This window comes from Zeugodacus cucurbitae, chromosome 4, assembly GCF_028554725.1.
Source record: "Zeugodacus cucurbitae isolate PBARC_wt_2022May chromosome 4, idZeuCucr1.2, whole genome shotgun sequence".
NCBI classification, from domain to species: domain Eukaryota; kingdom Metazoa; phylum Arthropoda; class Insecta; order Diptera; family Tephritidae; genus Zeugodacus; species Zeugodacus cucurbitae.
Window position 1 is genome coordinate 50,921,869 of NC_071669.1, and position 236,495 is coordinate 51,158,363.

Here is a 236,495-nt window from a genome sequence, read left to right on the forward strand (position 1 = left end):
ACTATTTCGATCACTGTAGCAATAGCAATTCAGTACTTCTAATTCAATCACTGTAGCAATATCTGAATATTGGTAATCGTCAAGTACGTTTTGGAACGGATTTCGAATTTCTGTAACTTTGTATTATCGAAAAACAATCTCATCAACATCTCAACTTAAACGACATAATTCAGAAATAGATCATTGGTACACTTCATTCATTCAAATCTATTGACTGTGTAATAAATGAAGATGAAGCCACCAACTATTCCATTGAATTTTTAAACTCCTTGGATGTCTTGGCTTGCCGCCGTACAATTTACGATTAAAGATTGGCTCCGTAGTAATCACACTGGGAAACTTAAACCAACTAAAACTGTGCACCGATACGTGTTTGATGGTAAAAAAAGAAGAAGTTCTCATTTCGAGGATCTCGATAATCCCTACCAATATGACGTTTGAGTTTAAACGATTTCCAATTTCCGATTCGTCTTGCATTCGCTATAAATATTAAAAAATGATAGGCCAATCCTTGAAAGTCGATTATAAAACGAAAAATGTCGTCTATCACAAGGTGCTTGACTGGAGAATGCAAATCCATGCTCAAAAATAAATAACAAATCAAGAATAATTAAAATACTTTATTTTTTATATTATTCTAATACAAAAATGAACTCAATAAAATAAAAAATCTCCTAATTTACTACCTCTAAGGCGGAAGAAAATTCTCCGCTCGGACAGCTAGTTTTATATATTTTACAAAATAATAAATTTATATATTTTTACAAAAATAATGAAAACATTATTAAAATCTAAGAAAGAAGCAGCACCATATGAATGAATCAATGAATCTTTAATTTAAGTGATAATTTGACGTAACTGCTGGTTATCTGTCTATATCTAGCTGGTGGTACCTCTATCTGAATACTTAAATCCTTCTATTGCGATTCGATTTGTTTAAGAAATTCTTCACGGGTTGAAACTGAAACTATGGTGTAGATATCAGCCATACCATATTTAAACTTCTAATTATCTTCAATATAATAATTCAAAGCCTGTTTCCAAAATTGGTGTTAATGTAATTTTGTTATTAACTAAAAGTCTAGTTTTGGTGAGTATTTGTAGACACATCATTACGGAGATGTGACTGGCTGAGCATCTCCCTTAGGCAGGTGCAGATTTTACACTTCAAAGTTTTTAATCTGTTAAAGAAACGAAACGAACGAGCAATTAAGTAGTGTTATACAATTGTAGAATTTCATAAAAACTGGGTGTAAGAACTTGAGTTAAATGAAAGTGATCACAATGGTGACAGTATTCAGGTCTTTTGTACATGGATCTAGACTATATAGAAAGTGAAATATACATGTAGATTTCAGATGAATGTGGAGAAAAGAAAATTAAAATAGTGAAAGAATTATTAAAAGATTGGAAAAAGGTTAAATAAGGTAAATCATGATGACATGATAATGAATATGAAGTGCATGTAGAGATGTGTAAGGTCTAGAGTATAAGTGGAGGTGCAAACTTTATTTGTTTATTTTGAGAATGTCTGTTGAGTTCTCCATCTATGGTTGGAAAAATTTCGGGCGTTGTCGAATGATAGATAGAGCCGTATCTTATTCATTCTTAATGATTAAAATAATAATAAACGAATAAAAACTAATTTTACCTCGCTTTAATTAACAGTAACTGTTTCGTCCTCATAACAAACAGACAGAATATAATTAAGCCTTGTGATGCATTGAAACCATCTGCCACTTTGAAAAATAATGAATCATTTTGCTCCCGTCCCAGTAAATAACCGATCATTTCCAATATCCAACTGACTCCCATTACAACGAAGAGACGGAAGAATAGCCAAACACTAAGGTAAAAATTATATAATATCAGACTAAATAATATTCGTTTAATATCGGACTAAAAAGACTTACCTATGCTCCTGTGATTTTAAATGTCTTGCGCTGTCCGCGCTTCGTGAGATGTCTCCAAATTGTTTACGATCGCTATAGATCTTGCAAACACTTAAACAAAACATAACTGTATTGATGGTGATGAGCAGTAAACAGGGACCGTGGAAATACATCATAGCTGACCAACCATCGACTGAAAGAGCGAAGTGATTATCATTAAAGAAAGTCTCTCAGTATATCTATAATGATTGACTTACTCTGGAGCCAGCAATGTGAATCACCGATGCCGGATTTGAATTGACTTGGTATATTAGAGAACTGTAATGCTATGGTCACAACTGTCATACAAGTTGGCAGTCCCCAAGCATAGAGTGAGTACTTGATAAAATTTTTACGCTTTGAATTTTGTGGCAAAATATTCAAGTCTCGACAGAACGCTACCCATATATCATAACAAATAACATTGAGCCAGAAGAATGCGCCAAGATAGAAGAAATATGCGACCGATCCTATTATAGAACGAACGTAATTGAGTAATGAATGTAAGAAAGTAAAAAAATGTATTACAATACTCACCAATTATGGTACATGTAACGGTTTTGTAACCATCTGCTCTCATGTTAACCGAAATTATCATCGTATTCGCAATCGCGAGCGAGAAGAGGTAGCAAATTAAGCATTTGTTATGCAAAATATTATATAGCTCCGGTATGGCCCAATAGGTCAGTATGGTTAGAAATAGAAATGGCAACGAAATCAACATCACTGTTTGGAAGAAAGTTAATAAATTCGTTATAAATAAACTAACATTGGTGTTGACAGACTGAGGCATACATTTTTTTTTCGGTCGGTATCTTTTTGATCATATGATACAGTTTAAGTCTCCTGATAAATATCATTTATGTGATCTGTCATCATTTAAATGAGCTATTAGGAATATATTGCTGGGCATATGTCCTTGATGCTTTCACTCTCTCTCAGTTGACACAGTGACGACGGAAAAGCTTTGCAATAGCTCACCACCCTAAAAGGAACCACGTAATCGTGATGTTGTCGAACAACTTATGGTAAGAGATAAGCTGAGAGATTAGAATTTTTCAGACGTGAAACCGCTTTAATTTTGTATTGGTGCATGGCCTCAATAGGTTTTCGAATGTCGAAGAATTCGTCGCGCTTTTTGTGCGGATGAATTCTGTATGAATTCAACACAACTAAACTAATGATTGAATATACATATATAGAGGCGGACATAATTATTCACACATCGTTCAGTTTTCCATAAAAACAGTTTTATCTTGGAAATCATAAAAACTAGCTTATAGGTTTGTTCTAAGGAAATCTTTATTCATATCTTAGGTATTTAATAATAACAATAATTTAATAAATTGACTTTCCATTTTAAATAAATATACCAAAATGGCATATTACTTCATTTAATGAAAGAACAAAATTATTCACACAAAAAATGATAAAAATTTCCTATAGACAACATTGGGCATGAAATGGTTAATACAGAAAGATTCTGGGAGCCATCTTCATTTTACAAAACGTTAAAATGAAAGTGAAAGTGAAAGCACCTCGTCCAAAACAACTTCATTTTAGATTAGATGCTTCATACTCAAGTATACAAGTATATCGAAATTTTTGGAATTTGCTCAAGTTTTCGAGACATTAAGCACTGTACATGTCCACTTATTTATAATTTAGGGCCTTTTTCTGGCTTTGGTTCTTGTATTTCCATATTTTCCGATCAATTTTAGCCATTATACACTATTTAGAGAGTTAAAGAAGACATTGCTGTTAGATCTCAAACGTTTTTACCTAATTGGGGATTATGGGGCAATAGTTGGACCTCTTCAAACTAAACCCTTTGCATGGATTATTAAAAAGACAATAATGGGTACTTCAGGTATGAAAAAAATCAAAAATTAATCACCAACTAATTGACAAATACATTGTAAATGCCTTTGCGAAGAATAGGTAACGGTGAAGTACGGTTAACTGTATAACACGTGCTTAACAAGTAAAATAATCGAAGTGTGTAAAGTTTTTCTTGACACTAACAAAATTGAATGATTTTTGTTTTTCGTTGTTCTTGGTTGGTTTTTTCATTGCTTTCGCAGCTTTTTCTGCATCACATCTCTTGACATACTGTAAGTAACCATCCCTGATTCAAAAAATTTGTTGAACTGAAGTAAAAAGTAAAAAATTTTGCTGCGGAAAGTGAAAAAGTGTATTTATTTTCAATGTGTAAACTGTTTCTTGACATACTGTATATGCTTATAAATACTTTACCTATTGTATTTGCTTTAACGGTTGATGATATGGAATCGATAATGGGACAATTAAATGGTTGTAACTGAAATTGTTCATTTATTGGAATAGCAGTCATGCAATAATCCCTTCGGGTTAACTTCGCATTACCGTACACACGCCAAAGTGTACCATTCTATAAAATTTCAGAAAATATAAAATAATAATAAAATGAGAAGTAAATACTAATTTCAATAGTTATATACCTCATACAAATTGAATTGATCATCTAAATACTTATGCGGCTGGAGAATAAACCCAATTTCACACGGCTGTCCCACTTGTACCACAAACTCTTCCAGCGCATTCTTCAAAATTTTACTACCATTCGATAATGTAATATTTACATATGGTGAATATTTCCACTCCTCACTCAATTCCCTACATACAACTGTCTCAGGGTTAACACGATACAACGCCTTCCCCAGCGCGCAACAGAGTTTGAAACAATTTTTAACTTGACACACACAACCGCGTAGATGTCTCGGCACTTCGTGTTGCTCTCCGTTATACAGTTCAATGTACTCGTAATAGCCGGTCAAAAGCGGTGGCACCAACACACCTTCATAGCGGTAAGAACCGTTGTCAAGTCTATGCGCATCGGTTAATTCGACGGTATCTCCAAATGGACAATTCGGTATATTTGATAAAACAAAGTGTGTATTCATTAAAAAGATCACAATGTATAAGTGAAAGAATGTGTGAACGTGTAATTTGATCATCATTCTAGGATAATTTTTCGGAAAAAAAAATTAAAAATTAATTAATAAAATTACATGAAATCTATCGCATGTCATATACCCCGGTCAAATAATTACAGAGGTAGTCAAAATTATTTACACATCGGATGTTTTTTTACATGTTTCACAGAAAAAGCTTTCGCTTGTTGTTGTTGTTGTCGCAGGGTAACAAAATGTTATGTTGTTGTAAACCTTGATCTATTCCCGAACGAATGAAGTCGGTTTGGCAAGAATAGCTCGAAATATGGCGGAGAAATAAGCAAATGAACTGAAGACTCGCAGTAGTCAAAAGTATTTACACACGGCGATTTAGCCTTTATCCTTGGATGTGGTTTGAGCAAAAGTAGTAATTTGATTCTATTGCATTCTTAACTACCTAACTCAGCCTTAAAATATAAAAATTGGTCAATAAAATGTCGAAAACAAAGGAATTATCGATTATAACTAGATTGGAGACTGTTACTAAGTTTAAGACTCGGGTTTAGGCTTCGGAGTTAGTTAAAATGTATAGAATTTGATGGAATACTGTTTATAATGTTATTAAAAAGAAGGAAACGAAATATTGCAATGACAATTTAAAGATAATTGGGCGGAAACCTGTGATAACTCAAAGAGAATGCAGAAGATTAGTAGGAACTGTCATACAAAATCCCACAATTAGTCCTCTTAATATTGCAGCATCATCGAATCAGCATATTACATAAACAGCCAATGATGATACACTGCTAAGGACATTTAAAAATAGTAACATAAATACATACGTTGTGCATAAAGTTGACCACTTCCGAGACCAAAAAAGTTTTATTTCCGAAACCAAAAAAGCGATATGCCTCTCATTTGCCTTAAAATGCATCCTAAAGCCTGCCGTGGACAGATAAGGCTGATTTTTTGTTTCAGGGCTTCTTTAGTAAACGCTTTATGCATTTACCACGTGAGAAGAAGAACAATGCAGCTTAGACGCTAAATAGAGTCGGGAGTGATGATTTTTGATTTTTTTTTTATTCTTTGGGGAAATTTTCCTTACTTCTGTTTTGGAGATTTGGTACTAATTTAGTGACCCTAAATCATCCGGATATATCAGAATTCACATGACCATGCCATTGTAGTAGTCCGTCGGCCTTTTCCAACTATTGACTACATTTTACAACAGGATAATGCTCCATTTCATGAAGGATCTTTACCTTCAAAAGTTTTAAATGATGCAAATCAAGTTGACCTCCGCACAGCCCTGACCAAAATTTTAGTGAAAATGTTTGGTCTTTCGTTAAATATTAGAGGACAATTGATATAATAACCGAAAACGCCGAAATTAGCGACATTTGGTCTAAATTAACTGTTAACTTAGCGCACAATTGTGTTGAATCAATTCGGACCATAAAGCAGGCTGGTATTGACGCCAAAGGCGGTGTAACCAATTATGAATTTATCGCCTTAGAATAGGAATTTATACTGAACATTAAAATGTTATAGTTAACATTAAATAAGAACAGGATAATTGAGTTCATGTTGTGTGTAAATACTTTTGACGCAAAAAAAGTGAGTAAATACTTTTGACTACTCCGAGTCTTCAGTTCATTTGTTTATTTCTCCGCCATATTTCTAGCTATTCTAGCCAAACCGACTTCATTCTCTCGGGAATAGATCAAGGTTTACAACAACATAGCATTTTGTTGCCCTGCGACAACAACAACAACAAGCGAAAGCTTTTTCTGTGAAACATCCGATGTGTAAATAATTTTGACTACCTCTGTATATGCGCATTTCGGCTTTTGTTTATATTTCTTATTCAGTGTTATTTTTTGGATTTCGGTAAATGTGGAATAAAAGGTTGATATGTTACCGTTACTATGCAACGAAAATTGTTTCCTACTTTTCTCGTTCGCTGTACAGTTACATTAAGAATGTGCTTGTGAATTGGGTATTGCATAGAAAATATTTATATGTGCAAAGTTAGTTTATCAGCCGAGGAACAAGTAATAATCGTAGGAATGCATAAAAGCGGTTCCAAAATGGCTCTAGACCAAAGCGGCATCGGAACTGTATCTCAAAATTTCTTAAAAAACCCCACTAATTATGGTATAGTGCGACGCAGTGGACGAAAAACAACAGTGATAAGCGGTGCGAAACTATGATTCGACGGCTAGTAGTTGCGGACTTGATAAGCAGCGATCAAATATGGACCTAGTTAAGACAGAAAATCACAATAAATATAATTTTTCCAATTATACATAAAAATCAGTTTCTGAAACACACCTCCATATTGGAGAGATTCGCACCAGGAACGACGGTCCTACTACAAGCGATGTTTTGGAAACGGTACCTTGATTTCAGTGGCTGCATTTTGCTGCTGTGGAAAGCTATCTACATGTTTTATATTCACTCAAATGAATGCTAATATCAATGTAGATCTTTTGGACAGCGAGTTAATAAAATTTGCTGGCAATATTTATGGTATATAACTGGACATATCGAAAGGATAACGCTTTAATCCAAACGAAGAACATCTTAAATGACCGGAAAATTCCGGTATTACAATGTGCAGCATTGAGTTCGAACCTAAATCCTATTGAGGATCTCTGGGGGAACCTCTCTGCTCCTGTTTTCCAAAACGGAAAGCAGTTTTAGACAGTACGTCACCTTAAATTAGCCATAAAGCAAGAATTTGTCAATATTTACATAACTATTCTACAGTCAGTAGTTAATTCTCTGATTAAGCGGCTTAATTTAGTTTTAAAATATAAGGACAATTCTACTGACTATTAAAATAAACATTTCTTTCAGTTAAACTCAAATGTATAGGCTTTACTGGTAAAAATAGTAAAATGCACATATAAATATTTACCATTAGCCTAAATTTCAATTTTGTTTTATAGTTTAAAAAATATTTTGAAATTTGTTAATTTTTTGTTTTTTATATCGTATACATTAATAATAACAAACCTGCATACTCAGAAATATTTTACAATTTTGTAATCTTTATTTTTTTTTTGCAAAAAGTTCATGCACATATAATTATTTGACTGAGGTACGTAATATCTGTATATTTATGACAACTCTGTTCAAAATGTTTTACATTTTGTGGTTAGTGCAAACCAAGTTTTGTTCATAAAATTCACATACTACATATGATTCATGTGTGAGAGAAACTCAATTAAACAACATCCACTTCACATTTAGGAAGTCGTAATTTCATTACAGTATAAATGATTAATAGAATAGTCGTTTTCATGTTACGAACCGATAATTTTGAAAGCTTTCAATGCAATCAATGCAAAAACGATGAGTTTCCTTTTTCTATACATATGCTAAATTATATACCATATGTGAAAGTAGAACGGATTTCAATCAAATCTTGAAATTTGTTTCTAATCTTAAATATATGCACATACATCACAAAAACACATTAATTCGCAAATTTTTTGTTTTTCATATAATTTATGTAAAAATACAGTTATTTTTGTACCCACACACGCACTATTTTTATAATTTCATTTGTTTTTGCAAGTTATTATAATTTACTTTGTTTATTATATTAAAAAAAAAAAAATCAGTTATTAATCGCGAAAATAATTTGACACATTTTTGTTAATTAGTACCGCAGCACTTTTGTTCCGTATACCGTTATTATCGCTCTCAAGAGTAAATATATACTGGCATATATGTTTATGCTTAAGACTTATTCTGCTATGTAAAACTCAGCAAAACCGCAGAGATTGCTGTAATCAAAATTAATTGAAATTTGTAAGCAAAAGTATGACTCGACTGAGGGCTTTTCACGACTATATATGTATGTAGATCTTCACCCACATGCGCTCTCACATACTATAAAGTCAACGTTTTTATCAACCCTTGAGTCGTACAGTATGGATCGTCAAGAACAAACGTACAATGTTAAAGATCTCATTGTTTAGCGTTCACTTTCCCCTACTGAGAGAATCTTAACGAATTGGTTGTCCGATATTGCTCTTGAAACAAGCTGGATGGCACATCGTGTAACTTGTATGAATAAGTTTCCCTAATAAATAGCTGTAAGATTACGCCACAACGAAGTTTCGAAAGGCTGCATTGAATTTGACTTACCATTGGTTGGAGTTTCCGCGACGTCTATGTAGCATCGTGGTTAACCGTATAAAAAAGTCAACAGGAAAGTATGAGGGCGGACTAATGAGTACTTAGCCTATAAAAGAAACACTACAGCTTTATCAAATAATATTGGTCTACAACTTTGCTTCCGCCGTTTTCCAAAAGATGTCTCTAGGGTCAAGCACTGGTCGATTAAATCGATTAAATCGTTTTATATCGATCTTGGACATTTGTGTCAACACTAACCCAACAAAATATATGTAGAGATCTGTTCGCATCTCAAACTTATTCTCAACTGAAAGTGTCACTTTTTGAGCCGAAAACTCGACATTTCCTGGAAATTTTGCTTTACATTTTTAATTCCAAGAGAAGTGCGGCTGTGGCTCATCGACATTTGTAACCGTTTTTATAAAAAAAACCTTTAATTTACCAAAAAACGGCGGAAGCAAAGTTGTAGACCTAATAACTTATTTCTCTCCTGTCTGTGGGTTGCAGATGTGTGAGCTGGTTCGATATCATGGTTGAAGAATGATTCTTAGTTTGTCTATCAGACTGTGATAGCGTCAAATCGCATAGTTTTTTGCCTTTCACCAGGTAATCAATGTAGATCACAATTAGTGGTGCCGTCTTTTTAACTATTATCTCAGTTATCTCGCGCACCCTCAACCAGCCAAATAACCAATACAAGATTGTGAATTTTTATCAAGGCATTCTCTGTGAAATTTTTTTTCGGCGCTCTTCCGCCATTGCACTTCACGATGTATGTATATACTTCTTGGACCGCTCTCGTATCTCTAAGCCGCTTAAATTAATCACCACTCAACTGACTGTGTTTCAGCTTTGCTCCCTTATCATAAAATTACATGGAAAAGTAACAAACAAAGTGTTACTCAATGGAATTCTATTTAAGAATGGACTATTCAAATTTAACTAATTAATTACTCACACTTCATTTGCCAATTAGTATATTTGTTATAATACAGTTGTGTGTTCGTTTCGCTGTTCTCACAAGTTTGGCGTATCGCAGACAATTTATACGAGTTTATTTGGCTGAAAGCTCATATGGACTTGTTAACTAGTCAACTGTTTTTGAAAAAAAAATACAACCAGCGTTGCCATATTTAATAACAAATTTGCATCAAACAATATTGCGACAAGATATATATATACGATATATTAGAGTTGCCAACTATACAAGACTGTCAAACTCCATGTCTATATACTATATAGATTTGGCAGAAATTTTCAGGACAACTTCGTCAAAGCTCTGAGATCGATAATTCAACGCAGTCTTAATAGAGTGAGGGATGAACAAAATCAAGTCTATTTAATGGATCTGTCGGAGGATGTAATAATTATACCTTGAGGCAAGCCGCTAAAAATATCTAGAAATACTTGTTTTAACCAGAATTAGTTAACCAGAATTAACTAATTTACTATTAATACCGGCCGAGCTATTCAAATACGGCGGCGAAGAGCTGATAATGTGATTGGATCAGCTTCTCTGCAGAATATGGTCGGAAGAAAGCATGCCTGACGATTGGAATCTCAGTGTACTCTGCCCAATACACAAAAAGGGAGACCCCACAATTTGCGCCAATTACCGTGGGATAAGCCTCCTCAACATCGCGTAAAAGGTTCTGTCGAGCGTATTGTGTGAAAGACTAAAGCCCACCGTCAACAAACTGATTGGACCTTATCAGTGTGGCTTTAGACCTGGAAAATCAACAACAGACCAGATATTCACCATGCGCCAAATTTTGGAGAAGACCCGTTAAAATAGGATCGACACACACCATCTCTTTGTCGACTTTAAAGCTGCTTTCGACAGCACGAAAAGGAGCTGCCTTTATGCCGCGATGTCTGAATTTGGTATCCCCGCAAAACTAATACGGCTGTGTAAGCTGGCGTTGAGCAAAACCAAAAGCTCCGTCAGGATCGGGAAGGACCTCTCCGAGCCGTTCGATACCAAACGAGGTTTCAGACAAGGTGACTCACTTTACCCTGATGCTGGAGAAAATAATACGAGCTGCAGAGCTAAATAGAGAAGATACAATCTTCTATAAGAGTGTACAGCTACTGGCGTACGCCGATGATATCGATATCATTGGAAACAACACCCGCGCCGTTAGTTCTGCTTTTTCCAGACTGTATAAGGAAGCGAAGCGTTGACAAATAGTCAGCGCATTCGCGTCTTGGCTCCCACGTCACTGTTGACAGTCATAACTTTGAAGTTGTAAATAATTTCGTCTATCTGGGAACCGGCATTAACAGCAATAACAATGTCAGCCCGGAAATCCAACGCAGAATCACTCTTGCCAACAGGTGCTACTATGGACTAAGTAGGCAATTGAAAAGTAAAGTCCTCTCTCGACGAACAAAAACCAAACTCTACAAGTCTCTCATCATTCCCGTCCTACTTTACGGTGCAGAAGCGTGGACGATGTCAACATCCGATGAGACGGCACTTGGAGTTTTCGAGAGAAACGTTTTGCGGAAGATTTATGGTCCCTTAAGAATTGGCAACGGCGAATACCGCAGACGATGGAACGATGAGCTGTACGATTTATACGACGACATAGACATAGTCCAGCGAATAAAAAAACAGCGGCTACGCTGGCTAGGTCATGTTGTTCGAATGGATGAAAGTGCTCCAGCTCTGAAAGTATTCGATGCAGTACCCGCTGGTGGAAGCCGAGGAAGAGGGAGACCTCCACTCCGATGGAAGGACCAGGTGGAGAGGGACCTGGCTTCGCTTGGAATAACCAATTGGCGCCAAACTGCCAGAAGGAGGGATACGTGGCGCGCTGTTTTGGACTCGGCTATAACCGCGTAAACGGTGTCTACGCCAGTCAAGAAGAAGACTATTATTCTACAGGATGTTTTTATACTCTCGCAACATGTTGCATAGGAAGTATACTAGTTTAGTTCACATAACGGTTGTATGTAAGTCACAAAACTAAACGAGTTTAATATAGAGTTATATGTATATATCAAAAAGATCAGGATGACGAGACGAGTTGAAATCTGGCGGTCAGTTCTTCTAAAAAATACGATATCTTGATAAAACATGGTACACATGTTCTAAGTGCTATAACTAAACCACAAATTAAATTTTGAGGGACCTGTTTGAATGTATTTTTCTTCAAAAAATGGACGTAGTCTTGCCCTCAAATAGGTTTTTGTATATTTCTCGCAAAATATTAAAGCTTTATAAAACAAATTTACTGCAGTAAATATCATCATACTCTATGAAAATGGCTGAATTCGAATAACCACGCCCACCACCCGTACAAAGGTTGTGTTTAATACTACTAAAAGTGCGTTAACTTACTAGAGAAAAACATTTGAAATACAAAATTTTTCAAAAGATAGGGCAGAGAAAAACTGCACTCACATTTTTATAAAAACGTAAAGCTTGTGTGGCCTCAACCACTTGTGGTTCAAAAACAATAGCTTAGGAACTACTCGACCAATTTTAATGAATTTGAGTGCATAATATTTTCTTGACGCCCTGATGTTAAAGTAAAATTTTTAGAACAAATGACCCTCTTTTAAGCGTATACCTCTCTTGGGCGGACAAAAATCGCTCGGCGATGAGTATCCGTCCAAGAGAGGTTTCACGATATATCGCTTATTAATATACATATATCGGTTATTAAGTGAGCGTATAGTTTTGGATATAGTGTCTCGTTGTGGTGAAAATTGGTGAAATCGGTTCAGAAATTATCTCAGCTCTCACATAGTTTATATATATAATTCTATTAATTATTCTAGTGGATTTCATGCCGTTTCTATGTATGTTCTCATAATGAAATGACAAAGAAACAAAAAATTGCGAGAGTAGAAAATGTTCGGTTATGCCCGATTTTAGTCCTTTCTGACTTTTTTAGACATGTGGTTTTCAAAAAGAAATAAAACACATATAATTTAAGGTTATGACCAAGAATTTAGCTTTAATACAAAAATATTTAAGAACTGATTTAAAGCAAGTGACCGCCGCTGACTCGAAGAAATTCCAATTTTCGAACACTTTTTTCCTGCAATTTGACGTCATAGGTCAGCAATAAAAATTGTTGTTGCAATTATATCATACTATATATGAGCTTTAGGCCTTTGGAACCGTAGTTTCGAAAAGATGTCTTTTATTGCTAAGAAATAAGTATGCATTATAAATAATTTAAATTCAAAGCGATGTTACACTGTGTAACGTAATTTTTTCATTACAATAGCTTAATATTATTTGAGCAACAATAAAACAATATATTACGTTACACAGTGTTCTTCAGAATTTTCATACCTTTCTTAATGATCTTTCGATTCTTTTTTGTCATAACCAATATTATAAATAAAATGATGCCTTGAGAAGCGGTGAAAGCATTTATAATGTAGAAAATAACCTCATATTCCTTTATACGGTCCAGCAAATATGCGAAGATTTCCAGTAGCCAATTTATACCCATTATGATGAACAAGCGCAAAAATTGCCAGATACTGAGAAGATTGAAAATGCAAGTTTACAATATTTGAAATTGAATTGAAATAAATAAAAAATAAATATTTACTAACTTCTCTTGTAGCACACGCAGACGATTTATGCGATCTTCAGCCTGTTCATGCGATCTTAACATCTGAAGATTACTACGTACAGAAAAGACATGCTTCACAGTCAAGTAGAAAACAACAATATTGAAGGAGATAAGTAAGAGAAATAGTCCATGGAAATACAACATCGCTGACCAGTCATTAGCTGCAAAACCAAAAAATAATGCATGAGAGATCTTGATATTCATATACATAAGTACATATATGTATGTATGTATACGTATGTATGTGATTCCAACTTACTTTTCAAAAAACAAACTGTATCACCAATACCCGGCTTGAGTTCGTCTGGTAAGGAGGAGTACTGTATAATAACTGTTATGATAGTCATAACCGCTGGCAAACCCCAAGCGTATAGTGAGTAGTAGAGCAAACGTTTATGCTCCGATGTATTTGTTTTATTTGTAAACTTGGTGGTGAAACAAACATTTTGCCAAAGATCGAAACAGATTACGTTAAGCCAGAAAAATACGGCCGTTAAGAAATAGTAGGCGACAAATCCTGTAAAAATCCAATGACGCATATTGATGTTTTATTAAACTCTCCACTCTAAAGCCAAGCTCAGTCAGTATGAGCAAAAATTAAAAATTATTAAAGCTTCCAATATAGTATGGACTGACTGATTACCTCAATATGCATACTTACTATAACATTAATATATAGAAAATAGCACACTCACCTATAAGAGCGCAAGCAAAATCATTGCTAGTAATCACGGTTACTGGAAAATTGGCAATTACAATTAGCATCGTCCCATTAGCCAATGAAAATATGTAACAAACTATACATTTGCCATTTAAGCTTTTTAAATTGCCGGTCCACCAGTATATAAGAATTGTGGCATATAGAAATGGTACCGAAGTCAGCATAACTGCAAAATAATTATAAAATATAATCTATTGGAAATCACTAGAATTATCTCTTAATCACAATCATAGCTCTTCAATCCCCAATCACTTTCTGTCTATCACTTTATATATATGTATATAGATATGTATGTATATATAGTATATTATAACTTCTTCACATTGCCTAGCTTTCATCATGCTCAACTTTTTAGCTCTTGCTTCTGTGTTATGCGTTTTGCCTCTATCTCTCCCTCTATATATATATATATATACTAGCAGACCCAGCCACACGTTTTTGTGGCTAAGATATACATTACATTAGTATTTTTTTCAATATAGCTATATATATTTGAAATTAATCATAATAATTTGTTAAAGTTTGAATTTTTTTGTCGTATATTGAAGTATTTAACAAATTAGCAAATTTGCAAGTTGGCGAAGCCAAGATTGCTTCGATGACGATATTGATTACCGTATTCATAGCCAGTTTTGTTCTATTGCAAAGTCGAGGTTGATTTATGTTACGCAGCATGATGACAACTTACACTAATTTTAATTGCAAAGTGAGAGGTGATAGTCAAGTCAATTTTAAATATTCTGTGAGATAATTGACTACATCATCCTGATTTGTAGCTGTGTCAACTGTCCTGGAACATAATCCTAAATTGTCGCATTGAGATCATTGACATCTTTGGTTTTTAATACCACATAGGTCATTCAATCAGCCATTTATGTTTATTATATTGTGGTTTCATGTAAGGAAAAACACGATGAATAAGCTCCTCTTTCGAGGCCATGAAGTGACAGAAACCCGTTAAAAATGTTATTAATCCATCGATGTGTCAACTGCGTCGCTACCATTTCCAACTATTTCTACAATCGCTGTATGATATTGTTGGAAAAACACTCGTATGTTATTTGTTAATTGGCGATTCTTTATGTGTCGCCACAAATTAGATGATTTTAGGAATGTGATTAGTTCGGCAGCAACAGTTGATCCAAGAATAGTCTGGCGAAAATCACCTGCCAACAGAATCATGACTTCACCAAAAATATTTTCGTGGTCGCGTAAATCTTTTAAAGTCCTGTGCAGTACCTCCAGCGATTTGAATATCTGGAAAATCTTCTTTATAGCTCTTTTTTTTGGCGATTTTTCAGACTGGTGTTTCGTTGATTTGCAATTTAGGAGTAATTTCAATGCCGAATTGCCGTTTGTCTGCCCCCTAACAGGTGGCAAGTTGCCCCTATTCCCATTATAACTGGGTGTTGAAAATAAGGGAAATCGGTTCAGGAATTACCTCAACCCTCATGTACTATATATGCTGATTTTGGATTATGATTTTTATTCTATTGGACTTTATTTCAAATTGTGTTTAATAAAATTACATCAATAAATTGCGAGAGTATAAAATGTTCGGTTGCCTTTCCCTATTTGTTACAAATTGTTTTGGGCTATCGACACAGCCTTATACAATTGAACAATGATAAAAATATTTTAACAAAGCAACAATGACAACTTTCAAAATATTATTATTTTTTGTTTTCTTTTCTTTCTTTTATAATTTTGTTGTCAATTCAAATAAAATCATCTTTTTGTTATCTTCCTCACAATTTTTCCATATTTACTTACTTTCTAATCCTTCCCTGGCCTTTCATAAATATTTCAAAACTAAAATTAGCTAGATCGGTTTGGCCCTTCTCGACTTTTTTCGAAACTAACGACACAAATTGTTTGTATGGGTGATTAGAATATTGGGGATTTAAGACTTTTTCAGGCAATTTTTCTAATTTTTTCCCCGTAAGAACCATCCCGGTACCCCTAGAAACATTCTAATAAAAGAATTTGCGAAATCGGTTCAGCGGTTCTCGAGTTATGCGCTTAGCAACACATTTTGCGATTCATTTTTATATTATAGATATCTATATCTCTCTTTCCCTTTCCCTTTTTCTCTTTATATCCCTATACTTTTCTCTCTCTATCTCGCTCTGTATATATATATATAAATATAAATAATTATATATATCCTTCTCTATCTCCTTCTCTCTATCTATATATCTCTGTCTCTCTATATCTCCCTCTATATTCCTCTCTTTATCTTTATCTGCTTCTCTCCATCTCTCTCTCCCTCTCTCTCTCTCTCTCTATCTCTCTCTCTCTCTCTCTCTAACAAACGCACACACACTCCATTCTGTTTCAATTTCGCCGTATCGCATCATCACTTACGCATCGTGTTGACTTTAATTGATAGAGGTATCTGTGGAGGACAGTTGATTGCATTTAATTCCCAACTTTTGGTGCCACTTATGGGATACGGAAATATACAATAATCGCGAGCAGCTTGTGACATGTGTTGAGTGATTTTGCCATCCTGCAGATTACAGATATATCAAATTTTACTTTATATTTTGTTCTTGCTGGTATTTCCTTACCTCAGTTAACTCCCACGGATCCCCACTTGGAAATCCCATGTCACATGGTATTCCCTGTTGCACTACAAATTCAGTCAGTATATTCATTTTACGTTTATATCCGTTTTGCAATGTTATATTTAAAAAGGGGGAGTAATTAATTTTCTTCCACTTGGAACATTGTAATCTTCCGTTTGTCAGCGTCACCCGTTCCTTTTCATGACAGCAAAATTTGACACATGGCTTAAGTTGACATACACAACCGCGTAAATGCTTCTCCACGGTTTTACGATTGCCATCGTATAGCTCGATGTAACTGTAGTTGCCAGTCAAATGCTTCGGCACCAACACATTTTGATAGGAGTAGGAACCATTGGGGAATTTTCGACTAGCAGTTATGTTAACGGTATCTTCGAATGCACAATGTGGTATCTCGGTTAAAACTCTGTGGCAATCCAATAAATAGATCACGATACACACGATCAAGTGCTGGATTCTCATTTCCACACGGCTTGAGATCAGAAAATTATAAAGAAATTTGTAAAAATACAATAATATGAGTATTTTCGTTACTTATTAGCAGTATCATTCGGTTTCTTTATTATGAGTTCCACTGAGTTCCAACTACACATACCTTTATCTACGATTATTTTTATACTCTCGCAACAAAGTTGCTAAGAGAGTATTATAGTTTTGTTCACATAACGGTTGTTTGTAACACCCAAAACTAAACGAGTTAGATATAGGGTTATATATACCAAAGTGATCAGGGTGAAGAGTGGAGTTCAAATCCGAATGTCTGTCTGTCCGTCCATCTGTGCAAGCTGTAACTTGAGTAAAAATTAAGATATCTTAATGAAACTTGGCACACTATCGCACTATGAAGGGGCATATTTGGATGTAATTTTTTTGGGGAAGTGGGCGTGACCCCGCCCCCTACTAAGTTTTTTGTACATATCTCGCAAACCAATAGAGCTATATAAACCAAACTTTCTGCAGTCGTTTTTTTTAGCCACTTTCTAATACAGTCCAAAAATTAAAGAAATCGGATCATAACCACGCCCACCTCCCATACAAAAGTTAGGTTGAAAATTACTAAAAGTGGGTTAACTCACTAACGAAAAACGTCAGAAACACTATATTTCACATAAGAAATGGCAGATGAAAGCTGCACTCAGATTTTTTTACAAAATGGAAAATGGGCGTGGCGTCGCCCACTTATGGGTCAAAAACCATATCTCAGGAACTACTCGACCGATTTCAATGAAACTTGGTTTGTAATAGTTTCCTTACATCCCAATGATATGTTGTGAAAATAGGCCAAATCGCTTCACAACCACGCCTACTTCCTATATACCAGAACTTTGAAGACAATCTGAATCGTTTACTTTACAATATATAAAGTAAGTACTAGTGAAGATATCGGTGCAGAACTTTGCACAAATACTATGTTAATAGTGTGGCAGCCCCATTCTAAAAATCGCCGAAATCGGACCATAGGTTTTTAAGGCCCCATATATCGACCTCGGTGCTCCTAACCTAATATTATTTCCAACTTTCAATGGACTTTATACAATATATATGACGAATATGTGGGTCAAATTGTGTATTATATAATATAAATAAAGTTAAATAAATAAATTGCGAGAGTATAAAATGTTCGGTTACACCCGAACTTAGCCCTTCCTTACTTGTTTTATTTATCGAAAACAGAAATCATTATGTGTATACTGGGGACTAGGGTAAATCCTGGACCGATTTCAACTATTGTTACCACTAAGCTATATTATATTCAAGATTTTATGATTTCTGAATTTTGCTAAGATATCTCACATACTAGCCGATATATACAGTATATCGCCCACCGGTAGGTTGAAAATCCGAAGAGGTAAGAGGTATATGGAGGCAAGAGGAAATATTGGCCTGATTTTGCCCATTTCACAGACGCACACTGTTGAAAGAAACACAGCTCCCTTGAATTTCTGTAGAATATCGGACAGATTTACCGATAGTTTCAATAAAAAAATTATCCGTAAACTACGAGGTCCTATTGTTCGATATTTGGGGCCTTGAAAAGTAATAATCTGATTTCGGTGATTTTTATGTGGGTTATACTACTACTACTAGAAATACAATATTTGTGCAAAGTTTTGTACTTTACTGGTTAACTGTTTTTAGAAGTTTTCAAAACATTACCTTTGTATGGGAGGTAGGCGTAGTTATAAACTGATTTGCTCTATATTCATACTGTATAAGGAAGTGGTCAAAAGAAATGGCCCTAGAAAGTTTGGTTGATATAGCTTTAATAGTTTTTAAGATATGTGCAAAAAACTTAGTAGGGGGAGGGAGAGCAAACAATTGTTATATTGCGGGAGTATACATATATGTTTAATTCTCCTTTCGTGTTTTAACTCAGAACGTCTGCACTGAATCTCATGACCGCAGAAATTTACGATGAAAGCGCGCACAACAGCTGATGACGTCATTGTCAATGCCTTTAAAGGTCACATATCTAGAAAGTAATAACCAAGCACTGGAAATAATCTCAAATGCGAATTCGCTAGAAATATTACAAATATAAATATTTTTAGCCAACATTCATGAAAAAGACTAAGTTACTCTGTGCTGAAATTTATATTTTACTATATGTGTCATGTTGCAAGACTCTGATCCAATTTCTCTGATCGAATTTTAAAACTGCATTATCATAAAAGTTTTTTTATCTCAAGTTTTGTACAGTTCGGTAAAACAAACAAAGATATCATAGACAGAAGTGGTCTTAAAACCTGCTTCAACAAAATTCTTTACGACGAAGAAAGGCAATCAGTTGACGATATCCTATGGTAATGAAATTAATATTTACTCATTAAGAGAGAGAGAGTATAAAAATGAGACAAAACTGCGCCAAGAAAATATTGGTTTTCAATGGTCCCGATTATCGAGATTAAATTGTATACCCAAATTTATTGCGCAAATATTTGCTAATTCTTCCAAGGAAAAGTCTGTGGTTAATGACACAAGTCTCATGCAATAACCAAGTGCAGCATGTTTAAATTTAAGAACCGCGAAATTATTGTGACATAGTACATAAATACTCGTATGTACATAAGTATATAATGCACTGCTGAACTTTGGTGTGTTGGCAGCCAAATGTGGAAATTTCATTTGTCTCGCATAATACTAAAAATTATCCCAACGTAAGTCGACATCATGTGAGAGGTTACGAGATTATACCGACCCATATCATATGGGCGGAAGAAAGCATGCCTGACGATTGGAATCTCAGTGTGCTCTGCCCAATCCATAAAAAGGGTGATCCCACAATCTGCGCCAATTACCGTGGGATCAGCCTCCTAAATATCGCATACAAGGTTCTATCGAGCGTACTGTGTGAAAGACTAAAGCCCACCGTCAACAAACTGATTGGACCTTATCAGTGTGGCTTTAGACCTGGAAAATCAACAACAGACCAGATATTCACCATGCGCCTAATTTTGGAGAAGACCCGTGAAAATAGGATCGACACACACCATCTCTTTGTCGACTTTAAAGCTGCTTTCGACAGCACGAAAAGGAGCTGCCTTTACGCCGCGATGTCTGAATTTGGTATCCCCGCAAAACTAATACGGCTGTGTAAATTGACGCTGAGCAACACCAAAAGCTCCGTCATGATTGGGAAGGACCTCTCCGAGCGGTTCGATACCAAACGAGGTTTCAGATAAGGTGACTCACTATCGTGCGACTTCTTTAACCTGATGCTGGAAAAAATTATAAGAGCTGCAGAGCTAAACCGAGAAGGTACAATCTTCTACAAGAGTGTACAGCTCCTGGCGTATGCCGATGTTATTGATATCATCGGAAGCAACAACCGCGCCGTTTGTTCTGCTTTTTCCCGCATGTATAAGGAGGCGAAGCGAATGGGTCTGGAGATCAATGAGGACAAGACGAAATATCTCCTGTCATCAAACAAACAGTCGGCGCATTCGCGTCTTGGCTCCCACGTCACTGTTGACAGTCATAACTTCGAGGTCGTAGATAATTTCGTATACCTGGGAACCAGCATCAACAACACGAACAATGTCAGCCTCGAAATCCAGCGCAGAATAACTCTTGCCAACAGGTGCTACTTTGGACTGAGTAGGCAATTGAACAGTAAAGTCCTCTCTCGACGAACCAAAATCAAGCTCTACAAGTCGCTTATCATTCCCGTCCTGCTTTACGGTGCAGAAGCTTGGACGATGTCAACATCAGATGAGACGACACTAGGAGTTTTCGAGAGGAAAATTTTGCGTAAGATTTATGGTCCTCAGAACATTGGCAACGGCGAATACCGCAGACGATGGAACGATAAGCTGTACGAGTTATACGACGACATTGACATAGTTCAGCGAATAAAAAGACAGCGGCTACGCTGGCTAGGTCATGTTGTCCGAATGGACGAAAACACTCCAGCCCTGAAAGTGTTCGATGCAGTACCCGCCGGAGGAAGCCGACGAAGGGGAAGACCTCCACTCCGTTGGAGGGACCAGGTGGAGAGCGACCTGGTTACACTTGGGATCTCCAACTGGCGCCGAACTGCGAAGGAGAGAGAGAGGTGGCGCACTATCGTCGATTCGGCTATAACCGGCTAAACGGTTGCAACGCCAATCACATACATATCATTAAATTTTATCACCAAATCATATTATGACATAAATATCATTCAAATATCTGAGGTATTGCCCGATATACACAAAGTTAGAGCACTTTAAGAAATTTTGAATTAAACCGTTGTATTGGTTAGTGTTGTTTTCGATTCACATCATTTTCACACCGTTAACTAACTTGCTCAGGCAACGAAGGCACGCGTATACCAAGTTTCATTTCAAGTTATCACTCGCGCGTACAGACAAACGGACAGACAAGCATTTGGATATCAATTCGTCTGTGAATATTGATTTTTTACACTCTCGCAAGATATTTATTAATATCATATTTGTATATTGTCCACCCTCTTTAACAAGAGAATTTCAATTTTTTCTATTTTTAAACGCACTGGGTTTTCCAAACTTAAAGCTCAGCAGAAAAAATAAAGAAACACCTAACAACCACACCTTTTTATTTGCACAACTTTAAATTTTATTAGTATAATGCTGTTTAACCGCACGAGTTTTAAAATGAACTGGGAAACGACTGGATTATTTACAAGCCTTTATAACCTCGAACATTTGATTTTTATAAATACATATGTATGTATGTATGCATGTATGTATTCATGTGTGCGCTTATGACTATACGCATAATTTTCAATGTAATTTTATTGAATAATAATAATATAATATTTCAATATAATTTTATTACATTTTTTTCAATTAATGCAATCAGCTATAATTTTTTGAAATTATTTTCAAGTAATTTAAAATTAAATTTTCAAATTATGGTTTTAATTATTTCAGCTCGATTAATAAAATGTGATGTTGATAGATGGCAGCTCTATGTAAATATTGAAAATTGTTGAAAAAATTCTTTACTAAAAAACAACTGTCGATTATTTCGATCTAATTAATTTATTTTTAAACAGATGGCAACACTCTCAACAATATTTTCAAATACATTTTTTAAACCTCCGTAATAATACTCCCATAAAGCCCACCGTCAACAAACTGATTGGACCATATCAGTGTTGTTTTAGACTTGGAAAATCAGCAATTGATCAGATATTCACCATGCGCCAAAATCTTGGAAAAGACCCGTGAAAAACAAATACGACTGTGCAAATAGTGTTGAGCAACACCAAAATCTCCGTCAGGATCGGAAAAAAACTCTCCGAACCGTTCGATACCAAACGAGGTTTCAGACAGAGTGACTCACTATCGGGTGAATTTTTCAATTGATTGTTGGAGAAAATAATACGAGCCGCAGGAATTTATCGAAAAGGTACAATCTTCTATAAGACTGTACAGCTGCTGGCGTACGCCGATGATATTGATATCATTGGAAGCAACTGCGAAGCGAATGAGTCTGGTAATGAACGATGGCAAGACGAAATATCTCTTGTCATCCAACAAACAGTCAGCGCATTCGCGACTTGTCTCCCGCGTCACTGTGAACAGTCATAACTCTGAAGTTGTAGATAATTCCATCTACCTTGTCACCAACATCAACAACACCAATAATGTCAGCCCCGAAATTCAACGCAGAAACACTTCTGCACACAGATGCTACTTTTGACTGAGTAGGCAATTGAAAAGTAAAGTCCTTTCTTGACGAACCAAAACCAAACTCTACAAGTCGCTTATCATTCCCGTCCTGCTTTATGGTGCAGAAGCTTGAACGATGTCAACATCCGAAGAGATGGCACTAGGAGTTTTCGAGAGAAAAGTTTTGACTCCAGATTTGAAAAAAGTACCGGAAGCCGAGGAAGACGAAGACCTCCACACCGTTGGAAAGACCAAGTAAGAATGAACTGGTTTCAGTTGAGATTTCTAATTGGCGCCGAACAGCCAAAAGAAAAGATGAATGGCGCGCTGTTGTAAACACGGCAGAACTTAATTCAATTCTAAAGGGTATATGAGTGATATCAAGTTTAAGTGGTGTAATCTAGCAAGCAGTTCTAGATTATTAGGTAGAGTATGAATTCTATCAATTGCTTGCTCTATTCACAATTATATGTAATTATACTCTAAGAAGTTTTCATCATTGCCGATGTATTCCTTGCGTTTATGAACTTAACAATTTCGGTGAGGTAGAAGACTTCTTTGAAAGTTGTGTAACCTTTATCGTATTTTTACTTATGAAGTATGACGTGAGGTATACATATGTATATTCCCTGCTACTTTCATTAAGATGAAATCTTTGACTTAGTTTAAATTCTCAACATACGAGGTGTGTTCAAAAAATAACGGGAATTTTCGTTTTTTGTTTTATATTTATTAATTTGTCTACATTCATGTTGTCGCCTTTAAAATAGTCCCAAATCTGTATTATGCACTTTTGTCTACACGTCTTCCAATCATTGAAACACGTCTTAATTGGGAAAGTCACACGAAGATTTTTGTTTAGCCATCGTTGTCTCTTTTAATTCGGTTTATTATATTCTCAGCCGCCTTGATGTCTCAGTTCTGTGCTGTCCAAACCGTTGCCATTACAGCTACAAAACATAAAAAAAATAAATTAGCAATTACTACTTATGCAACCCCGTGTAGCATACGGAGCAAATTCAACCAAATTTACCGTGAAGCACTTTCTTCTTCATAACCAATAAATATATAAATAAATACATAAATATAATCAATCCTTGAAAACCGTTGTAAATATTCGTTATTTGGAATATAACAGCATACTTGCTCTTGTTATCAATCATATAAGCGATTATCTCTAACAGCCAATTAATGCCCATTATAATGAACATGCGAAAGAAGAGCCAAACACTAAAAGTGCTCAAATTAACAAAATTAGTTTAAGAAAACTCTGATGATAGTAAAAAGTACAGGACATACTTATTTTGTTGTGAACGCAAGCGACTCAAACCATCTCGTTCTTGGGTCAACATGTCTAATTCTTTGCGTATATAATAGATCCTCTTTACAGTTACATAGAAGATAACAATATTGATGGCTATAAGTAAAAAGCAAGGGCCATAGAAGTACAGCATCGCTGACCAATCGTTACCTGTATAAATATTATATATTAAAGTTTGATTATCGATAAGGGTTCCACTATATACCATATATGACTTACTTTTCAACCAGCAATGTGTGACGCCAATGCCCGACTTCAGTTCGTCTGGTATGTCGGAATACTGTAAGATAACAGTTATAGCGGTCATAACAGATGGCATGCCCCAACCGTAGAGTGAGTAGTAGTTAATCCATTTACATTGTGTCAAGTTCGCTTTGGTGCCATGAAAAATTTGCCACATATCAAAACAGATCACATTAAGCCAGAAGAAGACAGCTGAGAGGAAGTAGTAGGCGATGAATCCTGGAAATAAATGAAACATTAATTTCGTCAGTCTAAGGATGACAAGCATTGCTAAGCTTCAACCGAAAGTGACAAAGCGAGACAAATGTCACTACAGTTTGCTCAGTTATCCGGCTCTTTTAAGTTCTAACCGTTGCTGTCTAAGCAAATCCATCTTGGTTCATCTGAACAGATATTTGCTATGCTTTGGAAAATAGCTCGAAAATGTTCTCTGATATTGCAGATACAGATTGCAGATTTCCTCTTCATTTCTCCTCGATATTTAAAGGTACGCCCTAGCTTTTCCTCTACCGTGTGTGGAGAGGCATAAAATTGCAAGTGTAACCCATTTTCGACTAACTGAAGACTTTGTAATGAGCATTTTTTCAAGTTACTTCTATTTTCAGCTGCGCTTCGATAACTGATACTGGCTACATCGGTTCCACATTAACTCAACTTTTCTGGAAAATATTGTACATGTCTTGGGAGAAAATAAAATTGAACTCACCCATAGCAGCACACACTGCCTTGACGTAATCCGATTTTCTCAAATTAATGGTTATAATCAAGGTATTGCCAATAGCTAACGAAAGTAGATAAGAAATTAGACATTTGGTATGCAAGTTCCGCAGTTCGGGAATCAGCCAAAAGATCAATATGGTGGCATAGAGAAAAGGCAGAGAAATTAACATAACTGTAAAAAATTAAAAAAAAAAACATTAAAGAATGCTGTCAAGTAGGAAGAATTTCGCTTCTCTCCTTAGATATCTCTTATTTCTTCCTTACTTATCGTATTGAGCATTATGTTTGGTGATTTTTTCAACCTGTCATCGCAGTTCATTGGATTTAGTACAAATCGATCACGTATACGATAAGCATCCAGGCAATAATCTCGTCTCGAAATGAGCAACTGGTCAGTAACACGCAGCACCGAGCCATTCTGTGAACGAGAATACTATAATATAATAAGAGCAAATAAAAGGGGGTTTCAAAGTGGATAGTGTATATTTTGAATGTAGTGCTTGAGTTGGTAAATTGTAGGATTTACGTTCGGCTCGTCCATCTTCAACACCCCTTTACATAAATTTATCTAAATTATTATTTACACATATGTATGTATGTACATATACCGAGTTTAATTTCGTACCTCAAACAGTTCCCACTCATGCGGCATTAACATATATCCCGGATCACAGGGTATGCCCTGTTGCACCACAAACTCATCCACCACATGCATCTGTGGTCGACTACTGTTATGCAGGGTGATATTTAAATATGGCGAATATGTAAGCTCTTCATTCAATTGCTCATCAAATTGCGCTCGCGAATTTTTCGTTAATCGATACATATTGGCTCTGGGATGGCAACAGAATTTGACACAACGCTTGAGTTGACATACGCAGCCACGTAAATGTTTCGCCACGAACTCATGCGTTCCACCGAAGAGCTCAATGTACTCGTAATACCCAGTCAAATGGGGTGGCACAGATAAACCTTCAAAGTTGTAAGACCCATTTACAAGTAACTGACTGTCCGTTATGTTAACAGTATCCGCGAACGTGCAGTTAGTTATTTCGGCCAACGTTAAGTGTAAGGTTGCAAGTGTGACCAATATATAGAGCGCACAGCGTGAAATCGTTGGAAACGCGCCCATAATTTTCAACACAGACCTAAGGAAAGTAAATTTTTAATAATTTATTTTATTTTAGTTATTCACATAAAGTCATTTGGTTTTGTAAAATATTATATGTTGAACAAATTTAGGAATTTCAGTGCCCGGCTGAGAAACGGATGTTTTGGTTTTTTAACTTCACTCAGCTGCATGCAGCGAGTTTTAAAGGCTTATCAGCGATAATAACCACATAAAGTATGAACTTTATAATGTAAACCTATACTATATACATAGCGATAATTTTACTAAAAACACAATCTTAAGTACAGTATTCCGATTAGTAACATTTTATAAATAATTTTATTAACTTTTTATTAAAAAATAAAGACTGGTTTTGCATATCACTGAAACAAACATACTTTTTTTTTGGAACGTGGTCAAATCCGTTAAAAAATATCAAAAATCTTAGATTGAGCACAATTTTTTCTTTCTTAGTTTAGTACAGTAAAAGCTTCTTATTCGCGCTGCCTTTATTCGCGTTTTCACCATTCGCGGATGAAAAAAATGAGACCCAGTTTCTATATTCGCGTCTAAACATTCTTTTATTCGCGGATCTAATAAGTACATACATAATAATACAATTATTCCAATAGGTACCCAACCCAATATTCTTGTCAAATGGACTAATAAAAAAGTAAAATAGATCTTATTACAAGAAAATGTTAAATATTACACTATTTTGGAAATATTTTTGAACTTTTGGTAATATTTCCATAAATTAAATGGAACTCTTCACTTTTTTAATAATTTTTTTTTACACAGATCGTGATTGCTAAGATTTCGTTACATTGGCTTAATTATATGAGCACACCCGACTAGATCACCTGCGAATGAGCTCTGCGATTTCCTTATGAACATTGATCCGTCTATGGAGCGAAGTCTAATTTTTAAGAGACAAATTGCTAATGCGACTGATGTGTATCAGTCTGAATTGAAGGAGCTTTTGAAAACTGCTAAGCAAGAAAAAATTACAAAATTGAACTAAAATGTTCAAAAACTTCAATTAAATCATTTTTTTATATACCTATTTGTTTTTTTTTTTTGCACCTAGGAACATATCCCCTATAATCCCATATAAATTACCATCCCGTATTCACGGTTTCTGTATTCGTGGTATATCATGGAACATATACCCCGCGAATAAAGAGCTTTTACTGTATTTAAAAAATTGAATTTTTTGAGTTGAGTTGAGTTGAGTTGAGTTTTGACGTCGGATTAACTTCCAGCTTTTAGAAAGTACGCGTCTTAGAACCTGTTCGTACAATTTTTGAGAAACCTTTAACATTCCATTCATTCAACATAACATTCATTAAATAATAGAGTCCAACTGATAAATCGGCCTTGGCATCGGTATCGGCAAAAAAAATTTAGCCATATTTGGCAGATTCTTAGCCGACTCTTTGTACTTCTTTCGAATGCCCCTAAAATCAATATTCTGTTTATTTTTATACCCTGAACAGGGTATATAGTATTAATTTTGTCACGAAGTTTGAAACACCCAGAAGGAAGCGTCGCACAGTGTGAGATTTGGTCAATCTAGCATCTCGAAATTAAAAAAAAAAATGTTTTCGTAACTCGCTCATATTTTTTTTTACGTGAGAAGAGACCCCAATTGTTACGAAAACAAACACAAAATAGAATAAAAAAATGTTATTAGCGTGATAACAGCTATCAAACACATACAATTGCATAGCATGCTACAATTGATTTGCAAGCTTGCATTGATCACAAAAGTTTGAGTGATCAGGTCGAAGTTGTGAGTGGTTATTTTGGCCTAAAATATTTTTTGTATTGAAGGTTATTACTTAAACTTAAAATTTTTGTTTTATACAATATTTATTTTTGCACTCAAGTATTTTGAAAAAATTGTTTTATAACCACCTGAAAGGTAAGACAAATTTTAAAGTTTTCAAATATTTGATAGACTAGAACTTCCAAGTCCCATGGAGTTCCGTGATGGGAATGCCAGCATAATCTTTGTTAATGTGCCCAAAACAAATTTAAAAAATAAAATCCTGCCCATTTTTTGCCTTTTTTTAGTATGAGTGAAATATCGCGAGTGGAGCTATTTTGGATTTGGTTGAACAAGGTGAAAAGCGACAAAACAGAAGCGGTCGAAAAGCACGTTATATCAATTTTTGGACCAGATGTTGACGATACCAAAATTAAAGATCGTATAAAAAAGCTTTGCTTCCAATTTCAATCGCGATGGAGTAAATCTCACCGTGATAAAGCAAGATTTATGCATGACAATGCTATTTGGCTAAGTTCAAAAATTTCTGCTGTTGATTTTGCTCTTGATCACGCACCATCAGCTTCAAAACAAAAAAGAGTTTGCTGAAAGTGCTTCGAGTACACAAAAACGGAAATGCATAGAGTTAATATCAAATGTAGCTTCGGAACAATTAACTATGGCTACCGCAATGTATCTGAGATCCTGTAGAAAAAGAGACTCAGCAAATATTAAAATCTTATTTTGAATATTTTCCATTCTTTTAAGAACTTTCGTTGGATGTTTTAGTTTTCCCTTTTTATTATGTTTTAGATATCAATAAATTTAACATTGAAACAACATTAACCTTTTATTTTTCTCTTTTGCAAAGAATCATCGAAAACTAAAGTTCGAAACTTGAAGAACTTTATAGAAATGGTTGTATGTGGGTGCTTATATCAATATAACGAAAAGTTTTAGTTAGAAGAGAAAAAAAGAAGAAATTTGGATATAAATGTGTAAAAAAAAATTGTCCCCAACTAGTGTTTTTGAGGATAGTTCGGAACTAGTCCCCTTTGACACTAGTTGGAACTAGTTGTCTTTCACCATATTGAAGCTTACAATCTCCTTAACCATCGTGCCAAATTTCAAGTTCATATCTCTACAACTTCATATAAAAATTAATTTTGAGATGCTAGATTGACTAAATCTCACACTGTGCGTCGGAGGCCCTATAAAGTATATATGTATGTATATAAATGATCAGTATGTTGAACTGAGTCGATTTAGCCATGTCCGTCTGTCTGTCTGTCCGTATATATACGAACCGTATATCGTTTTGATATTTTGCAGATGCTATTTTCTCTTCAAGAAGCTGCTCATTTGTCGGAACTGCCGATATCGGACCACTATATCAGTTAGCTGCCATACAAACCGAACGATCGGAATCAAGGACTTGTATGGAAAACTTCCGCATTTTACTACATATCTTCACGAAATTTGGTGTGAGCTATTGCTCATAGAAATAATTTAATCTCCGAAAAAATTGTTCAGATCGGTTCACTATAGCATATAGCTGCCATACAAACTGAACGATCGGAATCAAGGACTTGTATGGAAAACTTCCGCATTTTACTACATATCTTCACGAAATTTGGTGTGAGTTATTGCTCATAGAAATAATTTAATATCCGAAAAAATTGTTCAGATCAGTTCACTATAGCATATAGCTGCCATACAAACTGAACGATCGGAATCAAGGGTTTCTATGGAAAACTTCCGCATTTTACTACATATCTTCACGAAATTTGGTGTGAGTTATTGCTCGTAGAAATAATTTAATATCCGAAAAAATTGTTCAGATCAGTTCACTATAGCATATAGCTGCCATACAAACTGAACGATCGGAATCAAGGGTTTCTATGGAAAACTTCCGCATTTTACTACATATCTTCACGAAATTTGGTGTGAGTTATTGCTCATAGAAATAATTTAATATCCGAAAAAATTGTTCAGATCAGTTCACTATAGCATATAGCTGCCATACAAACTGAACGATCGGAATCAAGGGTTTCTATGGAAAACTTCCGCATTTTACTACATATCTTCACGAAATTTGGTGTGAGTTATTGCTCATAGAAATAATTTAATATCCGAAAAAATTGTTCAGATCAGTTCACTACAGCATATAGCTGCCATACAAACTGAACGATCGGAATCAAGGACTTGTATGGAAAACTTCCGCATTTAACTACATATCTTCACGAAATTTGGTGTGAGTTATTGCTCATAGAAATAATTTAATCTCCGAAGAAATTGTTCAGATCGGTTAACTATATAACCTTTATGTTTCTAGCAAACATCCCGGCTAAAAAGAATTAGTAAAATGTTTTCTTTTTTCTACTTACTTTTTCTTACGCCTTTAGATTTGCTTAAACACATAATTACTAAAATAAATGCACCTGTGAAGGGTATATTAGATTCGGTAGAGCCGAAGTTAATATAAGAGTTAGATATGGGGTTATATATACATAAATGATCAGGATGACGAGTAGATTTGAAATCCGGATGTCTGTCCGTCCGTCTGTCCGTCTGTCCGTCTGTCCGTGCAAGCGATAACTTGAGTAAAAATTAAGATATCTTAATGAAACTTGGAACACATGTTCCTTGGCACCCTGAGGAGGTTGCTTTCGAAAATGGGCAAAATCGGTCCACTGCCACGCCCACAAAATGGAGGAAACCGAAAACCTATACAGTGTCATAACTAAGCCATAAATAAAGTTATGAAAACGAAATTTGGAACATAGGATCCCATTAGGGAGGGGCACATTTGGATGTAATTTTTTTGGAAAAGTGGGCGTGACCCCGCCCCCAAATAGGTTTTTTGTATATAACTCGCAAACCAATAAAGCTATATAAGCCAAACTTTCTGCAGTCGTTTCTTTTAGCCATTTCCTTATACAGTCCAAAAATGAAATAAATCGGATAATAACCACGCCCACCTCCCATACAAAGGTTAGGTTGAAAATTACTAAAAGTGGGTTAACTCCCTAACGAAAAACGTCAGAAACACCAAATTTTACATAAGAAAAGGCAGAAGAAAGCTGCACTGAGATTTTTTTACAAAATGGAAAATGGGCGTGGCGTCGCCCACTTATGGGTCAAAAACCATATCTCAAGAACTATTCGACCGATTTCTATGAAATTCGGTATATTACACTTTCTTGACACCCTGATGACACGGGTGGAATATGGGCGAAATCGGTTCACAACTACGTCTACTTCCCATATAACCCAATTTTGAATTCCATCTGATTCGTTCACTTTATAATGTATTCATAAGGAACCAATGAAGCTAGCGGAATAAAACTTTACACAAATACTGTATTTGAGCTGTGACATCACTTGTGGAAAAATTGTCAAAATCGAACCATGACTTTTCAAGGCCCCTGATATCAAACATGAAGAACTCAGTGCCTAAGGTTAATTTTTCACCGAAAATATAGGTAAATCCCTCAGATATTTTAATGTAATTCATTCCCTCTGAATTTTTTTCTTATAACAGTTTCTCTCTGTACCTGAAATGGTAAAAATTGGGTCATAACTTCCCCCAGATCCCATATACCTAATTATAAGTAATATTAAATTAAGTGATCGTATAGTCTTCGATACGTTGTATCTTGGTGGTGAAAACGAGTGAAATCGGTTTAGGAATTACCTCAGTCCCCATATACTATTTATGATGATTGTCGTTATTCTATTGAACTTTATGCCGAATATATGGGTCGAATTGTGTTGTCTTTATGAAATTACATCAATAAATTGCGAGAGTATAAAATGTTCGGTTACACCCGAACTTAGCCCTTCCTTACTTGTTTCTTGTTGCTTTTATATTCATCTTATAAAACACGGTTCGATTCATGTTTTTCACTGAACCAATCATTCCACGCCGCAATTACGCTACAACCGTTTTCGCTTGATGCTTTTATTACTGAACCACTTTTCATCAATAGTAACCATCCAATGTAAGAAATGTATCGATTTTGTTGCGACTCAGTAGCAATTCGCAGTTGGAAATACCCTTCCTCCCAATTTTTAATTCACAGTTTTATCAAATGACCAATTTTGGCAGTATTTGTTTTTAAAATTACTTAAATCCACAGATTATTTTATTTTTTTAGCTCACAATAACTTACACTATTAGTCTATTTGTGTATTGCCAGTACTTTGGGAATATATTGGTGGAACCTTTGAAGTTTTTAAAAACAACGATTTGTGAGTTCACAATTGAAAGCACAAATGATTAGATATGTATATATAAACACTGTCGGCACTATTCTATTAAATCAAATAAAAAATGGCGGTAGAATAATTAGGGAAAAAATCATTGCAAACACTTTCTTTTCACCAAATTCTCCCGAAAATTATTTGTCCACTCAAATTAAACTCACTTAAATATCAAAAGAAAAGAATTTTATTCATCCAATTTTTAATAAAAATAAAATTTTATTATTTATTATTTTATTTTGGAAAAAAAAAAATTACATTAAAACATCACGACGGTCTCGGTTATGCCACTGATCATTTACGAAATCCCTGCCGTACTGAAAAAGTATGCTCGCTATAAAAATAAATCAGCTGGTATAAACCCATCTAGCAAATATACATACATATATAATATGTATGGAATCAAAACTTTTACGCATAATCTTCATCCGATTCCATGGTACCCTTTGCATATACATATGTATGTTTTCAAGATGGGAGAAACCACAGATCTGATAACAAAATTTCCGAAGAATTTAGCGTTGTAATTACATTTGTATGTGTGTGTTCATAAAGGTTCGGTTAATCCCTCTAGAGCATATAAATATGTTACATTTATTGTTTGGAAACAATTTCGTAAGCATATATAGATTTTGTGAACCTCCACCTGATTCTTATAGCTTTTCTTTTGAACCTTATGTATTTCATAAGATAAGGCTCACTACACTCTAATTTCTCATTTAAACACCCAAAAGCAGGCATTCACTTTTATAGTTTAACCTTTGATAGTATCTAGATCTAGTTAAATGTATAATTTTTCTTTAACGTATCATTAAAAATGGCATTCGCAGTTTTTCAGCATAATGAAAAAATATGTTTTCCTGGCTATCGAATGAAGCAAGCACCGAAGAAATACAAGGTTTTGAGTAAGGATTCAAAACAGCTTAACCCTTTAATTCCCAAGGGTAAAAATAAATGCATATTTTATGGTTTTATTGTTTATTACGTTTAAAAATACATAAAAAAAGAGAAAATCACAAAAAAAAAATATTGATTAATTATTTTTAATTCCGTGAAATGTTGCGCCTACGCAACGTTGGGATTACTGAACTTATATTATGAGTCAAGTCATAAAAATATATTTAAAATATTTCACTTACGCTAATACTATAGCGATTAGCGTGAGTGAAATATTTTAAAACAATCAGCATGAAGATGTATTTGACATTTTTTACACATATAAATTGTTGTACTTCTACACTGTCTACATCTTCTTCGACGTTTGTTTTCGTGCCATGACCAATATTATAGAAGCGAATATTGGAAGGTAATGCGTTTTTGGATGGTCTTCCTAAATTTCTATTTGAATTACCCAAAAAGTGAGAATTATTTGCAAGTTGGTCTTCTTCGGTTTTCATCAAACTAACAGTAACGTAAGATTTAAATTCTAATTGAGTCATAGATCGCTCATTTGCCAGATTGTAAATCTTCCACGATTTTACTAAAACACTATCTATCAAATTGATGAACAGTTACCACCACCACCACTTTTTCCCTCTTACTCGAATCCTATAATTGGCAATTCCATTATCATGCAGATCGACGCCTCCCATATTTTCATTATAATCTGCTATAACCTGGGGCTGAGGCACATTCACTATTTTTTTTAGTTTTCTATCGTAACGTTTTGCTGTAACCAATGGTTCGATTTTTGCGTAGTTAGTAGCCACATTCAATACACACACAATAGTACTTCATGTTTTTGGTCAAAGCTGAAATCAAATGACCCTCTCTCTTTTTTCTGAAGAGTTTTCGTATTTATCATGGTTTTATTCATTGTTCTATTTTCTCGAATATTACCAGTGGCAAAATAGTCTCGTATCAAGTTAGCTATGCTATTAGCTCAACGTTCTAGAACCAACTGAATAATAAAACAGAACTACTCCTTGAATAGCAAGAACCCATTATTGACAATACATTTCTAACACGAATGGCATGCTGAGTAACCATAACAACTGACTATTGTTACTCCCAACGTTGCGTATACGCAATGTTTCCTAGAAATGTAAGATAAACAACACGTGTAGGTAGTTTTGTCCACCAAAATGGTTTATATCACAAATAAGATATTAATTAAAGCTTTGTACAGTGTAAAAAGTAAAGTTTTATTTAAATTAATAGTTTTTATGATGGGATGAATATATCGATCCCGAGATGACTCAATTAGCAGTTTTTGAATGATAAAAATAAAATGCAAAAAAACAAATTTGAAATGTTGCGCTTGCGCAACGATGGGTAAAGATGGGTTAAAAGCTCTCTATTTCGATTTTTTACTATTTTTGTTTTGTATAATAGTTATTTTTAAAATACAATTTGGTTTTTAAATTTTATTTTTAATACTTAATATCTATATACAATATTATTATTACTTTATAATAAAAAATCTTTAACTTTGTATATATATGAAATTAAATGTATACATATACATATACATATATGACATAGGCACCTTCGATTCATCACTTCTCTGTTCGTTATGTTTAAACTCAATTTAACTCATTTTTTACAAAGATTTTACATGTGAAAGCAACAACTAAGTGAGACACTTATATTTCATACAAAAATATTTAATGTTCGCATCGCCAGTCTCCCAGTTTGGGCGAAACGAAGACTGCTACAGTTTATATATTGTTTATGAATGTGTTTGTACTTGTTAATAAAAAATGTATGAGTATAATTATTATTTGTTCATTGGATATAGTGTAATGATTTTCGTGTGGCAGCATCATTAATCCACCTATGTATGTCATATATGTATGTACAATACTGCTTTAAGAATAGTCATATTCATATCTTAACATCATTAAGTATTTGGTAAATACTATAAGTATACTAGATAATTAGTACTGGTCTCTGGTGAGTTTGAGAACACACGATTGCTTGGTTGCTCTCGCCTTTAAACTCGTACTCTTATAAAATATTAATCATATCACTGAATTTGTTTCTTCATTCGAATATTTTGCAGTTGCACTGCCGATTCTTTACGATTGATATTAGTTGGATTCTCAATTCCGAAGTTTCGATCGATTTTCAGTATTGGCTATAAAGAGAAAAATATAGTTATTTTAAAATAAATTAAGTTCCCATTTGAAGTTGAGAAAAAGATGCCATTGCAACATATGTTGCTGGTCTAACCAATTTATTGTTCACTTAGAACAATATATGTATGTATATATATAAATAATGTATAAGAAATGTATACAAAATACAATAGAATACAAAAAATATATTTTATTTCAGATTTTCACATTACTTACACAACACAATGGCCGACGAGTTAGACTTGGTGGTAAATCTACGTGATGAGTGATGCAAAGTATCCGATTTAGTAAATCTAAAAAGGCAAGTTCATAGTACATTTTAATTGTCTTTTTAATCCGATTCGTACATTAAAATCGAATCACTTTTCTGGTTTAAAAAATGGAAAGCTTGGTAGGCAGTTAAATCTGCACTAAGATGAAATTAATTTCTCAAACAATTTTCATCAGGGTTGCAATTGACTATAGTATACGAAAAGTTCATAAACTCTGTGACCGCACCAACAACCCTCACAATAAATACTAGGTTAGTGTAAGAATTTCAAGTTTTCACTCACTTTTTCTTAATCAGCATAAGCACCTTCTTCTTCATAACCAGCAAGATAAACATGATAAGACCCTGCGAAGCATTATATGCATCTGTGACGACAAAATACAGAGAACCATCACCGTCACTGCCCACCATATAACTGATTATCTCCAGCAGCCAACCGATACCCATTACAATGAACATCCGAAAGAAGAGCCAAACACTGAAAAATTGCATTAACTTTTATTAATACATATATGTACATTAAAAGCTGTCACATAATGAAATGATTACTCACTTATTTTGCTGCGTACGTAAGTGTCTACGGCTGGAGTCGCCACGGGAAAAGTGCTGCAGTTCCTTGCGTATTGTATAGATATTATTTGCAGTTAAGAAAAATATGCCAATATTAAACATTATGAGCAGTAAACAGGGTCCATGGAAATAGATCATGGCAGACCAATCATCAACTGGAAAGTTGTATTGTTTTAAGGTAAAAATTATAAATGTTAGGTTATAATCCCTTAACCTTATTTATCACTTACGTTTCAACCAACAGTGTGTATCTCCAATGCCCGACTTGAGACCATTTGGTAAATTTGAGTTTTGTAAACTGGCTGTGACTATTGTCATCAAAGCCGGCATGCCCCAAGCGTAGAGGGAATAGTAAAGAAATCGTTTACGCTTCGTTACGTTTTGAACTGCGCCTTGGGTGACACGTAAATTTTTCCAAAGATCGAAGCAGATCACATTCAGCCAGAAGAAGACGGCAGTAATGAAGAAGTATGCCACAAAACCTGTTGAGATCAAGTTTTCGTTTTACTGTACTAAAAATAAGTGTATAAGGTCTACAGAAATCTTCGATAAAATTGGATATGTTTAGGCAAAAATAGTTTGAGATAAGCCATCCAACGTACAAAACAATAAGCGATACAATGAAATTATATCGATAAACTTACCGATAATAGCGCAAACAACTTTTTCATAATATGTATGTTGCAGATTGACTAAAACAATCAACGTTGTACCAATCGCTAACGAAAGTAGATAACTAATCAAGCACTTGGTGTGCAAGTTCCACAATTCCGGTATGAGCCAATAGATCAGTATGGTGGCATAAAGAAATGGCGCCGAAATCAGCATGACTGGAACGGTAAAAAAAATATTATATGCTCCTGATTCTCTTTCTACTCGTTCTCTCCGGTGTCTCTTTCACTTACTTATCGTATTTAACTTTAGCGTTGGTGGGTCGTCAGATCGCCCACAGTTCATTGGATTCAATACAAACCCCTCACTCGTATTATAAGCGTGTAAGCAATAATCTCTCCTTGAGAAATATTTCGCATCGCTTGTGCGCAACAACGTGCCGTTCTGTAAAAAATATTCATAAAAAGACAACCTCTTCAGTTGAAGATGTCGCACTCGTAACTGTTTTTCCTACCTCAAACAATTCCCAATGATCCTCTTCGTACTTGTGTGGCATTAGCATATAGCCACCACTGTAGCACGGTATCCCCTGCTGCACCACAAACTCATCCAACATATGCATCACGACACGACTGTTGTTTCGCAGAGTTACATTTACGTATGGTGAATATGTGCGCTCCCCATTAAGTACTTCTCTACATTGCAGCGTGTAACCAGTGATGAGACTTATTCTATACATATTCGCCCTTGGATGACAGCAGAACTTTACACATTGTTTGATCTTGCACACACAGCCGCGTGTATGTCTCTCTACGGGCTTACGCACACCTTCGTAAAGCTCAATATAGTTATATTCGGCTATCAATTGTGGTGGCACCAACACCTCTTCATAGAGATATGAACCATTCGAAAATTTGGTACTAGCGGTTAAGTTGACAGTGTCTTCGAAGACACAGTCGGGTATATCAGCTATAGCGTTTTGATAAAGTACGACTGCTCCGATGAGCAATTTGAAAATATATGCTGTCATTTCATTGATTTATGAAGTTTAGTATTGAGAAGAATGCTGTAAGAGATAATATAAAGTCTGTAAGGCAAAATTTTGTATTGCGGAGCTGTAAGATTTTATAGACTACGGCTTTGAAACAGAGAAGATTCATGTTATCTCGGTATATATCGTATAGAATGTTTCATAGTATGTTAAGTACATAGTTTGATGATAATTCTCAACAATATATGAAATATTCAACAAGAGTTTCACAATTGATTTAGGTTTGTTTGGAACCAACTATATTTTAGTTTTCAATAAAAAGGGACCGATTCCATCTGTCTCTCAATTAGCCAGTCTTTGAAAGTATTCATATTCGCGAAGAAGCATTTCTTCGTATAGCAAACGGCATAATCGATCGTTTTTTGACATTCCTATAGAATTCAAACTCAGATCTTTAAATATCAAATTGTATCTTCTTTATTTGTAATTTTGTAATTATCAAAAATAGAAAACTCAGTTTAGTCCAAAGATAATTGCTGCTGAGGATCGATAAACTATATACAGTAACAGTATAATGATATTTTAGAGCTGAAGAAGAAGTACGTTTCTGAAATCTTTTGAATTTTCTGGTTGTTCGGAATATGTAATACCTCGGCTGGTCACAAGCTATCTCCATTTAAATCTCATATACCAAAATACTTAAAAAATTGCACTGTATGTATGTACATATTTTATCGGTCCAACATGTTATCGTGTCAGTAATTTTTTTTTATATTCTTCATCTCTTATGAAATATGTATGTAGATTTGCACCTTTTTTTAGTTTTACGTTTGAGGTTATTAATTTACTTTTTGTACACAGCCAGATGGATTTTCAGTTGATTTCAAATTAAACAAAGAGTTGCGAAATATAATTTCGCAGAAATATTAAGCCAAACTTAATTTCCAATAACAAGTATTTCGATGTATGACCTTATAACCTTCATAGCTGTTTTATGTTTTGTGGTAAAATAACTCACATTTATACATATATTCATTGAATTTTTTGCCGATCTTTCCATAATTCCAAACTGTGATGAAAGGAGCGAACTTTGAATTGAATGTGATCGCCACAGGTCTAACACGCAGTCGGAATTCTGGTAGTACCCTATCTAGGGACCTGAATATTCGGCAAAGTCTAAAATGAAAATATCGAATTAAGTAAGCTAATAAATCATTTTTTTTTTTTGTAAGTATAGTTGCCCTCTGTATAAATACGGCTTACGGTTGAATTTTAATGTGCTGACCTCATTAGGTTTGTTTTATAAATAAGGAACAAAATGCAGTCATTGTGTTGTCCATAACCAAACTGTAACCTTAAAAGAAAATAAACTTTAATGAAGACCCACGAAGGGTCAGTATGACATAAACACAAGTTTAGGTAGTCATTGGAATATTTTAGTTCAATTACAGCCACAAGTTTTTGGGCTTTTTGTTTTTCATATTTTTTTTTTAATCAAACCATCAACATCTCAAGAATATTGTGTTAAAGTTTTAGGTCATTCGGAGAAAAAATAACGAAGTTACAGCAGGTTGAATAACGGTACCTCCAGCTACCTTCGCTGAGTGTACAAAACTTTGAATCGATTTTACCAAATATGTCAATTTTAAAGTCGGTGACCAGCCTACAGAAAAAACTACTGCATCGATCGTTTTGAAATTTTGAACAAATATTCTACATATATATAGCTCTCGAATGACTTTGAGTTTTTCCAAAAAATTTTAATTACTAACAATTTTACAATAACAAATAGGTCGATTTTTTCGTCTAAAATCGTCATTTTGGCTTGAAAATGGTATCAAAAATTGAAAAATTTAAAAATTAAAAAAAACTCGACGTCAATTGAAAGATAAACTAATAAACTAAAGAAAGCATTTTGATTTTTTGGTTTCGAATGATCCAGTGATGCTGTAGGCTGGTCACCGCACAACAACTTTTTTTCGAGGTGCCTGCAGAGATCGACGATAAATCCGTTATTCCTCGCTATTTTTCGATAAAACTTTTTTTTAAGTATCCTTCAAATGTTGCACTTTCATATAATAATAAGTAAAATAAACCTACAGCAATAATTTTTGCTAAAAAAAATCATGAAAAAAGGTCTTTTTTCGACGAAACAAACAATTACTGTAAGAAGAGGTTTTTTTGTGAAGGGTTGACACATATTTGCAGTATATGAGTGATATTTTTTGCCTTATATTAGAATATTGGTATTAAATCTTTTCAATCAGCATTTTAATTGACGCATTTTCGTTATCACAAACATTAACAGAATATGACACTTGAAATAATGACAAACACTTTTGAATGGTTAAATGCTTTAAATGTGAAAATTTCTCAATACTTAGCTCACTTCATACCGCATTTAATGCTTACGTTCCAAACAAGATAATGTTACTTACTCACACACAAGTTAATTTTTTAACTATTATATTTTAATAAAGAAATTATTATTTTTTTCATAAAATTGCTTTATATTTTTTTCTAATATTCATTTTTTATTACTACAGAGTACAAATATATGTTTCCACTTTTTACAGTGCACTTTCGAATTTCAGCATTCACATTAAAATTTGTATACTTCACATTCTAGTTTTTTTAAGACCGTAGTGATGTTTATCCGCGGCGGAATTCTATTCGCTACTAATTTCATACGATATCAAGAATTCACTTCACAAGTATTTACAATCCATAAAATACAATATTAATTTCTCCGTTATTTGCGTAATGAACATTATCGTTTCTTCAGCAAAAATGTGACGAATATTTCTTTGAATTCGAAAACCACGGCTCTATAAAAAATTTGCAAACATGCACACATATCGCATACATACATATTTATGTATACATATATGTATATACTCGTATATATATATGCATGCTAACAATAACACAAACCTAACTGTTCTTTGCAAAATACGAACTTAAATTATATTAAAGCTTAGAACCGTAATTTTATCAGATTATTCTAATTTTTAGTTCACCGTGACTTATACTTTTGTCTATTAGTGTATTGCCATTATTTTCGGAATAAATTGTTTGTAGATATGTAATTATGAACGCTCTTAGAAAAGATTGTACCTTCTCTATTAAGTTCTGCGGCTCGTATTTTTTTTGCCAGCAATAGATTTGATTTGTCGCACGATAGTTAATCGCCCTGTCTGCGCTTTGATTCGGATTGAATGCCAGGACTCGACGACTGAGTCGCATTCCCAACATGAATCACACGCCGAAATTGCGCTCCGTAATATTGCCGCTTGCCTTTGACCCGTCCATCACATTTCTTGGACGGTGGTGATGTCAGCCTTTACTCTTACGAGGACATCAATCAGCGGGGCAGCGGTACCTTCCCAATTAAGGGACCGGTCATTACAGGTATCCATACATATACATGCAGTGAGCAAAAAAAGTTTACGTACTCATCTTCATCAAATACTAATAGTCTGAAAATTCAACTACAACAATATTCAACAATACTATTAAGATTAAATATTTGGCATAATAATGTCCTCCATTTCTTTCAGGAATTCAATATTGCCAAAGTGTAAAGTCAAAAAGGGTCGTGGTTGTGAAATTCCATTTGAGACTCGGAAAATTATCTTAGACTTGTATTTATAGGGGAATGGAGGATGTGTAATTGGTTGAATTATACACAAACTACCACCAAGTGTGCAGGCAATAATTCAAACATTTAGATGGTCTGGAATTGTATAGGTAAAACCACGTTCAAGTCGTCCAAAAAAGTTGACACCCAGCGATGAGCGCAAAATTTTTGGAGCAATGTGGGCAGACCCAAGGCAATCAGCACCAGAAATACAGAAGGAAGTACAGTGGAACTTATCTAACTCGAATCACTATAATCCACAAAAAAACTTCGAGTTAGAGAGACTTCGAGTTATAGAATTTTCATTAAAACATATAAATTTTCAAAAAAGCTGTAAAATATAGATTTATGCACTGTTTTATTTAGTTACTTCGCAAACATTTTTATGGACCTACGATAAAAGATGTTTTCTGTAATTTTGTTTATTGTATTTTGCTATTATTTGGCTCTTGACGTCTGTTTGACATGCCTTCTATTAGATGATTTATGCAATCCATAAGTGTAATATTATATTTTTTGTTCGCCTCCGTACGATATAGAGGGACTCTTTTAAAATTGTGCCTCGATAGTGAAATTTTAAATTGTGTATTATGCCCTTATCGAAAAGTTCGATTTATGAAAGCAAATTTGTATGAAAGTCTATTGCCACTTCAAGAGTTATGGAGTACTTCGAGTTAAGGAATTTTGACTTATGGAATAAAATGTGTATGAAATTCGTTTTCTAAACGCTATTGCCGCTTCAAGAGTTAGAGTTATGGAGAACTTCGAGTTATAGAAATTCGAGTTAGGGAAGGAAATTTGTCTGAAATTTGGCTTCTGAACGCTATTGCTAATTCAAGTGAGCCAGTTATGGAGATCTTCGAGTTATGGAAAATTCACTGTATTACTCAGTCCTGGGTGTAACGTGCATCTTCAAACAATTCGAAACATGTTTCTCAAGAATGGGTGCAATGCACGAATAGCAAGCAAATAACCTTTAATACCTCTGATGAATCGAGAAAAGATGCTTGCATTTGCCAGAAAATACGTTGATGAACCTGACTCGTTTTGGTATAACCCAGTATGTTGTGACGAGTCAAAATTCAATATCTTTGGTTAGTTTTTTTGCGTTTTTTTATATACAAAAATGAAGGATTTATAAGAGTTTCTTCAAAAAAAAAAAGCACGTACGTAAAATTTTTTTGTCCACTGTATATATGTTGTCAAGATAGCATCTGCGGTTTGTGATGACAAAATTTCCGAAGAATTTAGCATTGTAATTACATTTATGTGTGTGTTTCATAAAGGATCGGTTAATCCCTTGAGGGCATATAAAATTCTCACATTTATTTTTTGGAAACAAATTCGTAAGCATACATATATAAATTTTGTGAACCTCCACCTTATTCTCATGGCTTTGCTTGTGAACTTTGCTAATATAAGGCTTCTAGATGTATAATTTTTATTCAGCATAACGAAAAAATATGTTTGCCTAGCTATCGAAAAGCAACCACCGATGTAGTAAAAGGCTATCAACTGCTACTAATTATGCGGAATTAAAGAAAAGATTCTAACTGAAAACCTTATATGTGATTGGCGTTGCAACCGTTTAGCCGGTTATAGCCGAATCGACGATAGTGCGCCACCTCTCTCTCTCCTTCGCAGTTCGGCGCCAGTTGGAGATCCCAAGTGTAACCAGGTCGCTCTCCACCTGGTCCCTCCAACGGAGTGGAGGTCTTCCCCTTCCTCGGCTTCCTCCGGCGGGTACTGCATCGAACACTTTCAGGGCTGGAGTGTTTTCGTCCATTCGGACAACATGACCTAGCCAGCGTAGCCGCTGTCTTTTTATTCGCTGAACTATGTCAATATCGTCGTATAAATCGTACAGCTCATCGTTCCATCGTCTGCGGTATTCGCCGTTGCCAATGTTCTGAGGACCATAAATCTTGCGCAAAATGTTCCTCTCGAAAACTCCTAGTGTCGTCTCATCTGATGTTGACATCGTCCAAGCTTCTGCACCGTAAAGCAGGACGGGAATGATAAGCGACTTGTAGAGCTTGATTTTGGTTCGTCGAGAGAGGACTTTACTGTTCAATTGCCTACTCAGTCCAAAGTAGCATCTGTTGGCAAGAGTTATTCTGCGCTGGATTTCGAGGCTGACATTGTTCGTGTTATTGATGCTGGTTCCCAGGTATACGAAATTATCTACGACCTCGAAGTTATGACTGTCAACAGTGACGTGGGAGCCAAGACGCTAATGCGCCGACTGTTTGCTTGATGATAGGAGATATTTCGTATTGTCCTCATTCACCTCCAGACCCATTCGCTTCGCCTCCTTATCCATTCGGGGCGGGGAAGATGGTATCATGTGTAGAACTTCACGCAAGTGAGGAAAGTTTTTGATTGTCATTCACTTGGGAGTGACCAGAAACGATTCTTCTCCACATGGTTCAAGCAGCTCACGACTTCCGGTTTTAGACCAAGTATCCTCTGGGTAGCCAACAGACATCCGTTTGAAGGCGAGCTAAAGTGAGAAGGCGAAGCCCGCTTATTCGGTTGTGCGTAGGGCTTGGGACCCACCACATAAAAACGAAGGACCAACGAAAAATCGACGAAAGCCTCGGATGAGACACCCCCCTTTTGAAAACCTTATATGGAAAGTAATTTAATTGATGTAAAACTAACATATTTGAGCAAGGATTCAGAACCATTTTAATAGCTCCCTATTTATACTAATAATACAATATAAATAATAATATTTTTTTTGTAATTATTGTTTTATTAAAAAAATTCAATGTAGTATAAAATTTTATTTGTTATGCTTATTATCTACATATTCATTTACTTTATAAAAAAACAAGTAAGGAAGGGCTAAGTTCGGGTGTAACCGAACATTTTATACTCTCGCAATTTATTGATGTAATTTTATAAAGACAACACAATTCGACCCATATATTCGGCATAAAGTTCAATAGAATAACGACAATCATCATAAATAGTATATGGGGACTGAGGTAATTCCTAAACCGATTTCACTCGTTTTCACAACCAAGATACAACGTATCGAAGACTATACGCTCACTTAATTTAATATTACTTATAATTAGGTATATAGGATCTGGGGGAAATTATGACCCGATTTTTACCATTTCAGGTACAGAGAGAAACTGTTATAAGAAAAAAATTCAGAGGGAATGAATTACATTAAAATATCTGAGGGATTTACCTATATTTTCGGTGAAAAATTAACCTTAGGCACTGAGTTCTTCCTGCTTGATATCAGGGGCCTTGAAAAGTCATGGTCCGATTTTGACAATTTTTCCACAAGTGATGTCACAGCTCAAATACAGTATTTGTGTAAAGTTTTATTCCGCTAGCTTCATTGGTTCCTTATGAATACATTATAAAGTGAACGAATCAGATGGAATTCAAAATTGGGTTATATGGGAAGTAGACGTAGTTGTGATTTCGCCCATATTCCACCCGTGTCATCAGGGTGTCAAGAAAGTGTTATGTACCGAATTTCATTGAAATCGGTCGAATAGTTCTTGAGATATGGTTTTTGACCCATAAGTGGGCGACGCCACGCCCATTTTCCATTTTGTAAAAAAATCTCAGTGCAGCTTTCTTCTGCCATTTCTTATGTAAAATTTGGTGTTTCTGACGTTTTTCGTTAGGGAGTTAACCCACTTTTAGTAATTTTCAACCTAACCTTTGTATGGGAGGGCGTGGTTATTATCCGATTTCTTTCATTTTTGTATAAGACTGTATAAGGAAATGGCTAAAAAAAACGACTGCAGAAAGTTTGGCTTATATAGCTTTATTGGTTTGCGAGTTATATACAAAAAACTTATTTGAGGGCGGGGTCACGCCCACTTTTCCAAAAAAATTACATCCAAATGTGCCCCTTCCTAATGGGATCCTATGTTCCAAATTTCATTTTCATAACTTTATTTATGACTTAGTTATGACACTGTATAGGTTTTCGGTTTCCTCCATTTTGTGGGCGTGGCAATGGACCGATTTTGCCCATTTTCGAAAGCAACCTCCTCAGGATGCCAAGGAACATGTGTTCCAACTTTCATTAAGATATCTTAATTTTTACTCAAGTTATCGCTTGCACGGACAGACGGACAGACGGACGGACAGACATCCGGATTTCAAATCTACTCGACATCCTGATCATTTATGTATATATAACCCCATATCTAACTCTTATATTTCTTGGTGACACAAACAACCGTTATGTGAACAAAACTATGATACTCTGTGCAACAGGTTGCGAGAGTATAAAAAAAAACAAATTTTTTATTCATATACTGAGAGTAAATGTACACATGTACATATATAGTACATATATGACATAGGCTGTCTTCGATCCGCCACTTCTCTGCTCGTTATATTTAAACTCAATTTAACGCATTCTTTAAAAATATTTTACAAGTGAAAGCAACAACAAAGTGAGCCACTTATATTTCATACAAAAAAATTTTATGTTCGCATCGCCAGTCTCCCAGTTTGGGCGAATCGAAGACTGCTACAGTTTATATATTGTTTATGAATATGTTTGTACTTGTAAATAAAAAATGTATGAGTATAATTATTATTCGATCATTGGATATAGTGTAATGATTTTCGAGTGGCAGCATCATTAATCCACCTAAGTCATATATGTATGTACAATACTGCTTTAAGAATAGTCATATTCATATCTTAACATCATTAAGTCTTTGGTAAATACTATAAGTATACTAGATAATTAGTACTGGTCTCTGGTGAGTTTGAGAACACACGATTGCTTGGTTGCTCTCGCCTTTAAACTCGTACTCTTATAAAATATTAATTATATCACTGTATTTGTTTCTTCATTCGAATATTTTGCAGTTGCACTGCCGATTCTTTAGGATTGATATTAGTTGGATTCTCAGTTCCGAAGTTTCGATCGGTTTTCAGTATTGGCTATATAGAGAAAAATATAGTTATTTTGAAATAAATTAAGATCTAATTTACAAGTTTAGAAAAAAGAAATGCAATTCTAACATATGTATATTTGTATGTTACATATATGTATTTTTATCAGATCCTCATATCTTGAATAAAGAAAATAATGAAAATCGTCTGTCTCCCCGAACTTTTAGTATTTAGTCTAGAACTATACCAATATGCCGAAATTGTGGCTTTAACCTTTCAGCTGATTTGTGATATTATATTTGTTTTTGTAGACTCTCCTGTTCAACTCTTCCTAGAAAATTACAATTAAATTGAGGTCGGCACTCTGTGTAGGTGCTTGGCTATGTCTGAAATATGCTTCTAATCATTGTCCGTGTGGAAAGCCAAATCGTTGGTAATCCCCAATTCATCTACATTATATTTAATATTGTGCTTTAATTTGTAATATTAAGGTAGATAATATCATCGATTTTGTCAGAGATAAAATGAAAATTGCCTACTCCTGCACTTGAGATGCAGCCCCAAAACATGTCGGGGTCGCCTTAATATTTTTTAGAGTAAATTCAGTCTTTGGCTTACGCCACACCAACTTTTGTTTATCCGCTTTTTCCTGGCTACTCTTCAATGGTACTTATATTTATGTAAAGTACTGCGAACAGAATAATATATGAGAATGAGGATATCATTAGCTCTTTTGCTCTTTTAAATGAATTTCGGCTAACGTCTCACAACACCGATCGTTCTTCTCGCTCATTTAAAGTAGTATATTCTCCTCCTCGACTCTAATCTCTATGGATATAATCTAAATATTCCTCTTAATTCAATGGTATATTTTCGGTCAAGTTTATTGACAGATGAAATGAAAGGTTAAAGTTTGATCTTCGAAAAAAGTTAAAATATTGCATATCGAAAATCCCCTCGAATATCCCCTTATAATGAAAAATAAGTTTAAAATAATAATTATTATTTTAAAAAGTCCTTTTTTCGAACTTCTTACCCCATATTTAGATTTTGGAGGCTAAATGCAAAAAACGAGGAATATGCTTTTTTTACTTATGACTCAATCTCTTGTAAAAAATAGTTGGTTATAATACCCAGTCGATTGTGTTCCGATGTTCACTTTACTTACACAACTCAATGGCCGACAAGCTGGACTTGGTGGTGGTAAACCGTCGTGATGAAAACTGCAAAGTATTGTCCGATTTAGTAAATCTAAAATGGTAAGTTTATAGTACATATGTATTAATTGAAGTGAACAAAATATTTTTTTTTTTCATATAAATTTCGCGTCTAATAAATGATTTTGATTAAATATAAAATGAGTGTTTGAGGGATCTTCACCGCCTTTTCCTATTCTTACATCAAAATCGAATCACTTCTTCTTTTCTTAAGCGATATTTCAAAGCTTTTTGTAATGATATTTTCATCAAGTATAATTTCATTTCTCCAGTTTCAACAAAATGCACCAGCTTTCCAACTAAGTCAAATATTGAAATGAATATCTCAAAATGTTATACAGCAGCATTGCATTTGACTGTTGTATGCGAAACGTTCATAAACTCCCTGTCCGAACCAGCAACTCTCTCAATAAATATCAGGTTAATGTAAGAAAATCAAACTTTCAATCACCTTTTCTTAATCAGTTTAAGCACCTTCCTCTTCATAACCAGCAATATAAATATAATCAGACCTTGCGAAGCATTATAAGCATCTGTGACGGCAAAATACAGAGTACAATTACCGTCATTGCCAACCATATAACTGATTATCTCCAGCAACCAACCGATACCCATTACAATAAACATCCGAAAGAAGAGCCAAACACTGAAAAATTGCATTAAATTTTTACTTTTTATAAAACTACATTAAAAGTAGTCACATAATGAAATGATTACTCACTTATTTTGCTGCGTACGTAAGTGTCTACGGCTGGAGTCGCCACGGGAAAAGTGCTGCAGTTCCTTACGTATTGTATAGATTTTATTTGCAGTTAAGAAAAATATGCCAATATTAAACATTATGAGCAGTAAACAGGGTCCATGGAAATAGATCATGGCAGACCAATCGTTAACTGGAAAGTTGTATTGTTTTAAAATTAAAATTATAAAAGTTTGGTTACAACCCCTAAACCGTATTTATCACTTACGTTTCAACCAACAGTGTGTATCTCCAATGCCCGACTTGAGACCATTTGGTAAATTTGAGTTTTGTAAACTGGCTGTTACTATTGTCATCAAAGCCGGCATGCCCCAAGCGTAGAGGGAATAGTAAAGAAATCGTTTACGCTTCGTTACGTTTTGAACTGCGCCTTGGGTAACACGGAAATTTAACCAAAGATCGAAACAGATCACATTCAGCCAGAAGAAGACGGCAGTAAGGAAGAAGTATGACACAAAACCTGTTGAGATCAAGTTTTCGTTTTACTGTACTAAAAAAATTGTATAAGGTCTACATGAATTTTCGATAAAATTGGATAATTTTGGTAACATTGATCGGATCGAAATATATTCGCATATATATAAAATGTTGTCAAAAAGCAAATTGATTACCATACCATGAATAAGAGCTTAAAGAAAATTAACATAATTTAAACTTAAAATAGTTCGATATAATCCATCCAACGTACAAAACAATAAGGGATACAAGAAAATTATATCAACAAACTTACCAATAAAAGCGCAAGCAACTGTTTCATAATTTGAATCTTGCATATTGACTAAAACAATCAACGTTGTACCAATCGCTAACGAAAGTAGATAACTAATCAAGCACTTGGTGTGCAAGTTCCACAATTCCGGTATGAGCCAATAGATCAGTATGGTGGCATAAAGAAATGGCGCCGAAATCAGCATGACTGGAACGGTAAAAAAAAATATTATATATTTTTGCTTCTCTTTCTACTCGTTCTTCCCGGTGTCTCTTTCACTTACTTATCGTATTGAACATCAGCGTTTTTGGCTCTTTATAAATGATGGGGCAGTTCATTGGATTCAATACAAACCCCACACTCGTATTATGAGCGTGTAAGCAATAATCTCGCCTCGAAAAAGATTTCGCATCGCTGGTGCGCAACAACGTGCCGTTCTGTAAAAAATATTCATAAAAAGACAACCTCTTCAGTTGAAGATATCGCACTCGTAACTTTTTTTCCTACCTCAAACAACTCCCACTGATCCTCTTCGTACTTGTGTGGCATTAGCATATAGCCACCTTCGCACGGTATCCCCTGCTGCACCACAAACTCATCCAACATATGCATCACGACACGACTGTTGTTTCGCAGAGTTACATTTACGTATGGTGAATATGTGAGCTTCTCATTAAGTACTTCTTCACATTGCGGTGCGCTATCCTCACTTGTCAGATACATTTCTGCCCTTGGATGACAGCAGAACTTTACACATTGTTTGATCTTGCACACACAGCCGCGTGTATGTCTCTCTACGGGCTTACGCACACCTTCGTAAAGCTCAATATAGTTATATTCGGCTATCAATTGTGGTGGCACCAACACCTCTTCATAGAGATATGAACCATTGGAAAATTTGGTACTAGCGGTTAAGTTGACAGTGTCTTCGAAGACACAGTCGGGTATATCAGCTATAGCGTTTTGATAAAGTACGACTGCTCCGATGAGCAATTTGAAAATATATGCTGTCATTTCATTGATTTATGAAGTTTAGTATTGAGAAGAATGCTGTAAGAGATAATATAAAGTCTGTAAGGCAAAATTTTGTATTGGGGAGCTGTAAGATTTTATAGAAACAGAGAAGATTCATGTTATCTCGGTATATATCGTATAGAATGTTTCATAGTATGTTAAGTACATAGTTTGATGATAATTCTCAACAATATATAAAATATTCAACAAGAGTTTCACAATTGATTTAGGTTTATTTGGAACCAACTATATTTTAGTTTTCAGTAAAAAGGGACCGATTCCATCTGTCTCTCAATTAGCCAGTCTTTGAAAGTAGTCATATTCGCGAAGAAGCATCTCTTCGTATAGCAAACGGCATAATCGATCGTATTTTGACATTCCTAAGAATTCAAACTCAGATCTCTGTATCTTCTTTATTGCGTAATTATCAAAAGTAGAAAACTCAGTTTAGTCTAAAGATAATTGTCGCTGAGGATCGATAAACTTTTAGGTCTAAAACTTTGCTTACGCCGTTTTCCAATAGATGTCTCTAGGGTCAAGCACAGGTCGATTAAACATTGGACATTTGTGTCAACATTAACCCAACAAAATATTTGTAAAGATCTGTTTGCATCGCAAACTTATTCTCAACTAAAAATGTCACTTTTTGAGCCGAATTCTCGACTTTTGCTTGAAATTTTGCTTTTCTTTTTTAATTTCAAGAAAGTGCGGCTGAGGCTCATCGAATGCTTTCGGATATGTACGGCTGTCCTAAGTGTAAAAAAAGCCTTAAATTTCCAAAAAAAACAACGGCGGAAACAAAGTTGTAGACCTAATATATAATATATACCCCAGTCAAATAATTATATGTGCATTTCGGCTTTTGTTTATATTTCTTACTCACTGTTATTTTTTGGATTTCGGTAAATGTATAATAAAAGGTTGATATGTTACCGTTACTATGCAATGAAAATTGTTTAATACTTTTCTCGTTCGTTGTACAGTTACATTAAGAATGTGCTTGTGAATTGGGTATTGCATAGAAAATATTTATATGTGCAAAGTTAGTTTATCAGCCGAGGAAGAAGTAATAATCGTAGGAATGCATAAAAGCGGTTCCAAAATGGCTCTAGACCAAAGCGGCATCGGAACTGTATCTCAAAATTTCTTAAAAAACCCCACTAATTATGGTATAGTGCGACGCAGTGGACGAAAAACAACAGTGATAAGCGGTGCGAAACTATGATTCGACGGCTAGTAGTTGCGGACTTGATAAGCAGCGATCAAATATGGACCTAGTTAAGACAGAAAATCACAATAAATATAATTTTTCCAATTATACATAAAAATCAGTTTCTGTAATACACCTCCATGGCACCTAAACCAACGCTAAAGAAAGACACAATAAAGCACATTTGAGGTTTGCAAATAAATACCAATTCTGAGTAGATTGAGTGATAGAATACAGTCTTTAGTGATGAAAAAAAATTAAATTTGGTCGGTCCAGGTCATTGCCAGAAATATTGGAGAGACTCGCACCAGGAACGACGGTCCTACTACAAGCGATGTTTTGGAAGCGGTACCTTGATTTCAGGGGCTGCATTTTGCTGCTGTGGAAAGCTATCTACATGTTTTATATTCACTCAAATGAATGCTAATATCAATGTAGATCTTTTGGACAGCGAGTTAATAAAATTTGCTGGCAATATTTATGGTATATAACTGGACATATCGAAAGGATAACGCTTTAATCCAAACGAAGAACATCTTAAATGACCGGAAAATTCCGGTATTACAATGTGCAGCATTGAGTTCGAACCTAAATCCTATTGAGGATCTCTGGGGGAACCTCTCTGCTCCTGTTTTCCAAAACGGAAAGCAGTTTGAGACAGTACGTCACCTTAAATTAGCCATAATGCAAGAATTTGCCAATATTTACATAACTATTTTACAGTCAGTAGTTAATTCGCTGATTAAGCGGCTTAATTTAGTTTTAAAATATAAGGACAATTCTACTGACTATTAAAATAAAAATTTCTTTCAGTTAAACTCAAATGTATAGGCTTTACTGGTAAAAATAGTAAAATGCACATATAAATATTTACCATTAGCCTAAATTTCAATTTTGTTTTATAGTTTAAAAAATATTTTGAAATTTGTTAATTTTTTGTTTTTTATATCGTATACATTAATAATAACAAACCTGCATACTCAGAAATATTTTGCAATTTTGTAATCCTTAATATTTTTTGCAAAAAGTTCATGCACATATAATTATTTGACTGAGGTAGTCGGGTAGAACGCATTTAGATGTCTTTAAATTATTGATTTTATTGGCATATGGCATATTTTTATATGTAAATACTATATATATTTTTTAAAGAATATGAGGAGAATTTATCCAGCCATTCATTTGCATTACACTGTTGATCTATCGTTGTAGACATTGAACTGAAATATGTATATATACATATATATATATATGTACAAATTATATTAGTCAGCGCAGAAACTAAACCACCCACTCTCAGATATCGTTATACTATATAACGTCAAGCTTTGACTGATAACGGTCTAATATTCGCCGCTCACATATCATGCATACATATGTACATATGTTCTTTAATGAGTAATTATGCGATAATGAGGCATAAACAAATGGAAATATGAGTGAACAGAAAGCAAACAATTAATGGAATAAGTATGAAACAAAATATTAAAAAAAAAACAGTAATTTAAATGAAAATAAAAAGTCAACATTTCCAAGTTCAAATCTGGTGGAAATTCTTATGAGTGGATTCGAAAAATAATTTACATAAAATCTGTGAGTCATGCGTGGGTTTGCAATGGGAAAGCCAATGTTGGATTATAAATTATATATTTGTACATATGTATGTGTTGTTTATGTTTACATCTGCACAATTTAAGCGTTGAGGTCTTATCACAAACTGTTTGCCAATTAAACCGCTGAGAAACTTACATATCATTGCTTTGAAAACCCAAACATTGCTGGCACATGTGGAATGTATACACAGCTGCCCAAGCGTTTAGGCTATGCACATAGTGAATTCCCATACATTAATCAAGTATGCTATATTCAAAGCATATTGTACGCGAAGAGTGACTGCATGCGGGAATATGAAGATTCTTTAATAATAAATTTTCGCATTGCTTACGCATTACTCCACTATGTGCTTAGCCTAATAATTTTAATAGGCGAGTCAGATGTGATGTACATTTTTGAGTAAGTCATTCAATTAATAACAAAACTATATTGCGGGTTTGACATTGAATACAGAATTGTTTTCTCTGTAGATAAATTGAAATCAAAGAATTACATTGAGTACATTCATATTTGCATACTATATACATACATACATATATATTTTTTATCGGTCCAACTTGTTTCACTTTAGCGTGCTAGTAGGCGTCAATCCCGTATTTTATTTAATTTACATTTTTTTTTTATATGCTTTACGCTTATGAAATAAATATGTCCTTATCAGCAATTTAATTTAAAATGTTTTTAAGTTTTTGTTTTACATTTGGGGTTATTAATTTATTTTATCGTTGGTTTGGTTTAAAATTTTTTTACTCAATCAGTGGAATTTTCGGTTGATTTCAAATTAAACAAAGAGTTGCGAAATATAATTTCGAAGAAATATTAAGCCAAACTTAATTTCCAATACAAGCATTTCGATGTATGACCTTATAACCTTATACATAGCTGTGTTATGTTCCGTTCTAAAATAACTCACATTTATATGTATATTCGTTGAATTCTTTACCGATCTTGAAATAATTCCAATATGCTTGTCAATGGTAGTTACATACATATGAGATCAAAATGGCGACCTTTTAATCGAACGACTAACACTTAATCGGTTTTTTATGGTATGTATTACTCTCTCTAGGGTAATTTAGAGATCTGAATATTACGATAGTCTTTAATGATTAAAATGTTTTCTTTAAGAAAGCTTACAAATCATAAATTTATTGTAAGTGGTTTGATTGATTACTATATAATAAAGTTTTACAATTGCTTTTGTTAAAGGGTTGATATTGTTAGGTTCGTTTTTGACACTTCATTAAGGCCCTGGAAAACCAATCTTAAAAACCTATACTTCTTAGTCCATGATCTCCCGTTCTAAAATTGTTATTCCAACACATTATTATTTTAGCTTCCTGGAACAAAGATATAACAAACTGTTAAACAAACCGCAATCTTTCAAAACGCTGAACTGTAATGAAGACCCACGAAGACTCAGGATGAGATAAGCACAAGTTATGCCTATTTGTATAACTACTTCTAAGTTAAAAAAAAAAACTGTTAGTTAATTCTAATAATGTATTACCGACTGTCAAGGGTTAATATAGATTTGTGTATACGAAAGCTAACTAGTATGTATAACAGATAGAAATTGCAAGCTCAATTTAATTTTTTACTACTGGGTGTGGGTGTTCTATATATGTATGTATGTACATATTTATCTTATCAATAAAAGAGTTATGAAACAAAAATATGTAGTTCACAATTTAAAACTTTTGAATGTTTTTTCCGGTTTACTCATACACGCACAGCTATATTCTCATATGTATTGAACATTTTCTGCACTAAGGTGTTCCCAATTTTTATTGTATTTCCATAAATATGTGAGGTTATAAAAATTACGGTTAAATTTAAAAGCTATTATATTAGTTTTGGATATATAGTTTAACTTCCTTAACTCGAACTTCCATAACTCGAACTTCCATAACTCGAACTTCTATAACTCGAAAATCTCCATAACACGAACGTTTGAATTGGCAATAGCAGTCAACTTTTATACAAATTTTCTTCCATAAATCGAACTTTTCGACCAGGGCATAATACACAATTTAAAATTTTTCTATCGACGGAGAATTTTAAAGGAGTCCCTAGATGTATTCGTATGGAGACGAATAAAAAATTTGATTTTATACTTATAGATTTCATAAATCGTGTAACAAAGGTATGAGATATAGACGTCAAGAGCCAAACAATAGTCAAGTGCAATCAACAAAAATACAGAATACATATTTTAACGTACGGATATAAAGCGTTTAGCGTATTAAATAAATAAAACTGGATATAAATCTATATTTTGAAGCTTTTTAAAAAATATGATTTTTTTAATGAAAAATTCTATTACTCGAAGTCTCTTTAACTCGATTTTTTTTTTGTGGATTGTGGTGATTCAAGTTAGAGACGTTCCACTGATTAACTAACTAATCTTAGGAAGGACATTAAACATTAAGGGTAAGGTTTGGTTCGTCGAAAAAAGACATTTTTTCATGAATGTTTTTAGAAAAAATTATTGCTGTAGATTTATTTTACTTATTATTATATGAAAGTACAACATTTGAAGGATACTTTAAAAAAGTTTTATCGAAAAATAGCGAGGAATAACGGGTTTATCGTCGATCTTTGCAGGCACCTCGAAAAAAATTTGTTGTGCGGTGACCAGCCTACAGCATCACTGGATCATCCGAAACCAAAAAATCAAAATGCTTTCTTTAGTTTATTAGTTATCTTTCAATTGACGTCGAGTTTTTTTAATTTTTCAATTTTTCAATTTTTGGTTTTTCAAGCCAAAATGACGATTTTAGACGAAAAAATCGACCTATTTGTTATTGTAAAATTGTTAGTAATTAAAATTTTTTGGAAAAACTCAACGTCATTCGAGAGCTATATATATGTAGAATATTTGTTCAAAATTAAACAATATATTTAAATGTTTGTTTAGACAAATTAGAAATAAATTATTGTTTTAACCCTTCCAATATCTAATATCAGTACTTCAATACTTTTATGGTATCAAATTAAATTTAAATTTAGCAATTTATTTGAATAAATATTTTGAATTCCTGCAGCTAAAATTTTAAATATCATTTCATCGAATGAATTGTGATCGCCCTAATGTACATGCAATATACATATTTATATAATATAATATAATATAAATATTCTTATAATACTATTTAGCTGGGAGGAATGAGGGAACATAAATTTCATTCAAGGGCATGTTTATTGCAGTAGCTTTTAAAAAAATTAATCTTACTTGCTGACAACATTAGCAGCAAGCAAGCGTTCCTTAGTAAATACAGACGGTTGTGCGCATATATGTACTTAAATAGTTTCCAGAGAAGAATTACAAATTAGAAAAAGAAATTACTTTGCATAGCACTCATCACAATTACCAAAGATATATGTATGTACATATATTAGATTTATTTAATATTACAAAATACTTTCGCGTCACAGTTTCTTTTAAGTAGTCGCGTACGAGGCGAATAACGGAAAGTGACTCAAAATTGCTATAAACAATTGATAAGAATACTCATATTTTTTGTTGTCTAGTTCTGAGTAATGAAATGCCGTAAAGATCACACGCGGACATAAGTACGTACATATCTTGACATTTCGGCGAATTTGTTCACCCTCTATAGATTGTTGCTAGCGAGGTTTCAGTTAATTTAGTTTCAATTATACATTATTCAATGTACAAGTGTTATATTTTTGATTTAGAAATGCGACAGAAATGCAAAAGAATTTTTATTATGATTAATAATATATTACGAATATTTCTTCATTTCATGCCTAAATGTCTAACAATATATAGAGTATATACAGAAGTTGTCATTGAAATATTTTGGTTTGATTATCGTTTAAATATGTATGTTCTTAGTCAAAAGTGTAATCATGAGAATAAAATAAAGGGGGTTTTTTAGACTTGTGGTTTTTAAGAAGAAAGGAAGAATTTTTCTCCCAATTTTCAACCAAATTTTGCAGCTGTTGAGGCTGTAGATCAGCAACAAACGTTGTTCCCGAATAAGTCTGTTTATTATGAAATGGCAATCCAACCAGAGGCAAAATCAAGTAAAAGGACAAAGATATAATTTTACATAGATGTATCTCATTCAGACTATTTTCAACTATAGAATTATAATAATAATTTTGGTAAAAGTATTGCTCAAAAGGTTCAATAACTTACACTAACCCAAATTTTATTTGGTTATTTATTTTAGAGGGAGACTAAATCAATGTTTGGTTTTTAATGAAAATATTATGAAAATTTATTATTTTTAATTTATTTATTATTATTATTATTATTATTATTGCAGTCCCCCTTTTTTAAATTTTTGTATATTTAACTACACAAAATTGTTAATTAATAATTATTTTTTTAAATGAGACTTCATTTAATTAATTGAGACTTCAAATTCATCGAAGAATTTTAAGCAGATTTAAGAAATATTACTAGTAGACTTTTTATTGTAAATAATTGCCACATATTTGAGTGATTTGGTTGTATTTTTATACTCTCGCAACAAAGTTGCTAAAGAGCGTATTATAGTTTTGTTCACATAACGGTTGTTTGTTAATTTTTCCATAACTCAATTTTGAATTCCAGCTTATCCCTTCACTTTATAATGTATATATAAGAAACCAATGAAGATAGCGAAATACAACTTTACACAAATACTGTATATGATCCGTGGCATCACTTGTGAAAAAATTTTCGAAAACGGATTATAACTTTTCAAGGCCCCAGATATCGAACATGTTGAACTTAGCGCCTAAGGGTAAATTTTAACCGAAAATATTGGTAAATCTGTCAGATAATTTAATGTAGTTCAGAGGAAATTGTTTTCTTCTAATAATGTGTCTTTGTTCCAAAAATTATAAAAAATCGGGTCATAACATTTCCTAGCTCCCATATACCTAATTAAATGTTTTATACTTATGTATTGGTTAATATGTGACATATCTTTGCAAAATTAAGTGAGCGTATAGTCTTGGATATAGTGTACCTTGCTGGTGAAAATTAATGAAATCGGTTCAGGAATTACCTCAGCCCTCATATACTTTTTTTATTTTGTTTACTGAGTGCTGCCAAATTTTGTTTTACATATATACATTCACAATGATAAAACGACTCAAAGGACAAAATTTTAGACAAAAACAAGTAAGGAAGGACTAAGTTCGGGTGTTACTGAACATTTTATACTCTCGCAATTTATTTATTTAACTTTATTTATATTATATAATACACAATTTGACCCACATATTCGTCATATATATTTTATAAAGTCCATTGAAAGTTGGAAACCATAATATTAGGTTAGAAGCACCGAGGTCCTCGTGTTCGATATATGGGGCCTTAAAAACCTATGGTTTGATTTCGGCGATTTTTAGAATGGGGCTGCCACACTATAAACTTGTATTTGTGCAAAGTTCTGCACCGATATCTTCACTAGTGCTTACTTTTTATATTGTAAAGTAAACGATTCAGATCGTCTTCAAAGTTCTGGTATATAGGAAGTCGGCGTGGTTGTGAAGCGATTTGACCTATTTTCACAACATATCATTGGGATGTAAGGAAACTATTACAAACCAAGTTTCATTGAAATCGGTCGAGTAGTTCCTGAGATATGCAAAGACTTGTCATGGCACTTTATGTGTTTTCGGTTTTCGCCATTTTGTGGGCGTGGCAGTGGTAACCTTCCTATGGTGCCAAGAAATAAGTGTGCCAAGTTTCATCAAGATATCTTAATTTTTACTCAAGTTACAGCTTGCACAGACGGACGGACGGACAGACAGACATTCGGATTTGAACTCCACTCTTCACCCTGATCACTTTGGTATATATAATCCTATATCTAACTCGTTTAGTTTTGGGTGTTACAAACAACCGTTATGTGAACAAAACTATAATACTTTCTTTAGCAACTTTCTTGCGAGAGTATAATGACAATACAAATATATATATGTATGTTTGTTGTATTTACTTTAAAATACATTTGAATTTATTAAATAACACGTAAAGCATAGACGAAGCTCGAAACAAAGGGATAAAAAAAAATTTTTTGAGCATATTTAAGTTTTTTCCACCAAAGAAAATGGTGCACTAACGCAAGAGAAATTCAATATCCTATACAACATTCTAGTAGAGGGTTACTATTCGATTCGAGCTCGTATTTTAGTTAAGCTCAACCCAGTGACCAGGGACCACTTCTCGGCAGTGTTTGCCGCTGTGTAAGCTCAATCCGTAGAAGTCTCTACATCGTAAACGTCGACGAAACATGCTGGATCCATCCTAAAACACACACGAAACTAAGAAAACAGCCTAAACATTGGCCTACAACCTGCAAATTTGCTCTGGAGTAGGTGAAAACTCTCCTACCACCGGAAGAATGATATCCATCATTATCTGGGATTCAGAAGGTGTAATGTATCGAGCCAAAAGGTGATTATATTTCGAAATTTCGTATTTATAGGACCGTTTCCGTATATATGTATGAATATTTAGGTGTTTGAAATTGTAATTGACACTAACACAGCATTAATAACTCAACAATACAGTTGATCTCCAGCACTATTGCGCACGACTAAGAGGACATTTTAGCGCAGTGTTGCACCACACGTGCTGCCTGTTTATTTGAATTACTGGAGAGTGTGTTCTTCTGGCTTCTCTATAACGTTTAGTCAATCGATGACAACTAATATTTGTATGAAATATTTTCAATTAGCAGTTTAAGTGACGCATTTTCGTTATCAAAAATCTATTATAACTTTAATAGAATATGACACTGGAAATAATGACAGACACTTTTATTGTTTAATTACTTTAAATGTGAAAAATCGTCGTCAATACTTGGACCCCTCCATATAATTTTTTATGCTTACATTTCAAACAGGATAATGTCAACTCACACACAAGTTAATTGTTTAAGTATTATATTTAAATAAACAAATTATTCTTATATTTTTCTTAACTATTTGTTTTATGTTTTTTCTTTTCTAATATTCAGTTTTTATGAGTACAAAGTACAATTAAATGTTTTCACTTTCCAAAGGTTCACTTTCCATTTTCAACACTTACATCAAAATTATTTTGCAAGACCCTGATGATGTTTATTCGCGGCGAAATTTAGTTCGCTACTGATTCCATACAGTAAAAGTATTCACTTCACAAGCACGGATAATTTACGTCCGTCCTACAATTGTATGTACATAGAGTGGCACTCTTATTACGTCCTCTACACTCTTATTACGTCCATGAAATACTACATTAATCGGTCCGTCATTTGCGTTATGAACATTATCGTTTGTTCAGTGAAATGTAACTGTTCGTACGTTTCTTTGAAATCGAGAACCAAGAGTCCCTATCAAAAATTTGCACAAACATGCAGACATTCACATACATATTTATGTCTATATGTACATGTAGGTGTTTATATGTATCACACACATTATTGTATTTGAAGCGGTACGTATGTATGTATGTTTGCAATAATTTATCGAAATAGCACGAGTGTACGGCGAGTGGTCTAATAAATACTTACATATGTAGCTTTGCACGCCTGTGGCGCCACTATCCCAAGAGAAATTCAATATCCTATATAACATTCTATTAGAGGGTTACTATCCGATTCGAGCTCGTATTTTTGTTTTCGCCGCGTTTGTAAGTGGGCGTGTGAGTTGTCGACGTGATGGATGCCGCTTTTCCTAACTCCGGACCATTAGCTTAATCCAGTGACCAGTAACCACTTCTCAACAGTGTTTGCCGCTGTGTAAACTCAATCCGTAGAAGTATCTACATCGTAAACGTCGACGAAACATGCTGGATTCATCATAACCCACACAGGAAACTAAGAAAACAGCCGAAACATTGATGATAGAATAAATCAGGAAGAACATCCGGTAAGTCAGTGAACCCACTGTGCCAGAGGTAGCTTTATTGGTTACTCTTAAAGTACACTTTACACTCCACTTTACTCCAACGGTATAATATTGAAAAAACTCCTCTGTCTAATCTGTTGTATTGTGGAAGAGTTCGGTTCAGTCAGCTTCAGCGCGTAAAAATTTAACATTTTTCTCGAAACTGAATTTTTGAAATTAGATGACTATGGTATTCGGGAAATACCGCACGTATCGACTTGAAATTTCAACTAAATACATTTTCTAATTTAGTTGAAATGTACGCGCTAAATGCCATACTTATGTATGTACGATATAATAAATTTTTTTATGTTTTCGGGTTTTAATAAACAATCCGATAATTGAATTCGTTGAATTTAAGTGGAATACTTATGAGAGCAAATACTTTGTTTGATTATATATTTACAATATAGCGAAAAAATAGTATAAGTATAAATAACAATGGAAACAATTTCGCTGTCCGACTCTGGTCATTGCTCCTTATGCCGTGAACACATAGATGACGACAAGCGACGAGCGACCTCTGTCAAATATTAAAATATACGCGTTCTTATGGACACAACTTTTTGGGCAACAGCACGACTTCGCGACAGCAGGCTTGAAATGTAAAATTATTCAAACTTCTAAGAAGTATGACGTTATTTTGCAAGCAGTAAAGTAAGATAGCTTTCATTTGTATCCTCCTATTTATAGATTCTTTTCACAAAAAATTTCACTTTGAACTAAATATTTAAATTTTATTGAAGTGAAAGGTTTTAGTACGGCAACACTGAAATTGCTGTTTAATATTTCGTTGCCGTCTTCAAAATGTTCAGGACGCTGGTTTCAAAGCGAAATTTGTAGTCAGCCGTCGCTACATCGTGTCCTGTCGTCGTCATTGTGCTCAGACCATTATTCTTATAAGATCTAGTGCTTCAATCTATTATCGGCATTTTTTTCCTATATACAGTTGAACTTGCCTAACTTGAATCAACAAAATTCACAAAAAAAACTTCGATTTTTTTTATTTACTTCGCATACATTTTTATACGTTAAAACATGTGTTCTGTAAATCTATTTGTTGCAGTTTACAATTGTTTGGCTCTTGACGTCTGTAACCCATGCCTTTGTCATATTTTTGCCTAATATCATATTTTTTGTTCGCCTACATTCGATATAGAGGGGCTCGTTTCAAATCAGTCTCGATAGTAAAATTTTAAATTTTGTGTTATGTCCTGGTCGAAAAGTTCGATTTATGGCAGGAAATTTGTATGAAATTTGACTTCTATTATTAATTCAAGAGTTCGAGTTATGGAGAACTTCGAGTTATAGAAGTTCGAGTTAAGGAAGTTCAACTGTACTTACATATTTGATTCCACCACGTACGATAGTAGTTTGACAATTAAAAATAAAATTAAACTTTCGAGATAAAAAAATTAAATAAAATTGTTAAACAAAATTAGATAATACTAAATGAAATTAAATTTAAATACTTAATATGAGCTTTGGAAATTAATCTTTTTATACTTTCGCAACATGTTGCACAGAGTATTATAGTTTAGTTCACATAACGGTTGTTTGTAACACACAAAACTAAACGAGTTAGATATAGGGCTATATATACCAAAGTGATCAGTGTAAAGAGCGGAGTTCAAATCCGTGCAAGCCATAACTTGAGTAAAAATTGAGATATCTTAATGAAACTTGTAACACATATTCCTTAGCACTCTGATGAGGTTGGTATTGAAAACGGGCGAAATCGGAACATTGCCACGCCCACAAAATGGCGAAAAGCAAAACATATAAAGTGCCATAACTAAGTCATAAGTAAAGCTATAACAGTAAAATTTCGTACAAAGGATCGCACTAGGAAGGGGCATATCAGGATGTAATTGTTTGAAAGTGTGCTTGGCGCCGCCCCCTACTAAGTTTTTTGTACTTATCTCGTAAACTACTAAAGTTATATCAACCAAAATCTCTACAGTCGTTTCTTTTAGGTACTTTACCTACCTTATACCGTCCAAAAATGGAGGAAATCGGATTATAACCACGCCCACCTCCCATACAAAGGAAAAACACCAGAAAACGTTAATTTCATCATAAAGAAGGTACAAAAGGGTTGCATTCAAATTGGTATACAAAATTTTAAATGGGCGTGGCACCGTCATATTGGTATATCCACCCACTTATGGGTCAAAAACTATATCTCCGAAACTACTCGACCAATTTCAGTGAAATTCGGTTTGTAATATTTTCCATGCATCCGAATGATATTTCGTGAAAATAGGCCAAATCGGTTCACAACCACACCTACTTCCTAAATACCAGAACTTTGTAGTCGATCTGAATCGTTTACTTTGCAATATATAAAGTAAGCACTAGTGAAGATATCGGAACAGAACTTTGCACAAATACTGTATTTATAGTGTGGCACCCCCTTTATAAAATCTCCGAAATCGGACCATATATCGAATATGAAGACCTCAGTGCTTCTAATCTTTTTTTACCGAAAATATAAGTAAGTCTCTTATATATTTTGAAGAAATTCAGAGGCAATATGTTTCTTCTAATAATATGTCTACGTGCCAAAAATGCGTGAAATCGGCTCATAACTTCACCTAGCTTCCCAATACTTAATATTAGGGTTTCCAACTTTCAATGGACTTTGTACCATATATTTATATGACGAATATGTGGGTCAAACTGTGTAATAATTAATAAAATTAAATAAATAAATTGCGAGAGTATAAAATGTTCGGTCACAACCGAACTTGGCCCTTCCTTACTTCTTTGATTTTAGAAACAATTATGAATGATTGTTTCGCCTGATGCAGAGCTTATCAGTAGCATTTGTTTCCATTAACACGCGACAATAATATATTTATATATCCTATATACACATGCAGAATATATAATACATATTTATAATTTTAAAGTATTTTCACCGCAACCGCTATAATAATAGTAATTCAAAACCGCAATCAACACAATTATAAACAATATGACATACATTAAGAATTTATATTTATATAAAGCCGCAAAGCTTTTTATAAAGTAAAACAAATAACTTCGGGAGCCTAAAACTATGCTACGTTATATAGCAATCACTGGGTAAAAGCTGATCTTGCAAGTAATTACGCTAAAGCTTTTATTAGAAAAGAGATCTAGAGTTGCTTGCAAATTTAAGCGCGTGGAGCTTTTAAGCACTCAATCTTAAGTGCATGTACATAAAATATCAATTATTTAAGGGATTAAGTGAGTTTCAGAGGCTAAAACATGGGTGTTTTTACAATTTTTTGTTTTTATATATACAATTCATTTGAACAATTCAGCTTATCAAAGATACATGTTCAAACAGTATTCTGTGAATTTTGTATTTAAAAATACCGAAAACTCAGCCGTTGGCACCCCATCTCCCATGACGTGTCCAAAAAAAAGGTCTTGCGGTAGACATCATAACTCATGATCGGGTTCAGCTAAAATCAATAAACCAAAAATATTTCGATAGTATATGGATAAATCTAGTTAATGAACGAAGAAAACAAGAAAATATTGAAACATGATTTCTCACAGAGTTTGAACCAAAAAATTCACTTTTTTTATCAAATTTTCGGCATATTATGACTTGAAAAAATAGTTATAATAAAAATATAAAAGAAATCCTTTATTTATTAACTAGATAATGTTATTCCAAAAATGTGTGCAAAATTTGAACAAAATCGCTTTATAAATTTTCGCTTTTTAACTGTCAAATATAGTTTTGAAAAATATAGTTTTGAGATAAATGCGTTTAAAGTTATACTTTCATACTAATGTGTCCTGATGGACGGAACTTCCAAAGATACATATATCCCATAGAATATTACTCGGATTAATTTGATATTTTTGGATAATATTTTTAAGATAGTGCACTATTTAATAAGACCATCAATTTTTTTTTTTATTTTGAAATTTTGAAACCCTCCTAACCCCTTAAGTTTGGTATGTACATATATAATTTTGTGAAAATATCTGAAAACTTAAAATTATATTCTGCTCTTTTCAACAGTAAAAATACAAAATTGCGTCTAAAATCAAACCTTTTTTTATAGATGTCTCTAGGGTCAAGCACTGGTCGATCAAATCGATTTTTTTGAATATCGATCTTGGACATTTGTGTCAACATTAACCCAACAAACTATTTGTAGAGATCTGTTTGCATCTCAAACTTATTCTCAACTGAAAATGTCACTTTTTGAGCCGAATTCTCGACATTTCCTGGAAATTTTACTTTTCTTTTTTAATCCCAAGAAAAGTGCGGCTGAGGCTCATCGACATTTGTAACCGTTATTATACAAAAAAAAATCTTCAATTTACAAAAAAAAAACGGCGAAAGCAAAGTTGTAGACCTAATAACTTACTATACTTACTGATACAAAAAAGCAGAAGTCAATTCAGCACATCATCCTGATCATTTCTATGTCTTTAATTCTTTATATTAATTTATTACGAACAACAATTACATAAAATTAATATTATCTTATGTTCTATATTCTGAGTGTATATTTGTATATATGTCGAGCGCAAATATCTAAGTTTAGGCTATATTTGTTATTCAATTAGATTGTGATTAAAAAAAGTGAAGACTTTTTAAAATCTTATACGCCTCTCTTATATTTTTAAACTAAAGTTGAGATTAAAAAAAATAATTAATTTCTAAAATACTGATTTTATTTATTTAATATTAATTTATTTTTATAAAAATACAAAAAAATATAAATAAATGCATTAGGCCTTATAATTAGTATATATTAATCAGCATTTCGTATTGTACAGATATTACAAAGTCATATCAAAAATGATTTTGTTAATTTTTGTTTTTTTTTTATTTATTTATTATTTATTACATTACATTCATATATAGATGTATTGAGTGCTTACGAAATTAAGAGTGAATAAAAACGCAGTTTTAGTTTAATAATTTTTCAACACCTAACTTCAGTCGGGAGTTTCCAATGAATTTCGAGATTCTCTAAATGACAAAAGAAAAAAGAAAGATAAATATATATATCGATATTTCATGAAAACAAAAACAATCAGAGAACTTGCTATAGAATAAAAATATAGCATATGTATAAATCTTGATCTAACGGAATGCTCTTACCTATAATTTTATCTATCCTACTCATATCGCATTTAAGGGCATATGGGTATCAGAGAGAGGAAAAATGAGAATTTTCAGTAATTTTAAAGCATTTAAAGTTTCACATTAGCGTTTTGGAGTGACCGAGCGATCTTGGTTATTTGTCGAAAAATTCGAAAAGTAATTATCGGATCAACTTCAAATTTACGGAGAATATTTTTTAATATCTCCAAAAATGCAATAAATACAAAATTTATTTCTTGTCAATCCTGACTTGACTACCCCTAACCCCTTAAATGAATACCATTTTTCTTTGTGAAAAAAAAAAATTAAACATAAACATGTTTCAAATCGAAAACTTACTTACATAATTAAAAAGATACCGACTTTATTCAACTTGTTGTATCCACTATACTAGTATCATTCGATTTAAATAATCTGAAAAAGGAATAGTAACCAAATGAATACAATAATATTGGAAAGGTATTAAACATTTAAGAAATGAATGAAGTGTGAACCATGCATTATATTGTGAGAAAAAATCTTTTTTAGTCAAAAACCAAATAAAACTCGAATAAACGGAATTAGAAACCAAAACCAAAAAAATATCGCAAGCATTCGTTATAGGACCATAGCACCACAACACAAAATAATACATAACACAAATAACGGTTTTAGAAAACAGTTTTTTACCCATGTTTTCACTTTTTTCAAAATCTGTGGAACATCGTTTGTTATACTTTGCAAGGCTATCTCTTCTTCAGAGCACTGTGATTCGGCAGAGTCTGTGGCGTTCGAACTCTTGATGCACATAATTCTTTGCGTAGCATTCAATTGAAATTAATAATATTGCCAATTTATTAATGAAATGACTTTACAATCAATATTTTACCTTTTCTTTATGAGCAACAGCACTTTCTTCTTCAACACTAGAATGGCAAATATGATCAGGCCCTGTGCAGCGTTGTAGACATCTGTGATTTGGAAAATAATCGTGTAATCACTATTATTACCCACTATATAGCCGATGATCTCCAATAGCCAACCAATACCCATGACAGTGAAGAGGCGGAAGAAGAGCCAAATACTGGAGTATAATAATACGTACGTTTTTACTCGATTAGTTGGAGATAATAATAAAAAGGGAACTCACTTCTTTGTTTGCGAACGCAATTTTCGTCTGCTATCTTTGGTGCCGGCCAATGTGTTCATTTCATTTCTAATCTTATATACCTTCTTAATGGTCAAAAAGAATATGATAATGTTGAAAATGATTAGCAGCAGGCATGGTCCATAGAAATAGATCATGGCAGACCAGTCATGAGCTATACGGGAGAGAAAATCCACTTTACGGTCGGTATATTTTTTATAGATAGTGAAGAGTAGAAGTTAAGCCATTTTGCTGACGTCAATTTAGTATTTTATTTGACTTTCGGTGCATATTTGTTTAACAATCGTGGTAGGATTCTCTTATAGTCAAAATCAATATTTACCAAGAGCATTTACAATTATATATTTAGTACAAAATATTACCGCTCAGAACGTGTTTATATTTGTATCCCCTCTGTTAGTATTGCTAAAGTGACGTCACAGAAAAGCGTTGCTTCATATTATCTACAACTATCTTCAACTGTTTTATATTTTTAGTATTAGTTCAATTAACTCACTCTTCAACCAGCAGTGCGAATATCCGATACCCGATTTTAGTTTCAATGGTAGATTGGAGTATTGTAAACCGATAGTTATAACGGTCATTAGCGCTGGTAGTCCCCAACCATAGAGAGAATAATACATAAATTGTTTTCGTTGTGTCAAATGTTGTACATTGCCCTTCGAGCGGCAGAAATTTTGCCAAACATCATAGCATATCACATTGAGCCAGTAAAAGACGGCTGAGAGAAAATAGTAGGCAACGAAACCTGTCAAAGAGGAAAAGGGATATATGAATGTATGTAAAAATTTGAGATTTAATATAAACTAAAAATTTTTTATTAATATTGTAAAGGGTTTTTCAGTAAGAGCGCTAAAACAAAAAACGGATTGTGATATCTACGAAATTCTTTATTCCTGTGAATGTACATTCGATGCCATTATGTATGGAACCCGATTTCTTTTGCAAGGCCTCCACTAGCACGTTAGCCGAAGTCCAGACGCTGAACCCAATTTTCGACTGTTTTTAAGCATAAATCGATCGATATTCGTACAAAGTTCATCAATCGTCGCTGGGCATATATCATAGACTTGACGTAGCCCGACAGCAAATAGTATAACAGCGTCAAATCGCTCGTTCACTAAACTTGGTATTCAATAAATCGCTTATGACATTCGCTGTGTGGCTTGTGACGCCGTCCTGTTGGAACCACATATTGTACAAGTCCATATCATCCAATTCGGGCCAAAAATATTCGGTTATCATTAAGCGGTAGTGATTCCCATACACAGTAACATGCCGGCCTTGATCATCACGGAAGAAGTACGGCCGAATGACGCCGCCGGACCATAAACCGCACCAAACCATAATTCTATCGGTATGCAATGGTGATTAATGGACTATGTGTAGACAGCTGAATGAACAATAACGCATATTTAGCTTATTGACGAAGCTATTCAGCCAGAAATGAGCCCACCATAAATTGGACGTAGCGCTCTTAAAGTTAAGGCCACTGACTCTGAATTTCGGTAGCAAATTTTAATAATCTCGACCCGTTGTTGGATCGTATGATGAAATGACAAATCTTACTGAAAAGAAATGTCAAAAGTGCGGGAAAAATACGGCGCCGTTTGCTGTCCCTATCGGTTGTAGCGTCTCTATTGAAAAACCCTTTGTAAACATATGTATGTATTCCTCTATTCATCTGTAATTCATGGCATTGAGCTCGTGTCAGCCGACAAATTCGTGCGCTACTATTTGCGTTTGTTCTTCTCGCAAGACACGTATATATCTCTCTATAGCTGATCATCGCCTTGCTCTTAAAATATCTAAACCAGCCGATATCTTACGAAAGAATTCGATCTACATATATTTGCTTCGCTTACATTGAATTCGAAGCGTATCCAACAGGTTGACTTATATATGTATGTCTCTAAACTACAGAGGAATTAATAAACTCACCAATAATAGCGCAAGTAACTGTTTCAAATTCAGCACCTCGGAAATTGACCACTACAATCATCGTCGTACCAATCGCTAACGAAAGTAGATAACATATTAAGCACTTGGAATGCAAGTTCCACAATTCCGGAATGAACCAATAAATCAGGACAGTTATATAGAGAAATGGCAATGAAATCAACATAACTGTAAAGTAATTGAAAACAAAAATATTATTTCTATATTATCTGCAGAATGTAAGACTCTCTTATGCTCTTTCACTCTTTTTCACACTATCTCTCTCTCTCTTTCCCACTCACTCACTCTCACTTTCTTCCTCTTACACTAACTTTAGCTACTTACTCATCGAATTCAGCATTATTGTTGGAGGTTCGTCGAACGTCGCTGGACAGTTCATTGGATTTAGTACATAAGTGTCTCCGACTGCATATGATTGCAGGCAATAATCCCGTCTTGATAAAAGCGCCGCATCAGCTAGACGATATAAAGTGCCATCCTATGAAATCCATTGTGCGTAAATTAAAACATATTTAGCAACATTTTTTGAAATCACACTCTTTACCTCTCTCAACTCCCATTGATCCTCTTTGTGCATATGTGGCATTAGCATATAGCCACCTTCGCATGGTATCCCCTGTTGCACGATAAACTCATCCAGCACATGCATCAAGACGCGACTACTGTTGTGTAGCCTAACATTTACGTATGGTGAATATCTAAGCTCTTCATTCAGCTCTTCCGCACAGAGCCACGGTGACTTTTCGCTTAACCGATACAAATCTGCTCTGGGATGACAGCAGATCTTCACGCAGTTCTTCTGTTGACACACACAACCGCGTACATGCGACTTCACTTTCTTACGTTCACCATCATACAACTCGATGTAGTCATATACGCCAGTCAATTGTGGTGGCACCAACAATCCCTCATAGAGGTATGAGCCATTGGCGAATTTGGTGCTGGCAGTTAGGTTCACCGTGTCTTCAAACACACAATTGGGTATCTCTGGCAATACGTGAGCATTGCAAAAGAGTAAACATACTCCAGAGAGTAGTAAAGATATTCGTAAAAACATTAATTTTATTCGAGAATCTGCAACTTCTGTGAAATGCTGTAATAATAAGAGGAAATTTTTTTTTAGTTCGCATATCATTGTACACTTGAATTTATAGATTGCTATGACGCATAAAACGTTATTTACTGAATTCTCTAAAACCTATTTAATCATACATTAATTAATCATAAATGTGGTATTTGGTTTTCCTTCGGGAAAGATCCAAAAAAATGCTGGCGCAATCAACCGAAATTAGTCATACATACAGTATTCGAAAAAATTATGGATACCCCACCACATTTTTTACTATTATTTGAATATTTCTTACAAGAGTTCAACAAAAAAAATAAATATTATCAAATGCCGCCAAGCTTTTGGAAAATACTGATTTGGAGTAATGGGAGCAAATTTAAATATATTTATCGATACTTTCTTCATTTAATATAACTTATCGTGTTATTGTGTGACCTGAACCACGAGACACAGAATAGACTTTCAGTTTAGATGATGTTTCATGGTGGACACCACTGTCTTTGTTTGTGAGATAGATTTAGAATTATCCTATAGCATCTATTAAATGTTCTTATATATCGGTACAGATGTGTGCAACATTTGCATAACTAGAACTCTTGAATAACTCGGAAGTCTCTCGAACTCTGGATTATGGTGATTCGAGTTATGTAAGTTTCATTTTATTTGAATGAAGTTTCTGTTTCTATTATCACACAAATATCACAAATGCAACCACTTTCAAATAAAAAATCCAAAAGAAATTATGCTTTAACGGTAAATGTTTACAAAACAACAACATGCCACTTACACGTTTTTAATCAATTCAAGTATATTTTTTTCTTGTAAATTTCACTCGAAATTAATAAAAAATTCATCACTGAAACAGCGAAACTGTTGCGCGATAATTGCTTGCGTGCGAGCAAGTGTTGAGTACAAACTGCCGATGTTCTTTTTAAATCGAAGAACAAAGACCCAAAACGAGTATACAGCCATATACACAGGCTCACAAAAATATACATACACACGCTACACATTTCTTCAATATGTGTGTGGTAAATAGTAAGAAGCTATGATTTTGGAGACTTGACAGATAACTGTACTTTAAAATCTGTACATACATGTACTTCTCCATTATTCCTTCTATGAACCATTTCCTGCCATGCAACCGCATACCATCAGTGATCCTCCGCCGTGTTTTATGGTTGAAACTATGGATGTCGGAAGTGCAAAAAAGTATCGATATTTCGATTTTATTAAAAATATCGATATATAGATGTATCGGTATCGTTGAGTTGAAAAAAATGTATGTATATTTTTTCACCAAGCATTGTTGAAACCACATTTTTGGAGTCAAGCGCTGTTTTCCATTTACGCCAGACTTTTGTGTGTCCATCACCTACAAAACTACTAAATTCACATTCATCAGTGTGCACTACGCGTTCCCAAAATGTAGGATAAGTCAAATGGATGTTTTCCTACCTTTCTGCGTAAGCCAAACATTTGGTCCTGTTTACAGCCCCAAGTTTTGGTTTTTTTCTAGCCACTGTGCAGAACAGGTCATTTTGTTTTTGACCAAAAGGCTAACAAATGGAAAAATTTTTCTGTTTGAAAATTAAATAAATTAGTTTGAACAAATAGTAAAAACAAAGCTACGAGTTGAAATCCGGATGCCTGTCCGCCCGTCCGTCTGTTCGTCTGTGCAAGCTGTATAACTTGAATAAAAATGGAGATAACTTAATGGAACTTGGTACACATATTCCTTGGCACCATGAAACGGGTATGGAAAATAGGCGAAATCGGACCACTGCCACGCCCACAAAATGGCGAAAACTGAAAATTTGGTACAAAGGATCGCACTATGAAGAGGTATATTTGGATGTAATTTTTTGGGGAGATGGGCGTGGCCCCATACCCTACTAAGCTTTTTTACATATCTCATAAACTACTAGGGCTATATCACTAGAGTCGTTTTTTTTAAGTACTTCCTTATACAGTCCAAAAATGGAGGAAATTAAATTATAACCACGCCCACCTCCCATACAAATGTTATGTCGAAAACACCAGGAACCTTAAATTTCACTATAAAGAAGGTACAGAAGGGCTGCAATCAAATTGGTATACAACGCCCACTTATGGGTCAAAATCCATGTCTCTGAAACTACTCGACCAATTTCATTGAAATTCGGTTCATAATATATTTCTGGCTTTCCAATGATATCTTATAAAAATAGGCCAAATCGATGCACAACCACGCCTATTTCCTGTATACCAGAATTGTGAAATCAAATTAAAACGTTTACTTTACAATATGTAAAGTAAGCACTAGTGAAGATATCGGTGCAGAACTTTGTGTAAATACTGCATTTATAGTGTGGCACCCCTTTTGTAAAATCGCCTTTGATTGTTTCGCCTGCTGCAGAGCTCGGATAATACCTTATCAGTAGCATTTGTTTCAACACAATTATAAACAATATAACATACATTAAGAATTTTATATATATAAAGCCGCAAAGCTTTTTATAGTGTAAAACAAATAACTTCGGAAGCCTAAAACTATGCTACGTTATACAGCAATCACTGGGTAAAAGCTGATCTTGCAAGTAATTACGCTAAAGCTTTTATTAGAAAAGAGATCTAGAGTTGCTTGCAAATTTTAGCGCGCGGAGCTTTTAAGCACTCAATCTTAAGTGCATGTACATAAAATATCAATTATTTAAGGGATTAAGTGAGTTTCAGAGGCTAAAAACATGGGTGTTTTTACAATTTTTTGTTTTAATAAAGGGTGATTTTTTAAGAGCTTGATAACTTTTTTTAAAAAAAAAAACGCATAAAATTTGCAAAATCTCATCGGTTCTTTATTTGAAACGTTAGATTGGTTCATGACATTTACTTTTTGAAGATAATTTCATTTAAATGTTGACCGCGGCTGCGTCTTAGGTGGTCCATTCGGAAAGTCCAATTTTGGGCAACTTTTTCGAGCATTTCGGCCGGAATAGCCCGAATTTCTTCGGAAATGTTGTCTTCCAAAGCTGGAATAGTTGCTGGCTTATTTCTGTAGACTTTAGACTTGACGTAGCCCCACAAAAAATAGTCTAAAGGCGTTAAATCGCATGATCTTGGTGGCCAACTTACGGGTCCATTTCTTGAGATGAATTGTTCTCCGAAGTTTTCCCTCAAAATGGCCATAGAATCGCGAGCTGTGTGGCATGTAGCGCCATCTTGTTGAAACCACATGTCAACCAAGTTCAGTTCTTCCATTTTTGGCAACAAAAAGTTTGTTAGCATCGAACGATAGCGATCGCCATTCACCGTAACGTTGCGTCCAACAGCATCTTTGAAAAAATACGGTCCAATGATTCCACCAGCGTACAAACCACACCAAACAGTGCATTTTTCGGGATGCATGGGCAGTTCTTGAACGGCTTCTGGTTGCTCTTCACCCCAAATGCGGCAATTTTGCTTATTTACGTAGCCATTCAACCAGAAATGAGCCTCATCGCTGAACAAAATTTGTCGATAAAAAAGCGGATTTTCTGCCAACTTTTCTAGGGCCCATTCACTGAAAATTCGACGTTGTGGCAGATCGTTCGGCTTCAGTTCTTGCACGAGCTGTATTTTATACGGTTTTACACCAAGATCTTTGCGTAAAATCTTCCATGTGGTCGAATAACACAAACCCAATTGCTGCGAACGGCGACGAATCGACATTTCACGGTCTTCAGCCACACTCTCAGAAACAGACGCAATATTCTCTTCTGTACGCACTGTACGCATTCGTGTGGTTGGTTTAATGTCCAATAAAGTAAACTGAGTGCGAAACTTGGTCACAATCGCATTAATTGTTTGCTCACTTGGTCGATTATGTAGACCATAAATCGGACGTAAAGCGCGAAACACATTTCGAACCGAACACTGATTTTGGTAATAAAATTCAATGATTTGCAAGCGTTGCTCGTTAGTAAGTCTATTCATGATGAAATGTCAAAGCATACTGAGCATCTTTCTCTTTGACACCATGTCTGAAATCCCACGTGATCTGTCAAATACTAATGCATGAAAATCCTAACCTCAAAAAAATCACCCGTTATATACAATTCATTTGAACAATTCAGAGCATCAAAGATACATGTTCAAACAGTATTTTGTGAAATTTGTATTTAAAAATACCGAAAACTCAGCCGTTGGCACCCCATCTCCCATGACGTGTCCAAAAACAAGGTCTTGCGGTGGACATCATAACTCATGATTGGTTCAGCTAAAATCAATAAACCAAAAATATTTCGATAGTATATGGATAAATCTAGTTAATGAACGATGAAAACAAGAAAATATTGAAATATGAATTTTCACAGAGTTTGAACCAAAAAATTCACCTTTTTGATCAAATTTTCGAAAAAAAAATAGTTATAATAAAAATATAAAAAAAATCCTTTATTTATTAACTAGATAATGTTATTCCAAAAATGTGTGCAAAATTTGAACAAAATCGCTTTATAAATTTTCGCTTTTTAACTGTCAAATATAGTTTTGAAAAATATAGTTTTGAGATAAATGCGTTCAAAGTTATACATTCATACTAACGTGTCCTGATGGACGGAACTTCTAAAGGGTATATCTCTTAGAATATTACTCGGATTGATTTGATATTTTCGGATAATATTTCCAAGATATTGCACTATTTAATAGGACAATCAATTTTTTTTTTTAATTTTGAAACCTGCCTAACCCCTTAAGTTTGATATGTACATATATACTTTTGTGAAAATATCTGAACACTTAAAATGTAATAATAAGGGAGGAAAATACCATACTAGTCTATACCGACGGGTCCAAAATAGACTGCGGAGTAGGCACAGGTGTATACTCCGATGATCTTAACATTTCTCGCTCCTTCGCTCCTTCCGTCTACCGTACTTGGCTAGCATCTTCCAAGCGGAAATACTGAGCATAGAGAAGGCCTGTGAAGCTCTATTGGCTAACTACCAGATATACAGATAGTCAGGCGGCTCTCCTGGCCTTGTCGTCGCCACTGACTAACTCCAGCGTAGTCCATAACGGCAAGAAGGAATTGAGCACTCTGGAAGACCAAGTACAATTAAACTTGGTCTGGGTTCCCGGCCACAGGAACATCTTCGGTAACGAAAGAACAAACGAGTTGGCAAAGGCAGGAGCCGTTCTAGACGAATGAGTCTGTGCTGAGCTTATACCATGCCCGCTAGGAACGATCAGAAGAGAACTCAACATACAATTCGAACAATTAGCAGAGAACAGATGGAAGAATATCACAAATTATAAAATAACTAAACAGATATGGCCAAAATATGATAAGACTAGGTCTGGGATATTATTAAATTGGTCCAGGAAAAGTATTTGCAGACTTACAGCTACTCTAACAGGTCATTGGCCATTTGGAGAACATGCAATGAAAATGGGCATGCCCTATAATAACATTTGCCGATGCTGTGAACTAGAGGGGAATAAGGAAATAATTTTCCACTTTCTCTGTGAATGTCCAGCCCTATCACAGATCCGACACTGGACACTTGGAATCCATCAGGCATCAAGCCTGGATAACAGTAAATTATAAGGTCTGCGAATAGTGTATCAAAATGGCACATCTAGTGCTAATTGAGCCCATAAAATTATATGACTGTAAAATTACAATATTGCGTCTAAAATCAAACCCTTATTATTTCACTTACTATACTTACCGATACAAAAAAACAGAAGTCAATTCAGCTCTTCATTATGATCACTTCGATGTTTTTATTTCTTTATATTAATTTATTATTATTATGAACAACAATTACATAAAATTAATATTCTCTTATGTTCCATATTCTAAGTGTATATATGTATATATGTCGAGCGCAAATATCTAAGGTTAGGCCTGAAACATATTTGTTATTCAATTAGATTTTGATCAAAAAAAGTGAAGACTTTTTAAAATCTTTGTTACTGTTTGCTATTGTTTGGTTCTTGACGTCTGTATGCCATCCTTTTGTTATATGATTTATACAATCCATAAGTGTAATATCATATTTTTAGTTCAACTCCATACGGTATGAAGGGACTCTTTTAAAATTGTGCCTCGATAGTGAAATTTTACATTTTGTATTATGCCCTTGTCGAAAAGTTCGATTTATGGAAGGGAATTCGTATGATAGTTGCCTTCTATTGCCACTTCAAGAGTTCGAGTTATGGAAAAATTCGAGTTAGGGAAGGAAATTTGGCTTCTAACCGCTATTGCCAATTCAGTTCAAGTTATGGAGATCTTCGAGTTATAGAAGTTTGAGTTATGGAAGTTCCACTTTATTTTTTAACTAAAGTTCAGATTAAAAATAAAAATAATTAATTTCTAAAATACTGATTTTATTTATTTAATATTAATTTATTTTTATAAAAATACAAAAAAATATAAATAAATGCATTAGGCCTTATATATTTAGTTTAACGTACGTAGCTTATAATTAGTATATATTAATCAGCATTTCGTATTGTACAGTTATTACAAAGTCATATCAAAAATGATTTTGTTAATTTTTGTTTTTTTTTTTTTATTTATTATTTATGCGAGTTTTCAAGTATTATTCTGTCGCTGTTGCTATCACAGTCGCTGTTCAAAAATGTTGGCTTGATAACGGACGCGTACAACAGGTCACAGCAATGACCATACTATATGGCGTATACATATGTACGGAATATAAGCGTAACTTAAAAATAAATACATACATACATATATATATGTATTGAGTGCTTACGAAATTAAGTGTGAATAAATACGCAGTTTTAGTTTAATAATTTTTCAACTCCTAACATCAGTCGAGAGTTTCCAATGGATTTCGAGATTTTCTAAATGACAAAAGAAAAAAGAAAGATTAATATATATATCGATATTTCATGAAAACAAAAAACAATCAGAGAACTTGCTATAGAATAAAAATATAGCAATCTTGATCTAAGGAAATGCCCATATATAACTTTATCTATCCTTTATTCATATCGCAGTTAAGGGCTTAGGGGTATCAAAGACACGAAAAAGGAGAATTTTCAGTAATTTTCTTTGATATTAAATTATGTTATTTTACAAAAGTAATAATATGGCATTATTATACAATGTTTTGACTTGAAGTCACGAAAATTAAAAAAAAAAAAAATAAAATAATAATTTCCAAACTTATAGCTGTCTGTGTTGGCTCAGCTTGCGGTGACAATCATAAGTCCTTGGAATTCATCTAAAATCAATCACAAAACAAATTATTTTTATAAATACATTAATCCCGGGGCTGATCGAAGCTTATTTTTAAATTTTTTTTTCAAAATTAACAGAATGGCGGCCTCAGGAAATTTTTTTCTAGAGTTTTGGGAAAAAATCAACAGTTAATTGGTCTTAAAAAATCGAAATTTTTTGAGAAAAGAAAAAAAGCTTCAATCAGGCCAAGGATTATTATGTATTATAAAAGCTGTATAAATTTCATTAAAGTCCACTGAGCGGTTTTCGATTTACAGTTGTCACCAGTTCAAGAAACATAGTTTGGAGAAAAACGCATTTAAAGTTTCACATTAGCGTTTTGGAGTGTCCGAGCGATCTTTGTTATTTGTCGAAAAATTCGAAAAGTAATCATCGGATCAACTTCAAATTTTTGGAGAATATTTTTTAATATCTCATAAAATGCCATAAATTAAAGATTGATTTTTTGTAAATCCTGACTTGACTAACCCTAACCCATTAAATGAATACCTTTTTTCTTTGTGAAAAAAATATTAAAGAAAATATGATATATATGTTTCAAATCGAAAACTTACTTACATAATTAAAAAGATACCGATTTTAGTCAACTTGTTGTATCCACTATGGTAGTATCATTCGATTTAAATAAACTGAAAAAGGAGTAGTAACCAAATGAATACAATAATATTGGAAAGGTATTAAACATTTAAGAAATGAATGAAGTGTGAACCATGCATTATATTTTGAGAAAAAAACATTTTTTAGTCAAAAACCAAATAAAAATCGAATAAACGGAATTAGATACCAAAACCAAAAAAATATCGCAAGCATTCGTTATAGGACCATAGCACCACAACACAAAATAATACATAACACAAATAACGGTTTAAGAAAATAGTTTTTTTTTACCCATATTTTTACTTATTTCAAAATCTGTGGAACATCGTTTGTTATACTTTGCAAGGCTATCTCTTCTTCAGAGCACTGTGATTCGGCAGAGTCTGTGGCGTTCGAACTCTTGATGCACATAATCCTTTGCGTAGCATTCAATTGAAATTAATAATATTGCCAATTTATTAATGAAATGACTTTACAATCAATATTTTACCTTTTCTTTATGAGCAACAGCACTTTCTTCTTCAACACTAGAATGGCAAATATTATTAGGCCCTGTGCAGCGTTGTAGACATCTGTGATTTGGAAAATAATCGTGTAATCACTATTATTACCCACTATATAGCCGATGATCTCCAATAGCCAACCAATACCCATGACAGTGAAGAGGCGGAAGAAGAGCCAAATACTGGAGTATAATAATACATACCTTTTACTCGATTAGTTGGAGATAATCATAAAAACGGAACTCACTTCTTTGTTTGCGAACGCAATTTTCGTCTGCTGTCTTTGGTGTCGGCCAATGTGTTCATTTCATTTCTAATCTTATATACCTTCTTAATGGTCAAAAAGAATATGATAATGTTGAAAATGATTAGCAGCAGGCATGGTCCATAGAAATAGATCATGGCAGACCAGTCATGAGCTATACGAGAGAGAAAATCCACTTTACAGTCGGTATATTTTTTATAGATAGTGAAGAGTAGAAGTTAAGCCATTTTGCTGACGTCAATTTAGTATTTTATTTGACTTTCGGTGCATATTTGTTTAACAATCGTGGTAGGATTCTCTTATAGTCAAAATCAATATTTACCAAAAGCATTTACAATTATAGATTTAGTACAAAATATTACCGCTCAGAACGTGTTTATATTTGTATCCCCTCTGTTAGTATTGCTAAAGTGACGTCACAGAAAAGTTTTGCTTCATATTATCTACAACTATCTTCAACTGTTTTATATTTTTAGTATTAGTTCAATTAACTCACTCTTCAACCAGCAGTGCGAATATCCGATACCCGATTTTAGTTTCAATGGTAGATTGGAGTATTGTAAACCGATAGTTATAACGGTCATTAGCGCTGGTAGTCCCCAACCATAGAGAGAATAATACATAAATTGTTTTCGTTGTGTCAAATGTTGTACATTGCCCTTCGAGCGGCAGAAATTTTGCCAAACATCATAGCATATCACATTGAGCCAGTAAAAGACGGCTGAGAGAAAATAGTAGGCAACAAAACCTGTCAAAGAGGAAAAGGAATATATGAATGTATGTAATAATTTGAGATTTAATATTAATAATAATAATATTATATTAATTACTATATTAAGGGTTTTTCAATAAGAGCGCTAAAACAAAAAACGGATTGTGATATCTACGAAATTCTTTATTCCTGTGAATGTACATTCGATGCTATTATGTATGGAACTCGATTTGCCGAAGTCCAGACGCTGAACACAATTTTCGACTGTTTTTAAGCATAAATCGATCGATATTCGTACAAAGTTCATCAATCGTCGCTGGCTTGTTGGCATAGATCATAGACTTGACGTAGCTCGATAGGAAATAGTCTAACGGCGTCAAATTTCACGACCGAGGCGGCCAATTAACACGGCAATTTCGGGAAATAACACGTTCACTAAACTTGGTATTCAAAAAATCGATTATGGCATTCGCAGTGTGGCTTGTGACGCCGTCCTGTTGGAACCACATATTGTACATGTCCATATCATCCAATTCGGGCCAAAAATATTCGGTTATCATTGAGCGTTAGTAATTCCCATTCACAATAAGGTGTTGGTCTTGATCATCGCGGAAGAAGTACGGCTCACTGACGCCGCCGGAACATAAACCGCACCAAACCATAATTCTATCGGGATGCAATGGCGACTAATGGGGTATGTGTGGACAGCTGAATGAACAATAACGCATATTTAGCTTATTGATGAAGCTATTCAGCCAGAAATGAGCCCACCATAAATTGGACGTAACGCTCTTAAAGTTAAGGCCACTGACTCTGAATTTCGGTAGCAAATTTTAATAATCTCGACCCGTTGTTGGATCGTATGATGAAATGACAAATCTTACTGAAAAGAAATGTCAAAAGTGCGGGAAAAATACGGCGCCGTTTGCTGTCCCTATCGGTTGTAGCGTCTCTATTGAAAAACCCTTTGTAAACATATGTATGTATTCCTCTATTAATCTGTAATTCAAGGCATTAAGCTCGTGTCAGCCGACAAATTCGTGCGCTACTATTTGCGTTTGTTCTTCTCGCAGACACGTATATATCTCTCCTGTAGCTGATCATCGCCTTGCTCTTAAAATATCTAAACCAGCCGATATCTTACGAGAGAATTCGATCTACACATATTTGCTTCGCTTGCATTGAATTCGGGGCGTATCCAACAGGTTGACAGAGGAATTAATAAACTCACCAATAATAGCGCAAGTAACTGTTTCGAATTCAGCACCTCGGAAATTGACCACTACAATCAAAGTCGTACCAATCGCTAACGAAAGTAGATAACATATTAAGCACTTGGAATGCAAGTTCCACAATTCCGGAATGAACCAATAAATCAGGACAGTTATATAGAGAAATGGCAATGAAATCAACATAACTGTAAAGTAATTGAAAACAAAAATATTATTTCTATATTATCTGCAGAATGTAAGACTCTCTTATGCTCTTTCACTCTTTTTCACACTATCTCTCTCTCTCTTTCCCACTCACTCACTCTCACTTTCTTCCTCTTACACTAACTTTAGCTACTTACTCATCGAATTCAGCATTATTGTTGGAGGTTCGTCGAATGTCGCTGGACAGTTCATTGGATTTAGTACATAAGTGTCTCCGACTGCATATGATTGCAGGCAATAATCACGTCTTGATAAAAGCGCCGCATCAGCTAGACGATATAAAGTGCCATCCTATGAAATCCATTGTGTGTAAATTAAAACATATTTAGCAACATTTTTTGAAATCACACTCTTTACCTCTCTCAACTCCCATTGATCCTCTTCGTACATATGTGGCATTAGCATATAGCCACCTTCGCATGGTATCCCTTGTTGCACGACAAACTCATCCAGCACATGCATCAAGACGCGACTACTGTTGTGTAGCGTAACATTTACGTATGGTGAATATTTAAGCTCTTCATTCAGCTCTTCCGCACAGAGCGACGGTGAGTCTCTGCTTAACCGGTACATATCTGCTCTGGGATGACAGCAGAACTTCACGCACTTCTTCAGTTGACACACACAACCGCGTACATGCGACTTCACTTGCTTACGTTCACCATCATACAACTCGATGTAGTCATATACGCCAGTCAATTGTGGTGGCACCAACAGTCCCTCATAGAGGTATGAGCCATTGGCGAATTTAGTGCTGGCGGTTAAGTTCACCGTGTCTTCAAACACACAATTGGGTATCTCTGGCAATACGTGAGCATTGCAAATGAGTAAACATACTCCAGAGAGTAGTAAAGATATTCGTAGAAACATTAATTTTATTCGAGAATCTGCAACTTCTGTGAAATTCTGTAATAATAAGAGGAAATTTTTTTTTAGTTCGCATATAATTGTACACTTGAATTTATATATTGCTATGACGCATAAAACGTTATTTGCTGAATTCTCTAAAACCTATTTAATCATACATTAATTAATCATAAATGTGGTATTTGGTTTTCCTTCGGGAAAGATCCAAAAAAATGCTGGCGCAATCAACCGCAATTCTATGTATTAACTGGTTGTACGTAGTACATATCTACAGTATTCGAAAAATGTATGGATACCCCACCACATTTTTTACTATTATTTGAGTATTTCTTACAAGCGTTCAACAAAAAAAAATAAAAAATTATCAAATGCCGCCAAGCTTTTGGAAAATACTATTGGTCCACAACTTTGCTTCCGCCATTTTCCAATAGATGTCTTTAGGGTCAAGCACTGGTCGATCAAATCGATTTTTGCGGAAGCAAAGTTGTAGACCAATAATTTGGAGTAATGGAAGCAATATATTTATCTATACTTTCTTCATTTAATATAACTTATCGTGTTATTGTGTGACCTGAACTACGAGACTCTGTATAGGCTTTCAGTTTAGATAATGTTTCATGGTGGACACCACTGTCTTTGCTTGTGAGATAGATTTAGAATTATCCAATAGCATCTGTTAAATGTTCTTATATATTGGTACAGATGTGTGCAACATTTCATATTTTAAGATTACTCTGGAGAGCAAATGTCTTCCCTCATTCGAGTCGCAATTTACTTTTCAACTGTTCAGTTTAGTTTCCCCTTAATGCTGAGGAGGAGGGGACACACGGATTACCACATCTCACAGTCTACCAGAACATGTTGCTAAGAGAAAATGCTGGCAGCAAGAATAAGTGCCATTTATTCTGAAACATCTGGATTCTGTATCTGAACAAGAAATAAACAACAAAGTGATTTTAGTTCAGCGTGTAATCGTTTTCAAATCTTATATTCGAAAACGTCCGTAATATTTAGTATATATGTGTTCATATATATGAATATACTGAACCAATTCGAATCAGAAAATGAATCAGCACTGTTCCTAATTTCATATTTTCCTCAACCATCAGTATTCTTATTTAAACAAACACTATTTATATCTTCCTTAAATTTTCGAACATTTTTTTGCTATAAGTTTTAAAACTTTTTTTATTGTAAACAATATGAGATTTTGCATCTTTATGCTCCACATATTAAAATATATTATATAGACATTTATTGCATTGAATTTATGGGGTCAGCACATACATATGTACATATATCAGTCCAAGCTGCACTATTTATATTAATAGATATTCCGTGAAGTGATTTTTAAATAAATGTACATCTATATGTACTTAACAAGCGAAATTTTTCATTGAGATGTCACACACAGTAACCGATCTATAGGTTACAAAGTAAATCGGTAAGGCTGGGATACGCAAATCTCTTTTTTTTCAAGTTCCTCAAATTTGGTATATGAAGCCTAGAGGAAGATAGAGACCAATTTCATTCATTTTTGTTTGTATGTTTCGCAACAACAAGTAATCTTATCTTGTGGGTCTAATTCATAAGAAACTATACCATTTTATTAATAATTTCTATTAAATCCGTTTTGCGGATTTTTAACATACTACTCAAAATGTCACCTAGGTTTAACTAATTTGAAAGGTCTGACGAATGCTGATAAATCAGTTCATCTCGTCTTTCGAATCATGTTGATGTATACTATACACTCTATATCACTTTTCGGTTTTCCAATACAAATAGCTCATAGATGATCGAAAATATTACAAGATCAGTCCGATATGTACTAATCATTAAAACCCGATGACGATACTACCACAAACAAAAATTAGTATCATGTGATCAAAAATTAATACGAAATCAATTTCTATCGATTCGGAACATGGTTTCACTGGTACACACCAGAGTTTAAGGAATAGTAGAAACCCGCCGAACCTGTCCTGACGAAAGCGAACACCCCCTATCACTGGAAAATCTAATATCCAGCATTTACTGTTATTCACAAGTTGCGAATCTACTATATTGATAAGGATAAAATGATTACAAGGCTCTACTAAGTCGAATTCTTAGTGCGATTGCTGAAAAATGTATGTCATTTAGTAAAAAGAAAGTGATAGTCACACACACTAACCGATCTATAGGTTACAAAGTAAATCGGAAAGGCTTAGTACTTTTTCAAAAGAACTCACTCTACACACGACAGATTGTGGAATTTCTTACATTCGGCTAGAATTTATTTTTATCACACATCAAATAAATTTCAGTTAACACTTTGAATTTCTTGTTATATTTTTAAAATGATACGATCACTAGTTGGACTTCGCAAAACACATGGTCTGACTTCGAAAACGTCAATTGTGATGCATACGAACAGAGTATGATGTTCTATAACGCATCCGCAATATTTGTTGGATTACTCTAAAATGGTCTAAAATGGACGTGGCGCCGCTTACTTATGGTACGAAAACCATATCTGAGAAACTACTGGACTAATTTCAATGAAATTCGGTTAATGACATTTTCTTGACATCCCAATGCTTTCGTCTGCGTAATAAGTTCATAATCCCTCTTACTTTCCCTATAATACAATTTTTCATCCGATTTATTCACTTTACAATATATTAATTAAACACCAGTAAAGATATCGGAACAAAACTTTGCACAAATACTGTGTTTCTAATGTGACATCGCTCGTCAAAAAATTACCAAATATGAACTATAATTTTTTAAGGTAAATCTCTCAGATATTTTCAAGAAATCCAAAGGGTGAGTTTCTTATAACAATGTGCTTCTGGGCCAAAAATGGGCAAAATCGGTTCAATACTTCTCTAGCCCTCATAAGCCTCATATATGGGTTTCCAAACTTACGGTGGACTTTATACCGTATGTATCGGTTAATATGTGCGATATCTTGACAAAATTGAGTAAGCATATTGTATTTGACATAATGTAGCTTGGTAGCAAAAATATTTGAAATCGGTCCAGGAATTATTACAGCTTCGATATAGTGTGGTTTCATAGTGGAACTACACAAATAAATTGCGAGAGTATAAAATGTACGGTTACACTTAGCCCTTCCTTACTTGTTTATTAATTTTTTTCCAAAATGTTTTATTTTCAGTTCTTTAGTTATATTCTGACAAAAATGGAGTTCTAAAGCCTATATGCAGTTGAAATTTCATAACTCGAACTACTAACAGGAAATTCTCCATAACTAGAACTCTTGAATAACTCGGAAGTCTCTCCAACTTTGGATTATGGTGATTCGAGTTATGTAAGTTCAATTGTATTTGAATGAAGTTTCTGTTTCTATTACCGGCGAATCTTAAAAGAAAAATTATAAATCAAATTTAGACTTTTATACTTGAGCGAATCGAACTTTGCAGTAAAAGTGCTCCACAATGTCGAATTATACAACGCATCGTTTTACAATGTCGTCTGACGTTGCTTGCAGTTGATGTATAAATACTGTAGTCAAACTGTATCGATACTTTGCAGTAATACATTTTCGAAATAAGCCAAAAAATGTTAACACAGCACAATTATTGTATATTTAAAGAGTTTCTGTTTCACGAAGAGACAACGGCGCGCTCTTCACAATTTTGCTGGAACTACATATATATAAAATATATATCAAAATGTATCATTTGACACAAATATCACAAATGCAACCACTTTCAAATAAAAAATCCAAAAGAAATTATGCTTTAACGGTGAATGTTTACAAAACAACAACATGCCACTTACACGTTTTTAATCAATTCAAGTATTTTTTGTTGTTGTAAATTTCACTCGAAATTAAAAAAAATTCATCACTGAAACAGCGAAACTGTTGCGCGATAATTGCTTGTGTGCGAGCAAGTGTTGAGTACAAACTGCCGATGTTCTTTTTAAATCGAAGAACAAAGACCCAAAACGAGTATACAGCCATATACACAGGCTCACAAAAATATACATACACACGCTACACATTTCTATGATTTTGGAGACTTGACAGATAACTGTACTTTAAAATCTGTACATACATGTACTTCTCCATTATTCCTTCTATGAACCATTTCCTGCCATGCAACCGCATACCATCAGTGATCCTCCACCATGTCGGGATGTCGGTTCGATTTTATTAAAAAATATCGATATATCGATGTATCGATATCGGTATGTGTCCATCACCTACAAAAATACTAAATTCACATTCATCAGTCTGCACTACGCGTTCTGAAAATGTAGGATCAGTCAAAAGGACGTTTTCATACTTTTCTGCGTTTGGGCCTGTTTACATCCCTAAGTAATGGTTTCTAGCCATTTTAGGGAATAAGCCATTTTGTTTTTGACCAAAGGGCGAACAAATGGAAAAAAAATTCTTTTTGTTGTTGAAGTTACTATGTTTTTATACTCTCGCAACTTTTGCAAAGAGAGTATAATAGTTTTGTTCACATAACAGTTGTTTGTAACACCTAAAACTAAACGAGTTAGATATAGGGTTATGCATACCAAAGTGATCTTGGTGACGAGTAGATTTCAAATCCGGATGTCTGTCTGTCCGTCCGTCTGTGCTAGCAATAACTTGATTAAAAATGAAGATATCATAATGAAACTTGGTACACATATTCCCGATTGGTATTGAAAATGGGCCACCTGCTAATTTTTTTTTAGTGAAGATATCGTAACAGAACTTTGCACAAATACTGCATTCGCATTCGCTAACTTCGCCCTTCAAAAAATCGCCGAAATCGGATCATAAGTTTTTCAGGCTCCATATATCGAACATGAGGACCTCAGAGCTTCGTATAAATTTTTACCGAAAATACATCAAAGTAAGTCTCTCAGATATTTTGAAGAAATGGATAATGAATATTTTCCTTCTAATATGTCTCCATGCTAAAAATGAGTGAAATCGGGTCATAACTTTACCTAGCTCCCATATACCTAATATTAGGGTTTTCAAACTGTCAATGGACTACCATATATATGACGACTCTGTGGGTCAAATTGTGTGTTATATTAATAAAAATCAAATAAATAAATTGCGAGAGTATAAAATATTCCGTTCCTTACTTGTTATTAATTTGTGTTAAAATATGTCGAAAATCGTTACCGTATATATACTTATGTGAGTCGCTGTAAGTATAGAGTACGTAAATCAAGCATTTAAAGGAACGCGATAAACACACACACACACACAAATGACGTATACAATTTGCAAATTCATTTATGTACGCCTCCAAAATCGAAATGTTAACAAAAATGGAAAAAATAAAAATAAAAACGAAAATTGATTGGAGATATCAATTTAAAGTTAATTATAAAAAAAAATAATTCCAATTTCAATTTTTTTTTTGAATTTATTGCTTTTAAATTCATTATTATAGTATATCTTTTATATGGAGATAGCGGAATAAAACTTTACACAAATACTGTATTTAAGCTGTGGCAACACTTGTGGACAAATAAGTATACAACTTTTCAAGGTACGGATATCGAACATGAAGAACAGTGCCTAATGGTATTTTTTTACAGAAAATATTGGTCAGATAATTTAATGTAATTCAGCGGGAATATTTTTCTTCTAATAGTGTGTCTCTGTAACAAAAATGATTAAAATCGGGTCATAATTTCCACTAGCTTCCATATACCTAATTACAGGGTTTTCAAAAATATAGTCGGTTAATATATGAGATATTTTACCAAAGTGGTCGATATAATGTATCCTGAATCGATTCAGGAACTATCTCAGCTCTCATATTTTGTATATGTAAATTTTCGTTATTCTATTGGACATTATACCGAATATATGGGTCAAATTGTGTGCTATCTTAATAAAATGATATCAATAAATTGCGAGAGTATAAAATGTTCGGTTACACCCGAAGTTGGCCCTTCCTTACTTCTTTTTATTTCGATTTTAATGCGAGATCAGTTTAATAGCATGCTCGCCTATATTGACCTCAATGCAACAATGGTTTTTGTATATATGGAGGAATAATTTTTAAATACAATTCTTAGAAAGCATATCAGTTTGAACGCAACCGGATTCTTAATGTTTGTACTATCGCCTATCCAACAACACAACTTGAATATATGGTTCATGAAAATCCATATCGGTTTCTTTCATAACAAATAAAGGGTGATTTTTTAAGAGCTTGATAACTTTTTTTAAAAAAAAAACGCATAAAATTTGCAAAATCTCATCGGTTCTTTATTTGAAACGTTAGATTGGTTCATGACATTTACTTTTTGAAGATAATTTCATTTAAATGTTGACCGCGGCTGCGTCTTAGGTGGTCCATTCGGAAAGTCCAATTTTGGGCAACTTTTTCGAGCATTTCGGCCGGAATAGCCCGAATTTCTTCGGAAATGTTGTCTTCCAAAGCTGGAATAGTTGCTGGCTTATTTCTGTAGACTTTAGACTTGACGTAGCCCCACAAAAAATAGTCTAAAGGCGTTAAATCGCATGATCTTGGTGGCCAACTTACGGGTCCATTTCTTGAGATGAATTGTTCTCCGAAGTTTTCCCTCAAAATGGCCATAGAATCGCGAGCTGTGTGGCATGTAGCGCCATCTTGTTGAAACCACATGTCAACCAAGTTCAGTTCTTCCATTTTTGGCAACAAAAAGTTTGTTAGCATCGAACGATAGCGATCGCCATTCACCGTAACGTTGCGTCCAACAGCATCTTTGAAAAAATACGGTCCAATGATTCCACCAGCGTACAAACCACACCAAACAGTGCATTTTTCGGGATGCATGGGCAGTTCTTGAACGGCTTCTGGTTGCTCTTCACCCCAAATGCGGCAATTTTGCTTATTTACGTAGCCATTCAACCAGAAATGAGCCTCATCGCTGAACAAAATTTGTCGATAAACACATTTCGAACCGAACACTGATTTTGGTAATAAAATTCAATGATTTGCAAGCGTTGCTCGTTAGTAAGTCTATTCATGATGAAATGTCAAAGCATACTGAGCATCTTTCTCTTTGACACCATGTCTGAAATCCCACGTGATCTGTCAAATACTAATGCATGAAAATCCTAACCTCAAAAAAATCACCCGTTATTATGGTGAGAGGTTTTTTAGAATAGTTCTCTGAGGATTTGAAAGAATTCGAAGAACCCAAAAAAGTTGTATCGTTTCGAAGCTGAAGTGGACAAAAAACGTCGAGTATTTAATATATATGTATGTATACCCGTATCGTGTCAAAAATGGAATTTCACGAATAAACAAATGAGAGAATGAAGCTTTAATACATATGTCAACATTGCATTTAAAAAGCTGTGTGTAGATAATGAAAACCTACGGTTTGTGCAAAATAAAAAAAAAATACAAAAGGTCTTAAGTTATATATAGCATATCAAGTAGATTGGGCTGCTAAATAAACGGTCTCGTTTACTCAATGCTATTTTTTTGTGCAAAAGGGCTCTGACTTATCACACTGTCCCCTCGTCTGTTTTCGCGCCTATTCTTTTACATTTTCACATTCGATTTCGTTGTTTTGATACCTACATATATACCTACATACATATGTATACATGTAGGTCGATTTTATGTGCTAACAAAACAAGTTTCATCTGCGAAGTTCATGTTGACTCTCATTCTCTTCTCCCCAAATGGCAAAAGTGACGAACACAAGCTTTCTTAATGATCACAACCGTGAATTCTATAAATGTTTACACTCTTAGATAAACATACATATATTGAATTTTTTAAGTGGAAACTGCACCCACCTAATTTGATTTGTTTACCATATATCACCTGGAGCGTTTGAGATTTAGAAGCTGCTGTAAACTGTATTGCTGCATAGGATTTGATGAACTCATGCATTGCGACCGGTGTTTCTGACTGATATAGTAATTAGAAATTTTTTGTAATCGTATTTTTGTTGTTTTTGCTCAGATGACGCAATTGACTTTAGTGAGAAATATCTCATGAGTAATTATCACATGCGTATGAAAAATGCTTCTGCTCTTCGTACCATGGATTAGTGAAGCTTTGTGGTCTACAAAGCTTTCGGTTGTTTGAAGTTTGATTGGGACTTAAGCGAGCTATAATGGGCACGTGGCGCTCTAATTAGACCAATGATTGATAATCATACTGGAAAATTATTTATTTTTATCTAGAAATTCTTAACCAAAGTTACTATCATATCAATACTGCTACCAAGTCTTCTTAACTAATCATGATACACATGCGCTAAGATCTTTAAAGACATGTCCATGAGACAGTTACTTTATCTTCCAACTGCTAAATTGGAGACTAAATTAAGCGATTGTTGGGCAAAATTGTTATGTAAAGGGACAATTGACTGTGACTGGACATTTCGTGAGATAACACATTCACCAAACTTGGCATTCAATAAGTCGATTATGAAAATCGTTGTGTGGCTTGTGGCGCCGTTCTGTTGGAACCACATATTGTCTGAGTCCATATCATCCAATTCGGTCCAATTCATTGAGCGGTAGTGATTCCCATTCACAGTAACATGCCGGCCTTGGTCATCACAGAAGAAGTACGGCACCATGACGCCGTCGGCCCATAAACCGCACCAAACCGTCATTTTTTCGGGATGCAATGGTGACTCATGGAGTAGGTGTGGACAGCTGCCTGACCAATAACGCATATTTAGCTTATGACGAAGCAATTCAGTCAGAAATGAGCCTCATCGCTGAAGTTGTTTCTCAGCCCAATTCACGAACATGCGACGATTCTGGTGATCAAGCGTCTTCAGTTCTTGCGTCAATTTGATTTTGTAAGAATGTAGGCCAAGATCTTTTCGCAAAATTCGCCACAACGACGTCACAGAGATGCCCAACTCGAGGAGAACGACGTGTGAGAGACTGATTTGGGTATTCCTCAGTTGATGCGCTAGCGGCAACAATATTCTCTAAAAGCGCTCTTAAAGTTAAAGCTACTAACTCCGAATTTCGATAGTAAATTTTAATAATTTCGACTCGTTGTTGAAACGTATATCTTTCCCTGATGAAATGGCAAACCTTACTGAAGAGAAATGTCAAAAGAGCGGGGTAAATATAGCGTCCTTTGCTGCCACTATCGATCTACTTTTTTAGCGTCGCTTTTGAAAACGCCTGTATAAAAAACCTCTGGCTGAGGTCTATAGAGAGCTTCAGGTCCTCTATTGAGTACATAGTATATATGAGGAAAATCAGATGTCCGGTGTTTAGAGTAAAAGTCTTAAACTTCCTGTAGGAAGTATAGCTTATACTTACCTCAATACCATGCAGTATGGTACTACGGTACTATCACATTGTTAGCTATTTGAGAGCACTATAAATAACACACATCCTCTATGAATTCATATTAAACATTTTTAGAAATACAATATATACCGTTATAATCTGGCATATACGAGTGCATCGTATAAAATTACTACGAGCGTATAGTAAAAAATAATACTCGCATTTATATGAATGAATATATACATAGATGAATAGAATATCGAAACCATTGCCTATCGCAATGTCATAAATTGCTGATGCCGTTAAACCGCAAAACCGCAACTCTACGCAACGTTATATAGAGACAACAACAAAAAAACAGATAACAATGCATAAAACCGCAAAATATGTGACGAAAAATTAACAATCCGAGCAACGACCAGAAGTCAATTAATTAATTCATTAGCAGAGTGAATATAAAATTTATAAAGTGACGCTAATTTGACGCTATATATCATGTTGTTGTTGATAAAACAAGTTTTGTTGAAAAAAATAAAAATATTTTAATTTGATCAAGACTGACCTGGGATATACAAAATTTGCGACATTCCGTAGACTTAGTACTTTCCACTTTCCCTTGAAAGAAAGCATCTCTGTGACTTTGCTCCAAAGTTTTACCCGCTATCGGTAAACTGACGTCATAACAAATATGTGACTTATTTATATATGTAAATATATGTATATGAAGTTTCAAAATGGTATATTTTGTAAGGAAACGGCCACATTTCGCCTTAACAGATGACTAAGAGAGAGAACTTAGCAGATGTGTAGGCGGATACCTACTTAAGTCCATTTTTGTTTTTGTCGTACTAATATTTCTTAATTAGCGAGTGTGTTGGTGAAGTGAGTAACGAAGTCTCTCCGTTATCATGTGATCTCAAACACTGGTTATAAGAAGAGTAGTCAAAAAGGTTCGTACAAAAGGTTAGTGTAATAACTATTTCCAGCATCAGGTTAAAGAAGTCACACGATGTATGATCCCTTAAACATTGGCAACGGCGAATACCGCAGAAGATGAAATAATGAGCTGTATGTGTTGTTCGACGACATAGACATAGTCCAGCGAATAAAACGACAGCGGCTACGGTGGAAGCCGAAGAAGAGGGAGACCTCCACTCCGATGGAAGGACCAGGTGGAGAAGGCCCTGTCTTCACTTGGTATTACCAATTGGCGCCAAACTGCCAAAAGGAGAGATGTGTGGCGCGCTGTTGTGGACTCGGCTATAACCGCGTAAGCGGTATCTACGCCAGTCAAGAAGAAGAATAACTCGTAGAGCGCTAAAGATCGTGATACTGTGAAAGATTTTCAGAATCTTTAACTCTAAATAACATATTATTTTCATATATTGTTTCCTTGTTATTATCAAATGTCTCTTTAAATTAATTGACCTTTGCTAAAATCCATTTAATAACTTAGTCTGAAATCGACTTTAAGGGGGTTTGTTTTATTTAGATTTTATATCGCCGAGCAAGTAAATTTAGCATAAGTCGTCTTTAATAGCTAATTCTTAATAAAGACACAAGCTAAACCTGAAATGGAATGCAATAACATTTCTTAATAGAGTATTAAAAAAACCAGTTTTCTACATATGTATGTATATCGACCTTTGAGAACCTTTTAGTCCGAAATTCTTATCTCTTTTCTAATTTAGGTTTTTTTCTAGCATTAACTATACTATGCTAATATACAAATTTAGGAACTATGGGAAAATTTTTGTGTCTATTTATATAAACAACAGAATCGTTTGCTATTTGCATCTTAATCGATTTATAGAATTTAATAAAACAACAACAAAAATATTGAATATATTTTAGAATTTATGTTGAAAAGAAATTTACTTAAAAAGAAGGAATTCTCAGTACTTATGCATACCAATTTTGTATAAAAACAAAAATCAACAACAATAAACCATACATATTATGTATAAACAAAAAGTTATGCTGCCAAATAAATAATGTGAAATATTTCATATAAGTAATCATAAATTCGTTTATCCATATCTGTAAAGTGTATCTCATTAAGTTCCCATATGTATACATATGTTTTTGGGGACACCCATAGTTGTGACCGAAAATTGGTATTCATTTTGGAGAGAACTAATTATATTCGACCACAAGTATTTAAATAACACTGTAAAAAATAATTGTTCATGTACAAAATGTGTTGATTATATTTAATCGAGACCACGAAAAAATACACAATATATAGCACATATAGAAATACGTCCATCCAAATCGAATAACTTGATATAACGTTTAAAATTTTATACAAAGCTATTTTTATACTCTCTCGCAACGAAGATGCTTAAGAGAGTATAATAGTTTTGTTTACATAACGGTTCTTTATAACACCTAAAACTAAACGAGTTAGATATAGGGTTATGCATAACAAAGTGATCAGGGTGACGAGACGAGCTAAAATCCGGATGTCTGTCCGTCCGTCTTTGCAAACGATAACTTGAGTAAAAATGGAGATATTTTAATGAAACTTGGTACACATATTCCTTGGCATCATGTCACCCCCACAAAATGGCGAAAGCCGCAAGCGTAGATAGATATATAGATATTGATATTGAGGAAAGATAAAGATAGATAGATAGCCTAGATAGATAGATATCGATATTGAGGAAAGAAGCACGACCAGTGGTCTATTGTACCCTCTCCAAGTCTACAGCGACTCTATAAGACCCAGTACCCTGAAATATTCCAGAATAGTATTAGGGCTAAGGGAGACGATGCGCCACTCTGTTGGTATGGTATATCCTAAAACTTTGCTCCTGCTTCTGTGAAGCGCTGCACATTCCAGTAGTAAGTGCAGGGGAAGCCGAAACCCTATAATGTGTCATAATAAAGCCATAAATAGAGGTATGAAAGTAAAATTTGGTACAAAGGATCGCACTATGAAGGGGCATATTTGGATGTAATTTTTTGGGGGAAGTGGGCGTGACCCCGCCCCCTACTAAGTTTTTTGTACATATCTGGTAAACTACTGGAGCTATATCAACCAAACTTTTCTTTTAGGTACATCCTTGAGTAATACAAAAAGGAGGAAATCGGATTATAACCACGCCTACCTCCCATGCAAAGGTTATGTTGAAAACTACTAAAAATGCTTTAATTCAGTAAGGAAAAACACCAGCAACATAAAATTTTACAGAAGAGATGGCAGAAGGAAGATGCAGAAGATGTTTTTAAAAGAATTGAAAAAAGGCGTGGCTTCGCCTACTTATGGGTCAAAACCCATATCTCAGAAACCACTCGACCGATTTTAATGAAACTCAGTACATAATATTTTCTTAACACCCTGTTGAAACGGACGGAATACGGACGGCGAAATCGGCTCATAACCGCGCCTACTTCCCACATAACTCAATTTCGAATTCCATTTGATTCCTTCACTTTATAGCATATACATTTGGATGAAGATGGCGGAATAAAATTTTCCACAAATACTGTATCTGAGCTTTAACATCACTTGTGGGAAAATTTTCGAGATCGGACTATAACTTTTCAAGCTCCCTGATATCGAACAAGTGTAACTCAGTGAAGTGTAGTTTTTCACCGAATTTTTTTCTTATAATTGTGTGTCTCTGTACCAAAAATGGTTAAAATCGAGTCATAACTTCCCCTGACTCCCATATACCTTATATACGGATTATCAAACTTCCAGCGTGCTTTATACCGCATATATCGGTTAATATGTGATATGTCATATTAAAATTAAGCGAGCGTATAGAGTACCTTGGTGGTAAAAATGAGTGAAATCGGTTCAGGAATTACCTCAGCCCTCATACACTATTGATGATGATTATATGGGTCAAATTGTGTTATCTTAATAAAATTTCATCTATAAATTGCGAGAATAATAAATTTTCGTTTGCACCCGAACTTAGCATTTCATCCGGCTGTAAGACCTTAGCTGTTACTATGTTTAGATGTATCCATTCTTTGAAGAAATATTGGAAATCCCGAGCGATTTCGATTAGTTTACGTCAATCACACTTCGTTTTTCATTACCATTTATATTTTTATGCCTCGGCACACTTATGCATATGAATCTGTTTGAATATAGTATTTTTAGAAATATTCTCAACAACTCTCATACGAGAGAAAATAACCTTATTATTACTCAGCGTAAATATAAAAATATCATCTTATTTTAAATTATATAAAAATATAATTCGTCACGGACCATTCACAAAGCAAAGTAAGAAATAAAAAAACCCGCGCATTAATAATTATTTTTCTTAATAAATGAAGCAGATTATCTAGGAGCCTACAATAAAACAACAATCCCATGTGTTCTGTGGTCATGAATGCCTTCAGCACTGCCGCTGCCATGGATTTAAATTATATGTGCTGAATGATAGTGGTTTTATTTGCGTCACACACAACATTTTTTCTTTGGATGAATGCATTTTTGGAATTACTTATAGACACCCTGTAGGCAATATTGAAGTGTGTAGATTTGTGTTTCGTTCTCGATAGCTCGGATTTTATCTAAAGGCAAAATTTCACGCTGATTAAAATTATAATCTAAATATGTGAGACGGTATCAATCTTTGTGGAAATCTTCTTTTTTACTTTAACATGAAGTGAGATACCAGAAAGTGGTGAAAGACCTACAAAATTTATTAATATTCCCATAGACGCTGAATGCACTAGAATCGATTCAGTTCTAGACCAGTCAATTTCCATGCGGAACATTGGCTTCTTGCATAAGGCAATTATCGTAACGCCAGATGAATCAACGACTTACAATGAACTCTGCTATATTTCTACTTCATCTGTCTGTACGCCTGCAAAAAAAAATTAACATGTCTACGTACGATAAACAATTAAATTAAAGCTGTCGTCATTATCAAGAATAAATATTTTTACACAAACATTGCACATTTCTCTTTTTATACGAGGTCGCTTAATAAAAAGATACATATTTAAATTTAAGGTTACTTCCGATTTATGTAGACGTTAACCTTGTTTCTACAGATTTCAGAATTCGACAAAATTTATATTAATTTTAAATATTTTATAAAAATACCGTTCTCATGCTGAAAAGCATGCTTAAGACAAACTTTTTATTCATCTTTATCTGATCTATGTATGTGATTGGCGTTGCAACCGTTTAGCCGGTTATAGCCGAATCGACGATAGTGCGCCACCTCTCTCTCTCCTTCGCAGTTCGGCGCCAGTTGGAGACCCCAGTGTAACCAGGTCGCTCTCCACCTGGTCCCTCCAACGGGTACTGCATCGAACACTTTCAGGGCTGGAGTGTTTTCGTCCATTCGGACAACATGACCTAGCCAGCGTAGCCGCTGTCTTTTTATTCGCTGAACTATGTCAATGTCGTCGTATAACTCGTACAGCTCATCGTTCCATCGTCTGCGGTATTCGCCGTTGCCAATGTTCTGAGGACCATAAATCTTGCGCAAAATTTTCATCTCGGAAACTCCTAGTGTCGTCTCATCTGATGTTAACATCGTCCAAGCTTCTGCACCGTAAAGCAGGACGGGAATTATAAGCGACTTGTAGAGCTTGATTTTGGTTCGTCGAGAGAGGACTTTACTGTTCAATTGCCTACTCAGTCCAAAGTAGCACCTGTTGGCAAGAGTTATTCTGCGCTGGATTTCGAGGCTGACATTGTTCGTGTTGTTGATGCTGGTTCCCAGGTATACGAAATTATCTACGACCTCGAAGTTATGACTGTCAACAGTGACGTGGGAGCCAAGACGCGAATGCGCCGACTGTTTGCTTGATGACAGGAGATATTTCGTCTTGTCCTCATTCACCTCCAGACCCATTCGCTTCGCCTCCTTATCCATGCGGGAAAAAGCAGAAGAAATGGCGCGGTTATTGCTTCCGATGATATCAATATCATCGGCGTACGCCAGGAGCTGTACACTCTTGTAGAAGATTGTACCTTCTCTGTTTAGCTCTGCAGCTCTTATAATTTTTTCCAGCATCAGGTTAAAGAAGTCGCACGATAGTGAGTCACCTTGTCTGAAACCTCGTTTGGTATCGAACGGCTCGGAGAGGTCCTTCCCGATCCTGACGGAGCTTTTGGTTTTGCTCAACGTCAATTTACATAGCCGTATTAGTTTTGCGGGGATACCGAATTCAGACATCGCGGCGTAAAGGCAGCTCCTTTTCGTGCTGTGGAAAGCAGCTTTAAAATCGACAAAAAGGTGGTGTGTGTCGTTCCTCTTTTCACGGGTCTTCTCCAAAATTTGGCGCATGGTGAATATCTGGTCAGTTGTCGATTTTCCAGGTCTAAAGCCACACTGATAAGGTCCAATCAGTTTGTTGACGGTGGGCTTTAGTCTTTCACACAGTACGCTCGATAGAACCTTGTATGCGATATTTAGGAGGCTGATCCCACGGTAATTGGCGCAGATTGTGGGATCTCCCTTTTTATGGATTGGGCAGAGCACACTGAGATTCCAATCGTCAGGCATGCTTTCTTCCGACCATATTCTGCAAAGAAGCTGATGCATGCACCTTATCAGTTCTTCGCCGCCGTATTTGATTAGTTCTGCCGGTAATCTAACTATCTTTATCTGATAGGAACTACTTTTATGTATAGATGTCTAATTCTACTTGCCAGTATATTTCTCATAGATCTCGTATTCAACCACAAAATTCACTCAAAACCTTCCATCCGATTTTACAAATAATCGAGAAAGACTACTGGATAATGATGAGACTAAATTAGTCAGTTGAGTAACCTCTCCAACCAATTATCCGGTAGTTTAAGGTTGTTGTAAAAAAAATTAAGTTCCCGATTCGTTGATCGTAAACTGTATATAACTCTGAGTGCGTCCTCGGTACTTCCAACCGACTTTTTGAGAAAATAAATAGAATTTGTTTAATTGTTAAATTATTATTTATTAACTTCTGTCTTTCTTAAAGGCATATTTAAAGCTTTAGACCTCTTCACAATAAAATCAGCCACTCAACGTCCGTACATTCGATGCAGTACAGCAATAAAGCTGTAAGCTTTACTCATTACATTCGTAAAACTGGGCAATGACAAGTCAATAAATCCGCCGCCAGTGAAATTAAACGGCTGTTGAGCGTTTAGCAGAAAAATGGCGAGCGACTTCCGAAATCGTTGATCGAAATGATACCAAGATGAACCGTAACCACGTGCTGCGAGCGTGTTATTCTACACAAAGCAATGAATGAAAATATGAATGACACTACAGAATGACAGTACTCCGAACTGACATTACGATATACCAGTAACTGACCTGTTCATTAACCTCTTGGCCAAACCAACAATAACCGAAGAGTTCGGTAAAAATGCAGAAACAATAAAAATACATAATCATCATACTGTTGGAGTTGCTGGAATGCATAGTCGCCTGAAAGCCCGTCACAGCTGAGACAATTAGTGAAGTGAAGAATTGTAGTAATACAGCCAGATTAAAAATGTATTCAACGTCGTCACGCACGCTAAAAGAAGATGTTGACAGAAGAAGAAATAAGAAAAAGAAGATATATAGTAAATTTATAGAGCGCAGAAAAACAGCTGAGAGAGAGATTTAAAACACAAATGAATGTAGTGAAACACCCGCTAATGTGACGTATGCGAAAAGGCTCTTAACTCTTAACTCTTCTCCCACATACTACTCACGATTTTAAAATGCAATGATGCTCCACAATATCAGCCATTCGTGCATTGGGATCACGCTTCATATCCCTCCTCGCATTCTGTTCATCCAAAATGAGTTCATCAAAAGTCGATTTGATGATATTCAAATGACAGCGTAGTAAATTGATCATGCTTATATTTAGATAATCAACCGTGACAATTTGCACGGCGAACATGAAATCCGTAACACCTATATAAGCCACCTGCATATAAAAGGGCAACCAAGCAGGCAATGTTATGCGAAATGGAAATATTTTACCAGCCATATCGGGATCTGAAAATATAGCATTTCAGTTAACAATCGCAGCTGAAAATATGTACAGTGTTGCCAGCTTGTAGGTGGATTTAAAACGAAATAAAAAAAATAAAACCAATCTCAAGCTAAATTCAGAAAATAAACTCGTTAGTTTCATAGAAGTTAAATTTAGATAGTTGAGACTTCTACAAAATCCGAAATAAACCAAAATTGTATAGGGCCTACTATGAGTTTTAGTTGTAAAGCGTTTTTCAAAAGGTACGCTACAGAAGTAGACCTATAGGGATAGCTAACGACATTATATTTTTTCCCGCTCTTTTGACATTTCTCCTCAGTAGGTTTGCCATTTCATTATTGAAATATATACGATCCAACAGCAAGTCGAAATTATTAAAATTTACTACCGAAATTCGGAATCAGCTTAAGAGCACTACGTCCAATTTATGGTCGTCAGAATCGTCCTGTCTGACCGTTCAATGATAACCGAATATTTTTGCTCTCTTTGGATGATATGGACTTGGACAATATGTATCTCACGAAAATTGGGTTCAGCGTGCCCGTGGTGGCCATGCAAAAGAAATCGAGTACCATATATAATGGCAATTATTTCCAGGTGATCCTTCACAAGAAAAAATATTATTGAGTCGATCACATTACTTTATCTCTTCAAGACAAAATATGGACATGTTCTTTGTTCTCATTTAGAATGGGACTGGACTACTCCATTGAGTACTTACTGACTTAAACTGTCGCGTCAGAGAGAACCAACGCCTCGTAACGTGACTGAATTAAAATGTACTTTGCTAATAATTAGGTATAATCTTAGCCAAGTCTATTAACTGGTGGTCATCCTTGCTGAGTACTTCCGACTTTCTTTGAAAGGAGACCCATTAAAAAAAAATATTGAAAAAAGTTGAAAGCTGTAGTCAAGAATTGCAGACTTTCTAGTATAACATTGACTTATTTCGGAATGTATGCAGTCGAAATGCTGACGATATCGATTTCAAAGCTTAGGCGAAGTCGGGACTCCCTCGTGCAGTATGTAAAAAGTGTTGGGAGGATTTTGTTTGGAAAATGTGAAAATCCAGGCAGCGAGGAAGCGAGAAATTTTCACTGTTATTGGAAGAAATTGTGGTAAATTTATCACATAAATAGTTAAAAACATTTTTATTGCCTACCTTTAGGCTGATATTGAATAAATTGAGCGAGTGCGTTTGTTTTAAATAAAAATAAGTTGCATATCCGTAAAAGCTTCCGAAAATATTTTTTGCTTAAGTACTTTTGTCCAATAAGGTTTTTGAACGAAACAAAATTTTTTCTACGCCTGAAATGGATTTACCGAGAAAAAATATGATGGCAACACTGCTTTAAGACATTAAATACAATGCAGAATTTACTTTCTTACCTATGAAAAGCATAATCATCGCCGTAAAACCGGTGAAGCCAACAACTGTGGCGTAAATGATGAGGAAGAGCTTGTTTTGCAACTCCGCACGGGCGAATATCTGGAGCTTTTATAAAAAATTAATTTTTTTTTAATTATTTAAATCTGTTTATAAATATTATTACTCTACACTTAGTTCAAATATAATAACAACGAGTTCTTGAGATCCAGATATGACTCTTTACCAGGCTTTCAGCACTTATTCAGCTTAAGGAAATTAATGCTGAATAACTCGCTGAATGCCAAAGTACTTGGAAAGTGTTTCCCATTTTACCTGCTTTTCCGTTTTAATGTACGTCTTCGTAACGTGCTTCAGCTTCAAAATAGCGCCCTGCAGTGTTCCCAAATGGAATAACAGGTTAGAAATCTGCAAAATCGGCACCACTTCATACAAATAACAAAAGCAAAAAATGCAAGCATAACGTAAGAACCTTCAGAGCGCCCGAAAAATGCGACATCGATAAGCAGAAATTTTGCGTGAACGCATAGAAATCCGACCAATAGATGTACATATCATAGAATTCGAAAAGCACGTAGCAAAAATGTAAGAACGTCAAAGTACAACCATAGGTCAGCAATAATCCATTGATAAGCGGTCGTCGGCGTAGCGGCACAAATGATGGCGGTAACGGTACACCAACCATTTGTGATAGCCAAATATTGAATTCAATCGAACCGATTTGGCCTTTGCCAGCCTCGGAGGGGAACGCACGCAGATTCACTTGGTTGAAACGTTCTCGAAGACTAGCCATACTTTACACTTTCGAAGCGCACACTGCAATGGTTGTGCGCCTTAAAGTATGCATTTATTTATAGCAATTACTTTGTTATCGACAAGTTTTTACGTTAATTGATGGCTAGCGCTTGAAGGCGTTAATTAGTCAAAATGTTTTGCCACTTTGTAAACTTTATTAATTAAAAACAGATGTTGTTCAAAACGTCTCGACAGTCCTGTTAATGAATTAATCGCTTTAAACGTTGCATCTTTGACGTATTCTTTTGAAGTACGTCATTGTCAGTAAATTTCTTTTGATAATTTTTAGGTTTGCATACTGGACAAAGTCGCTGCCCGTTACATCCGTAGAATACCCAACAATTTTGCTGTCCAAGGGTCAAAGTCTCTCTCGTCTCTCGACGAACCAAAATAAAACTACGAGTCGCTCATTATTCCGGTCCTGATGTATGGCGCTGAGCTTGGAAGATGACAACATCCGATAAGACGACTCTTGGGGTTTTCGAGAGAAAGGTTTTGCGCAAGATTTATGGCAAACATTGGCAACGGCGAATACCGCAGACGATGGGTCGATGAGATGTACGAGTTATACGACGACATTGACATAGTCCAGCGAATAAAAAGACAGCGGCTACGCTGGAATTTTGTTGTCCGAATGGACGAAAACACTTCATCTCTAAAAGTGTTCGATGCAGTGCCCGCTGGAGGAAGCCGTGGAAGAGGACGACCTCCACTCCGTTGGAAGGACTAAGTGGAATGTGACCTGTCTTCACTTGGTGTTTCCAGTTGGTGCCAAAAAAGGAGGAATGATTGGCGCGCTCCGGTGGATTCAATCGCTTAAAGCGGTCCCTACGCCAAATTTATATATATTTATATATATAAGGATCATCCGAAATACATTCCATAGATAGATTAGTGTAACATTAGAGAATATTGGGAGCTTTCAAATGAATCGCTTCACTTTAACGAATTACTACTGTATGCACTTTGATATTTTTAATTTCACACGTGCCGACTGTATCTATAAATAAATTAAAATCGATTTGTGTGGTATCAAATTTGTTTTTTTGTTATATTCTTATCATTTAGAGCCGGTAGTGTGAGTAGAATTATTCATATGAAAACAAGTATTGAAGATTTCTTTATTAGTTTCACAAACAGCATGTCATTTCAATCACATAACACGTCGCAAATTATTAAATGGATGAAGAATCATATATAGGCGTAGGATCGCATAGAGTGCGTTAACTAAAAAAAAAAACAACAAAAAAATACGAGAAAACCGAGAGCTTTAAAAATTCAGACACCGTCCGACGGTGAGTACTTGAAAGGAACCATATACATATGTACGTTCGTTATTATATCAGAAGGCCTACAAAAGGAACACAATTATTGATGTTTTTTAATTTTGCTATACAATGGAGGATGGGATCATGTGTAGAAGTTCACGCAAGTGAGGAAAGTTTTTGATTGTCACTCACTTGGGAGTGGCCAGAAACGATTCTTCTCCACATGGTTCAAGCAGCTCACGACTTCCGGTTTTAGACCAAGTATCCTCTGGGTAGCCAACAGACATCCGTTTGAAGGCGAGCTAAAGTGAGAAGGCGAAGCCCGCTTATGCGGTTGTGCGTAGGGTTTGGGACCCACCACATAAAAACACCCCCCAATGAAAAATCTACGAAAGCCTCGGATGAGACACCCCCCTTTTGATGACGACCCCTGCAAACGTTTTAAGGATAATGATATAAGGGCATGCACCTGGAATGCCCGGACCCTTAATTGGGAAGGTGCCTCTGCCCAGCTGGTTGATGTCCTCATACGACTTAAGGCTGACATCACCGCCATCCAAGAAGTGCGATGGACGGGACAAGGACGGAAGAAGGTGGGTCCTTGTGACATCTACTACAGCGGCCATATAAAGGAGCGCAAATTTGGTGTTGGATTTGTGGTGGGAGAGAGACTCCGTCGCAGAGTCCTGGCATTCACCCCGGTGGATGAACGTCTAGCCACAATCCGCATCAAAGCGAGGTTCTTCAACATATCGCTGATTTGCGCCCACGCCCCAACGGAAGAGAAGGACGATGTGACCAAAGATGCTTTCTATGAGCGCCTAGAACGCACCTATGAGCGCTGCCCCCGCCACGATGTAAAAGTCGTGCTTGGTGATTTTAACGCCAGGGTGGGTAAAGAAGGTGTCTTTGGCACAACAGTCGGAAAATTCAGCCTCCATGACGAAACATCGCCTAACGGCCTGAGGCTGATCGACTTCGCTGGGGCCCGAAATATGGTCGTCTGTAGTACCAGATTCCAGCATAAGAAAATACATCAAGCTACTTGGCTGTCTCCTGATCGAAACACGCGAAACCAAATCGATCACGTTGTGATAGACGGAAGACATGTCTCCTGTGTTTAAGACGTGCGTACGCTCCGAGGACCAAATATAGACTCGGACCATTATCTGGTCGCAGCGAAGATACGCACCCGCCTCTGTGCAGCAAAGAATGCCCGTCAACAAACACAAGGAAGGTTCGACGTCGAAAAGCTGCAATCGCAACAGACAGCCACGAAATACTCTACTCGACTTGCACTCCTGCTCTCTGAGAGCACTCATCAGCATCTCGGTATAAGGGAACTGTGGAACGGCATCTCAAACTCACTGCGTACCGCTGCAGCCGAAACAATTGGTTTTCGGCAACGACAAAAAACAAGCTGGTACGATGAGGAGTGCCGTCTCGCAGCGGAGAGAAAACAGACTGCCTACCTCGCAACATTGCAAACGACCACAACACGTGCGGGATGGGATAGATACCGAGAGCTGAAAGGGAAGCGAGACGCATTTGCAGACAAAAAAAGAAAGAGGCCGAAATGCGTGAGTACGAAGAGCTTGAGAAGCTGGCAGACAGAGGGAATGCGCGAAAATTTTATGAAAAAATGAAGCGACTTAACGAAGGTTTCAAGACCGGAGCATCCTCATGTAGAGACCAAGGTGGTAATCTGGTAACCGATGTCCAGGGCATACTGGGATTATGGAGGGAACACTTCTCCGACCTGCTGAATGGCAGTGAGAGTACAACACCAGGAGATGGCGAACCCGATCCCCCAATCGATGACGATGGAACAGATGTTCCATTACCCGACCATGAAGAAATTTGAATAGCAATTACCCGCTTGAAGAACAACAAAGCAGCGGGGGCCGATAGATTACCGGCAGAACTATTCAAATACGGCGGCGAAGAACTGATAAGGTGCATGCATCAGCTTCTTTGCAGAATATGGTCGGAAGAAAGCATGCCTGACGATTGGAATCTCAGTGTGCTCTGCCCAATCCATAAAAAGGGAGATCCCACAATCTGCGCCAATTACCGTGGGATCAGCCTCCTAAATATCGCATACAAGGTTCTATCGAGCGTATTGTGTGAAAGACTAAAGCCCACCGTCAACAAACTGATTGGACCTTATCAGTGTGGCTTTAGACCTGGAAAATCGACAACTGACCAGATATTCACCATGCGCCAAATCTTGGAAAAGACCCGAGAAAAGAGGATCGACACACACCACCTTTTTGTCGATTTTAAAGCTGCTTTCGACAGCACGAAAAGGAGTTGCCTTTACGCCGCGATGTCTGAATTTGGTATCCCCGCAAAACTAATACGGCTGTGTAAATTGACGTTGAGCAACACCAAAAGCTCCGTCATGATTGGGAAGGACCTCTCCGAGCCGTTCGATACCAAACGAGGTTTCAGACAAGGTGACTCAATATCGTGCGACTTCTTTAACCTGATGCTGGAAAAAATTATAAGAGCTGCAGAGCTAAACCGAGAAGGTACAATCTTCTACAAGAGTGTACAGCTCCTGGCGTACGCCGATGATATTGATATCATCGGAAGCAACAACCGCGCCGTTTGTTCTGCTTTTTCCCGCATGGATAAGGAGGCGAAGCGAATGGGTCTGGAGGTGAATGAGGACAAGACGAAATATCTCCTGTCATCAAACAAACAGTCGGCGCATTCGCGTCTTGGCTCCCACGTCACTGTTGACAGTCATAACTTCGAGGTCGTAGATAATTTCGTATACCTGGGAACCAGCATCAACAACACGAACAATGTCAGCCTCGAAATCCAGCGCAGAATAACTCTTGCCAACAGGTGCTACTTTGGACTGAGTAGGCAATTGAACAGTAAAGTCCTCTCTCGACGAACCAAAATCAAGCTCTACAAGTCGCTTATCATTCCCGTCCTGCTTTACGGTGCAGAAGCTTGGACGATGTCAACATCAGATGAGACGACACTAGGAGTTTTCGAGAGGAAAATTTTGCGCAAGATTTATGGTCCTCAGAACATTGGCAACGGCGAATACCGCAGACGATGGAACGATGAGCTGTACGAGTTATACGACGACATTGACATAGTTCAGCGAATAAAAAGACAGCGGCTACGCTGGCTAGGTCATGTTGTCCGAATGGACGAAAACACTCCAGCCCTGAAAGTGTTCGATGCAGTACCCGCCGGAGGAAGCCGAGGAAGGGGAAGGCCTCCACTCCGTTGGAGGGACCAGGTGGAGAGTGACCTGGTTACACTTGGGATCTCCAACTGGCGCCGAACTGCGAAGGAGAGAGACAGGTGGCGCACTATCGTCGATTCGGCTATAACCGGCTAAACGGTTGCAACGCCAATCACATACATACATACAACTGACTACTCTAGTGGGGAAAAAGCTCCAAATGGTCTAAAGTTTATGGCGCTTTTGAGGATCTTCTGATTTGGAGACAAATAAGTAACGCAAAGCCCTACTTTGAATAGGCAATTTTTCCGCACAGTAAGCCTTAAATGAAAAATGTGGGACAACAAAAATGATGAAAATCGTATGTTTTATTAAAAGTTCCCAGCAAGCAAATCTAATAATATATAGTTATATTTATTTGTTTAGCGCTGTTTAACGGTAAATCCGGCTGTCCAAAATCATGATAAATGACGTCTACATATAAATAGCTTTCTATGAAAGCTTTCTTTTTAAGTTTTTTCGTTAAGTAAACACTAAATAATACCATTGAAAGTTTTTTATAAAAGTTGTTTCGTTCAATTCATTAGCTTTTCGTGAAAGCTTGTTGTCAAAGCTTTTTCATTAAATAAATATTCCATACTAAAAAATAATATATATTCACATAGATTATTGTGAAAGCTTTTAGTAAAGCTTCTGTACTAAATAAACACTTCATAATTAAATATATCATACAATCGCATAGCTTTTCATGAAAGCTTTTTGTTAAAGCTCTTTTTAAATCAGCACTCCATAATACAGCAGAGAGCTTTTCGTGAAAGCCTTCGGTGTAAGCTATAGAGTCCCATATAAGAACATCAACGTGAATATACTTGTCGCAGCAGTGCAATGACAGTATAAGATTTGCTCAAAATACCAGTAAAACTGGGTAGCGAAAGCGACATAAAACCACCGGCTGTAAAAACAAATGGTGTTTGCGAATTACACATAAATATTAAAAGTGATTTCTTAAAACGCTGATCAAACTCAAACCAATGCGAGCTGTAACCGCTTGTTGTCAGGGTCTTGCTCTGAAAAAAAAATATGAAAGAAATTTTTTTTTTTTTTATTAACCAACGCACCTGTTCCGACACCTCATGACCAAACCAACAATAAACGAACAATTCGCAGAATATGCAGCCGCAATAACAGTAAATGAGCGCAGCACCATTCGAATTCTCCGTTTTGACAATTGCCTGAAAGCCCGTCATGGCGAATATGATGAGTGAGGTGAAAAACTGTAAGAGCACCGGCATACGGAATATTTCCTCCACATTAATGCGCAGACTTTGAGGTTAGGAAAAAAATGAAAATATTTGAATTAAATAAGCCTACTTAATAATATGAAAGTGACCCACTCGCGTAGCAGGCAATGATGTTCAACTATGGTTTGTAGGCGTTTGTCGTGATTAATGTGTGCCTTCTTCTTACTGCCGCAATCCAACTTGAGCTCCTCAAAAGCCAAATTTAAAATTTTCAATTGAAAACGTATTTGATTGATCATTGTCACATTGAGATAGTCGATGGAAACGATTTGTAGCGCAAACACTAAGACACTGATACCCATATAAGCCAGTTGTAAGCCGAAAGGCATCCAATGGGGCAGCTTTACGCGATAGGGGAATATTTGACCCGCCACGCCAATAGGATCTATTTGTGGGATTATCGATTATCGAAAATAGCGTTTAATTTCCAAGGCATAATTTTTTAGGAGCAAAAACTTACTGTAGAACAGATATATGATGCCAAGAACGCCGGTGAAACCCACCAGCGAGGCATAAATTGTTAACGGTATTTTATTCTCAAATTCACCACGATAAAATGCCACTAACTGTAAAGTAATTTAATCATACAAAATGAATTTTTGAAATTTCATTTACACTACTCTGCACTAACCTGTCTTTTAGAAATCACATAAGTCTTTGCAGAGTACTCAATTCTTCTCACCACATGCGCAACTTCATCCAGGCGATATAAAATATTAATAACCTAAAAAATTCCATTAATTCATCCAAGCTTGTGTTAACATTGAGATTCTTCGCCGTTTACCTTCAGCACTCCAGCGATGTGGGTTAAAGACAAGCAAATATTCTGCGATAAATCGTCCAAATTGGGCCAACATAAAATCATATCGTAAATCTCGAAACCCGTATAGATGAATGTCACCAACAGTGTGAGCAAAACGCCATATATTCCGAGCGCAATCCTCAATAAAGGTGACTCTGCCTTTAAACCCACCACAGGCACACCGAACAACTGCGCTAACCACACATTATACTCTATTGAACCGATTTTACCTTTAGACGGATCGGATGGAAATATGCGCGAGGATAGCACTGCCAGTTTATCCATTATGGTGCGCTTTCAAAGCTTAAATAGGCTTACGAAAATGTTTATGATTCAAAGTTCACACTGTTTTATATAGTACTATATTTAGTCTACACTTTGTGTTCCATTATTTATTTAGTCAGATATTATATATGAATAATATCAAGAAATACCCTCTTCAGAAATTAACATAACCCTACTTTCGTAGATCGCTTCCGCGGTATTAGAGCTGTTTTTTAGAGTTATAGAATTGCCTAGCTTGCTGTCAAACGAATTGTGAAAATAAGATTTAATTGTCGAATACGCCGAGGACCTAAAAGCTTTCCGAATTTTTAATACCCAAATGGAGTTGTTTTCAACGACTTCCTCCTTTTTAAAGTGAATTTCAATTTTTCATTATTTTGTGTTTTAAATGCTTCTGGGTTGAGTAAACTTCCACATGTCCAGTTATCTATTATTTATCTATGTAATAAGACATTAAGTAATCACTTATGATTATCACATCAATTATTCCCGTTTGCTGTGCATATTCCCCAATTTAATTGTATTAAAACTATCAATTTGCTTATGGGCGCCACACGATTTAGCACCTAATAAAGGAATTTAGTCATTTGATATGTAAATAGCGCCGGCTAGTAGCCGAAGTGTGTAAATGAGGTGTGCTTTTTGGGGGTGGCAAGCGTTTGAAATGTGTGAAAAGGTGACGACTCAATTTATTCATCGTTTAAAATTTTCTATTATAAAGTGCCGCCGAGGATTAATTAAAATTTCAATATCGGTTTTCGTCATTCTAAATATTGCAGTTTCGAGCTGAGGCACTCGAATGGGAAAATATTATAGTTAAAAGTTACTTAATAGAATAAGATTGCAGCAATTATTGGTGTTCACGATTTATTTAATTACACTATCGTGTGGTAAAGTTGTAGACGAGGGGTGCTCGTTAAGATAATTGCATGCTCTTTTTGATGCGATACAGATCAGTTATTTGATAAGACTAACTTGTCGATATATATTGTCTACATCATTTTAGGTCACTCTAGTCACGCGAGTACAAAAAGTCTGTACCAAAAACTTATTAACGGAGTTCTATATGGTCCAATTGGCGAAATTATCTTAATTCGAGTCTTTATCTAGTTGTAATCATGTTTTAATGACTGACCTATTATTCATCCAGAATTAAAGAAATCGTACGACAGAAAGTCGCGCTGTTTAATGTATTGGTTGGAGTCGATCTATTATTACCTTCATATTTTAGCTCGAAATTGACGCTTTGCGAATGTGTGGTTAGGTTAGGTTAAAGGATAGATCTCTGCAGCTGCAGAAAATCTCACGTGGGCAGATTCGACTGTCCTTTGTGACATCCGCAAAACTCCTAACGGATCACTAAGACCCTTCTGGTAGTGCTTGAACTCTATAATAAAGTTTTTAAGTCGGCTAATGTCGATTCCAGTCACTTCACTGGGTTCGCCGAAGATGTGCATACCGAGGTGGCAACTAGCGCATATGTGCTTAATTATTGAACTCTCAGGTCTAAAGCTACATTGACAAGATCCAATCAGTTCATTAGCGCTAAATTTTATGTTTTCTTTCTTCGCTCTTAGTAAAAACTTGAATTCGTTGTTCGGAAGTCTACTTTGACAAAAGTAAGGGTCATCCTTTTATTGGATTGTATAGAGTAATCGGATTACCTGCCTTCATTGTATAAGTAAGTGAATTGCCATCAAAGTCATCTAACGTGAGGCCCAGGAAACGATCTGTTTCGACATGGTCGGATCAAAGACAAAAAGGCGTGTTAGTTTAGTGGGTTTAATTGGACATGAAAAGAGGTGGTTTGTAGTCTATGACGGGATTCAGTCTGAATAGTTAGGAGTTTAATCGACTACAGTATACAGAACGAAGTTGCGCGTGGCAACTCAAGCACGGTGTCAGCAATTGGTGCTGATTTTACTCGAAGTACGTCATTCACGGAGAAGGAATCAATAAAGGTGTTAATAGTTTCTCTGACAACGTTTTTCAGTGCTTGTCGAAAGTCTGTCGTGTCCGAAGTCCGGTTTGGTATTTCGACAAGTCTATAGTTTCCCTAGCTACGTGCTACTTCATCCAGGCGACTATGTTGGGGTGACGTAGTTTATAACCGGCCGGCCGTTAGCCTGGTAAGTTGCCAACAAAGTTTCTTTGTATTTTCCCCATTTGCTGCCCAATAGCGACATGAGGATCTTGTTGCGGCTCTATAGTTTGATAAGGATCGCGGTTGTGTGGGAGGTAAAAGAATAAAGTAACTCCCAAATGTTTGGGTTTGTACCAGTTGGAATTTTAATGCAAACGTCAGAATCATTTAAGTCTAGACTGTACTCCTTCGTCCAATTGGTAAATATGGTCACTGTAGATTTAGCTGTGGAGAGAAAGTTATGCTCCTAGCAGTAAAGAAGCTATATGATGCGAAAGCTTTATTATTCTTTATCATAGCTATTGGTACTTTAATTTACTTCTGGTGAAGTGATGAAATGCTAATATCTATGGGAAATAAAAGAGAGACGATTTACTCTTGAGCACATTGAAAATGTGTTTCAAAAAGTTTACCTGAATCAGTCAAGAGGTACCCTTGTTGTAGAGATCAAAAAGTCCAATCCGCATCTATTGTGTAGCCATGATGTCAGCCTGAGCCTTTTAAGGGAGTAAATATTTTACACATCCTCATAAAACCTAATATTAATAATATTGAAATAAAAATCGAGATAACGGTTTATTATATCTAATATTTCCACATCAATTACCTTAGTCTAAGGACCAGTCTTTTGAACGTGCCCATCATTTTGTATTGTGAATGGTGAAAGCAAAGAAGAAGAATTGCAATTGTTTTTGTGAATCAAAACAAATAAAATAAAGAAGAAGAAATCAGCTGCTAAGTCAAACTTTTTAACCACAGAAGAAATAAATATTTCAGGCTCCACAAAAATAATAATTAATTTATTGCTCAAAAAGATCAAATAATATTCAATTATGGATCCAGCTCTTTTGAGAGAACGCGAAGCGTTCAAAAAAAGGGCTATGGCGACTCCCACGTAAGTTTATCATTCTACTAGCATATGACAATTTACTAATTTTTGTTTCGCTAATAGTGTGGAGAAGAAGCCAAAAACCGAGGCACCACCACCCAGCCAGCCCAAAGATGACGCCAAGAAAAAAATGCGTCCACCCAGTGCGCCTAAACTGGACTCCAGCACGTAAATTGTGGCATAAATAATTAGTTTCCATATAAACATACATATAAATATTTACAGATACAAAACAATGTCAGGAAGCTCACAATATCGATTTGGTGTATTAGCAAAGATTGTAAAGCATATGCGTACTCGACACCAGGATGGCGATGACCATCCTTTGAACATTGATGAAATATTGGACGAAACAAATCAATTAGATATTGGGCAATCTGTTAAAAATGTATGTACTTGCGTAGAAAACATATCAGCAGCTTATTATATTGCTTGTATTATCGTTTGTATTTTAGTGGTTAGCCTCTGAAGCGCTCACCAATAATCCCAAAATTGAAGCAACGCCGGATGGACTACGTTTTAGTTTCAAACCCGTATATAAAATTAAAGATGGCAAAAGTCTGCTAAGGCTGCTTAAACAACATGACTTGAAAGGTTTGGGTGGCATTCTACTTGATGATGTGCAAGAGTCTTTACCGCACTGTGAGAAAGTGCTGAAAAATCGTGCTTCGGAAATAATATTCATTGTGCGACCGATCGACAAAAAGAAAATATTATTCTACAACGATCGTACTGCAAATTTTATGGTAAACTTATTAATATTCCAAAACAAATGGTTATATACATTCATTGTTATTTTCTTACAGGTGGATGATGAATTCCAAAAGTTGTGGCGCTCAGCGACCGTAGATGCCATGGATGACGCGAAAATTGATGAATATCTGGAAAAACAAGGTGATTTTACTTGAGCAAACCACTTTTGAAAAGACTCTCAATATGTATGTGATATTTTTCGCGCAGGTATACGTTCAATGCAAGATCATGGACCAAAGAAACCGGTGCCAAAACGTAAAAAGGCTGCAAATAAGAAACGCCAGTTTAAGAAACCAAGAGACAATGAACATTTGGCTGATGTTTTGGAAACTTACGAAGACAATACATTAACACAAAAGGGAGTTAATCCCACTTAAAATAAGAATTTCGCGCTTAATTATTGTGTAAATGTAAATGGACTTATTTGAATATACTTTAATATAACCGTAGTGTATATGTATTCTTATTGCTTAAATATTGTGGATCTTTTGCGTGTTATGCTAATCTGAATGAAAAACTTTAAAGGGGCAATTTGGTGAAATGAAACCGGTTCTGGCTATAAGCGTAAACTAATTAAAAGCGGTTAAGAATATAAAGAGCAACGTGCGAATTAGTTCCCCTTTCTCATAATACATAAGCACTTTCTAAAAAATTTGTTAAGCCACTTTCAAGTTGCTTTGTATATTTATTCAATGACTTCATAATATTTTCTTTTAGATAACCGTTTTTTTTGTTTTAATTTAATTGCTGCTTAGTTATCCCTTCGGTTGGTGGTTCATGAACACTTTCCTACATGTATATGCATATGTACATCTGCACAGGCTTTTGTGGTTTAAATCAATCAGTACTAATAAATAATAGTATGTCATGAAAGTATAATTCTAAAAAACCGATAAGCGCCTGCGCTATACACCATTAACCACAGAAGAAGAAAAAATAAACAAAAATAAAAGAAATAATCGAATATCGCCGTGTGTGACTGCACTGCAATGGCAAAAAAACCAGCCAGACAAGCTATTGTGCTTTGTTATCGCTTTAGTTGTGGTTTCACCACAGCCCCTGCGCACTGTACACGTGTGGGTGAATATATTAGTTTTCTTTGTTATGTTGTTCGGTCGATTTTTTTGTGTTGTTTGTTAAAAGTGCTACAAGCAATTGCCACATTTAAATTGGCTTACACATTTGTAGTCATTTCACGCGTAAACGTCGGCGAGACCAGGTTGACTGCTTTTACAGTGCATTAATTAATCAAGTGAACATATAGAATATGAAGGTGTTAACACCGTTATTGGTGGTACTCGCCTTGAGTGTGCAACGCTCCTGTTCATCCAGCGATGAGTAAGTGTAAAAGGATCTCACTTTATTTCTACAGTCCTCAACTTACAGTGTCACATAAATCTAATTAATTCCAGTCTTATATACGGCTACGAGTGCCAGAAGAACAGATGTGTCAAAGTTGAGCTGGATGCGCAGAACTTCCAGAAAGCCATAAGTCTGCCAGTGTGCCGTCTGTTTTGTGGCGACAATGTACCCGGCACAATTTGGCCACGCCCAAGTGGACTTGTCAATTTTGATAGTTACATGTTAACAATTGATCCCGACAGCATTCAATTCAGTGTGCCCACTTTAAGCAAACAAGCACACCTTTGGGTTGCAATCAAAGAACGTTTCATGCAAATGCTCTACGCAAGCGTACCGAATAAGAATGTACTTAAGAAAGGTGGACGTCAGTTAATAGTGAACGTGGAATTGCCATCAACACTGGCTGATGTGGTGCCCAAATTAACTTTAGACACAGACGAAAGCTATACGCTACAAATAAGTTCAAGTAATAATAGCGCTGCCACGGCTACAATTTCTGCAAGCAATTACTTTGGCGCACGTCACGGCCTAGAGACACTATCTCAAGTAATTGTATACGATGATATTAGACGTGAATTGCAAATATTGGCTCGTGCTGATATTGACGATAAGCCAGCTTTCAAGTGGCGCGGTTTGCTTTTAGATACATCGCGTAATTACTTCAGCGTGAAGTCAATCAAACGAACGCTGGGTGAGTATTTACTATAAACGAATATGCATAGCAATACTAATTAAATAATTTACGTACAGATGCCATGGCTACGGTGAAATTGAACACATTCCACTGGCACATTACTGATTCGCACAGCTTCCCATTTGAAGTTAAATCACAGCCTGATCTGTATAAGTTGGGCGCATATTCACCGCGTAAGGTTTACAGCCATGAAGATATTGCGGATATTGTGGAATATGGCCGTGTGCGCGGCATACGCGTGATGCCTGAATTCGATGCACCTGCGCATGTTGGTGAGGGTTGGCAACATAAGGATATGATTGCATGTTTCAATGCGCAGCCATGGAAAAATTACTGCGTGGAGCCACCGTGTGGTCAATTCGATCCCACCGTTGAAAATTTGTATCCCATATTGGAGGATATTTATCGCGAAATGTTCGAACTCTTCGATCCGGACGTTTTTCATATGGGTGGCGATGAAGTGTCTGTTAGTTGTTGGAATAGTAGTAAACGCATACAAGACTGGATGCTACAAAAGGGTTGGGGCTTAAACGAGTCTGATTTTATACGACTTTGGGGACATTTTCAAACAGAGGCGCTAAAACGCGTCGATGCAGTTGCACCTTCACAACAACCAACCATTACACTGTGGACTAGTCATCTCACTGATGTGCCATATATCGATGAGTACTTGGATAAAGAACGCTACAACATACAAATATGGACAACCGGTAGTGACAGCAAAATTAAAGATATCTTAAAACGTGGTTATCGCATTATAATATCAAACTATGATGCGCTATATTTCGATTGTGGCGGGCCGGGATGGGTGACTGACGGCAATAACTGGTGTTCACCTTACATTGGCTGGCAGAAAGTGTATGACAACAATTTGGACAACATTGCTGGCGAGTACAAGTCTCAAGTCATGGGCGCAGAAGCAGCTGTTTGGTCGGAACAAATTGATGAATATACTTTGGATTCACGTTTCTGGCCCCGTGCCAGCGCTTTGGCGGAGCGTTTGTGGTCGAATCCAAAGCAAACGTGGCGTTCAGCAGAGGCGCGTATGTTGTATCATCGCGAACGGTTGACAGAAATCGGCATTGGTGCGGAATCAATGCAACCAGAGTGGTGTTTGCAGAACGACAACCAATGTCCCGTAAATGCGTACAATGAAAAATTTTAAAGCTGATAGCAATAGGTTTCGCGCTTGTGAGCGTGACCGTGATCATAGTGTTATTAGGTTTTTTCGGTATAGCGTATTCAACAACAAATCGGAGTGATTTCGGTGAAATGTCAACATTTCGCATGCATAAAAGAGTATCTAAAAGGTTCAAAGAACAAAAAATCTGCGAAAATTCGTCCGTTTCATAAGCAATTATTTATTTTGTATGCATTCTCTAGTAAATTTTTTAAAATATAATACATAGTTTATGCCTTTTATCACCGAATGTCATTAAATATTCTATAACAAACAATCCTATTATGTGTATTTGCAAAGTGTATTCAACAAAGTGAACTAAGTATTTGGCATACCCGCTTTTGACAATAAAATAGTAAACAATACATGTATTTGTTTACATTAACCCGTCTTTTTTAACTTTAACAATATAATATATATTGATAAAATTGTTTGCAATTTGTCAGTTGGAGCACAAAACCTTAGTAAATTGCTTCCATGAGTTGTTTTGCCTAAGCAGAAAGTATTCGGCATTTTCTTTTATTCATTTAAAAAATATTTTTTTTTGGTTTGAAATTTGTTTACTTTTGAATTTCAAAATTTGAATTTTTGAATAAATGTATGGGTTAAATCATTGGCAACAAACATGTCACATTCGGGTAAAAAATTGTGATATGTCATATACCTGGTTCACTTTGTTGAATACACTTTGTGTATTTGTAACTGTAATATATCTTGAAATGTATATGTACTTTGGAATTGATAATAAAAAATACTTTTTTTTGCATATAAATGTTAAACCGACATTTTATATTGAAGCAAGAATGATAGAAGAAGAAGATAGAAGATTCTATCATTATTGATGTTGAAGTGACAATATCTTGACGGAAGTATAAACATAAGTGTCTGTTTCCGGTGTGAGTACATTTTGTTTTTGCCAATGTTAAAAAAAATGAACAGAGTTGATATGGCATGAATTGGTAAGCGAGAATATTTGGGGTTAAACACAACATTAACCTATTTCTAAGTAAATTTTTCTGCTTTTAGTACTGTTACAATAAATCAATCAATCAGTAATAATAAATAATAGTATGTCATAGAAGTATAATTCTAAAAATTCGTTCGATTTTTTGTTTCGTTTGTAAAAATGGCTAGAAGCAATTGCCATATTTAAATTGGCTTACACATTTGTAATCATTTCACGCGTAAACTTCGGCGAGACCAGGTTGACTGTTTTTACAGTGCATTCATTAATCAAGTGAACCTATAGAATATGAAGTTGTTAACACCGTTATTGGTGGTACTCACCTTGAGTGTGCAAAGCTCCTGTTCATACAGCGATGAGTAAGTGTTAAAGGATCTCACTTTATTTCGACACTTCTCCGCTTATAGATCTCTATAAAATTAACTAATTAATTCCAGTCTTATATACGGCTATGAGTGCCAGAAGAACAGATGTGTCAAAGTTGAGCTGGATGCGCAGAACTTTCAGAAAGCCATAAGTTTGCCAGTGTGTCGTTTGTTCTGTGGCGACAATGTACCCGGCACAATTTGGCCACGTCCAAGTGGACTTGTCAATTTTGATAGTTACATGTTAACAATTGATCCCGACAACATTCAATTCAGTGTGCCCACTTTAAACAAACAAGCACACCTTTGGGCTGCGATCAAAGAACGTTTCATGCAACTACTCTACGCAAGCGTACCGAATAAGAATGTACTTAAGAAAGGTGGACGTCAGTTAATAGTGAACGTGGAATTGCCATCAACAGTGGCTGATGTGGTGCCCAAATTAACTTTAGACACAGACGAAAGCTATACGCTACAAATAAGCTCAAGTAATAATAGCGCTGCCACGGCTACAATATCTGCAAGCAATTACTTTGGCGCACATCACGGCCTAGAGACACTATCTCAAGTAATTATATACGATGATATTAGACGTGAATTGCAGATATTGGCTCGTGCTGATATTGACGATAAGCCAGCTTTCAAGTGGCGTGGCTTGCTTTTAGATACATCGCGTAATTACTTCAGCGTGAAGTCAATCAAACGAACGTTGGGTGAGTATTTACTATAAACAAATATGCATAGAAAGGCTAATTAAATAATTTCCGTACAGATGCCATGGCTACGGTGAAATTGAACACATTCCACTGGCACATTACTGATTCGCACAGCTTCCCATTTGAAGTTAAATCACAGCCTGATCTGTATAAGTTGGGCGCATATTCACCGCGTAAGGTTTACAGCCATGAATATATTGCGGATATTGTGGAATATGGCCGTGTGCGCGGCATACGCGTGATGCCTGAATTCGATGCACCTGCGCATGTTGGTGAGGGTTGGCAACATAAGGATATGATTGCATGTTTCAATGCGCAGCCATGGAAAAATTACTGTTTGGAGCCACCGTGTGGTCAATTTGATCCCACCGTTGAAGATTTGTATCCCATATTGGAGGATATTTATCGCGAAATGTTCGAACTCTTCGATCCGGACGTTTTTCATATGGGTGGCGATGAAGTGTCTGTTAGTTGTTGGAATAGTAGTAAACGCATACAGGACTGGATGCTACAAAAGGGTTGGGGCTTAAACGAGTCTGATTTTATACGACTTTGGGGACATTTTCAAACAGAGGCGCTAAAACGCGTCGATACAGTTGCACACTCTCAGCAACCAACCATTACACTGTGGACTAGTCCTCTCACTGATGTGCCATACATCGATGAGTACTTGGATAAAGAACGCTACAACATACAAATATGGACAACCGGTAGTGACAGCAAAATTAAAGATATCTTAGCACGTGGTTATCGCGTTATAATATCAAACTATGATGTGCTATATTTCGATTGTGGCGGGCCGGGATGGGTGACTGACGGCAATAACTGGTGTTCACCTTACATTGGCTGGCAGAAAGTGTATGACAACAATTTGGACAACATTGCTGGCGAGTACAAGTCTCAAGTCTTGGGCGCAGAAGCAGCTGTTTGGTCGGAACAAATTGATGAATATACTTTGGATTCACGTTTCTGGCCGCGTGCCAGCGCTTTGGCGGAGCGTTTGTGGTCGAATCCAAAGCAAACGTGGCGTTCAGCAGAGGCGCGTATGTTGTATCATCGCGAACGGTTGACAGAAATCGGCATTGGTGCGGAATCAATGCAACCAGAGTGGTGTTTGCAGAACGACAACCAATGTCCCGTAAATGCGTACAATGAAAAATTTTAAAGCTGATAGCAATAGTTTTCGCGCTTGTGAGCGTGACCGTGATCATAGTGTTATTAGGTTTTTTCGATATAGCGTATTCAACAACAAATCGGAGTGATTTCGGTGAAATGTCAACATTTCGCATGCATAAAAGAGTATCTAAAAGGTTCAAAGAACAAAAAATCTGCGAAAATTCGTCCGTTTCATAAGCAATTATTTATTTTGTATGCATTCTCAAGTAAACTTTTTAAAATGTATAGTTTATGCCTTTTATCATCGAATGCCATTAAATATTCTATAACAAAAAAAACATATTATGTGTATTTGTAACTGTAATATATCTTGAAATCTATATGTACTTTGGAATTGATAATAAAAAAATACTTTTTTTGCATATAACTGTTAAACCGACATTTTATGTTGAAGCAAGAATGATAGAAGAAGAAGATAGAAGATTCTTGATGTTGAAGTGACAATATATTGACGGAATTATAAACATAAGTGTCTGTTTCCGGTGTAAGTACATTTTGTTTTTGCCAATGTTAAATAAAAATTAACAGAGTTGATATGGTATGAATTGGTAAACGGGAATATTTGGTATTAAACACAACATTAACCTATTTCTAAGTATATGTTTCTTATTACTCAGTTACAATAAATAATCAATACCCAATAACAACAAACACATAAGATTCCAAATAATATTTGTAAATTTAAGTGCAAAATTTTTAATTCGTTTTTTTCTTAAATGAAACTAAAGCTTTATTGCAGCATACATAGTACATAGAATCACGTTGAATATGTTATGAACAGACGTTGCTTATGAGATACAATATGTTAGTCTAGTACAGACATGTTTTATAAGCAGAAATGTAAAGTGTGTAAACTATGTATTTAACTTAAATATGAATTGTATAAACCACTTATTTATTTAGTGAATAGCCTGTAGATGCGCTCACTCATTTACTCATTCCAGTCTTCCTCATTTCGGCCGAACTTGTATACCAGACTACCAATAAGGATGAAAACGTTTTGCATAAGAAGCGCTACCCCTGCCCAATTGTTCTTTTTGTCTAGAATGGAACGAATAAAAACCAAACAATAAGTTGTCCTTTAGATATACGAGAGATACATACATATGTATAATACGCGTATTATGAAATATTAGCAAGTTATATTAACATATGTAAACAACTCTTTATATTGTTATATTTTTAACATATTTTTATTTAGATCTTACCGTTGTTGATAAAGTCGTCAATCATAACCCAAACTGCCGCTATTATGGAAGCAAATCCCATAACGAAACCAATAAGCAGATATATTTTGGCAATACGTGCTCCGGACTCGGATGTGTTTTCTTCTGAAATCTTTAAAAAGGCAATACAAAATAAAAGATTTTAATGACTATTAAAAGACATAACATATAGATATAATACACTTACATGCGAGTTCTTCACGGTATTCACCATAAAGAAGCTAATTGTACCGAAAACCCCGATGAAAACATGTCCCGTGGTTATTTGTTTACTGCCATCCACTGCCATAGCATCGATCAGCACCCACCAGCCAGCAAAAAACTAAAAAAATAAATAAATTATACATTCATACATATATATGTATATATGTGCTTGGTTTGTAAACAAAGTAAACGTAGTTATCTATATTTCAAGTACGCATACCAAAAATCCAGATATTAAGGAAGCATTTTTATTACGAGCTGTTTCTGAAGTGAACAATTCACGTATATTTTCTAATATAGCCATTTTCGGCGATATAAAGGTTTTGTTTCTTATTGGTTTCGCGAAAAATAAATTTTACTGTGAAAAATATGTTGACTAATTGCAACCAAGTTATGAGACTGATGTCAAAACAGTCAGTGTTGCACTTTTCTGTGCTATTTGATTTGGTACTTTTCTATAAAGCGCATATTTTATTTTTTTAATTAATATTTTGTGAAAATATAAAATGTAATAAAATAAGTTTTACAAATTCATCTTCATAATTAAAAAAAAAATCTTGCTAAAAAAATTATAAGTTTAAAAAAATTTCCCCTCAACATATCGATAATAAACTATCGACCATTCCATTGTTTCGATAAATTACCAACAATTCCTTCAGAAAGCCGACCTGAAACAAAATAATAACACGTGCAACAGCAACACCTATTGTTTTTCTTAAATTCTTAAGTTAATTAAATATAAATAATGTCTTCTTCCGAAAATGAAGAATCCGATAGAGAAATGCAAACCGATGACGAGGAGCTGGAGGAACCAGATTTAGATGCTAGTGATACAGAATCCGATGACGGTGATGAAGACGATGAATCGGATAATGAATCCCCCAAGAAACAAACACTCGAAGAAAAGGTTACGGAGGATTTTACAAAAAAATACGCCGAACGTCAGGGCAAACAATTGTATATAAGATTTCCACATAAACTGCCCGAAGATGATGAAGAGTTCCAGAAAGTGACCAAAGCATTGTCGCCATTAATACTGAAAGCACATAAACCTCGACAAAAGCATGCACGTTTTTGCTTGATTGACTTTGGTTCACGTGAAGATCGCGATACCGCCTTGAAAGCTATAAAAGCAGCTAGTAAAACAGGTGGACCAAAAGTAGTCGTATCAATACCACGCACGGAGAGTGATGAATTCGTGCAAGAATTAGTGCAACGTAAAGTGAATACGTTGGAAAAGAAGAAGGCTAAATCCCGTTTGAGACGCGCTAGCAAGTTGGCATTGCGTTCGAAGAATTTCACATCCTCCGTAGTTATAACGAACTTACCACAAAGTGCTTCAACAGCAGAGGTGCGTAAACTATTCCCAAATGCTGTCGATGTACACATAAAGCCACGCAAGGGCAAATTAGTCAACTCCAGTATAGCGACAATCACATTACCTTCTACAATGGAGGCGCGTGCTGCAATGAAGAAGAAACGTTCACTAGGTGGTACCGAGCTCATAGTACGTTTCGATACACAAAAAGTGAAAAAGGGCGGTGGCAAGGCGAAGAAAAATAATAAAACAAAGTCTTCAACGAATGCAGCGTCTAAAACGGATGAAATTAAAATATATAATTAAATAAAGTTTTTGTATGTGTAATTACGAAGTGTGTGTGGTTTTATTGAAAGTTGCATGAATATGACTCGCAAAATGCCAAGTTATTGTAGCGGCGCAATTCTTGTACACAAGCTTTAGGGAATGCTCTTGTGCGTTTATGTTGCGGTATACGAGCTTATTCATATTATATACATATGTATTTCATTTTACTTTACGAAATTTCACATTGACTTTTCTATTTTTTTTTTAAGAAGTGAATATAGTTTCTTTGAGATTTCTTTTATTTTTTGCATTTAGCCGCCGGTAGTTATTCTAAACTGTTCACTGATCCTGTGAATGTAAAAGCAAACTTTTGTTTTATTTTATTTATAGTTTTATTCAAATTATAGCATAAACGAAATACGAATAAAAGAAAGTACTAATATACGGTAAATAGTAGGTGATTTACAACTTTTAAGCAAGTAGTATTAAAATAATTATTTTATATTACACATTTTCTGTATATATGTATATGTATGTAGCTGTTATTTTAAATTTGTATTTAACATTTATACGCTCCGATATTATTTAGAATAAAATGCAATTAAGAGATTACATATGTGTATTTCCGAAATAATGTCTATATTTTAAATATTTTTATACTTATTTAGCTTTATTTAAACAAATGTTCTTTTCACACTTTACACAAGTCATATTTAATTTATTTCTTATCATTTACAAACAATACGCCGCCAATTTGATATCCTATATCAATTTAAAAATCCCTCTTTCGCGAGAAACATACATACATACACATTTTCATATTCCACATATGTCTGCATTTACTTAAGCTTTGCAAAAAATCTTTGCCACACCCACTGCAGCTATAAAAACGCGAGCACATTTACCAGCAAAGTGCAATGTTTACAGGATAAATATGTGTATACAATTCATAATAATAAATGTATGTATGTGTTAATAACACTCATTAAAAAGCTTTACGAATATGCTGCTAGCATAATAATTTGATTTAACGTATTCTTAGAATCGACATGTGAATGTGTGAAAAATTTGTACAAGTCTTCGCTTCCTGATAGCGCCCTACTTGTGTTCCGCAGAACACCATACTTATTAAACAGTCTCAAACATATTATGATTATTTATTTAAAAATATAGACTTCTGTATATATATTTATCGTTTGAAATAATGCACCGCAAATGTGTGTTGGTTTAAATGAATAATTTGCAATTAACACGAGCAAATAAGCATTATTAGTTTAGAACAGCACTATATTAATTTTCAAATTACAACTTTTTATGTTTAACGGTAAAAGTATTAGAATATGTTCATTTGTTGTATGACAATATCGCTTTACAACATACATACATACATGTACATGTAGTTATGTTTTACATATAGTGCAGAGAAAGGTTATCAATCATTTTTTATTGTTGCTTATATATGAAATGTAATAGGAAGGGATAGAAGTCGCGATTTTTTGCGTATTCGTAGTTCACTTTAGTTTTCTGTTTTTTATTTTAATATTTTTTTTTTTGTTTAATTCATTAATTATGTTTGCAACAGCCGTTGTCTAACGGATGGTGAAGATGTTGGTGGTGCGCCAGACGATTCCGTCGATGTTTGCGGTGGTGGTGGTGATTGCAACGGAAACGAGGGCTGTACGAAGCGTACACGTTCCACATCTATGGACGAATTGGGTGGCGCTGTATTGGCTGCTGCATTAAATGCCGATGTGAATGCAGTGGCGGCTCAAAGGGTATGGTAATTACGTTCATTACGTGCCTTGTAGAATTTGTAGGCGACCAAACTGATCGCTAAAATACCCAAAGTCAAAACAATGCCACCAATGAAGGATGGGAAGTCAAAGTGATTGCATGGTGGGCGAGGTGTTGGTGGAGCTGGAGTTGTAGTTGTTGTAGTGGTGCTGTTGTTGGGAGCAGGAGTCGTAGTAGTAGTAGTAGAAGTGGTGGTGCTGTTGTCGGGAGCAAGGGTTGTAGTAGTAGTAGTAGAAGTGGTGGTGCTGTTGTCAGGAGCAAGGGTTGTAGTAGTAGTGGAGCTGCTGCTTGTGGTGGGTGCCGCAGTTGTTGTTATTGGTGCTACAGTTGTATTTTTATCAGGTATGGGTTGAATAGTAGTTGTTGTGGAATTATCTGGAGTTGTTGTTGTTGTTGTTTTTTGTGGATCGACGGTTTCCGTTGTTGTTATTATAGGATCTGTTGTAATTGTCTTCGATGTGGTTGGTATTTTTTCTGTAATTGGAACCTTCTCATTGGATTTGTTTGTCGCAACAGCAGGATTGCTAGCTTCTGTAATAAATATTAAATTTTTTTGTAAAATTAACTCGCAAAACCCATATATAGTATATATATATATTCTTTTATCTCAATTTTTTAAGTTCCACACTCACAAACAAACGACTAAAAAAACGAGTGACTACAGCTCAAAATATTCTGCTAAAATCGTTGATACCACAAATATTCAATTCGAACTTAATCACAACTTTTTTTTTTTTAATTCATGCCTTATCTCAAGTGAGTCATCGAAAGTTCGACTCGCAAATGTGAGCATGTCTTTATTTTCGAAACACGCAAAAATATAATTGCAAAGTAGCGTAAAACACTTTGTGTATTTTTTATTTGCTTTATATGCTCTTTGTTCATACGTGTATTTATTAATTACTTTATCAAACTCATTACTTTAATTGAAACTCAAGACATGAATATATGTATGTATAAGTATAAGCATATCAGTGAAATTGTTTTGGCATACATACCTTGACAGTAGACCGATGAGAATACTCCTGCCAGAAGGCAGCACAAAAGTAAACCTCTCACCGATGATTTCATATTTAATTTGCTCCTCTTAACTTCCGCGTAGTTTGCGTTATGCAGTTTTTGCAATAACTTCCAAAGTGCAGGGAAAATATATATTTCGCACTTACTTGGGTGGGGGAGTCCCTAAGTCAACTATGCAGCACTATCGTGTTACTCGAATCTTCCGATTACCAAGAAATTTTCTATAGCAATAAAATAAAAGAGAAACAATTAAATGCGCAAATATGTAGGGAGCCGTGCGGGGGATCCAAGCAACAGAACTGTGTGTTGTGAATCTCTCCACCCTAGTATATAAGTTGTTTTTATCGCCCTTTATACTATATGTATATTTTTGTTTATTACAACAACAATATAACTATCACTTCAAACTATTTAGTTAAACAATTTAATTACCAATCACTTTACTGCCTAAATCGCAAATATATGCTAGGGACTAAATTACTAAATTTATTGCATATTTTTCTCAAAGACTGACTGGCTGGCTGATTACTGCAACTGGAACGCAGAGGTGTATTAGAAAAGTGTGCGAAAAGTCTTGCCGTGCACACTTATTTTAGTATTGCTACAGTTTTTTAATGCTATGTTCATTTATTAGTTATTAAATTATATTAAATTAATTTTCTTGCATATTTCTTGAGTTCTTATTTGCGTATAAACTTATGAAAATAATTAAACTTTATTATTGTTTTTTTTTTACTTAAATTGTGTAACTTAATTTAAACGTTAAAAATGGTGTGTTAACAGGTTATAATCTTTCTCTTAAAAGAAAGTCGACCGGATGTAGATAGATTTTTCTAAGATATCAGAACTGCCTTGTAGAAAGTTATATAATATATTCTGGTCTACGTAATCGGTACCGACCCCGAGTTTTATCCGTTTAGAACTTTTAGAGTTAAAAGGGGCGTGTTCTCATTTTCGGTGGATGGTAGTTGTTCCTGTACAGGGTGGTGCAATAAGAAGAGCTATGAAAATAGCCAGGGTTAGATCGTCCAATATCATCATTATGCGGGAATTCCGCTGAACCGGCAATCTGGGGAAGTAAGCTTAGACCTTACCATGGGTTGAAGATCGATCACCACTATGACTGGATTTGGGTTTATTTTTGACGTAGGACAATATTGAATGAGTGGAAAGGAAATTGCAATGTCGGACCATTTAATTGCCATTGTTACGCGAGTTTTCTGTGGAGTTGAACTACCATTTAGATTAGATTACATATTGAGGATTGTACAGCGAAAGACAAAGAACCGACCAGTGGATTTACCTGGTGAGCGCAATTAATTTGTTGAAGATTTTCAGATTGTGTCCTACAAGAAACAGTCAGCAGCGATTCCTACTTGCCAATCCTGACCTGACATGGCGACCAACTGCGGGCTCCGGCTCTACCGGCCTTATGTATTTCGATTTGCTTTATAAGTGAATTCAATTGTCGACTAACAAATTCTTACCAATTTTCTAAGTCCCAGAAATAAGACAATAGTTGCATTTTTTTTTTGTATTATTTTCCATTACATGTAAACTTTATTTCTTGAGTTTAGGTGACAAGCAGAAAAAATCCGAAGTTTATGTTTTAAACCGACAACTTCAGCTGCTGTTTTACATAAACGTAAAATACAAATTGCTTTTAAAATAAGTTTAATTAAATAATTCAATCACATTACGAACCGTCGAAATCGTAAAGTTGCTAAAATATATATATGTATATATATTTTTTTATTCGGACATCACACCGATTGCTTGCTATAATTTCTTTAATTCTTTATGCATACATATTTATATTGTTTATATATTAAATTCACTTTAAATGTGCACGCTGCAGTTTTTTGTTTTTGTTTTTCTCATAAAATGGACAAAAATTCATTGATAATTTGTTTATTATTAATTATTTTGTTTTTGTGTTTGTGTGTATTAAAAATTAAATTCTTATATACTCTCTAGTATGTGTATACTATTTGCCTTACTTGTACATCAATAAACTTCACAAATCGAGCAATATTAAGCGGTTGACTTGCATAGACTTACGACCAAATTCCCAAGTGCCCATATATTCTGTATATATTAATTCACTTTCATAACAGTATTTTGCTGTTGTTGTTATTTGTATAACGTATGTATGTATGTGTGTATATAGGTATGCATGTTTAACTCAAGGACCACCTTGGAGTTTTATTCATATCATTTATAATCGTATTGTTTGCGGTAAAGATATATGTATAGTTTTATAGTATGTTATTAGGTAAATTGAGTGTAGCAAATTAAATTATTACAAAAACAAAATTCACTAAATATACAAACATCTATTAAATATTGCAATTGTTTAATTGAAATATCATTTTAATTGGGGGACAAATTCACTGCTGCGACTGCTCGGCTTAAGATAGTATAAACTGTTGTAGGTATGTATGCACATATGCGTGCGTGTGTGTGTGTGTGTGTGTGCGTAGTAGATGTCGCCGGTACAAACACAAATTTCCGAATTTTTTTCGGCGTGTGTACGAATTATTCTTCTTGATATTGCTGCTGGAATTTGAGCAAATTAATGCGTTTACTTTCTATAAGCTAATGTAGCATATTCATATACTATATATTATATATGTATATATGTGTTTGTATGTATGTATGAATGTAAGTATGTATATATGCTTTGCGTATGCAGCAAGAAGTTACAGTTGATGATGAGCGAGTGAGCGTTGATTGTAATGTAGTACGTACAGGTAAATCTTTGTTTATGTTTAAATCGTTGTTGGTTAGCCTTGAAATGTAACATTTCGCCCTTTTTAACCATATTTCTTGCAAAATCCGTCGCTGGTCATTATTTATAGTACATTTTAAATTTATTTTATTATAATGCTCGTGTTTCTAACTAATCATATTGTTTTTTCTTTTTTAGCGAGCTATTCGTCTTTCATTCGTTTGCATAATTTAATATCGCGACCAGTTTTAACAAAATGTTGCAGTAAACACCGATAATTATTAAAAAAAAAAATTCATAACATTCAAGTCCATTCGAAATCCATTTGATTCCATAATCGATATAACAGTTTTCTGGTTTTCTTGTGGTCATTTGTTTTTGTTTTTCATCTCATGCAGTTCTTTTGTTTCAGAAAACATTTTAAACACTGATTCTCTTTAATTTTTTTGTTTACTCCTTATATACGGACGTATCCATGGGACTGGCTGGCTGTGCAAATGAAGTGGCTGAGTTGGTGTTTGTTGGCGTAAATGCAGACAACGACGAATTACTGGTATTCATGCTATTCGATAGATTAGTGGACGAATTATTGATACTAATATTCATTGGATTGGAAGCCTGCTGCAGTGACGCATTATTGCCACTGTTCATGGTAGCGCCGCTAATACCCAAACCTATGTTGTTGCTGCCACTCGCGCCGCCACCAATACTTAAGCGTTCAGCGTTTAAATTCTGCAAGAAACCACCACTTGTGCCGCCGAAAAGCGTGGAAGAGTTTAGAGCAGCGCCAGTTAAACTTGAATTTGTGCCGCTGCCGCCACCACCGCTGCCAGTTGAACCCAATAGTGAATTGCCGCTGAGCACATTAGGAGCTGAAGTGTTGAGACCCAACATAGGTGTGGGTAATGCTGGTTTAATAAAACGCTCACTCGCACGTCGATTCTGCAAAAATTAAAACAAAAAAAAAAAACTCATAAGTCCCCGTATTGCAACAGTTATCTAGTATAACTACTCACCACAATTTGACCACAGGCATAACAGCGATTCTGATGCACGGAACCTGGACTAAGTGGTCGACTATTCGATGGACTATGCGAAACGGGACTGCTAATCGTGCGTTGACGTGTGTTCACCGCAGCAGCAGTTGCGCCCAACAAATTTTCATTATAGAATCGTTCCTCATCCATTTCCAGCGATGATTCCGATTCGGACAGATGGCGACACAATGCTTCGCGTCGTTCCACTTCCAATTTTAATTTGCGCTGTAGACGCGCATTTTCTTCGCGTATGCTCTTCTCTTCTTGTGCAAATTGTTGTAATTTCTTAGTTGCCTCTTTTTGTGCTGCCGCAAGATTGGAACGCAATCGTACTACTTCGGAACGTAAAGTCTGTATGTGTACGCTTAAATTAGAGGCAGTGTCACCATTGGCATTGGTTATATCACGTGGTGTAGTTGGATCGGAAACTGGTTGATCCAGTTTAATTTGCAATAAACGCTTTTCGGTCTCGAGCTTATCCATACGCTTCCAGAGCTTATTAACTAAGGCTTCCTGTTCTTGTTCCAATGTATTTTCTAATTCCACCATTTCTCTACGCAATTGCTCTAAGTTTGTTTGCTTATTATCCGTTTCGGCTTGTAGTTTCTCAATTTTACGCATTAACTTGTTTACAAGACACTCCTGCTCCTGCTCGAGCGTTTGCTCCAACTTGCATTTTTCCTGTCTTAGCTGTAATATTGAAAGAAAGTTTTTTTTAAATAATATTGAATAAACAAATTGCATAAAATATACCTGATCTAATTTACGCGATAAATCATTGGTCAAACACTCCTCTTCACGTTCGTAGTGGTGTGCTAAAGTCTCCTTCTCTTTTTTTAAGGCTTGAATTTTCTTTAGAAGTGTATTCGATATGTACTCCTCCTCCTGTTCCGCTTTTGCTTGCTTTAAATAAATATGAGAAAAAATAAATATTAATGCATATTTCGGCTATTCTATATTCTCATAGAATAACTTACGATTATAACAGATGCCTGCTTAAGTGTACGATTCTCTTCCTGCACCACTTTGCATTTAATCTTAAATGTATCTAGTTCAGCCTTGAGTACTCTGTAAGATGAATCAAAAAATTAATTATGAGCAATTCTTAGTAACTTAATTTTTTTTTGTAAGTAAAAATCATACTTATTTTGTTGTGTCAACGATTCGATGCGCTTCTGCAACTGCTCTCGTGACACTGGACTGGGTGGAAGCATGGTACCTCCGTCTAGGGAGCTTTCCGATTCACAAGGACTCTCCATATCTGTAAACATAATTAAATATAGTTTACTGCTGTTATCACTGTTTTAAAACTCGATTTTTGTTTCAATACATTGAGTAATGCACTCTTTTATTCAAAACTTGTACACAAATTGAGCAGATGTAATTGTAATGTGAAAAAAATTTTATACACAAAAGGTAAATGACCCCAAATTACATAAAGAGAAGGTGAAAACAATTTACGTTGTTTTTTACTATTGCATGCATAAAAAATTGTCGTCAACAACGTAAAAATAATTTATGTAAAAAAGCAGTGTGAAATTATTCAACATCGTAGATGGTATGCGCTTAAAAGTCTCATTTTTCAATAATACATTTTTATATGCTGGCGGTATGGTAAACAAAATATTTGCTATTAATGTAAATATTTTGCCGAGTATTTATTTATTGTTCGAATGACAATTTGCTTTTCTTCTTTGTGGGCGATTGAACTTTTAATTCTTTAAAAATCAAACAGAAAATCTAACCATATCTATATAAATGTAGAAACAATCGCATATGTATATAATATATGTATGTACATAAAAACATATATGTATAAGCAAGCATGTATATAATACATATAATATATATGTATCACTTGTCATTGCTTCTTTATCATTCCTTGCATCTATATGCAGAGAACAAAGGCATCCCGGTCGAAAGCGGTGACGAGTGTGCCTACGCTAAAGCACATATGTATGTACATATGCATATGCATTTCTACAGATGATTGTATATACATGTGTACATCACTATTTAACACTCAAATTTTATCAGCTGCAATGCATGGTGTTTTAATACTTTTGAAATAGACGCGTTTGTAGTTAATTTAGCATAACCAAATATGCGTTTCCCCTCATATCATTGGCACCTCCGACTTATCTGGCACCTCTTCACCCTCCATAATCACTGCAACTTCATATATGAGTGCATACACAACCAGCTTGTCGAGTTCACGCCCCATGCATTCCATGGTCACAAATAAAGGATATTTTTTTTTGGCTAACGACACAAGTATATATAATCGAGCGATGCAATTAACCTTTTGATGGCTTTTCATTTGGTCATTTTATATTAATTTACTCACCTGAATATCACCTTTTACGACTAACTAGAAAAATTGCGGCTCTGCAATCTTTTGCTGTTCCTTTTCAGTCTCTTTTTCACTTTGTCTTTCTCCCAAACTTTTAACGAATTTTAAATAAATAATTGCTTCTAATAAAATATTGATTTTGTAATATTTTAGCAGGAATATTCAGCAATATTGACGAAATGTTTAAATATTTTCCATTAGTAGCTCCGAGCTCCAAATAAATCGAATCCGACACCAATCTGCTTTGCAAATTTTTTTCGTTTTTTGCCGTTTTCCTTTTAACGATAGCTGCTGAGCTGATGACGACTTTGCAGAGTTACCAAAAGTCATAAAATTAATATTTTTAGACAACTAACAGACTCCAGGAAAATTATTTGACTTATTTTTATTTTGGATTTATTTAAATATCTATATTGAATATATGGATTACCTTTCAAATGTTTACATACAACTGTATTATTTGCACTTAACAGTGTATTTAAATTAATACGAAACACCATAAGTGTTAAATAATATTAAAATGTAAAACTTGGCAGCTATGATAATATTGGACAATTCACAATAACGGGCGAGATTAGGAGTGAAAATATACAAACAAATTCGTTGGAAAGTCAAACATATATTAAGCTTGTCGATATTAAATATATAAAAAATTGATGACATTGAAATCATTCAAGATTTTCAGAAATTTCTAAATTAAAAAGCCATAATTTTTCAACAAGTACCGAAGTTGCAATCGAACAGCTACTACTCGATGAATTGACTCGATTACAATTAGCAATTCAAAGTCGATGCAATCCACATATCTATTGTATGTCAGCGGTGAAAACAAAATTGATATCTTCACACGTGCGATAGCATACCTTTCTTTACATCGGAGTTATTTAATTAAAAAAGTATTTATACAAAATGCCAGACGAGGATGGCATGGATAAAAGAAAGTCTCATCGCGCACGGCAAGCCGGCGTGAAGGCGGAAAAGAAAAAGCTCAAAGCAAAGAAAGATGCAGGCAACACTAAAGAACCTAATCTGACTGCACGTCAAAGGAATCCTAAAGCATTTGCTATCAACTCTGCACAACGTGCTGAGCGTAATTTTCGACGTAAAGAGGATTTAACAGCTAAAAAGCAACATATACCAGTTGTCGATCAAACACCTGACGAACCACCACCGGTGCTAATAGCTGTGGTTGGTCCACCTAAAGTGGGCAAAACCACGTTAATAAACAACTTGATAAAGAATTTTACGCGAACGAATGTTACTGATATACGTGGTCCCATTACGATTGTCACATCCAAGAAGCGACGCATTACACTATTGGAATGCAACAATGATATCAATTCCATGATTGATGTGGCAAAATGTGCTGACTTGGTTTTGTTATTGTGTGATGCTAGTTACGGTTTTGAAATGGAAATTTTCGAATTTCTAAATATATGTCAAGTGCATGGTATGCCAAAAATTATGGGTGTACTCACACACTTAGATATGATTAAAAATCCCAAGCAGTTGAGGAAACGCAAGAAGGAACTGAAACATCGCTTCTGGACCGAAGTTTATGATGGTGCCAAGTTATTCTACCTTTCGGGCTTGTTGCATGGCGAATACTTGCGTAATGAAGTTAAAAATTTGGGTCGCTTCATTTCGGTTATGAAATTCCGACCACTATCATGGCGTGGCGCACATAGCTATCTACTCGTGGACCGTGTCGAAGATGTGACTAACACCGATACTATACGACGTAATCCTAAATGTGATCGAGAAATTGTGCTCTACGGTTATGTGCGCGGTGTGCCTATGAAACAGGAACATTCGGTGCATATCGCCGGTTTGGGAGATGCAAGAATCGAAGAACTGAGCGCTATACCCGATCCCTGTCCACTGCCTGGCACTGAGAAAAAACGCAGTCTTTTGGAAAAGGAACGATTATTGTATGCACCTATGTCCGGTGTGGGCGGCATAGTTTACGATAAAGACGCTGTGTACATAGAACTGCAGGGCTCACATAGTCATAAAGAGAAAACTGGAGACGCTGCTGAACAGGAACAGTTGGTGGAGAAGCTCATCGATAAGAAGCAAACTGTGGATGTGCAAATTGAAGAGCAAGAATTCCGACTCTTCTCTGATGGTTCGGCAATTAAGTCAAAAGACTATAAGGAGGACAGTGATGTCGACGATGAAGAGGAAGGTAGTCAAGATGTAAGTATAATTCATTTCCAGTATAAATATGTATAAAAACCTGTATTATTTGCAGGAAGGTTCAGGTGTAGATGATGAGAATGATGGAAGTGACAATAGTGACGATGAATTTGATGGCGAAGATTGGCGCGGCGAAGGTAGTGAAGAAGAGCAGCCGGATAGCGACAATAATACATCTGATGATGAGGAGTATCAATCTGTAGATGAGCTGAAATCTAAGAAAAAGCTTAGCGCGGTTGAGGAGTCTGAACAGGATTCGGACAGTGAACAAGAGGAGGCTAAAATTTTAGCCAACAGCATGAGTTGGAAAGAAAACTTAGCACAAAAGGCGCGCGATTCGTATCTATTACGTCACTCGGAAGCCAAGAACATAATGCGTTTGGTTTATGGTTGCTACAGTCAAAGCGAAAGCAAGGTAACGCAATTAAATTTTAATAATAACTATAAAGTACAATTATCGATATTTTTTTAATAGAAAAACAAAAATGGAGAAGACGATAAAAACGATTCAGACTCGGATGAAGAATTGGGTGGCCTCTTTAAGGTAGTTGCTAAAAAGCAGAGCGACATGCAGAAAGATAAAGATATTCGAGATAAAATGGAGCAATGCTTTTTCGAAGACTTCTCCGGTACTACGCGCAATTGGCTGGAAGATGATAATAAAGCGCTTTTGAAAAACTGCTTCGTAACTGGCAAATGGAAGGCGTCAGAAGATGCGGAAACGCTGCTGCGTTTAGACGATCTAAGCGATGCTGAAAGTGAAGTTTATGGTGATTTTGAAGATCTCGAAACTGGCGAAAAGCATAGCAGCGCCAGCAAGGCGCCAGATGCTGCGACGGAGGAAACCGGCGCTGGAAACGCGACAGCTGTGAATCCCGATGAAAATACGCGTAAGCGTCGCATGACCAGAGTTGAAGAAGAAAATCTAACCAAAGCAGAGCTTATGGCGAAAAAATTGAAACTTAAAGCTAAATTCGATGCCGAGTATGACAATCATGATGGCCCCAAGGAGGACGAAGGACGCATAAAGGGCGATCACGATTATTATGAAAGCCTAAAAGCGGACGCACAAAAACAATCAGAGTTGAATAAAAGCGAGTTCGCGAGTCTCGATCCGGAGCTGCGTTTACAAATAGAGGGTTATCGGCCCGGTCTTTATGTGCGTTTAGGTGAGTATTTTATACTTTGTTTCATTAAATTTTATTATTAATGAATTGAATTAAATTAAATTTCAGGCTTTCGCGCTATATCTTCGGAGTTCATCGAGAACTTTGATCCCAGTTATCCCGTGCTGGTTGGCGGGCTAAATATGACCGAAGAGAATATCGGCTATGTTAATTGTAAAGTGAAGAAGCATCGTTGGTATAAGAAAATATTGAAGACAGGCGATCCGTTGATCATCTCAATGGGTTGGCGGCGCTTCCAGACCGTGCCAATATATGCGAAAGTCGAGGATAACTTCCGACAACGCTATCTTAAGTATACGCCTAACCATGTGACGTGCAGCATGACTTTCTGGGGTCCAGTCACACCGCAAAATACCGGTTTCCTGGCGCTGCAAACTGTACGCCACGATCTGGATGAAATGAAGCGACTCGGTTTTCGCATTGCGGCCACGGGCAGCGTAAGTGAATTGGATAAATCGGCGCAGATTATGAAGAAATTGAAGTTGGTCGGTCAACCGTTCAAAATATACAAGAAATCCGCATTCGTTAAGGGCATGTTCACAACCGGGTTGGAGGTGGCCAAATTCGAGGGCGCTAAAATTAAAACTGTCTCCGGCATACGTGGTCAAATTAAGAAGTCACATCATGACCCCGAGGGTTCATTCCGTGCCACATTCGAGGATAAGATACTTTTGAGTGACATCGTCTTCTGTCGCACATGGTTCCGTGTAGAAGTGCCACGTTTCTATGCGCCAGTCACCTCACTACTACTGCCAGCGGAGCAGAAATCACAATGGCAAGGCATGAAGACGCTGGGTCAACTGAAGCGTGAACGTAATATACAAAATCAAGCGCAACCGGATAGCCAATACACGGAGATTAAGCGTGAACCGAAGATATTCAAACCGCTTACGATACCCAAAGCTCTACAGCGCGCCTTACCATACAAGGATAAACCCAAAGCGCGACCGTTAGACGAGAAGAAGAAGGAGGAGCTGGAACGTATAGCTGTGATACGCTCACCACATGAACAGAAAGTGGCAAAGATGATGAAAATGATAGAGACGAACTACAAAGCGAAACGCAGACATGATAAAATGGAAACGAAGATACGGCTCAAGCAATTCCGTGCCGAGAAGCGCATTGAGGAAGCGCGCAAGATGAAGCGTCAGAAGGAGGTGAGAAAGAAGGTGTCACGCGCTATAAGTAAAATGCGTAAGAAGGAAGAAGTCTAAAGCACGCAATCACACACACACACACGCATACATATTCGTATGTATGCTGTTGTACATAACCTAGAAATTCTTTTAATTACTTTTTACAGTAAAAATAATAAAGTTGAACTATTTTACATAAAATATATTGTTCGTTTGTATTTGTTTAAAGTTTACAAATCACACTGCAAATGTGTCGCTTGTATTCATTCGGTTTAGTTTGGTTGTACGAGTTTGCGAAGGCCAGCTCTTCAATCCTGACTTTTGTTGTCATCGATCGCTTTGAGCGCGGCAAGCAATTTATTTTTACGGCTGCTGGGTAGATTTTGTACCGGCGAAAGCTGGCTACGCTTTTTAGGCGATTCATCCGAGAGTACACCGGTATTGGCCTGTCGGCAGAATGTGTCGAGAAAGGCTTCACGCTCCCTGTAGTCATGCGAGATTTGTTTGCGTATACTGGAGATCTCCTCTTTCATGTGCGATGTTTTCTTGGCGGTATTGCATACCTGTTGATGGGAAATGTAAAGACTATTTAATATCCTGGAATACTAAAAGGTGTTTTAACCTTATGCTTAACACATAAAATTGACAAATGGGGTTGGTGATGCCAACATACAACCTATCCCTCCCAAATGACACACGGTACCTTCTGTTCAATACAAACGAGAATCTGATAACTATGTAAAGGCGGTATAATCTTAGCTCCAGAGAGACACTTACGCTCTGGCAGCCAGGAGGCAGACTGGTAGCTCAGGATCTAGTTTCGGATGCAGAAGGCTAATCACCTACTTTCTGAATCCGATATCTGATATAAAGATTGACACTCATCTTAGGACTGACATATGGGACAGATTGTGGAAGACTGTTTTCTGAATCCGTAAAATTAAGTTGGGAAATTCCCCCACTAAAGTTAAGTTCACTTTATAACTAATATGGACCGGAATCCCTCCCTGAGGTTTGTTAAAAAAAATATACTCACATCATCATCATCTTCGGCGTTATCGTCATTTACACTCTCGCCCTCATGTTCTTCCTCTCCTAGAAATTCAGCGTTATAGGTTTCATGTGAACCAACTTCATCATCTAATTTTCGATTGGAGTGCTCGTTGACGCAATCATCTTCCTCTTCCTCTGCTTCCTCGTCAACGTGAACATCTCCATTTTCGGTGTCCTCACCATCAGCACCGCCGTCAATACTACCATAATCCCGTATGGAACGATGACTCTGATGACGTTCACTCATTTCTGCAAATTCGTCGTCTGGCTCGTGTTCATAATCGTCTTCGTAATCGATTATAGCTGGAAGTCGTTCATGTGACTGCTCGTCTTTATGTTGTGATTTCTTTTGTTGTCGTTGTTGTTGCAATTGCTGTCGGGATAAACGCTGCGGTGACTTCAGTGTCGACTTCAAGCCACCGCCTTCCTGACGCTGTTTTTGTGACTTTGCCATCGCAACAATGGATGAGGCCACCTTACGATTGCCGTAACCCAAAGGTGTCTCAATCTTCGTATGCATGTTGGTTTTTGAAACACGGTGTGCAGTCGGTTGAAACTCGGTTTCTGAATCTTTAACGTCATCATCCAACACCTCATCTGCTAAGATACGTTCTAAGTCCTTCTCCAATTTGGATTCTTCCTCTACAGTATTTGTTTTACGTCGTCCAACGGTGAGTGTGGTCGAGAATTTTTCCTGCAAAAGTAAGGTGATTGATATTTCCTATAAAAATCATTGTATGAAAGCAACGGCGCTTACACCCAATTCGTCCAACTTGCGATATCCTGAAAGCTCCAAACGCGCCTTTTCTAGTTTAAGCAGCGCTTCTTTGGTGCGCTTCTGCTCAGCCAATAGTTGTTGTTTAAAATTTTTCGTTTCGATTTGTACGCGACGCGCCAATAACTTCATATCGCTGTCTTTCTCCTGCAAGCGCGTTTCCAGTTTTTCCAATTTTTCCGACAAACGTTGTCGTTCTTCCAGATTTCTGCAAGATTTCAGAGTTTTAGCTGCCATTTGCGGAAGAGAACTATAATTTTTATCGGTTAGAAGGGGAATGGGTTTTGAAAGCACATTCAAGTTCCCAGATATGGCTTTGCCTCCGGAAAAGATCAGTGATCAGTGAGAATTGGGTAGAAAAATTGAACTCGGTAAAGATAGATTGAGAAAGGCTAAATATCTTTGCACTGTATTCTTGTGATTATTGTAATTCGGTTCCAGAGATTGGAGTAGTAAGGTTGTAAAAGTCGACCTCGGAAAAATAATATATGTCAAACTCACTAATACAATAAAGAGAACCATGACCAAGGAATTACAAATTGAGAATGTCTAATAGAAAGGACAGTCCCACTTCAGTTCATCATCTCTAAGCTTTGGCCGATAGTTCCCGGGTTAGCGCTAATCCGAACTCATTATTCCCAAATTAAAGACGCATTCAGTTATGTGCTAACACTCACCTGTCCTTATTCAACTGACTATAGTATTTATTTTGATCGCTGAGTGTGAGTATGATGGACTCTTTGGTTTTGAGTTTATGCTCGAGCTCCTTGTTCAGCTGCTGCAGATTGCGATACTTGGCCTGCCAAACGCGCAACTCCTCGGCGTGTGAGTGCAAAAGCTTCGGTAATTCAGCATTCGTAGATTCATACTTGGCCAGAGCGGAGTCCTGACGCTTGTGGAGCGTGCGCAAAATGCGATTTTCATGAGCGAGATCCTGTAAACGATAAATTAGGAATTATAGGAAGTACTAAAGCTTTTCGTGAAAAGGAAAGTACCGCTATGGTTTGTTGTGCATCGACCAATTGATTTTGGAAAGTCTTCATGCGTAGACGACGTGCGGATAGCACACGTTGGCGCACCTCCGTTGTGGCGGGTATCAATGTAGCGTGGCGACCCATGGCAGCGCCAGCACCCTGTATACTCGCAGCATTCTTGCGACGAAATAGGTTATTGCTTGAACCCTTCGAACTGGATGTGTTCGAGTAGAGACTCTCACAACTCTTTGTGGACACACTGCAAAGTACATATATAGAAATTTAAAGCCTTAAAGCGCTCAACGAAAAAAGAAAGAAAGCACTTACGGTAGCAATTTACCACGTTCCTCCGGTATGAGGCTCAGCGCTGATGTGGATTTTCTCGGTGAGATCATTTATGTTATGTAAGTGTGCGTTGTTGTTGTGAAGAGGGGTATTATGTTGACTCTATGGTGTACTATATATGTGTAAGGGGTTCCACTAGCAAAATATATACTATTTATATTATATTAGTGTTTTGTATTCTCCCGGCGAGTTCGTTAAAAAATTTAATTAATATTACAAATATTTTATTTTTTGAAATAACTCAAACAGCCTGAAGACACTAGACTCTATTGTTTGTTTGTTTGAGAAACGATTTATTTTTCAAATCTCCACTTTGGTTGTTATTGTTTTGTTATTGCTACTGGTCATTAGACAATGGGACTTTTGACGCTTGCATTCATAATATTATTGGTGTCTCCTTGGTTACCAAACAACTCTTATCGTCGCTGTGCCGACCACACCGATGGCCGCGATGTTGAGGTTAGGTATCAGGATTCCCAAATTCGAGGTATTATTCTTGAATATCTTATATAAAATATATATTTTCTTCATTGTCAAAAAGACCGTTAAATTAAATTTGACATATTTTTATTTCACAGTTTTTGCAAATTAGTAATCTTATTTTTATACATTTTTTAATTTTTTTACTATCTCAGACATTACTTTTTTAATAAGATATAAACTTTGAGGGACTTTGGTCTCGGTTATATACCAAAGTAGCTAATAAATCTGTAAATAGTATCTTTTGTACCGTACAACTTGTATGCACTTGTTTTGGGACTCTTCTTGCTGATATTATACAGGTCTAAAGAACGTATAACTGTATAGGTTTGCGACCTATAGTTCTCCTTGATATCGGCTTCCGAACTTATAACTCCCAGTCAAGATTTTATGGGAAGTCGTAGTGAGAGTAAAGGAAGACGATAAATTAGAAAGTGCTTCCTTAGACCATAGTTTCAAAACTCTTTTACCTTAAGATGACAATTCCGAAACTAATACAGTGCGAATATTCTACTACATTTTCAAGATGGATGACCAAACAGTTTCCGAGTACCATTGGGGAAATAATCTAAAATATCACCATCGACATTAAGTTAGGTTTGATTAATGTGCTTATCCAATGGATCGCACTTAGACAGCTAAAATCGTAAGTTCTTTGTGATGCCGTGAACTTCTAAATATGGATACCACAGATCTTCAAGCGTCTACAAAGCGCTTTGTGCCTGTCACAGCGGTTAATATTTAAATGAGCCAGTTCATCTCGACGCCGAAACTAGTGTTGGTCTATCAAAAGCTGGACAGTGAAGGAGAAAGTGTCTAGATGTTTCAATCTCGCCTTTTTCCATATAACATTGGCAACTTGCATACTGCGGGATGTTTAGCCTCACGGCGTGTAAGCCCTTTGGACAGTGTACAGTAAGGTCCCCTACCATTGCAGCGAGTAGAACTTGACTAGGAGGCAGTAGTACAGTGGACTTCCTACCATCTACTTTGGATCAAAAGGATCTTGCAGTCACACAGAAGCTGGTCCTTAACCACCGTCTACCGAGCTCCAGTGACAGAACGCAGGAGAATCATCAGCTATGATGAGTTTTCGACTGGAGCTGGAGCTTTGCAGTTCTCAGCTACTTCGCTGTGACCCCGCATTTTACCTTAATATTTTCGAATTTAAAGACTCTTTTGGAATCAGTACAATTAGAAGAAGTTTTCTTTATTCATACATTATGAGTCTCTGAATTAATATAATTAGCTATGGAAGCATGATCAGTTGTGGATGAAAGGAATATCAAGTGGAATAGTAGTAATATTATTCCGAAAGCTTTAAGACACCTCCGAAAGACTGTTGGATATCTTTGAGATTCTTTTGATAGTGTAGCTTAGCTTCATTGGAAGCCTTTTTTAGCCTTTCTAAGATGGTAGATGGTTTTTATAGAAATTTTGGGATGAGATTCAGATTCTTTATAGTCACCAACTCGAACCACTATAGTTCCATGAAATAAGATTTGGTGTTACTTTAGCTTTCGGGCAGACTCGTCTTCATCGACAAAAAACTAACTAAGAGATGTTTAGTGTTAACTAGAATTTAGCATATCAAGAAGTGGAGAACGTTTAAATGGCTCAGAAAAAAATTCTCGAAATAGTGAACTTTCCCACTTCTAGTGCTCTTTATATATTCTTTTCTTTGAAAGTTCAAATTGTGAAGTGTTAACTGTGTGCTCTTTTGTCTTAGCTACTTTATCTATTATTTAGATTAAATAATATTTCCTGATTATGACGCAGGCCCCCATTCATTGACTCATTGAGAGTTCTTTGGAATTTTATCGATAAACAAAGAAAGTATTTAAAAAATGCGTAGCCTTGTGACACTTGTACATCACACGATTTTTCGTAACAAACTCAGCGATAACTCATATCATAACTGTCACAATTAGCTTTTACTATAACGCCTACTACGAGCAAACACGCCAACACCCGCGTCACTCTCATGTGCGCTGGAGCAAAACAAAAGATGAATTCGCCGCAAAAAGCTCCAACACTGCACATGTACATATGTATGTGTGTGTGAGTGTATGTGCTTGTAAGCACAAAAGTATCCACTCGGCGAGCGCGTGGAGTGCACATTCCGATGGAGCGACTAGCTTCCACAGCAGCAGCTGTTGGCCACCGCTGACAGTCTCAGCACAAACGCGACGCGTGCATGGTCGGCAACGGATGCGAGTAAATTTCGACTATATGGAAGAATGAACAGAGTGTGAGGAACAATACAGATACATAAGTTTGTATGTTTGTTTTATATCGCGCAGTGCTGTGTGTGTTGTAATATGGTGTTATAATTTAGTAGCATACTTTTAACGCGTCACTATCAGCGGTCACGGCGTTACTTTGACAATTCGAGTTAAGATTCTTTGATATATGTACAGACACATATGTCTGTGGGTATGTGTGTTTGTAATAACGGTAAGCAATTACCTGAACACGGGCCATGGAACGAACGGCGCGCATTTTAAGTGATGGCAAACTATAGAGACAAAACAGAGAAGGTGACGTCGACGGCGACGTTAGCAGCGCTGTTGCTGTCGCTAGTCGCTCGAGATGATGTGAGCGCAGACACTTGCTGTGCCAAAGCGTATCGAAGAAAATTCTGTCAAAAAAACATAATTGGGAAAATCTGTTAGCCGAAACACTCGTACAATTTTCAATAATTCCCAAAATTCACTGTGAAAAACTCGTTCACGCTTTTTTTCTTTAATAAAATATAAAATAAAAAAAAACATAATACAACAATAAAAGTTTCCATGAAAATTTGCAAAAAGTGTAAAGAAAATAATCACAATTGTTGCGAATGAATTGCAAGCAAATACAAAAACAAAACGAAAAAGTAGAAAGTGGTGAATGGTGAAGGTTTACGCTAAATGCTTTCGAAATGTGAAGTGGAAAATATTGAAAAGCGTTTTGTGTGTGGAAGTGTCGAAAAATCGATGCGATTTACTATTTAGATAAAGCACTGCAGCATTGAAGGGATACGTGAGATAAGAGCGTAAAAGTCACAAATCGCCGTGAAGGAATGTCAAATTAGTGCAAACGTGTTTAGTTGAAAAGTTTTGCCGCATATTTACTTTAGTGATTAGTGTTAGCTGTCAGATATGCGTTGCAGCAGTAGATGCTGTTGTATATACATATACATATATACAAAGAAATACATATTTACATGCCGTAGTGCAGGAATGTGCGCTAAATCAGTAGAGTAACTGGTGTGCTTGTACTAAATAGAAAGCCCTGTAGGAATCGCGGTGGAAAAGTGATTAGCTATGAAGTTCTTGAATTTTGAATGATACATTTATAAATTGCTTTAAAAAGTACTTTTTTCGTATACCACCGAAGTTAAGTCTCTTCTAACTCGATTTTTGGTCTCACTGTTCTTCTATTCTGCCAACAAATTCTACACCGAATAAAAATGGCTAAAACTATCGGAAAACAGAAACATATTTGCATAAAATTTCATTGGCATTACAACTGGATTACCGGATAACCGGATCTACGTAACCAGAACGAATCCGGATTTTTATCTGCATTATTTTTGGTGTCGATTTTAACTCCAAGTATACGAAATATTTAGAATATCCAAGCTTTCTCTAAAATTGCGGGATATATATTTTTCTACATAGTTAATAGGCAAGATTCTGAAACTCCAGTTTTAGTGGAATGTAAGGAAATTTAAATTAGAAGGCATTAAGAAACAGGCTTCCACCAAAATATCGACTTCGACACTAGAATTGTAGTGCAAAAAACAGGAAATTGGAAACTAATCTTTCTATTGCGATTCGATTCAAAAACTGTTTAAAGAAGCAGTGCGCGAAGGACACGAGAAAGACAGTTTCTTAAATCATTGAAAATGTAAATTTTACCTCTGAGTACAGTTTGAGAAATAAATATAATTCTAATACTTCATATAACTTTATAAGGACCTATACATATCTAGGACGGATTTGTTTATGAGAAAAAATTAGTATGAGTAGTATCTATAATTGTGTAATGGTCATGTAGGTATGTATGTGACTGGCGTTGAAACCGTTTAGTCGGTTATAGCCAAATCGATGAGAGCGCGCCACTCCTCTCTTTCCCTCGCAGTTCGGCGCCAGTTGGAGATCCCAAGTGTAACCAGGTCGCTCTCCACCTGGTCCCTCCAACGGAGTGGAGGCCTTCCCCTTCCTCGGCTTCCTCCGGCGGGTACTGCATCGAACACTTTTAGAGCAGGATTGTTTTCGTCCATTCGGACAACTTGACCTAGTCAGCGTAGCCGTTGTCTTTTTATTCGCTGAACTTTGTCAAACTCGTCGTATAAATCGTACAGTTATTCGTTCCAACGTCTGCGGTATTCGCCCTTGCCAAAATTTTGAGGACTATAAATCTTGCGCAAAATTTTCCTCTCGAAAACTCCTAGTCATCGGATGTTGACATCGTCCAAGTTTCTGCACCATAAAGCAGGACGGGAATGATAAGCGACTTGTAGAGTTTGATTTTGGTTTGTCGAGAGAGGACTTTAATTTTCAATTGCCTACTCAGTCCAAAGTAGCACCTGTTGGCAACAGTGATTCTGCTCTGGATTTCGAGGCTTACATTGTTGGTGTTGTTGATATTAGTTCCCAGGTATACGCAATTATCTACGACTTCGAAGTTATGACTGTCAAGAATGAGACTATGTTAGATTAACGTAGTTGAACCATCCCGATATATTTGTTACAGTTCAATATATAAAAAGATCCATAAGTTCTGAGTTCTCGGATAGATTCAAGAAGTATAGTTATTCAGCCTTGTTGAACTTAAGACTTAATCGACGATTGAAACAATAGATCAAATTTTTCAAGCTCTTTAAGCTTTTGACAAGTTTTTGATACCAATTCTGTGATTGAGTAATTCATTTATCTTAATACAAGGTCTTGTATTAATTGAAGTTGAATAATTAAGCGTTTAATCGAAATTCAAAATCAATAAAAGTACGACTTATTGTGGCTTTACTGTACATTTAAATATATATTTGAGCAAAATCTTTTATAATTCACAAATGCATTCCAAAAGGGTAGTTTACTTGCCGCAATCAATGCAATTATAATCAGTAACAACAACAACTGCAACAACAAATGACTGCAAGTATGCATGTGCTAGTTGTTGTTGTTGAAAGTGCGAACTTTTGTAGTTTGGAATGTAGGCGGCAACAACTCAACTCATAGCTGGAAGACGTAGAAGAAGTAGTAATATAGGATTGCTTTAGGCAAAGCGATCGGTCAGAAGGGGGCTATTATTATAGCAAAGCTGACATAATGAAATATTTATTGTGGTTAACGCTGACGATAACTGTGTATGAGTGCTTGTTGTATTAGTCATTTTAGTAAACGCTTTCGCGCAAAGAGCGACACAACTAGCGCGGCAACAGGGTATTATAGCGTGTTGGTGCGTCAACTCATTGTTGCAACAGTTGCAATGTTGCACATTTAGCTTTTACGACGAGTTGCAAACGCAAACGCAACGATCTGATGAGTGTAGATAAGTGCGTATATACACACATACATATGAACATATATGAAAATCGCGGCAAATAAGAAAGAAAAGCAACACGCTTGCGTTTGCCACGCAACAACAACAAGCCACGCTAAAACCTGTTGGCATTTCTACACTGTGTGTGTGTGTTTGATTTTTTCAGTAGTTTGTGCATTTAACTTGTGTAATTGGGCTTAGCCTCGTGGCGCTTACGAAAGTGACTCGCCTATATATAAATACACAAACAAAGAGATACATATGTACTTATGTGCACATTAATTAAGTGGAAGTGAAGTGTTTTATTTATTTTCTCCTACTTGGTTGCAGCAATAAAAGTACGCGAAACAAAAGATACCAAACTTGTATAAAATAAATAAAATTACAAAAAATACAACAACAACAGCAGTAATACATAGCAGTGCTAATATCAAAACATAAAAACAAAAGCAGTAGAAGAAAATAAACAATGACACGCCTCACCGAGGAAATGGTCATTGCTCGCTCCAAGCAATCCGATTTGGGGTCCATCAAAAAGCTCAATTGCTGGTAAGTAATGACATTTACTTATATACATACTTACATATATTTACTTGTAAAAGTAAAATAAGATCGACACACACCACCCTTTTGTCGATTTTAAAGCTGCTTTCCACGCAAAACTAATACGGCTGTGTAAGTTGACGTTGAGCAACACCAAAAGCTCCGTCATGATTAGGAAGGACCTCTCCGAGCCGTTCGATACCAAACGAGGTTTCAGACAAGGTGACTCGCTATCGTGTGACTTCTTTAACTTGATGCTGGAAAAAATTATAAGAGCTGCAGAGCTAAATAGAGAAGGTACAATATTCTACAAGAGTGTATAGCTGCTGGCGTACGCCGATGATATTGATATCATCGGAAACAACAACCGCGCCGTTTGTTCTGCATTTTCCCGCATGGATCAGGAGGCGAAGCGAATGGGTCTGGAGGTGAATGAGGACAAGACGAAATATCTCCTGTCATCAAGCAAACAGTCGGCGCACTCGCGTCTTGGCTCCCACGTCACTGTTGACAGTCATAACATCGAAGTTGTAGATAATTTCGTATACCAGGGAACCAGTATCAACAACACCAACAATGTCAGCCTCGAAATCCAACGCAGAATCACTTCTGCCAACAGGTGCTACTTTGGACTGAGTAGGCAATTGAAAAGTAAAGTCCTCTCTCGACGAACAAAAATCAAACTCTACAAGTCGCTTATCATTCCCGTGCTGCTTTATGGTGCAGAAACTGGGACGATGTCAACATCCGATGAGACGACACTAGGAGTTTTCGAGAGGAAAATTTTGCGCAAGATTTATTGTCCTCAGAACAGTGGCAACGGCGAATACCGCAGACGATGGAACGATGAGCTGAATTTTTGACCTTATTTACGTGAAAAATTGAGCTTTGAGCCTGTCCTGATGGACAGAACTTCCATAAGGTATATCTCTTTGTATATAACTCGGATTGTTTTGATAGTTTTGGAAAATATTTTAAACATATTGCACTATTTAATAAGACAATATTTTTTTTTATTTTGAAATTTTGAAACCCACCAGTCAGTGCTTTGGTCTTTCAATTGTGCGTTATCTGTGATTCCCCCAGGGCTTAGAAATAGTTTTAAACCTTGTGTATGTGACATAGTTTGCTGTAAAATATCCCTTAAATGATTTTTTTTTTTGCCCAAATGCTGCAAAAAGTCTTCGAAAATTTAGCTTCTCGGCTGGAATTTATTCGAGTCAACGCGGAGGCCATTTTTAAAACATAATGGCTAACCCTTATTTTTATAACAAATCTAAATTCTTCACCAAAACATTAAGACAACAAGTCTAAAAAAAAACATTTTTAAAAAGTGCTCTTTTGCCATTGACTTCTAATAGAATGGGGTCAATATGAATACTTCGAAAATTGATGTTCGAAAGCTTAATATTTTAATATGTTCTAAAATATATTTCTCCCCTACATTCTTAAAAGAAAGTAGCTCTATGTGGATACATATACATATAAATATTTATGTACTCATACATACATATTTATTGCCTCATACAACACATTTGTGGACACATTCTTGCATGAGAACATTAAACAATTTGTCTTTCCCAGTCTCTGCTCGTTCAATTGCATTATCATCATAATCGTTATGATTTTTGTTGCTTGCTTGTTGTTGTTGTCGTCTATTGTTTGTTCGTTGCGGTTGGCGGCATCACTGATGGTGTCATTGCCTTCTCTACGACAACAACAACAACAAGAGGCGTCATTGTCAACGCTATGCATTTGATGAACGCTCGCCTTTCTTTCTGCACTCTTGTTCGCTGTTTTACTAGCCATTGTCCACTGTGTTGGTAATTGCAATTGCAGTTTTAGTATGTACTCTGTTATTGTTGTTGTAGGCGGTGAATTTAATTACTATGCAGTTTATTGGCTCCCATAATTGCAACAAAGCAGTCTACAACTAGAAAGGAGTTTATAACTTTGTATGCATATTGATGTGTGAGAATGTAAAAATATATATGTTTGTATGTGTGTATGCAAAACATAGCTATGTATGTATATGTGTATATTTGTAAGTGAATGTGTAGTGGTCACGCTCGGCCGAATCCTGCGAATGGCGTTGCCCTCGAATCATAAACAAGATCGATATGTACAAGTACATCTATATAATAAATGTGTACAGTGGCGTGTGAAGAAATACCAACCAATGTGTATAGATAACATTTTTTATGTCTTTTGACTACAAAAACAAAAAAAAAAAGATTTTATAAACATTGTTTAGCATTTTTTTCTTAACAACGTGTCTTTAAAATTCTCAAAAAATGGTTAATTACGAAAATAATTGTTTTTGTGACAAATTTTATAAAGGTCCAGTATTTTTCGATAAAAAAATACACATTTTATTTTTTTCGAAGAACAAACTTTGAACCTTCATATAATTTTTGGAATAAGTTTGTCTGAAAATTTTTATACACCATTGAATTAAGAGGAAAATATTGATTATATCCATATTTTTAGTAGTAATTATATCCTGTAATTAATAATTATTATTTAAAAAAGCGTTTTTCCGAACTTCGAAAAAAAATATTAGATTTTGGAGGCTAACTTCGAAAATCGTAGAATGCAATTTTTTTTACTCATGCCTCAATCTCCTGGAAAAAATTAGTTTGGTCCAATTCCCGGTCCAATATCAGATTTTGCCGCGTAGTGTTATTTTAGAAATTTTCACAGTTATAGCTATCGAAAGAGCATTTGAAATATTTAAACACCCGAAGAAGCTTATAGTAAGTACATATTAATTATATTAAGTACATATTAAGAGTACCTCTTTGACGATTCGGTTTTAAGTACATAACCAACCTAATTTGATTTGCAAAAAACATATGTAAATTACAAAAGTTGTTTGCCACTGCAATTTTAGTGCTCGCAACTGTATGCTGATACAATGGCGGTCATGCATCACTTGCCACTGCAATTTGATAAACATAAAATGTATTTAGTTAGCTACAGGGTATAAAAATACTCATGAATTAAACAAATTCCAAGCTTTTGAATAATAAATATCGCTGCAAGTCTTTATAGTATTCATGTGTACTATTTTTAGAATACATATGGGAATACTTCCATACCTGCAGTTACTTGCAGTACACATATAAGTACATTAAAAATAGCTTTTTTATTTATTTTTAAAGTAAGGAGAAACAAATATGCCAAATACCAACAAAAGTGGCTAGGAGAGTATTATAGTTTTGTTTACATAATGATTGTTTGTAAGTCATAAAACTAAACGAGTTAGATATAGGGTTATATATCAAAATGATTAGGATGACGATGCGAGTTGAAATCCGGATATCCGTCCACTTATGGGTCAAAAACCATATATCAAAAACGACTCGTCCGATTTCAATGAAATTTGGTATATAATATTTTCTAGACACCCTGATGACACAAATAGAAAATGTGCGAAATCGGTTCATAACCACGACTTCTTTCCATATAACCCAATTTTGAATTCCATCTGATTTCTCCACTTTATAATGTATGCATAAGGAAAAAGGAACCAATGAAGATAGCGGAATAAAACTGTATACATATACTGTATATCATCTGAGGCTTCATTTGTGAAAAAACTGTCGAAATCGGATTATTACTTTTTAAGGACCACGATATCGAACATGAAGAACTCGGTGCCTAAGGGTAATTTTTCGCCGAAAATATCGGTAAATCTCTGATATTTTATTGTAATTCAGATGATATTTTTTTCTTCTAAAAGTAGGTCTTTGTTCCAAAAATTATTAAAATCGGGTTATAACTTCCCCTAGCTCACATATACCTAATAATTGGTTTTTCGAAAATACGGTGGGCTTTACTCCGCATATGTATATCGATTAATATTTGAGATATTTTAACAAAATCCATATTAATATTATAAATGCGAAAGTAACTCTGTCTGTCTGTAACTCTTTCACGCCTAAACGGCTGCACGGATTTTGATGAAATTTGGTAAGGTGATAGATGATAACCTAGAATAATCACGTCATCATACTTAGGGGGTAGGAAGTAGGCAGAAAACTGAATTGAGCTAGTAAAAAATAAAAGTGATAGTCTTGGATATAGTGCACTTTGGTGGAGAAGATTTTCTTTTAATTTAAATTTTTATACTCTCGCAACAAAGTTGCTAGAGAGTATTATAGTTTTGTTCAAATAACGGTTGTTTGTAACACCCAAAACTAAACGAGTTAGATATAGGGTTATATATACCAAAGTGATCAGGGTGAAGAGTGGAGTAAGTTGAGTAAAAATTAAGATATCCTGATGAAACTTGGCACACTTATTTCTTGGCACCATAGGAAGGTTGAATGAGCAAAATCGGACCACTGCCACGCCCACAAAATGGCGAAAACCGAAAACACATATAGTGTCATAACTAAGTCATAAATAGAGCTATGGAAATAAAATTTGATAGGAAGGATCGCACTATGAAGGGGCATATTTGGATGTAATTTTTTTGGGGAGGTGGGCATGGCCCCGCCCCCAAATAGATTTTTTGTACATACCTCGGAAACCAAGAGAGCTATATAAACCAAACTTTCTGCAGTCGTGTTTTTTAGCCACTTCTTAATACAGTCCAAAAATGAAAGAAATCGGGTAATAACCACGCCCACCTCCCATACAAAGGTTAGGTTGAAAATTACTAAAAGTGGGTTAACTCACTAACGAAAAACATTAGAAACACTAAATTTCACATAAGAAATGGCAGATGGAATCTACACACAGCTTTTTTTACAAAATGGAAAATGGGCGTGGCGTCGCCCACTTATGGGTCAAAAACCATATCTTAGTAAATACTCGATCGATTTCAATGAAACTTGGTTTGTAATAGTTTCTTTACATCCCAATGATATGTTGTGAAAATAGGCAAAATCGCTTCACAACCACGCCTACTTTCTATATACCAGGCCTTTGAAGTCCATCTGAATCGTTTACATTACAATATATAAAGTAAGCACTAGTGAAGATATCGGTGCAGAACTTTGCATAAATTCTGCATTTATAGTGGGGCAGCCCCTTTCTAAAAAGCGCCGAAGTCGGTCCATAGGTTTTCAAGACCCCATATATCGAACATGAGGACCTCGGTGCTTCTAATATAATATTAGGGTTTCCAACTTTTAATAGGCTTTATACAATATATATGACGAATATGTAGGTCAAATTGTGTATTATATAATATAAATAAAGTTAAATAAATAACTTAGCCCTTCCTTTCTTGTTTTTATTTTATTTATTTTTCGGGTAGTTTGTATGAGTTGAGAAATTAATGACATGATATGGTAATTTTTTACTAATCAATATTAAATATTATAATATTGAGGAGACTTTTTTGTTAGGTAAAATGTATTAATTTCTGATACATATATATAACGGGGTTTTTTTAGACATGTGGTTTTCAATTCGTATGGTTTGCCGTTTCATAATGAACAGACTTACTCCGGAACAACGTTTATTGTTAACATGCGGCGAAAGTTGTCCAAAATTTGGCCTCTCGGTTGGGATTTATTCGAGCCAGCCGCAGCGGTCACTCGTCCGAAATCATTTTCTTAATATAATGGCAAACCCTTATCTTAAGCTAAATTTTAGGCTATAATATTAAATTATATATAATACGTTTTATTTCATTAATGTCTATAAAAATACACTCTTTATATATATTCTCTTACATATTATATCTTTTTATATTTATGGATTTGTAACCCTTGTGGGCAGAAATGAAGCTAAACATTTCACTGAAAGTTAGTAAGTTTCAAATAATTTTTCCGGGAACAATTCAAACTTTCTACACACATACACACTGCTTTGTATGTACATATGTATGTGTGAGTGTGTATGTTTAACAACTATAACAATTAATCATACTTAATCAAATGTATATATACACGGTCAGAAACACATATATGTACATAAGCATATACATTTATTCACACTTCAATCCGACGTTATCCATCATGAAAATGTTAATCGCTCAATGAGTCTACATAGATACAACTACTACTCTATGTTCCTAATTTCTTAAGAGCCTTGAAAAGCGTATTGTTGTAGAAAATTGAAAATTCATTTGAATGAGAAAGTCTCTAAACTCTTTAGACACGAGTACATACATACAAAATGTAAAAACTAATTTCTAATTGTTAGTTTTTAATGTGTACATACATATGTATGTATGAAGACAACACAGATGCCTACGGTGGAAAAGTAAATTCGTGCATTCAGCAGCGCTGCAGTGAATAATTTCAGCTCTTAAAGTGGAATTTAAATGAAGACCCCAAGTCAAAGTGCTTCTTGTGCCGTGTTAGTACGTGCGATATACATACATACACAGTCAGTTATACACATACGTATGTATGTATATTGCTCATACATAGTCATGAAGGTTTAAGTGCACCTATGGCTTATGTGCCGCCGCCAACTTCTTTCTACGAACTTTCACCAAAGCACCATAAATGGGGTCTTCTCTTGTAAATCTAAGATTTCTCGTTAAGTTTCCGTTAAGATAGCTCTTTTTATGGGTGTTGCTTGTTTGTCCCAATGCATGGCGAATGCATTAATGTATCTACCTACAATGCCTATGTTTTTTACTTATAAAGTATGCTGGATGTACATATAAAGTTCAAATATAACTTTGTATGTGGGTATATATGAGGTACATGTACCATTAATTACGGATACCAATATCTGTAAAGACTGGCTCATATATTTACAAATCTAATCAAATAATATATAAAAACAAATAGAGTATCCGCCTTACTCTAAAACCTGTGATTTGCCTATCCATTTTTTTCTAGTGATTTTAGCATCAACGTCTAACTTTTTGTAAAAAAAATATGTGCGATGAATCTTATTAATAAAAAAGCAAATGTCTGCCCTTCATGAAAAAATTAGCCCTACTTTTGAAACAGTAGAACTAATTATTGTTACAATACATACACACATTTACAAGCCTGCTTTATCTTATTGAAAGTATCAACAATCTGAACCAAAGTTACATGTTCACTCGTGGCGTGCTAGTTCCGAGGCAATCTAATGCGCATATTTTACCTGATTTTAACTTCTAGCTTCTGGTTCAAATACTTCTACCATATTAATGCTTTTCCCATGCATATGGAGTTCATGCCAACGGACAAGCGTTTTCCACTTAACCCGCTGCCGTTGACTTTTCCAAGCGTGACACACTCTTTTAGCCGCACACAAGCTTAAAATTAAGCCTGCAAGGGGAACCTGTAAGAAATTGTGGGGAAAGAGTGATAGTAGAAGAAAAAAGAAGAGTTATGGCCAATAATTTAGCTTTATTATAAAGATAAGGGTTTGCCATTATGTTTTAAAAACGATTTTGGCAAGTAATCGCCGCAGCGGAATAAATATCAGCCGAGAGGTCCAATTTTAGACCATTTTTTGTAGCAACGTGGATCGTGTGTCAGCAAAATCATTGTTCCGGAATAAGTCTGTTCATTACCAAATGGCAAACCAAACGGAGTATAAATTAAGTAACAGCTATCAAATGACCAACTCCGAAAAAAGTATTGCCTCATTGAAAACTACACGTCTAAAAAACATCCATTATTATCGATAGTACTTCCGTTCAATGGATTCGATTTTTTCACTTTTAGTCTAGATATTTCTCTTCGTAGTGTCAATATATAACTATTGGTAGTTCCATTGGAGAAACATCGATTTGCCGTAACTCTCTTTTCGACATTTTGCTCCTTCTTTTGGTGAAAAATTTCTTACCAGGTGTTATTTGAGTAGCTAAATATGTATTTGTAGCAACATTGAAGTGCATATAAACTGGTTTGGTCGCATTTCCTTGTAAGAATGCAGTTCTTATGGCGGGTGCAGCTGCATAATGGCGTGAAAGCTTTGGCGCTTGCATTGTCTCTCTACATTTAATAGTTTTTATGGTCATTCTTGTGGTCCTCATTAAAAGGAATTTCGTGTTTTCTAGGTCCCACATAATAATAAGCCATACTTTTGGTTTTAGAAATGTTGTGGTTTTACTTCTCTTAACTGTTGTAATCTCATTCAAATTGATGATCTTCCAAGCGTCATTATCAAGTTTTTATTTAAAGCCATCGGATAATACGTGGATTGAATATTCTGAAAACAGGGTATCTTACTATACCCGAGCGACGAGAAAATAATTTCTATATTCAATCATCTAATTCATAATTCCTCGGTATACTATTGGTATATAGACGGCGTTTTACGATGATCAGAAATGGGATTTTTATAATTCAATATTGTCTCCTGTCACTGTTTCTTAGTGTTATTATAATATTGGTTTGAATTAATTTTCAAAAAAAATTCTCAATCCGGTTTATGCTTTTTATGAAACTTACTCATTTTTGGAGGAATTTTCAAACGGTATTAAGTTCATTCATTTCCTATATAATTCGATCGGCGCGGGATATCGAATTTCAAGTCACCAAGAATATTTTCTAAATCATACCCTCTAGTTGGTCTCAATTTAAAATATGAAAGCATTACTTTGTTTTTATAATATATATATGAATCAACTTCATTACACATTTTCATGCTTCAAGTTTCAAATATCAAATTATTTCTTATTTATTAAACATTATGCTGGGAGGAAACGAACTTTTTCCTTCTCTGGGGTGATTGTCTTTGCATTGCTAACTCATAACAAAATTAATTACCAAAATAAACGCAAAATAAACAATAGAGACTACTACATCATAGATAAATTGATACATAACAAGTTTTAATTAAACAATGCTTTTTGCTTTCTTTTTCACTATTTGCAGGGGAAGTGATCTCAGCGATGTCTCCATAATTAAAAGAATGCGTGGTGTGGAGGTTTTGGCGTTAAGGTAAGACAAATATAAAAATGAAATAAGTTAGCAATATATATATATATATATATATATATACATATATACTCGTACAAAAAATACGCAAAAATAAGCTTATATTATGAGTTGAAAAATTATGACGCAGGCGGCTCGCAAATGGTGGGGTAAACCGAGGTTGGTTGAGATAAATCTCTTTCGAACACAGCAGGAAGTTGACAATCTCTAACATTAGATAATAATAGATAAATACATGATTAATTATATGGAATGAAACGGGTTATAACTAGAGAACTGATTTGTGTAGACTAGAAATATTTCTTGGTAAAAGTTGATAGTTTCGTTGAACGGAGATGCGGGTATATATGACGTAATTTTTAAAAACATACAATTTGGTAGCCATACTCATTGGCAGTACTATTTTTTACGAATCTCAGTTCTATAAAACAACACGCATTAGAATGAGATCGTTAAGGAATAATTTTGGTTGGTTGTACGGGCTGTTTCTTCTTCAACTGATCATATCTGGTTAAGTCGGCTTTACAGCGTGGTGATTTAGACTCGTGCATCTTAAATCTCAAAGCATACGACAAAATCGAGATTTTTTCTGGGCTTTGGACCAAACTAATGTTTTCCGGGAGATTGAGTCATAAGAAAAAAGGGTATTCTCAGATTTTCGAAGTTAGTTCCGAAATCGAAATAATTGGCCTCTAAGTTCGAAAAAAGGATTTAAAATTAAAAAAAAAAATATATTTTATTATTTACAGAGTTGAAGTTAGATCTTCGAAAAAAAAAATAAAAAATGTATATGTGAAAAATAATGGACCCCTTATAAAATTTGTCATATAAGCTTGAGCGAAAAGTTTTATACACCATTGAAATAAGAAAAAAATGTTGATCATATTATTAATTATTAAAAAAAAATATTTTTTCGAACTTCGAAACTAAATATTTCGATATACTTCGAATACTTCGAAAATCAGAGAATAAAATTTTTTTACTTATAGCTCAATCTCTCGAAAAAATTTAGTTTAGTCCAATATTCATGCGAATGAATCGATAGTACCTTCTTAGTAGTTCATCGATGGCAAAATACATAAAAGTCTAGCTTTATTATCTAGCACGTGAAATCTTTTCCTAGAAATCTATTATACCTTTAAATGAGAAATACTAAAGTACCTCCAGCCCTGCCGTCCAAATAAGGTGACATTTAAATTCGCTTTGCCACACCTTCAATTGCAGTTTACTACAAATCTAATAATTATGATGCAATTTATAAAAAATGCCCTCACTAATTATCGTCCATCTCAGTCAGCAGTCTAAAAAATTTCCATTCCAAAACCGCGTCGATTGCTCATTATTACTGCCATAAGCTGAGTTTGTCAAATCGCCAAATAAAGGCATGCATATAAAAGCGCATTTATAAATAGATATAAGTATTCTCCCACAGTATGTATGTATGTGTGTTTATATGTGTATAGCAATTTTTGATCACACTTCCATACAATCGATGGCCACCATATGACACACATATGTATCGATAAGTGGAGCACACATGTTACTGCGCTCAAGCACCCACTGAAGAATGCCTGAGATTAATTTCTTTTGTACTGATTTCCTGTCTCACATTACCATAAAAGGGCCACGGTAGTCGTCAGCATTGCATTGAATTGGAGGAGGCAAAAGTGCTAAAAAAAAGTCGACGAAAAAACGTAATTTGATTGTCAAGGCCGCTTATGCGATGAACAAGCAGCACTTAACTTTGGTGGCAATGTACATGCGAAATATATTTACTTATATATTTATATGAGTGTGCGCGAAATTGTATGTATGTGTATGTATTATGGACAGATCGCATAGTTATGCTAACAATATGACGGAGCACTTTACTGAAAAGCAAAAGCCAAAGAGATATGAATTATTAAGACAGTCGTGGCTAGATATATGATTACAAGGGCGTGATTAAAAATTTGTTTGAAATAATAAGAAATATGAATATCTTAGGTGTGTTCAAAAATTCATCGGGAATTGTAAGCATTAAAATTTCACGAATTTGGAGAGTCCAATTGTTAAAATTTTAGCTGTATTCATTGTTTACTTTGTCTATAGCAACCGCTAAGGTTAGACGTGTTTTTATGAGCTTGGCGATTTTCGTTTGTTCAAAGCCTACACTTAATGTGTTGTTCGTAATTCGTGGGCAAAAACAATACTGTAACGATTTCCCAGCCTCCATATTCGCCAGACATGAGTCCTTGTGACATTTTGCTTTTCCAAATATTATGACTATCTTAAGGGTTAAAAGTCGATTTGAGAAGTGTTTCGATGATTGGAAAAAGTACTGATATAAATGCATCATATCAAGTGGGAACTATTTCGCCTAGTTTTTTCAAATACCGAAAAGTACTGTTATTTTGTGAACACACCTCGTATGTGATTTGATGTTTTATTGATACTATCTCCATAAGTTCCACATTAAGAGTGAAAAAGGCAGCAATTAACTGGTGGGAAGAAATATTAAACTTATTATATCCGTCATAGAGCGATTTGATGTACTCTTAAAGCAATTTCTTTTTTTCAAAAATATTTGGTTCCTAATTCACGTTGGATGAATCTTTTTTCGGAAATTGGATTACATTCCGATTCTCGATCAAAAACCAAAAGTTCTTTCTAAGAGCTGGTTTCTTAGAAACAGTCCTTGAAAAGCAGTGCGAAATAGAAGGGCTAATCGGATAGCAAACGATCCAGAAATATTTGCGTACAATATTTTATATGGAACCAAAAAGTAGCAATCAGAATTTTTCAGAATTTCGTATCAAGTCGTTGTGGGAAGAGTCGACTATCAATTTGGTAGTGTGCAATTCAAGTGTAAATAATTTTTTTCAAGAAACTTATGTAAATTGTATTGGCTCTACCGTAAAAAATTTGATAAAGGCACAATTTTTCATCACAGTTTTTACTATTCTTCTATCGCTAGTAATACTTTACCAATGCTTCTATTGAGGAATTGGTAAAATGAGGTAGACACTTTTAGTTGGTGAAAGAAAAAATCTGGATCTATAACCTACATTTTGAACTTGTTTGATTGATGTTATGGTCTCCTTATAGTCACTTCTTCAGTTTCTCTTTGATGTAAAAATCACTTAAAAATGTACATATACTAAAGGCTCAAGTTCTGAACATTGCAGATAATTCTGTTGTACTCGTATTAGTCTGATTGGCTGGTAATTAGTTTCTAATACCACTATTTTGTTAATACGTTAGCTTGATATTGGTTTGAACTTTAACTTCTTGTTACTTCTTTAGTCTTTTCAATATCATAGAGAAGACTTTAAGCTCGGTATATTCATACTGGCTAAAGTAGATGGTGTAAATTCTGATTTAACGAAAGTGGGTAAAGTTTTCAGGTTTGATTGTTCTACAATGTTTCTTTTTATTTTGAAAATAAGTTGGAAAAAAGTGCTATTCGATAGTCTTTGTTGATAGTTTTTTCTCCAACATTAAATCTAATTTAACATTTTTTTTTGAGTGCATAGTGCAGTGTAACTTTTAGCTGGACACCACTGTATCGAAGCATATATTATTTTCATATGCATGTTTGCTTACAATATTATTTGTACATTCGGTGACAATCGACAATAACTGCCTTGCCAGGCCCATGTCACAGCTCATTGCGTTCGCAGCGCTTATAAAATTCAAAATCAACTTAAATCATTTAGTACTCTATGCCTAGAACGTGGTTGCGCAGGCCCACGCACAGTAATATGTAAATTACATACATATATAACTACTTAATTCTAATAGATACGCACACAGAGTTGGCTATATAGCTATTTGTGTACGAATATTCTTGCATAATTAGTTATAGCAAAAGGCAATTGATCGAAACCGTAGTGAAGTGTGCTCAGAATTGAATAAAGAAAACGCGAAAAATCGCTCAGCGTGTCGTATATTTATTTACGTAATATGATTCAAATAGTATATGTATGTGTGCATGGGGGTTTGATAGTAGTTTGATTGAAAACGCTGCTCAGCGCACCCGAGCAATGTGCAAATATGGCTAAAACGCTTTTGGCGCACACGTAATTGAAGACTGTGGAAGCGTTATGGCGTTTTTGCTAGCAAATATCTCTCTGTTTGTCTGAGTGTGTGTTGGTGTGTAGGCGAGCAACAAGTTTCCTAAGGCATTGATGGCGAACAGATGTCATTAGACTCGAAGTTTAGAGTACGCTCATTTGATTGGCTTTTTGTAAGTCATAAACTAGTCAGCGCTGTTGGTTTGCTAATAAATTTTAAAGTTTATATTGCCAAATAAAAATAAATTCTTATTCATATATTCTGCTGAAACCTTGCAGAAGTTTAAGATTTTTTTATTGTTGTTTTTACATTTGATGCCAAACTTCGAACTGGTTTATGAATACATCAGTTATTATTAGCACAAATTCCATACGCGCATACCACCTGTGCGATAATTTATATTTTATTAGATATTATTTAAATTCATTTCCGTAACGGTTTTTGGTACGTAAGAGGAAATAACGAAACCTGTTGAGCGTGCTCATTAACCCTTTTGTAACTTCTCAAGGCATTCGCTCAAGATCTCACAAATTTCTTTAGGAACAGGTCAGAAATAATTTGGACGGTACTTTCCTGACATATAAAGTGATCCCAGGCTTATACGCTATAATATATCAGATCTGTCCCAAGTGATTCCTTATCTGTAAATTGAAATATTGTTCGAATAGTTATGGTTGAGGTTTATTTGTTTAAATTTATATATTTAAATATATAAACCTCAACCAGCCTTCATCTAGAGTTAACACAAATTAGAGATACGGGCCGGTGGAGTGGGGGCTTCAAAAAAAAACGGTGCGTCCTGGTTGACGTGATTTCAACCCTTGTAAAAATCTAAAATACAAAAAACAAGAAGATTCTTTATTAGTAAGGATGTCGTCTTGTTGACCATTTTCAAAAAAAAAAAAAAATAACAAAATGGCGTCGACTTTAAAAACATTTTTTTTAACCTATTTTTTCGACCTTTTCGAATTTTTTAAAAATACTTCAAATCAAAATTTTTGGAAATCCAAGGCAGACTCGATAGAGCATTGTATAAATAAGATATATACCAAATTTCAAAGGAATCGGTTCAGTAGAACTTGAGATATCATGTCAACCACCTCCAAAAAAGTAGAAAACGCGTTTAAAGTTTAGGAGACCTATCGGCCGGCTCGGACCACAAAATCGGCCACGTCACAAAATCGGCTGAATTGAAAGTCTAAACTTTCGAAATATCCAAAAAAATAGATTTTTTCAAAATCCTAGATCAGAATACGCCCTCAAGTTAAATGACTTCTCCCGTCAATTGAAAAAGCTGCTGTCCTATATTTGCCCAAAAACATAGCAAGGGCCATTTAAGAAGATTATCTATTAGACATACATATGTACATACATACACACACTCATTTTCACTCGTGCCTCATACAATATATAACAATAAACAGTTAAGCAGTTCTGTAAATAAATGATCCGAACTGAACTGACTTGCTTACCAATTCTCTTGATTGCCGGTTAACGCTCTACGTGAACGTCAGTCATGCCAACGCTGATCAACGTTTTTTTCCCCACTGATTAATGATTATTTAATAGGCTGATAAAGAGTGTACGATGCCCTATTGGAAAACTGAATGAGAGAGCGTTGCAGAGTTCGTTGCTAAAATAGATTGGAATTTGAAATCAAAGAACTTTCATTCTGCTTTTTAAGACTAATTAAGTACTTTAGACACACATGTGTTGCATCCATAATACAGCTTAGATATGTGTGTATAAATAGGCTTCTACTTAGTCCGGTGGTCGGAAAAATAAAAAATGGACACACATTCCTGCAAGTCTATTTATAGTGAGGAAGAATTGCAATAAACTCTGCGTGTTTTCGGGTTTCGCAAGCTACAACTGCATTTCTATTGCACTAACAGCTTCTTAGTTTTTTGGTTCATTTTGTGATAGTAATTCCTCACTTTGATGCAGAATTTTTTGACATATAGGAAATCCAAGTTCTTGTTACATCCATAACATCTTCCAAATATTTTTCTAATATGTGGAACCGAGCTAAGCCTCGATCTAGTTATGTGTTCGAATTTGATTTAAGTACCAATAAATCTGAGTGAAAGTTGTCTGCTTCGAATCAGAGCAAGTATTTTTTTGACCTACCTTTCGGTATTTTATGATTTTATATTTCCTAGTTGCACTGGACCCGAGGTAGAGTCTATATCCTCGAAGTCGATGTAAAAAATCAAAAAATTACCTTCACTATTCATTTACAAAACGTTGAGTGTATATCTAATACACGACACCATGGACAAGCCAGCCGGCGAAAGACCTGCGACGACGGATACCGATCAAATCATGGAAAACATCGAGTTAGATCGGCATGTGGCATCTCGTGACATCGTCCAGGAGATGGGAGTTAGTCACCAAACCATTTTAAGCCATCTGCAGAAGGCTAGATACACTACTTTTGAACCGAATCAACGCCTGCGATATGCTGCTGAAACGGAACGAACTCGACCCATTTTTGAAGCGGATGGTGACTAGCCACGAAAAATGGATCTCATACGATAATATCAAGCGAAAACGGTTGTGGTCGAAGGCCGGTGAATCGTCCCAAACAGTGGCCAAGCCGGGATTGACGGCCAGGAAGGTTTTGCTGTGTGTTTGGTGGAATGGGATGGTAATCATCCACTATGAATGAGCTGCTCCCATATGGCCAGACGTTTAATTCTTATATTCAGCCTGGATAAGTTTTTACTATGGGACTTTAGAAAAACTTGCTAAGGGATTATACTCTCAAGCTATCCGTTGTTTGAGAACTTACAACTTTTTTGGGTGCCTGAATATTTTCTCGATAAATATTATTTGTTGGTTTAAAAATAAAAATAGAAAATATAATGACTATTTACATTTGTATTTCTAAACTTTACCTACTTTTCAACCTAAAGACATATGTTTCTGGTTAGCCTATTATTCAAGCGCAAGGTTACTTAAATTCAAAGAAAAAAATATATAATTCGATGAACACAGCTGCAAAAAGAAAACAAAATCATATACATACATATATGTATGTACTGTGTGTGTGAAAACAGAAAATAAATAATGATGACTCGTAAAATAGGTACATAATATGATTTAGACTCCATAGCAGGTGGGCACATTAGTCCCGCATGCCCGGCTCTAACGGCATTGTAGTGACTCGGAAGCACTAAAGCCGCTTCGTTACTCAGTTCAGACTGAGAGAAGCTGCTTTGACTGTGCGCCAGCTTACAGGTTAAAGCTCATTTGCTCTCTTCTTTTTGCTTTCTTTTGTTACTTCGTTGTCCAATTTAGTCGTTTTTTTTTTACTGTGTAAGCCTGAGGTCAGCGTAAATTGGGCAAACATTAGCTGATAATATGATCTGAAACCGGCATGAGTGATGATATCAGCATTACAATTACGGTTAGCTGATGTCAGAGTAAAATAAAAAATAAATAAATGCCGTCAAATGAAAAAAATTGATAAGAAGTGAAACAATTGTAACTGTATTTGAGGAATTCCACAGTAATAGTGAGTCATTAGCTGACCACTAAGCGTGCCTTTTGATTAAAACAAGAAAAATAATTCCAGGAAACAATAAAACAAAGAACAAAGAAAGTATAGTTGTACATTTCATGGTTCTTTCTTTGTGTTTGGATTTTCTTTGTGAGAGACTGTTCTCAGGCTTTATAAAATAATTGAACTATGTAAAACGGTTTGAAAAGACACTTATTGATGATAGAGAGCTTACTTTTACATAAGGGTAGAATAACAATAATTTTTTTCTGAAGTTGAGCTACAAAATGAAAATGAAACTTACTGCATTCGGGTTCATAACCCAGATCAAGATGCCATGGTAACAGGTTCGGGCTGATTTCGAATATACTAAAGGCATTGTTTTCGATATCAAAGTCAGTTCTTGTAAGAATTAGAGAATTTGATCTCTTTTAGTGCTATAATTAAGAAATATTTGAAAACATTTAACTTCTTTTAATACCTTGGCGGCGTCACCACTTTGGGTTCCATCTGATTTTATAAATACTGAAGGTCATTTGACGTTATTGGACCTCTATATGGTATCTATGCAACCTTTAGATATTTCAATCTGGTATTTTATTTCTTCTCCAAAAAATTTTTCTTCATAAACATCGGGTTATTTGGACCTCTAAGATTTTGTGTTGCTAAATCTATAGTATGTTAGCAAATAATAAGTTCTTTCAATAAAATTAGAGCTTGGACCTAACCTCTCCGTAATTATTACCCCTATTGATCTTCAAATTTTATTGTGAGTCTTGGTTTGGTGTATATATGGACAGGAGATAATTGTATGGATTTATAATATGTAGGTTAGGACATCGTTTTTAAAGTGAGATGTATATGAGATAAATTATTATAAAGTTGACCCGCATTAAATATTTTTACGAGTATTTTATCCTGTTTCATCACATTTTTTCATCTTCTTTCAGTGTCAATAAAATAACCACATTGCAACCATTCGAAGACTGCCTAAAACTTCAGGAATTATATTTGCGTAAAAACAATATACAGGATATTAATGAAATCGCTTATCTGCAAAACTTGCCCGTACTCAAGTACTTGTGGTTGGAGGAGAACCCATGCTGTGATCGAGTGGGACCCAGGTAAGTTCTGCAAGGAGTTTTCTAAATATCAAAACGTACGAAAAAATGTTTTTTTCTCCCTCCTAACAGCTATCGCCAAACAGTGCTACGCGCCTTGCCGAATCTCAAGAAATTGGATAATGTGGAGGTGACGCAAGAGGAGCTCGATGAGGCGTTGCGCGCCGGTGGCAGCGGCAGTGGCAGTGGTGGTACGCGCGAAGAAGAAGATGTCTATGAGGATAGCTATACGCAACAACAACCACCGTCAAGGTACGAACAACCATCGCCACCGCAACAACAACAAATGCAACAGCAACAACAAGCGCAACAAAATCACTACCCGCCACAACATAGACAACAGCAACAACAACAACAACAGCAGCAGCAACAAGCGTCACAATATCAACACCATCCGTCACCGCAACAGTATCAACAACAACAACGACGCAGTTCCAGTCCAATGAAAGAGGTAATTTTATGCTGGTGCAAGCTACGGTTGATGGCTCCTTCCAAGAGGCATTGATGCTTGTAGCATTATTGTAATGAACATTACACCAATTCATATCGACACTTGTTGCATATTCAGTCACATTAGTCTGTGTACTCTTATCTATGGTAGTTGTTAAATACTAGTCTAGTCTTATAACACTGGTATTCACTGTCTTTATGTTGAATTATTAGGAACTGAGAACTCGAAAATTAATCGAAATCAAATAATCCATTTACAAAATATTTAGTATATAGCAAATACAGTGATGGTCAAATAAATAAATAGAAATGGTTATTATAAGAACCGAATATTCGAAGAGAACAGAGCAATCTTACGTGCTCACTGTTCTGATATCAAATTAAAGATCAAAGGTTGGCAAACTTATGATTTCAGACACCTGAGTCCTGAAATCACCTGATTTTCGACGGTTTTCAAGCATAAATCGGCCGATACTGCTACAATTTCACGTTCCATATTCTTACGATGTTCATCAATCGTCGCTGGCCAGACTCAGCCCCACAGGAAATAGTCTAATGGCGACAAATCGCAGGACCGAGGCATCCCATTGATTGGGATTCAGGCAGAAATGACCCGACCGATCTGAAAGTTGAGGTCACCGACTCCGAATCTCGGTTGTAAGTTTTATTAATTTTGACTCGACGTTGTATCTTACTGAAAACCCCTTTATATGATCGAATCAAAAGTCCAAGTTTTATTTATGAAACCTATAAGATATTGGCTTCCAGATACTGAGTTTCTAGAATTTCAGTTCCCTTTAATGAACTGGAAATATACTTTCAGAATTTAACTCAAAATTTTATTCTAGAAAATGTTACTTTTAACTTTAGCAAATTTTTGGCAATTAGGCGTGATTTTATATTACGTCTTATAAATTAAGTAAATTTTATTACTAATAGTAATGAACCATTAGATATTTCAAAGTGGTATTTAGAAACCTGATATTTAGGAAATAATTCTAAAATGATTTAGATCGTGAATGTAACGAGAAATCTGGACATTGTTATAAAAGTAGGAAAACTATTTAAAATTATTAACTAGAAATTCATGAAGTATATAAATATAATAAGAAATTTAGAGATATATTAGGTCTACAACTTTGCTTCCGCCATTTTTTTGTAAATTTAAGGCTTTTTTTTTGTATAAAAACGGTTACAAATGTCGATGAGCCTCAGCCTCACTTTTCTTGGAATTAAAAAAGAAAAGCAAAATTTCCGTAAATGTCGAGAATTCGGCTCAAAAAGTGACATTTTCAATTGAGAATAAGTTTGGGATGTAAACAGATCTCTACAAATATTTTGTTGGGTTAATGTTGACACAAATGTCAAAGATCGATATAAAACGATTTAATCGATTTAATCGACCATTGCTTGACCCTATAGACATCTATTGGAAAACGGCGGAAGCAAAGTTATAGACTTAATATAAGACTATTAGAGTCCTTATTAGTAAAGTGAATGTATTTGTGTTAGTAGACTTCTGCAGTAATTTTTATATTTTTTTACTAGTACTAATTATATGACCATCACTGTTTATAAAGCTAAATATGGTTTCTAAAACTGTTTTCTATTTAAAAATAACATTCTTAATTTTCTTAGAATAGCAGTAGTTTAAATGATTAAATTCAGAACAAATGCCATTTAATCCCACTAATAATTAATAATAATTCTTATTTATGCTAACAAAACGGAACTGCTCAATTCAAAAAACTGAAATATACGTTTCAAAACTAAACTGAAATACTAAAATTAATTGCAAAACTAATATTATCTAAACGCGCTCAAAAGCCCTCGACACAAAATAGTCCGGCAAATACTGAGGAAAGCGCCAGCGAGCCCAGTAAAAGCAACGAGGTCTCAAAACCGGCCTCACCCGCACAGGTATTTCGCAAACTAACGGCAATTATTCACTGTAGTTGCTTTCGTTTAATGAATTAAGCGTGATTTTGATTTTGTTGCTTCATTTTTAATGCTTAGACATTCTTTAACGTATTTTTGTGATAATTCGTAGTTTTTCTTTTAGTTTAATAATTCGTAGCAATTTGTGAAATAATTAGTTTGTTTTTTCAAAAACCGTAGCTTAAAATTCTTGCTTCTTTAAAGCAAATTCATCAATTCATTAATTTCAATTACAAAAAATTACAATAACAACACAAACTTAATATGATAACATACTAATTTTATTTTCATTTTGCCAATTTATATCCTTTTTATCTACTGACACCACTACCACCAACGCACAGGAGCCAGTTGCGCATACACCCTCACCGAAATATAATTCATACACGAACGTGAATCGGTTGTCTTATCATCAATATGATGTAAGAATTTTACGATTGTTGAACATTTTATTATTTGCAGAAGAGTGTAGAGAGTACAACAGAGATCTATTGACTACGAGTACTAAGTGATGTATCCAAATATATAGCTTTATGATAGACAGATTCTATCCAAAATAAGGTATATGTGGATATTTTGTCACCCCAGGCCCAATTCTGAACGGAGTGAAGTCTAAAATCGGGTATATTTTTTCTTCCAAATACATATAAATATTATTTTGTGAGGGAAATTTGAACATTTTCTTGGTCTATAAACTTAAGCGAGACACATTTTTAAATTAATTAATTAAACAAAGGTCTAAATGCATGATTCTTGTCTTATATTGTGATATATAGATATATTTTAATACAGAGTTCGTATAAGTTATAAGTTAACAAATGGGATTGAGAAGAGAGAACGACAGTAAGGCTTCTAGGTATTTCATTATCCTAATTATTGCGGTGTCCTCAGAGGCAAGAAGATACTACCTTCGAAGATTTAAGGTTTCATAGCATATTTGGGAAATTTTTTGGCACCAAAGCCATAAAATATCATTTATCAGTATCAGTATCAGCCTGGTCCATCTGGTTTTAAAAAATCTTTATTTTTAGAAGTTGTATTGTATACTTTTCCGAGTAAAAAAATTGCATTCTCCGATTTTCGAATTCGAAATATTTGCTTTCGAAGTTTGCAAAAAAGTTATATCAGCTTAAAGGAAAAATTTTATACAGCATCCAATTAAGAAGAGAATGTAGATTTTTTCCATATTTCAGATTTTTTAGTAACTATATCCTGTAATTAATAATTATTATTTTATAAAAGCATTTTTTCGAACTTCGAAACCAAATATTTCGATTTGTCTTCGCAATTTTTTTTTAATTTTTTCTGAATCTCACGGAAAAAAATCATTTTGGTCCAATACACAGAAAAAAAGTCCATTTCGCCGTATAGTGTTATTGGTTGGGCGGTTTTTACTATTTTTGGTGTATGCCAAAAAAGCTTTATGTAAGTTTAACCCTTCTGCACAAATTGGGTCAAAATGACCCAAATTTAAGAAACAAACGCGTATTATCATGCCTTAGGATGGCTAATTGCTTATAAAACCATTTTGATATCCTCAGTCTGAGTCTTATGATTAGTTGTAGGTACACATTTTTTTCCCGGACGAGCTAGTTTTTTTACATAATTTTTTAAAAACTTTTCGTACGCGTATACAATTTGTAGGTCATTTTGACCACCAAGAAAATTTATGCTCAAATGTGACTAAACAGAAAAAGCGTGCTAGTGCTTCCTCATTCGGCAGAGACTAGGGATGATCAGAAAAAAAACCAGAAATAATACATCACTATAATGCGACTAAAGCAGGTGTTGATGCGCTGGACCAATTAGTAGCAACGTACACATGTAAACGCCAAACGAAACGATGGCCAGTTGCACTCTTTTCCAATATGGTCGATGTTTCGGGATATAACGCATATGTTATATGGACCGAACTTAATCCCGAATGGAACAGAACTAAAAACTTTAAGCGGCGATTATTTTTAGTAGACTTGGCCACATCTTTGGTAACCCCGCACATTGCACGCCAAAAGCGAATGCCCTATGGTCCTTCTGCAAAAAGAGTTGTGGAAAACATCCAGGAAGCAGTCGCAGCAGACACTCCCAGTTTATCCACGGTCGTGCAGCCTCAAGATTCTCTTTTATGCTTCTTGGGTAAGAGACAAAGGTGTTTTTATTGTCCACATACTAAAAACTCCAACAAGCATTCAGTTCGTTGCGATAAATGCTTGAAATTTATATGCAAACAACATAGTGTAAAGGCATTTATGTGTATAAATTGTCAGAATTGATGTATTTTTTACTGACTCCTATTGAAAACAGTTTTGAATTTGTTAATTTTATGTTTGAATAATAAAAAAAATGAGTTTGCCATTATAATTTTACCATACTGACGTGTTTTTGCTATTGGGTCATATTGACCCACAAATTGTTTATGAGGGGTACAATCTCAATTTGTGCAGAAGGGTTAAATATTCCTCATAACCGCTAATGACTTCTGAAAACTGAAAAAGGTAGACATTTTCTCGTACTTTGTTTCTTCTTTCCATGTGGCTGTAGTTAGTCTATAATTATAGATTTGTCGACTATCTTGACATATCAAGGACTACTCCGATATAACGATACATTTTATTTCGCCGGAGGATTCTTATAAATCGCTCATCTTGAATCATCGAGTTTTTCGGTTCTAGAATCACACCCTCTTCATTAACATACCCTATGTGGTAGCAAATAAGCTAACTAACTCCGCTTCGGCGCCAATCACTGTAGTATACATATATGAAGAATTTCAGACTAAGCTCACTGCAAGAGTCACGCGAATTTTGGGTTCGTACAGACACAATGTCAACAACGTCCCATTTACCAAAAAATATTATATTTCAAATGCTTATGAAACTGCATACAAACATTCTGGCATAAATCTTCCACGCTTTAACCGGCGAATTCGGTGACATTACCTTATGTAAATTCAAGTGTACGGGCATGCAGCGCCAGAACTAGGTTGGGCTGGGTGTGTTCAAGGAAATGTTGAAATTTGTGCCGAATTAACACATTTCCATGGACGCCGCAAAGTGGGTTGGGCGAAGTCAAATTATGTTTGTATGTACGCTTAGCGCAAGAGGAAATGAACTCATAACTTCGTATTAGGAGTTTTGTAAGCGATGCGGTCATTGTGCTCGTAGTCAAAGGAGATCTCAATGTTTGTATATATGCTTTGTAAATTTCGATATATGTATATATGTATATTTACCGTTAACTCAAACTACAACTAACAGTAACTTATTTGTTATGTAAATTTTGCACTAAAATCACCGATTATTTATCACAACAACAAAAACACACCAACAACGTATCTACAAATGTTCCCACACCTGATTAACCCTGTGGTCTTACGAAATCTAAACTAACACATTGACTTGACTTTTGGTAATAGCAACGCTCCCCCGGCTCGGACCAGGATAGTCCGCATGTGGGGTATCGAGAACGTGCGCCCATACCGCCTAGCATATCCACACAATCGATGAAGGTAAGTACAAGTAATTTGGGGTTTAGGTGTCGTTGCTTTTATTCTTTAAACCATTAATTTGAGTGGTAAGCTATTTTTAATTTATTTTTTAAGTTTCTTTACAATGTTTGTTATTGTTTATTGCATTTTGTTTACTTCTATTCTCCTCAAATGCCTTGCTATTTATTCCGCCCTCTTTACTTGGCAGGAATACTATCAGTCTGACCGTCCGTCCTATCCTGCTCATTATCGTCACAGTCAAACCGACCTGACCGAGTGGGAGGAGCATCAGCAGCACAATCAATTTGGCAGCACAGCAGCGCTGCATCATGCGGGTGGTCCGCGTCGCGGTGACGTCAGCGACCGTTATGCGTATCGGAATGGCAGTGCGCGTGAAAATGGTGGCGATTGGGAGGAGGCGGAACGGCCGCGACCTAGGTGAGTGTTGGAATTTTTCCTGTGTTGTTTATTGTTATAAATTGTTTTCGAAATAATATAGACGGCCCGATGGACGCTACAGCGACTCTGCCAGCACCGTCTCAACAGCTGTACTTAATCATTATTCGGGCTATCATAGACGTCCCATAAATCGGGTAAGTGTGAAGGTTAAAGAACACAATTGGAAACTTTTATATGTTTTCCGCAACATATTGCAAAGATGGTATTATAGTTTTGTTCACATAACGGTTGTTTCTAAGTCATAAAACTAAACGAGTTAGATATAGGATTATGTATATCAAAATGATCAGGGTGACGAGTACATTTGAAATCCGTATGTCTGCATGTCCGTCTTAAATGTACACTCAGATTAAAAAAATGGAAAATGGGCGTGAGGTGCCCACTTATGGGCCAAAAACCATATCTCAGAAACTATTTCACTGATTTCAATGAAATTCCTGATATTACAGATAATAATGGGCGCAATCGTTTCACAACCATGCCTACTGCCCATATAATATAATTTTGAATTCCATCCGAATTTTTCACTTTATAATATGTATATACATGAGGACCCAATGAAGATTTCGGAATAAAACTTTACACAAATACTATATTTGAGATATGACAACACTAACTGAAAAATTGTCGAAATCGGACTATAACTTTTCAAGGCCCCGTATATCGAACATGAAGAACTCAGTGCCTAAAATTAATTTTTTTTTACAGATATTATCGGTAAATCTCTCAAATATTTTAATGTAACTCAGAGGAAAACTTTTTCTTCTAATAGTGCGTCTCTGAACAAAAATTGGTTAAAATCGGGTCAGAACTTCTCTTAGCATCCATAAATCTACTTATAGGTTTTTCAAAAATACCGTGTACTTTAACTTTGAAAATCGGTTAATATGTGAAATGTCTTAGTCAACTTAAGTGAGCGTTTAGTCTTGGATATATGTACCCTGGTGGTGAAAATTAATGAAATCAGTTCAGGAATTACTTATAGTAAGTATAAAATGTTCGGTCGCACCCGAACTTAGCCCTCCCTTACTTGTTTTATTTAAGAATTAATGCCTTAATATCATACTGAGGATTCAGGGGGAAGCTATAACATTTTGAGAACAGCAAAGACTCAGAAACCCTACATTTCTTTTGGGCTACAAGGGATATGGAGCTATCGTGATTTGCTTTGAAAATTATTACTTTTACTGAACTATTTTTCTAATAAACAAAAAATCTCTTTTCATATTTCCAGAGTTCAAATTTGCTATCAGCAACGCTGTGTCTTGTCAAAGAGCTGGACTACCCGAGTCTGGAGGTGGTGGAACATGCCGTGCGTTGTCGCATCGATGAGCTCTCCGCCGATTGATGATGAACGCGCCGCATGCCATCCTACTGAGGGATGCGGCGGCCACCGTGAAGCGCAGTACTAGCCACCGGCCAGTGGCGCTTCGAAACAAAGCAACAATAACAACAAAGCAAAAATGAAAAACAAAAACGAAAGAACTGAAATGGTGTGGACCATCAAGTTGACGACGACGATAGCGAAGCGATAAAAGAGACAACGGTGTTGGACTGTAAATACTCACAAACTGTTGATGGGAATGATGCCAGAAATCGGCTACGAATATTAATTTAATTTAACAAATTTCTTGCGTTTAACTAAACTTAAGTAATTTTACTCGATCTGGTTTGATATTTTTTTGTAACTTACGGTGTTTAACTCGTATAAAAATGCAATGTAATTAGAGAAATTCCTTAATTTCTAACAAAATTAGTATTTATGATTAAAATAGTTGACTTTTACAAAGTGTAGGTGCAATGATAAAGTTTATGGAATTACTAAGCGAAATGGCTAAGAAATTCGCTGCCGAAATTTATGTACAATAATAACGGTGAAATGCAAAATGAAAATAAGGTTTTAACATGAGAGCTGCAGTAAGAGAGTATGAAAATATAAAAAAATGCAATTGAAACAGACTTGCCAATCAAACAAACCGATACACATACAAATACACTTAAATAGTATAAAATAATAATTTTTATATAAATTAATATTTTATTTGAAATTAAATAAATAAAAAATGTATGAAATAATAGACAAATTTGCCAATGGAATTCAACGAAATTTTGAAAACCAACAATAAAAGAAAAAAAAAAACAACAAAAAATAAATAACAAAGAAGAAAAAAATTATATTATATATATCTGTATGTATATAATCGCATGTGAAATAGTAAATATGTATAAATAGGCGTTTGCTAAAAATTTAACAAAAAATGAAATTGTGTGTATTTTGATATTATACAATTTAAGCAAAAATATTTACATACATATAGTAATGAAGAAACAGCATTTTCGCGGAGAAAACGAACAAAAATAAATAGAATAATTAAAAGAGTTAATATTAATAATAAAATATTACATATACACATATGCATGTATTTGAGTTGCATTGTTTTATGTTGCTTAATAATGCTTAGTATACAAAAGACATGATATGAGTAAACGCTTTGCTGTATTTTATTGTACTTAAACAAATTGTTATTGAAGACGCACACATCACAAAAGTGAAAGAAGTTAATCCCGACTTTGTTTGAGATTTGCGAAATCTCATTGTTAAGCTGTATTAAAAAAGAAAATCTGTTCGTCACATTTTGTTTCGTTTTTTTTTGCCACAAAAGACATTACTAAATTTTAACAAAGAAAATATTTTATTTAAAAACATATATACATACTTTAAAATGTAACGCTTATGACCTCTTGCTAACGTCCTTTTTATGTTTAGATATAACTGAGAAGATTTTTTGTAAACTAACGGCTTCCGATGAGTTGTCAAAATGTAAACAAGTAATAAAAAGAAATTTATTAACATAGAAGAATGTTTTATTATTAATATTTATTTTATGAAAAACTTGAAAAAAAAAAAAACTCGAAAAGCTCGATGTTTCGACCAAATATATATATATATATACGAGGATAGTTACTAACAAAAATGGTTCCATTACGTTGAATGGATACCCTAGATGAACTAGTGAATGGAAATCTTTAGTAAATCTAATCGAGATTCCTCATTTCGTGTTTCTGTTGAGTTTTACTCATTTCGAAGTAAACGGTTTTCTCTTCCCCCTTTTTTTATGTAAGCGGAAACATGATCAACATCGGTAAACTCATACACATTCTGTACGACGCCATAGACAGCTGCATGGCAAGAAAACTCGCTGGAAGGATCTACCGGAGTGTTAAACTGCGGAGGTTATGTGCAAAGCGGTAGATCAAAAATATACCAGGTCCCTACTGGAGATCGATAGAAAGGGCTGTAGGACCATGGTTGGCATTCTTACCGGTCACAGCCTAGTAGCGGCACATGTCAATAAGATGGGGCTGTCAGATCGGGAGGAATGCAGAAAATGTCAAGAGCGTGGCACCAAGAAAACAGTGGAGCATCTCTTATGCGTTTGTCCTGCGTTAGCGAGACATCGTTTTAGGTACTTAGGGGCCCCACAATACGATAAGTTAGAGGATATATCGTTAGTGAAGCCTCATAAACTATTAAAATTCATGTCAGGTGCAGGCATCCTGAACGATGACTACTACTCAGTAGATTAGTAGAAATTCCGTGAAAATACTTCAAAAAATTGCTAACATCACTATCTACATGGCCATACGAGTTTGTTTATTTTAATATTTATTATCCTTAAGTAAACCTCGCTGAACTTGGAAACCACTAAGATTCATGTTTTCCATGATTTTGACTTTTATTGGAGATTATAGATAGTTGATATGTAATTTATCTGCCCTCTGGAACAGATCATAATTCGACCTATTAGAATGGTTTACTATGAGGCTATTTTTCGTACCAGACATGAAATACTAAACATATGTACATAGAGTTCCGCTAGCTTAGTGCGGAAACGGCTGTAAACAGATAGTTTGTTCAATTATCAGTATCCATTCATCGGAAATTTTAAATATCCAAACTTTCATTAAAATCATCCGATGATTTGACCATTGAATTATATTCGAACTTCTGCTTACTATTATTTCTATCATTTGTACTCCATTGTTGAATTGTCTTCCATGTATTTTTGTTTCTCTTTTCTGGATTTCTCTAATCTTTATACCTACTACAATAGCATCCGATAACGTTTATCGTCTTAAAAGAGTTTAGCTCTAACAATTTTAATAGTATTCTTTTTAGTACCCAGCAAGCCGCGGCTATCCGAAACTCCCATACATTTAAACACACGAATATCGGGTAGTTTTGACAATTCATCCTTAAGAATCCCATTGGAACTTTAACAGAAACCTCTGGTAGCACCCTCTGGTAATTAACGCATGATTTATACGTTAGAAAGGTAGAAAGGAGCCATTTAATGCTTGGTATCAGTCGCATCAACCACCGTCATAACATATTTAACGGTAATATGTTCAAAGTGTATGTTTTTCATACGTTCTATTTCATTTGACACACCTTGTGCTCCTCAATGATTCAGCAAAAAGGTTTGAGAATTGACTAACTGTTATAGTAAACATAAAATTATAGCATCCAAAGTATTACAGTGATTCCAAGGTATATAATTTTTTAATTATAATAATTTTCCTATATTTTTATTTTATTTATTAGTTTTTTTCAATATAATGGGTGGTAACCCAATTCCCTTTATAGCGTATATCTGTCACGAAAAAAGTGGCCATGCCAATCAATAAGACCTTCCTGAACGTTTCCAACTTTTAGATATCTAATCTTACTCTTGTAGACTTTTTTTCGCATAAAATTAATTAGTATGGTATGACTTAGAAATAATTGAAACTGTGGTAATCCCGTTGATCGGATCAGATTCTTTGAGTTTGATTACCAGATTGTATAATGGATCAGGAGCGTTCGGGTCCACTATGACGAATGGCATAGCCTGATGTTTTGTAGTCATGTCTAAAACAATGATATGAAGAAGTTCAAACTCATTTATTTAATTTTAGAAGGCCATTAGAAACGTAGGTCAGGAACAATATTTTGAATTATAACTAATTTGCGTTTCTACTTCATCTTTGATAAAGATTATTGGGATTCTTATTGGGCACTGAACAAAACTAAGGAATTTCAGCAATGTTGTTGAAGTTATATCTCCCAATATGGTAAACAATAAATCATTCAGTTCTTCCAATTCAGTTCTTCCAATTCTTCTCAAACTCGATTTTTGAGATATGATTGGGATGTTTCAGCGATTTTTCGTATGCTTGGAAAACGATGGCCCTTTAAGGTTCTCTTTATTTTTTGAAATAGGAAATAGTCACACGGATTGAATATGGAGGCTGGGGAATCGTTACAGTATTGTTTTTGACCAATAATTCACGAACAAGCAACGAAGTGTGAGCTATATGAGCACAAAAACACCTACTTCTGTTCAAAATGAAACCAAATTTGATTTTAGTTTTTTTTTAATCATGTATGTATATTTAATTATAATTATTTATGATGTTTCTGGTTTAATGGGATTTATGTATGCATATATGTGTCCCCATAGTTATATAGGTATGTACATATATATCTGAAACACACATATATACATACATCTACGGCACTATATGCATAGAGATGGTATTCATACTGTACATATGCCCTTATACATAGTCACCTTAGAGACAACTAATTAGTAGAATGTATTTTCTGTTTTGTTTATAGATTTTTATTATTTCTAATATTTTGACTTTCAAATACAATAAGTACATAAACAATAAAATGCAATCTAATTGGGGTTTCCGATACAGTAAATATGTATATTATTTTCATTTTATTATAGTTTTTTTTTATGGCATAAAACACACTTATATACGCCAGAATTGAGTTACTTATATGTGTATATATATGTAAAGGTATGTATATCAGTAGTTATAATATTTAACAATTTAATTTCAATTTAATGAGTGCAGTTTTTCAAGAGTATTTCATGTACAACATAGTAATTTTGACTTTTTGTGCAGATTTAATACATATAGACATATAAATATAATTCAATAATAATAATAAATAAAGAAATAATATTGCTTTTAAATAAAAAAACTGTGCTAAAATGTGAATTTTTAAGTGCTGTGTGCAAATTTCTTAAAAAATATTTAATTATTAAATATTAAAAATATTAGAAATAAGTAAATTTAATAAACAATTATCATTTAATAATAATGAATTATCAATTTTACTATAAAAAAATAATATTATAATTCTATAATTAAATTACATTAACCAAAATATTTTTCTTATTTATTTAATTAATTATTTTTTTTTATATTGCACATTCTTCCCTCCATTTTATATATTTACATGTGCACTTTTGTAATTGCGTATATATGTTTATTGCTATTTAGTATCTTATTTGTTTTAGATAATTTTGCGATCTTAATATCAAAGCCATTAATTAAAATAATTAATATACATTTAACAAATAAAATAAAATAAAATAAAATAAAATAAAATAAAATAAAATAAAATAAAATAAAATAAAATAAAATAAAATAAAATAAAATAAAATAAAATAAAATAAAATAAAATAAAATAAAATAAAATTAAAATAAATAAAATAAAATAAAATAAAATAAAATAAAATTAAAATAAATAAAATAAAATAAAATAAAATAAAATAAAATAAAATAAAATAAAATAAAATAAAATAAAATAAAATAAAATAAAATGAAATTAAATAAAATAAAATAAAATAAATTAAAATAAAATAAAATAAAATAAAATAAAATAAAATAAAATAAAATAAAATAAAATGAAATAAAATAAAATAAAATTAAATTAAATTAAATTAAATTAAATTAAATTAAATTAAATAAAATAAAATAAAATAAAATAAAATAAAATAAAATAAATAAAACAAAATAAAATAAAATAAAATAAAATAAAATAAAATAAAATAAAATAAAATAAAATAAAATAAAATAAAATAAAATAAAATAAAATAAAATAAAATAAAATAAAATAAAATAAAATAAAATAAAATAAAATAAAATAAAATAAAATAAAATAAAATAAAATAAAATAAAATAAAATAAAATAAAATAAAATAAAATAAAATAAAATGAAATGAAATGAAATGAAATGAAATGAAATGAAATAAAATAAAATAAAATAAAATAAAATAAAATAAAATAAAATAAAATAAAATAAAATAAAATAAAATAAAATAAAATAAAATAAAATAAAATAAAATAAAAAAAAGCTTTGTTTTTCTATTTTATTTCAAGAAATTTTTATTTGCAGATTAGATATTTAATTTTTACTTAATCATATTTATTAGACAATAATTTAAAAATTAATTTATTTATTGTAAATTAAATTATAATAGTTCGATAAACTCAATTTATTTTAAAATTATAAACACAATTTGTTAAACAATATTAGTTTAAAACAAAAATAGTTTTAAAAGATGTTAATGATTTTATTAAAAAAAAAATATTTCATATAAATATAAGCAATTATTTTGAAAATAATTTATAATTTAATAATTTAACAATAATTTATTTAATATTTTTTTATCGAAAAATAATATTTACATAACCTCAATTTTTTTTTGACACAATAATTTTTGCAGCAATTATTTTCTTAAATATAATTTTCATAGCTTAAATTGAGCTAGCGATATTGGCTAAACAAAAATTAAGTTTTCAAAATTATAAATTATTTTTTGTACTATGTTGAAATAAATATTATTTATAACAAGCGCAGGTAACTTTAATTATTTGCTTAGGTACTTAACGTTTTTCATGCACATTATGTATGTGTAGGTATGTGTGTTTGAATATTTTTTAGAACACTATAACTTCGATTTTTATTTATTTATGAATATTTAGTGAAAACTTAAATTTAATATTATAATTATTAGTAAGAAATAAAATTACTAAAGTAATTGTATGAATTATTAAAAATAAATAAAAATAATATTTAAATATATTATAAATTTTCGAAAAACAAAAATTGGTTAAATTAAAAAGCAAATCGGATTATTATTGCCCTTAATTTTTTTTCTGATTTTTCGCGAAAATTTTAATTTAGTATATTTTTTTATGCGTTAAAGTTACCATATCTTTATAATCAACAAGTAAGCATTTTTTTATTAAAAGAAAATTATTTTAAAAAAATTTAAAATTAAAATATTTTTTTTATTTTTTTATAAATTTGTATATTTTTATTTATTTATCTCTTTTGTAATTGCATTTTTCAGCTGGTGCTTAAACTCCAGCTCCCTAACTGCAGGCGGGGGTTTGTAGTATGTGTTGCTGGTGGTGGGCGATGATGCTGCATTTCTGGTGCGTGCTGGTGGTTATGGTGCTCTAAATAATAACACATTTACTTTTGCAGTGATGCAGTGCTTCGTTTAAATATTAATATTACATTTGCTATACATATTTATATAAGTGTGAATATGTAAATGTATTTTTTTTTTAATTTTTATTTTACTCAAATAACAGTCCCAAGCGTATTCCATAAGTTAGCTCAACTTTTACTCAATGCACAGTGTGTAATTTTGGCATTTTTGTTTAAATATTTCAAATTTTTTTCACAAATATTTGTATATATAAGTGCATGTATTTTTGTACATATATATATAATAGTTTATTAATAATTTCAAAATACACACACTTTTACATGAATGGAATATAATTACAGATAAACAGCATTTAATAGTTGCATTTAATTAAATAATTTGCTACTTTGCTACGGTTCAATGCACCTTACAACACTCACACTCGGCAAGTGCCAGTGCATACAGTTGTAAGTTATTTATACCGTTAGACTAGTTGTAATTGACAACGAGGTTGGGGATTTATGTATCTTCATTCCACAATTTTAGCTTCCACTTAAGTAGTTCTTTGGTTAATATTCAGCTTACATACATATTTATTTCTTATTTTTTGTTGTTGTTGTTGTTGTAAATATGTGTGCATATAGTTGTAAGTAATGTATAACATTAGATATATGTATTTATATAGTATATATGTAGTATGCAAACGAAACAGTGATTAAAGTGTCTCAGGCGTACAATAACAACAACAATTAAAAACAGTTAATTTAAAATGATCTCATTAATACTTAACAATGTGTTTACAGCGCGCATTAATATGTAATATAGTATGTATTTAAGTGTATAATGTGAGTATGTATGCGCTGCGCAAGCGCGAACAACATTATTTGTTTTTGTTTTTTTATTTTGCTTTGATATGCTTTTACCTTAAAGATAGTTCTTGGTCGTTATAGTAGAGTTTGCTAAATAATAGTTTTTAATTTTTGTCTTTTTTTATTATAATCAGTTTTTTTTTTGTTGCTTTGTGTTACCTAATTTTCGTTAATTGAACTATGTCATCGCCTAAGTTGCAACGCCTACAGCTCTGAGTGTCTTTAGAACTGCTAGTTGCGCCATTGGCCTAGTTAACTGTACATATTATTTATGTAACTGTAATTGCACAGTCAGTTACTCAAGTGAGCTCAGCGTTGTCAGTTCCACAATTCGTTTACAAATCGTCACCTAATCGATGTATTTCATCCAGCATAAAGTCGACATCCTGTTCGGTCACAGCGGCCGATGAGACAATCGAACGGAAGAAATTTGGACGTCGATCGTCTGGCTGGTAGCCGACCATCAGTGAACCCTTCTGCATCATGCGTCCCTTGATGATGGGGCAGAGCTGTGGGAGGAAAGAGATAAAAAAGAATAAAATCAAATATTTCTAACCTCAAATATTATACATTTGGTCTCAAAATAATACTCATACGACATGGTGTCCGTTGAAAGATCAGTTACACGGGAACACAGAATAAATTTATGGGTTCTCATGTCACTGTATATTTCTTATTAAATGAAAATATCAATGGTAAGAACTTCGTGGGTTGGCTAAAGGTCTACTCGGACCATCTTATGATTATTAAAGTCCAGGTTTTATCACATAAAATTCCAAAGAGTTAAATATTGGGATCGACAGGAGTTCAGCAAAATATATAATTTTGATCAAGTAGAGATCATTATACGTCATAAAGAAGCCATTCTCAATAAGATTTTATGATGAACTGAACTGTTGGATTGTTTCTTACCAGAAAGGACTGAAAGAGGGCTCGACGGTTTGAGGCAAAAAAATAAATTCAACATCTACGAGTTTTAAAACAACTTTAGTTCTATCGGAGTCCTTAAAACTATATTTATCTATCTCGATTCGGCTTCAAAGCTTTGCTAGGATGTTTAAAGTCAAGGTTTAGCATTTTAATGAACCTTAGATATAATCAAAAACTAATTTGAACTTCCAGAAGAAGAAATATCTGTATACCTTGGAACAATTAGAGATTGTAACTGGTTCTTGTTGGTAGGAGCAGCCAGAAAATCACTTATTTCTCTTCAGAATGAAGTCTATAGGCTTAAGAGCTGCCGTCAACTTCAAAATGTAATTGGCTTATATATAGATGAGACTTTTAGAAAAAGATTTAATTAGAATATAAATGATAGATTGGAGTACCGTGGATAACATTATACATATCCCTTAGGCTCGACCTTGTACAGAATATTTTCCAAAATGAGATTAACGTGAGAATTTGTTAGTCTGAAAAAGGATCAATATCGAGATAATAAAAACTGGAACCGTTGATCGACCAATCGGTCAGTAGAACTAATCGGTCGATAAAGAAATAAAAATAAGTAACTCTTCGTTATAAATCATCATAGAATTACAGCATGATAAACAAGCTAGGATATCTTTTAAAGCAATTGATATCAAGATATATTATAGAAGAGTCCACTTCTTTGGTTCGCCGGAAATTTTACCCCAACTTGAGAGCATTAGTAGCCTGATCCAAGTTTGTTTTGATAATATAATATCTATCTATAATTTGCTCTTCGGTGAATAAAATTGTATACGAAATCCAAAAAGAGTTAGTGAATTGAATTCCACCCTGGATAGTTTGGATACCACTCTTTAAAGCATTCGAAATCATTATTCGGATATCTTAGATATTTTTCTTTTATTCAGTGCTGCGAAACTGTGAATCTTTCTGAAAATCTTATCCTCTTAGAAATATTAAAATTTTTGCATCACTTACCTTTGCCAATTCAGCTTCCTTCCTCTTGTCATGTGGCACACCGCGTAGACGCTTTGGTATATACCAGAAGCTAACATTGACTAACTCTGGTTCGAGTATCAAATGGAAACGATCTGGTTGCTCACGAATACGCTTCACTTGGTATTCGGCGAGTTGCATTAAACGATCCTGTTGACGTTCGAAACCCTCATTGCCCTTGGAACGCCACTGCAGCCACAATTTGAAGATGTCATTGTGACGGCCACACTGAATAACCTTGTCGCCGGTGTCATAGCTGATGTCGTACTGTTTGTCCGTCATGAAGAGATATTCGGCTGACATTTGATTACAGCTAATCAATAGACCCTGCGGGTGGGAGAGAAAGGACAAAATGCAACGGATTAGTTAAAGAGTGACATGTGAAGTGTGATGGCAGGAGAATGAAGAGTGTTAGTGCGTGTAATGGGTGAGAGCGAGTCTATATGTATACGGGATGCTGCGGTATGTGTGAGTGAGAGTTGTGCTTTCAATATATGTTTTGTTGTAATCTTCGCAGCAGATTTAGTTCTCACGCATTTAATGCGCTTTTCATGTTGATTCCTTATTTGTAGTTGTAATTGTAATTCCTCTCGAACTTGTCAGACTATTTACTTTGGGGATTAGGCAGAGTATACAAAGGACTGAAATTAGTATTTTTTTAGTAAACTTAAAGCTGAAAGGAATTTAAATGGCGAAAAGTGTGGAAAATTTTTAAAATATTTTTGAGTCCATTTTAATTTTGAAAATTAGTTTCGCAATTAAACTGTCTGCACTCTGAATATATATATACCTGTATACTTGTATATATATACTTTAACACCCGAAATTCCACATCATCAGCATGCCAAGTGCACATTTTGCCAATAAGTCAAGTTGAAAATTTAATTAAAATTCCAAAACTGACAGTTTGACTTCGCCGAAACCGGCAATAACTTTCAAAAACAACTGTGACCAATGCGAAGCATATTGTACGAATGACTTTTGTTGCTGTTCGTGTAGCTGCTGTTGCTCATTTTGCTTATTGCTTATTGTTGTTGCTTATTGTACTGTTACAAAAATTTGCTACTAACGATTTTTGGGGGGTGATTTTGTTGGTATTTCATTTGGGTGCACGCATGAAGAATACAATTTGTATTAGCCCGACGTGCACTGCACTTTATTGAAATTCCAACAACACTGACGTACACACAGATGAAAATTACAAATCATGTTGCAAATTAAAGAAAGAGTTGATGTGGAAAAATCATTTCATTGGCACGTTGAAGTTTTAGGATAAATTCGTTTTGGAAAATTTGTCGAAGGAAAATTTGTTTTGCTTCAAAAAATCTTAGTTCTTACTTAATCACAGTATTCCTTTTTAAAAATTCCCTAAATCCATATTAACCATTCTCAAGTTCGTTAAAAACAAAAAAAAAGATACCTTAGGTCAATGAATTGGAGCACTTGTTTCTGCTTATTTTTTATTTTTTAAAGGAACACAGTTGAAAGACCGACTAAAAGTATTTTCGATCTCAAGACATATCCAAAACTATTATATATGACTTATTATAGATCAAGGGAACATGAGTTCTAACTTACTTATTTAAAAGTAAATATGGACTAAAACTAGTTACGGACTGAATATCTAAATACCACATTCAGATATTTCCAGTAAAATTCGTTCTGGATTCATGACATCTCAACATTAAGAGCTACTACAAATTCAAAAATATCGTTCGTTACTCTAAAACTTTGTGTGGTACTTTAATCCGAAATTATATTAAAACAATCTTAAACCATTTTCAAGTATTCGTTGGACTTGAAGCAGTGTATTCTGTTGAGATTTCAATGGACCAGAAGTTCCCATTGATGCTGTCGTAAAAATAGTATATCTCAGTTACTGTCTGAAGAGAGAAGAGAGAAAGGCATTTTCGATCTATGTAGGGTGGACTTCACCAAAAACAAAATACTTTCTAAGATTTTAGAATTTTCCTCCCCACTTGAGTAAAAAAAATCTTTGCTAAGACGTTCATTAATCGAAATATGTGGAATGCATAAATGCATTATGATATTGAATCAATGTCCCTGGGAACCGCGAAGGAATATTCGAAGAATTAGCATAACTCTTTTAGATTAGGATTGTCTATTGGCTTTGATCAGGTCCTGGATAGCATATTTTCAATCAATATATCAGGTGTCTGAAGAGCTTACTTTTTTCAAGTCATATGTCACATCTTCTTACTTCCTTATGTATTTTACAGCCTCAGCTATATCACACATATCTAGTTTTCGAATATCATTACATGGATAAGGATGATTTCTAGTACTATGTATTCTAAATATTTAGAGTGTTTTGTAATTTATTTTAGTTAAGTTTTTTCACTCTGTATTCTCCATATATCTTTATTGATTAATAATTTGTATATAATCTCTATATAAATATAATTTATGTTAATATGTTTGTCGGTATATCAAAATATTTATATTTAAATAAAAGTCTACTTACATCTTCCTTGAAATGTATGGTGGAGCACTGTAATAAAGCGCCCATCAATTTATGTGGATTCCAGGTGACTGAGTCAGCTCTAAAGCGCGTATAATTTTATGTATTAAAATAGCAGAAGAATAGAAAAATCGAAATAAATTATTGCATAATTGGCCGCAACTGTGAACTCATAATTAATTATTAAGTAAATGAAATTAATAAATTTTGTTTGCCACAATTAAATGGCATTCAGCAACAAATTACAAGCAATTAACGTGAGTCTACTGACTTCAAGGCACATCGAGGTATATCGTGAGGGATGAGAGCAACCCTCATACATATACACTATAACTGTTTGTGAGACTCGTTGAACGGCCGCAACATTTAATTCAATTCAAACAACACTACAGGGGAAGTGGGAAAAAGTTATGAGCGTTTTTCGAGAGGGGTGGGCATGAAGCTGCCGGGAATGTTGCGTTGACTATGGGCGCGCCTGCTAAACATCCCTTTGGGAGCTATTTACGGTTTGCCGCACAGATGCTGCCAGCAATTTTGACGCGACTGTCGCAATAAAGTGTCTCCTTGTTTATATGTGTGTCCACAAAGACGGCTGTGGTTGTGCCTCGACGGCATGGGTCGGTTGTTGGCGGCACGCAGTCTGCGTCACAAGGCCGTGATGTTATCTTATTTGTTCAGTAGAACGTAAACACTCGAATGACATTTGCCAGATTTCAATTGCAGCGTTTATACACAACATGAATCTTCACACGCACAGACATACTGGATACTGGATGTACGTATGTCTCCGCAGAGTGTGTGCGTCTATTTGTTGTGTTCTTGAGTAGGCGTTCGTTGGCGCTTCGCTGTAAGTGGCATATGAGTGCTCTTCATCAGGTTCATCAATAAACGGTTTTATGTGTGGCACTTCGGGTTTTCCCGGCGGAATTGATAGTGATTTGTGTGCAGCATATCATTTTGCTGCGAGTACGATTATCATTTACTTTTTTATTAACACTTGTCAAATAGTGATACTTTCGGTGGTTTAAGCAAGATTAATCGTATTTCGATGAGGATTCAATAAATTATACGATAGTCGTTAAATCGAACATATTTCGATAGATGATTATACAGTGGAACTTCCATAACTCGAACTTCTATAACTCGAATTTCTATAACTCGAACTTCTATAACTCGAAGATCTTCATAACTCGAACTTTTGAATGGGCAATACAGAAATATCATACAAATTTCCTTCTATAAATCGAACTTTTCGACCAGGGCAAAATAAAAAATTTAAAATTTTACTATCGAGGCAGAATTTTAAAAGAGTCCCTCTATATGGAGACTAACAAAAAAAAATGATATTACACTTATGCATAAAATGATATTACAGAATGCATAAATCATGTAACAAATTCTATAACTCGAAGTTTTTTTGTGTATTATAGTGATTAGAGTTATCCACTGTAATTAGATATCAGAGTTAGTTTACACTTCGTGGACTCACTTCAGTTTTGAAGAACAAACCCGAAGTAACACTTCGTGTAATTCGATATAAACTCGAGCGTAGTCGAAGTGGTGCATTGTAAATTGAAATGTAAGCTACCGACTAAATGTTTTTAAAGCGTTGTCTTTGGTATAAGCTTTCGAAGATGTTGGAGTACTTTCTTAAGTGAAATATTTATCAAAGAAATAATAATTTTGGAAATAGAAAAATCTCGTCGTTGAGATATGAGAAGAAAAATTGTGGTTCTCAACAAGGAAACTCTCGGTAGAAAGATTCCATCGTCTACAGGCTCATCAATCATCTGTAGAATGTATCAGTGTCAATATGGAAGTCGGGAAGATCATAATGACTGCAAAAGTTCCAATAAAGAGTGTAGCAGGGAATTATCATATAACTGGAAGAGTTGTTATGCTGGCTCAAGTAGCTAATGTTCTTTTCAAGCTGTCTTCGAACTACTTTACATCTGAATCTATTGAAAGTGATACTCTTACTTTGTTCACTTAGTTTTGAGTACCTTTGGAAAAGAATATGCTTAATAGAGAAGGGTTTAAGGCTCGAATATTGTAAAAATATTTTATTTTATAGAATTTTCTTATAGATTCGGCATTTTGAATGGTTTTAATTTCCTAGTTATCTTTGAATCAACATGATGATGTTAGCCAGAACATCACACCCATCTCTACCATAGTCTTTTCTGTCAAAATATACGTTATCGGATAAATTAGTTTCAGACGAGTTGATATTTGAAGTGTTGTTGTAGTTAGTTCCTGCTTAAGATTTTTGATTTGTTGATCCCTGAAGACGCCTCATTCTTGAAGTCATATAAGTAGAACTGAAGAAACTATATAGTAACATCGGTAAGTACCGCGGCGGCCTCTAAATGGAGTGAACTTTTCCCCTGTCTAAAAGTTATCGGTGCAGGTATAATGCATTATATGTTGTCATAAGATGAACTAGAGTTACTCACCAGATGAAATATATGTATAATACATGGAAAACGAAGCCCTACGACAATCAAAAATTATTATAAAATAAGAAAAGTAAGTCTGTAGATGTCAGAAATTAAGAGGATATAAGTGAATAAAGAAACTATCCAAGTCATGGTTAGAATGCATGAACCCTTCGGTCATGGAATAAAAAGTGGAGTTTTAGACTTTGTAAGACATATTTGAATGCCTAAGTTGGTTACTTTACAGACGGATGCTGAACTTTCCCCGCTTAAAAGAGACCACAGTTGCTTAAAGCGTTTTTTGCAGATATGACCCTATCGACACTGGTAGGTAATAATAATTTTTTTTTGCTTATTCTTTCGGTCACTAGAATTTATAATATATTAATTAACTAAGTAGGAATACCGTGTTTCATTTAATATGAATTGCATGTTAGCATGAGTTTACATTCTTCCAATCTCAGCATCCACTTAAACACTGCAATCACTAATCCTTTAATGCAAATGTTGTGTCACCTGCAAGGCTGAGAACTCTCCAACTTTCCAGATTGCATAATTCGTCAGGTGCACCAGCTGTTGTTGCAACAACAACATAAACAAACTTGAGAGTAGATGAGTGATTTGTTCAGTTGTTGTAATCCTTTTGTTTCAAGTTGATGTTTATTGACATTCTTAACGGTAAAATGCACAACAAGAAAGACGACGTTAAAGCTGAATGCGGGTCGCATCACTCTGTGAGGGTACGAGACTAAACAAATACGTAAAATGGATTTTCAACAGCCACCCGCTGTCAATAGCAGAGCACTGGAGGGGGAGAGACAAGTGTAAAGTGTTCAAAATCAAGTAGCTGAGAAAGGTGGCTCGTGGCGTGAGTGGGAAAGAGCGTTGAGAATGTGCACAAGGTTGGAATGTAATTGATGGGCAGGGTGGCTCATATAGAGTAAGGGGCAACAATTTGCATCGCCGGCGCACACAACATACTCGTATGTATTCTTACAGAATCAATTCATAAGGGTTTGTCATTGCTTTGTACTACGAACGGCTACATTGAAAGGCAGTTTGAGGAATTCACGTTTAAAAAAATTTAATTTGCTGTATATTTGGCGCTGCACCGACGCAAAGCTGCCGTAACTGCGCTCCGGAATGCCGTTATCTTTCGCAGTGGAATGCAATAAAAACAAACGGTACACAAATCACATCACTATTTCCATCTATCTAATGCATTTTCCTCATACTTGCTGCCAGTAAACCCAGAAACCTTGTCAGCTTAAGCTAAGCCCACTTCGATAAAGAAGCTGCTACGCTGAACTTTGTTGTAACTTGAGTAAAATAACACCATTTCGTTCACTTATTCCCTCTTCTATTGTTCTTGTTGTTGCATGCATTAAAGTCTGTGGGCTTGCGGTAGCGCTGCAGCCATGCTAATCTTTAAATGGCCTAAGCACTCTCAAATTGATTACCATATCCATCAACGCCGGTTGGGCGCCTAATGCTATGCTTTTAATTTTTTCAGGGCTTTGTAGAAAGCAGCTATAGCACATACACACACACACTAATTCTCTCATACACTTTGCACTAGAGCGCAATTTATCGAGAGTAACCACTAATCTGTCGCTATTTATGGGCCTTCTTCCACTTGCAGCCTTCAATTATGCTAAGTTGCGGTTATGCAACTTCTTAGTGCTTCTTTGTGCCATATTTGTATGGAAGTGTGTCTTCTATTGTTGCAGCGTTGTTTTAATTGATGCTTCGAAAATAATGCCGTTGAATTGTATCATTAATGGAGGGCACCATGACAAGCAGCACGCTCACAGCTCTCAATTTGAAGCCAAGCGGAGCGTATGACATTTGATTAATTGCCCGTCGATGGTAGTGAAAGGCAGCACCGAAAGCTTTTAATGCGTAATGTGAAGCTGTGGCTTCCAAATCGAAATGGTTGAAGAAGCATTTTATATTGTATATTGGTTTATATTGATTTTAAAGTTTCATAAATTCGGATTGGTCAAGACGTAACATCCCATGGCTTCATATGTGACTACCCGCAAAGAACAAGACGAGACAAAATCGCATGCTCGCTGGGTATTGGCTAGAGCAAAATATGTTTTTTGTCTTATTAGTCAAAGACGTTTTTGACTAATCCGGTGTGAGTTGAGTTTTAGTTCCGTAAAATAGTCAGCCAAATGAAACAACCTCATGGATTCTCTAGGAACGAGTACCAAAAAAAAGCACTCGTAATTTTATAATTGTCATTCATCTTCGGTTGGTAAGAAACCTGTATGTATGCTTCGGTTAGAATGGTTTGAGGTTCTGTCAATCAATTGTGGTGTACCATTCACTGACAGACTTAGCTTTTGATAGTAAATTGATCATGAGCATCCTTCTCGGCGTAACTAGGCTTAAGCTTAAATCGTAGCATCTTAACGTTTCGAACTTCGCAAAAGTCTTAGTTTCCAGAACATCGCTAGACTCTTTACAGCTTAACTTATAGATATGGTATATGATAGAAGGGCCTGTAAAAGCATGATTGGCATGCTCACTGGTCACAGCTTAGTTTTAACGCACGTCTATAAAAAGGGGCTGTCAGTTGGGGAAGATTGCAGGAAATCTCAAGATCAATGCATCAAGTAAACAATAGTGCATTTCTTGAACCCTTGCCCTGCGTTAGCAAGATAGGCATTTTGGGGGCCCCACAGTACGAGAATTTGGAGGAGAAATATTGTGAGCTTGAGCTTGACTACTACTCAGAGACTACTTGATGACACTGCATATGGTATCGTCAAGGACCATAACTGGTCTCTGCGAGACTAACCTAACTTAACCTAAAGCGCCTCGCGCTAGTCGGTAATAGCGGACAGTTTCGTCATAGTTTCATAACTTCTTCTGAAGCTTATAACAGGAGTTCCAATAGAATAGTTATATCTGATATAATTATACAAAAGTAATTACCGAAGCTTTCACATTCATACACGATGCTTTGACAAATCATTCTGTTCGTAGCATATCATGATGTATCTCTTTGGTCACCGTTCGAAGAATGTAATGAAACTGTTTTCGTAGATCGCAAATCGCTGAGTTAAATTGACGTTGAAGGAAAACTCAAAAAACAAAAAAAAAATCTTCACTTATAACAGACTTTCTTCACTAGGTTTTGCCAAATTTTCGAGAATCTTATGGTAATTCGTGGAACTTCACTTATATACAACTTATATATGTATGTAAATAGTTATTTAAAAACTCACCGCTCAATGCCCGAGAGACGTGGATGACGGTATTTACGCGACAAAAGCAGGCCACCACCCCAAGCAGCCTAAAAAGATAAGCGGAAAGAAGGGAAACACAAGTAATTAATATTTGAATTTATTTATATGAGATTTCTTCAGTTTCTTTTTCAGTCCTCAGCCACTCACATCAACGTGCAACCAACAATTGTGCTTCTGGCAAATATCCGCTATATGATTGATGTTGTCGAAGGCACCCAACACCGTAGTACCAGCAGTGGCATTCACAAAGAATGGAATGTGTCCCTTGGCCTTTCGTTCCAAAATCAAACGCTCCAACTCAGAAGTTATCATCTTGCCGTGCTCATCAGATGGCACCATAACACAGTGATCTGTGCCCAGACCACAAACGGCAGCGCATGATTTCACGGAGTAGTGACATTGATCAGAGGTGAACATCACCAGTTGTCCGGGTAGTCCAGCGGCGCCATGTTCCTTGTAATTGGGGAACATTTTGTGACGTGCCGCAAGGAATGCATACAAATTGGAGATCGAACCACCGGGTGCCAATATGGAGTCTCCACCTTCCCAGCCAATGATTTGACGCATCTTGGAGAGCACCACATTCTCCATTAGGATGAAGACGGGTGCAATCTCATATGTGAACATGTTGGTATTGGCAGTTGCAGTCAACCACTCGCCAGCCATAGAGACGATGTCCAGTCCGCATGACAGCTGATTGAAGAAGTGTGGATGTCCTGTAAAGAGAGAAACAAAGGAAATGTAAGGGATACTCAAACAAATGTTGGAAGTGTTAGGAAGAAAATAATTTTACGGGAGAGTTGTTTCGTGTTTGATAATATAAATGTATTTGTGAATGTATGGAAGGAAAACGGAAACAAGGATGAACGCTCTTTGAACGACCGCAACATAGGCGGAAAAAGCTGTTCTATTGAAAATTAATGTAGCGGAATGATTTGCCGAAGCAATGATATCGATATTGTCTTTGTTATCTTTGCTCGAAGAACTTTAAAAGCAATAATGTATTTCACAGAATAATTGCATGATGTATTTTGACCGAATATTTAATGGAATTGAGATGGCGGATCGAATACGACACTAAATCAAGACTCGCATCAATTACGGATTAATTAGTAAATTGTCATAGACGACTAATGTCAATATTTCAACCGAGTATTGCCTTGATAGAAATATTTTAATTATTCTATTCCCGAATTTAAAAGATCTCGTATTGGCAGACCGATGGGAAATGTGCGAGATAGTTGAGACAGTAGGCATGAAAGAGACCATGAGGCTATCTACTGTATTATTGAGCTTGAAAAATCAGTCGTCGTAATGGGTTTCATGTTTTCTCACACCACATGACGACTAGAGTAATCATGCTTTGTATTTTACTGAAGCGTAATCCGAACAAACTCTACGTCCTTTCGTGACCTTCGATGAAACGTGGAACCACAGTTATATACATACCAGAGGCTTTCACCTAGCAAGACCAGCTCTGAAGCAGGAGATTATTATTATATTGCTCTTACTTGCTCACACATCCGCCGTCGCTATTCCCAAATTTGTTACGAACTGCTTCTCCATCCAGTATTCTCCATATTTGGGCCATGAGGCCTTTTTATTTCCAAATTTTAAAAAGTCACCTGCCTTTAAGGAGATCTACTCGGTAGCTCTCCAGAAAACACATTTTTCGACGGGGTTTTTGGACGGATTAAATAAGTTGGAGCTTCATTGGGTCAAGCATAATGAGCTTATCTAAACTCAATTGATAAATAAATCGCCATTTTACCAAAATTTTCGTTTTTCTAGTTTTTGTAGACAAAGAAGTCGTAGCTCCCCTCAATATATCATATATATTGAATGACTGAAATATAGTACAATATGTTCTAGAAGTGGCAACAACAAGCAAGAGGAACAAGTATAAAATATTGATTTAAAGGCAATAATATTTATAAAACAAATAATATGAAAACCTTCAACTTAGCGATTATTCGCGCTTGTCTATCACAACGTCAGTCGGCGTAATTATTTGGAGCAGCAGATTGAACGACACGAGACATGCGACAGACGATAGACGACAGGCGATGAGCCTTAAGCTGGCAACAGATGTGCTTGGCAGCTTTGTCACAAAATACTCACACCCAGGAAAGGCTCGCAATGTAAAGACCCACTTCGATCAAAAAGAAAAGAGCAATTTTTGTTACAATGCTATGTTAGGCTATGCTATGTATGTTAAATGTTGAATGCAATCAAGAAGCGAAAGTAATGCGCTCATTGCTCAGCTAAGACAATGAGATGGCCAGACGGTGTCTAAAAAATATATATATTAATATTTTTTTACTTCCTCCTTGTGTATATGTGTGTGTTATTTTGTATTGTAATGTGAAATTCCAGGCTTTTATGGCTCGTCGGGAAGCACGCCTGAGCGCAGTTCAATACAATTGTATTCGAGGCCGAGGTCGCCGCTGCAAAGGTCGGTCCGACTGTGAGCGAATACAGTTAGGCGGCAGACTGCGGCACATCTGGCGTTTCCGTTAGCAAATCGATATATTTTTTTCTACAGAAATTCTAACTGTTTAGAAAATATGAATAAGGCCTTTGCAATAATATGAATAAGGTCGCAACTCTTTGCTGGCTGTTGGTGAAAGTAAGAGTGAGATTTCTTTAGTGGTCGTAGTGCTCTAATTCCAATAAATCACACACGAGCTCTGCGGCTCTTCAGCCGCTGTGAGTGGGTTCATAAATTGCTCATTTATTGTGGCTAATTGCGAATTACAGCAACACAACAGCCAAATGGGACGCGGGCGAAATCCCCAAGCAGAGTCAGACAATGAAATCGCAAACAAATACGTAACAAATACAAAAGTAAATAAAAATACAAACAACAAATAGTAAATAAACAAAGCAACAACACTGGGCACACGAACTCAGCTCGTCTAACAAGGATGTGGCAAGTGTGAATGCGCTCCACAAGGGGTTGAAGTTCGTGCGCGAACCCTTCGTCTTAAGTCGGTCGCTGCTCAATGTCGGGTGCCATAAGTCGTGTGATTAAAAACCCATTGCCTCGAGCCTCGAAGGCGGCGGCATCATGCCAAACTGCACACTCATTTCTATAGACATTCGTATGTATGTGGACCAGCTGGGGCCACCAAACGGCATTTCCGCATGGAGTGAATCATTTGTCTTGCAGGGATCAGGTATGATTTAACGTGGGCAAACATTTCAATTTGCACACGGTGTTGGCGGCAGTGTGTCACAGTTGGTCTAAACTTTCACCCAGTGCTGTTGCTGCCACTCTTCGCATTCGCTGCCAGTCAGCCAGTCCTTCATTCGTTCATTGAGCCATTCATTCGCATCAAAGGATCAGCGTGCAGCGAGTCAGAAAATAACAACGGATTTTGATTAAAGCTCTCCTCTCCGACAGATACTCACATACATATACACATACGTTTATATAGTGAGTGATATTGAAGTAGTACTCCAATGCATTGTCAAACTGACAGTAGCGCCTGCTTGCTGCCAACTATGAATGAACATCGCTTACATGGAAGGTACGAGTATTAGTGCCAACACAACCCGCATAGAGTATACCCTTGTTGTCCGTAGGCCGTCTGGGGTTGGTGGCAGCATATTATGTTGCCAATATGGAGTGCGGGGGATTACGTGGGATTATGGATCATAAATGGGATTTTTATCGCAGTACGAAATAATAGCAAAAGCATTTTTGCGACCCAGCAGCGCGGTGGCCATGTGAGTGGGAAGGTAAGATTTGATGGCATTCACATTAAAGTTAAATGCGTAAGTCATTGAAAAATAGACAAGTCAATGTTGGATTACCGTTATGTGTGCAGTACTGCAGTCATTTCACTTTAACATGAGTTTAACGAGTAACGGAAATCTCTAATTATTTTTAAGCATTTGTGGAGTTGTAGTTGGTTATTGAGATTCAGACTTCGACATGTTTCTGATATGGACTGTCGTTATGTTTATGTAGATACAAACCTGATTTGTAAAAATAATACGTTTAAAAAGTAAATTCTGTGGCATCCGTTTCCAAATATTCACAAAACTTTATGCTTGAGACTGACGTTATCGATAAGATTAAAAACGCTTGACTTTGGGAAATGGAAACCAGTGAGTAGTTCTAGAAAAGAGGTCTAAAACTTTAGCTGTGGTATTACCTGAGACCTTTCTTCTTTCTTCAATTGATCGACGGATTGGAGGAAGGATTTATTAAATAAACCAGACTTCTTTAATTCAAAAAACAACAATTTTAAACAGTTAATTCGTCAGTTTACAGATGGTTCTTTAGTAGGATTCGGGTATATATTTTCCAACATAATCCGTTAAAGCATATTCAATGCGGAAGCTAACCTCAAAAACTTGTAACTTACAAAGTTCTAAAGATTCAGATGTTCTTCTATTGAATCTTCTCGATTAGATCTCGAATTGAAATTTAAATACTTTTTTACTTTTATATAATCTACATGGCCAACGAATTTAAGACTCAGAGTTGCTGCTATTGATTCTTCTCAATTGTAGCTTTTTTCCATAGAATCGGTTAGCATACGAAAGGCGTTTATAATATTCTGTTTTTACCTTCAAGATCTATTAAATAGTTTTCAGTTTGAGAATCAAAAATATTCTCTGACGGATACCAAATGAATATATCCACAAAAAAAAACAAACCGATGATTTCTTTCAGAGACGTCCCGTATATATAGGGAAACCCTTCAACTACTGTTGTTGTATGTATGTGATTGGCGTTGCAACCATTTGGCCGGTTATAGCCGAATCGATGATAGCGCGCCACTTTTCCTTTCCTTCGTAGTTTGGCGCCAGTTGGAGATCCCAAGTGTAACCAGGTCGCTTTCCACCTGGTCCCTCCAACGGAGTGGAGGTCTTCCCCTTCCTCGGCTTCCTCCGGCGGGTACTGTATCGAACACTTTCAGAGCTGGAGCACTTTCATCCATTCGAACAACATGACCTAACCAGCGTAGCCGCTGTATTTTTATTCGCTGGACTATGTCAATGTCGTCGTATAACTCGTACAGCTCATCATTCCATCGTCTGCGGTATTCACCGTTGCCAACGTTCTGAGGACCGTAAATTTTGCGCAAAATTTTCCTTTCGAAAACTCCTAGTGTCGTCTCATCTGATGTTGACATCGTCCAAGCTTCTGACCCATAAAGCAGGACGGGAATGATAAGCGACTTGTAGAGTTTGATTTTGGTTCGTCGAGAGAGGACTTTACTTTTCAATTGCCTACTCAGTCCAAAGTAACTACTGTTGTTATCCATTCTATTTAATTGATTTATGCCGGTATATATTCCGGCTCCTATGATCTAACTTCAGTATTTCATTGATAGTTCTAAATTTCCTCCTATGATATACTTGGTTCGAGGGAAGAGGCTTTTGGGGAGTTTTTTTAAATTAATCTTTATTTCCTCTTCTTCAGGAATTATTTGACCTTGAAAGACCAAAGTAGCCAATCAGAGAAAATGGTATTGATGAAGTGAACAAGACGAAAAGTGTCACAGATTCCCACAAAATTAAAAATGTATATCGAATATTTTCTGTATATACGGACATACAATATATATTTGTTGATTCATAAGCTTATAAAAAAGTCAAACGCCGTTACTTTGCATAATTGAATTTGTTAGACAAACAATGACAGTGCTTATCTGCTTGAGGAATGTTTGAACAGGCAGACGACAACCGATTTAGTGTACTGCTCACAGAAGCCAATCACCCGTTGAACAGCAAAATTTGTCTTAGCATAATATTTGAATAATAATTACCCGCCACTGACAATTTGCATTAGCATATGTTTTGATGCTCCCAAGCGCCCAGCACAGCATGGTGTCTCTTCTTCAACGTGAGCGTCGTGTGTCACTCGAGACGTGACTGGTTGCGTTGTGGTCGCATTAGGGTAGTTTGCGGCGCGGCACGAGTATGGACGAACAATGAGCCGATAATCAGAACAACGCGCGCTGATGCCATTTTATGGCCCATTGAATCCAGACTCTTAAAATTTACACCTTTCAACAGCAGACATGCGAATATATGTTTACAGAAACTCTTTTCTCACAGCCATAAAGGGTACAGCATTGAATTTTTTTGCTGACAAATATTGTGGTTGGCATAAGTGCCAAATCAATCAAAATCTCTTACCACCAAGGGATTGCAAAAGCCAAAAGTCGTGTGGCGACGAGAAAACTTCGGCACTTTTGCCTGCGTCATGAATGCCACACTGATTCCATTGTGCGCGAGCGCTTGTGGCCCGCCCCCTCGGAGCACTTCCTAATCGAATTGGCCACGTGACCACAATTGTGTTTGAAGTAGCGATAATAAGCGTATTTATGGCACTACGAAGACGTGGCATGCCACATAGTAGCCAGTAAGTACAATATGCCACAGGAGACACTTAAACGCAACGCTGCATGCCACACCACCGAACCGGATTCGCATGCCTTGTTGCGGATGTGTCGGCGTTGGCGTTGACTTCCTGCGTGTGTGTGTGTTTGTTATTGTTTTTTGTGTCTAAAACTTTTTAATGAAATCAATTTGGGCTCACTTGTTTGCTATTGTGGGTTTTCAAAATTAAATTAACACCAAAGAAAATATACAAATAAATATCAGCAGTCGAGGTGGGAGTGCCAGGATATCGCTATCTCGTATGACTTGTCTTATGTCTTATATGTACTTACCAGTTTTCACTTGATACTTCAGTGTTGTGGCACAATCTTCAATGAGCTGCTGCAACGTCACAGCACGATCAGGTATCTCCAAGTTTAGTAGCGTCTTCATTTCCTCTGGATGATGGAATTCCAAGACCTTCTCATTGCGATCATTGGTCGCCTTGACAAAGTCCAATAGCACATCGATGACCTTCTGCAGGAACTCTCGGGTCTCAGCAGTGGCGCTGACTGTTGTCGGCAAAAGATCTGGAATGGAAATGTTACGAAAAGGGAATATAAATTATTGCATTTATCATATAAAATATTGAGATTTAAGTTGTTCTACAAATTTGTATTTTTTTGTAATATCTGCAAATTATTCGAGCTATTATGAACTTGTAAGGATTAAGATGCTTCTAAAGCAGTCAGTACAGTCTATTAACTCTCCGTGGTCAGTTCTACTCTGACCTCTAATTTGTCCGTCTGACTTATATAGAATAAGTTTCGGGATTGCTTTTGATTCTTGCTGTGAATGTTATATTAAGAATAATGGAGTGAATTCTGGGAACCATTCCTATTCCTTTTGTCCTCCCCTTTTGCAAAATATGGGTACGGATCCGATCGGAAGATATATAGATTAATCCATCACAAATCTATTGATTTGAAAAATTTCTAGATACATGAATTTTGCAATTTAGTTTTACGGAAAGCCAAGATTAAAGTACCGAAATAATTTTCCATAATCTCCAGACAACTACGACAATTGGGAATAGAGACAAAGCCTAAACCCACAGCTGAACCAAGAAAGAAAAAGTGTGCTCTGAGGCAACATTCAGAAAAGTGTCTTCAGTTTTAAGACCGAATATCTACAGTAAGACCAAAGGGAGCTTGTAAGTAAAAATAAAGACGCTAGCACTATTCTTTCCACAGTTCTTAATTCGCCAGATCTTGAATAGTGGCGATCAAACATCTGGCTTAATTGAAACTAAGAGAATCTACCGATTGTTCGTCTGGACATTTCATAATTTATTTGGGTATTTTTAAGTAACATTTTTTTAACTAATAAAGTAAGCAGGAAGAACCCTCAAATCTATTACTTATGATTGGTTCCCACTATCTTGGTATTTTATTTGAAACACCAACACATCATACATATCCTAATCTTAAAAATAAATATGTTTCTTATCACGGCATGATATATGACCATGACTTGCCCCGGCTACACCACAACATTTCAATAAATTACACAAATATTGCAAATTTTGGCCATTATGTGCGACTTTTTTCTTGCTTAGGTCATAAAAATCAGATTTGATTTTAAAGCATTCCTCTTCCACGAAACTCCGATAATCAAAAGCATTCGGTGGAGCATAAAAGACGAAAATATTGCTATTTTGCTGGAGGAAATTGCGGCTACCGTGCACTGATTGAAAATCGCCCTCTTCTTGATGGCTCGGTCGTCCGGTGTGTTGCAGCAGTTGTTGCCTTAATGCTGCAGCGAAGTGCCATAAAGAACAGAATAACAATGCCAAGGCAAGTGACAAGCGAGTGTGTATGCGTTTGTATTGGTCTCATTGGAGTGAGTTGGTGGTGGTTTGCATGCAATATTGCTATACTCATACCCCCAACGACCCTTACAAGGTCGTACAGCTGGCGCACCGTTATGGGGAGTGAGAAAATTCATTCATCAACTTTTGGTTTTCGTATTCAAAATTAATTTTTTTTTGTGTTAAACAGTTGGTGAAGTTATTTCAAGAATTTGTTTTCATACATATACATACTATTTATTTATTTGTAAATATTTGTTTGAGTAATCTACAGTGGGCTCTCCTCTACTTAGACTCCTATAGTTCAGATAAAAGAAGCAGATGATATCAGCTCTATTTAATAATTTAAATATATTATCTAGCATCTCATATCTTATCCAGAAAATGTGTTAATTTTGACTAAGAAACAGACCAGTATCTAAATAGGATACATTTTTCATCGGAAAACTGTACATATTAAGGGGCACACCTAGTGTGAAATTATAAATTATTTTAGATTACACCTTTAAAAATAACAAATTAAAATTTCAAATCGATATCTCACTTAGTTTTTGCCGCTCGGCAGCTAGAGAGTCGTACCTGAGGTATTATTCAGAGTCTACTGTGCCTTCCAGCCGCTATAACACGATTCCGGTTTCTATTGTTGGCTCTCAGGTGTACTAAAATATATCATTATAACAATTTCTAGACATTTCTAGAAATTTTTCGTTTGCTGCCACGTAAAATATTTTCATCATTTTATCTTTAAACGCGTTTTTCTCGAAACAGCATTTTCCGAATTTGCTGCAGTGATTACTCAAAAACAAATGATCCGATCACTATCGAATTTTTTTTACAGGTTCTATATATAGTTCTCCGTACAATGACCTATCGATTTTTGATCTGATCAAAAAATCGAATTTTGGCAGACCAAAAAACGACCAAAATTTTGGGTAAAATTCGACTATTTTTTTTAAACGCCGCCATATTGTCAATTTTTATTTTTTTATCGTAGATCATTGTACAGACAATATTATCTAGTTTAACGAGATTTTTTTTTTTAGATTTCATCCACGGAGAAGGCCGGAATCACTGCAGCAGTGAAGGACCTTTTTTTCGCGCCGTTGAAGATCGACTATAACTTAACAAATTTTTAATTTTTTTCTTCAAAAAAGATGCAGATATATAGGTTCCTGATATAGGTACTAGTTAACAGTTTTCGAACCAAGATAATGTACCTTATTTGTCATTATGCGCTTTTCTAGGATTTCTATTATTTATTTTTATGGAATAAGGAGTAGTCTAAATAAACTAGAGGAGAGAGTTCAAGCGGAAATCGTAAGAACGAAGATCTTAAAATTATTGGTAGGAAAATTGTACATAGTAAACGAGAGTCTGGATCATATATGTACATATGTCTGCAACTACTCCTAATTAGATCAGTTCGTTGATTACTAGTTGACATACCAAGAGTAGGTACTTAAATTGTTATTATAATTAATTCCCGGATTCTCACCCAAAACATATTTAATTTTTATATATAGACCCTATGGACCCTTTTATTTTTGGGAGGGATTCTGGAGGGTCTTAATTATATATTCAAAAACATTTTCCTTTTAGACCAGAATGAACCCTTTCCAGGACAATCGGGTCTAAGTAACCGGAAGGAACGTATATTTATATCGAGCCATAGATTGTTTACTTGACAGTATTACTCAAAATTCATCGACAACGTACTGATGCACTTGGCACTCTACGAAGCCTACAAATATATATTATATAGAAAGATATATTTATAGAAATAATTCGTTTCAACGCGTTCGTTCCTCCGCAGTTCGCCTTTCGTAATTTAAGTTCAAGAAGCCACAAAGACGTCCAGGCAAGTATATTGGAAGGTTATGGCTTTTTTGGGAGTAGAAGTAAAAAGAAACTAAACGCTTCTTAAAATCCATAAAATTATATAACCCATTAAAACGGAAACCCATCGCAGGAATTTCCATTAACATTCTCGCAACTAAATCGCGCACAAAATTAAAATTTCCTTTCATTAATCAACTGCAGTGATGTGTAAATTTAAAGCGGTCTACGCACATGAAATACCAAGTTTTATAGCTAAAACGTTTGTATGTTTGTTTACGCAGCTTTTTAATTTCAATTTAAAACACGTTGATGGTCGCATTCGTTATGCCGCAACAGACCCACACACACGCTTATGCACTTGTAGATAAGCATCGTGGCGTTGGCAGAAGGAATGGCAGACGGAAGGAAGACAGCACCAGCCGCTTACACACACGTCACAACGACCAACTGATACACTGATAACGCTTTTTTTGGAGCAAAGCGAGGCAACAAACTGCAATTTGGGCGCAACTACCACCAACGCACACCAACAAGAACAACAACAGACACTTTCGAAAAAGCGGTGCTCATAAGTAGCTTTGCTCAGATGCTCTGCTTTTTATATCTATATGTAGTTATGTACCGTTATATAAACGGAATTTCAGTGACATGTAAACGAACGTAATATCCTGTGACTAAACGGTTTATGCCTGGCCGTGGATTGAATTTCAGCCGCACGCACAACACACACACCAAACTGACAGGAAAGGGGGTGACTTTGACTTCTTGCCGTTGCTGCCGAACCAAATCTGCTACAGAATTTTCAAAAACACACACACACACACTTCCACCTATACAAACACGTGCGCCTGCCGAATCGCGTAGGAGGAGTAGTAATGTCTGCGAGTATGGGTGTGGGTGTGAGTCGCTGGGCAATTTATCACCTCAGTGGACGAGTGTGTCCGACACCGGCAGCTTCTGGTGCACAAAACTCAGCATTTTTTCTTCGTTTTATTCCTATTCTTATACAGTTTGTATTTCTTGTTTGTAAACAAAATTTCGCATTTCGCCAGACTTCGGTAGATTTGTCATTGTTTGTATCATTAGTTGAGCCACAAATCGCAAATACTCTTGGTGCATATGCCATTTGCCAAATGTGCTTTGGACTGAAGTATTTATCCAGTGCTTGAGCATATTAACAACACCCGCATTATTTGTTTGTGTGCTCTCAAAATTTGTTTTTGTGTTTTGAGTGTATTAAAAGTGTACGGACAGACACTTGGGCTCTTAAGTAGTCACTTCTTCACAGAGAGTGTGTGAATGAGGTCCTTATTATGTTGGAGATTTTGTAGATTATTATTGGTGAAAACAATTAGTAGTGTCTAATGAGTCGAATCTAGTATTAAGAGACTTATACACTATAGGTTATAAAAACGATACTCTCATTAGTCCTTAATTCTGTGTGCTTTAAGCGATGATTTCTGATAGCTTTTTACATTACAACATCCTTAAAGTACATATTAAGCTAATGTGACGATATATCATTCCTAGTTTTCAAGGTTCAAGGATTATTGAAGCAGATAAATTATTGATTAGAAGTGATTCGAGGGCATAAAGCTATCAGTTATAGCACAACATCCTTAAAATAAATATATTGTTAATTTAGAATCCTTATAAATTTGGAGATAAAGCTATGGTCTAATATAGTACTTCCTCCAAACATCAAGCAAACAGAATAATATATATGGATTTAAGCAAATGAGTTTAAAGGTTAAATTTTCTTAAATCAAAAATTTTCAAAGTAGGATTACGAAGATGAGTGAATTGATTTTGCGATAACAATGAAATTAGAATCATCAAACCAGACAATTCGGATTTGTAAAAAGAACAAAATGCACAGAGAAAGTATAAATCCCAACATCGATTAAAAGAAACATTGAATTGTCAAGAAACATCTTTTGATTGAACAATTCTTGATAGGTGTCTCAATGGAATTCGACAAACTTTGGAACAATAGGATTCTAAACTTTAACAAGATAATTATTTTAAAACGAATAAAACATTTTATAGCTTCTTAAAAGAAATTATATCTTATAAGAGCGCCTCTTAGATGTTGGGTATATTAAAATACACCAAAAAAATATTAATGAAACTGGAGATGTCTGAACTCAGCCAATTTTGATCTGTGTGGTATTGAATTTATATATATTCTAGACTAATCTTGAAGAAAATATTTTCAAATAAGATAATCAACAATCATATTTCTCAAACCCCGAAGACTGTTTTTATGTTCAGATAGACCTTTGATCTTATTACAATTATTATTACTGAAGATCTTTACAATTTTTCATAATTAAATTTTTTATTTTTAATATTTCAACAAACTCACCATGTGCCGTTAGACGTGCCGTTTTATCGGACAATTTATACCCGTTTGGATTGATCGACATCTTCTCCTCTGAAAAAAAAAAAGAAAAAAAATTGAATTTAAAAATATTAAAAAAAAATATTTACCAAAAAATCAATTATTTCACTTAAAACCAAGGTAAATAACAGCTGCACGGGTATCTATGTACACTCTGTTTATTGTTTACAAAACGCACTAAATTAGAAAACAAAAATTTGCCAACTTTTTCGAAAATACGTATCTAAATAGTACTTTGTAGTGAGTACGAAAATATCTTTGCCAATTGTGTGGCGAACTTCTGGCGAGAATAGCAGCTGCGATTGATGAATTATCTCAATTCTATTTAGCGAGCTTTCGATTGCGTTGCATAGTGGGAGATTTTATACATATATGTATATAAGTATGTATATATATGTTGTAAGAAATGCCTAGTTGCTTGGGGAATGGCACATGCTTGCTTCATCGGGAGATTGATTTCTAATCAACGCAATACTCTCGAAATTTTGTAATTCAATCGAAACGAATGCAGCGATTGTCTTTGCCCACCTGGGCATTGGGAGAGTGTGGGGTTAGGAAACAGTTCACGTATAGCTATCCGAACCGCTTTCAAAGAATTGATAGAGATCGCAAGATTAATATTGAAATTAAGAAAATCGCTTAATTTTTATACTCTCGCAACAAAAGTTGCTAAGAAAGTATTATAGTTTTGTTCACATAACTGTTGTTTGTAAGTTATAAAACTAAACGAGTTAGATATAGGAATATGTATATCAAAATGATCAGGGTGACGAGACGAGTTGAACGTATGTTTGTCCGTCCGTGCAACGGATAATTTGAGTAAAAATTGAGATATCTTGAAACTTGGTACACATGTTCCTTGGGACCGTAAGAGGGTGCTTTCGAAAATGGCAAAATCGGATCACTGCCACGCCCACAAAATGGCGCAAGCAGAAAATATCGAATATTAAGAACTCAGTGCTTTAGGGTAAATTTTCACCGAAAATATCTTAATTTAATTCAGAGGAAATCTTTTTCTTCTAATAGTGTGCCAGAAATGGTTAAAATCGGGCCATAACCTTCCCCTAGCTCTCATAGATCTAATTATAGGATTTTCAAAACTACGAAGGCCTTAATAGCTCATAATTGCATATAATCTTAGATATAATGTATGTTGGTGTTGAAAAAAAATGATATACTATGTATGATGACTTTCGTTATTCTATTGGACATTATACCGAGTATACGGGTCAAATCAATAAATTGCGAGAGTATAAAATGTTCGGTTCCACCCGAACTTAAACTTTCCTTACTTGTTGTCTTTAAAGTCAGCGTTGAAAAGAATAATTGAGAATGAGGAATTGTAAAAAAACTATGCTCACATTTTCTTGCCTCTATTTGAAATTTTTACTAATTTCTCTTCAACTGATTTATCGATTTTTAGGGATCTTTCCGTGTGAAATCACAACAAATATTGAAAATCAATCGACTTCCATGACTTTTTTGGACTTTTAAAAATTTGTACAATTATAAACACTCCGTTTATGAACTCATAGCGCATTTGACCATCTTAGTCATACACCTCTGGTCATATCTGCCAAAATAATATTTAGACTAAACTACTACTAGTAATGCTGTGTAGTTTATGAAACATATGCTTGTATATCGACACAAGCCACAAAAGAACCAATAACTTCGGAATTATTAACACTCGAACTTTTAACAAACTTAGACCTTATGGGTTCTGGAGTTACGTTGCCTACTTCTAATAGCATGAAATTGGTCCATACCTTCCCCACAGCATTTATTTGAGGAATATACAGATTTTCCGATATAGAGAAAGGCATCTTAGTGAAACTTAGTGGGTATGTGCGGTAGCTAATATTAAAAATTTCTTGGAGAATTCGATTTTCTGACTAAAAGATATACAGACCTTAAAATATATCATACATGTGATACCCAAAGAAATGAAAAGAAGTAATTTTGTTGGACAATCTGAAAATCGAAACTATTCCAATAAATTGTAATTAAGTAATGAATTGAATGAAAATACTTATTTTCCTTAAAAAGCAATTTACAATTTAGATTATTTAAATTGAAAAAAAAAGATTATATATTTTTTTTAATAGTAGGGTTGCCAAGTAGCTTAATATTTGGAAAATTTCCAAAATTTTTTATACAAAATTATTATAAATAATTTTCTTTTAGAGTATTAATTTAATTACACTTGTATTTAAATTTTTTTTGGCTTAGAGTTGCCAATTATGCACTAAAATTTATTGAACTTTTAAGTTATGTAAGTGATATACAAAAGGTAAGCTATATATTTTGTGATACTTGGTTTGAAAGTATAGGTATTAAGTCTAATATAAATATGTTGTGGTTATGTACACGTATCAAAATCATAGTTAATTGAATTAAATCAAAAGAATACTGACTAATTATTTGCAGATCTTATATAAATATTTATATACATATTTACATGTTAATAAAAATCAATGCAACTGCCTTGAGTTCTATATAATTGAAGGATAAATGAAGGACAAGTGCGAACTGCGAGAGCAAGGCATGCAAAAATGGTTAACACGAATTGGAGTGAGATGGAGAGAGTGTCTTTCGAACAATAAACTTAATGGCGTGAGATGGAGCTAGTGTCTTTAGAAAGTAAAACTTTACGTAATGCAAATAGAGATGGTATGGGGGCTGGAAGACAATAGAGGTGTGAGTGGTGTAAGTGTGTCTGCGAGTAAAATAAAGTAAGTGTGTGTAATGAAATGACGCCTCGCAACTGCGCATTGGTAGCTGCGTCAAGCCTCTGCCAGAAGAAACTACCAAATTGTCCAAATTTTCAAGGTACTGCCAAGAAGGACAACAAGGCTGGGAAATGGTTATGCAATCAGTAACGAAAAAAAATATTTCCGACGAAAAATTGGAGTTTTCAAAAATTTATGTTACAAAAATTGAAAATTTATTTTAGAAATTTTTTATTTAAACTTGAATTTTATAAAAAAAAATAATATTTATAAAAAATGTATAATTTTTGTGTGGAAAAAATATGTTTGGAACAGCAATATTTGCGCATTGGTGCAGTCTGCTTACCAATAATCTTGCGGAGGTCTTCGATGTATTGCTTTAGGAGAATCACTTTGACTGTTTGAATTGAATATGGTTTGTGATGAAACAAGTGACTGATAGTGCTGATGACTGTTGGGATAGATGATGATTTTGTGGCACGTTACTTAATTTTGCTGTTGCAACAACGCAGCCTTTAAGAATATGTGTGAAGGTGTATGGCGGCCAAATACAGTGAAACACTTTTTTTAAATATTTTTTAAATATTTTTCGGTTAATTCTCTAAGCTTTTAACTACTACTAAGCGCTGTGAGCGTTTACTACATTTGTTTTTTACTTTTCTTACAACGTTCTTGCGTATGGATAAAGCAGCAACTAAGCGTTTTACAAACAACCTTTAACCGATTAACTTTCGCACAAAAATTACTTTGACCGAATTTTCAACACTTTTGGAAATCGTTTCTTCACACTTTTAACTTTGATATTAGCTGAGCGTTGAAACCACACGTTTAGCCAGCCAGGACGGACAGAACGCGAATGCAGCTGAACTGTTTGGCGATCTGCGGCGCTATGTGCCAGAGTAGCCGTGCGAGTCGCCTAAGAAGCAAAATTTTCCAAAATGGCTGCGAGGACACTTCGTGGCGACAACATCGTCCGACAAACGAATGCAATGAAATTATTGATTCTGGCTTTTTCCACACGGCCAAATGTTGGTAGTCACCTAACCACCCACAAGCAATGGTTCGTGCTAAAACAGCCTTCGTTGGTGACACACAAACATACACACACATTCCCCACTGCCCTGAAGCCTCAAGCCCCAATTGGGGAGCCACGAAGCAATTTGTGTTAACAGCAATGACGTCATAGTTGCCATTTTGCTGGCGTAGGCGGAGCCAAAATGTTGCAGAAAATGGTTGTGCGGCGCAGCTGGTGATGTTTGGGGACGTTCGGGAGCTCATGCTGAAGCTGAAACTTTTTGTGTCCCAAAAAAAAAAAAACACGCCTTTCTGTTGTCACAGCACAGCACAGCGCGCGTTGTGGCTAATGGCTGACATTGCATAACTAATGGCTTTTCACATGGCACCACGGGTTTAAAGTAAGAATTTAAGAATTTCTATTTGTTAAAGAAAACTTTATTAATCTTGTAACCAGGCAGCCAGGCATAGCAGCGCTTATAATGCCATTGGAATGAAATATTTTCTGAGCGCACTGAATCGTGCGAAATAAATCTCTGCAAGGATTGATATTGTCAGGTCATTGCTGACCTCAATCAAAACTTAATTTGGTCAGTAACAAATAAAATATGTTAAAAAACGATTTTTGTGTTTGTCTTTTTTGTTGCCACAAACTAGAAAGATTGTGCAATCTGTTCGACCAAAGTTCTTTTTGTGATTTTCTTTGGCGATAGTGCAAATGTTGTGCAGAAAAAGTATATTTGCGTTAACCTCTTTTACTGACACTTTTTTACAACAACATAAATTTTGATTACTTCAACTCACGTGATGTGATTGTGTATGTAAAGGTAAAGAAGAACACACATTTATTTAATATATTTTCCGAACTAGTGATTAAATGAAATAAATTTGCTTTTTTGGGAATATGCTGTCGAACACATGTGAAATTTTATTACCTACTCAAACCCTATAAGTTTCTTGAGTCTTTGTCAAAGAAATTATACATTCTTGATATTCTCGCTTCACATCTCATATTATTTCAGATTTTCCGATACGTTGGGAAATTGTAGAACAATTTACCATAAAAAAGCGATTACAGCGCTCCTGGTCCTCGTTAATTAGTGCTTGATGCCTCAAATCGAGGCATTCTTTTTCAACAGTATTTGATTTTTTTTCTCACATTTCCTAAATCTTTAGCTGGCTTTGTTGGAAATATTATACGTTTCAGAAATAATTGGAAATAATGTAAAAATAGCTGCGGTTTAAGACCTTTTCCGAGTAATTTCTTCCCAATCACTTTATTTACCTCCCATATTTTTAATTCAAACCTGATATACTAAATACCCACTCAAGCTTAACTGCGACATATTTTAGCCCGTTTGTGTTTCAGAAGGATATTATGTGTATGCTGTACTAAAAGGCTCTATTTTTGAACGGTCCACGGCATTCGACTACTTCAAAGGCATATACATTAAGTTTTGCACAAATCTCAACAATTATTGTTTAGTTCTGCTAATATAGAATGTTTAAATATCCGATCAGGATCTTTTAATTTCAATATGAAAGAATACATAAAACACAGCATAGAGTGACACTGATATAAAATTTAGCCCATCAAAAATGGAAAACGTATGTAAACCCCAAATCAAATGCAGTAATTCATTAATTCTCAAGTCGATTTTGCCTTAAAGTGATAATCCAATTTCGAATTTGTATATATTCAAACTGAACGATATATAATTTCAATGACTAATGAAATCCGTCGTGACTTTAGTCTGCCAATCGAACGAAATTTTGAAATATATGCACTAACTATTTCAAGATTTGTTTATAAATGTCGAAAAAAAGTCAGAGAAAGGGCAAAGACACACGGAAACAAGTAAGGAAAGGCTAAGTTCGGGTGCAACCGAACATTTTATACTCTCGCAATTTATTGCTATATTTTTATTAAGAAAACACACTGATACCTGAGAGATTTACCGAAATTTTCGGTGAAAAGTTACCATGGGACACTGAGTTCTTCATATTCGATATCCGGGGGATTGAAAAGTTATAGTCCGATTTCGACAATTTTTTCACAAGTAATGCTACAGATCATATACAATATTTGTGTAAAGTTTTATTTCGCTATCTTCATTGGTTCTTTATATATATCTTATAAAGATATAACAATGTCGGCCTGGAAATCCAACGCAGAATCACTCTTGCCAACAGGTGCTACTATGGACTAAGTAGGCAATTGAAGAGTAAAGTCCTCTCTCGACGAACAAAAACCAAACTCTACAAGTCTCTCATCATTCCCGTCCTACTTTACGGTGCAGAAGCGTGGACGATGTCAACATCCGATGAGACGGCACTAGGAGCTTTCGAGAGAAAGGTTTTGCGGAAGATTTATGGTCCCTTAAGAATTGGCAACGGCGAATACCGCAGACGATGGAACGATGAGCTGTATGTGTTATTCGACGACATAGACATAGTCCAGCGAATAAAAAAACAGCGGCTACGCTGCTTAGGTCATGTTGTTCGAATGGACGAAAGTGCCCCAGCTTTGAAAGTTTTCGATCCAGTACCCGCTGGTAGAAGAAAAGAAGAGGGAGGCCTCCTCTACGATGGAAGAGCCAGGTAGAGAAGGACCTGTCTTCACTTGGTATTACCAATTGGCGCCAAACTGCCAGAAGGAGAGATGCGTGGCGCGCTGTTTTGGACTCGGCTATAACCGCGTAAGCGGTGTCTACGCCAGTCAAGAAGAAGAAGATAAAGTGAAGGAATCAGATGGACTTCAAAATTGAGTTATATGGAAAATTGTCGTGGTTGTGAACCGATTTCATCCATTTCCATATTACATCCAAATATGCCCCTTCCTAGTGTGATCCTTTATTCCAAATCTTTTATAACTTTATGGCTTAGTTATGACACTTTATAGGTTTTTGGTTTTCGCCATTTTGTGGGCGGTCAATGGTCCGATTTTGACCAAAGCAACTTCCTCAGGGTGCCAAGGAATACGTGTTCCAAGTTTCGTTAAGATATCTCAATTTTTACTCAAGTTATCCGCTGCACGGACAGACAGACATCCGGATTTCAACTCGTCTCGTCGCCCTGATCACTTTGGTATATATAACCCTGTATCTAACTCGTTTAGTTTTGGGTGTTACAAACAACCGTTATGTGAACAAAACTATAATACTTTTGTTGCGAGAGTATAAAAAAAAGTTATTTCCTTTTTCAAATTGACTTGGAAATTGAAATCTGTGTGATGATATTTTTTGACTAGATTTGCTAAAAGGTTTTTATTTCCATTTTTTGATTTCAGTAAAATATTGGGATGGAAACTCAATTTCACACAATTCAAAATTATTTGTTCGAGATATGTTAGTAATGAATTGGAAAGCTACATTCACCCTGAGTAACATAGGCTATATTTTACAATTATATACTATATTTTGCGAGAATCTCAACTTTCTGGAAATAGTTCTTAGTTGAGGGTATCAAAAACACTCCGTGATGGAGAGTCTTAATCTGGAACTGAAAATCGTCTTGCAAGTCATACTCTTCGCATCACAATCGCGTGCCAGAGAGTCGAGTAAAATGAACCCACGCAAGAAACGGGAAAGTACATACATATGTATATAAGTATGTAAAAACTTATAACTTTTGAAATGTTTGTTTAAACCCGTGAGAAGCCGGAGAGGTCTGCTAGTTCAAATATAAAATACAGCATAATTGAAAGGAATATTCGTAAATAATAAATTGTCATACTTTTACTGACAAGTACCTTGTCCATCGTTATATAAGCGAATTTTGCGCTGGAAAGTAGGCAACGATTTTATATAGCTTTTCTGATTTATTTTGTTCTTATGACTAAAGAATTAAAAAGAAATAAAAAAATTAAAATTAAGGGGCACACCTAGTGTGAAATTTCAATAAAATCAATTTTTTTGGTTCATATTTCGGTAGATTACACCTTTAACCTCTGATCAAAAAATCGAATTTTGGCAAGCCAAAAACAACCAAAATTTTGGGTAAAATTCGACAATTTTTTTTTAAAAAGGAGCCATATTGTCAATTTTTGTTTTTTTTTTTATCGTAGGTCATTGTAAAGACAATATTATCTAGTTTAAGGAGATTTTTTTTTTAGATTTCCTTCACGGAGAAGGCAGGAATCACTGCCTTTTTTTTCGCGCCGTTGGAGATCGACTATAACTTAAAAAATATTTTTTATTATTTTTTTTTCAAAAATTTCACTGTATATTCTTGAAACATGTATAAATATATTCTTAAAATTTTAAAATACTTAATAAAGTAGTTTTTTTAATAAAAATTCTCAAAAATCACCTTTTTTTAGGCATTTACACTAGGTGTGCCACTTAATGTTTGCAATTTATTGCTTTTAACTAACTAATTTTTTAAATAATAGAAAAAATATCCAATATTTTCTCATTACTGTGCATTCATTAATTTATATATATAGACACATACGCACCTCTCTCATGAGAGAGATACATTGTATTTCTACGAAACTAATTGATTTCATAGAGATATAATGTATCTCTGACGCACCTTTTTTATCTAAATGGAAGTGACTACATGTATGTATATAAATTGGTGGTATGTTGACATGAAAGTTCGCAATTTCGGTTTATCTAATGCCGTCGGAAGCTTATCAGCGCAGCGCGAAAGTGCTTATAATGGTTCGGTGACTTCTTCACACTTGATGGGCCTTTCACAGTTATCATCTAACAACCAATAATACTTAATATTAATTACAAAACAAATGTTATCACTGATATGATATATATTGCTGCTACCAAATGTGATTAGCTGGATTTTACGTACACCGTTACTGTGAAAAATATTCATATATTTCAATTGATATTAAAGGAATGGATGTATCGAGCTTTATAGCCTTCTAAGCTTTCATTTTTTTAACAATATTTCGAGATTACTATTTGTTGATACTTAGGACCTAGGATCATCTTTAATGTTAATGCTCCTATGCGATTACAATGAGATAGTTCTCTCTCACAGATTATATACCAATCTCTAGATGACTATCTTTCTTGCATGCCTAAAGTTCACATGCACTAGGCAGCAGCACTAAGAACTCTCTTTAGAAATTCACTAATTTTGGAGAAGATGAACCATAAAACATCAAAATAGAATGATAACTAATCTGTTTTGAATGCAACTCTCTGAATTCTCTTTCAAGAGGTTCGAAGCAGCGATTGAAATCAAGTCATCCGTATGTATTAGGTCTACAACTTTGCTTTCGCCGTTTTCCTATAGATGTCTCTAGGGTCAAGCACTGGTCGATTAAATCGATAAAACGTTTTAAATCGATCTTGGACATTTGTGTCAACATTAACCCAACAAAATATTTGTAGAGATCTGTTTGCATCCCAAGCTTATTCTCAACTGAAAATGTCACTTTTTGAGTCGAATTCTCGACTTTTGCGGGAAATTTTGCTTTTCTTTTTTAATTCCAAGAAAAGTGCGGCTGAGGCTCATCGAACGCTTTCGGATACGTACGATGAGGCTGTCCTAAGTGAAAGAACATGTCGCGAATGGTTTCAACGTTTTAAGAATGGTGATTATGAAGTCGAAGACCGGCATGGTGGTGGAAGGGCGAAGATTTTCGAAGATGCTGAATTGGAAGCATTACTCGACCAAGACGCGTTTCAAACCCAAAGCCGTAAACGCCTCAAAGCCATGGGGATGATTCAGAAACAAGGAAACTGGGTTCCTTACGGCTTGAAACCAAGAGATGTGAACAGCTGCTTCAAAGGCACAACAGAAAGGGATTTTTACATCGCAATGCAACTGGCGACGAAAAATGGGTCCACTACGATAGTACTAAGCGAAGAAAGTCATGGGGAAATCCTGGACATGCCTCCACGATAAAGTCATTCTCCATCATGACAATGCTCGGCCTCACGTCGCAAATGTGGTAAAAAAATATTTGGAGACTCTGAAATGGGAAATCTTAACCCACCCGCCGTATACTCTAGACGTTGCTCCATCTGACTACCACTTGTTCCGATCGAATAGTTTGAAAATTTGAAATTTGACGACTTAGAGTAGTTTTTAGAATGAATCTCATAGAAATGTTCGACCACAGAACTATTGTCCTATTAAGATGAAATGAAATAGATTACGGTGATTGACACATAACAGAAAAATTGTGCCCTATGTTCATGTAGATTTTCCAATTTTCCTTATACAGATTAGAATTAATTTTATAAATGAATTTTTGAAGTTATCTTCCTAGAATACTAGTGCACTTGAAATAGTTAACATACTAACAATGTGATGTATCTCTGACGCTCTGCGTGTGGTGCAAATTAAGCTGTAAAGGAGTCGCACCTGTTAAATTGCTGTGTCACTTCGTGTCCCATATGACACGTCTGCCACTCGCAAGATGAGCACGAATTGCAAAAAATTATTGAAGAAACATATGTTTATCTAAAAGCAATAAAGTGTCATTTGCTGAGAGCACACGTTTCGCGGATAATCGAAATGAATAATTAGATCGGATGATATGTCAATCGCTTTCGATGACGTAAAATTGTAATTAACAAATAATCACAGTTAATAAGAATTTCGGCTAATTGATGATCATATTAATGAAATGGAAATTATTTCGCGAACATTTACTATTCGTTTTATTTCGCTTTACTCTTCCACTGATAAGTAATTTCCGGCTAGCGGCGGTAGTGATAAGCTACTTATTTAAATATCCGTATCGTCCCAATAAACGAATCAGTCGAAAGTGCAATTTTTCGGAAAGCATTTCGTACGCGCTTAATTCGAGTAGAAATAAAGGTACTAAATATTTATGTTTTTATATCCCGTATAACTTTAATATTGCCAGTGATTACGTGGTTATTAAGGATTTGATCTAAATTTATGTTGAGTCATATAAGATATGTTAAATAGGGTTAACATGGCCAAAGCTGTGTATTGTGTGAAAAAGTGAATTTTGAAAAACAAAAAATGTTTTCAATATCGTTGTATTCTTCACATATTGAGAATTTTTTTCATATGAGAAATTAATTCGGCGGTTCTACATTGGTTATCGTGAATAATGTTATTACTGTCTCGTTTCATTTTATTCTTTACCTCTAGAATTCCTTCGAATTGTAATACATTTTCTGCTCCAACAAGAACAAGCTACACTTTGGTAAAACCGCGTACCATCACTCCACTAGCGAATTAAAACTTTCGACGCTACCGATCGATGATGACAACGTCTGTAGACGAGCACTTTTCACAGTGTTTTATATATTTTGAAAATGGCAAATTTGCTTCGAATCAAATTTGTTCATTTTAAATAATATAACTTGAAAATCTATATTTGCAGGGGGATGGAAAAAGTTTTAACCTAATCCTGATTATTTTTGGTCACAATTCACGATTCTGAGAAAATTTGATAGATTGTTTTAGAGAGAAATTCATTGTCAAAATCTATATGGATCAAATTTTAAACGATCGGTTTTTGGAAATGTAACCAGATTATCTGCTTTCATTGTGTTCTTTGGGAAAGTACTCTAAACTTGATCTAATTAAATAATATTGTTTAGTTTAAATTTAATATTTGACTTCCCAATAAGAGAAGTAAAGAAAAGTCCAGGGAGCAGACCCCCAATATCTTAATAAATGTATTTCTTTAAAATAATATTTTCTTTACTTCTCTTTTGAACAAAGCGAACGAGTTGTCACAGACTGTTTGAAGGATTTGCTAGAGCCATTACTTAGTGATGTTAATTTGGAATAAGAATACTGTCTTGATCCAACATATTTTGCACCAGTAGCTCTATTTAAAGGACCAAGAAACACAACTGTGAATTGAAAACAATCGGATATTTCAGTTCAGTTATAAGTTATCGTTAAACCTGAATCTGGAAAATATCGGATGGCAAAAAAATATATAAATTCATTGAAAATATATCCAGAAAGACATGTTTCAAGGATAAAACATAAAATATATCGATAAATATATCAATTCATATTTTGTTAAACCGATTATTATTAATATGTTTAATCTAATCCTAATACCCGTGAAGTCTATAAATGCTTGTTGAGTTCGCTTTATACTCAAAGCCTTCGAGGTAAATGATTGTGGTCATCAATAAATAATTTCTTTATCCAATTTGAATGAATCCAATGAATTAAGAGAAATTCTCGCTCCTTCGATATTTGCATATAGACGGTGCGAGTACTCCTTAATATATGTAACTGTATCATTTTTATTAAGTGGGTGGGTAAAATGGATGTCGTACAATGCCCTTATACCTTAAGGAGGAATAAGGAAAATTCGAACATGAAATTATATTTTATTTGCAATGAGCTAGTCTTTAGTGTCCGTTGTCTTTATTTCTGATTATGAAAGCGTTGGGAACGTTCAGAGCTCGACGCCCTAGTGCGAGCTTGTATATTTCTAATATAATATTTTGTTCTTCAAGCCGCTGCACACGCTCCGTACTCGATTCTCAAGCGCGTACTTGGGCGGTTTTGAAAATTTGTTCAGCAAGCAGCTGCGAGCGTTCGTTACTCGACTCTCTGGTACGCGATTGTTATGCGAAGAGAATGACTTGCAGGACGATTTTCAATTTCAGATTAAGATTCTCCATCACGAAGTCTTTTTGATGCCCTCACCTGGGAACTATTTCCAGAAAATTGAGATTCTACCAATAAATATAGCCTATGTTACTCGGGGTGAATGTAGCTTTCCAATGGTGAAAGAAATTTTGAAATCGGTACAATAGTTTTTGAGCTTATTCATACATACAAATCTTTCCTCTTTTTAATAGTAGTATAGATGAATAAAATTTGTAATCGAAATCGATCCTTAATTATGTTCGCTATATTTATTATTGATATTTAGTGTCCTTCGAATTTTATTTAAAAATTCGAATTCGATTGCAAAATCCTTCTATAATTTGTATGTATGCGGTAACAACAACAAAATATTGTACACTATTATTGACCTTGCGCATTGGATACTTTTAGAGACTGGATTAGGGTTTTTTAGGAATTGAAGAGTTGTATTGCGGAAGGTTTATTCCAAAAATATATAAATAAACAAGTAAGGAAGGGCTAAGTTCGGGTGTAACCGAACATTTTATACTCACGCAATTTAATTATTTAACTTTATTTATATTATATAATACACAATTTGACCCACATATTCATCATATATATTGTATAAAGTCCATTGAAAGTTGGAAACCCTAATGTTAGGTTAGGAGCACCGAGGTCCTCGTGTTCGATATATGGTGCCTTAAAAACCTATGGTCCGATTTCGGCGATTTTTAGAATGGGGCTGCCACACTATAAACATAGTATTTGTGCAAAGTTCTGCACCGATATCTTCACTAGTGCTTACTTTATATATTGTAAAGTAAACGATTCAGATCGTCTTCAAAGTTCTGGTATATAGGAAGTAGGCGTGGTTGTGAAGCGATTTGGCCTACTTTCACAACATATCATTGGGATGTAAGGAAACTGTTACAAACCAAGTTTCATTGAAATCGGTCGAGTAGTTCCTGAGATATGCTTTTTGACCCATAAGCGGGCGACGCCACGCCCATTTTCCATTTTGTAAAAAAATCTGAGTGCAGCTTTCATCTGCCATTTCTTATGTGAAATTTAGTGTTTCTGACGTTTTTCGATAATGAGTTAACCCACTTTTAGTAATTTTCAACCTAACTTTTGTATGGGAGGTGGGCGTGGTTATTATCCGATTTCTGTCATTTTTGGACTGTATTAAGAAGTGGCTAAAAAAACGACTGCATGAAGTTTGGTTTATATAGCTTCATTGGTTTCCGAGATATGTACAAAAAAACCTATTTGGAGGCGGGGCCACGCCCACCTCCCCAAAAAAATGACATCCAAATATGCCCCTTCATAGTGCGATCCCTTATGCCAAATTTTATTTCCATAGCTTTATTTATGGCTAGTTATGGCACTTTATGTGTTTTCGGTTTTCGCCATTTTGTGGGCGTGGCAGTGGTCCGATTTTGCTCATTTTCGAAAGCAACCTTCCTATGGTGCCAAGAAATAAGTGTGCCAAGTTCCATTAAGATATCTTAATTTTTACTCAAGTTACAGCTTGCACAGACGGACGGACGGACGGACAGACAGACATCCGGATTTGAACTCCACTCTTCACCCTGATCACTTTGGTATATATAACCCTATATCTAACTCGTTTAGTTTTGGGTGTTACAAACAACCGTTATGTGAACAAAACCATAATACTCTCTTTTTAGCAACTTTTGTTGCGAGAGTATAAAAATGTATGTCCATATTGTTTATCAGTGTACATAGTATATTAAAATTTTGTATGAGTTTACACGTGTTATATTATTATTATGTTTATGTTTTACAAAATTCAATGTGTTTTTTGATTACCTTGATCTGTACTTAGATAGCGCAGATAGGCTTTGTATCCTAGATAGGCGAAAATATTTGCAAATTTGCGTTTCTACGCGTGTCAGCAGCAACTACAACTATGTAAGTGTGTGCGTATGTATATGTAGCAATCGATAACGGTATCAGTAAAACACTAGTGATTTCAGCAAGTGCTTGAATGTACGTACACTTTATGGTAATTTAACACTGAATTTTCACGCACAAAAACAACAATGTTTTGGTTTTTGCAACAAAAACAATCACTATAGATACATAGAACTACAACAACAATTATTATCTATTCTTATCAAATGTGTTATCGTTTAACAACAACAAACATAAATATTTATCACAATCAATATAACAACAACAATTGGCAACAACACTAAGTCCATGCATATGCACTTACATATGCTTACTGAAAATACAGCAACAATGATTACACAACAAATTACACGTAAAGCCTGTGAGCGACTGTCGTCTCGTGGGTCCTGCTGCTGCTGCCGTTGTTGCTCTTGGCTTAACGGATGTGGCAAATATGGCGCCAGCAACGCAACGCTCCTGGACTTATGTACCAACGGCGTTTGGTGGTGTCGCCAACGCCACTTTGCAACGCTGCTGCTGCTAAGGCGCCCACTTGCCGTGCCCCACCAGCCGTTAGTGCCGTTTCTGTGCAGCAAAGTCACATACGGTATTTTTGGTAAAATTGGGGAGGGATTCTGTTTTCAGTATATACTCGTATTAAGTGTATTTATTTAAGGTCTTTCTGTAGTGGTTGCAGTGTTAGTGATAGTGCCAAACACTTTCTCTATACATATAAACATTTGTTATAAGTAGCAAAGTGCTAATTCGTGCAGTTGGAGCGCTGAAGCACAGTGATCAAGGCTTTGCTAATACATTTAAAAATAAGCATTTAAAATTTGTGATTGAAAAAACTTTCTCAAATAAATGATAAACTTCGATTTTATAATCAACGAGACGAATATATCTCTAGATAACTCTAAATCTCCTCTTATATTCTTCAATGCTTTTAGCTGTACGAACTTAAGTCCGTCTTTCCGTGCAAGCGATAAATCAAGTAAGCTTAGGTTCTTAGGCTAATCACTAAGATGGGGTTCACACTTAAACTAATGTAGACAAGATAAGACTTTGTAAAGCCAAAAACTCCGCCAACTAGCTGGATCATATTCATCAAAAACACGCCTTTAAAACCGTCAAAAATTTGCTTAGGTTTGAGGTCGCAAAAGTGGATCAGACAATAAGTAAGAATTGAATAGATTCAACCCCATATTTATTGAAATTAGTTATTGAAACAATGACCCCTCCTGCGACTAAGAAAAAGCTCATCTTATTGAGGGTGTTGAGCTAGCTAGACTTCTTAAATTTTACCTCAGGTGAGAAAGACCAGCTCAGATAAACATAATTTCATAAGCTACTACCGCTAAATCTATTTAGTATTTGCTATTTTAGACTATGTGCATACTTTCGAAACTGCTGAATAGTACTATCAGAAGGAAAGCAGATACAGAGAAGAGAAACAGTTCGATAGTAGGGCAATGGGAGCAAAACCGACCACTTTTGAGCGCAACTTCTCACCTTAGAAATTGTTTCACCCAATTGTATTGTAAGATTTGGTTTAAGTAGCCTTGAACGAAATTTTATTTGAAAATAAAACTTGTCGAAAATAGTATTCTGCTATGTAACAATTCTGCCCCGAAGATATCGGACAATATCACGCTGGTTCTCCTATGTACATATGTGATTGGCGTTGAAACCGTTTAGCCGGTTATAGCCGAATCGATGATAGCGCGCCACTCCTCTCTTTCCCTCGTAGTTCGGTGCCAGTTGGAGAACCCAAGTGTAACCAGGTCGCTCTCCACCTGGTCCCCTCCCTCGGCTTCCTCCAGCGGGTACTGCATCGCTCACTTTCAGAGCTGGAGTGTTTTCGTCCATTCAGACAACACGACCTAGCCAGCGTAGTCGCTGTCTTTTTATTCGCTGAACTATGTCAATATGGTCGTATAACTCGTACAGCTCATCGTTACATCGTCTGCGGTATTCGCCGTTGCCAACGTTCTGAGGACTATAAATCTAGCTCAAAATTTTCCTCTCGAAAACTCGTCTCATCTGATGTTGACATCGTCCACACTTCTGCACCATAAAGCAGGTTCGTCGAGAGAAGAATTTACTTTTAAATTGCCTACTCAGTCCAAAGTAGCACATGTTGGCAAGAGTGATTCTACGCTGGCTGACATTGTTGGTGTTGTTGGTGCTGGTTCCCAGGTATACGAAATTATCTACGACTTCGAAGTTATGACTTTCAACAGTGACGTGGGAGCCAAGACGCGAATGCGCTGACTGTTTGTTTGATGACAGGAGATATGTCGACCTGGTTCCTTTCGGTTAACTTTATAAAACATAATTAAATATTAGGGCCAAACAAATTTCAGAAAAGTACGGTAGTTTTCGTTTTTGGAAAAAAATATTTATTCCAACGTCTATATTAATTCTTCAAAATTTCAATTATATTAAGTGAAGTTATTTTATAACAGATATTAAAAAAACAGTTAAATAAAACTAAGTGATATATGCAGTTGCAGTTAACAATATGACCATGGCAAGGATCATAAAGCTTCAATCTTTATAAATTGTGCCATTAAAATTGCTATATGTCTGAGATACTTGAAGAAAGAAAGTGAAAACGGTTCAAATAAAACTATATCCGCCTTTGAGATATAGGGAACCGAGTTGGAACTATAGTAGTACATGCTCTAAATGAGTGACTCATGGGCTTAATCAATTATTTTATTTGAAAAAATCTTCGTGTACGGTTTAGAAACCGTTAGCGACCGTTAAAATATTAATTGGTCCGTGCTATTAGCCGTGATTGATGGTAAATGTGACAAAAAGCATATTATGACTTTGTATACCAATACTGTTAACTTTTTCCATTTTTTGGGTTATTCGATGAAGGTCTCTCGTAAATAATATATCAATATATACCCAAAAACAATTTTCGGTATAGTAGTACAGTAAATTTACTGTTACAATAAAAAAGAAATACTTTTTACATGCCGTACAGTAAATACTGGTCATCAATAAGGCTGTCAATGGAATAGTACACGAACGAACTTACTATATGAGCAATAAAAAATCGCTCAGCGCCAACAGTTACATATTTGGACATTTCGAGATTAAGCCACTGTACCGTGTACATACGTTTATGTAGTTTACCAAATTTATATATTTTTGTTGAAATTATGTATAAAGGATATGTGTGAGCAATACGAGTGTTCCCTGTGCCACAATGTGGTAAGACCTTGCTTATGGATTTTCTCGTTGCTGACGTTGGCACTTTGTGCTAGATTTAGAGCTTGTCCTTAAGCAGTCGCAGGGAGTAGTAGGTTTTCTACCAAAAGATTCCAAGTACATACACATTTATTCTCCTTCAAATATATGTAAATTCGAGTACACACTCTGTTCTTTATGGGAATTTCGAGGTGATGACGCTCGTGTGTTTACAAAATAAACATTTCTAATTGACTTAGCGACCTTCTGCCGCAAGTTTAAAAAAGTAAATTTAATTATGTTGTCGCTTATTGCGCGTTATTTATGTCAGCATGTGGGTGGAAGTTACTTTAGGTCCATACAAATTTTAATAAAATTAGTCACCTTTCTAGAAACCATTTAAAGCTAATATGCACAAAGAAATCGAAGACTAAACGTGTTGAACCGAAGTTATGTAATAACTATAACGGTAAATACGTACATGTGTTTGTGTGTTAAAAAGCTATAATTTATTTGAAATTCTTTCATAAGCTTAATGTTAGGAGACTCATAGGACCTATTGAAGGCTCTTAGTTAATTTTTAATGATCATTTATCAGTATTTATTTATGAGGGTATTTAAGGCTCAATGTGTGTATATGTATCATATGTTCATCCTATAGAACCACTAAATATATTTAAAACGTTATATTTGGGGGCCAACGAGATACATGGGTATCGAGATGTAATGGTCACCAATTTAATGTCATGAAGAAAAATATGTGTTTATTTCAATATTCGACATTGCTGTGAAGATCTCCTGATTACATTCCTTAGAAAATTAAAGAAAAGTGCAAAGAGAAAATATCAAACTTGAACTACCCACTATAAAGTAGTTTGGACTTTTGAACTATTCTAGCATCATAGACATACTCAGAACTTTTGTCAGCATCATTTTTTGGGTCATTTAGATATTTTTTGAGTCATATAAAATATGAGAAATTTGACTCATAGAATATAAAGACGTCAAAACCACACAAGCTTATTTTAATTCTCAAATTTTATATAAGCTCGGTCAGAATTTTTAGAGAACAGAGTCATATTGAATATATCCGGAATATTTTAATTTTTATTTGCTCGAAGGTTGTTTATTTATTTGAATTAGCTATATGAAGGAGCGTGGTTTCAGCAAAACATTTAGAAAGCCAGATGATATTAATTGGCCATCCCATTCTACTATTCACTTGACTCTCTTTTTTTTAGTACATATCTTAAAGTCTTTTGAGTGACTAAAGAAACTTGTATATATTTATAAATACAATTATTCTGTATGCGGGTATGTCACAGAACTCCTACTAAACGGTTAGACCGATTTTATTGAGATTTTTTATGTGTCTTCAGGTCGATTCGAAAATGGTTTGTACTCGCCATTCAGTTCAATTTAAATAGTGAATTTAATGAATTCTCAATTTATAATTTTTTTTTTTATGTTTTATATTTGCCAAAACTAGATGGCGCCATTGTTACAGTATAGAAATCGCTTAAAGATATATAAAATAAAAACATTTGATTGGGAAATGTTAAATAATTTGATGCCGCTACTGTCGGTGTACCAAATCTTCAATCCAATTATACCGTTGAACTTCCCTAAATCGAATCACCATAATCCACAAAAAAAATTCAAGTTATAGATAATTAAGAGTTATTCAAGTTAATTTGTATGAAATTTGATTAAAGAGTTCGATTTTTTCATTGAAATATAATTCTTTAAAAAAGCTTTAAAAATATAGATTCACCCACAGTTTTATTTATTTACTTCGCATACAGTTTTATGTACATACAATAAAAGATGTATTTTGTTTGTTCCAGTTTGCTATTATTTGTCTTTTGGCGTCTGTAGCTCATGTGTTTGTGAAATCTATTTATGAAATCTATAAGCGTAATATCATTTTTTTGTTCGTCTCCATACGAATATAGGAACTCCTTTAAAATTGTTTCTTGATAGTAAAATTTAAAATTTTGTATTATGCCCTGGTCGAAAAGTTCGATTTATGGAAGGAAATTTATATGAAATTTGACATTTTGATGGGCAATCCATTCAAAAGTTCGAATTATGGAGATCTTCGACTTATAAAAGTCCGTGTTGTGGATGTTCCACTGTTTTTTATTATGTGTGTTTCATTTCATACTTTGTTTAATATCCTAATAAATATCATCCAAGACAATGTATATATATATATATAATTTTTTGGTTCTTTGGAATTGTGACAAATTTAGATTTCTTGATTTAATTTTTAGCACGAAATATATGTTGATGTAACTTATTTTCTTTATATGCATACATATGTATAACAGTATCTACATTACTACTTATATATTATGTACTGAAAAGTACCCGTTGCCTAAGGATACAGCATTGAACTAACACATACTCCTACACATTTGTATAGCTATATAATGTCATTAGTCGACCACCCAAATTGACGCCTGCTTACCCGCCGGGCACTTACTACGAGCAAAAAATAATAAAAAATGCAAGATAAAACGTTGCCCACGCACAAAGTGTTGCAATGTTGCGCAACAGCAGCGTCGCACAATGGCGTCAATTGGTTGGCGCAATACAAAAGCGGCTGCCATCATTTGCATGCAACATCGCTCAATAATTGCATTTGAACGCCAATTACGCACACAAATAGATAGCTAGCTAGTTTGCTGTTTTGTTAGTATATACTACTGCATATATATATTTCCTTATACACATGAGTTAATGAATCTAGGTGGGAGCTTATATAAGTATGCGTATATACATATATATGTGTATATCTATTTTTTTCTGCTGCAACGGGTTTATTATTGTATATTTTGCATGTATTGTTAGACACATACACATACACATACACAATATATAAACACATTGTGAAACCACACATGCAACTTCTGTTGCCTGCAGCTAATGTTGCTCATACCACCCGCCTTACAATAGTTATAGTTCGCAGTTGTTGTTGCTGCCTAAGCTGCTTCTTCATCATTAACACAGCACTCATACACAATAACAAGCATTTGCAACCACATGAGTTTCAACGCCCACATTGCGGTGGCGCCACACTCAGCTAACACACTACCTTCCTATACATTCAAATGTAAATATCTTTGCATGTAATTTAATTTATGTCACCTCCTCTACTTTGCTCCAGCTCACTAGACAACATGGCGCTATCTCTTTTCCGCACGCTGCTATTGGTTGTTGCCACCAACGGTTTGGCGCATGCGCATCATGTGCCTGCCTCGACGGTGGTAAATTTCGTTGTGACGTCATCGTTGCCCACTATAGGGGTTGCACGCAATGAAAGCAGCTATCAGCATTACAACAACAATACTGATAGCAATAACAACGCAACTAGCATCCTTGGCGCAAACGCTGAGTATCCAAGCCAAACTGCGTTGAACCTCGAGGACAACGGCAACGGCGACGCTTTCACTGTCAACATCAGCACGCCGAAGAGTGTAGTTCAGGATTGGAGTTTGGTTTGTCAGCAGCTCTGCGGGTAAGTCAACTGTTGCAAAGCTGAAATTACTTTGGTGCAAAAGTTGAAGAATATATATATTTTTCAAGTGAAGCAAAATTAAGTTGTGTATATAAATATCTGCGTGTGTTTGTGTGTATAAAAGCACTTAAAATGGAATTATGTCATAATTCAATTAGCTGACAGCAAAAGTTTTGTGTCATAACTGCGCACTACACTCCAAGTGATAAGATCTTCATTAAGGTCACAAGTGTATAAATGCAAAGTGTGTTGTGAAAGTAGCTTAAAGTGTATGTATGTGTTGTAGCTTAAGCGAAATTTTGTGTGCTTAAACAAAAGTTTTAATGCATTTAAGTTTAAATATTAAAACAACCACAGTAAGTTTCTAATTCTTAGTCTTCGTGTGCTTTGCTTTATTCCATAATTGCAGAGCTGGCTTGGGCGGCGCGCCATGTTTGGCCTACTGTCACAGCAGTGATAAGCCGTCGCTTCTACCAGCCTTCAATGGCAGCAGACAAGAAATATGCAAGGACCTCTGCAGGCTACAGCTCGGTAAGTGATTTATAAGAATTCAATATATTATTATGAATTTTTATATTGATAATAGATTTACTAGTGATAGTGATATAAAATATAATGTGTAAAGGCGCCAACAAAACCTAAAAATAAATTTCGAGTTATGGGAAATTAGTAATGTCGAATCTGAAAAAAATGAAACTTTTGAAAAGTAAGACAAATTTTAACTTTTAAGAACCGGAGAACCACAAACAGTATGTTAACTAAACTTATAGTTTTCGAATTTTGACGAAAGGTGAAATTTTTTTTATGATTATACGTGATGTGGCAAAAAATAACGGTAATTGTAAAATTTAAAGATTTACGGGTTTAGGGATTTGCCCCTGGAATACGATACAATTTTCAGCTATATTCATTGCTGTCTCAGCCGCTAATGTTATAGGTGTTTTTATGAGCTTGGCGATTTTCATTTTTTAAAAGCTCACACCTCGTTGCTTGTTCGTGAAATCTTAACTAAAAAACAATACTGTGAGGATACCCCAGTCTCTAAATTCACGCCGGATATGGCACATTGTGACTTTTTCCTATTTCCAAAAATAAAGAGAACCTTAAACGGCCGTCGTTTTACAAGCATGCGACAAATCGCTGAAATGACGAAAGGCTGTCGCCAAAATGGAGTTTGAGAAGTGTTTCGACAATAGAAGAAGTGGGACTATTTTGAAGATGACAATATTAATGTAATCAATAAATATTAAAAAAAAACGAAAATTCCCGTTATTTTTTGAAGACCCCAACCAACAACACAAGAACCATCATTTTCTTTCTGGTTTTAAAATGACAAGACTAAACTTATTATCAAAAATATGTATATCAAATTCTATGATAATTTGTTTGTTTTTGACATTATTCATGTAGCGCCCAGCGCCATTGACAGTTCTTGGTTAGATGAAAATGCGCGTCTGTTCCGGTTACATAGACCGGATTGTCGCAGATCCACATAGGAAACGTCTCTACTTTTGTATTTAAAATTCAGTTCAAATTCAAATCTCCATTTCCAATTATTAGCAAATATTTCATTCAATATTTGGTGATAATCACTTAATCGGCGTAATAATACTAAAGGAACTCTCATATCTGGAACATCGATTGTGTTAAAAACGCGACTAATATTCATCCAGCCTGCTAGATAAGAACAAATGGATCTGAATGGATTGTAAATAGATGGTAGTTTTCATCGACAGAAATATAAAAATAAATATAGCCAATTTTTATATTCCGGAAATGTATAAAATATAAATTAAAAAAAATGATTTGTAAGATTATATAAACTCACACATGAAAGAAATAGTCTAAAAGGTTGGAATCGTTTTATATTTATGATTTAAGATAAGTACAATCGATAATCAATCGAGGGTGATTAAAGGATGTATAATCACGAGTGTTCTATTGTTTCAAAATAGGTATCAGTGATTGCATGCTATTGAATCCTGAGAGCAAAGAAAGTAAATTGTTTTCTGATCCAAATAATACCATTACATAGCACATCGGGTAATTAAAGTATCGGTTATCTCGATCATACGATATTTTGTGGATTTTGTGATGTTTTTATTCATAACGGCCTCTTCTCTGTCTAAAAGGTTTGATAAAATTTCTATATTTTTGTTGAATAGCCTCTGGATTAATCAAACATTCGATGATTTCGCTATTATACTTTTGAAATAGTAAAGGAAAGATATTTTTATCAAATCTTCCAGAAAAAACTTTGAGAAGAGTTTGATCATAACACTGATCTAATCCATTTCGCCATTCAGGGAGTGAAGCAAGTATCAAAATATGTAGAATAAATGCAGTTTCAGTAAATAAAATATTCAAAAGACATTAGTTTGCGTGCCATGGATATTGGATAAGGGTTAACCCTTAAACGCCTGGCGGTTCCTCCAGGAACCAACCGCTATTTTTGTAAATTTTTCATGTATAAACACGCATTTTTAAATATTACATTACATGACCTTTTGACTTGATATATCCGTTAACTTATAGTTCAGTCGCCACTTTTGTGTGAGCTTTGTAGTCATTTACATTTTGACTTGAGTAAGAGTTCATCAAAAAAATAATTTCAAGGACAGTGTTGTACTTTCAAGTGACTAACAATAATGACGAATGAAGTGGTTTTAGGCGATCGAGCACGATGATCACACATCAATAAAATGTGGATTTTTGTAAAAATATATATTTAAAATGTATTTCTCTCATGAGCACCTAGTGGTTCCTCAAAGGATCTCTCAACTAATTTTTAAGAAAAATCGTAGAACAAATGTTGTTTATTACCGACAATTATAATACATATCAAAATTTTAAGTGAATCGGAGTTATCAGGCATTTAAGGGTTAAGCTAAAGTTCTCTCTCTCACTCATCTAATATGGATTTCCCTATACTCAAATCATGGCAAACCAGTACGTTTTTTGAATGTTCAATAAACGATTCGAGAACAACATCTAACCATAAGAAGAAATAGGGTCGTAATAACCGTTGTAGCTAGAAACCCAATAACAATGTTGTACACATTTTTATGCTTTACTTTTGAATATGATTTCTATAAATCTAGTTACTGACCACATCATTCCTTTAATCATACCCCATATTCCACACATCTTGATTGAAGGTACAAGTTATTCCTTCTAAATTTTGTCATTTCATCCATTAATCAATAATGCATATCTTTATTACTCTCTTTTCCCCCGCCTTCGTTTCGTATAGGTGATGTTAGTTGCAACTGTACGCCCGAAGTAATAGCGCCGATTGCCTACTCCAATATGACAATTCAATATGAGTTGGGTAATGCGGTGTGCGGCAGCTTCTGTGAGCATAGCAATGCAACACTGATCGGCTGTAGCAGCTGCCAGTTGAAAGGCAATAAAATGCAGATAGCGAAGAGAGCGGCGGCTGAGAGCACAACACCAGACTGGAAGGAGCTGTGCGCCTCTCTATGCAAAACCGGCGATGGCGGGGCATTGTGCAATTGTGATTTGGCGCCGTTTTTTTAGAAATCTAGCAGAGCAGCGATAAGCTAAGCCAACCACACACAGTTCACGCACACACTTAAGCAAAGAGCAGAACGAAGCGTGGACGGACACAGGTGAAAGATGACAGGTGACAACTGAAGTGTCTAAGTGTCGCGGTTGTGCGAAATTTTTGGCTGGTTTTTACTACTCTGCGCGGTCTCTAAAATTTAAAATTTATTTTTGACGACGACAAAAACACCAACACTTATTGTTATTGACAATTTATTATTATTTATGACTTGCAACATACATACATATATATTCGTACAGGCATACGTTTAATGGTAATCCTAATTATGCAACACACATACATACATTTGTAAGCACAATGTATATTTTTGGAAATTATTTGTGAAAATCTACAACAACTACTTAATTTGTATGCTCCAAATAAGAAAGTTTTTTCGCAAAATATTTGGTTTTTTTATTACAACACTGTTTGTTTCTGTTTTTGTTGTTGTTTGTTGCTGTCTCTTTGTTGTTTTTGTGTTATGAAAGACGGCGGCAAGGCATTGCAGGCGGAGGAGAACTACGAAGCGTGTGAGAAAATAAGAAAAAAATACAAAAAATATTTACAAAAAAAAAAAAAATCTCAATCCCTATGCGAATCAATTAATTTGTAATTAATTTGAATTATAGTTAATGAAAAAATGTACCGTTAAACTAACGTAAACAAAAATTCACAACTACAAATACAATTATAGACATAAAGCGAAACGAAAAGTAAGCGACAGTGTATGACACAAAAATATACATACTATATATAAATAAAAAAATATATATAATTATAACGGTGATGTAGACCAATATATACATACATAAAGACATACATATATATACACAAACATCAACCATACTAACTACCTACACATAAAGCATAATCTCTAATGCACTAATAAATAGCTCATACTTACATGCAACTGTATCTAGACATAATAGTTAAGTGCCGTAATCTATAGTAATTTTAACGGTTTTCTGTTTCACAGTTATTGTTGCACAATTTTCTCAAGAAATTCGTGAATGCAAAATAAGAACAACAAAATCACCAAAGGGCTTCCAGGATGCCAGCATGGCGGCGTGCGGCTTGCCACAAGCAGTGGCGGGTGCTCAACCTCCAGCTGGCATACAAATCTCAGAGTGTAGAGTAATTGTAGGTTAAACGAAAAAAAAAAAAAAACAAAAACAAAATGTTTGAGTTAATAAACGAGTTCAAATGAAATTTTGTGCAACATTTCCAGATTGAGGCAGGTTTTGAAGATTTTTTTTTTTTTGAAAGTTATATTATTACTTTTTAGTAATGGCATGTATTCAAAGTAATTATGGTAAAAGAGTTAGTTAAAAGTGTAACACAATTTTTAATTTGTTTATTATATAAACATATATTATTTATAAATATTTAAAAACATTTTTTTATAAAAGAATTTTTTTTCGAATGAAAACAAAATATTTTTTTCATTAAATATATATAAAAAAATATTAAAAAATTTTAATTAAAAATTTTTTTCTTGGTTTCGGATGAAAAAAGTTTTTTTTTTATTAAAAATATTTTAAAACATTTTTTAAATTATTAATTAAATATATATTTTTTATGGATTTTCTAAATGGCAAATAAAATAAAAAAAAAATAAAAAATAAAATAAAAAAAAATAAAAATAAAATAAAATAAAATAAAATAAAATAAAATAAAATAAAATAAAATAAAATAAAATAAAATAAAATAAAATAAAATCAAATCAAATCAAATCAAATAAAATAAAATCAAATCAAATCAAATCAAATCAAATCAAATCAAATCAAATCAAATCAAATCAAATCAAATCAAATCAAATCAAATAAAATAAAATAAAATAAAATAAAATAAAATAAAATAAAATAAAATAAAATAAAATAAAATAAAATAAAATAAAATAAAATAAAATAAAATAAAATAAAAAATAAAATAAAATAAAGTCGATTTTCACAATTTATTTATATTATAATTTTTTGTACTGAAATTCTATATTTTTTTGTTTTAGTTGTAATTTAATTTTTTACGGTTATCTTACATTAAAAATATATTTTTTAGCTTATTTAAAAAAGAAAATATTTTTTTTTATAATTTTTAATTTTGAATAATATTTTGCACCTAAAAACTGCAACAATAAATTAAGTACAAGATATAGAAATGCCAAAATAGGTCTATTATTTTTAGCCAACAGTGTATGAGATAATTAAAAATAATTATAAATAAAACTAAAATCAATAAAAAAAATCTTTTCGTAGTAATATTAAGCTACTTTGGAAGACAAATGTTAAATAAGCACACATTGTATAGAAAATAATGAAAAATACTAGAAAAAAATCGTTTTGGAAGACATTTTTCATATACAAGAAATATGAAACTTTTGAAAAATCCACAAGCAGCAATGGATTTAAAATTTTGGAAGACAACGCTGTACACTTGACCCAAGCGTTATATAAATAAATACAAATATTTAATAATACTAAATTACATATATAAAATATATAACTAATGCTTAAGGGGGATTACATAAAGCAGCAATTAGCTTAACTTAGCAAAATTATAAAAAAAAAGTTATGAAATACATTAATATAAAAACAAAACAAAAAAATAATTATAATGAAATAATTTCTGTTTAAAAAAAAAATATTATTTCACTTTGATGAAAGCTCAAACAAAGAGGCACAGCTTTCCACACACAAAAGCGAAGAGCGAGTGTTTTTTTGTTTGTCATTTTGGCTGAAATCTACGCTGTGACTGACAATAACGGCAAATTCTTAACGCAAACACACGCCAGTGACACACAGTGGTCCGGTGCGGTTGGCAAGAATTTCCACAACGACATAGCGCAAAAGTAAATTATGCAATAATTATATAAGTAATAATAATAAAAAAAAACATGTTTTGGAAGACAAAATACCAGTTAATTTAATGCAAATAATAACAAAAATATAAATATTAGTGGCATTAATTAAAGCATATCGTAAAGTAATGTATATGTATGAATGTAAGAAGTTTGTAAAAAACAAGAAAACGTTAAGAAAATCACACAAAATATATTACAAAAGAAAATTGAAGCAAAAAAAGTAAAACAGCGACAGAGCTGGGAACAGAAACAGAATTGGTAACAGAAACAGAATTTGCAACAGAAATAGTATTGGTAACAGAAACATAATTGCCAACAGAAACAGAATTGCCGACAGAAATAGTATTGGTAACAGAAACAGAATTGGCAGCAGAAACAGAATTGGCAGCAGAAACAGAATTACCAATAGAAACAGAATTGCCAACAGAAACAGAATTTCCAGTAGTAACATAATTGCCAACAGAAACACAATTTTCAACACAAACACTATAAAATCCAACAATGTATAATATCAAATTGTCATTTCAAGTTTATTTTCTAAATGTTTGTCCAACACTACATATTTATATGGGAGCAAATTTTCAGAGCACAGCCAATGTTATGAGAGAAACCAATTTTTGATGTCGACAACCATTTGAAGAGTCACAAAAAAGAATTAACTAATTATTAATAAATATTGCACAGCACTTTTAATGTTAAACGCAATTTATGCATATTAAGTGTCGTATTCCACTTTCGTATTGTCTTTAAATGCACCTAAATAATCCAAAAATGCACGCACCCCCCTCACACCCACAAAGCAGCAATGCTAAATATTTATGAAAGCACACCTATGAATATTATATATAAAAACATATCTCTACAAATATATATATTAAATGTAAATGCACTTATTTTTTTCTCTAATTACTTGCCTGTTGATTGTATGTATTTGTACTTGTTGTAATTGTATTGTATTGTAATCTAGTTGTTAACTGCCATTCGACTTTGTTTTACTCTCAAAAACAAATTATAAAAAAAAACTAACAAGAAACAAAGGATTCGTTTAGTATGGAGAATGTCATTTAATTAAAATACCTTTGGATAACCAAGTAATCAAAAAAAAAAAATAAAAATTCAAATACTTTCAATTACATAATTATCTCAAATACAAAAAAAAAAAAACAAAAAATGCACTTTTCAATATTCAAACTTTATAAGTGTTTAGCTGCATATATCAAATGAAACGAAACACAAGCGAGAGCATAAATAAATTGTCCTTTTCGTGACTACACAACGGCGTAAAACCAAAAGCAGGCTGCAAAAGGAGTACCACGAAATGTTTATTTGCTTAACAATATATATATATATAGCTAACTGTGTACATAAATGCATATGTATGTTTATGTATTTTAAATGGAAACTCCAGCATATAACAAATATTTAATGAAATTAATAAACAATTATATAGTTGAATGTTGTGAAGTCAATTATGAAGGTATTTTTTAATGGTTAGAAGGTGATAACGGTAAGTTAGTAGATTTTGTTAAAAATCAATGCTGACTCAAGAAGTAATTGTAAACATAGCCTTCTCTGCCTTTAAATTATAGGGGTAATTAAAGATTACGAAAGACAACTAGAAACGTCGATCTATTTTGATGATAAACAAGTAAGGAAGGACTAAGTTCGGGTGTGACCGAACATTTTATACTCTCGCAATTTATTTATTTAATTTTATAACTATAACACACAATTTGACTCACATATTCGGCATATAAGTAGATGGTATAAAGTCCGTTAAAAGTTTGAAAACGCTAATATTAGGAATAGTTATGACCTGATTTAACTCATTTTTGGCAAGGTGACATATTGTTAGAACAAAAATATTCCCTCTGAATTTCTTCAAAATATCTCAAACCCATGTTTTCGGTAAAAAAAATTTGTTAGAAGCACTGAGGTTACATAGGTTTAGTTTTTGACCCATAAGTAGGCGGAGCCCCGCCCATTTAAAAAAAATTGCATACTAATTTGAGTATAGCCCTTCTGTAGCATCTTTAAAATTAATTAAGATTTCCGGGGATTTTCTTTACTGAACTAAAGCATTTTTAGTAGTTTTCAACACAATCTTTGTTTGGGAGGTGGTCGTGGTTACAATCCGATTTCCTCAATTTTTGGTCGTTATATGGAAGTGCCTGAAGGAAACGACTCTAGAGAGTTTGGTAAATATAACTTTATTAGTTTACGTCGCCGTGATCACTTTGATATGTACAATAAACTTAGTACGGGGCGTGACCATTTCATAGTGCGATCCTTTGTAACAAATTTTATAGCTTAATTTATGGCTTAGTTATAGCTCTTTATTTGTTTTCGCTTTTCTTCATTTTGTGGGCGTGGCAGTGGTCCGATTTTGACCATTTACGAAAGCAACCTTCTTATGCCAAGGGACATGTGTACCATTATGTCATTGAGTTGTCTCAATGTTTTCTCAAGTTACAGCTTCCATGGATGGACAGACAGACTTCTGGATTTCAAATTTACTCGTCGCCGTGATCACTTTGATATCTATAACACTATATCTACCTCATTTAGTTTAAGAACTTACAAACAATCGTTATGTGAACAAAACTATTAGCAACTTTGTTGCGAGAGTATAAAACCCGAGATGTTTCAACATCAGTTAGAAATTGTACAGACCTTGCCTTTCTCCATACAACTTGACAAGAGCCGACCGTCAAGATAGCTGTCACCTCACACAAAGTCGCTAAGAAATATGACAAATGTAGGCAGCAAATACGAAGAATTTAAGAACTAAATTGTAAAAAAAATATTGCCATCCTTTCACAAAATAAGTTATATATAATATTAAATAAAACAAAAAATGCGTGTATCAAATTAAAGAGGTTTGAGGATGCTTTAAACACATTTTCAACAAAATACTTCATCAATTATAACCCTTGACCATCAATGCATGCGAATCAATGCATTTTTTAATACAAGTCCGTTCAAAAACAATAATTAGCAATCACACAGATTGCAGATCAGCAGATCAACACTGCGTATACTTTACGTCCATTTCCAAAGTAATCGAATTTATAATTTTGTTCACAGTTAATATATTGAATTAGAGCTTAAGTATAATATTGTTTTTAAAAATATTTCTAAGTGGCTGAGAACCAAAGTTATTTTAACTTTAACGTATAATCATTTTTTCATCTAAAATCCCGAATAGTAGTAAATAAGTAATAATTACTTACTTACGATTGAGGGGTAAAATGCAAAAATTATATTTTCAGTGCTATGACAATTGGACCAAAGTTAAGAAAATCAGAAGTAAATTCCTCTCTGCTTACTTACTAATGTGTAATCAAGTGCCAAATGATTTGGTTTATAAGATAAATCAGTTTTTTTATGGGTATTTATAAATTTATAATTTTCTGTCAGACCCTCAGACAAGTTTTCAGTTTTCTAATACAATACACACACCTAAAACACCTACATACCTAACACACCATATGTTATTTACACAATGTATGAGTTCTAACGAAATCTTTCTCTTTAACGAAGTGTGACAGAAGTTACACAGATTCAACATCTTCAGAAGTTATCTAACAGAGATTTACTAACTACTCAAAATACAGTTCAAATAATATATATATATACATATATATATATATATATATGTATCTAAATACAGTATTACTTAAAATTGGAAACAAGTGATAAAGTGTAAGCTATAGTCTAAGTCTGTAGAAACAACCAAAGAGAATCTAATGAGTATTTTATTACAGTTTAAGGGGCGTGATCAACAGTTCAACAACACCGCACGATCAAAATATCATATTAAAGTCATAGAAATTTACCTAACACAAATTAAGATTTTATTGAAAATAACTACAAGTCATTCTGCATAAAATTAGTTCAGAACTAGTTAGGTTAGATAAACAACACACCTGGCATGCCTCCGACCGTTACGTTTTTTCCGTTGAGAGAAACAAAATCAAGTGATTAAGCAATGAGTAACTATACATTGTATTGAAATAAATAATGAATATTATTAAAAAATAAAAAAAATTAAATCTCTAACTTTTTGAGTAGATTGATGAGGATTTATTAAACGGGGTAATGCTAATTAGACTCAAGTCAGTCTTTCAATAGATAACTATATAACATAATCTATCAGTGGTACCCATGATTTGTATTATATCAGGAATATTTCCTTTCAATTGTATGAATAAAGGAGACCACCTATCTGAATGAAGGAATGTCAAATGCTTTATAGATATATAGTAATGATATATTATTTTTTATACAACCAAAAATTCGCTCGTACCATCGTTTTTTGAGGTCTAGAAAGATAGTTATCAAAAGATTCATGTTCGTTATTGTACCTTGTAAATTACTTTGCAAAGACTTAAAGCGAAACAACACTTAAAAGTCGTGGAAATATATTTCCCAAACTTGCGATCTCTATGGCTAACATAGGCTTAAATTGGTACCATTCAATAATATTGATCAAAAATGTATATTTCTGGTTTAACGAGTACGTAAAAACACTTTCCAGGTTCCCGTGTTAAAAGTTGAGAGGAGCAAAAGAAATTTATTTTTGTTTCAATGGCGAAAATTAATGGTACATACTTGTACTTTTCCAGAACTAAAGGTTTTGTCAAAAAAGCTTAGACTATGAGCCACCTAGGATATATGATTTGTTTCCGTTATACCACTTTCGTGGAGGTGATCTTAGTCTAAGCTAATGAACCGAATATTACCGAATAGCGTAAACTCTCGATACGCAGAGGTGTATCCGATACTCGTAATCAAATGCCACCTTTGGTTTCTCCAGAAACCATTGATATTTTTGACTTACTTAATTATAATAACACGTGTGTATACTCGCCCCGCAAGTGTCTTCCAAGATCCGAGAAATATACATCATATAACATAGATAAACGAGTTTAAAGGGAGTAACACTATCTACCAGTGAGTATTTGTTGGATGATTTATTTATAAATGTTTTTATCAGCCATAAACGAATAGCATAAGAAAGACTAGAGAGGGAGCGCTTTACTGATAAATATATACATACAACCAGAGGTATCAAAAGAGGTAGCTGAAATTGAAGAGAGCGAATAGTAGATAGTTAACCGGCGTTAGTTGTGACCGCACTTCAGTATTCATCGCGATTCAGTTTTATTAGTTGCCGCTGAACAGGCGATCGAGCAGGTTGTCTTCTTTGCTTTGGCTACAGCTTTCTTGCTTTACGCAATTATTTTCAGTGACTTTCAGACGCAGCGTGTGAATTTAGTAAACAATTCTGTTAGTGAGTTTGTTGTGAATCAAAGCGGAACAATGACGAGTTTTGTAAACATACCAGAAGGAAGCGATTTCCCATTGGAGAATCTACCATACGGCGTATTCTCAACTAAATCGAATGTGAGTATATATACATAAAGGGGCTTAAGTGACATATTATTTCATTAAAATTTGGAATATTTTTTTGGCTCATAACTTTATATAACGGATCAAGCTTCCGAACTGGAAAGCAGCTCATTCTAGTTCAACTGGTTTCTCTATTTTGTAGGCGAGCTTAGAAATTTAACTAATACAAAATTTAGATTTTATGCAAAGCAACGCGATTTTGATTTTTATTACCATAAATTAGTGAGAAACTAGTTTGAACACGGGATAAATGGTCCACTTGTCGCTGCCGCTGAGACCGGCTTGTGCGACACTCGTTCATTGTTTTTGTGTTGCCTTGTGATAAACCAAACGTCTTCAGCTATAAAATAAAAAACAAAAACAAAACAAGCAATTAAAAATATTTGTTTCTTGCAGCCCCGCAAACGCGTCGGTGTCGCCATCGGCCAACATGTGCTCGATCTTGCTGGCGTAGCGCAACTTTATCCACCCGAAGTACAGGTAAGCCACCAGGGTTAACACTATATTTGCTGTTATATTTTGCAATTAATTACACCTTACTTCATACAGGATGCACTCAACTCAGATTCGTTGAACCTGCTAATGAGTCTCGGTCACACAGCATGGAATGTGGTACGCACACGCACACGCGAGTTGCTGCTGAAGGGTTCAACACTCGAGGAGAATCTCGTGCTGGCACAGAAGTAGGTGCCTTACCTTAACCCAGCTATCCAAAAACTTCTTTTAAACATTTATTAATATCTCTCACAGCGTGCTTATTCCTCAAACTGAGATCACGTTGCATCTGCCTGCCAACATCGGTGACTACACCGATTTCTATTCATCCATACATCATGCCACCAATGTGGGTATTATGTTCCGCGGTAAGGAAAATGCGCTGATGCCAAATTGGCGCCATATACCGGTAGGTTATCATGGACGCGCCAGCTCTGTAGTGGTCTCTGGCACACCGATACACCGCCCGTTAGGTCAAACTCTACCTGTGGATGGTCAGCCACCGGTTTTCGGCCCATGCAAGCTGATGGACTTTGAGTTGGAAGTCGCTTTCTTCGTTGGTGGTCCGGGAAATCAATTGGGTGAACGCATTTCAGCTGAAGATGCTTGGAAGAATGTCTTTGGTTTTACGCTGATGAATGATTGGAGCGCACGTGACATACAGAAATGGGAGTATGTGCCTTTGGGTCCGTTCACTGCGAAGAATTTGGGCACCACCATTTCACCATGGGTTGTGCCTGTGGCGGCTTTGGAACCTTTTTTGGTGGACAACTTCCCACAAGAACCGGAAGTGTTCCCATATTTGAAGCATGAACGCCCATTTAACTTCGATATAAATTTGGAGGTTTCATTGAAACGTAAGTTGCTGCATTCTTTCATTTCTTCAATCTTTATTAAAATCTATTCTTTCTACCACTTCAGCCGAAGGTGGCGCTGAGTCTGTGATCAGCAAGTCGAACTACAAATATTTGTACTGGACTGCTCTGCAGCAGATCGCTCATCACACTGTTACCGGCTGCAATGTGCGTCCCGGTGATTTGATGGCGTCGGGCACCATAAGTGGTGAAACGGAAGACTCTTACGGCTCCATGTTAGAGCTGAGCTGGCGTGGTTCGAAGACTGTGAATTTGGAGAGCGGCGCTACCAGAAAATTCTTGCAAGATGGCGATGAGCTTATTATTCGTGGTCACTGTGAACGCAATGGTGTTCGTATTGGTTTTGGTGACTGTGCCGGAAAGGTCTTACCTGTTATACCACTTTAAAGCGTGAATTCCTACTCATTTACTTAATTTGTGTTTGTATTTTTTTATAAATTCTTTTTTACTATAAATCATAAATAGTAGTTAAAGAAATATTGTGTAATTGTTTGTGTAAGAAGACGTAGATTTTAGTATATGTGAAAGGGAATAGAAGTCGCACTAGATTTTGTTCTGTTGATGTTTGAAACATTATAAGAAAAATATCTCAGGACAAGAATAATGAAATGACAATATCCGTGAGATTCCGATCAGCTTTGGTCCAAACAAGCGAATCTATAATGCTCTCCATTTATAATGACAATATCTTTAAAATTACACTCCGATGTTTCTGAAGTCTGTAGACCCGAAGCTGATCAACTTAATACTTTGTATGCTTCATCTGAGTTGTTGATCAATGGTCGTTCTCGTTGAACTCCTGGCTCAGTTGATTCTTGTACCGGATCTGAAAGCTCGTACAGAGAGTTCGTAAATTCACTACCACGATATTAGTTAAATTACCGATCTGCTGTTTCTTCGTCGGCAGACTTCAGTTTATTGACGGTTTAGAAGCTCTTCACAACCATAAGAGCTCTTCCAAGGATCAAATCTCTAGATACCTTAGATATTTGGGCCTTAAGTGGGTAATCGATAGATTTGGATAATTCTAAGATCTTAGTCAACATCCGATCAGACGACTCTTGGGGTTTATGGTCCTCTGAACATTGGTAACGACGAATACCGCAGACGATGGAACGATGAGCTGTACGATTTATACGACGACATTGACATAGTTAAGCGAATAAAAAGACAGCTGGCTGACAGCAGCTCTGAAAGTGTTCGATGCAGTACTCGTTGAAGGAAGCAGCGTAGAAGGACGACCTCAACTCCGTTGAAAATACCAAGTGGAAAGTGACCTGGCTTCACTTTGTTTTTCCGGTTCTGATGGATTCGGCTATATTCACTTAAAGCGGCTCCTACGCCAAATATATATATATAAAATCTCAGTACTAATTAATGGCATAATTGAAGTCTATAAAATATCAAATTCCGAAGAAGCGTTTGATCCAATTTGTCTATACCTATGGGTTTAGGGAAATTGTGAACTTTTCTGGAAACTATATCAAACGATCTAACAACTGAGATTTTGAGGATTTATGCACTCGCATAGTTTATTGCTCGGGTCAAAACCTATGGAGATGAATGTTACAAGCATTTCTTAATTTTTTTCATATATAACACAGCCTCACAAAAAAAATGGTTGAGATGTTTTTGAAATCGCTGAATCCGAAACCGAGGTCCATTCAACATTATCAGATCAGGGCTTTGACATAACCCAAGAAACCAATATGGCGGAATTTTATTAAAATTCATCGGATTAGCTCGAAACTCTCTACTCGACGGGTTTCGGGGCGCGAATTACGAATCCGTTATCGGGTTTTCAAAATTCAAAATGGCGAATACAACATGGCAAACTTTTTTTCTTCGGATTCACTTGAAACTCGTTACTAAATTGTTTTCACGGTCGCTATTCACGAATTTAGCGTTACTTTTTAAAAATTAAAAATGGCGAAACAATTAGGCGAACACAATTTACAAATAAATTTATATAGAATCACTTTTTTTTGTGGATGTGTTATTTTCGATATCCAAATTAATTTCTGTAGGAATTCAATTCGAGTTGCAAGAGCAATAGGTTCATTTCATAAAACACTTTACGTAAAACAAACTTTTCATCTTGAATATGTCACTTTGCTTAGCAAAAGCTCTAAAGCGCGCTTGCAACTTTTTTGTTACCAAAATCTAACTAAAGACAGGGTGACCACGATGTGCTACATT

The 236,495-nt window shown here is 35.0% G+C and overlaps 22 protein-coding genes and 2 long non-coding RNA genes across 83 annotated transcripts; 10 read left to right on the top strand and 14 right to left on the bottom strand.

Moving 5' to 3' along the window:
• Window positions 1–602: 602 nt before the first annotated feature.
• LOC105210461 (G-protein coupled receptor Mth2) lies at window positions 603–9,335 on the bottom strand. 7 transcript variants are annotated; one of them, XM_054228804.1, is made up of 8 exons: window positions 9,026–9,335; window positions 4,412–4,931; window positions 4,188–4,341; window positions 2,469–2,657; window positions 2,150–2,401; window positions 1,914–2,085; window positions 1,652–1,846; window positions 603–1,181 (listed from the first exon to the last, which is right to left on the bottom strand). In XM_054228804.1, exons 2-8 carry the CDS (start codon window positions 4,928–4,930, stop codon window positions 1,082–1,084), a joined length of 1,581 nt encoding a protein of 526 aa, XP_054084779.1. In that variant the 5' UTR covers window position 4,931; window positions 9,026–9,335; the 3' UTR covers window positions 603–1,081. The 7 variants fall into 7 exon arrangements, with proteins under 7 accessions (XP_054084779.1, XP_054084781.1, XP_054084780.1 ...); XM_054228806.1 differs by lacking the exon at window positions 9,026–9,335 and adding an exon at window positions 8,465–8,705; XM_054228805.1 differs by lacking the exon at window positions 9,026–9,335 and adding an exon at window positions 8,421–8,705.
• A 3,622-nt stretch (window positions 9,336–12,957) lies between these two features.
• On the bottom strand, window positions 12,958–22,047 carry LOC105210459 (probable G-protein coupled receptor Mth-like 2). The gene is made up of 8 exons (XM_011181442.2): window positions 21,984–22,047; window positions 16,912–17,401; window positions 16,706–16,850; window positions 14,313–14,504; window positions 13,877–14,134; window positions 13,598–13,778; window positions 13,329–13,522; window positions 12,958–13,179 (listed from the first exon to the last, which is right to left on the bottom strand). Exons 2-8 carry the CDS (start codon window positions 17,389–17,391, stop codon window positions 13,124–13,126), a joined length of 1,506 nt encoding a protein of 501 aa, XP_011179744.1. The 5' UTR covers window positions 17,392–17,401; window positions 21,984–22,047; the 3' UTR covers window positions 12,958–13,123.
• A 1,730-nt stretch (window positions 22,048–23,777) lies between these two features.
• On the bottom strand, window positions 23,778–32,866 carry LOC105210458 (G-protein coupled receptor Mth2). Of its 9 annotated transcripts, none has more exons than XM_054228791.1 (9): window positions 32,760–32,813; window positions 32,411–32,552; window positions 25,979–26,501; window positions 25,618–25,771; window positions 25,340–25,525; window positions 24,610–24,852; window positions 24,369–24,540; window positions 24,103–24,308; window positions 23,778–24,019 (listed from the first exon to the last, which is right to left on the bottom strand). In XM_054228791.1, exons 3-9 carry the CDS (start codon window positions 26,483–26,485, stop codon window positions 23,985–23,987), a joined length of 1,503 nt encoding a protein of 500 aa, XP_054084766.1. In that variant the 5' UTR covers window positions 26,486–26,501; window positions 32,411–32,552; window positions 32,760–32,813; the 3' UTR covers window positions 23,778–23,984. The 9 variants fall into 9 exon arrangements, with proteins under 9 accessions (XP_054084766.1, XP_054084765.1, XP_054084763.1 ...); XM_054228790.1 differs by having other exon boundaries at window positions 32,666–32,807; XM_054228788.1 differs by having other exon boundaries at window positions 32,411–32,664; window positions 32,760–32,776.
• A 2,513-nt stretch (window positions 32,867–35,379) lies between these two features.
• Window positions 35,380–40,819, bottom strand: LOC105210457 (G-protein coupled receptor Mth2). Of its 8 annotated transcripts, none has more exons than XM_054228798.1 (11): window positions 40,464–40,818; window positions 39,311–39,379; window positions 39,044–39,201; window positions 37,549–38,100; window positions 37,328–37,478; window positions 37,067–37,252; window positions 36,653–36,904; window positions 36,406–36,577; window positions 36,136–36,330; window positions 35,798–35,874; window positions 35,380–35,580 (listed from the first exon to the last, which is right to left on the bottom strand). In XM_054228798.1, the coding sequence occupies exons 4-11, from the start codon at window positions 38,062–38,064 to the stop codon at window positions 35,546–35,548; spliced, it is 1,584 nt and encodes a 527-aa protein (XP_054084773.1). In that variant the 5' UTR covers window positions 38,065–38,100; window positions 39,044–39,201; window positions 39,311–39,379; window positions 40,464–40,818; the 3' UTR covers window positions 35,380–35,545. The 8 variants fall into 8 exon arrangements, with proteins under 8 accessions (XP_054084773.1, XP_054084768.1, XP_054084772.1 ...); XM_054228793.1 differs by having other exon boundaries at window positions 39,289–39,379; XM_054228797.1 differs by lacking the exon at window positions 39,311–39,379.
• Window positions 36,464–37,918, top strand: LOC128921369 (uncharacterized). The gene is made up of 2 exons (XR_008470819.1): window positions 36,464–36,600; window positions 36,667–37,918. It is a non-coding gene; the product is annotated as an uncharacterized LOC128921369 (long non-coding RNA).
• A 3,583-nt stretch (window positions 40,820–44,402) lies between the features above and the next one.
• LOC105210512 (G-protein coupled receptor Mth2) lies at window positions 44,403–60,393 on the bottom strand. Of its 2 annotated transcripts, none has more exons than XM_054228785.1 (9): window positions 60,140–60,393; window positions 49,749–50,291; window positions 49,525–49,678; window positions 49,263–49,448; window positions 48,741–48,992; window positions 48,494–48,665; window positions 48,224–48,418; window positions 47,724–47,806; window positions 44,403–46,603 (listed from the first exon to the last, which is right to left on the bottom strand). In XM_054228785.1, the coding sequence occupies exons 2-9, from the start codon at window positions 50,253–50,255 to the stop codon at window positions 46,569–46,571; spliced, it is 1,584 nt and encodes a 527-aa protein (XP_054084760.1). In that variant the 5' UTR covers window positions 50,256–50,291; window positions 60,140–60,393; the 3' UTR covers window positions 44,403–46,568. The 2 variants fall into 2 exon arrangements, with proteins under 2 accessions (XP_054084760.1, XP_054084759.1); XM_054228784.1 differs by having other exon boundaries at window positions 48,224–48,442.
• A 5,252-nt stretch (window positions 60,394–65,645) lies between these two features.
• Window positions 65,646–71,213, bottom strand: LOC105210454 (G-protein coupled receptor Mth2-like). 4 transcript variants are annotated; one of them, XM_011181433.3, is made up of 10 exons: window positions 71,066–71,213; window positions 69,754–70,302; window positions 69,534–69,687; window positions 69,192–69,377; window positions 67,747–67,998; window positions 67,233–67,404; window positions 66,972–67,166; window positions 66,773–66,896; window positions 66,447–66,517; window positions 65,646–65,968 (listed from the first exon to the last, which is right to left on the bottom strand). In XM_011181433.3, the coding sequence occupies exons 2-9, from the start codon at window positions 70,264–70,266 to the stop codon at window positions 66,509–66,511; spliced, it is 1,605 nt and encodes a 534-aa protein (XP_011179735.2). In that variant the 5' UTR covers window positions 70,267–70,302; window positions 71,066–71,213; the 3' UTR covers window positions 65,646–65,968; window positions 66,447–66,508. The 4 variants fall into 4 exon arrangements, with proteins under 4 accessions (XP_011179735.2, XP_054084791.1, XP_054084792.1 ...); XM_054228816.1 differs by having other exon boundaries at window positions 66,443–66,517; XM_054228817.1 differs by lacking the exon at window positions 66,773–66,896.
• Window positions 71,214–76,788: 5,575 nt separating this feature from the next.
• On the bottom strand, window positions 76,789–85,834 carry LOC105210455 (G-protein coupled receptor Mth2). 5 transcript variants are annotated; one of them, XM_011181435.3, is made up of 10 exons: window positions 85,682–85,834; window positions 81,380–81,928; window positions 81,160–81,313; window positions 80,818–81,003; window positions 79,371–79,622; window positions 78,857–79,028; window positions 78,597–78,791; window positions 78,398–78,521; window positions 78,068–78,138; window positions 76,789–77,109 (listed from the first exon to the last, which is right to left on the bottom strand). In XM_011181435.3, exons 2-8 carry the CDS (start codon window positions 81,890–81,892, stop codon window positions 78,410–78,412), a joined length of 1,584 nt encoding a protein of 527 aa, XP_011179737.2. In that variant the 5' UTR covers window positions 81,893–81,928; window positions 85,682–85,834; the 3' UTR covers window positions 76,789–77,109; window positions 78,068–78,138; window positions 78,398–78,409. The 5 variants fall into 5 exon arrangements, with proteins under 5 accessions (XP_011179737.2, XP_054084789.1, XP_054084790.1 ...); XM_054228814.1 differs by having other exon boundaries at window positions 78,597–78,812; XM_054228815.1 differs by having other exon boundaries at window positions 78,857–79,049.
• A 10,271-nt stretch (window positions 85,835–96,105) lies between these two features.
• Window positions 96,106–101,968, bottom strand: LOC114803747 (odorant receptor 85b-like). The gene is made up of 6 exons (XM_054229812.1): window positions 100,955–101,968; window positions 100,798–100,890; window positions 100,485–100,590; window positions 98,806–99,103; window positions 98,420–98,624; window positions 96,106–98,334 (listed from the first exon to the last, which is right to left on the bottom strand). The coding sequence occupies exons 1-6, from the start codon at window positions 101,273–101,275 to the stop codon at window positions 98,122–98,124; spliced, it is 1,236 nt and encodes a 411-aa protein (XP_054085787.1). The 5' UTR covers window positions 101,276–101,968; the 3' UTR covers window positions 96,106–98,121.
• A 4,147-nt stretch (window positions 101,969–106,115) lies between these two features.
• Or94a (odorant receptor 94a) lies at window positions 106,116–110,607 on the bottom strand. The gene is made up of 6 exons (XM_011181431.3): window positions 107,842–110,607; window positions 107,689–107,781; window positions 107,518–107,623; window positions 107,151–107,442; window positions 106,875–107,079; window positions 106,116–106,823 (listed from the first exon to the last, which is right to left on the bottom strand). Exons 1-6 carry the CDS (start codon window positions 108,142–108,144, stop codon window positions 106,611–106,613), a joined length of 1,212 nt encoding a protein of 403 aa, XP_011179733.2. The 5' UTR covers window positions 108,145–110,607; the 3' UTR covers window positions 106,116–106,610.
• Window positions 110,608–110,983: 376 nt separating this feature from the next.
• Window positions 110,984–112,378, top strand: LOC105210452 (general transcription factor IIE subunit 2). The gene is made up of 6 exons (XM_011181430.3): window positions 110,984–111,182; window positions 111,240–111,344; window positions 111,402–111,564; window positions 111,632–111,922; window positions 111,983–112,070; window positions 112,137–112,378. Exons 1-6 carry the CDS (start codon window positions 111,121–111,123, stop codon window positions 112,304–112,306), a joined length of 879 nt encoding a protein of 292 aa, XP_011179732.2. The 5' UTR covers window positions 110,984–111,120; the 3' UTR covers window positions 112,307–112,378.
• A 338-nt stretch (window positions 112,379–112,716) lies between these two features.
• LOC105210451 (chitooligosaccharidolytic beta-N-acetylglucosaminidase) lies at window positions 112,717–115,945 on the top strand. The gene is made up of 3 exons (XM_054228819.1): window positions 112,717–113,267; window positions 113,342–113,982; window positions 114,042–115,945. Exons 1-3 carry the CDS (start codon window positions 113,197–113,199, stop codon window positions 115,148–115,150), a joined length of 1,821 nt encoding a protein of 606 aa, XP_054084794.1. The 5' UTR covers window positions 112,717–113,196; the 3' UTR covers window positions 115,151–115,945.
• Window positions 115,946–116,211: 266 nt separating this feature from the next.
• On the top strand, window positions 116,212–118,699 carry LOC128919739 (chitooligosaccharidolytic beta-N-acetylglucosaminidase-like). The gene is made up of 3 exons (XM_011181428.3): window positions 116,212–116,488; window positions 116,567–117,207; window positions 117,267–118,699. The coding sequence occupies exons 1-3, from the start codon at window positions 116,418–116,420 to the stop codon at window positions 118,373–118,375; spliced, it is 1,821 nt and encodes a 606-aa protein (XP_011179730.2). The 5' UTR covers window positions 116,212–116,417; the 3' UTR covers window positions 118,376–118,699.
• A 354-nt stretch (window positions 118,700–119,053) lies between these two features.
• LOC105210448 (transmembrane protein 50A) lies at window positions 119,054–120,237 on the bottom strand. The gene is made up of 4 exons (XM_011181423.3): window positions 120,037–120,237; window positions 119,800–119,934; window positions 119,595–119,724; window positions 119,054–119,427 (listed from the first exon to the last, which is right to left on the bottom strand). Exons 1-4 carry the CDS (start codon window positions 120,118–120,120, stop codon window positions 119,318–119,320), a joined length of 459 nt encoding a protein of 152 aa, XP_011179725.1. The 5' UTR covers window positions 120,121–120,237; the 3' UTR covers window positions 119,054–119,317.
• A 135-nt stretch (window positions 120,238–120,372) lies between these two features.
• LOC105210449 (nucleolin) lies at window positions 120,373–121,468 on the top strand. The gene has a single exon (XM_011181424.3). It carries the CDS (start codon window positions 120,562–120,564, stop codon window positions 121,438–121,440), a length of 879 nt encoding a protein of 292 aa, XP_011179726.1. The 5' UTR covers window positions 120,373–120,561; the 3' UTR covers window positions 121,441–121,468.
• Window positions 121,469–122,002: 534 nt separating this feature from the next.
• Window positions 122,003–124,789, bottom strand: LOC105210450 (uncharacterized). The gene is given in 3 exon segments (XM_011181425.3): window positions 122,003–123,726; window positions 124,194–124,436; window positions 124,648–124,789. Coding segments are annotated over 2 exon segments (831 nt in total). The 5' UTR covers window positions 124,267–124,436; window positions 124,648–124,789; the 3' UTR covers window positions 122,003–122,968.
• Window positions 124,790–126,376: 1,587 nt separating this feature from the next.
• Window positions 126,377–130,644, bottom strand: LOC105210447 (coiled-coil domain-containing protein 6). 3 transcript variants are annotated; one of them, XM_011181422.3, is made up of 6 exons: window positions 130,331–130,644; window positions 129,127–129,244; window positions 128,961–129,051; window positions 128,737–128,886; window positions 127,963–128,673; window positions 126,377–127,888 (listed from the first exon to the last, which is right to left on the bottom strand). In XM_011181422.3, exons 2-6 carry the CDS (start codon window positions 129,240–129,242, stop codon window positions 127,397–127,399), a joined length of 1,560 nt encoding a protein of 519 aa, XP_011179724.1. In that variant the 5' UTR covers window positions 129,243–129,244; window positions 130,331–130,644; the 3' UTR covers window positions 126,377–127,396. The 3 variants fall into 3 exon arrangements, with proteins under 3 accessions (XP_011179724.1, XP_054084796.1, XP_028895022.1); XM_054228821.1 differs by lacking the exon at window positions 130,331–130,644 and adding an exon at window positions 129,419–129,441; XM_029039189.2 differs by lacking the exon at window positions 130,331–130,644 and having other exon boundaries at window positions 129,127–129,254.
• A 414-nt stretch (window positions 130,645–131,058) lies between these two features.
• LOC105210446 (ribosome biogenesis protein BMS1 homolog) lies at window positions 131,059–135,210 on the top strand. The gene is made up of 4 exons (XM_011181421.3): window positions 131,059–132,535; window positions 132,591–132,950; window positions 133,011–133,704; window positions 133,771–135,210. The coding sequence occupies exons 1-4, from the start codon at window positions 131,246–131,248 to the stop codon at window positions 134,934–134,936; spliced, it is 3,510 nt and encodes a 1,169-aa protein (XP_011179723.2). The 5' UTR covers window positions 131,059–131,245; the 3' UTR covers window positions 134,937–135,210.
• Window positions 135,046–138,285, bottom strand: Lca5_1 (lebercilin). 2 transcript variants are annotated; one of them, XM_054228820.1, is made up of 6 exons: window positions 137,988–138,285; window positions 137,682–137,919; window positions 137,364–137,620; window positions 136,669–136,936; window positions 135,895–136,605; window positions 135,046–135,421 (listed from the first exon to the last, which is right to left on the bottom strand). In XM_054228820.1, exons 1-6 carry the CDS (start codon window positions 138,053–138,055, stop codon window positions 135,167–135,169), a joined length of 1,797 nt encoding a protein of 598 aa, XP_054084795.1. In that variant the 5' UTR covers window positions 138,056–138,285; the 3' UTR covers window positions 135,046–135,166. The 2 variants fall into 2 exon arrangements, with proteins under 2 accessions (XP_054084795.1, XP_011179720.1); XM_011181418.3 differs by having other exon boundaries at window positions 136,669–136,894; window positions 137,988–138,284.
• Window positions 138,286–140,591: 2,306 nt separating this feature from the next.
• LOC105210443 (adenylate cyclase, terminal-differentiation specific) lies at window positions 140,592–170,746 on the top strand. 21 transcript variants are annotated; one of them, XM_029039150.2, is made up of 11 exons: window positions 140,592–140,736; window positions 144,348–144,566; window positions 153,350–153,415; window positions 161,924–162,097; window positions 162,167–162,545; window positions 164,372–164,464; window positions 164,827–164,904; window positions 167,895–167,987; window positions 168,175–168,404; window positions 168,466–168,559; window positions 169,660–170,746. In XM_029039150.2, exons 2-11 carry the CDS (start codon window positions 144,487–144,489, stop codon window positions 169,771–169,773), a joined length of 1,401 nt encoding a protein of 466 aa, XP_028894983.2. In that variant the 5' UTR covers window positions 140,592–140,736; window positions 144,348–144,486; the 3' UTR covers window positions 169,774–170,746. The 21 variants fall into 21 exon arrangements, with proteins under 21 accessions (XP_028894983.2, XP_011179711.2, XP_054084938.1 ...); XM_011181409.3 differs by having other exon boundaries at window positions 140,608–140,764; XM_054228959.1 differs by having other exon boundaries at window positions 140,625–140,760.
• On the top strand, window positions 164,911–167,552 carry LOC128921390 (uncharacterized). The gene is made up of 2 exons (XR_008470851.1): window positions 164,911–165,469; window positions 165,618–167,552. It is a non-coding gene; the product is annotated as an uncharacterized LOC128921390 (long non-coding RNA).
• A 6,377-nt stretch (window positions 170,747–177,123) lies between the features above and the next one.
• LOC105210440 (glutamate decarboxylase) lies at window positions 177,124–214,839 on the bottom strand. Of its 7 annotated transcripts, none has more exons than XM_011181406.3 (8): window positions 214,685–214,839; window positions 200,105–200,173; window positions 194,381–194,617; window positions 187,833–188,401; window positions 187,665–187,732; window positions 181,991–182,069; window positions 179,488–179,832; window positions 177,124–178,088 (listed from the first exon to the last, which is right to left on the bottom strand). In XM_011181406.3, the coding sequence occupies exons 2-8, from the start codon at window positions 200,163–200,165 to the stop codon at window positions 177,915–177,917; spliced, it is 1,533 nt and encodes a 510-aa protein (XP_011179708.1). In that variant the 5' UTR covers window positions 200,166–200,173; window positions 214,685–214,839; the 3' UTR covers window positions 177,124–177,914. The 7 variants fall into 7 exon arrangements, with proteins under 7 accessions (XP_011179708.1, XP_011179707.1, XP_028895003.1 ...); XM_011181405.3 differs by lacking the exon at window positions 214,685–214,839 and adding an exon at window positions 214,276–214,556; XM_029039170.2 differs by lacking the exon at window positions 214,685–214,839 and adding an exon at window positions 203,541–203,772.
• On the top strand, window positions 210,555–228,980 carry LOC105210442 (uncharacterized). Of its 2 annotated transcripts, none has more exons than XM_054229045.1 (4): window positions 210,555–210,684; window positions 220,744–221,086; window positions 221,496–221,617; window positions 224,340–228,980. In XM_054229045.1, exons 2-4 carry the CDS (start codon window positions 220,749–220,751, stop codon window positions 224,624–224,626), a joined length of 747 nt encoding a protein of 248 aa, XP_054085020.1. In that variant the 5' UTR covers window positions 210,555–210,684; window positions 220,744–220,748; the 3' UTR covers window positions 224,627–228,980. The 2 variants fall into 2 exon arrangements, with proteins under 2 accessions (XP_054085020.1, XP_011179709.2); XM_011181407.3 differs by having other exon boundaries at window positions 210,564–210,684; window positions 220,736–221,086.
• A 3,681-nt stretch (window positions 228,981–232,661) lies between these two features.
• On the top strand, window positions 232,662–234,773 carry LOC105210437 (fumarylacetoacetase). The gene is made up of 5 exons (XM_011181394.3): window positions 232,662–232,920; window positions 233,323–233,406; window positions 233,476–233,609; window positions 233,677–234,278; window positions 234,343–234,773. The coding sequence occupies exons 1-5, from the start codon at window positions 232,837–232,839 to the stop codon at window positions 234,681–234,683; spliced, it is 1,245 nt and encodes a 414-aa protein (XP_011179696.2). The 5' UTR covers window positions 232,662–232,836; the 3' UTR covers window positions 234,684–234,773.
• The last annotated feature ends 1,722 nt before the right edge of the window (window positions 234,774–236,495 follow it).

Coding starts and splice junctions, on each gene's coding strand:
- LOC105210461 (XM_054228804.1), bottom strand. CDS start 4,930: ATGATGATCAAATTACACGTTCACACATTCTTTCACTTATACATTGTG. Junction 4,342..4,411: donor ATCAATTCAATTTGTATGAG/GTATATAACTAT, acceptor GAAATTTTATAG/AATGGTACACTTTGGCGTGT. Junction 1,182..1,651: donor TTACTGTTAATTAAAGCGAG/GTAAAATTAGTT, acceptor TTTCTTTAACAG/ATTAAAAACTTTGAAGTGTA.
- LOC105210459 (XM_011181442.2), bottom strand. CDS start 17,391: ATGAGAATCCAGCACTTGATCGTGTGTATCGTGATCTATTTATTGGAT. Junction 14,135..14,312: donor TTTTGCTTGCGCTCTTATAG/GTGAGTGTGCTA, acceptor GGATTTTTACAG/GATTTGTCGCCTACTATTTC. Junction 13,779..13,876: donor TACAGTTTGTTTTTTGAAAA/GTAAGTTGGAAT, acceptor TTGGTTTTGCAG/CTAATGACTGGTCAGCGATG.
- LOC105210458 (XM_054228786.1), bottom strand. CDS start 32,157: ATGATTGGTTCAGTGAAAAACATGAATCGAACCGTGTTTTATAAGATG. Junction 25,772..25,978: donor ATGAGTGGGAACTGTTTGAG/GTACGAAATTAA, acceptor TCTCGTTCACAG/AATGGCTCGGTGCTGCGTGT. Junction 24,853..25,339: donor GGCAGTGTGTGCTGCTATGG/GTGAGTTCAATT, acceptor ATTTATTTCCAG/GATTCATCGCCTACTACTTC.
- LOC105210457 (XM_054228799.1), bottom strand. CDS start 38,064: ATGACAGCATATATTTTCAAATTGCTCATCGGAGCAGTCGTACTTTAT. Junction 36,578..36,652: donor TACACACTGTTGGTTGAAAC/GTAAGTGATAAA, acceptor ACAACTTTCCAG/TTGATGATTGGTCTGCCATG. Junction 35,581..35,797: donor CTCGTCGGCCATTGTGTTGT/GTAAGTAATGTG, acceptor TTCTCTTTATAG/CCAATACTGAAAATCGATCG.
- LOC105210512 (XM_054228784.1), bottom strand. CDS start 50,255: ATGACAGCATATATTTTCAAATTGCTCATCGGAGCAGTCGTACTTTAT. Junction 48,666..48,740: donor TACACACTGTTGGTTGAAAC/GTAAGTGATAAA, acceptor ACAACTTTCCAG/TTAACGATTGGTCTGCCATG. Junction 46,604..47,723: donor CTTGTCGGCCATTGAGTTGT/GTAAGTAAAGTG, acceptor TTCTCTATATAG/CCAATACTGAAAACCGATCG.
- LOC105210454 (XM_011181433.3), bottom strand. CDS start 70,266: ATGTTTTTACGAATATCTTTACTACTCTCTGGAGTATGTTTACTCTTT. Junction 69,688..69,753: donor ATCAATGGGAGTTGAGAGAG/GTAAAGAGTGTG, acceptor TGGATTTCATAG/GATGGCACTTTATATCGTCT. Junction 69,378..69,533: donor AATAATGCTGAATTCGATGA/GTAAGTAGCTAA, acceptor ATTACTTTACAG/TTATGTTGATTTCATTGCCA.
- LOC105210455 (XM_054228812.1), bottom strand. CDS start 81,892: ATGTTTCTACGAATATCTTTACTACTCTCTGGAGTATGTTTACTCATT. Junction 79,623..80,817: donor AGTTACTTGCGCTATTATTG/GTGAGTTTATTA, acceptor CCTCTTTGACAG/GTTTTGTTGCCTACTATTTT. Junction 78,813..78,856: donor TTGCGTTCGCAAACAAAGAA/GTGAGTTCCGTT, acceptor ATCGAGTAAAAG/GTATGTATTATTATACTCCA.
- LOC114803747 (XM_054229812.1), bottom strand. CDS start 101,275: ATGGCTAGTCTTCGAGAACGTTTCAACCAAGTGAATCTGCGTGCGTTC. Junction 98,625..98,805: donor CATCATTGCATTTTAAAATC/GTGAGTAGTATG, acceptor ATCTTCTTTTAG/CGTGCGTGACGACGTTGAAT. Junction 98,335..98,419: donor GCCAAGAGGTTAATGAACAG/GTCAGTTACTGG, acceptor TGCTTTGTGTAG/AATAACACGCTCGCAGCACG.
- Or94a (XM_011181431.3), bottom strand. CDS start 108,144: ATGGATAAACTGGCAGTGCTATCCTCGCGCATATTTCCATCCGATCCG. Junction 107,443..107,517: donor CATCATATATCTGTTCTACA/GTAAGTTTTTGC, acceptor TCCCACAAATAG/ATCCTATTGGCGTGGCGGGT. Junction 106,824..106,874: donor GTCATGAGGTGTCGGAACAG/GTGCGTTGGTTA, acceptor TTTTTTTTTCAG/AGCAAGACCCTGACAACAAG.
- LOC105210452 (XM_011181430.3), top strand. CDS start 111,121: ATGGATCCAGCTCTTTTGAGAGAACGCGAAGCGTTCAAAAAAAGGGCT. Junction 111,183..111,239: donor AGGGCTATGGCGACTCCCAC/GTAAGTTTATCA, acceptor TTTCGCTAATAG/TGTGGAGAAGAAGCCAAAAA. Junction 111,345..111,401: donor CCTAAACTGGACTCCAGCAC/GTAAATTGTGGC, acceptor AAATATTTACAG/ATACAAAACAATGTCAGGAA.
- LOC105210451 (XM_054228819.1), top strand. CDS start 113,197: ATGAAGGTGTTAACACCGTTATTGGTGGTACTCGCCTTGAGTGTGCAA. Junction 113,268..113,341: donor TCCTGTTCATCCAGCGATGA/GTAAGTGTAAAA, acceptor AATTAATTCCAG/TCTTATATACGGCTACGAGT. Junction 113,983..114,041: donor GTCAATCAAACGAACGCTGG/GTGAGTATTTAC, acceptor ATTTACGTACAG/ATGCCATGGCTACGGTGAAA.
- LOC128919739 (XM_011181428.3), top strand. CDS start 116,418: ATGAAGTTGTTAACACCGTTATTGGTGGTACTCACCTTGAGTGTGCAA. Junction 116,489..116,566: donor TCCTGTTCATACAGCGATGA/GTAAGTGTTAAA, acceptor AATTAATTCCAG/TCTTATATACGGCTATGAGT. Junction 117,208..117,266: donor GTCAATCAAACGAACGTTGG/GTGAGTATTTAC, acceptor ATTTCCGTACAG/ATGCCATGGCTACGGTGAAA.
- LOC105210448 (XM_011181423.3), bottom strand. CDS start 120,120: ATGGCTATATTAGAAAATATACGTGAATTGTTCACTTCAGAAACAGCT. Junction 119,935..120,036: donor CCTTAATATCTGGATTTTTG/GTATGCGTACTT, acceptor TTATTTTTTTAG/TTTTTTGCTGGCTGGTGGGT. Junction 119,725..119,799: donor ATACCGTGAAGAACTCGCAT/GTAAGTGTATTA, acceptor GCCTTTTTAAAG/ATTTCAGAAGAAAACACATC.
- LOC105210449 (XM_011181424.3), top strand. CDS start 120,562: ATGTCTTCTTCCGAAAATGAAGAATCCGATAGAGAAATGCAAACCGAT.
- LOC105210447 (XM_029039189.2), bottom strand. CDS start 129,254: ATGTTTACAGATATGGAGAGTCCTTGTGAATCGGAAAGCTCCCTAGAC. Junction 129,052..129,126: donor TCGTTGACACAACAAAATAA/GTATGATTTTTA, acceptor TTCATCTTACAG/AGTACTCAAGGCTGAACTAG. Junction 128,887..128,960: donor AGCAGGCATCTGTTATAATC/GTAAGTTATTCT, acceptor ATTTATTTAAAG/CAAGCAAAAGCGGAACAGGA.
- LOC105210446 (XM_011181421.3), top strand. CDS start 131,246: ATGCCAGACGAGGATGGCATGGATAAAAGAAAGTCTCATCGCGCACGG. Junction 132,536..132,590: donor AAGAGGAAGGTAGTCAAGAT/GTAAGTATAATT, acceptor TATTATTTGCAG/GAAGGTTCAGGTGTAGATGA. Junction 132,951..133,010: donor ACAGTCAAAGCGAAAGCAAG/GTAACGCAATTA, acceptor TTTTTTTAATAG/AAAAACAAAAATGGAGAAGA.
- Lca5_1 (XM_054228820.1), bottom strand. CDS start 138,055: ATGATCTCACCGAGAAAATCCACATCAGCGCTGAGCCTCATACCGGAG. Junction 137,621..137,681: donor ATGCACAACAAACCATAGCG/GTACTTTCCTTT, acceptor TATCGTTTACAG/GATCTCGCTCATGAAAATCG. Junction 136,606..136,668: donor GCAAGTTGGACGAATTGGGT/GTAAGCGCCGTT, acceptor TTACTTTTGCAG/GAAAAATTCTCGACCACACT.
- LOC105210443 (XM_029039150.2), top strand. CDS start 144,487: ATGACACGCCTCACCGAGGAAATGGTCATTGCTCGCTCCAAGCAATCC. Junction 144,567..153,349: donor ATCAAAAAGCTCAATTGCTG/GTAAGTAATGAC, acceptor CACTATTTGCAG/GGGAAGTGATCTCAGCGATG. Junction 167,988..168,174: donor TATCCACACAATCGATGAAG/GTAAGTACAAGT, acceptor TTTACTTGGCAG/GAATACTATCAGTCTGACCG.
- LOC105210440 (XM_011181406.3), bottom strand. CDS start 200,165: ATGTCGATCAATCCAAACGGGTATAAATTGTCCGATAAAACGGCACGT. Junction 182,070..187,664: donor CGTCTCTCGGGCATTGAGCG/GTGAGTTTTTAA, acceptor TACGCGCTTTAG/AGCTGACTCAGTCACCTGGA. Junction 178,089..179,487: donor AGGAAGCTGAATTGGCAAAG/GTAAGTGATGCA, acceptor TTCCTCCCACAG/CTCTGCCCCATCATCAAGGG.
- LOC105210442 (XM_054229045.1), top strand. CDS start 220,749: ATGGCGCTATCTCTTTTCCGCACGCTGCTATTGGTTGTTGCCACCAAC. Junction 221,087..221,495: donor GTTTGTCAGCAGCTCTGCGG/GTAAGTCAACTG, acceptor CCATAATTGCAG/AGCTGGCTTGGGCGGCGCGC. Junction 221,618..224,339: donor CCTCTGCAGGCTACAGCTCG/GTAAGTGATTTA, acceptor CGTTTCGTATAG/GTGATGTTAGTTGCAACTGT.
- LOC105210437 (XM_011181394.3), top strand. CDS start 232,837: ATGACGAGTTTTGTAAACATACCAGAAGGAAGCGATTTCCCATTGGAG. Junction 232,921..233,322: donor TATTCTCAACTAAATCGAAT/GTGAGTATATAT, acceptor TGTTTCTTGCAG/CCCCGCAAACGCGTCGGTGT. Junction 234,279..234,342: donor TTTGGAGGTTTCATTGAAAC/GTAAGTTGCTGC, acceptor CTACCACTTCAG/CCGAAGGTGGCGCTGAGTCT.